General features: G+C 37.8%; 1 protein-coding gene and 1 non-coding gene across 2 annotated transcripts; both read left to right on the forward strand.

The window, feature by feature from the left end:
- The first annotated feature begins 73,307 nt into the window (after positions 1–73,307).
- Positions 73,308–235,394, forward strand: Ar (androgen receptor). Its single transcript, XM_038316008.1, has 8 exons — positions 73,308–75,856; positions 171,883–172,034; positions 203,287–203,403; positions 221,889–222,176; positions 228,146–228,290; positions 231,789–231,919; positions 232,699–232,856; positions 233,595–235,394. Exons 1-8 carry the CDS (start codon positions 74,316–74,318, stop codon positions 233,748–233,750), a joined length of 2,688 nt encoding a protein of 895 aa, XP_038171936.1. The 5' UTR covers positions 73,308–74,315; the 3' UTR covers positions 233,751–235,394.
- A 17,894-nt stretch (positions 235,395–253,288) lies between these two features.
- LOC119805669 lies at positions 253,289–253,450 on the forward strand. Its single transcript, XR_005283971.1, has one exon. It is a non-coding gene; the product is annotated as a U1 spliceosomal RNA (small nuclear RNA).
- Positions 253,451–288,358: the final 34,908 nt, after the last annotated feature.

The following is a 288,358-nucleotide window of genomic DNA, read 5'->3' on the forward strand; positions in this document are numbered from 1 at the left end:
TGGGGAAGGTAATAGGGCATAAATGATATGGCAAGAAAAGCAGGAATCCTGGGGTGAAAGGATTTAAGTACCCATGGAGGCCAGGGAGATGGAAAGGAAGAGGGAGAAGAGGAATAGTCAACCAAAACTGAGTATGTATGAAAATGTCATAAGGAAACCTGTAATTTTGCAAGATAATTAAACGTTTAAAAATAATGGTTTACAGTAGTCCCTGTCTAGTCATCTCAGTGTCCAAGATCACTCAGAAATCTCCAATTTATTTTGCCTTTTAAGGCACATTTCCTGCTTCTTGATGTGAATTAATTTCTTGTCATTGCTGAAGTTAAGCATTTATTCATGATAATGTGAAAATTCTGGAAAACAATTTCTCTCATCTCCCCAGTATTTGATGTTAATTGTTTAAATCCACTTGCTTAAGATTTATTTGTTTGTTCGGTTTGGTTTCTTAAAAACATGTTTAAAAGATTAATCTTTGTCTCCCATGATCACCAGAGTAGCTGTCCATTAGATTGTTTTCAGTTAACCTTTTACCATATACCTCCTTGAAATCCAGAAGCTGGAAGGAACAAGCAAATAAGAAAATAGGAAGGACAGTCCTATCCTGATCTTTGCAAATCTGCAAACTCACAGATTTAACACTTAGTAAGGCTTGTGCTGAGCTCATGGACCAGATGAGGTCAACTTTGAAGACTCACTGAGTTTGATCTGACCTGATTATTCAAATGTTTTTGAAAATTCGTTGTAGATAAAGCTGTTTTCTAAATCTCCAATTTCCTAAAGTGACCCACACCCTACAAGTTACCAATCATTCAAGGATTTATTGTATGTATTTAACCATGATAAATTTGTCCTTGTATTTACAGATTAGCAATATCCTTTGTAGCCATTACAGACACACTGTTGCTTTTTCTCCTTGTATTTTGTGTTAGGAAAACAGAGACAAACACTTTGCATTAGTTACTTTAGCATACCTCAGAAAGAGTAACATATGAACACAGTAATTTACAAATAAAGCTAGCTTATTTCAGAGATGGGCTTTCCCAAAACAAGATCACTGCACTGCATTATGAGGATGGTAGGGCAAAAATAATTAAAACAGCATAAATTTTGTATAATTTTTAAAATGGCTTTAAATGCATATTTACTTAATTAATGTAGACCTTTTGCTACTTTCCAGAGCTATATTAATGCCAATTCTGGCAACTTTAAATGTTTTGTTTGTTTCCTAATTCTTATGTGAAGAAACCAGAATTGACGGCTTCCTATATTTCATCCCAAGTATTCCCGTCTACTTACATTTTAGTGTTTGGCTAAAATTTATCCCCCATCTCAGCCCCTTGCAAATCTGCCCAGAGCCACCACCACTTTTCTCCATCAAACTCTAATCTCCCGCCCTGTCTCTCTCTTTCTATCTCTCTGCCTGTCTGCCTGCCTGTCTGGAAGTCTGTCAATCTGCCATTCACTATTCACTATATATCTATCATTACCTCTCTCCTTATATACCTTAAGTTCATTTAGTAATACCTGTATGTGAAATAGATGTGAGACCATCTATTAGGGCCTGAATACCCTTTTAGGGCCAAGATCGCTGAAGAAAACTGCCTCTCCCACTCACAGAAAACCACCAACTGGCACTAGTTCCTCAGACAGAGTTGAGGTTTCATGAGACCATTGCCTGTGTAAGAAGGGATTATGACTGGCTTGATTTTTGCAAGTCTTCTGCATGTAGTTTCACACACTATAAGTTCAGGTGTGATTCTGCACTGTCATGTCCATCACATACTATTTTTGCTATAGCGCTTTCTTCTTTATGACTGTTACAATCTTTGCCCTCCTTTCTGTGAAGTTCCCTGAGCCTTGGGCAGAGGAATTGTGATGTAGATGTTGTATTTATAGGTGAGCACACAGCAGTTTCTTGTTGTATGCATGTGTGTTGGCTGTGGGTCTTTGTACCAGCACTTTTTACATAAAGGAGAGTATTTGATGAGAGATTAGATATACACTGCTCTATGGGCATGAAGATAAGAACTTAGTGGACAGTTTATAAATGTATGCATTTAGCAGAATACTAGCACAAATTTTCACTTAAGGACTCTGACATACCATCCATGGGGTTTCAAACCAATTAACATCAGATATGGATTTTACCTCATATAATGCTTTAAAGCCAATCAGAAAGTGGTTGGTTATTCCATAAATTTCATAGTATTGTTTCATCACACCAAAGGGCATAGCTTGTCAAGCCAGTGACTATTGTAGATTCCAGAATTCACAGTTGTGTAAGACTGATGGATAATGTCATAGCCTGATATTATGCAGAGTAACTTCCAGTTCCATAAAAGCTAGCCAGTATAAACGAAGTTTCCAGGTTGGTACTAGTTCAGTTTCTCCATGTGCTATGATTCAGGTATGTGTGGTATTTTTACCAATACAATCTTACCATAAAGGTTCCAGAGGGTAATCAGGTGCAACAGCAATAGTGTGTAAAGTTTCAGGAGGCTTATGGGGCTCCACTTACCAAAACCGCAATAAAGATAATCCATACCAGGAACTGAACCTTTTATTTGGTAGCCTATGGTATCTAAGTGGGGAATATTTCCCCTATTATAGGCTAATTACATTTAAAGTCATTTCTATGTATATATGTATGTATTATAGGATTATTATAAAATAGGATTCCATACGGTATTCTCAAAGGTTTTTACCTGTTACCCTTGTTCATACACCCTCTTCTACACTGTCCTCTGATTCCCTAACTCATTTATGTCTTCTTGTTCCTATATTCCCCTTTAATACAGTCCTTGCACTAACTCCCTTCCCTTGGAATACTTAATTCATTGCTCCTTACTCATTTCCTGACTTCTTTGGGTACTCCAATTTAAATAGCATGTCAAAAGATTCAAATGTAATTTCCATATGTGAGGAAGAACATGGATTGTTTCTCTTTGGGACCCAGGCTGACTCTCCAGTTCCATTCATTTATCTTTTAATTATAACATTTTATTTTTCTTTGCAACTGAATAAAATTCCACTATGTATAAGAATATTTATTAGCCATTCATCCATTGGTAGATATCTACTTTGTTTTCTTAGTTTTGTGAATATGGCAGCAATGAGTGGGTATAAGCACATATCTTTACAGAATGACATAGTTCTTTAAAATATGTTCAGGAGTAATGTAGCTAGATGATATGGTAGATCTGTTTCCAGCTTCAAAAAGTTAAGCAATTTTTTTACATTTTGAGATTATACTATAATTTCATAAATTTTCTTTCTATCTCCTCCTTCTAAATCTTTCCACCCTCCCAAAGATCCTTTTACTCTCTTTCAGAGTCATAGTTGTTGGTTTTTTTGTCATCACACACACACATGTATACATGTACATATGCATGTACATATACATAAATACATACAAAGTACACACATGTTAATACATATAGTAAAATACAGTGAAATATATAACATATGAAGGTATAATAATATAAAAATATATATTTGCAAACTTACCATACACATACACACACACACACACACACACATACACATATGCAACCTGGTAAGTCCACATAATGTTACTTGTATGGTTATGGTTTTTTTAAGTGCTGACTATTTGGTATTGTATAACCAAGGGGTGAAAAGCTTGTAAGAACGAGAGCAATAGGAAGTTTCCTGTGAGATTATATCTTTTATAAATGTCAGATGCTACAACCATTAAATCTCACCAACATAGCTGCTGAAACATGACATTAACAAGGCCAATGTTAATTGATATATTATCATAGAAGGGGGAAACTAATGAGTGAGGCCTCAATTTTAGACAAAAATTTAAGTCAGCTAAGTAATGCTGAAAATGAAAGAAATAGTATTCCCCAGGGAAGAGCACACCAATAATTATTTTTCTAGGGTTTTTTTAAAGAGATCTCCACACTAATTTCCATGTTGGTTTCACTGGTTTGCACTCCCCAAAATAATAGGTGTTCCCTTTTCCTCAAATCCACACTAGCTTTCGTATTATTAATCTTAACCATTCTTACAAGGATAATATGAAAATTGAAACTAGTTTTAGTTTGTGTTTCTCTTGTGGCTAAGTAAAAAACAAACAATTATGTTTGTCTTTTCTTTTTTAATTATTATTTACATTTTTCATTCAGTGTATTTTCATAAAAATTAAAATCAAAACAAAAAACAAGCAAGACAGTTATATAAAACATACTAAAATAAAAATCAAAACAGCAGTAGGAGTGGGGACTTACCCAAGGGTTCGCATGTCTATTCTACAGGTCAATATGTGTAATTTTAATGCCTGTATCATACTGTTTTCAATACTATAGCTCCAACATATCTTAAAATTAGGGATGCTTATATCTACATCTGTTTTAATAGTTCAGAATTGTGTTGGAAGTCCTTGCTTTTTGTATTTGTATATGAACTTTGTGATGATATTTTTGAAAAATCTGTGAAGAATTGCAGTTGAATTTTGATGAGAATTATGTTGAATCTGTAAATTGCTTTTATTAGTTTGGACATTTTTGCATTATTTCTACTACTCTACAAAAATGAGTTCCCAGACAATTAGTTTGCATAATTCTAGAAGATGCTATACAAGCTTCCAAGGGAGAAAATTATTCAAAAATTCTATCCAGTTATAATCCTATGAGCCATAACAATAACCCACATAGCAAGATATTCCCCCAAATGACTCTTATATCTTAGTAGTAACCATCAGTTTTGTAATTGGACTTAAGAACTACTCGATAGGAAGGAATTCCTGACTAGTGCTGTACATCTAACCAACTTTTGTTAGCAGGTTAGGCCATAGAACCTAGAGGAGAAGCTATATTTCTAATTTTCCATAATAGTGTAATCCCTAACCACGTTCTGTGGGTATAAAGGTAAATATAAGCGCTCAGTCCTCATCAAAGGACTTTGATTTGTAGGAGAAAGGTAGAAGAAAGCTACAACTGGTCAAAACACAGTGAGCAACTGATCATGGGATGCCGAACACCACTATTTCCCCTTCACCTAAGACTGATGGTCCACCATGGAAGAGGGGTTAGATTCCTGTAAGACCAAGAAAACCATAATATCTGCTCTACTATGAGACTTTGTCATCAATATATGACCAGTGAACTCCATTGATGAACTCTCAAAATATGGTTGTCTAAACAAGACCTGAAAAATGACAACACCAGTTGCTATGCCAATGTGAATGGAGAAGGCTCACTGGGACCTTTCCCCAAAGTGTTACACGCAATTAGTGACTGCTTGGAGGCTGTCAAATACCTAGTGGTCGGGTCTTTTAAAAATACACAGATAAGCAACACAAAAATGTATTCAACAGGTTGTATTTATATACCACTTGTGTGAGAATAATAATTATAGAAAAAAAGAGACCAGAATTTGAGAAAGAAGTAAAAGGATACAGGATGCATTGGAGTGAAGAGAGATATGGCCACATGGCATGAATACCATACACATATATGAAAGTAATAAAATACATTTTCAAAAGAGAAAAGGGTCAAAATTACTATATTTCACATAAAGATATTATGCAGAAAAAATAGTCATTATTGCAAATTATTTGTGGATGTATAGGTGCATAATTAAATAGAACAAAATACAGAAGTCAGAGATACATAAGCATAATATAAGCATATCATAAGCTGAGATGAGGGCCTGGCACAGGCAAAAGCATCAGAAAGAGGAGACTCTGGGTCTGTACCACATGTGGTAGCTGTGGGGTCCATGGTAAGAAGTGGGTCTGGGGGCCATGGTGAATTCCAAAGGAAGGGTGAGGAGCTCAGGGATATAGAAACAGAACATAAGCATTACATAAGTAGAGCAAACTTATTTTTTAGAAAGAGCTAGCCAGGTACAGTGACATATGCCTGTAATTCTTGTACTTTGGAGGCTAGGGTCAGAAGATCAGAAGTTTAAGGACAGTCTGGGCTATAGAGAGAGACCCTATCTCCCCAGAATAAAGAAGGGAGTAAGGAAGGGAAAGGGTAAAAATTATTTTAAAATTAAGCAAATGCTGTTTAAAAAATTTAATGTGTGCGTATGTGTGAAAAGAGCGTGGACATAAACCCAACACTTCATAATATATGTAAGTGGACAATGGATTACATGCAAAACATAAATATAAGATTATGCCTGCCTACCAGTAACCCCACAGCCACCCCACCTGGCCAAGATCCAGGTAGGTTACATGTATCCTCTTACTTCCTCCACTGTGGTCTCCCTAGGGTACCCCTAACCCTGCCACTAGCAGAGCCAGTCCCTTTTCCTAGCTCATCACCATTCCTTTGGAATTCACCATGGGTTCCAGACCCACTTCTTACCATGAAGCTCACAGCTACCACAGGCGTTGCAGACCCAGAGTTTCCTAGTTGTGATGCTTCTGCCAGTCCCAGGCCCTCTTCTCAGTTCATTTCACTACTTTGAGTCTGACCCCTAACCCCAGACCTACTTCCCACCAGGGAAATCACTGCCAACACACTTGACAGAGAGCCAGACAGGATGCCTATGCCCTCCTTCCTCTTCATTCTGAGTTCCCTAAGAAACACGTAGTTTTGTAGCCACCGCCCACCTCAGCCACTCATTTCAGCCCATCTTCTTGCTTTGGGACTTACCGCTGACCCAAGCCCCATTTCCTACCAGGGACCTCATAGCCACCACACATGACAGGGGCCTGGATAGGATGCCTGCACTCTCCCTCTTCTCCTACTCAAATCTAGACCCCAATGTCAGATCTTATATCCAGGTCTTGCTTAGTTCCCAAACCCTGTGCCCAGATCAAGTCTAGTGAATTTCCTGAATCCTAGAACCTGTACCTCCTTCCACTCCCCCACATGTAGCACTAGTTACCTACCGCCCTTTCAAGTTCAATCTTACCAGCTTCAACTGCGCTATTTCCACCGCTGAGCTTGGCTTATCACACAGTCCTTGCCTCTGACTGGCTTTTTCAGTACTTCTAACCTTAGCCCTTAATACTACCACATCCAATGGCCAGGCCAAGTTGTGGTGATACCGCCTATGTTCAAGTCTAATCTGTTGAGCTCCCTAAACCGGAACTTTTGTGCAATATCCTCAGTCTCCAGAACTACTCCTGGGTTACACATCCTGTGCACAGGTCCGGTCCCTTTATCCACACCCTAGACCACATGTACCATATCCAACAACCCTGCCTAGCCCAGATTGCACTCCTGTGCAAGAATATACACTGGTGAGTCCTTGAAACCTCTTCTAAAACCACCCAACCCTAAGGATTTGCTGTGTAGCCTCTACACTGGCTTAGCTTGAGGCAGCCTAAAATGATTCACAACCAAAAGAAAAAATTCCACATGCCGAGGTCTTATCATAGAATCACAAACAACATGAAAAACTAAGACAATATATGTCCCCCAAAAATCCATCAGACTAATAAAAATGTTCTCCAGTGATAATTCTCTGGAATAACCCATAACACAGAACTAAAAGAAACAACCATAAACTTTGTCAAAGATCTCAAAGAGTTTAAAGAAGACACAAATAAACAGTTCAATTTGCTTAAGAAAAATAGCAAGAAATATGTGTCTAATGCCCAAGAAAACACAAATTTTCAGCTGAAGGAAATGGTGAAAAAACAGAGTTTGAAATGTGCAGTTCACTAAAGAGATAAAAATATTGAAGAGAATGCAAGCTGAAATAAAGTCAAAACTTAAAAGCCTAATAAACCAATTAGAAAACTCAGGAAAAGTCTTGCAGATAGATTAAATCAAGTAGAAGATAAAACAACAGGATATGACAATAAAGTAGAGGAACTGTAGACAAAATCTTAAAAGAAAACTTCCCCAAGCTAAGGAAAGTCATACCAATACTGATATAAAAAAGCACACAGAACACCAAATAGATAAGACCAGAAAAGAAAATCATTACATCATATCAAGGTTAAAATGCTATTTAGAAGAAAGAAAGGATACTGAAGCTGCAAAAGGAAAAAAAATCACACATAAAGGAACTCTCATCTTAATAACAGCATATTTCTCAACAGAAACTTTGAAAGCTACAAGATTCTGGTACAACGTACTCCATGTTCTAAAAGACCGTGAATGACAAGCTACACCACTGTACCCAGCAAAACTACCTGCCATTATTGAAGGAGAGAAAAACTTTCCATGATACAAACAGGCTAAAAGAATGTCTGTCTACCAAAACAGCTCTAAATATATTAGAAGAACCAGTATTTGCTCTGAAGAAAGGAATCAATATATCCAAAAAAACTAGAAAGAAAATGAAACTACAATTACTAAAACAAAAAGTATGACTAAGAACACACACACACAAATCAATAATATGTCTGCAATAAACACCCACTCTCCAAAAATAACTAAGGATTAATGGCCATCTAAAGTATTAATGACCTTAGTTCTCAATCAAAAGAAACAGGTTAGACAAACAGATTAAGAAAAAAATCCAGTTTTCTGTTGTTTGCAAGAAACTCAGCTTGAAAGCTAGGCACTACCTCATAGTGAAATGATGGGAACAAATGTCTTCCAAGCAAACAGAACCAGGAAACAAGTAAGCATTGATATCCTAATGTATATCAAAATAGACTTCAATTAAAACTAATCAGAAGAGACAAAGAAAGGCACTTTTTAAAAATCAAGGTAACAGCTCACCAAGAAGATATTACAATCCTAAACCTATATGCACCAAATTATTTTAAACCCAATTTTATAAAAGCATGCAACTGAAATCAAAGATTCATATTAACACCAACACAATAATAGTAGTTGATTTCAAATCATTTCTCATCCTAGTAGATCTGTCACATGGATGAAAAAATAAACATATAAACACCAAAATTAAATGGCATCCTACATCATGTTGACCTAGCACATATCTACAGAATAGTCCACCCAAACACCAAAGAATATACATTCTACTCAGCAGTCCATGGATGCATCTCTAATACCGACAACATCCTGGGATACAAAACAAATCTTAAAAAATTTGGGAAAATTGAAATATCTCTATGCATCTTATCTGACCAGAATGCTGTAAAATTTAAAGTTGACAACAGATAAATATCTAGTAAATTCAGAAACTAATGGAGATTAAGCAACTTATAATGAATGATGAGTGGGTCAAAAGTGAAACAAATAAAATTAAAATAAATAAAAAATTAAAAAAACAGCTAAAATAATCTCTGAGCATATTAAAAGAAATACCATGAGGGATATTATAAGCTTCTCTATTACTAGACCTTAAAAAAACACAAATAAATTAATTAATGATGCAATTCAAGAATTCAATGAGACCATTTTTTCTTTTATTATTAGATTTAAAAATAAATACCAATCCAAGTTCCCACTCCTGCTCTTCCTCCCATTCCCTCCATGTACTCTCCCACCCCACCACCATCCAATTCTCAGAAAGGGTAATGCACATTGCTTTGCAGAAGGTTCAAGTCCATTCCTACTATATCTAGGCTGAGCAAGGTATCCATCCAAAGAGAATAGGTTCCAAAAAAGCCAGTGCATGCAGTAGGGATAAACCTAGTGCTACTGCCAGTGGCCCGTCAGTCTACCCCAGCCATGCAACTGTCATCCACATTCAGAGGAACTAGTTTGGGCCTATGCTTGCTCCTTCCCAGTCTGGCTGGTGTTAGTGAGCTCATATTAGCCAGGTAAACTGTTTCAGTGGGTGTATGGGTGTGTCCACCATGGTCTTGACCTCTTTGTTTTTATTCTCATTCCTCTCACTCTTCAGCTGGAGTTTGGGTGCTCAGTCCAGTGCTCCAATGTGGGTTTCAGTCTCTGTTTGCATGTATCATTGGACTAAAGTTCTATAGTGATATTTAAAATAATCATCAGCCTGACTACAGGGCAAGTCAAGATCAGGCACCCTCTCCTCTATTGATTAGGGTCTTATTTAGGGTCATCCTTTTGGATTCCTGGGAATTTCTCTAGAGCCAGGTTTCTGCTAACCCTATAATGGCTCCCTCGATCAAGATATATATTTTCTTGCTCTTATCTCTATTCTTCCTCCATCTCTACTATCTCATTCCCTCAAGTTCTCCTCAACCCTCTCCTCTTCCTCTTCCACCCTCCCTTCTCCTCCCATCCCCATGCTCCCAAATTTGTCAGACAATCTTGTCTGTTTCCAATTTCAGGTGTGTCTATATATGTTTTTCTTTGGGTTCACCTTATTACTTAGCTACTCTAGGATCATGAACTATACGCTCAATGTCCTTTGTTTATAGCTAGTATTCACTTATGAGTAAGTACATACCATATTCATCTTTTTGCATCTGGGTTACCTCACTAAGGATAGTGTATTCTAATTCTATCTATTTGCATGCAAAATTCAAGATGTCATTGTTTTTATTGCTGAGTAGTACTCTAATGTGTAAATGTGCCACATTTTCATTATCCATTCCTCGGGTTAGAGGCATCTAGGTTGTTTCCAAGATCTAGCCATTACAAATAATGCTGCTATGAGCATAGTTGAACAAATGCCTTTGTAGTAGAACTGAGCAGCTTTTGGGTATATGCCCAAGAGTGGCATTGCTGGATCCTGAGGTAGGTTGATTCCCAATTTTCTCAGAATCTGCCATACGGATTTCCAAAGTGGTTGAACAAGTTTGCATTCCTTCCATCAGTGGATGAGTGTTCCCCTTACTCCACATCCTTTCCAGCATAAGCTATCATTGGTGTTTTTGATCTTAGCAGTTCTGATAGGTGTAAGATGGTATCTTAAGGTTGTTTTGATTTGCATTTCCCTGATGGCTAAGTATGTTGAACATTTCCATAAGTATCTTTTGGCCATTTATGATACTTCTGCAGAGAATTCTCTGTTCAGTTCTGTACCCTATTTTTAATTGGGATATTTAGAATTTTAATGTCTAATTTCTTAAGTTCTTTATATATTTTGGAGATCAGTCCTTTGTCTAATGTGGGGATGGTAAAGATCTTTTTCCATTCAGTGGGCTGCCTTTTTGTATTATTGACTGTGTCCTTTGCTTTACAGAAGTTTCTTAGTTTCAAGAGGTCCCATTTATTTATTGTTACTCTCTGTGTCTGTGCTGCTGGGATTATATTTAGGAAGTGGTCTCCTGTGTCTATGCATTTAAGACTACTTCCCACTTTCTCTTCTATCAGGTTCAGTGTGTTCAGATTAATATTGAGGTCTTTAATCCATTTAGACTTGAGTTTTGTGCATGTTGATAAATATGGATGTATTTTCATTATTTTACATGTTGACATCCAGTTATGCCAGCACCATTTGTTGAAGACACTTCCATTATTCCATTGTATAATTTTAGCTTCTTTGTCAAAAATTAAGTGCTCATAGGTGTGTGGGTTAATATCTGTGTCTTCGATTTGATTCCATTAAGACCAAATTTTTTTAATGCAATAGATGGAAAGAATTTAATAAAAGTCAAAACAGAAATAAAGAAAGCAATGTAACAATCCATGAATTTAAGAGCTTTTTACATATATATATAATATAATAATATAATATCTATAAACTTCTTTCCTTACTAACCAAAAGAGAAAAATGAGAAATAAGCCAACTTAATAAATAAGTAGAATCAGAAATGAATAAGGAAACATTACAACAGGTACCAAGGAAATTCAGAACATTAAGAGAATTCCTTAAAATCCTTTATTGAGTTGAAAACAACAATTGACGAATTTCTAGATTCATATAAGCCACCAAATTAAAGCATGGAAAAGTCAACTGTCTAATCAGAGTCATATCAGAAAGGACACTGAGCAGTAACAAAATGTTTTCCAACTAAAAAAAAAAATCACAAACCCAGATTAATCCACAGCATGATTTTCAAGATTTTCAAAGAAAATCTACAACCATAAAATATTTCTTAAATTATTTTTAAATAATAAAAGTGAAAGAAACTCTTCTAAAGTCCTTCTATGAAACCATTAGTATTATCCAGACCAAGTGAATACATAACAACAAAATATAAAACTATAGGCCAATATTGCTAATAAACAGAGATTCAAAGTCACTGGATACATTTGCAATATGTATCCAAGCACATATCAAGAAGATAATCCATTATGACCAAGTTGGATTTATTCCACGTATACAGGGATGGTTCAATACATAAGTCAATAGATTTAATCATAGAAATGGACTTTATGACAAAAAGCCATAGCCATCTAAAATAATCCAGAAAAGGCTTTTGACATAATTCAACATACCTTCATGACAAAAGTCCTAGAGAGAAATCTGCACATGTGAATATATATCTTGGAGTAACAGCAGAAACTAAGAAAGTAAAAGGGGACCACAGGCGGGATGAAGGATAACTAGAGAGAGAAGTAACAAGATATAAGTGATACAAAGGAAGAATGGAAAATGGAAGGCATTAACTGAGTAATGAGGAAGGTGTCACTACAGAAAAAAAAGAAAGGAGAAGAAAAATGACATTAAGTATGTCTGAGAAGGTCATAAAAATCATTGATTTTATTTACCTAAAATTAGATATAATACATATAATTGTATATGTATAAACATATAGTTTAAATGAAATTATAGCACTTAAGATAAGAATGCTCCCCACAAAAGCTGAAGACTACTTAATGAAACCTCTCGGTAAGGCATGAGAAAATCCCTTTTTGGTTGTTAGTCAGGGGGCATAAGAGATTCCCAAAATCAAATAGCATAGCCTATTGCTCCCTTGGTTGTCTCACAGAGGTTGAACACAAGTCTCTATTCCTGAGGACACCGCGTCCTTCAGATACAGAACACAGAGGATTCCAGGTAGATATGAAGTCAAAGGCTCCTTCCTCAGCAGGAGCTTTCATAGACTAGAAAGTACTATGCAAACTGCCATCCAAATCAACTAAATCCAAAGCTACAGTGATGCCAATAAAACACAGAAATGACCAGCTCAGCAAGATATCTCTACAGCTACAGTACTGACACTCATATTTTGGTAGTAAGCAACAGCTTTCTAATTGGACTTAAGGCCTGCTCAACAGAAAGAAAATCATGCTTGGTACTGGCAATCTAGCTAGTGAGGTCATAGATCTTAGAGGAGAGCTTAGTACCACCATTTTACTAAAAGAGGTTAATTTCTAAATGAATTATAAATATTAACCTGTATGCCCACAGAAAAGTGTAGGTCTCACACCTCATCAGAGAAGCTCTGTTATGCAGAAGATGGAGACTATTACAGAAAACCACAACTAGTTCAAATGCAGAGATCAACCAGTCAACCAATGGTGGGGAGCCCACACTGATTGGATACATCTACAACACAACTCCTGTACATAAGGCTCAGAGAGCATTGTGGTAAAATATCCACAAGATTTTTTTCTTTTGGTTTTTCAAGACCTGGTTTCTCTGTGTAGCTCTGGCTGTTCTGGATCTAGTCTTGTAGACCAGGCTGGCCTTGAACTCACTGAGATCCACTTGACTCTGCTTTCTGAGTGTTGGGATTAAAGTTGTGCACCACCACCACCCAGCATATGGATCCATAAAAATTTTAAGAGCCAGAGAACCAAGAAATCTGCTGAAAATTTCATCCATGATAACTTAATAACATGGCTACCTAAACAAGGCATGTACTAGGACACCAACAGATACCCTAGCATGGAAGGGAGAAATCTCACAAAGCCCCACCTGGAAGCAATGCTCTACTTGAAGCTAAGAACTCCTGAGAAACGAGTCTCCAGGGATGAGTCACAATACCAAGTAGTCAACACTGAAATCATATATATATATATATATATATATATATATATATATATATACATACAGACTCATAGGTTGCATATATATATATATATGTAACAGTAACAATTTAAAAATTTAAAAGGATTTAAAAGGATTCAAAGGTGAATATGGGGAATGTTGAAGGAAGGAAAAGGAAAGACATAAATAATGTAAGTATATTTTAATGTAAAAATAAGTAAAACAAATTTTAAAAGTATAAGACTATCAGAAGCATAAAGGAAAACACTTGGGAATTTAAGACTGGGCAAAGGGAATTTAGACTTCATCCTTATGAAAGGATTAATAAAAGGACAACCTGATAAGTTATACATCAAAATTATAAAGGGGAAAAATCAAAAGGAAGTACTTACAAATCATATAAAGAACTAGTACATACTCTGCATAAAGAACTCTAGATACTCAATAATAAATCCAAATTACTATGTTAGACTCAATGACAAAAGTCATAAAGAATAACATTACCAGAAAAGATATACAGATGGAAAACAATTACATGCAAATTGATTCAACATCACTATCTACTAAAGACAGAATAATTATCCCATATGATAAATTATGAAACACATATAAATATGACCAAAATAAAAGCAAAGAAAAAATTAACAATACTAGCTATGGGCTATAATAAGGGGGAAATGGATCAAATGTGCATTTCTGGTAAAATGTATAATGCTACTTCCATTCTGGAAAGATTGTGAACACCAAAGGACTTTTATATCTGCTATGAGATCATGTCTTTTATATATGAGAGGCAAGCTGCACCCATGATTTCTCAGCAACAAGATCAGAATGGTGACAATACCAATGGACATTCCACTATAAATGGAGGTAATCTCACAAGGCTCCACCTATAGAAGAATTTCTATAGGTTGTCAATGCCTACTGATAGAGGGAGAATTAGTCTCTTCCTTGGTTTAGCTTCTACATAAGTTGTCACATCCAGCCTGGACACATACACATGTAAGCAAGATAAATGAACTTGGTGGGTTTTATATACACATGCATATATACACATATAAGCATTATATATATATTGATATATGGACATAAAGATATATAGATATCAGGGAGGAACAAGAGAATGAAGAAGGAGAGATGGGCAAGGGTGATACTGATGCAGTATTCATGTATGAAGTTCTCAAAAACTTAAATTGTTAAAAATAATAATATGGTAAGAGATGATAGAAAGAGGGTGTTTGTTGATTAAAAAACAGTAGAAGCAAATTCATTTTATGGTATTGAATTTTCAGTCCTTGATTTCATTAATGGCAAAATCATCGTTATCACATGGTATTGTGGTTTATGTAAAGGGGATAGCATTAGGGAAGTTAGATAAGTCGTATGTATGTATGTGTGCCACATGTGTTCCTGATGACTGTAAAGTTCATAGAAGACAGTAGATCCCCCAAAATTGGAGTTGGAGCTAGTTGTAAACCTCTGTGTAAATGCTAGAAACCAAGCCCTAGTTCACTGAAATAGCAATAAGTACTCTTAATCACTGAGCCATCTATCCTACTCCTATTTCTTTTATTAAATACTATTTTATTGTTTTTATTGAAAATAGATTTTTTCTCATACAATATATCCAGACCAGTTTCCCCTCCCTCAAATCCTACCAGCTCCCACACAACTTCATTCACCCCATATCCACGCCCCCTTCATTTCCTTTTCAGAAATGTATGGGCTTTCAAGAGACAACAAGCAGACCTGACAAAAGAGGATACAACAGGACAAGGTAAAAGTCCTTGTGTCAAGTTTGGACAAGGCAACCCAATAGGAAGAAAAGAGTTCCAAAAACAGTCAAGAGAATCAGAGTTTCACCTGTTCCCACTGTTAGGTCCCATTAAATCACCAAGCTAACAGGCATCATATATAAGCAGAGGACCTAGTAGAGACCCATGAAGGCTCTATGCTTGTCATTTCAGTCTTTGGGAAGCCATATGAGCCCTGCTTAGTTGATTTGGTGGGCCATGTTTCTGGTGTCCTCAATCCCCTCTGACTCATACAATCATTCAGAATTTCATACACTGTATTTTGGTCACTTTCCCCTCCTTCAACTTTTTCTAGATCCACCTCTACCTCACTACCAACCTAACTTCAAATTAACAAAAGAAAGAGCAGAATGACCCAAACCAATAAGAGCAGAAATGAAAAGGGAAACACTAAAAGAGACACTGAGAATATTTACAGAATCATAAAGACATGCACTTAAAATCTAGCCAGGCGGTGGTGGCACACACCTTTAATCCCAGCACTCGGGAGGCAGAGGCAGGCAGATCTCTGAGTTCGAGGCCAACCTGGTCTACAAGAGCTAGTTCCAGGCCAGGCTCTAGAAACTACAGGGAAACCCTGTCTCGAAAAAAACCAAAAAATAAAATAAAATAAAATAAAATAAAATAAAATCTATATTCCACTCAAGTGAAAACTCTAAAACAATGGTGAATTTCTTGATGCATATGTCCTGCCAATGTTAAATAAAAAATTAAATATTTAAATAGACCCATTTACAACCAGTGAGATAAAAGTAGTGATTAAAAATCTTCCAAATTTAAAAAAAAAAGTCCATGACCAGGTAGATTTTACACAGAACTCTATACCTTCAATAAGAATTAACACCAACCTCCTAAATTAATTTCTTACAATAGTCAATGCTCAATCATACTATAAACACATTTGTTCAATTATGTTCATAGCAGCATTATTTGTAATAGCCAGAACCTGGAAACAACCTAGATGCCCCTCAACTGAAGAATGGATAAAGAAAGTGTGGCACCTTTATACATGAGAATACTACTCAGCAGAAAAAAAAACAATGACATCATGAATTTTGTATGCAAATAGATGGAATTAGAAAACAATATCCTGAGTGAGGTATTCCAGACACAGAAATACACAGTATGTACTCACTCATAAGTGGATAGTAGCTATAAACAAAGGTTCTTGAGCCTATAGTTCATGATCCTAGAGATCCTAAGTAATAAGGTGAATCTCCCCCCCAAAAAAAACCATATATGTAGAAGGAGCTGCGGGCAGGCCTGCTCACCCGTCACTATAGAATGGCGCCCACATGGATAACTGAATCCACAGAAAGCCTGAGAAAGCTTGGGAAAGAATAGAGTAAACCATGTTTTCTTGGTAGCAGCAATTTCTAGGGTCTGCTCTGCTTGCTAGAGGCAAGCAAGTGCTCTCATCTAAGAGAGGCGTCCTGACTCAGCTTTAGCTGTAAAACCCTGCAGCTCTTTTAAGAGGTCAGGCCACAAATCACTTAAATGGTATTGATAAAAAGCTGAACTCACATTTTTTCGGTTTTCAGCCATAGCAGGAAAAAAGCTGTGCCATTTTAAAATGCTGGCATTCTGGGCCGTCCTGCCAGGGCAAATTCTGACTCTTTGAGGCAGGCGGTCCAACTGACTGTGGTCTGTGAGCAGAATGCTGCAGCTTGCTTGCTGGCAAGTACCTTGAAGTGCCATAGAGTTATGGCAATAAAAATGGCTACAGCTGATACCTCTGCCATGAGGCTGGAAAGGTAAGAAATGGGCTGGATCCAGCCGCCAAAGTCACGGCTTTAGTCCTACCGATATTGTTTCATAAATTAAAGGCTCATGAGGCCACAAAAAGAGAGATATACAGTAAAAGAAAGGTTCAAAGTCGAAGAAAACCTCTAAATGGTTTACAATGTGTTAAAAATATATACAGGCTAAAGGTTAAAGTTCTTAGGGTAATTATTGTCCTCTCAAGATCTGTGAAGAATTTTGATGGGATAAAGCAAAGGACACTGTCACTAAGACAAAAAGGCGGCCTACTGACTGGGAAAAGATCTTCACCAACCCCACAACAGACAAAGGTCTGATCTCCAAAATATATAAGGAACTCAAGAGACTAGACTTTAAAATGCTAATGAACCCAATTAAAAAATGGGGCACCGAACTGAACAGAGAATTCTCAACAGAAGAAGCTCGAATGGCCAAAAGACACTTAAGGGCATGCTCAACCTCCTTAGCAATCAGGGAAATGCAAATCAAAACAACGTTAAGATACCATCTTACACCTGTCAGAATGGCTAAAATCAAAAACACCAATGATAGCCTTTGCTGGAGAGGATGTGGAGTAAGGGGTACACTCATCCATTGCTGGTGGGAATGCAAACTTGTGCAACCGCTTTGGAAAGCAGTGTGGAGGTTGCTCAGGAAATTTGGGATCCACCTACCCCAGGACCCAGCAATCCCACTCTTGGGAATTTACCCAAGAGATGCCCAATCATATTACAAAAGCATCTGTTCAACTATGTTTATAGCAGCATTATTTGTAATAGCCAGAACCTGGGAACAACCTAGATGCCCTTCAGTGGAAGAATGGATGAAGAAAGTGTGGAATATATACATATTAGAGTACTACTCAGCGGTAAAAAAAATGACATCTTGAATTTTGCATGCAAATGGAGGGAAATAGAAAACACCATCCTGAGTGAGGTAACCCAGGCCCAAAAAGATGAACATGGGATGTACTCACTCATAATTGGGTTCTAGCCATAAATAAAGGACATCGAGCCTATAATTCGTAAAAATCCTAGAGAAGCTATATAAGAAGGTGAACACAAAGAAAAACATATAGTCATCCTCCTGGATACTGGAAGTAGACAAGATTGCCGGACAAAAAATGGGAACATGGGGGGGGGGATGGGGGGAGGGGGGATGGGGCGAGAAAAGTGTGAAGTGGATGATGGGAAGAGCTTGGGGGAATAGGATGGTTGGGATATAGGAAGGGTGGATATGGGAACAAGGAATTATATATCTTACTTAAGGGAGCCATTCTAGGGTTGGCAGAGACTTGACTCTAGAGGGGTTCCCAGGTGTCCAGGAAGACGCCCCCAGCTAGGTCCTTGGGCAGCTGAGGAGAGGGTGCCAGAAATGTCCAGATCCTATTGCCATACTCATGAATATCTTGCATATCACCATAGAACCTTCACCTGGCATTGGATGGAGAAAATGACAGAGCCCCACATAGGAGCACCGGACTGAGCTCCCAAGGTCCCAATGAGGAGCAAAAGGAGGGAGATCATGAGCAAGGAAGTCAGGACCGTGAGGAGTGCGTTTACCCATTGAGACGGTGGGACAGACCTAACGGGAGACCACCAAGTCCAGTTGGAATGGAACTGATGGAACAGGGGACCAAACCGGGCTCTCTGAATGTGGCTGACGGTGGAGGAGGACTGAGAAACCAAGGACAACGGCAATGAATGTGAACTCTACAGCATGGACGGGCTCACTGTGAGCCTTAACCTTCACCTGGCGATGGATGGAGATAGAGACAGAGCCCCACATTGGAGCACCGGACTGAGCTCCCAAAGTTCTGATGAGGAGCAGAAGGAGAGAGATCATGAGAAAGAAAGTCAGAACCATGAGGGATGCGTTCACCCACTGAGACAGCAGGACAGAACTAATGGGAGACCACCAAGTCCACTTGGAATGGGACTGATAGAACATGCGACCAAATCGGACTCTCTGAAAGTGGCTGATGGTGGAGGCTGACCGAGAAGCCAAGGACAATGGCGATGGGCTTGGTCTCTAAGACATGGACGGGCTCTGTGTGAGCCTTGTCAGTTTGGTTGCTCACCTTCCTGGACCTGGAGGGAGTTGGGAGGACCTTGGACTCAACATAGTGTAGAGAACCCTGATGGGTCTTTGGCCTGGAGAGGGAGGGTGTGGGGGTATGGGTGGAGGGGTGGGGAGGGAAGGGGGAAGAGGAGGGGAGGAGATGGCAATTTTTAATAAAAAATAAATAAACTGGAAAAAAATTATTAAAAAATAATAATAATAATAAAATAAATAACTAAATAAATGAAAAAAAAGAATGTGAATGCTTTTGCAAAGAGGAAAATGAAAACGCCTAAAGTGGTTAAGATTGATAGCAGGGGTATTGTTTTGTTCTGCTGTTTTGGTTTACAGAGATAAAGAACAAAGTATTCAGAAAAAAAAAGTTCTTAGGGTAAAAAAGGAAAAAAGAAAGTAGTTGGGTGTGGTAGTACACACCTTTAATCCCAACACTTGGGAGGTAGAGGTAGATTGACCTCTGTGACTTGAAGGTGTGGTAGCACACACCTTTAATCCCAGTGCAAGGGAGGTAGAGACAGGAAGATCTCTGAGTTCAAGGACAGCCTGGTCTACAGAGTTATTCCAGGACAAAGATATACAGAGAACCTGTCTCAAAATGTAAAAGTAAAAGTAAAAGAAATAGAGGTTAAAACAAAGCTGCACAAAAATGGAAAATACACAGAGAATCTTAATACTGTATGCTATTATGCTCTCTTTGAATTGTTTGAATGCTGAGGAAGGAGCAACAGCTGCTAAAAGATATTTGTTTACAAATGCTGCTGAAGTAATCCAAGATAGATATTTTGAAAATACCTTGACTTCAGAATTTGGATCTAAGGATATGATACTTTGGAAAAGAGATATATTGATTGAGGGAGCCATTATTGGGTTAGCAAGAGACCTGGCTCTATATAAATTTCCAGGAATCTAAAAGGATGACACCAGCTAAGACCCTAAGCAACAGAGGAGAGGGGGCCCGATCTTGACTTGCCCTGTAGTCAGGCTGATGATTATCTTAAATATCACTATAGAACCTTTGTCCAACAACAGACACAAACAGAGGCAGAGACCCACATCAGAGCACTGGACTGAGATCCCAAGGTCCAGTTGAAGAGTAGAAGGAATGAGAATATGAGCAAAGAGGTCAAGAGCATTAAGGGTTCATCCACTGAAACAGTTTACCTGAGCTAATGAGAGCTCACCAACTCTAGCTGGACAGGGAAGGAGAAAGCATAGGACCAAACTAGTCCCTCTGAATGTGGTTGACAGTTGTATGACTAGTACAGACTGAGAGGCACTGGGATTTACCTCTACTGCTGTACTGGCTTTTTGGGATCCTATTCTCTTTGGATGTATACCTTGCTCAGCCTAGATGTAATAGAGAGAGCCTTGGACCTTCCACAAAGCAAAGTGCCTTACCGTCTCTTAGGATTAGAAGGAGGTGGGGTGGGAGGTTGTATGGAAGGAGTGGGAGGAGGGGAGAGAGTGGGAATTTGGAATGGTATTTTTTAATCAAATGAATTAAAAAATAAACTGCACTGTGATAATGCTGTGATCAAAGACAGATGTTAGTTAATTTTAAGAAAGGGAGAGAAAGACACATGCAGACTGTGAAAAATGAAATATTTTAGTGTGTGCATAAAGTTTCTGAAACACTAACTGCTAAATGAGAGACAAAGCTGGGTTTTGACTATTTGGGTAATGGGTTTCTTATGAACATCTCATCAAGATGATTAGAATAGATTAACAATTCAGGAAGCACATTGTAAAAAAAGCATTAAGATACATTATAACCCATGCACAAGGGATTTTGATTAGTTGGTGTAGTGACTATTGAAATATTTATCACTACACCTGTACACATACTTTTCATATTTGGGAAGTGCTGTATTTATGGATAGAAATAACACATTTCTAAGATGTACTTAAGAGTTCTTTACAATCTATCATTACTGAAACAATAAAGTAGTGAGGAGGACAAAAAGGAAGAGGAAACTAAATGAATGCCTACATAGTGCTACGCACCATTGCTTAAATTTTATAACAACATTTTGTCAGATTATTTTGCCTGTTTTGAAAACATCATTTTAATAGTATAATATTATTATATCATTACCTTTCGCTTTTCTTCTTCCTTTCCATTCTATATCTCCTTCCATCCTCTTTTTTAGTCAATGCCCTGTTTTTTTACTAATTTTGGTAATGTATATAATTATTTATACATTATATAAGCTTTACTAATTTATATAATGTATATAGCAAATTATATAACTAAATATCTAAGTACAAGCAACTTAGTCTGTATAATGTTACATGTATATGTGCATGTGGGCTGACCACTTAGTGGTGGATAACCCAACTGGTATGCTCTTCCCTAAGGAAGACCATTTATCCAGTTTTGATCATTCCTTAGTTGCCTTTAGTACTATGTGTGAGGTTGAGGCTTCCCGGGATTTCCTCCATCAACCCTAGCATTATTGTCTTTATTCAAATTATGCTTAGGCATTCACATTGGTGAGACTATATGGGTGTAGATTCTGACATTTCTAAGTGACACGATCTCACAACAAACATCCTGTTCCTCTGGCTTTTACAGTCTTTCTGCCCCCTCTTCTGAAATGATCCCTGGACTTTAGATTCAAAAGTTATAGTGATATTTTATTTATGTTTTTTCTTGTTTTTGTTTGTTTGTTTGTTTTGCTTTGCTTTGCTTTGTTTTTGAGACAGGGTTTCTCTGTAGCTTTGGAACCTGCCCTAGAACTAGCTTTTGTACACCAGACTGGCCTTGAACTCACAGAGATCCACCTGCCTCTGCCTCTCAAATGCTGGGATTAAAGGTGTATGCCAACAATGCCCATCTTATTTATATTTTAATAAATAAAGATTGCCTGAAAATCAGAAGGACAAACTAAGTCATTGGAGGCCAGGCAGTGGTGCCACACACCTTTAATCCCAGGATTTGGGAGATAGAGGTAGATGAATCTCAGTGAGTTCAAGGCCACCCTGGGCTATACAAGATGAATGCAGAAACAGATCTAGGTGAAAGTGGTTCACATCTTTAATCCCAGTACTGGAACAGACAAGTCTCAACCGGACTACACCTATCCTTACCAGTCTTGACCCGTCCGGACTAGACCAGATTGGTGTTGACCTGTCCTGATCTGGTTGGTATCAGTCTGGTCCAGTCAGGGCCAGTCTCCACCAGACCAGACCGGTCTGTACTGGAACAGACCAGTCTCAACAAGACCAGACTGGTTTCAACCAGACCAGACAGGTATGGACTGGTTGAGACTGGTCAAGACCGGTCTGGACCAGTCTCATCTGGTCGAGACCAGCCTGGTCTGGTCAGGACTGGTCTGGTCTGGTCGAGACCAGTCTGGTCTACTGGAGACCAGTCTGTTCCAGTTGAGACCAGTCTGGTCTAGTCTGATCCATTCTCAACTGGCCTGGTCCAGTCAGGACAGGTGGAGCCCAATCTGGTCTGGTTGAGTCTGGTCTGGTCTGGTCTGGTCGAGACAGGTCTGGTCTGGTCGAGACGGGTTTGGTCCCATTGAGACCAGTCTAGTCCAGTATGAACCGGTCAGGATGGGTCTGGTCCAGTCAGATCCAGTCTCGGCTGGTCTGGATCAGTCTGGTCTTGTCAAGACTGGTTTGGTCTGGTCCAGACTGGTCTGGACCACTCGAGACCGGTCTGTTCTGGTCCGGATCAGTTTGGTCTGGTCTGCACCAGTCGAGACTGATCAGGACCAGTCTGGTCTGGTCGAGACAGGTATGGGCCTGTCTGGTCTGGTGGAGACTGGTCTGGTCCAGTCAGGACAGGTCAAGACTATTCTGGTCTGGTAGAGACCAGTCTTTTCTGTTCCAGACTAGTTGAGACGGGTCTGGACCACTCTGGCCTGGTCAAGACCAGTCTGTTCTGGACAGGTCCAGTCTGGACTGGTTGAGACAAATCTGGTCCAGTCTGGTCCGGTTGAGACCGGTCTGGTCCAGTCTGGACCTGTCTGTTCTGGTGGAGACCAGTCTGGTTCGTTCTAAAGGAAGGAAACAAACAGTTCACAGTCCTACCCAGCTATGAAACCTCTGATTCACAACAATAACCAGTATTTTGGCACAGGTACCTTGGTGGTAAACAACAGCTTTCTATTTGATCTCCAGACCAACTCAACAAGAGGGAAATTAAACATGATACTGGAAACCTAGCCAACTACTCAACAATAGTGAAGTCAGAGATCTTGGAGGAGAACCTAGAACCACTATCTTACTAAAAAAGCATAATCCCTAACTACATTCTAAATGTTCCTATACCCACATTAAAGAATTGCTTTCTTGGTCTTTGACTATCTAATCTAAAATGCATGATGTATGCCCTAGTTACCTTTCCTGTTGATGTTTGCAGCTATGATAATAACCATGACCAAGCAACTTGGGGGAGGGAAGGCTTATTTAGCTTTACAGGCTATATTCCATTATCAAGAGAAGCCAAGGCAGTAACTCAAGCAGGATTCTGAAGGTAGTAACTAAAAGAGAGATCATAATGAACATGGATTAATACCTTGATGTTCATGATTGGCTCAGCCTGATTTCTTCTACAACCCAGGTCAACCTGTCAAGGATGGTATTGCCCTTAGTGAGCTGGACCCTCACACATCAATCCTCACTCAGTCAAGAAAATGTCCCACAGGCTTGTCCACAGGCCGATCTGCTGAAGGCAATGTCCCAATGAGATTTCCTCCTCCAAGTTGAATCTAGTTTGTGTCTAGAGGAAAAAACTAACTATACAGTATATACAGATTTAAAGGCAATGCATGCTAATATGCAATTTTATATGATCTCTGTCATAAGTCCATGACGTTAATATCAATATACCCACTTCAGATTTGAAAAAATGAATGATTAAATAGAGCAACTAAAAATCTCCAAGTTCTACAGCTAATGAGAGGTGGAGTCACAATTTTAATTCAAGTTTCCTCTCCCATTTAAGTTTTATTGAAGCCCTTAAGTCTAGCAATTTATGATGATATCAGATGTGTACCTTTGCATTAGTGACCTTCCTGCTCTGAGGCTATTTTGTTATCTGATTTTAGTAGGGAAGTTATATTTTTTATAAAGGTTTGAAGGATTCTGTCTTAAAATTTAAGTCACAACCCTAAATCTCACACATTATGTTGAAATTGTATTCAAATATCTAATTACAAAATCAAAAAGCGGTAAAGAGATTACATAATACAGTAATATTTTATCTATTTGTAATTTGTCACAACTGTCATTTAGCACAGGTGATTTCTGGAAAAAGCAACAAATCCCTGCATTTCAGCTCTTACATAAGCTAATTTGATCAAGTTTCCTACCATTGTTAACATTCCTATGCAGATTACATCTTAACAAGGAATATCAACAATTACTATAAAGTCCTTTTCTGGGTCTTGCATTGTCCTAGACTGGAAGATGGAGTAGATAATACTACACACATTAATGCCCCTGCCTATTTTTAAGATCCAGGAAGACTAGTCTACCAGAGGGATTCAGACATATAATCAGTAGAAATTACACAACCATAACTTAAAGATTTATATCACAATTTCCTTCCTAGAGTCAGTGAGCAATAGCAGACAATTTTATTCTGCCACAGAAGAAAAAAAATTTAAATTTGGTCAAGTTCATATCTCAACATCTTAGAAAGAAATCCAAATTGACTCCTGAATCTTCTAGCTCCTATTTATAGCCCTTCCCTTCTCTGTACAGGTCTTTAACATCTGTTCAGTGTGGTTGCTAATTTTGATTGGCATTTTGACAACATCTGAAATAAACTACAATTCAGAAATGGAGGGCACACCTGTGAGAGATCTTTGCTTGGTTTGAAGTGGGCAAATTCATGTCTAGTTCAGACCTTTGAGGTAGGAAGACATGTACCTTTGATCTGACTCTTGAGTCAGGAAAACAAGTCTTTGATTTGGATCTTAAGGCAGGAAGACACACCTTTAATCTAGGCCACACCTTCTGCTACCAGAAGCCTATAAAGAACATGGAAGAAGGAAGCTTTTGCTCTTTGACTGCATGCATTCACCTTGCTAATAAGATAATTCCTTCACTGGCATTAGCGCCTACTTCTTCCGAATTCCAGCGGATACCAAAGACCATCTGAGACGTCCAGACTTGTGGACTGAACAACTTCTGGCTTCTTGGACTTTCCAGCCACGGAGCCCCATTGCTGGATTAGTTGGACCGTAGCCTGCGAGTGATTCTGATAAATCCCCCTTCTTTATATACAGATAAAGCAATTCATTCTATAAGTTTTGCTATTTTAGAGAATCCTAACTAATACATTCAGAGTACAGCATTCTCAGCAGGGTAGAAACATTGCAGCATTCTAAGCTGGGAAGAGCGTTGCTGCCCTTCTGGCACTTTCCACCCTAGTGTAAAAATCTTCTGGAACATCATAGCCAGACCTTGAAACAGAAATAATTCTTCCTTTCTTCTTCATTCTTAGGATCCTCACTCTTTTAATAAGGTCTGATAATCAATGGCTCTTCAAGATCCTCCCTGCCTTTGGAGGTATATTGGAATTTCTAAAAAGCATCAAACTCATGAACTGAGTAGCAATCAAGTATCCTCTACAGTGTGAAGGCAGACATTGCTGAACTACTCAGATCCTAAAATTTAGGTTATTCTAATAAGTATTCTTTCATAATAGATACTTATATTATCATTTCTTTTCCTTTATAGAAGTCCACTGAACCTAGGAAGTTGAAAATAACAACATAGAAGATTAACATCCAAGGCTAATTTTCCCATTTGTGTTAGAGAATCTACCTTTTCTGTTTCCAGAAGTTTTGTTCTGATAGTCATTCTTTTCTCAACCATCTTCAGACTCTCACTGGAGATATTTATTTCTTGGCCTTGAAACACGCTTGTGTCCTCCATTTTTGAATAACCTGTTTCTTTAAAATTTATATTCCAAAAGCTACTCCATTTTTCCCTCTTTGTCATAATCAAACTCTGTCAAAAATTTACTATGGTTTTTCTTTTGTTTTCTTATGTTCCCTACACTTTCCAATGTATTCTTAATCAGCATCAACATATCACTCCATTGTGACTGTTCTTGCTGACAGGAATAAAGACTTCCTTCTTGACCTAGTCAATGGACTGTGTCCATATTACTCAAAGGATTTCCAAATATAGTATAAAGTTGAAAAACCAATCATTTGTGAGAAATGTCTGAGTCCTATTTTCAGACACTAATTTTGATAAATTGTTAGATAATTTAAACATTTGACCCTAGAACTGTTTACGTAGTTTCTATGAGTCTGTACCCTATAGAGTCTAGATTTCCTCTTATTCCTCTGATTTCCCCCTCTATTCTTCAAAACTTGTGTTTAAAATTAAAATGTAGACTAGATGACAAGAGCTTTAGCCTATGCATGTTTTTACCCTCTGACACTGAATAGTCTTCCTAATGATCTTACCTACAGCCATGATTTTTCACATGCTGATCAATTTCCAACTCTTAAACATTCTTTTGAGTTCAAAAGCAGTATAATCACCTGTCTGTTAGCCTTTACCACTAGATAGCCTACAATTATCACAAAATTGAACTTATCCAATCTATCAAGCACCCAAAAGAATGTATATGCTCTTCTGGTGCATCCAGATTAGTTAGAAAACAAACAAACAAAAACATTATTTACCCAGTTTCTCAGCTTAAAAATATGGTTATTTACTACATTTAAAATTAAGTTTAAAATTGAATTACCCTATCTAGCCCTGGAGAGCATGATCAATGGGAATAATTCTGAATCATGTTTTATTATGTGAATCTTTTATCTAAAGTATTAATGGAACTTTCAGCTTGTAGTTTCTTTATCATCCAAACCCATAACCCTTGTCTCATAATTATGATCTCACATAATTATACAAATTTTAAGAGAGGAACTTTCCTCAAAATGCTTCACTAGCTGTCCTGGAAACTGTGAAGAACATCAAACTAGTCTTAGGGAACTGTTGTAAGCAAAAGGAATTTAAGGAAACATGACAATTAGATGTTTCTTGTTTCTTAAATCAGAATTGTCCCCATGCTTTCTTTTACCAAAAATACTCACAATTTTTTTGATATCTTCATCTCAAGTTTCAATGAAAAATTATATCCCACAAAATCTAAAATAAATACTTTGAAGCCCTTTATAGAAAACTGTTGATTGCCAATAACCATGAACACTGCCTAGTGCTTTTTGGTCTGTAAATATTATTTGTCAGTTAACAGAGGATTAAAAATATCTGTGTGGGAAAACACACAATTGTTGAGTCTTTTATTATTTGTAATTAATCATGAATTGTTTTCAGTGAAATTACTAACTCCTGGCTAGAGAGATTGCTTCAAAGACAAGAACTTTCCTTCAAAGACAAGAATTTCCAAATTTCTATTTGGATTCCTTGCAATCCTTATTTCTTCTCTATCAGGAACTCTTTTCATAGCATTATCTTGTACTCATATTGTTTTCCATCACACTAATCTGTTCAATAATGCCCCTGAAATGAGTAAAATAATATACTTTTCTCAATTAATCTCTCAACAAAAAAAGCCAAATAAAATTCCTAAGTAAAAGTATCTGCCATCAAAAGTAATTTTGGATCCTTGACAATATGGTGCTTTCTTTTGTTGTTTTTATTTAAGTTTATTTTTTGAGGAATTTAATGCATGAGTATATCATAGTGGCAATCAGCAGCTGTTTAAATGTAGTCAAAACATACTTAGCATGGAATTGAGATCTGGTACTGTAAACATAAACAAATACCCATGGCAAGTGAATGCATGGATCTTAAAGGAGAACATATTACCATCACTTTTCTAAATCAGTGTAATTCTGAAGTGCATTCTAAATGCTTATCTTTATACCCACATGTAAATGTAAATTTCCCTCTTTATCAAAGAAACTTATTTTTGCAGCAGAAAACCATCACAGGAAGCCACAACTAGTCTGAGTGCCCAGCCCCAACTGATACATCTACTAAATACCTCCTGCAACCAAGGCTCAGAGAACATTATAGAAGAGGAAGTGGAAAGAGTTAAGAGCCAGACAACCAGTCAGTATGCTATGTGACTGCCTTCTAATTGAAACAGAAAAGTTTCACACATGAAATCTCATCAACGTGGCTGCCTAAAAAAGACCTAAACAAATTTCAACAATCTTTGAAATACCAAAGTAGTAGTAGGAAATCTCATAGTTTCTGACACTACATAAAGAGCTATAAATATTTACAATTGCTAAAAGGGAGAATTATTCTTGCAGAGAATAAGGCCCATTATTTGTTAGACAATGCTGAATGGTAAATCTGAGAAAAGTACATGTGCTGGCAACACCAAAGGGACTCAGCAGGTTCTATTAATTAGGGTTTTTTTTGTATATGTAAGAACAATGGGTAAAGTAGTGGAGGTCATACATTTTGGAGAAAGGTGGGATAGACATGGGAAGAGTTGGAGAAAATAATGGGAAGAGAGAAGTGTGTAATTACACTTTAAGATTTTAAAAAGTGGATTACTTGTACTTACTATTTGTTGACTTCTCTTCATATTTTAGTTATTAATCCTCAATGAGAGTAATGCTTGGAAAATACCTCCTTCTGTTCTATAGGTTGCAACATATCTAACAGGTATGGTAATATGATCTTTTAAAATCTTCACCTTCCTGGGCCTGGGGGGAGTTGGGAGGACCTTGGTCTTAGCATAGAGTAGGGAACCCTGATGGCTCCTTGGCCTTGAGAGGGAGGGGGGGAGGCATGGGTGGAGGGGAGGGGAGGGAAGGGGGAGAAGGAGGGGAGGGAAGGGGGAGGAGGAGGGGAGGGAAGGGGGAGGAGGAGGGGAGGAGATGGAAATTTTTAAATATAAAAAAATAAACCATGAAAAAAAATCTTTTATTGTCTTTAAGAATTACATACATTGCATTTGATCTTATTCTTCTTCCTCTCCTAGCTTCTTCCAGCCCTGCTCTTTATTTCATACTCAGTCAACTCTGTATGCTGACAAAATGATAATAAAACATAAAGTCTCATCAGTGCTTCACATATACATTAAGATGTGTGGCTACCCATTAGAGTATAGTAACCCTATTACCATAACTGACTATACGCTCAAACTATAAAAAAGAAAAAAAAGAAAAAAATTGCCTTCTTAGGCTTTGTCAATTATTTTCTCACAGCAATCAGAAGAGTAATCAGTACACAATTAAATATATTAATAAAAGTTCAACTTGTATATTTAATATCAAGTTAAAACAAAAATTATATTTCTCATAAGTTGTTATACTGTAGTATAAGCACTATGCACCTCTCTAACATTGGCAAGGGAGTGTGGAATCTCACAGACTGATGATGTGGACTGTAAGTTGGGCAATTTATGATTTCCTATCATATTTTAATACAGAAATTATATAGAAATTTATGGTAGCAAAATATGCATAATTTCAGAGAGACACATAAATATACATACAGTGAAAACATATATAATAATATCAACTACTAAAAATGTTTAGTATTGTTTCAAAAAATCCTATATAAAAAAGAAAATAAATTCTGTGCTATTTGTAAAGGAATTGAGGCCAATTTGTGTGTACCACCACCATGAAAATGGATTCACAGTCCACTGAGAAAGAAAAGGAAATGACAAAATATTATAATAAAATGTGACCTTTAAAAACTAAAAAGCTATTGTTGCTAATAAATATGTCAATATTAGTATACATTAGAATTAAAACTAGCCTGACAACATTTAAAGTACCAAGTAATTATTTATGAAGAATGGATGTTCAAGAGTTCAAGGTTTTTTCACATATTTGTAACAGAATTGATCTCTGAACTTCAGGCAAACAAATTTTGGCAAAGACAAAGTAGAACCTAGACTTTAGGGAGAAAGCACAGCTTCAGTGATAAACAGCCAGTGAGGAAATCAAACCCACCTCTTCCAAGAGGATAAGGATATTTACATAATTAGAAAAGCAAAATCAAACCAGATCTTCCATGATGGGATGCTAACACATCCTAGGTTAAAATTCTAAAACAATAGCATTAATATGATACAATAAAAATAGCATTTGAATGCACACAAGTATAATTATATTCATCTTTACACATTTGCAATTAAGAAAGTTAAACCTCAAAATAAAGTCTTTGCCCCAATGCCACAATACTGATCAAGATACAATATGGATCAGCACAAAGATGCTGCCCAGATGACAGACAATTCCAGAAATAGAATTTACAACTACATAGATATAAGGTCTCAGAACTGTATAAAACTGTATAGAACTTTAAATATTAAAGTCCCAATGTCTTCTTTGCTCTCCCCTTTTGTAGTAAATGGATTATGCGGACAAAATGAAAGGGGGGCCATGAATAGAGTTAGAAAACAACAACAGATACCTTGGTCTACAGTCTTCAGATTATCTCATCTTTCCTCTATATCTGTACTCCTAAGTCAGAGATATGTCTGTAGTGCCAAACAGATAGGGACAGGACTAAAAATATTTAGTTCTACTCTACTGACACTCTTAAGTGATAAAGGCCCATCTCTTTATATGTAAGACTCAGTTTTCTACACAATTAATCTTTCTGGTTCAGACATTTGGAGCATCTGGAATTACATTCACTATAAATATCAGGGAAAAAAAACTAAATCCAAGACTTGGCAGTTTGTATTTCTAGGAAATATCTTTTCTAACAATAATAATAACTAATAACTATTATAGGATCATTTTGCCTCAGATACCGTAATAAAGACTTAATATTTCATTCACCACAAATCTATGAAGTTGGAGCAAGTAATATCCTCATTAGCCTCATGAAAAGACTGAAATAAAAAACGTCAATGGGGGTAAGGAGTTTGTTTCTGCCTTAGTTTAATATACCATGCTTTGTTGACTCCTATGGAAGGTCTTAGCTTTCTGAATGGAAACAGAGGAGGGGTGGATGGGGCAAGGTGGTGGAAGGGAGGTGGTGGGAGGAAACAGTGGGAGAGAAAAAAGGGGAAACTGTGGTTTGTATGTAACATAAATTTGAAAAATATCAGTGAACTTTCTCAAGGATACATAATTGAGACTTTAACTGACATGTGTCAAATCCTCATGATCAGTAGAAAGGAGGAACTTTTCCAGCCATTTATTTACCAGTAAAACACCTGGAGGTATTTTGAGTAAAGAGGACACACTAGCTCCTATTAAACAATCTCCCTTCTAAGTATATTTTGTATGGTGTTTTCTGGATTATTCTTTTTTTAAAAAAAATATTTATTTATTTATTATGTATACAATATTCTGTCTGTGTGTCTGCCTGCAGGCCAGAAGAGGGCATCAGATCTCATTTCAGATGGTTGTGAGCCATCATGTGGTTGCTGGGAATTGAACTCAGGACCTTTGGAAGAACAGGCAATGCTCTTAACCACTGAGCCATTTCTCCAGCCCCTGGATTATTCTTTAGAAATAAAAATTCATTAATTTTTCTTGGAATTAACTGCTCTGTAAAATGTCGTAACAAGAGCCTTCATAGAGAAACTTCTTCCCAAGCACAACACAGTTCCAAGAACCTAAATGTAAACTAAATTCTGTGCTCAGATACAAGCATCCACAGCAGTACTATAGAAAATAATTTGATGAAGGCTTTTCCTTGGGACCTGTTAGCATTTGATACTACCCTTACAGATAGGACCCACTATCTAGAGGTTTTCAGTTTATCCACTGCCTACAGACGTCTTTTAAAGAGCACAAGAACAACTGGGATCTAGTCCCCTTCCACTCAGTGTTTGTGTTCTGAATTTAGTCTGAATCTCTCAAAAGCAGGTGTACATTTCTGCTAACTTCCATAAAGGCATCAACTATGAACCCAGCCACAGATACATTTATAGAAATTGGTATGTAGAGTATGTAGGCACAGGAATGTTGGGAGTATGAAGATGTTTTTATTAATACATACAAAAGTGCTGCATAAAGTGCCAAAGTGATCAGCCATTCCAAAAACCACTCATTTCACTTACAGACTTATTATAATTGCTTCCCTACTAAAGGGACTGTTCTTTTATTGGAGAAGACTAGATAATCAGAGACATTAATTCTTCTTATGACCAGTGTCAAATATACTGACAATGACAATTTTCACCCAGCCTAAAAACTGTGAAATGAACATTGATTAGAAGTATTTGCACCTCATGTCATAAACAGACTGTAAAGAGGATATAATTGCCTTAAATGAGTTCAAGGCTTCTAAACCAGAAAACTCACTTACCAAGAAATTATGAATGAAGGTCAAACAACTAGCTATTAAGCAATCCTGGAGGATGGCATGGAAGTTGAAAAGCTGAAGACAGTTAAACATAGTAAGACTTATCTGAAAAGCTGTGAAGTACTTTTCACCAACCACAAATGAACCTTTTGATGTAGACCTAGAAAGGATACAAATTAGGAAGACTATGAGGAACATAATGTATATGCTACATCGGAGACAGAATTCACTGAGCACATAATGGCAAATAATCTTCTTGAGCTTATTCATATGATTTAACAAGGTACCCACATGAGAAAACAGAATATGGGAACCCTAAGTCTTTTAGCAATGTCTCTTATGTTAATGGTTTATAGATGCTCTAGGAAAAAAGAGCAATGATTCATAACCAAGTATCCTTAAAATAGTGATGAATATTTAAAGATGGGTCACTGGCATGACCTGTCCAAAGAGTCCCTGAACTTGTCTCATTTTATATTTTTCTAAGATCTAGGATGAGAAACAAAAATATATTCACCTATTTTCCAAATGTGGGTATGAAGAGGAATAGCAACTAGCCAGAATTTTAGAGAACAGCACTAATTTAAAATATTTAGTCACAGTGTCCCCGGACACCACCAAAATGACCAAAATGTCCTAGAAATTCTAAAATGTTGGCACCCAAAATATATTTACCAGACTTCCTTTGATAACTAGACATTGCACAGAAACCTATTGCCAGAATATATGTGGCACTTGAGAGTTTGGAAAGGAACCATCATTGATAAGGATGGCCGTGACGCCAAATTTCCAAAAGAATGGATACAGAGGAACAGAAATGTCATCAATTACCTCAGGTAGACTGTTTCAGTGGGTGTCCCCAACATGGTCTTGACCTTTTTGTTCATATTCTCATTCCTCCTATTCTTCAGCTAGAGTTTGGGAGCTCAGTCCAGTGCTCCGATGCGGCTCTCTGCCTCTGTTTCCATTAGTTGCTGGATGAAGGTTCTATGGTGATATTTAAGATAATAATCAGCCTGACTACAGGGCAAGTCAAGATCGGGCCCCCTCTCCTCTATTGTTTAGGGTCTTAGCTAGGGTCATCCTTATAGATTCCTGGTAATTTCTCTAGAGCCAGGTTTCTTGCTAATTCCATAATGGCTCCATCAATAAAAATACATCTTTCCTTGCTCTCATCTCTGTCCTTCCTCCATCTTGACTATCCCATTCCCTCAACCCTCCCCTTCTCCCCTCTTCTTCCCGTCTACCCTCCCTTCTCCTCCCATTCCCATGCTCCCAATTTTCTCAGGCAATCTTGTCTTTTTTGACTTTACAGGTGGATCTATATATATTTTTTTTTAGTGTTCAGCTTATTATGTAGGATCTCTAGGATCATGAACTATAGGCTCACTGTTCTTTGTTTATAGCTAGTATTGACTTCTGAGTGAGTACATACCATATTCATCTTTTTTGGTCTGGGCTACCTCACCCAGGATGGTCTTTTCTACTTCCATCCATTTGCACGAAAAATTCAAGATGTCATTGTTTTTGACCGCTGAGTAGTACTCTAATGTGAGCTCACCAACACCAGATGGATTGGGAAGGAACAAGCATAGGACCAAACTCGTCCCTCTGAATGTGATAGACAGTTGCATAGAAGGGACAGACTGAGGGGACACTGGCAGTCATACCAGGATTTATCCCTACAGCTCGTACTGGCTTTTTGGGAACCTATCCTCTTTGGACAGATACCTTGCTCAACCTAGATATAGCAGAAAGGGCCTTGGACCTTCCCCAAAGCAATGTACCTTACCCTCTCCAAGGAGTGGGTGGGGTGGGGTGGGAAGGTAAGTGGAAGGAATGGGAGAAGGGGAGGCAGTGGGAACTTGGATTGGCATGTATAATGAAAAACAATAGTTTTCTTTTTAAAAAAAATAATAAAATAAAATAAATGTGCAAAAAAGAAATGTCATCAAAGGAAAACTGTTCATACTGTATTCTCTGTCAAGTCATTACTTTGGATCCTTGTGTTTCCCACCCTTACCACATTACAAAATCAGATTTATGTGATAATTTTGGCTGACAATTTACATTTAATGTATTTATTTTGGTCACTGTGGTAGATGGTGAGGAATACAGAAGTCAGGTGTTCAGTACCTGAAAAGAAATAGACTAAACCAAGTTTTTCTATAAGCTTTCAAAGAAGTAAGGAGCAACTATAGACTTGAGGGTCAAAGAATCTCTAGTTTCCCTCTCAGCACTGTATGAACTGTGAGATCTGGGGCAAATTAGTTAACTGCTTTATACCTCCATTTCAAATGTAAAATTAGACTCTTCTTGGAGAGCTACTGAATATTAAGTAAACTAATTTATATGAAGCATGCAGCTTGATATCGTGCATATTTCAGAACTGAGCAAATTTAACCCCATTTCCTTTCAAGATAACTTACCTTCATCACAGTTTCTGTTCTTCAAGAAATAGTAGCTCCGTGTACTCAAGAGCTTTAAAAGGCCTGAAATTAACAGCCTTGACTCATCACTTTCCAGGCATTGCCTCTATAATTCAAAAACAAAACCACACAATCAGTTACTAAGTTCTTAAATTCTTTCTATTGTCTTGATTTCCTTAATGTTCCTTGGATCTATCTAAGGATTTGTTCATGCTGACTAACTGGTTTTGGTTTCAATTGCCACCATCTTTTATCTGGATCTTACTAGCTTCCTAATTGCTAGAATCATTTCTAATTTTTATGTCCTTAGCCATTTTATTTCACATGCAGCCAACGTGATTTTTCTACTACCAAAAATTCATTATCTCACTCACTCACGTTAATATACTTCGGTCATTTTCAGTTCCTCAGTTCCCTATTATCATATCCTGTTCTGTGACCCACTGTTCCACTTTTTCTTCCTTCAAACTCTCCTATTTTCATGTGTTATCTCTACTGTCTTCTCTGTTTCTTTTCTTAATTAATTTTGTTACATGTATAGAACCACATAAATATATAAATAAAACTTGTAGAATTCCTTTAATGGTGTGTGCGTGTGTGTGTGTGTGTGTGTGTGTGTGTGTGTGTGTGTGTGTGTGTGTGTGTGAGAGAGAGAGAGAGAGAGAGATCACTTGTATTGGATAGCCAACTAGGTGGCTCTTCCCTGTGGAGGACTGATTCTGTGTGCCAGGGGTCACTGAACTCCTATATCTCTTCTTCATCTGGGGTGGGGCTTTGTGAATTTCCTCATCCATACTGGCATGTCAACTGATGTTGTCATTCTTCAGGTCTTCCTTAGACTGTAGAAAGATAACACCAAAAGCAGCCTGCCTGAAGCTGTCAAAGGTCCCGTCTGTGCCTAGCTGAAAAGGAGCTACCAAGCAGTGTTTCCTGAGTTCCTAGCAGCAGGCGCTGTCAGAGGTCCTGATCGTGCCTCACCAATTAGAGACAAACATGAAATGTCAACTGTCAACATATCAGAATGGCTGGGTGCTGGAAGGGTATATAAGTTTTTCTCTGTTGTTAAATAAATGAGTCTGCTGTAAGCCTTCTACCTGACTCCCAGCATCTGTGACCACTGACGTCACACCTTTTCAGCCCCTCCCCTGAGGAAGATGTTAGGAGCCAGCAATACTTAAACATGATATTTTTCTTTTATTTTTAAAACAATATTATTTTGCATACCAATCCCAGCTCCCTTTTCCTTCTGATATTTTTAAGGAGTTTCTAATTTAAAATTTTATTTTATTTCATGTGTATAGGTGTTTTCTGTGTATGTATATTTCATACCACATGCATGTCTGGTCCTTCCAGAGGCCAGAAAAGGGTGTCAGGCCCACTGGAGCTTCGGTTACAGATGATGGTTAACTATCACATAGGTGTTGGAATTCAAACTGTTGTTCTCTGGAAGTGTAGCCAGGGCTCTTAACCACTGAACTATCTCTCCAGCATGTAGGTTACCGTATTGTTGAGATTTCACAGGCACCATTTCCCTGTCTTACATAGAAGATACAATCACATAGCAGACGTCCTGGACCTCTGGTTCTTAAAATCCTTCTTCACTGTCTTCTGGGATTGCTTCCTGAATCTTGGGTTCAGGGCTTGTGCTGAAGATGTATCACCTGGGGTTGTGCACCCCACAGTCAGTTGTTCTCTGCAGTTTGACCAGTTGTGGGGTGCTATAATGCTCTTCATATGCTGCAGTGAGAAGTTTCTTCGATGAAGAATGAGAGTTAAACGTATTTGTGAATATAAAGGTAAGAGTTTTAAATGTAGTTTAGAATTGTGCTGATTGAGGAAAGTGACAGTAGGAAGTTCTCCTCTATGTCCCATAGACCCACCAGCCATGTTTACTAAATTTACAGTATGAGGAATGAATTCCCTTCTGGTGAGCAAGCCTAAAGTCCAATTAGATAGTTCTTAGTTAACCCCAATACGTAAGTGTCACTAGTGCACCTTTGGGGCTATCTTGCCATGCTAGACATTGTTGTGGTTCACAGACATTACGGTTGCATAGGGTTATTGGTTGTTTTTATTCCTTGGCAGTATGCATAGCACCTTCAGACAGAGTGAAAGCTAGTCGTCCTGTAAGAGCTTTTTTGGGTAAGTTACAACTTGATTCCTCCCAAGTTCTGTGTTGGAAGTGTTTGGTATCTTCAGCAACAGGGTGTTACTTTTAGCCTCTTGGAGGTGGGTGGATCAAAGACAATGGAAAAAAATATAATTTGGGGAGTCTGACTCCCCCAATCCTGCAAAAGTTGAGGGGAGGTTTCCCTTGTCTCACACTAGATTTTTTGTTAAGTAGTAAGTGGCCTAACTTTATTTAAACTGCTTAAGCAATGCATATTATATGTAATTTTAGGAAAAAGATAAAATAATAATTCCCTGGGGCTTTTTCTAATTTCTTTAGTGTTATTTCTCCATCCCCCTCTGTATTTTTCAGTTAAAGCCTCCATCTTTGTCCTATGTCAACTCTCAGAGTACTGTATCCTCCTATCTGTTAGTCCCCTGGTCTAGAGCTTCTTCTCTCCCATCCCACTCCCTAATCTCCTTTTTACATTTTTGTTTCACTGGGTACTCCAGGATGCATGCACACATCAAAAGATTTGAAACAATTATCCATAAATAAGGAGACTATGTAACCTTTGTCATTCTGGGTTTGGGTCACCTTAGCATAACATTTGCTACTTATATCCATTTGCCTGCAATTTTCATAATTTATTCCCAGCAACCGGCTAACTTTATCCGAAATAATTACACGGAAACTGTATTCTTTTAAAACACTGCCTGGCCCATAGTTTCAGCCTCTTATTGGCTAATTCTCACATCTTCCTTTAACCCATATTTAGTAATCTGTGTAGCACCACGAGGTGTGTCTTACCAGGAGAGATCTTAACCTGCGTCCATCTCGGAGAGGAGAAGCATGGAGACTCACTATGGCGACTGTCTGAATCGTCTCCCCCTCTTTCCCAGAATTCTGTTCTGTCTACTCCGCCTACCTAATTTTCTGTTCTCTTAAAGGGCCAAGGCAGTTTTCTTTATTAATTAACCAATGAAAGTAACATAGACAGATAACTCTCCTCCATCAGCATTGTTCATTTTACATGATTCAATAAAGTTCAAGATAAGTTATTATTGAAATGTCATGGGTTCCCTGTCAAGATTAGGTAATGCCTTTGGCTCTTACAATCTTTTGGTTCCCAATTCTGCAATTTCCCTTAATGTTAGGTATAAGAATTGTTTTGTAACAGAATTGGGCACCCCAGTCACTTATTGTATGCATTTTGGCAAGTTGTGGATCCATCTCTCTGTGGGTTTCTATGTGTAGGTTTGGACCCTTTCCTAGCTAACCACAAACTCACAGAAATTGTCCTGCCTCTGCCTCCTGAGTGCTGGGATTAAAGGTATGTGCCACCACCACTAGCTTGTGTGACTCTTCTTAATTCTCAGAGTATAAATTGTTTGATACTTTGAATAAACTTGACTACTGCATGAAACTTTAGTCTGCCCCATTTATCAGTTCCATTTTCCTGGGTCCTACTGCCTCTACGCAAACAAAGAAATATCAGATATTTCTTCTCTTATGTGAAATTGAGGTGCCTAGCACCAATTAGTACATCTATTACACAAACCCTGCACCTAAGACTGAGGAATATCAGAGTTGAAGGAGTGGAAAGACTGTAAGAGACAGTGAACTAGGAAGCTGTACTTGTAAAATCTGAACAATATCATTGCCTAAACAAAACCTACCCAATGAGCACAGCAGTTGACATGCCAATGAGGATAGTGGGAATTTCAAAAGAGCCTACCCCAAGATGAACTACATGTATTCATTGTCTTCTGTGGAAAGACAAATCAGTTTTCTCCAAGGATGAAGACTATGATAGGTTATCTGATTCCAAGTCGTCAGCAGTAAATGTGTGCATATATGAAAAACATCAAACTGGATCAAGGATGTGTGTGTTTGTATTTGTTTGTGTGTGAAGCAATAATAATTATAGAATAAAAGATTAGGAATCTGAGAAAGAGGAAAGAATTAAATGTTGAAGATGGAAGAGTGGAAATTATATAAATACTGTGAACTCATGCATATAATTCTCAAAAATATTAATGTTGAGGCTTGAAGAATAGGTCTTCCCCATAGAAGATCACACAATTATCTATCGAGTACCAAATGGTCAGCTCATCTACATACATATAAGTAGCATTATACATGTTGAGCAGTTTGTACCTATGTATTTAGGAATATTTATTTATAAACATATATAATAACAATTAATGAAAAAGAGGGTACATATTGAAGGAGAGCAATGAGAGGTATATGGGAGGTTTTGAGGGAAGAAAAATATGTAATTATATTTTAATCTCAAAAATAAAAAATTAATAATATATACCATATATATCAACATATGTATCATAACTATAATGAGAAAACTTAAAATCAATCTTTATTAAAATTTATATTCTAATTTATTGACAATAAGTTTGAAATTGAATTAACATGCTTAATAACAGTCTGACAAATGGGAGATAATTAGGAGTGTGGAAGGGAGAAATCAACAAAGATGATATGAATAATATGACAGTTCATTATGTGAATGTATAAAAATGTCATAATGAAATCTGCAACTCTGTGCAATGAATATTTGGTAATCACTTTTTGACAGCTCTTCTGCATTAGACTAATATGCTCTCTAACCTTACCAGGATTGATTCCACTGAAGGCAAGTGCTTGTTTCTATAAATCTTCAACTCTTTCTGTTTATGACCTTTTAGCCTTAGCCTGCTTATTTCTAAGTTAGTATCATGTACTACCTGGTATAAATGTTTATATCTAAGAAATTAATGAGCAAGTTTTACTTCATCAATTGCTGCTAAGACAAAAACCAAAACCAACAACAAAAAACCCATGAGCTTTAATTCTCTTTTGATGGAAAAAGAACTGAGGATCTAGGAGTAGAATTAACATGATTATTTGGGGGGCAAATGCCAGATACATATCTGGTCTCGTGTCTCTCCCCATCACTTGCATAAAACTTTTCTTTTTATCATATTTTACATCAAGACTATCTCAGAATCCCATATATAAACAAGATTTCCTGTTATGATGGAAGTGTCACTTGCAGGCCAAATAGTAAAAGAGGTCCTTGAATCTACTCAAGATCTCTCAAGTCAGGTTATGCTGTCTCAGGTTCATTATTTTCTACAGCTAGTACCAGATTTATATGAACAGAGAAGCCTCCAGATTATCTGTAACAGAAGTTTCTGTCCCACCTGGTCCAAAAGCTGTTCAGTCCCAAAGAAACACACAGAGGCTTATATTAATTATGAACTGTTTAGCCTATTAGCTCAGACTTATTGTTAACTCACTCTTACAACTTAAATTAACCTGTAATTCTTGTCTATATTTAGCCATGTGGCTTGGTACCTTTTCTCAGTAAGGAATTCTTACCTTGCTTCCTCTCTGTCTGTCTAGAGACAGACTCTCTGCCTTTTCTTTTCCCAGAATTCTCCTAGTCTGGTTGTCCCACCTATACTTCCTGCCTGGCTATTGGGCAATCAGCATTTTTATTAGACTAATATGAGAGACAAATCTTTACAGTGTACAAGAGCATTATTCCACAGCAATTAGCGATAGTAACTTTACACATATAAAAATTGCAAATTAAGGCTAATAAAAACAGAAAGCCATAAAAAGACTGTCTGAAGCCCCTCCTCTTATCAAATACAAAGCCTAATGTCCACTCCAAGGTAGTAATGCCTTCAAAACCCCACAATAGTTAATTATGCCTTGCCTGCTGCTATTTTGGTGCTGTAGAGAAAAGGCCAAGCAACATGAATCTAGTTGTCAAGTTTAGAACGAATTTTGTCTGATGAAGAACTATGAACCATCAAGCAGGCCCATGGTCAGACACTAAATACTATTTAATTGGCTTCCCCAGGCAGTTTCTCCTAAAGCCCATCTGAAATGAAAACTGCATACTTCATAAAAACAAATTTTTGCAGCTGTCAGGATCCAGGACAGCTGTGAAAAGAGTGAGTTGGACTGGGTTCTGCCTCTTGGATCACCTCAAAGCTTTGCCAGCACCAGTTTCTAGAAATGTTCCCACCAATCAAATTACAACGGACAGGGTCACATGTCCTTTACCCTGGCTTAGAGGTGCTCAGGGACTTGGCTCTTAGATCTCTCATCTTGTTTCAGCGTGTACCCTGACTGGTTCAAAATGGGAATGACAAGAGGTTAAACATTGAGGCACTGCAATGGTTTGTTTTGTTTTGTTTTTGTTTTTGTTTTTGTTTTTATAGGTCTGTGTATCCTTGCCGTAACTTCTCAAAGCTGTACTTAAATGGAAATCACCAGCACCTGTTCTTTCTGAGTTGCACTATCTGGGAGAAATGTCTCAGATTTGTGAAGTCTTCATACATAATTTTCCATGCTACATGAGCTCAGAATTGACCTTGTAAGTTTCTCATAATGCAAAGTTGAGAATGGCCGAGGACAATATAAATCTGTCAGCAATAGCTATGTACATTGCATGGAGTCCGCTTCAAAATGAAAATGTGGGACTCTGATTTAACATGACCATAGGATGAATATGAAGTCCTACTAATGGTGCTCAGTAAAACAGTATAAGTCACATGCTCCTTATTTAAGCACAGACCATCACTCTTTGCTGATTTTCCAACTCGAACTGCTCCTTGACTGGAAAACAAACAGGGTTAGTGGCTATTAAACTTTAATTCCCACTCTGATCAGAGAGTGACGCAAAAAATGAAAAACAACAGTTAACCAGTGATGCTAAAAAAGTGCAGGAGGACTTTACTGGGTTATGACTGCCAAGGGCCAGAAATTATCTTTGACCTTTATCAATCTTTTACAAGAATACTATTTCTGTGATCTTCCTTGACTTCCCAAGACAAAGTCCTGACTCTCTTTTGTCAGATTCAACAAACCATCTAGGCTCCTTGCCACCTCATACTTACTCTCTGGATCAATGCATGACTGCTGCTTTCTAACCACATGATTAGCTCAAAGCATTCACTGGTTAATATTTATAAAAAATACTTTGAAGATGAAATCTTTGGTGTGTAAAGAAAACACTAGACATAGGTAGATAATGGAATTTTAAGGTCTACACTTTTGTGTGTACTGCCAATATTAGACAATATGGTCTTTGACTAATTGTGGTGGCTTGAGTGACTATCCTTTGCTTTTAGTGAAATAGCAAATGTAAATTTTAAAAAAAAGAGGACATAAGATCTGATGGGATTGTGCCCCATTCCAGTACTGAATGCCTGGATTACCTCAGCAGGGGTTAATACTGCTTCATCTCTGGAGCCTTCAGTATCCTCTGGCTCCCAGGCCCAATATCGACAAGATGGTCTGGAATCATTCTTAGCGATTAATCACTTCATGCTATTAAGAGAAGTATAGTCAACAATGCCCTGTCTGGGATTAGCTTTAAATTTCATTCATGCACAGAAAACTATCAAATTGAATGTTTAAAACAACAAATAAAGAAGCAATAACGTTAGTTTCACAAAGACAGATAATGGATTTGGCTACAATTTTCTTTCCTTATTCTGGTGCTGTAAATTCCCAAGCTAGAAGCGTGTGGGGAAACAAAGACATCGATTCTTACTTTATGTTGGACTCCGAGATTCCATCTTCTCTCGTTAAAAGGAGTTGAAGCATCTGTGTTTTTAATTCCACATCAGGTATAAGTACAACCTGCTTAAAATGCACCCCCCCTCCTTTTCCAACAACATTGTAAGAGCAGGGAGCTGAAGTAATGCAAAACAGCCTGAACTTGGCTTGGAATTCCAACCTCAGCCCAAGTCTGTGACTGGGAACATGTCCATCCAAGTCCATGACCTGCCTCCTGGACAGGCTGTCACCTCAGCAATTGAGTAAGAGGGCAAAGGGCAGGGGTGAGAAGGTGCTTCTTCAGCTCCTGTCTTTTAGCTGTGTCAGTCTGACAATAGTGACCTTAAATGGAACCAGTTTACACTAATAAAATGATTTGCTTTTTCAGAAGCTCCTCGGGCATGTCTTAAGGTCTTATATTGACATTAGCTCTTGGCTCTGGGACATTAGAAACCTGAGTGAATTTCAAGGAGTCCCGGAAACCTGGAGAGGCTACCAAAAGCTTCAAATTGGCAAGTTCAATTCACCATGTATTTACTGAGCAAAGCACTCTGTGCCAGACCAGTACTAGGAACTGGGGTACAAAGTGTGATGAACTCTAATCTCTGCCCTTGAGGACCTCATAGCCTATTTACAAAGCCAGAAGAATAAAGAGAGTATTTAAAGTATTTAAAGCTATTAATGATGGGCTAGAAATGAGAACTCCTAGCCTTATAAGCAATAAAGGAAACAAACCTGTTCCAGGTCCATGCGCATGATAGAAGACTTCCTGAAGATGGGCTCACTAGATAGAGTTCAAATTAAAATGACTTAGTTGGAGGAAAATAGACAGAATATTGTTGTAAATTCCAAAGGAGGAACAATAAAAGCAGAGGAAAGAAGTATCTAAAAACCATCTTTGCTTAGACAATAATGAGTCACAACATCTCAAATGTATAGCTTAAGATTTGCAGGAATGAAAAGAGAAGATGGGGAGAGAAAAATGTGAAGGGGAGAATGGGGGGAGCTCGGAGGAATGGGATGCTTGGGATATAGGAAGGGTGGATATGGGAGCAGGGAAGCATATATCTTAATTTAAGGAGCTACCTGAGGGTTGTCAAGAGACTTGACCCTAGAGGGGTTCCCAGGTTTTCAGGGAGACGCCCCCAGTTAGTTCCTTGGGCAGCTGAGGAGAGGGAGCCTGAAAAGGCCAGTTCCTATAGCCATACTGATGAATTTCTTGCATATCACCATAGAACCTCCACCTGACGATAGATGAAGAAAATGACAGAGCCCCACATTGGAGCACCGGACTGAGCTCCCAAGGTCCTGATGAGGAGCAGAAGGAGGGAGAACATGAGAAAGAAAGTCAGGAACGTGAGGGGTGCGTTCACTCATGGAGACGGTGGGACAGAACTAAAGGGAGATCACCAACTCCAGTTGGAATGGGACTGATGGATCATGCGACCAAACCCGTCTCTAAGCAAGGGACATTGGCGCTGGGCTCTGATTCTTCTGCATGGACGGGCTCTGTGGGAGCCTTCCCGGCTTGGTCGATCGCCTTCCTGGACCTGGGGGGAGTTGGGAGGACCTTGGACTTGGCATGGAGTGGGGAACCCTGATGGCTCCTTGGCCTTGAGAGGGAGGGAGGGGAGGTATGGGTGGAGGGAAGGGGAGGGAAGGGGGAGAAGGAGGGGCGGGAAGGGGGAGGAGGAGCGGAGGGAGGGGGAGGAGGAGGGAAGGAGATGGAAATTTTTAAATATAAAAAAATATATAAACCATGAGAAAGAAAAAAAATAAAGCTACATTTTAATATAAAAAAAAAGAAAAGAGAAGCTAGACAGTAAGAGTGAAGAAAACTTAGTCATGGGCCACATTAAGTTTGACTTATACTTTGAAATACATGGGAAATCAGTTAGCAATTTTAATCACATAATCCACCCGCAAAAGTTTCCAGACACAAAAGACAATCTAGAGTTGGGGAATTGAATGGTCAAAAAGAGTAGCAAACTATATCTATGTTCATAATATAATAGGAACTGAAACAACTCAGGGGCATAAGCATCTAATTGAAAATGAGAGAAAGTTTTCAATGGTTCCTTCAAAACAAGGCAAATGACCAAGAGATACAAAAGAATATACTGAACATCACTAAGCATCATGGAAATACAAATCTAAACTACAAGATTAAATTAATCATTTCATTTATATTTCTTTTATCAGAGTCAAAAGAACATTTGGAGTAGGTATGAAGAAAAGGAACACTTGCACACTGCTTGTGGGAGTATAAATTAGTATGAATGTTGTGGATAATATTACAGAGGCCCTCAAAAATTAAAACTAGAGCTACCATATGATTCAGCATTCCCACTATTAATTATATATTCAAAGGGAATTAAGACAGGTTTTAAAAGTGAGACCTGATTTCCCTTGCTCACTGAATCATCAGTCACAATATCCAATAAACTGGAACAGCCTAAGTGCCCATCAGACTGATGAACAGATAAAATAAGTGGTGGTATATTTAAATCATGTAATTATATGCCGTTATTAAAAATAATGGAGTGTGATTGCAACAAAGTGGATGGAACTGCAGAATGCTATGTTAGGGGATGCAACACAGGAACAGAAGGACAAATATCACACTATCTCACTCCTGTGTAGAATTTTAAAAGCTGTTCTCACAGAATTAAAGAACTGTTAGTAACAGGATGTTAGAGAGGCAAGTGGGCTAAGCAGTTTCTATTGAATGGCTACAAGATAAAAAGTAAATAGAACGATGATCTATTCTACAGTAAGATAACAATAGTTTACAGTAATGTGTGTTTGAACATAAATACCAGGTTGGATCTTGGGTTTATTGCTATTATTTTTGTCTGTTTTGTTTAAGCTATGTATCTTACCCTGGCCTGAAACATTTTGTGCAGTGTAGAGTGATCTCAAACTCACAACTCTCTTGCATCTGTATTTAGAATACTATGTAGTACTCTGTATAGTGTCTCCATACTTAGCTAGATGATAGGATTCATAGTATACTACCATAAGTAACTAATGAATTTTTGATAAAACAAATATATAAATTACCCTTATTTGATAATTGTAAAATACTTGCATGTATCAAGTAAGCATAGCTCCCCATAAGTGCATACAATTTGTATATGTCAAGATATTTTAATTAAAAAAGAAAGATACATTGAAGACGGCAATTGCTATGAATTAGTAAGCAAACCTATATCATAACTTTATTTAAAACCATGTAAAATGTCATTTTTCTCAGTAGTATAGCAACTAGTAAGTTGCTCAAAATCCATTAAATCACTCCCCATCTTTGTGGGGTTTATTTGATACCAAAAATATTTTTATTTTTTGAAGCCATGTACACTTTTATTGTATAGACATTTTGTATCCTTGAATAAGTTTCTTAATCTCTTTAATCAGATTTCTTTTGTGATTTTAATTTACTAAATTAAAAAAATATCAACCCTAGTTCCAACTTCCTCTCCTCCCATCCCCTCCATACACCCTCCCACCCCACTCCCATCCACTGTTCAAAGAGGGTAAAGCACATTGCTGTGGGGAAGGTCCAAGACCCTCCCTACTATATCTAGGCTGAGCAAGGATACATCCAAAGAGAATAGGATCCCCAAAATGCCAATACATGCAGTAGGGATAAATCCTGGTGCCACTGCCAGTGGTCCCTTAGTCTGCACCAGCCATGCAACTGTCAACCACATTCAGAGGGACTGGTTTGGTCCTATGCTTGTTCCTTCCAAGTCTGAGTGGAGTTGGTGAGCTCCTATTAGCTCAGGTAAACTGTTTCAGTGGGTGAACCCATCATGGTCTTGACCTCTTTGCTCATATTCTCATTCCTCCCACTCTTCAACTGGTCTTTGGGATCTCAGTCCAATGCTCCAATGTGGGTCTCTGCTTCTTTTTCCATCTGTTGTTGGATGAAGGTTCTATGGTGATATTTAAGATAATCATTAGTCTTACTACAGGGCAAGTCAAGATCAGGCCCCTTTTCCTCTATTGCTTAGGGTCTTAACTGGGGTCTTCCTTGTGGATCCCTGGGAATTTCTTTAGAGCCAGGTTTCTGTTAACCCTATAATGGCTCCCTCAATCAAGATATCTCTTTCCTTGCTCTAATCTCTGTCCTTCCTCCATCTTGACTATCCCATTCCCTCAAGTTCTTCTCATCATTACCTCCCATTTTGTCTATGTATAGAGGAAAGGTTTTTCAAACTTGACTATATATTAAAATAATCCAGGAACTGGAAAAAGTATGACACCTTTGCTTCAGTCTAGGCCAGTTAAAACTCTTGAAGGATGGACACAGATATCAGGTATTTTTTTTTAACACCTTAGGCATTTCAGTGGATAACAAACTTTGAGAACCACTCCTTGAGGATGGTTTTGTATGGAGACTTACTCTCTGTTGAGCCAAGATACCTTAACTTGGTTTTTGTGAGGTCAAACAATCTTATGTTAACACAAAAAAAGTTGGTAGTTTATTTACTGTATCAACTAATTAGCCTAATTAATATAACCCTGTGTTCATTATTACTGTAGAGTTGAACACATAAAAGGATCAAAACGGCTATTTAATGAGGAACAGTGTTATCTCCCTCATGTTTGATTATGTAGTTCAAAGACATTGAATAATTCAATCAAATTTGTATATCTAGGAATAAGCCCTGATCTGCCAGTCTGGCCTGCCAGATTACTTAAATGAGTCAGCCAAAGACAGTAAAGCATAAACTTCTCAGGAGGGTATTATGGAGTCCAGGGGTCAAGGAAACTACCAGGAAAGAACTTACAACCTCCTCTCCTCCACACGCAAAGTCCCCAAAACACTGAAAACACAATCCATTTAATATAAAGATCTGTTGGATGTTTTATTAATAGAATGGATCAAGAAGAGGAGGGGGTATCTAAGCTTTAGGACAACATGAACAAACAGGAACAATCAAATAAAAGGAAAATGGTAACACAATGTTAAGATACCAGTGAGAATCCAAGATATATGTGACAATCTGAAAAAAAGAAAAGAAGCATAAAGGAAAGAGTTAAGGAAGAAGGAAAAGAATCTAGTACTAAAGGCATAGAAACATGTTTAAAAGACTCATAGCCAAAAATTTCCCTGAGTTAGGAGAAAGGATACCAATCCAGATACAACAGATATTTAGGAGACTAAAAAGACAAAGTCAGTAAAGAACTGACCCATGTTGCATTATAATTAAAACACTAAATACACAAAACAGAGATATCATATTGAAATTAGCAAGAAAAAAACTAGGTCATATGTAAAATGGAGCTCTTCAGAATAACAGAATATTATTCAACTAAAACTTTAAAACATGAGGGCATGAACAGATGTACTTCAAATTTTAAAGGACAGAAATTTCCAAACTAAACTGTTATGTTCAGCAAAGTTATCTGTCAGCATTGAACAGAAAAAATAAAATTTATAAGAAAAATGAAGCTAATATAATTGTATCACTGAGCCAGCTTCATAGAGTCCATGTAAAGGAAGTCTTCAGACAGAAAAGGAAAAAATTCACCTACAACTTGACAGGAAGTGATCAACCATGCTACAATAGCAGTTAAGACAGGAAGAAAAAAGAAAATGTCACAAACAAAATCAACAAAATGACAAGAATCAATATACATCTTTGGATAATAACTCAATATTATTGGTCTCAATTTCCCAATTAAAACGCATGGACTACTAAATTAGATCAAAAGGCAGGAGCCATCTGTTTGCTGCCTCTAGGCAAATCACCAGAACAGATATACACTACCTTAGGGAGAAAGGATGAAAAAGGATATTTCGAGCAAATTGACTTGGGAAAGAAGCAAGCATTTCTGTCCCAATATCTGATAAAATAGACTTCAAATCACTAGTGATAAAAAATAATGATGGTCATTTCATAATTATTAAGAGGACAATCTGTCAAAAGCATGTTAGAATTGGGAACATAGATATCTGAACACAGGTGCATATAATTTCATAAAACAAAATTCCAAATATAGTTAGCAGTTGGTGACATCAAAAAGCCACTCTCAACATTTGACTGATCAGTCAAAAAATAAACAAAGAGATACATGTATTAAATTTCATCATAGATTAAATGTACCTAGTAGGCATTTATAGAATATCCCATCCAAGCAGTGTAGAAGATATAGCCTTCTCAGCAGCCATGGAACTTCCTCTAACATAGAACGTATATTAGAACACAAAACAAGCCTCAATTAATATGGGAAAATGAAATAATTATTTTATTTTTATCTCCTTTCAATGGAATAATCAGCTGCAAGAGAAATTCTAAAATGCACCAAAACTAATGGGAATCTAATAGCCCTACTGAGTAATGGATGTGTAGTGAGGTGCCGCAGGCAGGCCTGCTTTTCGTCCTGCCCAGCTCTCGGTCACCTGCTAGCTTTACCCGAAATAATTACACCGAAACTGTACTCTTTTAAACACTCCCTGACCCATTATTTTCAGCCTCTAACTCACATCTTGACTAACCCATATCAAATAATCTGTATAACACCACGAGTGGTGTCTTACCGAGAAAGATTCAGCATGTCTGACCTGGCGGCTGGCTTCATCGCATCTCTCTCCCTGAGGAGAGGCATGGCCGGCTGCCTCAGAGAGGCAAGGCATGGCGATTTATCTCACTTAGGAGAGGCGAGGCATCTGACTGAGCCATCTACTTCACTTCCTTCTTCCTGTTCTGTCTATTCCACCCACCTAAGGGCTGACCAAGGCAGTTTCTTTATTAAAACAGAAGACCCTCCCACATCATGGATGAGTCCTTGAAATTAAAAAGAAAATATGAAAATTGATAAAAGCAAGTGAAAATGAAAATACAACAAACCAAAACCTATGGTTCTAGAATGAAAGTGGTCCTCAGAGGAAAGTTTACAGCTGTACATACGTATACTAAGAAATCAGAGAGCTCTGAGAGAAGCAACTTTAAAATACACCTGGGGGTCCTGGGAAAAGTAAAACAAGATAAATCCAAACTCAGTAAATGGAAAGAAATCACTAAGATCAGATCAGAAATTAGGGAGATATAAAAAAAGTGCAAAGAATCAATGAACAAAGAGTGGACACAGGGAGAGATAACTAGCACTAAAAACATTTGTAAGGAGTTGTATGAAAAGTTATAACTGTAGAAGCTTCCTAATGTATGTACATACACACATATATTGAAAGGAACCTACTTATTACTGAATATATATATATATATATATAATATTTCTATATATTATAGAAATACTTGCTTATGGATGTTCATTGTTGCTGTATTCACAATAATCTCAAAATTAAAATAGCCTGTGGAATTCTCCTCATCTATTAAAATTATGAAATCCACAGGTAAATGGATGGTGCTAGAAACAATTATTCTGGATGATGTAACTCAGACCCAGAAAAACAAACATCACGTGTTTTCTTTTATCTTGGTTGTTAGCTTTAATTCTTCAGGTACATATTTTTCACTCAGAATACTCATAGATGTTAGGAAATTAATTAGTAAGGAACCATGAATGTGTGACACATTCAAAGCAGGTGATGTAGAAAACAATGGTAAAGATGGTTAAAAGAAAGCAATGTAGGAGGAAGAGCTAAATTAAGGTTGAGGATATGAGAAAAGATTAAAGAAGGGAATATGAGGAAGAATAAAACATTAAAAACATTTTGAAAAATTTATATGGAAACCTATGTCCATAGAAGCTTCTTAAATATATACATACACACACATAGAAAGATTTACAGTGGTGTCACCTTATAGCAAAGTACGATCCCTTTCAAGACATCATTAGCTAACTAATAAAAATTCTACTCCCAGGAATGGATTACCTGTTTCTGAGTTGTTGTCGAGTGATATGTCATAGATCCTCAAACACTATAAATTATACTGATTTCTTTATCTCTGATTGAAACAAGTCAAGGTCATTTGAGAGGAGGGATCTTTAATTGAGGAGATGCCTCCATCAGATTGGCCCATGGGGTATTTTCTTGGTGGTACAGCCCACTATGGGTACATTTATTTCTGGAAGGGTGGTCCTGGAGCATATAAGAAGGCAAACTGAGCAAGCCAGGAGGAATAAATCAGTAAGCAGCATCCCTCCATGGCTTATGCTCAAGTTCCTTCCTCCAGATTTATGCCCTGAAAACTCATTCTGAGGTCCTTCCGTAAATACCGTGTTACCTGAGAGTTTTATGACAAACTAAATCCTTTCCTGCTCAGGATGCTTTTGGACATGCTGTTTCATCCCAGCATTAGAAACTCTAAGATACAAACTATTGTCAATGTTGTTGGCTACCATCAAAAACTTGAGAGTGAGACCCTCTTTCTGAATACAATCCACAGTTGAGTCATAGAGCATGCAAAAACCAAGCTTCAAAGAAACAAGTCTTCAAAGCTTCATCTCCTCTAGATAGTTTTCAAAAGAAGAAGAGTAATCATCAATCATGTTCAGATTTAAATTCTGAAAGGTACACTAATAACAGTACTTGTAGTGCAATAGTGATACAAATATTATAGGTATAACCCAAACCAAGCACTTTGTGATTGTATTTAAGTATTTAAATATTTAAATCTCACTAAATGAGATAAAGTCTATACCTATTACCATCTGAGATATATATATATATATATATATATATATATATATATATATATATGAAGATAAAACAAAGATCATCACATTGAAGCATTGAAGTTGGATGAAATAAACAAACAGAAGAGAAAGATTCCAAAAGTAAGCAAAAGAATCACAGACTCATTTGTTCACACACTCGGTAGTCCCATAATACACTAAACTGGAAGCCAGAATATATACACAGAGTACCTGGTATAGACCTGTTGCAGGCCCTGTGTATGCTGCCTCAGTCTCTGTCAGTTCATATGAGCATTTATTACTTTGATTTAGAGGGTCTTGGTTTTTTGGTGTCCTCCATCCTCTGTCTTTTACACCCTTTCTGCCTCCTCTTCTGTGGGGTTCGTTGAGTCCTGCGGGGAAGGATTTGATGGATACTTCCTATTTAGGGCTGAGTGTTCAAGGTCTCTCACTCTCTGTGTAATGTCTGGCTGTGGGTCTCTGTACTTGTTCCCATCTGCTACAGGAGGATGCTTCTCTGATGATGGATAAACAAGGAACAGTAGATCCAGCTTTTAAGTTTTAAGTTTGTGTGTTTACTTTAGCATGTCTTTAGAGGTCAGGAAACTAGTAAAAGCCTGTGAGGAAGGAATGGAAAGGGGCCTTTGGAAGTGAAGAAGTAGTAGAATGTGTAATATGAAAGTAGGGAGGGATATTGATGATTAATGGTTTTAGTGGAGATGGGGGCAAGGAGTTAGTGGGGAAGTGATGTGGGAGAGTCTTTTGTTTGAGTTGATTTCATTGGCTAATAAAGAAACTGCCTGGCCCATTTGATAGACCGCCCCTCAGGTGGGTGGAGTAGACAGAACAGAAAGAGGAAGTGAGGTAGAAGGATCAGTCAGATGCTACACCTCTCCTAAGTTAGGCAGACCACCGTGCTTCTCCTGAGAGAGATGCCAGACACAATAAAGCTCCAGCCCAAGATGGATGTACGCTAAAAACTTCCCGGTAAGGCACCACTTTGTGGTGCTACACAGATTATTAGATATGGGTTAATCAAGATGTGAGTAAGAGGCAGAAAATAATGGGCCAGGCAATATTTAAAAAAATACAATTTGTGTGTTGTTATTTTGGGACATAAGCTAGCCGGTGGCTGGGAGCTGGGCAGCGGGAACGCGGTCCATCTGCCCCTCACTACAGGGAAGAATGAGTGGAGTGGTAAGATGCTCTACTGATGAAATAGAGCACATTTCTTACTAGTTTTGTTGCTGTGACAAAACACCCTGACCAAAGGGAACTTAAAGAAGAGTTTATTGTGGCTTAAGGTTATGAAGAGCTGGATGTCCCTAGTGGCAGGAAAGGGCATGGCAGCAGCAGCAGCAGCAGGACACTGAGATATCACATCTCAAAGCCACACACAGACAATAAAGACAAGGAATTGGAAAAGGGTAAAGGTGACAACTCTCATACCCCTTTCTACTCCATGCAATGTCCTTTCTTCAGCAAGATTGCATGTCCTAAATATTCTGTATCTTCCCAAACAGCATCAAAAACTAGAGAACAAATATTCAAATATACAAGCATATGAGGGACATTTCTCTTTCAAACCACCATTCAGAATAGGATTTATATCTGGTACTGTAAATCTCATCAAAATCCCATGGCACTAATGAGCATATGATAATATTTTTGCTAAATGAGCATATTGTCAAACAACTCTTTAAATAAGTGTGTTAATACCCTTACATTAGTGTTCTCAGCTTTGGCCAGAGTATCCCGGGCAGCAGCAGGGAGCATTAGGCAGCCACAGAAAGAGTCTTAGCTGAGAACATAGTCCTAAGTGGAACACCTATATCAGAGCCCACCAAAGCCCAGGGAACACTGTCAAAATGAGGGCAAGGAAAAGATGTAATGGATGGATTACGAGGAAGAGTGCTATAAGATGCTATCTCAATGGGAAAGAGATTTTGCATTCATGAACTCATAGAAATGGTATTTACCTGCACAAGACCCTACATCAAGCCAACAGAATCAGTCAACTTTCAGAAAACAGCACTAATTAGACTTAGTAGATTACAATAAAAAAAAAACGAGTCCAAAAGACATGAGGAAGGGAGAGGAACGTGTTGGACATATCATATAAGGTGATTTGAGAAAAGAATGGGGTGGGAAAATCAGAATGGGTATGAATAAGATCCATTGTATGCATAAGTTGTCAAAGAATAAATAAAATATGTTATTTAGAATTAAATAAGATTGTATGCTTCGAAGGCAGCAACCTGAATTTGGGTTCATGTTCTTTTCACAGTGTATTTCTTTTCAGGAACTGGTACGTATTCTCAGACTAACATTCAATGTCAGCAAGATGCCACAACTACCAAAGGCTGTGCATAATGCAGTCTCAGTGCAAATGGTACAGTGTAGCTTCAGTCCTTTAATGGGCACTTCAAATTATCCAAGAGTAACTGAATTTTTCTAAACAGCTTTATGGATACAGCAAATGAGCTAAAATGGTTATGACATCAAAATACAAATTAAGAGCTCTTGTACTGATATTTTTAAAAGGAAAATGCTTGAGCATTTCAAGTAATTCAGACAACAATCTCTGAGCCACTCAGCTTTATTCCATTCATTAAATGACAGGGTCCTTCAGCCACCACTGGAAAATAACCACACACACCACAGGACTTTGTGTTCTGCATCTAGAAGTCTACATGCAGGAAGTGACCACATTTGTGTTGAGTTTGTCCTTTGGCATTTCTATATAACATCGAATCGGTGGTTTCTCATAAATTTCTGGCAGGTCATATGGATATATCAGGAGCATGGCCTCTAGCTCAGCCAAAGTAACCCTCAAACCTTCTCCCAGGTTGACTGACCCATCTCAGTGGACCCGTAGAAGCTAGTACCATGGATGCCATCTATGGCTAAACCCATATACTGAATTCCAGTGCCTAAAGCAGGGTTCATGCTCTTCAAGCTTTTTTTTTATCAATGTGCTCCAGGCCGTGCAACCCATAATGGGGCCTATATGTCTCAGGCACTATGCTATGTGTGCTCAGATTCATGGGTTTCCATGGAAAGGCCCCTACACTCCACATCATGGCTTCTGCACTCAATGGTTTGGACCCTGTACTTAATGTTGGAGTCCATGTGGTTAAGCCCAGTTGGGCTCATTTCAACATGATTAACAGTTGCATATGTGGTCCAAAATTTGACCTGTGATCTCAAGCTCAGAGGCTAGATCTGTGCTTATGCATTCTATGCCAGTACCCTGAATAAGGATAATTCCAGGGCCAGTCCTTTCAATTCAAGGGGCATTGCTCCAGACTCTACCTCCTTTCTATTTTATAGCGATCGTCCCTCTCTTCAGTGCATTGCTGAGAATTTTATGTATTTGGTACGTATTCATCCCAAATCCAAATTACCCCATGTTCTCTGTACTATTACCAAAGGGTCCCTCCATGCCCCCTATATTTTTTTATTCCAAGTCCTATAAGTTCCCTTCCTATACTTTCAGACCAAGGTTTCCCATTCCAATTTCAGTGTCCAGTTGATTGTTATGCATGGGCTTCCTGCTACTTTGTTCCCCATGACAGTATCAAGTCCATGAGGGAAGTCACCGTGGCATGTTCAAGAGGAAAAATTCTCCTTTAGGTAAAGTTTTTACACCCAATTTGGCATACATTGGGATATCAAATTTCAGTTGGCCATTAGGCACAGATATAATTTTCACAACCTAAGTAGATCGTTCAAAAATATAGTTTTTATTCCACCCCTTACCTCTATATTACAAAATATTTTCATAGACAACTGCATCAGCCTTCCTAAATATTTCCTTCAGTTTCTTTTCTAGACAACTTTATTCACCAGTTTTCTACCAAAATTAAAAAAAAAAATCTGTGCTTCCAAATCTTTTGATCTGTAATGCATGGATGAACTTCATTTGAGATGTTAGGATTATTTAGGATGTTAGATAGGATATTAATGTTCCTTGGGTCTTCTGGTCCCATACCCAAGTCACCAGTCTTAACCATCACTCAATTCATTGCTCTCCTTATATGTTCACCATAAACATCTTTGACTTTTATAATGTGCTTATTTAGAACTTCAGAAGCTTTTGTTTATTCCATCTTCTATTCTCAACTGAACAAGAGCATATCTCCTTGACATTCTCTCAGCATCCCTCAGCAGCTCTACTTGAGACTACCTCATCCACTTTCCCTTTGTCTATGTGTTTGAGAGCCTTGGATTAATACATGACTCAAACTGATGGCCTTGCCTTTTTGTTTATCTCTTTTCATTATGAGAAGGCCATTCTCCTTCACCTTTCAAGCTCATTGTCTTGTTGCTGCTGGGCACACAGGAAACACCACGTACTTCCTCCATTTCAGATTCTATTGCCTCATTTCTACTTTAGCCACCGCTTTAATCCATTGCACTATTCTTTTATTTCTATGTCTTGGATTTGTGTTCATAGCATTGTCTATCTGTTGCTTGTCAGCCATAGCTGGCACCATATGTTTGGTGCCTTCAGACTCAGCTGTCAGGGAGTCCTCATGATGTATAGGGGTCCAAATATGTGTTTCCATGATATCTGGCTGCCTCTAGAACTCCAATGACTTAGGTCACCCAAAGGTTGTTGATGTGCAAGTCTTTTCTTCCCCATCCCTCCCTCCTTCTACCTGATATGAGTGAGTACTGGCTTAATATTTGCAAGAACTCCTTTTCTTTCATTGTCATCTTGGTGAAAATATTATGATGTTGTGTCTCATTTTGCAGATGGAACAACAGTATTTCAGAAATACTTTAATATTGCTTACATGTGATGGTTAGGGAAGTGTGATGGTCTTGGTCTCATGTCAGGTAATTCCCAGACAATTAGCACTTAATTTAAGAGTAAATGTAGGAACAGAAGGCTCATAGTATAAAATTGTGATTGCTGACGAGTGGGGATGCTCCTTTTCTGAAACTGAAATTGCATATTTCAGGACCAAACTGACTTTCTAAAACTGCTGACAAACTAATACTATTTTACATAAGACCATGTAAACAACAATTAGAATACAAGATAATAATACCTCAGTTCTAAAGTAAATAAAAATTTCTACATATTGTTTCAATGGTTCCAGTTTCCTTAGAGTTTCCACTTACTGTCTTTTTGAGAAAACATGCATAATAGTATATAACAATTCAAACTTATACTATAGTTTCCAGTTTTTTTCTCAAATCACATGCACATAATTTTTCTAGACTACCATAAGACATTGTGTAGTCAGCTCCTCTGTTATTCAGATAATTTTTCTGTCAATCTCTCTTTATACCCCATTTTCACCAGGCAAGATACCCTCACATTTGCTATATTCTCTGTGCCATACAACACCATCTGCAACATCTCGATAAGCCATCATTTACTGAGGCCCCCAACTCTTGTTCATGAAGTATTTTTATATTACTCTGACCCATGCAGCATTTCTTTATAATTGTTTATCTGGTATGGCAATTTCTTTTCCAAAAGAAACTTTTCAGTTTCTTGATGGGATGAACCCCATACTAATTAATACAACTTCTTTTTAAAATATAGATACTTTGCAAAGCACTTCTGTATGCAAGATTCTATCTGATAGTCATATCATCTTAGCCTAATTGTGCTCCTGTAACAAAATGCGGCAAATTGAATAATTTATATAGGGGGATAGACAAATCTTATCTATCAGCTCTATGTGAAGATATCCACAATGTTTATGCTTTAGTTTGTTACATTATCTGGAGAGCATTTAGTCCTTACTTGTGGAATGATGCTTTGTATTTCCAATCCTCTGGAGAGATGTAACTACACTGTAAAAAGCAAAGGGGCAAAGGAGGAAATGAACTTCCTCTTTCAAGCTTTCTATTAGGGAAGCTGCTTAATCTCATTCATGAGAAAGGAGTCCTTATAATTCAGTGTCATCCCAAAGGTAATACTGCCCAGTTCTATTATACTGGACATTAATTATGTTGGTGACAAAAATATTCGAGCTGGGCTTCTCATCCTATGAAATTAAAGTATTTGTTGAGGGTTTGCTCCCTGCTAAGCAAGATAAAAGGAAGTTATTTTTATAATCCTTCAATATATGAGCAAACAGAAAATAATCAAGTGGTAAAGGACTCATTGAAGTTCAGTCACTAAAGCATAACTGGTATATAGACTCAATCCTGCCTACTATGCACTTCCAGAGTTCTCTTTATAATATTTCTACCACTTCAAGTAAATATTAAGTGCTTCCTTATTAAACATAATAAATTCACTGGCACCTATTTGCAAAAAATTCATGGCAAGTTAGTGGGTTCATTTTGAGATATGAGAAGATAAATATAAAAATTATAATATTAGACATACTTTCCTAAGGGTGATATGGGTTGTCAGAAGTACCAGGGGCCTTCTTCAGAAGTAGAGTAAGTTTGATAAGAATGTTCCATGTAGGCTCTGATAGCTTAATAATTAATCCCAGTTGGTGTCACTGTTTGAGTCAGTTTAAGAGGGTTCAGTGTTGCTGAAGGATTATGTTGCGTGGGAACTAACTTTGAGTGCTAAAACTTTATACGTACTTCCTATTCAGTACTTCTTTGTCCCTTATGGTTAAAGATATGACCGTCTTAGTTTCCTTCATATCTGTCTGTCATTCTTGCCACTATGCCTTTCCTCCATGATGGATTCTTATGCCTCTGAAAATGTAAACTAACATAAATCCTTTGTCCTCTAAGTTGCCTTGGGTCATTGCATTTTATCACGCAGCGAAAGTAGCTAATGCAGAGAAGAACAGTTTGTGTAGAATTGGAAGGATTGCATAGGGAAACTGAACTGTGAGCGAGCCTAAAAGACAGATGAGATTTTAGGTATCAGAACAGGGAATGAAGGAGGGCATTTTCTATAGAGGAAACAGTGTGGCAAAAGTACCTCGGGGTTGTAAATCCTGGTCAAGTATCACTAGTTGGATCAACAGCAAAATATAAGCTTTGAATAAAATATAAGTGAAAATACAGCTGGTCTTAGATTCAAAGAAAATGATAAAGAGGTATGCAAATGGGAGACTGGGGCATTGCACTGATTTCTAAGATGTGACACAGTATCATAAACTATCCAGCACATTGAAATAGAATACAACATAGACCAAGAATTGCTACACATAAGAATTTTCATAATGAAGCTCATTAAAATGTGCATGCTATCACAAATTAACAGAAATTTGAAAAAGTGTATATCATTGCTATTATTGTTATTCTACTAGAGAATGAATTGGCCTTAAACTAGTAAGCAGTGATTTTCATCACAGTGATTACATCTATAAACCAGTCAAAGGCAAAACTTGAGCCACAAAAAGGTTTAAGAAAGAAAATTAACAAATTGAAAACTTTCTTTATTTGTGCACTATTATGAGCTGTTTTGAAAGTTCAAACAGGACCAGAATCAACAGGTAGGAATTTCAGAACTGTTTAGTGCTTTGCTCTTAAGAAAGATGCTCATAGAAATGAATTTAGTAGCAGTGATCTTTTATAAAGGAAAAACAAATATCATTTGAGAAAATGCGCTCCCCATATTAATGATGATCTCTCATTTTGCAACGGTATTTTGAACATTTCTGTAGCTTGCATGGTTGAATGCACTTTCCCCTCTCTGATTCTGGAACATAAGAATTAATCTTTCAATGCATTATGGTAACAGTCTCCCAAGCTATGCAGCAAGAAGCCTAGGTTAAATCGCAGTTCTGCCAGCTTTCTCTAGCAGCAGATGTGAACAGATGCAGAGACCCACAGTCAGACATTAAGCAGAGAGAATTTAATGGGGCTGTCTCCATCAATCCCTCCTCTCAGAACTCAGGGAACTCTGAAGGAAGGAGGCAGAAAGATTGTAAGAGCTTAGAGAAGATGGAGGATACCTAAAAGACGATGTGTTCTGAATCAACTAAGCAAGGTGCATGTGAGCTCATAGAGACTGAAGGAACAAGCACAGGTCCTAACATGGGGTCTGCACTAGGTCCTCTGCATATTTATATTATAGCTTTTAACTTAGTATTTTTGTGGGTCTCCTGACTGTGAAGATAAGTAGATCTCTGACTCTAGTGCCTGCCCTTGGCACTCTTCTTCTGTTGGGTTACCATATCCAACATCAATATGATAGTTTTTCTTTTATCTTCTTAGATTTTGTTTTGTTGGGTTTGGTTATTATCTCCTAGGAGCCTGCTCTTTTCTAATGAGAAACTGGTAAGGAATGAATCTGTAGGATAGAAGAGGTAGAGGGACCTGCCTGGGTGGAGTAGAGTGAGGGAAAACTATAGTCAGGACATATTGTATAAGAAAATCAAATAATTAATTTTAAAAAGGAAAAAATTGAAAAAATATCAACTGCATTTTCTACTTTGGAGAATGCAACATCATTCTGTTCTTCACAGATGAAGAACTACTCCTCTTATTTTATTATCATATGAATAAACAAAATATATATTATATGGCCTGGGTATTTCTCAAATATCAGGTCTTGCTTGATTCTCTAATATTTAGGATTTAAAAGTCAAAGAATATTTGAGCCCAAGTAAGGGTAATCCTTTGATGTATGCAACACATTAAATTGACTTCCTCCTAAATGTTAGGATCATTAAGAGAAGCAAGAGATGGAATATTAAACAAAACAAAAGCAATGATTATATGCTCTGGAATTAATATCAGATAGATAAAGGTTATGGCACTGTATGACTAAGTGCTAGGCTTTCCAACAATGAGAACTTATTTCCTGGTGGAAATTAGGTAGTTGAAGGATAGCTATCTGACCCAGACTTATACAATAAAATTTCTTCTTTGAATCATTTTCTATCAAGAGAGTTCACTTCAGTTTAGCTCTTAAAATGAGCTGTGAAGTTGTGAACAGTAACTGCTTTCTCCAATGTGGGTCTAAGATAGAGAAAGTGCTTTATAGGCAGAGAAGCCCAAGGAGCTCACTCAAGGGAAAAATCAATAACAGTCTACAAAGCTATTTGTAATTCAGATAAGAAAGATGTGCTATAGAACCAAATTTCTGTTCAGCCTCTGTAATAATTAGAACAAGAAACTCAGAAATGCCAAGATTCTCTCTCAGTTGTTTCTCCTTCTATTACTATAACCAAGACATTTAAACAAAAAAACCCTATACTTAACAAAATTAAACTCATTGATGAGTTTTATATTCAAGTAACTCTACTATTATACAAGTATTTTGACTTGTATTAACATTGTTAGTCTTAAAATATTATTTATTTTACAATGACAGAGCTTGTAAGAAAGATACCCTTGAGGCTTGTAATACCAGCACTTGGAGGCAGAAGCATGAGGATTGTTATTATCTTGAGGTGAGCCTGGTCTGTGTACCAAGATGCCATCTCAAAAACAAATAAAATTGATTAAAACTGAGGCAAACAGTAATGCAAATATCAATATTATATATTAAGGTATGTGTGTGTATGTTTTGTGGTCATTGAGAAACTTTGTTGTTTCAACCCATATTGGGAATCTTTGACATAATAATAGTGATTATCATTGATAAAAATAGATGCAAATTCAAAAAGCCAAAATATATTCTGCAACCAATTTAGTGACAGGAGCTATAGGTTCAAAGTTACATAGTCATTCTGAGTTCACATTGGTCAAGACACACCACACAGAGGCCACATGGTAGCTAAGAACAGAGGCTAGAAAGAAGATATTTAAATCATGACTCCAGTACTTTCATAAGAAGAAGTCTTGAGCAAATAACATCTGCTGCTGTCCATTTTATCATAGAAATGGCAGCAGCTGAAGGTAACAGCAATCAGAGTTATGTGTTTGGGTGCCAACAATATCTTATAACTCCACTTACTAAAATGCTGTGGTAGCATCCTTATGGTAAACAAGAACAGTCCAAAATCTGAGCAATTCAAGCCTGAAGAAGTGCTGTTAGATACCAGGAGCCGAAGATGAAAGAAGAGTCATGGTCTGAACCTCAAAGCCAAGACCTACTTAGTGAGCTAACATTTTCTGGAGCAAGCACATCTGCAGTAACAATTACGCAGATTGTTTGACCATGGGTAACTAGAACACAATGACGGCAGAAGACTGGGAGATACTGCTGCTCTGACAGATAGAGATAGTCCTACTAGCATTGTGGGGTCTTGGTCTAATGTCCTTAGACTAATTCGTTGTTTTCAAATAATGTTTGTTATAAATGATTTTTAATTGAAATTTTAATTAAAACATAATTATTTCACACTTCCTTCCCTTTCCTCCTTCTAACCCCTCACATGACACCTTTCTGCAACCGGTCCCTTGTACACTCTAATTCTCTCTCAAATTCATGACCATTTTCTTGAATATTATTAATACATAAAAACATAAATCCAACCTGATAAGTTCATTTAGTGTGTCTTATGTGTGTATGTGTTAGATAACCAGTTAGGAGGATCACCCCGAAAAGAGACTAATATTCCCTTTCTTAGTACTTATTAGCTGCCTTAGTACTTTGTCAAGGAATTAGACCCCATCAGACTTTCCTCTTCATTATCAAGGTTGTTGGTATCACCATGGTTTAGAATCTTATTTAGGCAGCTGTATTGCTGAGGTATCTTAGATGTACTTTCCCCATGATTTCTAGGAGACACAATCTCACAACAGACTTCCTGGTCTTCTGGCTCTTACACGTTTTAAATCCCCACTTCTCTGAGATGCTCCCTGAGCCTTAGGTGAAAGAGCTGTGATATGGATTTATCTCTTGGGCTAAGTTCCCCACCACCTGTAGATTTCTGAATTACTGCCATTTGTTGTTTTCTATAATGACCTACACTTGCTGTAGACTATCTTACAAATAGCCCAGCACCAAACATAAGAAATTTCCATTTAAGTTGTTAGTTACCTTATATTAACAGATGAGTATAGCTCTCATCAACTATCAAGGAAGCTTTTCTTTAAAATTTACTGTTATTACTTCATATGTGTGTATACATAAATCATTTATACAACTTCCTGCCTTCTTCTTCATAAACTCTCACTTGCTTGAACCCCTGTTCTCTCTCTGTCTCTCTCTGTCTCTCTCTGTCTCTCTCTCTCCAACAACTTATGGCTTTTAATTATTGTTACTTATGTAACTGGACAAATGTATAAATACAACCTGATGAGTTCATTTAGTGTTACTCACATGTATATGTTTTTAGTTATAACCAGTTAGAATTGGATAAATATTAGGGGGTCCTTGGGGAAGACTGATTCTCTTTGTTTCAGCCATTATTGGACATTTGTAGCTCTTCATTTAGGGTAAAGGACTTGTTTTACACATACAGGTATGTATGTATATATATATATATATATATATATATACACACATATATATGCATGTTTGTATGTGTATCTATATCTACACATATGTATGTATGTCCATTTATATATATATATATATTTATATAAAAATATAAATAAATGTATTTGTTACATGAATGTAAATTCACATTTGTATATATACATATAATAAATATATTTGTATATATTTCCACTTACATACCGCACAAACATATTTATTTATATGTGTGTGTATATATATATGTGTGTGTATGTATATATTCCATATTCATATACCAATTGGTGCTGTCATTGTTTAGGTCTGTTTGGGCAACTATATTTTTAAAATTTCAAAAGTATGGCTTCTCCTTCACATTCACAATCCCACCAAAAATAGAGGTTTGTTTTCCTCATATCTTTACCACAATTTGTTGTCAATTGTAACCTTGATCTTAGTCATTCTGACTAGGGTGAGATGAAAACTCAATGTAATTTCATTTTACAATTTATTAATTTCCAAGGACAATGAACACTTTTTGATACGTTAAGCAATGCCACGAGCCTCATGGTAGAATATAAAATAATGAAAATGGGTTAATTCTAGATGTAAGACCTAGCTAGCAATATGCTAAAGCTATTGGCCAAGCAGCGTTTTAATTAATATAGTTTCTGAGTGATTATTTTGGGAGTCTAGGTGGCTGGGAAATGAACAAGTGACCTCCTACTACAGTTCTATATTTCTATTTTGTGCCAATATAATTATGTCTTATCACTACAGTTCTGTGGTACATTGTGATGTATGCAATGGCCATCATGCCAGTAGTATTCCTTTTTCTCAGAATTTTTTAGGCTGCACAGTATATTCCTTGCTTTTCTTTTTCTGTTCCTGTGAAGAATGCTTTGGGGATTTTGATTGGGATTGCACTGAAAACGCTTTTGGTGGAATGGTTAATTTAGAATATTAATTCTACCAACCCATGATCATAGGAGGTTACATTCCATTTTTTAGTGTCTTCCTCAGTATCTTCCTTCTGAGATTTAAATTTTGAATTAGAGGTCTTTCGCCTTTCAATTATAGAGGTTTATTTATAATATTTTATTTTCTTTGATGCTACTGTGAATGAAAGTATTTCTTTAATCTAGTGTTTGTTGATGTAGAGAAAGGCAGATTTTGTAAGTGAATTATGTATCTTTTCACATTACTAAAATTGTTGATCATTTATTCACGTTTTCCTATGGAATTTCAGTATTTCTTATGCATAAAATCATATGTTACAAACATCAATAATTTGACTTTTTTCCTATTCGTATACCTTATATTTCCTTCTCTTGTCTTATAAATATTGCTTCACACCCAATTTTGAAAACGAGTGGAGATAATAAACAATGCTGTGTAGTTCATAATTTTAGTAGTATAGTTTTGAGATTTTTTAGAATGATGTTGGTTTTCAATACATATACCTTTGTTATGTCAAGGTATTTCCCCTCCAATCTTATACTCTCTTGAGCTTTTATCATGAAGGCATGAGGGATCCTCTTTTGTCAAAGACCTTTTCTGCATCTATTGAGTAGATTTTGCTGTTAAGTAAACTTAGATATATTGAAGCATCCCTGAATTTCAGGAATAAACTTAAAGATGTTTTCAGATAATCATATATATGTTTTTAGAGACAGGATTTCTCTGTGTAACTGCCCTAAATGTCTTGGAACTCACTTTGTAGATCAGGGAGACCTTGAACTCACAGAAATCTGCCTCCCTGAGTGCTGAGAATAAATGTGTATGCTACCATGTCCAGCTCTCTTTGTAAATATATTATTGAGGTGTTTTGCATCTATGGTGATCAGATATATTTATGTACCTGTTTTTTTCTTTGTTTGTGGTATTTTGTTTTGTTTTATTCTTTATTTGTCTTGGGCATTATAGTAATACTAGTTTCTTGAAGTGACTTTGGAAGTATTCCTTCTGTTTTTAGATTTTAGAATAATTTAAGAAGCATTAGTAGTATATCTTCTTTGATTGTGTAATATAATTCTTCTGAAAATCCATCTGAGCCTGGGTTATTTTATTAATAGAGTTGTTTTTATTACTTTTTCTTTTTCCTTGTTTGTTATGATTCTATTTATGTTAGTGAGTTCTTCTTGGTAACTTTTGTGTTTTAAAGGAATTGAAATGCTTGTCTATTTCCTTTAGATTTTGCAACTTATGTTTTATAGGGTTTTTGAATATTCTGTTATGCTAATCTGAATCTCTTCGGTGCCTGTAGTTAGGTTCTCTTGTTCTCTTCTGATTCTGTTAATTTGGGTTACCTCTTTATTTCCTTTGGTTAATTGGGTGGGTCAAGAGTTTATCTTGCTTATCTTCTCAAAAAAACCCTCTTGTATTTCTTGATTCTTTATATTGTTTCTTTGTTATAATAATCTACCCTTAAAAGTTTAGGATGATATTTATTCTGTAATGATTATTTTCCATTTGGAAGCTATCGAATCCTTTCTCAATTAATAGTGCAGTCAAAATGAATATAAAGCAAGATTTTCTGTATGCTGCTATCTACATTTTTTAGCAGATAATTGTGGCAAGTTCATTTCTACAGTAGGCTTGAATATAAACCTAATATTAGAGAAATATGAGACTGGGTAGGGATGAAGAGGAAGTCTCATTGAAAGGGGTTTCTTTGGTTTTGTTTTGTTTTGTTTCTTCAAGACAGGGTTTCTCTTTGTAATAGTCCTAACTGTCCTGGAACTATCTCTTGTAGACCAGGCTGGCCTCAAACTCATATAGATCTGCCTGCCTCTGCTTTCCAAGTGCTGAGATTAAAGGCATGTGCCACCACCACCCAGCTCATTGAAAGTTTTAACTATTGGCTCCTCCTTCAGATTTAGAAATCATTGATACGGAATTTAAACTTTGAATCCCATTATTATCCCTGGCACTTGAACTTGAGAATTGAGGTCCAATATCCTTACATAGTTTGTAAAGTAAACAGTTTATAGACAATACCAGAAAAAAAAACTTGCTAAGGCATAAAGGGCAATGTGACATTTTGTTTGTGTCAGGCAGATCCAACCTCAAGCTCTAGTGCTGCCTGAATATTACGATCTTTATAAGGGAAAATTGACTGGGTAATAGCTTGGCAATAGAACACTTGGATAGCATACAAGAAGCCCTGTGTCAATCCCTATCACAGAAAAAAGAATAATAAGGAACAATAATATTTTCCTTAGAGAACTGCTGTAAGGACTATAAAAAACATAATCAATAGCATTTATAATACTTATTACACATTTCACTAGCATTCATTATTTTATTTGTTCTGTTTTTATAACAATCAAGACATAAGGTATTGTTATTCTATTTTACCAACAAAGTAAAACAGGTGCAAAATGATTAAGACATTAAATCACAGGTCACAAAACATATTAAAGAAAATTGAAATTATTTTTATTTTTCACCTAATATAACACTAAAATTTTATTTCAAAATGAATGCCTTGCTATAGCAAACATCCCACAACACCTTTACTCACTTCCAATCTCTATGTAATGAATAGACAAGCTCCAGAGGGGCTGCTGATGTATAGAGATTAAAAAACCCATGTATTTTAATGAAACATGTAAGTTTGTAGGTCTGACCCTGCCTTTTATAAGTTTATTGATCTTGGGGAAATTACTTAACATTCCCAAACCTTGTCTGTGTCCTCTACAAAAAGTAATAATAATTATTCATCCAATGTCATATGTAAAACAAGTCATTTTCAGTGCTCAGTAATGCCTGTGTAATATAACACAGTAGCTTTGTAGTGAATTATTATTAGTGGCCAAACACCTGAGGTATATGAAAATTCATCAACAATTTTGCAATTTAATTCTCTATACCTTTATTTTGGTTTAGTGGAACATTTACAACTCTTGCTTCCAATGCCTGTCCAAGTATCTGGTACAAACAGGATTTCCACTTACATCCTCAACAAGAAAAATACGAATAAATGGCATTAACTATAAATGACGGGATTCTGCCTAGTTGAATATATATATATATATATATATATATATATATATATATATGAAACTGGAAAAATTATCTGACTGTGTTAAATATCTTAAAAGAGATAAAAAAGAAAGTATCACGTAAATAAACTGTGCTTTTAAAATTCTATAAGGTTTCCCAGATAACTCAGTGCTTGAACTGGGCTGTAAAAAAATGTGTTACATTTGGTCATAAAGGGAAAGATGACTAAATCGTCAGGAAAAGAGATCAGCATGGCACAAAGATCATCCAGTCCTGGAGAATAAGGTATGTCCACAGAAAACCCAAGGAGTGGAAGAAGTGGCTGCAGAGAGAGAGAGAGACTAGGGTATAATTGTGGTGTACTTTTAAGGTTAGACTATAGACTATTGGACTTGAACCTGAAGGACAGAGAGTTAAAAATTGGAAGCTCATAAACTGACTTTTGACCACAGGTATACTTCAGCTTTGCATAATGATTTTTTTTGGGGGGGGTGAGGACTGAGTCAGGGTTTCTCTGTATAATAGCCCCGGTTGTCCTAAAATCCCCTCTGTAGACCAGGCTAGCCTTGAATTCACAGAGATTCACTAACCTCTGTCTCACAAATGCTGGGATTAAAGTTGTGTGCCACCACCACCCAACAGCATGATAATCTTAAGGTATTTGAACAAGTAACCAAGAAATTTAAAAAACAAATGGAGGTAGCATACTGAAATCTGGAATACTGATGTTCTTGAAAATAATGGAACATCTGGAACACTGAAGTTGTATTTCTGTCTGATAACAAAATTCCCAGTGCCAGGCATGGAAGCTTCCCTTTGTGTTGTTGGTCAGGAGAGTTCAAAGGACCACCTAAAACAATATATGTTTATTATTCTTGCCCTTAATTACCTCCTAGAATTTGAAAGTAAGACCTCACTGTTAAAGATACCATACATTTTTAGACATTTGACTTGCGATAATTGACTTAGAACTGACTTGGAAATCTCCTATCTGAGAAATAGCTCTCAGTATCTGAAGATGCTATCCAAAGAAGGAGAACCATCAATAATCTTTCAAATCTGTGAAGCCTAAGAACCACAACAATGACCAGAATGGTAATATCATCTTATTGTTGCAATAGTGGCACTTAAATCTTAGGGGTAACTAGCATCAATCCAATTGGTCTATTTTCCACTCAATAGGATAGAATTTCTGCCTGGTACTATAAATCTTTCCAACTACACAGAAAAAAAATGCAGATCACAACTGCTAACCCATTGCTAACCAATGTATCATCATACAACCCCTACACCTAAGACTCAAGGAGCATCATGAAAGAAGGAAAAGACAGATTGTAAGAGCCAGATGATCATGAAATCTGCTATAAGAAAGTTGTACCCATGAAATCTCAACAATATGGTCACCTAGATAAGACCTATACAATAACATCAATTTACATGACAATACAGATGGAGGAAATTTTATAAGGCCCCACCCCTAGATGAAGAACTATAGAAAGTTAATGGCTACTGAGAGAGGAGAATCAGTTTTTTCCAGAACAAGCTGGATAATATGCTATCTAATTCCAAGTGATCAGTCCTATACATATACACATATACACAACATTAAATTGATTCACAAGGTTGTGTGTGTGTATCTGTCTGTCTGTATGTGTAGATAACAATAATAATAACAAAAAGTCATAAATTTGATAGCAAGTTGAGGGATACACAGGAAGAATGGAAGAGGAAGAGGGAGGGATAGAAATCATGTAAATAGAATACTCATGTATGAAATTCTCAGAAATATTAAATAAAACAAAATAAATAAAATAAGCAAAATATTGAAGAAAATCTTCATCTAAAAGTTAAACAAATGGCATCATCACAGCCATAGTCATATCTTTCCATGCTGGCCAATGTTTTGGTGTCTAAGTATCACAGCTAGGTGGACCTACTGATGGCTTCTCTTCCTTGGCAGGTTAATAATACCTTCTGGTACTCTGAACATTAGTTCTCAGGGAGGGGGTTTTCAAGCGAAATTCAGACTGTCTTCTGAGTTTTGTGTCTGAAGTGCATGCTATCTCCTGCAATGGGTATTTACCTTAAACTTCTGGGAGACAACCTTGAACATAAGCAAAAGCCTGTGTAAAAATGCACAACTGGTAAAAAAAAAATGCACAACTGGCCATGGAGTGCCCAGTGACCACATGCACGAAACCACTGTTGCACCTGAGGTTCAGAGAATATAATGGAAGAAGGAACAGAAAAATGGTAAAAAAAAAAAAAAAAAAAAAAAAAAAAAAAAAAAAAAAAAAAACAGGGGGCCAGGAAATCTGATGTGAGTTTGTGCCTTCTAAAAATGACCAAGAAGCCACACTCATGACACTTCAGCAATATGGCTTCCTAAACATGACCCAGCCAACTACAACATTAATAGACATGATAATATGCAAGTAAGAAATCTCAAGGGGTCCCCAGACCTTGATAAACAGATACAGATACCTAACAACTACTGAATTAGTCTTCCCCTGAGATTATCCTTCTATTTGTGCACCCAGTATCAAGTGATCTGAAACTGTATATGTCCAAATCATATGAGATAGACTAGGCAGGTTATATTTATATATTTATGAGCATTATATATATATATATATGTGTGTGTGTGTGTGTGTGTGTGTGTGCAACAATCATAAAGAAAGAGGCTATAGATTTGAAAGTGAATAGAGGTGGGATGGGGATTTGGAGGAAGGAAAGGAGAGAACTTCTATAATTATATTTTAATTAAAATAAAAATAAGCAAATTAAGCATAAGCAAATAAAAACCCTCATTTATAATTATTATTTAGATAAAAGCAAATTTAGTCAAACTCCTTTATTCATTTGAGTAAAATGTTAGTATTAAGTATATGTTGACCATATTAAGTGTTGATGAAATTTTGAAGTGAAAATTGGTGTAACTATTTTAGAAGAACTTGATTTCTTTTTACAAAAGTAAACATATAACTGCCTTGTGGGTCACCCAATTAATTTCTGAGTATTATTTTATTTAAGAGAAGTTAAATCATATATCCAGATGAAGATTTTTGTATTAATGGTTATAGTATATTTACTAGAATAGCACCATTCTGAAAGAATAAATGTCTCTCTGAAAAGTGAGCAGATAAATAATTGTGATACAGAAACACAGTGGAAAACTACTTAACAATAAAGAAGGAAGTATGTAGTAATCTATATAAGAGTTTGGATGGAAATCAAAACATCATGCTTAGTGAAATATGAAAGACAAAAAAGCACATATTTTCTGATTCCATTGCTATAATTTCTGGGGGAAAAAGCAAACTAATCTACATTGACAGAAAAAAATCAACTGCCTGAGTGGGAGGCATGGAAGAAGTACAAATAAACACAAAAATGCCTGCATATACATCGGTTTGGTGTCTTGAATGGAGGTACTCTTGTCTGTAGATGCATATATTAGCAAGTTTCAAAAGTTAACAATTTGTACAACCTTAAATATATACAGTTCATTGCATGTGAAGTTCTCTTTGTGTAAAGCTATGTATAATCCATCTGCCTGATCAATGCAAGAGTGATTTTCAAAGCAAGAGATGTGCAGGCAGGAAATGAGAGCGCCTTGAGCTGTATTGGAAGCAGCCAAATCAAGAGAAATAAACAGATGTGTGAAAGATTTCAGCATACACTCATAAGACTATGCAAATAATCACCTATTCCAAAGGTTGCCTTGTTCTAGTTTTACAGAGCAACATTCAGGGAAAATTCCATTCTAAAAGCCCCCCTGAATTTGTTCGAGATGCTTACTATGAATTCAAAGATCTGGGAGAACACCATGAATTCTAGTCAACTGCTAAAATTATTTCAAAGGGCAATAAAAGGAGTGGGAGGAAAGAAGAGAAAAGCATTGTTTAAGTACTAATTTCTATCATATTCTTCAGTCGTTGTCTCCTGATCATAAAAGAAAAGGTGGGAAACCAATATTTGAGTTGGGGATCAGAGTACAAAGCTCAAATAATGGGAATGCCCATAGTATGATCACAGTAGATAACTTTCCCCATCATGATAATATAATTGGTGAGAGTTTGTTTTGCTTTAGAAGTTAATTTAAAAAATTGAGAAGACAGCTCAATCTAGAAAGGTCTTGTGTAGCAAGCATGAGGGCCTGCTCTTGACCCCTAGCACACATATAAAGAAAAAGCCAAGGAATGACACTGCACACTTTGAACCCCAACACCACAGAGGCAGAGACAAGTAGATCTCTGAGACTCATTGACCAATCAGCTTAGCCTACACAATGAGTTTTAGGCCAGTGAAAGACCTTGTAAAAAGAAACATGTTATGTTAAGTGTAGTCTGAGGAACGAAAGACATGCAGGCATCATTTGTAGTCCTTTGACTTTTACCCATAAGTGTGTGTGTGAGTGTGTGTGTGTGTGTGTGTGTGTGTGTGTGTGCGTGCGTGTGTATGTGTGTCTGTAAAAGGACATCTTTCAAACTTTCAGAATTCTTCCCTATTTGCAATACATTGTATCTCTTTTCACTATCACAACAGCCTTCTGAGGGGAGGTATTTTAGCTTCAATTTTCTGTGAGGAAATCTGTAAAGACTACTTCGACACTGTGGAAGCAACATAAAGTTCAGACTATTTCATTCCTGGGTTTGAATGTTTATTGCGCATTCACTTACTGGAAGGTAAGTTTTTCTCACATTACTTTTTCTGGCCTCTTTTTTACAACCTTCCCTCTTTCCTTTTGTGGTTGTTCAGTTGTACTATTAGTGGCTTCTTTCACTGCCAATCTCTAAACAAAGAGTTCTCTCGGCTCTGAGACCCATTTTCATTTCTTTCTACCATCTTGCCAGTTGATTCAATTCCCTGTAGTTAAAATAGTGAAAAAAAAAATCTTTGGTAGATTTGAAATTGTCATAACTATTCAAATAAAGTCTTCAAAATATTTGTGCATTTCAGCACAGTACACGACTGAAAATTAGCCATTTTTCAGTTTGAAAAAATGTTTAACAACTTTGATTTTTGCCTTAAGGAGTGATTTGCGAAAGTAAGAAAGAAAAAGAACACAGTACGGGCAACAAGGCCTCAACTGGTACGCTCTCAGCAGATAATTTTTCACCTTGGAAGGTGGAAGCACTCCCAGGTCATTTTGTCCTAAGAGATTACTTTATGACTATTTCTCGAGAGCTGTGGAGCTGCTGAGAGTACAGCTAATGCAGCAAAAGAATGGAGAGCGGCTTTCCATTCTGTTCATAGAAAAGGTCTGACAGTGCCCTTGCCTCACTTGTTCACGGCTGCACCGGAGTTGATCATCTACCCTTCTTTTCCCTGCTGAGGTTTGAATTAACTCATCTGGCCAAGAGGAAACTCTCAGTACAAAGGATAGCGCTTTGCCCTCACCCTAGAACCCTACACATGTGGAAATATCAGGTGGGATTGTGGTGTCCACCAGCCCCAGGATTTGGGAAGCTGAATCAGAAGGATCATGAGTTCAAGACTTTTCTGTTATTAAAAAACAAAAACAAAAACAAAAAAACTGCCTCCAAAGAAAGATAAAATCTTAACAAAAAAAACTCAAAAATAAAAAAATAAAAAACAATTACAATGTTTCCAAAAATCAAACAAACAAACTCCCTGTGCCTTCTGGGACAGAGACTTTGTCCAGATTCAGAGTTAGACGCTATTTACAAAGGAAGGGGGCGTCTATAGCCTTTCTGTAAGAAAACCTGTGTAGGTCTATCCTCTGCCTTTCAATTGCTCACTTGCCTGTACATTTGGAGTGTTCTTCACCACCTTCACTTCCACCTGTCTATCAACCATCTGTAGCAATTTCTCTATGTGGGATAGTATTCAGGAGCCAACAATTTGGAAATCTCAAGGCATCTATATACAAACAAAACTTTGAACAAAACCAAAGGTGCAAGTGTTTCTGACATTTGTGTTTGCACACTTGTCTGAGTGATTTTTGTTTTGTTTTGTTTTGTTTTGTTTTGCCTTTGCACGTTTGGAGACGGCAAGTGAAAAGCCTGAGTTACAGGTAATTTCCAATAGGAAGAAGGGCAGTTAATAAACCAGAAATGACCTTTGGTTCCTTAGGCCCAGAGTTCCCAGAGCAAATGGCATAGTGTCAAGAATTCCTATCTACCTTACTGGGGAGTCTCAAAGGTTTCAGCAAGTGTTGGCTTGGCTGCAGTTTCTTCTATAATTTGTTGGGCCTCCCCCTTCTGCTTGTCTGGGTAGCCCTTTGAAAGAGCCCCTAACTGCTACTGGTAGCTGGTACTTCTAGTGCCCCTTCCTCCTTCTCCCAACTCCAAGAATCTGTTTTGGGATTGGGTTTTGCAATGAAATCCGGCCTGTGCTAGCCTTCTACAGAGTCGGTAGACTTGTCTGATAAAAATCACTCCAAGTTAAAGCTTCTAGTCTGAAGCCCAAAATCTGACTCCCGAAAAACAAGGGTATTTGGGGAAGAAGGGTCCTCAGAGGCTACAGCGAGTCACTCCAGCCTTCACCCATACTACGCCAGCACTTCGTTCTTTAAAGCCACCCAGCGCTGGCTTGCAGTGAGAGGAGGGGAAAAAGGAAAGGGGAGGGGAGGGGAGAGAGAAAGGAGGTGGGAAGACAGGGAGGCCGGCCCGCGGGGGCGGGACCGACTCACAAACTGTTGCGTTGCTTTCCACCTCTCAGCGCCCGCTCGGAGTCCCTGGGAGCCAGCCTGCTGGGAGAACCAGAGGGTCCGGAGCAAACCTGGAGGCTGAGAGGACATCAGACGGGAAAAGACTGAGCTAGCCACTCCAGTGCCATACGGAAGCTGAAAGGACACACCACAACAGCCCCAGCTCAGCGACAGCCGTCGCCTGTTGCAGCGCGGCGGCTTCGAAGCCGCCGCCCCAGTGCTGCCCTTTCCTCTTCGGTGAAGTTTGTAAAAGCTGCGGGGGACTCCGAGGAAGCAAGGAAAGTGTCGGGTAGGACTACAGCTGCCTTTGTCCTCCTCCCCTCTACCCCCTACCCCCTCCTGGGTCCCCTCTCCAGGAGCTGACTAGGCAGGCTTCCTGGCCAACCCTCTCCCCTACACCCCCAGCTCTGCCAGCCAGTTTGCACAGAGGTAACTCCCTTTGGCTGAGAGCAGGCGAGCTTGTTGCAAGGAAGGCTTTTGGGAGCACAGAGACTGAGGAGCAACAGCACGCCTGGAGAACCCCTGATTCCAGGTTCTCCCCAGGCACCTCCTCCTGCCAGCCCCTCACCCTGTGTGTGGAGCTAAAAATCAAAAGATGAAAAGGCAGTCAGGGCTTCAGTAGTCGAAAGCAAAACAAGAGCTAAAAGAAACCAAAAAGAAAAGAGCCCAATTCTTATTTGCACCTGTTTCAGTGGACACTGAATGTGGAAGGCAGAAGATTTTCCCTTCCCCTCGTCAAGCTTTGAACATCTTTTAATCTGTTCTTCAAGTATTTAGGGACAGACTGTGGAACTAGCAGGGCAGAATCTGTCTAGCGCTTGCCTTGCTTTACAAGATACTTTGAGACTATCTGTGCGCTTTTTTTTTCCTCCTGCAAGTTTTCTTCCCTGGAGCTTCCCGCAGGTGGGCAGCTAGCTGCAGCTACTACATCATCAGTCAGTTGAACTCTTTAGAGCAAGAAACAAGGAGGCAGGATAAGGGAATTCAGTGGAAGATACAGACAAGCTCAAGGATGGAGGTGCAGTTAGGACTGGGAAGGGTCTACCCACGGACCCCGTCTAAAACCTATCGAGGAGCTTTCCAGAATCTGTTCCAGAGTGTGCGCGAAGCGATCCAGAACCCGGGCCCCAGCCACCCCGAGGCCATAAGCACAGCACCTCCCGGCGCCTGTTTGCAGCAGCAGCAAGAGACTAGCCCCCAGCAGGGGAGGCTGCAGCAGCACGGGGAGGATGGTTCTCCCCAAGCCCACATCAGAGGCCCCACAGGCTACCTGGCCCTGGAGGAAGAACAGCAACCTTCACAGCAGCAGTCAGCCTCCGAGGGCCACCCTGAGAGCGGCTGCCTCCCAGAGCCTGGGACGGCTATAGCTCTTGGCAAGGGGCTGCCGCAGCAGCCACCAGCTCCTCCAGATGAGGATGACTCAGCTGCCCCATCCACGTTGTCCCTGCTGGGCCCCACTTTCCCAGGCTTAAGCAGCTGCTCCGCGGACATTAAAGACATCCTGAGCGACGCCGGCACCATGCAACTTCTTCAGCAGCAGCAGCAGCAACAGCAGCAGCAGCAGCAGCAGGAGGTAATAATCGAAGGCAGTGGCATCAGTGTGAGAGCAAGGGAGGCCACTGGGGTTCCCTCTTCCTCCAAGGATAGTTACCTAGGGGGCAATTCGACCATATCTGACAGTGCCAAGGAGTTGTGTAAAGCAGTGTCTGTGTCCATGGGACTGGGTGTGGAAGCATTGGAACATCTGAGTCCAGGGGAACAGCTTCGGGGAGATTGCATGTACGCGTCGCTCCTGGGAGGTCCACCCGCGGTGCGTCCCGCTCCGTGTGCGCCACTGGCAGAATGCAAAGGTCTTCCCCTGGATGAGGGCCCGGGCAAAGGCACTGAAGAGATTGTTGAGTATTCCTCTTTCAAGGGAGGTTACGCCAAAGGGCTGGAAAGCGAGAGTCTGATCTGCTCTGGCAGCGGTGAAGCAGGTAGTTCTGGGACACTTGAGATCCCGTCCACTCTGTCTCTGTATAAATCCGGAGTGGTGGATGAGGCAGCAGCATACCAGAATCGCGACTACTACAACTTTCCACTGGCTCTGACCGGGCCCCCGCACCCCCAGCCCCCTAGCCATCCACAGGCCCGCATCAAGCTGGAGAACCCTCTGGACTATGGCAGCGCCTGGGCTGCTGCGGCCGCGGCGCAATGCCGCTATGGAGACTTGGCTAGCCTGCACGGAGGGAGTGCAGTCGGACCCAGCACTGGATCGCCCCCAGCCAACGCCTCTTCTTCCTGGCACACTCTCTTCACAGCTGAAGAAGGTCAATTATATGGGCCAGGCGGTGGGGGTGGCACTAGCAGCCCCAGCGAGGCAGGGCCTGTAGCTCCCTATGGCTACACTCGTCCCCCCCAGGGGCTGGCGAGTCAGGAGGGTGACTTCTCTGCCTCCGAAATGTGGTACCCCAGTGGAGTGGTGAACAGAGTACCCTATCCCAATCCCAGTTGCGTCAAAAGTGAGATGGGACCTTGGATGGAGAACTACTCCGGACCTTATGGGGACATGCGGTAAGTTTTTCCTAAAATTGCCGCCTTTTGACAAAGGGCACAGAGCAGTAGTTTGCGTTTTGGGGGATCTAGGCAATCCCGCCCAAGGGAACACTCCGAGGGCTTCTAAAACAGCTCAGTTCAGTTCTATAGGAGGGACTGTCCTACATCTGGAATCCTCCTGGGGACTGTCCTCTTGTGAAATGTTCCACCTAAGCCTAGGAATCTTTGTTGTGCTTCTGGGTGCTAACTGGTGCCCTTTGAGATTCCCCTACACTCCCCCCCACCACCACCCAAATGCCTAAATCCCGCATTAAAATCTTTCTGATATTCCAAGTACTAAGGGTTCCAAACTTAAATCCAATTGCATGAGCCATTTTCAGAAATGACGCTCATAAGCCCTTCACTATTTTCCCCTCCTTTCCTCAAAGTCCTAGAAACACGATCAAAAACGTGGCCAGTTTCTCCTCTATGGGTCTGTTAGTATTTACCCTCTTGTCAGTGCATGGTCTTCGCATAATAAAAGAAAAATAAAAGAAAAAACCGATTTCGGGCCCATGTCCTTCAAAGAGAGAAATTCTCAGAGAAAGAAAAGCCGCATCTAGTTGCTAAGGGCCCCCGGTGTGAAGGAGTGCGATTTCTTCCCAGGTGGGACTTAACTTGCTGCTTAGAGGCCAGCCTAGAGTATCCAACAGGGCACTTTTAGAGCAGGTAGATGGGGTAGCTTTCATGGTAAACACGGGGCAAACTTTGCTCTCACGCATTTCTCAGCATTGGTTGACTGTTGGGAGTAATTGTGTGGGCGTTTTTCCCTTGGAAAGTGTTTTATTTTCTGTGTAGATTAGGATATATCAGAAGTCTCTATCTCAGGCTTGCATTCGACCTTAAAAGAAAAGATTGTACTTTAAATGAACAATTTAACCAGTTTTGATTTTGACTCACAAGTGTTGCAAGCAAAACAAAACCGTAAACCATGTCCTGCTTCTTGAGTGTGCTCAGAAATTTATACTGGGGAGGGAGGAGGAAGGTACCTCATTACATCTTTCATTTTAAGAATATTTTAAAACTTGAGTTGCTCATGACAACAAAGGGCGTAAGAACTGTCAGTGACCTATGAACCATAATGTTGCCCCACAGTTCTAATTAGGACAGGAGAAAAGTGGCGGGCAATTCCCTCTTATTAAAAGTATTTACTACTGCTTCATGAGCCTTGTGGAGACTAGTTGAAAAGTTTTCCCCACTAACTTAAGATAATTTTTTATCTGATAAGATGGAGTATTGGCTTAGTAATCAATGCCTAGGGTTTAGTTTTCTGAGGTGCTCATGCTCCCCATAAATTTATGTCTGTTTCTCAAATGGTTTTCTTTCATTTGTGACATCCCTCAAATTTCTTTGTAAGATGCACCATAATTTTGGTGACTTAATTCTAACTTTGTATTCTTTGATTGTTCATGGTTGTTAATACAGTGTCCAAAAATGAAAAAAAGATATATTTTCAAGAAGTACTCTTTTCTGAGTTATTGAAGAAACAATTTCTTATCACGGTTTGTATTCTATTTGGTTTCTAAGGTTTGTCTTACAGAACTTTCAAAGATTTCTTTTATATCATTAAATTTTTTCCAGTTAAGTTAGAGTGTTTATTTTTGTGATGAGTTTCACTGTGGGATAAACTGTCTTCATTTTATGAGAATAGATTTACTTGGTATGGTTAATTATTTCTAGGCTTGTCAACTAAAGAACAGAGTCCCTCTTTTACTACAAACTTTTCTTTGGGTGGGAATGTCTAAAGTGTTTCCTAACTTAGCATGATGCTAAGGCTAGGCACCTGAGTCATCCCTTCTTCTGGATACCCCATCCCAACTTGCTCACTTAATAAGAAGGAAAGAAGTAGTTCTCTGTGTTTGTTCAAGATGTAGCTTTGAAAATTCAGTCTGAATTTCCACCAAGTGAAGAAAAACACTTCCTAGCATTTATATAGTGAGTATTCTGATTTTATCTCAGTTCTTAATGGGAGGGGTACCTTCTCTATTAGGATGAGTATTATACTTTGAAGCCTCATTGATACTCTTTAAATTGTTGAGCTCAACTACTGAGAATTTATTAGAGTCAATGAAGTTCTAAGTGAGTTGAGTGGACAAACTCCATTTGTAAGATCTAAAAAAGTCATTTGAGTCATTTTGTTGAAAATTAATCAGCTGATCTAATCAGCATGCAAACAAACTCTAAAATGGAAATATTTTATTACTTTCTGTTGTTGCCCCCTTACTTTGCAGGCACAATTAGATGAAAGGCAAAGATTTTTAAAGGCAAGCCCAGAGCTCATTCCCTCTAGATGGCATGCATTGTATGCTGATTATGAGTTTCAAACCTCAAAACTCTGGAAGCGTCTCATAACTTTTTGGGTTCCTCCTTTTTTCAATTGTGTGTGATCATGAACATTATTAGTTCTATGAGAGAGATTTTTTTTAACTTTACTAACTGAAGCAGCAACATTTCTACCGAGAAGAAAGCAGAAGCTGAAGGTAGTCCTATTATTTTTTACTTAGTTTAGCATATGTTTTGAACAGAAGGAAAAATAAAAGGAATAGGTCATGTTTACAAGCCTGATGATATTTTATGGCTCTGTTTTCTCTTGGAGATGAAACAAGACTACAACATCGCACCACAATACTGTGGCAAACACTGATTCTTACAAATTAGATCCCTAAAGATCCCATGCAAGAATATGAATTGGGGTTTTGAGAAATTACTCAGAAGCAGAGTGAAAATTAATATTTTTTACTTTTTTGTTCTAGCATTCATAACAGGCATTATTTTAGTGGTGCTTTGGCACTGGCAAGTCCTGCCTGTTATTATTTTTCCTAAGCACGGCATTTTTATCATTTCTCATTTCATCTACCTTTTCCTTCCTAGTTACCAAGAAATTTTCCCAGCTGTCATATAAGGAGTGGGTTGCATGTTTTCTTAAGCAAAATTTTGCTTTAGGATCAATGATTTCTGCCTCTAGGCTTTCAGAATCAATATACTTGAGAAGGAGTGTCTGTCCTCTATAGTCAGTAAACATACAGTGAGTTCTTCCTGGGTGCCACTCATCAGAACCTGATGTCAAATAGCCAAGTCAGTTGGCATCCCATTTGAAAGTAGCCACAAGACGCAGCCATGGCTGGACCCTCTTGTGTAGGCTATCTCTCTCAGTTTGGTATCGTCAGTAGTAAACGTTTTCTATGCAGCTTAGAGATTTTCAATTGTAGATTTGGTTTGGGGTACTTTCCTGGCAGTGCTAATTTTACTTCAGAGTCTCATTCATTGAGTTGATACTAGGAAATAATATATTGAATTTACTGGCACATTAAATTTTCTTTGTTGTTTTTCCCTCACTGTTTTAATTTTTTCATCTGATTCACATAAATGCTTTTAAAACAATTTTTTCATCTCCTAATTTGTACACATACAGTGGCCACTCTTGGTGGTATCCTTGGGTTGAACATGGACAATTTATTATTAGTATTAATTATTTATGTTGATATTATGATCATTGCTTTCATTTGGAGCTCTGTTTAAGCAAGGAAGAGAATGCAGACTAGATGGGACAAAGCAAGAGACTCTATTTATAATCACATCTGAACTCAGGATACTGAAAAATAATAATAATGAAAAGCAAACAAAAAATTACATTTTGTGATGTTTGTAAGGGAGTGAAAAGGAAATCTTTCCCCAGCCCCCAACTCTTCCATTTTCTCTTTGTCTGCAGCTTCCTCAAATGTTACCTATGCCTATTTCTCATTTATTTCACTCCTTTCATGCCTTTGACATTGAAATATAAACTCTTTCTACCTCTCAGGATTTGTTTTCTTCATTGTACCTGTGGCATGCTCCTAAAGAATCTCTTTAATGAAAATCTGGCAGGTAGAAGATCAGATGAACCCAGTACTTCTCTTAAGAATAGATCTCAAGAAGGAACTGTAAAAAGAATAGCCTCATAGCAGGGCATTTTACCTTGAGATTAGAGAAAGGATCAATAGTTGTTGAGGAACTCATGTGAGATACCTTGCATAAATTGAAGATTTATTAAAGTATTTTACCCCCATCCTGGATGAAAGTGTGTATGTGTGTGTCTGTATCTGCATCTGTCTGTCTATACATATACATACATACACACAAGGCACAAGGCATATATAGTGTAATATATATATATATATATGTATATATATACACATATATACATATATATATATATATATATATATAGTATGTGCCTTGTAATACTGGGGTTTGGATCCAGGGCTCTATACACTGACCTATCTACACAACCTATCATAATCTGTGTCCTTTCCCCTCTGTTGGCCCTATTGATAACCTTCTCTAAGACACTGAGAATAATTATACTCTCCCTTTCCCCAAAACTGTCTGAATCAGTATCTATTCATCTCTTGTATATGTCTATGTCAGCACTCATCTTCAATGAGGGTGCTCAGGCAACATGCAAATGATCATTGGTAAACAAAAAAATTAGTAAGAAAATCACTATCCTCCAGTTATGCTGTCAACACTTCATCAAGTTCTGTGATATTCATTATCCTTATCTTAAACACAGCATTGACTTTTAAATACTGACTTGAGAATTACTACACAGTTACCCCCATTTGCTGTCCTTTGTGGTATATAATTGTACATTTTTATGTATATCCAGTATTTTCCAGTTCATTCGCTAATACTCACGTAACTTCAAGTAAGCCAGAAAGGATTAATGTTCTGTTAACTCCCTTGCTCATAGTCATAATATTAGGAAGTTACATTTTGTATACCTGTTGACCATTTGGGGAAACCTCTCTGAAGTAGAACACAAAGCTTCTGGAAGCTTCTTGCCTGATTCTAAAGTTTTAGATGTTAACTCATTAAAGGTAGCATTTAGTGTTTTCATCACAGAGCTGAGAGGGCACAGATTATGGTTTGCAAACTCATAAATAATGTAGCTCTTCTCTTTCATACTGATTGCTGCAAGTCTGCCAGACACATTTGAGTTGAGAATGCCTCACTCGGATAAATTTATAACATTAAAGTGCTGTTGGTCAATCAATAATGTTGCCAACTTAGATTATGTAGTAGTATCAGAGTTTTATTTTGTCAACAACAGCTTAATTGAGACAGAATTCACAATCCATATAATACACCTACATAAAGTACTTATTTCAGGGCTTTGTAATAGTACTTCCTGTGTTATGGGTCTATTATCACAATCTGTTTCAAAACATTTTATTCACCTCCCGCAAAAACCTATGTGCTTGGTAGCAGTCACCCTTCTACCCTCCCCCAACTCTAATCTGCTCTTAGTCTCTGTGGAGTTACTCATTCTGCCACTTAATATAAATAGAACCAAGCAATACTAGTTCTTTTGTGACTAGGTTCTTTAATATAAAATAATCCTTCCTAGGTTTCTTCATGTTAAATCACATAGTCGATGCTTCATTGTTTTTTCACAGGTGAATAATTTTTTCTATTGTAGGTTATGCCATACTTTGTCAGTTTATGGAAATTATTGTTGTCACTGATTATTGAGCATTATTAATAATATTGCTGCTAACATTCATGCATAACTATTCAAACCTATATTTATTTATACTATTTTATGTGTATGAGTGTTTTGCCTACATGTTTTAATGTGTACCACATGCATGCCTGGGGAATATTTCCCCTGGAAATGGAATTATGGATGGTTGTGAGCCACCATGTGGGTAGCAGAAATCAAACCAGGGTCCTCTGCAAGTGTAACGAATGCTTCTAAACAAGGAGCCATCTCTCCATCTCCCTTGTACAATTTTTTTTGTGAGAATATGGTTTCAGATATTTTGGGTAAATAATTAGTAATGGAAATACTATGATTTTAATCATATAAGAATATGCCAAGCTGTTTCAAAAGTGTCCCCATTACTTTAGAACCCAAACAGAATTAAATGAATATGATATTTTCCGTATATCTTGCGAACACTTATTATCAATTTTTATTTTATTTTATTGTGTATATGTGTTTGTGTGTGCATATATGCACACATGTGGGTACCCATGGAGGCCAGAAGAGGGCATCAAATCACCTGGAAGAAGGTTGTGAGCCACCTGATGTAGGTGCAGGACCAGAGATCACCTAGAAGCATAGCAAGTGCTCTTTAAAATTGTTCTGTCTCTCCAGCCCCATCGTATTATTATTATTATTATTGGTGTTACTATTGTTTTCTAGTGAGTGTAACACAGTATCTCATTGTCATTTTAATGTGTATTTTCTAAGGACAATATTCAATGTTCAACATATTTTTATGTGTTTTTGTCTGTTTTTATCTTTTTTATCAAAATGTCTATGCATATCTGTTGCTCATGTTTAGTTGGGTTGTCTTTTTGACATTGCATTATGAGTCCTTTAAAACATATGTTTCGATAAAAGTCCTTTCATGGATTATGGTTTGTAGATATTTGTAGCTTTCTTGACATAACCCACTGAAGGAAAAGCATTTAAAATTTGATAAAATTCAGTTTATCCACTTTTTTCATTTTGAATTTTTCTTTAGTGTTTCATATTAAGAGGCTTTCTTTAATCTAAAACAGAAAGATATATACCTATGTTTACTTCTATGAGTTTTCCAGTCTTAGCTACTTATATTTAGATCCTAAATCATCATTGATTTAATGCTTATATATGTTGTGAAGTAGAAGTCCAATTCCATTTTTGTACATGTAGATATCCAGTTTTCTTGGAATTTCTAGATGAGTCCTTTCCCATTTAACTGTCTCAGAATTCTTTGTACAAATATGTTAACCAGGAATGTTAGGTATTTCTTGACATTCAACTCTATTCACTGGGTCTAGATATCTTACCCATCTAATTTCTACATTATTTAGATTACTGTACATTTTTACTAAGTTTTGAAACGAGGTATGAGTCTTCCAACTTTCTTTTCAATATTGTCTTAGGTGCTTGAGAGCCCTTGAACCTTGAATATTATTTGGTATAATCTTGTCAGTTCCTACACAGAACCACCTAGAATCTTGATAGGGATTGTGTCCAATATGCAGATCAATTTGGGGATTATTTCTCCCAAGTCTTCTGATGAATGAATTTGCATTAGCAATGACCTATATGAGTACTGAACTTTGACATCATTAACATGCTAGTGTAAGAGTCATACATAATCAGTTTCAGCTACTGTACCCTACTAATGGTCGCTGAACTGCTAGTAACTGAGAAAAAATGGATGGTCCTGTTTGATCAAATATCTGGTTTTAAAGGATTATCACCAATAATCTTTTTTAAAAGATTATTACTTTTTAAAAAGAAATTTATCAGATTGGGAATTTAGCTCAATGATAAACTTCTTGGCTAGTAAGTGGGAGGTCCTAAAGTCTTTGCTCAGGACAAAAAACAAGCCTCTATCAATCAACCACTTTTCATCAAGCAACATATGTAAGAAAGTTGTGCAGTTTTTTTTTAAAGGAGATCCAACTGAGAGATAGTTCTGTGGTCACAGGTTTCAAAAAACTTCAAAACAAAAAAAAAACTTCAAAACAAAAGTAGCACCATGATACTGACATATAGAAATGAGGTATACATGAAATTTTAAATATCAATATTAAAAAAATACCTGAGTCAGGGTAGGCGAATGGGTCAGCCAGTGGCTTCCTCTAATCCTTATGAAAATAGATGGAGCTATGACTGGTCTCAAGCAGTTGGTTACAGGTCTTGTTAGCTATTTCAAGCAAGAGAATATAGTACTTCTAAAAAAACAATGAAGCCAGAGGTTGTAATCTCTTTCTATGCATTCAACATTAGCACTCCAGGCAAATTAATTACTAGTTTATTCACAGTTTCTTGACTACGTCATTGTACTTCCTGAGAATATTTTTTTTTTTTACTGGAGATGTCTGAAATAATATAAGTAATTAATTAAATTCAAGGTCTTTAAAGAGTCTTAAGTGTGGGGTGAGAGGCCTGGAAAGACACCCAGTGTGCTGATCAGAACAAGAGTAACTCTCCTGCTCTGAAGACTTCAGTTGACACAGAAGCTTGTTTTAAACCTCTAAATAACTGAATCTTTTTCCTAGGGAAGCAAGAGATAACCACAAGTGAAACAATTCAAGGAATAAGAGAAAAAATAATAGGCCCACTATTGTACCATGAAGAATATTTTACTGGCTAGTCACTGTTGTGGTTCAAAAAGCTTTATAGCTAGGTAAGAATATTGATTGTTTTTTTGTCTTTGATGCTTGCATGGTACCTTTGGATACTATGAAAGCTATTCTCCAGGGAGGCTTCCAGGTGAGTTCCAGCTCATTTCCTTCATGTCCTGTGTCCAAAGTGTATGGTGTCTTCCTTCCCTAATAAGCTCTCATTTTAAGGTTCAGGGAGGCAACGAAGGGCAGTAGAAGTAGTCTGCATTGCTTTGGGAGTCTTTTGGGCTTCCATAAGGAAATACTCAAAGGGAAATTTCCCTTAGTAGATCTATTGTTCTTGAGATGAACATTATCTATCTATCCATACCATCCATATCACTATCTATATTAATATGTATTCATATATTTTGTTTTAACTAAGCTTATGAAATGATTTCACTGTCATTTTTAAATCTCCTCAGTGTATCTTTTCTTCCTTTATATTACCTTTCCTCCTTGTTCTCCAGTTAAAGTAACCACACTCATATTTTTCATTTTCCCCTTTCATTTTATACATGTCCTGCTATTCTTTCTCTGTCTGCCTGTCTCTCTGTCTGTCTGTCTGTCTGTATGCATGCATGCATGTATCTATCATCTATCTATCTTTCTATCTCTGCCTCTCAGCAGTTCTGAACCTGTGAGTCACCACTCCTTAAGGGGTTGAACAACCCTTTAACATGAGTCATCTAAGATCATCGGAAAACACATATATTTACATTACAATTCATAACAATAGCAAAATTACAGTTATGAAGTAGCAATGAGAATATTTTTATGATCAGGGGTTACCACAGCATGTGAAGCAGTATTAAAGGGTAGCAGCACTAAGAAGATTGAGAAACACTGCTCTAAAGCATTTTCTCTCCCTTCAGTAAATGGTCCCTATTTTACTTTCCTGACTTCTGGGGTTACTTCAGGGTTCATACTCAAATATAAAGATTCAGAGCTAGAATTCACTTTCCAATTCCTTCTATGAAGCCAGTATTACTTTAGTTTCAAAATCCGGTAAGGGTAATCAACAAAAGAAAACTATATGACAGTATCTGTGATGAACATAAACTCAAAAATACTCACTAAAATACTTCCAAACTGAATTCATGTATATAAAAAATTCCAACATGTCTTCATTATAAAAGTCCCAAAAAGAATAGTTCTGGGAGGATCATACCTCAACAGCCAAAATCATCCTAATGGAGAAAAATGTAAAAAACAATCTCAATAAAAATTAGTATACCCAGATACAGAAAGACAATTATCACATGTACCCACTCATAAGTGGGTTTTAAACACAAAGCAAAGAAAACCAGCCTACAAATAACAATCCCAGAGAACCCAGACAACAATGAAGACCTTAAGAGAGACATATATAGTTCTAATCTACATGGGAAGTAGAAAAAGACAAGATCTCCTGAGTAAATTGGGAGCATGGGGACCTTGGGAGAGGGTTGAAGTGGAGGAGAGAGGAAGCGAGGGGAGCAGAAAAAAATGTAGAGTTCAATAAAAATACTAATAAAAAATTAGAGACTAGATAGGGCTTTCTATCATACCCATTCCTTTTGAAGACAGTGTTTGAAGCACTAGATAGAGGAGTAAGAGTCTAAAACGGAATTTAACAAACAAATAAAACCAAAAAACTCCTACCAATCATACTGAAGAACACAAACCACTGGATAGTCAAAACGATCCTGAACAAAAGAAAAATACTGGGTAGATTACAATACCAGATTTCAAGCTATATTCATGTTCTTACCTTTTACAAATAATATAGGCTACGAGTATTATAATAATGTTCATAAATGTGTTCAGGATAGTTGGGTAATGTGCAGTCAAACAGCTTCAAAGGAGGTAGATAAGGATTTCAGTTTTACTCTTACTTCATTCTTATGTCCCTGATTTCATTCCATAGTTCTTTTGACTTTACAGATAGGAATGGTGAAATTCAGATATGCAAAGAAACACAGCTAATGTCAAGAACAGAAACTTGTGAAGCTCTTAAGGCATTTCTATTTCTATCCACCAAATAGACCAATAGATTGGTTATGTATGACTCAGGTATCAATAACCTTGCTAGTCTCTCTTATAGAATATATTTATCCAACTATTATTTCTTGAGCATTTACATGAGTAGTTCTATACAATCAATAAAAGCCATGGAAGAATCCCATGCTGGAACTGATAGAATGATGAGGGGAGACATGAAGAACATGACAAAGAATAAGTGTCATGAAGACTAGATTAGCAGAGTGAGGAGGGTAGGTATTAATGGTGAGAAGTCACAGTTTACATTTGTTGGTCAGCTTGGGTCTTACTAAGAATGTAATACTTGAGAAGAGACCTGAAGGAAATGAAGTGAGTCACATGATTATCTAAGATTAAATAATTTCAGGCACAAAGAACCTAAAGAAGGGGCACACTGAGTGTGACAAAAGACACAAAAGATGGCAGCCTATATGGCTAGTGTGCTTAAGTAAGGAATGATAAAACACATCAGAGTCATGTGGACATCCTAAACATTTTTTTTTATGAATTAGGGATTTACTCTGAGAACAAAAGCAGCACAATATGATCTGGCTTACATTTTAGTAAAATTCTTTTTCATAGCATCTGTTACTTTTGGATACGTTGTACGTTTGTCTGTCAACGTATCTGTTATGATTTTTAAAAAATGCTGCAAGATCCCCGGCGGCAGTAGGCAGCAGAAATGTTGTAGGTCCCCAAGTGGTGATAGCAGACCATGTGGCAGCAGGCAGCAGGCCCTGAGAGCAGCCAGTCCCAGACAGAGACAGCTGCCTGCTGGTCCAACGGTGGCTGGTCCAGGGCAGGAAGACACATGGAGGGTGGGCTTATCTCTTAAAGAGACGACAGTCATAACAGTAACTCTGTGGAAAGGGGACTATGGAATAAATGGGAAGCAGGGATCTGAGTCTACTACAGGTTCCAAAAGGGGGATGATGGTAGTTCAGGCTAAGGTAGCCAAGAAAGTAAGAAATGGCTGGATTGGGATGTTTTAATGAGTCAGTAGTATTTATTGATAGATGGCATGTTTACTGTGAAAAAAGAAAGGAGACAAAGATGATTAGCAAAATGGTGGCCTGAAAATGATGAAGAGTGTAGGTAGAAAAAGTGAAGGACATAGAAATCACAAGATTAATCAAATCCGTGGTTCCCAGTGAACTTTTTAGTTTCTTCTCATGCTTTGTGTACAGACTTCAACTTTCCTGTTTTTCAGGGAGTTTAAAGAATGATCTTACAGAGCACCATGGCTATCTCATTTCTCTCCTCACCTTCCTCCAACTGTTATTTTATAGAAATCTCAAAAAGAGATAGAGGTTTTCTTTTGTATTCCAATTCAATGAATTTTTAAGGTGTGATTTTTTTCAGGCCTTAATTAAGGGAAAGAGTGAGCCATTTCTTCTTTCACAAACATTAAACAAGTAATTAAATTAAATAATAAGAAATTAAATAATAGTCAATACAAATAGACTGCTCTACCCAGTAGAGCAAATACATTTTTGGATATTACAACAAAATAGTTCTATTCTGGAAAACATGAGTTTTAATTAAAGCTGGAACCTACAGGAAAGCTGAACAGAAATTTCCTGAAATCCTAGACGACTGGAGTACATAGAATTTGGGCAGCCTCTTTCCTAGCTATATCACTTTAAGGATGAGGTGCCTGAGGCAACATAGAGAAGACTGGCTAAGATCACATAGCAAACTTAGTGTCAACACCTACTCAGAATCTACTCTGCAGCTAAACTGTGTATTATTTTCTTAGAAATTTTTACATTGGAACTCAATCTTAATAATAAATAATTATAACAATAGCAATAATAGTAAAAGTATATATTACTTATCACTTGCAAAACCGTGACATTTGCAGGGTTTAATAAATTTAATTCTTATTTCAACTTTCATAAATAGGCCTTGGATTCTTATATAAAATGTCTACATGTTACAGAAGTAGGAGTCATAGAACCTGTGTATCTCCCAGGATGTTTGGCTTCTAACTATAAAACATCTTTTAACCTTCTAGCACTGCCCATATGCACATGAGTATGGGAACTAAATAACATGCTTAATCTGACTGAACAGTTAAGCAAAAAAAGCCTGTGTCAGAATTCCCCACATCTATGCAAATGGGTGTTATTCATATTACAGAAAGATTTTAAATATAAAAACATTAGATCAGAACTTCAAACATTAAACATTTTAGCTTAATAGCCAATTTTTTTAAATAAAAACTTCGATGAAGATACTTAAAGTCATATAGTAAGTAACAAAGTCAAACCTTGAACTTGAAACTCCTAACTGACAGTACCCTTTCTACTCTATCACTCGGGCTCCCTTTCCACAATCATTTGCTGTCTTTTATCCCTCCTTCTATCTCACCCCATTGCTAGTAAAACACAATTAACTCCATCAACATGATTAGAAGGACAAGTGGTTGAGTGATCAGAACACAGCCATTTCAGAGACTGATAAAGTGAAAAAAACTTGGGAAAAGACAATACTTTGTGTGATTAATATTAAATAGGAAGGGAAATTTATTAGTATCACACAGCGTTATTTTCATCTTTCAAAGTCCAAGTTGGTTGCACAGAATCCCTTAAGCCATGAATGAGGATGTCACATAGCATATTTGTTACCGTGGAAGTGGAAGCAGGCTGCTGCAAAAGTCTGCCTTGCTCAGTGCCTTTGAAGGAAGGTGCAATCTTTCTGCTCATGCAAATTATAACCACTTAGCTATTTCTTCTGAAAATTGGCAGTGCCTGACTGAAAGTGTCTTTCCAAACTTGCCAGATTGTGCCACAGCTCTGAAGCACGTCTAACTTCTAACACAAACTCAGAGGTGACAGAAAGATGGAAACATTTGGGGTTTACTATTTGGATGTAAAAAAAGCCTCTAAAACATGTTATATGTCTATTTATTCTGACTGTCTATCTTCCCCTTTCATCTTCACTTAAAAAAAACCAAGGTTAGCAACTTGTAGTCTGTGGGAGTTTCCAATTGTTCATATGAAATCTGTTTGATCAGCCGTTTAAATAAAAAAGAACAAGTTAGACTGAGATATTTTTCTTAGCAATTATCTAATAATAGAACAAAAATCTTAGCCATGTTCATGTTTTTAGATGTTATGTTGTTTGCTTTAGAGGCTCGCTGAACCTCAGTGAGGTACTAGGCTGACTCAAAGTATGTCAGGTCAGATGTGGCAATGAACAGAGTGGTCTCTTCTCTGAGGGATCTCTCCCCTTCTGAGTTCAGCATTTTCCACCAGAGATGACCTCTCTCAGAGTTTCTGGGAAAAGACAAGATGGAGATTTTCAGAACTACAGTGAGAAAAGGAAATGTTTCCCAAAGCACTTTCAGACATTCCATCTAACTGAATTCCCATTCTTATTCCTTCTACTGGATTGTGAGGCCATCTCAGGTTTCCTCTCTCCCACTTGCTCTGCTGGTTTTTCATTCACACTGTATTCGTTCCACAAAACAGTACTAAGGTTCAGCTAAAATCTTTTTAGAATCTTTCTTTAAATATCCCTGAGAATGTAAGCTCTTGACGATTGGACCTTATGTGACTTATCTCCCAATTCACAATGTTTGTCACAAGGAAGCTTTATTGAACAATTATGTAATGCAGGATTAAAATTTCAGCTCCTTGGGCTGGAATAATAGAGCACTTGCCTAGCATAGGCAAGGCCATGGGTTCTAACCTTGGTGGTACACACCTAGTACACAACCCCCACATAGAATCAGCTCCTATGCACTGGTTTCTAAGTTCAAGTCCAAATTCATTTAAATCTGATGTTAAGGTCTCTTTATGATCTGGCTTCTTTGTCTAGCTTAAATTCCTACAGCTCTCTTACTTTTTAAATTCTTTTTTACAATCTAGCCAAATGGATCTAGTCACCGTCACTTGATACCATCCCAACTCCTTTGTTCTTTGAGCTTATTATTTTTCCTATTATCCCTTTGGCCTTGAAAACTATCCCAATCTCAATATGGTCTGCACTTCTAATCTTAGCTCAAATACAGCTTCCTACAGGATGAATTTGCTCATTCTCCAACCCATGAAAAAATGATCTCTGATGAGATATGGTTGAAAACTGTTGACTGTAGGTTCCTCATCTATGTACCAGGACTAGAAATTTCTAGCATGTAAGATTTTGAGAAGAGATTATCATATGACAGGATGAATGCTTAATCAATTTATGCTGACATTTTTATTCTTGGTTAATAAAAATGTACATGATACTTAGTCATTTTGCCGCATATATTCTTCTAAAACTTCTCTTTTAGAACAAAGATTGCTTCTTGGATACTTCTTTATAAAATTCCCAAATTGCATAGCTTCTATTGTGATACATAGTGAATGGATAGTCCATATGTATTAAGTGATTCTGAGTTAATAGCATTGACTGCCACAAATAGCTAGTGGGGTCAGAACTTCTGTGTCTTAGAAATACATAACTCAGTATTTAAAAATTGCCTAGCTCTTATAAATTCTGCTTCCTGCAGTATGTTCTTCAACCCCACCATTCATGTGACATTATGTTTCATAATGCATGGAAGAACTGATAGACTGGGTAAAATATGATAAGGGAGGTGAGGAGCAGTAGACTACTCCTTTGGTACATCTGAAGGATTGCCCTCACATAAATATGTTCCATGTTTTTTTTCTGTAGTACCACAGAAGGAAAAACCAATCAGGACATGTTACAGTTTAGTAAAAAAGAAAAGTTGTCCACTAGAAACAGGTATGTTTTGCTTACCCTAAACAGTTTGTCTATGTATGTATTTATTGAGTTACTATCAATATTTCCCATGGAAATTCAACTTTCCACTTTTGCAAGTGAAGATCTAGCAGTATAAGTATTCATTCCTGCCTGGCAAATGGCAAGAAGAAGTGAAAAGTTGCTCTTTCTCCAGATGGTATCTGTGCTTTTCAGTTTGTCTAGGGACCCTTGAACTGCTTTAGTCACTGAAGGCATTTAAAATTGCCAACCTAGAGAGATGGATGACCTGAGCAAATCCTAAGATTCTTTCGCACTACAAAAGCTTTTGTTCCTCATGTATGAGGAGCTGAAAAAAGGTAAAAGGGGCCTCACAAATTGCATCAGACATGACTTTCAGTTCTGGCACAATTGTTTACCAGTGGTACCACCTCAAGTGAGTAACTTAACATCTTTGCTCATCAAGTTCCTTATCTATGGACTCCTATCCTTACAGCCTTATTACTGTAAGGTCTAAACAGTGTCTTAACCGAAGAGCATCACACTTAAGTAAGTGCTAAAATGTTAACTCCCTTTTTATTCATCACACCCTGTGTGTCTGTTGGCATGATGGCATAAGTAGTAAATTCACTTCACTAAAGATATTCAGAAAGAGACAGAACCTACTGGAAATCATGGGTGAGGCACAGATTTGGATTCAAAATACATAATGGTCACAGTCACTTCATAACCACTGTAAACCTCTAAATGAGTTCAAAACGTCCATCTGGATGATTTTAGGGAGATTCTGTGAAGTTTGGGATTTCTAATAAGTAACAAAGAAGATGAAAGTCCTTGAATAAGAAACCAGGGTCAGGGCTAAAGTAAATGTGTTGGCTGGCATACACTTTGACATCTAATAGCCTTTGGGTTAAATCTCGGCTCCTAATAGCTATGAGTTTTGAATAACTTCATTCATCTAAGTTTGTTTCTTACTAATCTTTTCTTGCTGCTTTATGTCAGTAAGTAAAATAATAAGTAGAAAACATTTAGCCTAGTATTTGCCTCATACTAAAAGCTTGATATTCATTACCATAGTACCTATCGGCAGTATCATGATTGCCATTTATGTTATCATCATCATCATCATCATCATCATTATCATCATCAATCATCAGACCAGACAAACAAAGATCAGAAAAACAACTATAGTTGAAGGCTATAGGCTTTTCCCAGGCTATTCCTGCCTGATTTTCTCTTGCACAAAGCTTTCTGCTTCTAAAATGCCTTGGAAGGTCTCTAAGCGTGAGATCATTGAAGATAACATTGAAGATTACCTGATATGCTTTGGTAATTCAAGTTACTAGGTTACTTTTCTCATTCCAGCTGAAATCTTTTACTAGCTGACGCTTCAGAGTACAACACTTAGCTGATCTAAAGAGAGACAGAGAGTGAGAAGAACCTTGTTTTCATCCAGAGGTCATGGTCCTCCACAGAGAACAGAATGACCCAGTACAAAGTCTGAGCCCTTGGTGATTTTGGAGCCCCTACATTTCAACCACTTAGTTTATTGCACATGTTGAGCCACTTTGCCCACAAATTACAGACCAAGAATTGCCTCACTCCTTTGATAGCCTAGAACCATTCCCTTTCACCTCTTGTGATCCGCTCAGCTGGCAAGCAGCAGGTGACATAACAAAAGCAAGACATTCAGCATAGAGAGAGGAGATGTACAGCAGTGCTGAATTGTCTTGGGAAACTCACTTAACTTTAATGGTAGATCTTCCTGACCACTTTGGCCAAACAGATTAAAATGGTTTTTTGTTAATGGCAAACTGTGTCTCAGAGCAGATCCTTGCCTGTATATATTTAAAGATCTGCTGAGTCATTTGGAAGCAGCCTGAGAGATTGCAAGAAGCAAGGGCAATTCCCAAGTGCACAGAGGTGGGTAAATAAGAGACGAATTCTACTTAGCTATCATCCATGGGAACCAATAATTGTGTGTGTGTGTGTGTGTGTGTGTACACAAAATTTATATCTGTATATATAGCTTCTAACCCCTTCTCCTCAATTCTAGAGAATATCTTTTAATTTATCCTTTAAAAATTATTCTGTTGTTTGACAGTTTCATATATTTATAGAATTAATTGTAATAGCTTACATCCTCATTTTCTCTCATCTCCCTCTCTCTTCTGTTAGACTTCTGCTTCTCAACAAGTTCCTTTCCTATCTTCATGTCATTTCTTCCTTACTTTTCCTCTATCCTATCCCTGCCATGTACTCTCCCTAACTTTCTTTGGAAACTGTGGCCTCTTTGTCTTTGCCTGCTGATTATATACATATATAAATAAGTATATGTATACATGCTCCTAAATATATAAGTATAACCTGTGATATGTACAACCTGCTCAGTCCACATGTTACTTGTATGTGTGTTTGTGTATCTGTGTGTGTGTAAATACTGATATAGATATAGATAGATATATTTACATTGGGATGCCATCTGTTATTGAAATTGTTCAGGTCTTCTTTAGGAAGTCATGTTGTTAGGATATTCATAAATATAGCTTCCTTGTTATTGATAAAAGGCAGGCTTCTTAGTCCTCTGGCTTCTACAATCTTTCTGCTCCTATTCTTTGGTATACACCAAGTTTTAGGTAGAGGAAGTGGGTTGTATCAACTGTGGCTCAGAACCCCATGATCTGATATTTGACCAGTTCTACTTGTTCTGAAAAAGACTTTTTATTTTATCACATTTGAACTCTTCAGTTTATAAGAATATGAGTGGGAGAGAGAGGGAGCTCTTGTACAAGTGGGCATCCTGTCTTGGATTGTAAATGCTCTTGCCATTTATAGGTGATAGTAACATGAAAGCAGCATATTGCTATGGTCCTTTTCCACTCTCTTCTCAGCCTCTGGTCTCACATATTGTTATTCTGATGTGAATAGATATACACATATCTATTTTATACATAATATACACATAATATATTTTATGCATATATTTTTACATTATTCTCCATTTCAGTTCAGAATTAGGATAGAAATCAACAGGACGTTTTAACTGGGTATTCTCAGAGCCACAATGATTTTTGTCTTATACATCTGAATTCCTGAATTTGAGGGGAAACAAAACAGTGCTTCTTGATACTGGATTCTTTGAACTATATTCCATTGGCCTTAGCCTTCTGTTTCTGTCCAGTCAACTGTTTCTCTCTTCTGTTCCTCTCCATGTTATTGCACATCCTCCTCCTGTCATACTCCCTCCTTTCAGCTTGTGATGCATTCCTGACACAGACCCCCACTCCCTTTTCATCATGATTCCCTCCTCCCTGTTAACTGCTAACCAAATCTAGCTGACTGACCTTCCTTTTGCTAAAATCATTGCAGGGCTGTGAGCCCCCAAAGGATGATTCTTTTATGACTTAAAAGTTTGATATTAAGAAGCTGTATCAGTGGTAGACCAGTTTATCCAGGCAGTCTGAGGACCTAAATGAAATCAGGCAAACTAAATGTTGTTTGGACCTGACAGAAGATATAGTTCTCACTGCCCTTTCCTTTTCATGTGGATTTTAGATGAGTTTTTTCAGAGGACCTAGTGCTTAGCTTTGGTAAAGCCAGTCAAAATGATAAATGAAGGACAACTGGAAAATGGGAATGGAGCCATTGGACATGTTTGCTATTGAATTATTACAATCTCTAAGAAGTATAATGTGCCTGAAAGTCCACCAAGTTCTTTCAAGTATATTCTCTTGTTTTTCAAGAGAAGTTGAGATGTAGGCAAAGGGCTCAACATATTTTTATTCACAGATGAGAAAACTAAAACTGGAGATAATTAGGGCACATTCACTAGACAATGAAGACAATGTCTAGCAGTGAGATATGAAGTATGAACACCTAATATTTGGTCCATAGTTTGATCCGTAATTTTAACTTTACTGACCAATTTTTCCACTTTCTGTGGTTCTGCAACTAGAACTTAGGGTCTAATATATGCTCAGTGAGCACTCTGTTACAGACCAAAACTTCACTCTAATGATACATTATAAATGAATTAATAAATAAATATATAAGTTATTTAGAACCATGACTTTCTGGTATTTATTCAAGTCCCTCTGTAGAATCCCTTTAATATTTAGCAATCTCAATTTGATTAAATGAAGAAATTATTTTTTTCTCCTTCATCAATGCATTTCCTTAATGCCAACTTAATACCAAACCTTGTCTTTGATCCCAAGGATAGAAATAGAAAGAGGAATAAGGAAATTGTTCAAGACTCAGGATCTTATTCACTGGGCATATCTCTTACTAATAAATGAGAAATTTGAAATGTCAAGTCAAATAAGCAAAATCTTATATTCTATTCTACCTAGCCAAGTGAGTATGGCCTAATACAATGGAGATGTCTTTTATTTTTGAGTAGACAAAGATTAAACCTTATGAGTGACTACATTTTAATCTAATCTTGACTTCTGAAGAACAGGAGTGAGATGACTCTGCCTCCATGAGCTCACGTGTGCGGAGGAGGGAGTCTTGAGTACATGATACTGGAGAGGAGCTGGGATTTTGATAAACAAGCACTATCTTTGTGGTGCTCCTCTAAGTTCAAACTCTTCACGTGTTCGCTATGTATGTATTGAGGTTAGGCGTGAGAGTGGCAAAGATTGGTATATGAGCTGATTTCCTAGTGTTTTCAAATAAATGGCCAATAATATTAAAGCATTATCATTATATTTGCTTTGAAAACCTGGCACTCAAGGCTCTCTCCTCTGTGAGTAAGCTGTTTCTGGTCAAATATTGCATTTTTGAGTAGTTTTCTCTTTACTGTTAAGTGACACTAGATTTTAATTTTTATTTTCTTGTTTGCTCTGTACTCTGATTCTAAGTGGTTATTATTAGCACTACTTTATGGATAAGGAATCAAACTTCACAGAGGTCAATGACTTATTCAAAGTCACACCGTGAGTACCTTAGTGGATTTGGGATTTGAATTTTGATTTCTCAACTTTTTGTCCTCTGGTCTCAATGCTATTTTCACAATTCCAAGCCACTTTATTTTTCATAGAGGCCATTAAATCTACCCTCCATTAGCCAAACCCTCTTGCCTCCCTTCAACATAGCTCTTTTCTAGCATGTTCTTAGTAATCATCTGAAAATGTTTTACAGCCTTTCTGGGTACTGTGGTCCAGAGTCTTAATCCAGGCACTTAAGTGCCTTGGTTAACTGTAAAATGGAAAATCAAAGTCACAGCTAATTCAGGAAAAATGAGTTTGGGATGTGAATTTCCTGGGCAATGTGTCATCTCTTTTTTTTTTTTTTATTTCCTTAGCTTCATAAACTTACCCACAATGTTCCCTGGGGACTGAGAGTAATAAAGATGGTGGAGAAATGCTTCCTTCTCTTCCATTCCAAGTCTCCATCAGCCGAGTGTCACACCTCCTCCCGCCTACCCATTCTTTGTACAGAGGTGGAGGTGGATAACAGATAAGTGTCCCTTACAGCTCACACCAGGGCTTTCTTTCCCTCTGGCTGGACTGAGGTGGGAGGAAAAGTTGAATGGCTACCAAAAGGACTGAGAGTGAAACATTGAGCTCCTTCAAAGATTAGTTGACCTACATTTAAAACCTCCAGATTTATGTCTACCCTTTGTGGGCTGTTCTCTGTGTTTTCTCATCTGTGTATTGGAATATAAATTCTACCTTTATAGAGGAAAACTTAAGTCTAAAAGTATATTGTCAATTCAGAAATGACTTCTAGATTTATAGTGTAGCTGGTTTATTATCACAAATGAATGCTCTACTTTAGCTAAGACACCTTGGTAAGCATGGGAGGAAGAACTGAGTCTGACCCCACACCATGCACTTTACAGTAATATTTCCTCTGAGGGCCATGGAGCAGCCCCTTCAAATGCTGTTTGAGGAAAAATTGTGACTTTCCTCTAGACATGACATTAAAAGAGGAGGTTGAAAGGAAGCAAGCTTAAACAAAAACAAAATCAGATGGTGAGAATTTAGAAAATACCCTAAAACTCAGTTCTTTTTCTCTGGATTAGGCAAGTCAAAACAGACAGAAAAGGGGATTACACCAAGTTCACAAAGGACATCTTTTGCATAATTGGATTATAAATGATTGTTCCTGCTCCTGGGTTATTACTAGGAGCCCCTCCCCCACCCCCGCCAGGTCAAAAGATCTCAATGTACAATGATTTTGACTCTTTCTACTGGAGGACAATGGAATCAGCTGTCCAAAGCCCTGAAAACTAAAGTGAGCATATGTGCCCGAATAGACTTTGTTTGGTCCTGTGGGGCTATAAATCAGAGGAAACATAATCTCCCCACATATCATGGGGTTCCTTACCTGCCTCTTCCCCTGCTCACAGCTTACTATGCTCAGGAGCAAGTTTTATTGCCTTGTGTTTGCAAAGCTCTTTATCCATTAGGTTCTGAAAGCAGTGTGGTTCCTTCGAAGTTATTTAAGTCAATGTCTGTCCCCAAACTGCTAGAGAACATCTTTAGAAAGGACTTTTTGACAAGATCTCCTGAGTAAACTGGGAGCATGGAGACCATGGGAGAGGGTTGAAGGTGGGGAGAGGAAGGGAGGGGAACAGAGAAAAATGTATAGCTCAATAAAATCAATAAAAACAGAAAGGACTGTGTACAGACATCAGAGAAACGAATGCTCCTGAGACCCTCTTTTTCTTATGATACTCTAGCCTCACAAGAGAGAGGCTCAAGATAAGTGCTTTGCAAAGCAATCCTCTGACCTGAATTCAGACCCTGGGATTCATGCAAAAGAAACAAAAAGACAAGATCTCCTGAGTAAATTGGGAGCATGGGGACCTTGAGAGAGGGTTGAAGGGGGAGGGGCGAGGGAGAGAGGGAAGCAGAGAAAAATGTAGAGCTCAATAAAAATAAATTTAAAAAAAGAAACAAAAACAAAACAAACAAAAAGTCATGCAGTAGCATGCGTCTGTCATCTCAGCACACCTCCAGTAAGGTAGGTGACAGAGACAGGAGAATCTCACAGAGCAGCTACCCTGGAGTATACAACAGAGCATCAGAAACAAGAGAGATTCTGCATCAAACAAGCTGGAAGCTCTAATTCTAAGACAACATGTATCAGAAGATGTAGGCTGTGGTCTGTAGGATGCAATCTTGGCATTATCTGTTAGGCATCTAAACCAATTTTCCTGGTTTTCTCTTTTGGCATGTAACAATTTGGGGCAGTTTACAATGTGAGCGGCAGCATAGAGGGGTGACCAATATAGTATTAACATGCATGCCCATACAGATAAATAATTTAAAATAATAAAATTGAAATTTAAAAATTGTATGTACTGATTGTGATGTTGAGAATTACTGTATGCATTGTAAATTTTTTCGTGGTGATTTCATTGGTATTGAGTTAAGTGTGAAAGTTTCTGATCTGATGTCATATAATTCTAGAAATTCAGAATATTGATGGTAGAGAACACATTTCTTTTATTGTGAAGTCTCATTTATATTGTTCCTTGCCAGTTGAAGGGGTTACTTTTCTGATTTGTTTGGCTATTTGTTTTGAAGAGTTATCAGAGATATGTCCTATAGGATATGGAACTTGTAGACTGACTTATAAACACAGAATACAGAAATAATTTGCTTGTGTGGCATTAGCTAGGACCCAAGAAATAGAGGGATATAAAGGTCCTGGAGAGAAGCTTCCAGAACTCCATGCTTCCATGTCAGGGACTACTGTGCCCATACAAGAAAGAAGTAAAAGACTGGTAAAGATGAGGAGGAAGTCAACTGTCACTTTTCTTTCTGGTAAATGTTAATCTTTGTAACAGTTTTTGTTTGCTTGTTTGTTTTGGTTGTCATGGTCTTTACCTGATATGTCCTTCTATACATCTACCATGGAAAGAAAGAAATTCCAAATGTGGTTTGCTTATTTCTTAAGTTTGCTTCTTTGTAAGATATTAAAATATATTAGTTACTGTCAATATTATCACCATATAAGCCAATCATCTGATATGGGAAGGGTTTCTTTGTGTCATTCACAAGGTGTGTCTGGTGCTTACTATGGACAGCCATGAATTTTCATCTGATAGCTTGGATTTAATTGTTTAATATATATGTAGTATTTTATGTACATTTTTTCAGAATGTTGACCTGAGAAAAGAAGCCATCACTAAGGCATACAGTTACAAGAAATCAGTTTGCTACTGAGTTTAAAGGGTCTGTTTCTAGTAATTATTTACTTTGTGTTCAAAGAGCATGGGTACTCCATGCACATTTTGACTGGATTCCCATTTAAAATTATAGAGAGAATATTTAGAATACTGAAAAAATATTCACAAATACATTAGACAAAACTATTTACATACAATTGAAAGAGTTTACTCCCTGTATCATTTTATAAAAGCAGAATTTTGTAACTTCATTTGAATAATTGATTACTAAAACAATGCAAAAATCAGGGCCAAGATGGATGGGGCTGGAGAATCTACCTTACCTTGCAAGTCAAACAGTTGAGGGCTTATTATTGTTCTGAGGAGGAGAGGACACTTTTCTGAGATGGATCCATGGCCTAAAGTAGCTTGTTGTCTACATCAGTGAACATTTAACTACTATGTTACATAAGTTGTAACTACTATGACTTCCATATTTTCTTTGTCTGTACTGATCTCCATATTTTAATTTGACTGTGAAAACTACAATCAAAGTAATTATGCATGCTAAAAATTACATTAAAACAATAAGATACTTTTAATATCCTCTGAGTAGAGATCCTAGGTGTTGACCCTCATATTGATGGAGCCTTAGATTTTAAAATTCCATAAAAGACAAGACAGCTTCTTGGATTTTATTGTAATTTTCAATGAACTATCATATTTTCCTGTTTTATTAGTATGTGGAATTAAGGATTTGAGGTTGTAAGCAGTTCACTAGACTGCAAGACAAGCCTTGAAGAAGGAAAGTAATCCAACCGGTCTATCAAATAATCACTTCCCTGGCATGAAACCCTGCAATGTATTTGCTTAACTCGACATGCTAGTTTAAAACAGGGAAACATGCAACTCATCATTCTCAAAATTCTGTTATTGTGATCAAAATCCTTTTTTAGGACCACCCTAGTTTCTTTATGGAAAATTTCTTTATCCACATGCAAAGTACTCTGACTCATACTCATGTTGTGACTCATACTTGCAACAACCCAGGTTGCTGCTACCAAGAGGTAGCAATCAATAAAAACAAAATTTTAGGGCAGAAGAAACTGAGACCCAAAGAGATGAATTCATTTGATTAGGGTACTGCCACCAGAATGTAAAAGAATGAGAGTTGCACAGAACCAATTAACCTGAGTTCATAGGGGCTCTCAGAGATGTGAACCAATCAATAAGCAAGCAATGGATCTAACTTAGGCACACCCCATATATGTGACAGTTGTCTAGCTTGGTCCTTTTGTGGTACTCCTAACAGTGAGAAGAGGGGCTGTCTCAGACTCTTTTACTGGCTTTGGGGACCCTACTTATCATACTTGGTTGCATTGCTCAGCCTTAGTACAAGGGGAGGTGCTTAGTCTTACTGCAAGTTGACATACCAGGGTGTGGGGAGGGACTGGGAGGAGAGGCGTGAGGGGAAACTGTGGTCAGGATGTGGGATGTAAAATAAATAAATAAATCTATTTATTTTTTTAAAAAAGAGTGAGAGTCAGAGCCTAGCACATCGCTAGTTTCCTACAGTTATTGGTTATATCATTTATGTGAGTTTGATGATGAAGCTTAGACTCTGCTACCTGAGATTACCCATTCTGCAAAGCAGGAAGTCATTCAAATGAAGTGTCTATATTTTTAGGGAAGAATATTCAAGCTAACAAAAAGCAAACAGAAACAACTAAAATGCTTCAAATAAAGCACTTCAGAAAGTACGTGTGAAACTTTTACCCTTAGATAATTTAGCTTTGTGTTGGCAAGGTTGAATAAAAATAGATGAACCTGCTTTTGTTCCTGTATTGATGTTTATTTATCTTTGTTCTTCTGAGATCTACGTCAACAGTTATATTTGTTCTGAATGTCTTCATGTTTCTCCATTTGAGGACAGTAGATTTAGCACAGATGGATGGGTTATCTAAAACATTATATAGTGTTTGAGTGGTTGGCTTTTAAAGTTCCTGTTCAACTCCTGACTTTGGACATTTTCTCAGGATCTTCTGAATACAAGCTTTCATTTGTTACACAATTTCTATTTTCTTTCTAATCAGCAGAAGTAAGGAAGCAGTCTGGCATGGTGGAACATGCTTGCTGCAATCACAGCATTAGGGGGAGCTGAAGCAAGATAGTCTCAAATTTAAAGCCAACCTGGGTTACCTAGTTATATCCTGTTTCAAAAACAGCTGCACGATAACTCACGGGGTATGTAGACCGAGGATCATTTTCTGCTATCCTTGATGGTATCCAACACTCTTTACACATAGGGATCATTGAGGTCCAGATTGAAAGAGAGACCTTCTCAGTGTCACATAGCTACTATGTCACATTATTGTCTTAATATAAAAAAACATTGGAAGAGTTCCTTTATAAAGTTTTGGAAATGATAATTAATTAGATCTAGAACTTATAATTAATGTAAGTACGCAACTCTTATAATTTATTGCGGAGTCATTTAAACACACACTTTCTAAGTCAACATTGCTCTGAATCTTATGGCTGTTGAGGAAGTATACAAAATCACGTATATGCTCTGGGCTCTACTTCTTACCATCTTAGAAAGATAATTAAATTGTAGAGAAGATGGGAGCTGAAGATATCTAAGTTCCCTGCCAAATGATTAGAACATTACTATTCTAAGTGGCAGCTTACTTTACTTTAGCAGTGGAAGTCCTATGAGACACCACCCATAGAGAATAGTCTAAAAAATACTAATGACTGAGTGCATTTCTTTTCTGGTCTATCTTCTCAAACTTTATGTCTCTGACTTTTACTGAAAATTATACGTGATTCTCCATTCCCTTTTTATCCCACTCTCCCAAATGACAAAGACATTTATATATTTTTCCTAAGATGTGTACTCCTGAAAATACATTTTTTTTGTCAAAATGGAAAACTGCTCAAGTGCCCTAATGTTCTGTTAGGCTAGTTTGAAAATATACATCTTCTATGTTCTCAGTTTTAGCTTATAACCACTCTTTAATTTGCTAAATCCATATATGTCAAATAGCAATGCAGCTTAAGGAAATGATTATCATCATATTTTAGTCCGCTGACTCTCAGATTTGTAGTAAAACTTTAGTCTGTGATCCCATTAATTTTGGCAACAGTGTTGGGTCAAAAAAGCTTGAATCAAATGTAGCCCTTCTTATATTCCTTCTAATTTCTTAGCCTTCATAAGACAAATTCAGAGAAATAATATACCTGATTCAAGTAAAGGAAGAGACTGCAATTTCCTTCTTCAGGCAGGCATGACAATTTGTGCCTTATATCATTAAGGAACATAAAGGAAAATGGTTGCTGTTTTTTCATCTGAAATATTTGGACAGAAAATGTATTCTCTGCTAAATGCACTTAAAGTATTTTTGTAGACTGTGGGACAATATGTAGAGGAGAAAGACAGAGAACCTAAGAGTGTGAAAAATGGGTCAAGAATGAATACATTTTCAAGGTTGACAATGAAACAGTCTGCAATGGAGGCTACAGTGTAGGAGTAGTAAAGAAGTATGTGTGATTTGCTTCAGTTAGTTGTCCAGTGTCAAATACTCAGCTCTGAAAACACACATAAAAGCAACACTATAGATTGTATTTGGGAATATATCCTATCTGAATGCAGTAACAACTGATGAAACAAAAGAGACTATGAATTTAGAGGGGAGCAGGGAGGGGTATATAAAAGGATTTGGAGAGAGAAAAGTGAAGGGAGAAATGTTATAGTTATAATAATCGATAAAAAGGGATATGAAACTCAAAATGTGAGAAGCAGAAAGGTAAAAAAAAAAAAAAAAAAAAAAAAAAAGAAATACTGACAAAGGCCAGGAAAGCTTTCATTAACTTCTTATAGGTAGAAGCAGTAGTTCCTTTGTTGTTTTCCTCATTGTCCGATATGATGGACACAGTTAAAACATCATTTTCTTACTTTTCATTAGCTAATGAATGAGTGAATCCTCATAAGTCTTCTCCATACATCCTTAGCATTGTTGCATCGCACCCCCCTTGTGATCCTTTCCTTTATTTTCTATTGCTACCCCATTTTAACCCTTTACCTCCCAGTATCCCTCAATTTTTTCATATCACCGTTGTTCTAGCCCCTTATACTTATCACTTCGGTTGCAAAATCTTACATTTCTACGTGTCTTCTTCATGAACAATTGGTTTTGGTGAACTCCTCTAATATCACCTAATTTCTCCACTTCCATCACACCACTACCTGCTTGAAACTTTTGACCTCCTCTCTATGTATATTTCTTCTTTATTTTTATTTATCTGTATTCCATTATCCTTGATCCCTTAATTCATTCTCCACAAAACGATCATTTTCTATATTCCTGACTTCCACATGCACTCCAGGTGAAACACATAAAACAACATTATTGAAGCTAACACCCACATATGAGAGAGAACATATAATATTTATCTTTGGGGGCCTACATGACCTAACTAGTGTACTATTTTCCAGATCCCCACATTAACCTAAAAATTTCATGATTTCATACTTTTTACATCTCAGTAATATTTCACTGCATGTATCACATTTTAAAATTTCCATTTTTTTTGAGAATTTCATATGTGAATACTATAGTTAAATCATTTCCTTCATTTTCTCCTTTCCTTTCAATTCCTATCATGTCCCTATTCCCATTCCTTCTGTTATTCATTCCATTGTCTTTTATTCATATATATATATATATATATATACATATACAACCATCTAAGGCCATTGAATATTGTTTATATATATTTAGGCTTGATCACTTGGGATTAGAAAACAAATAGGGAGGCTCATCCCTGGGGAAGATGGATTCTCCCTCTCTCAATGGTCTTAGTTCCTCATTGTTGTGGCATTTCATTTGTATTTTAATAAATAAAGCTTGCTAGAGATCAGAAATTATAACAGTCCCACTGCTCAGCCTTGTAGACCAAGCAGTGGTAACACACACCTTTAATCCCAGTAATCACACTAGTTGCCATAGAAACCAGGTGGTTCATGCCTTTAATCCCAGGGGTGCATGCCTTTAATCCTAGACCTAGAGAGAATTATAAAATGGGAGGAGACAGCTTTCTGTGACAATCTTATTCTGAGATTCCTGGAGGGAGGACTACCATTTTAGGATTGAGTTTAGAGCAAGTGGCTGGCTATTTTGCTTTTCTGACCTTTAGGTTGAACCCCAATTTCTCTTTCTGAGTTATTATTAATCATGCATCACCTTATTTAAAAGTGGAGCCTTGTGAGTATCTTGCCATGCATATTGGCATGGTGTGGTCATTGTTCAGGTCTTTTTTAGCCAGCCATATTGTTGAGATTTCATGGATACAAATTCCCTGTTGCATACAGAAGACATAGTGTCACTTTCTGGAACTCTAGCTCTTACAATGTTTCTATCCCCCATTCTGTTGTAAAGAGGCTGCCAGTTAGTTCCTGGCTGCTCAGTCCTGAAATAACCACACAGAAAACCATATTATTGGAATCATTAATTTAGCTTTAGCTTCTTATTTGCTAACTCTTACATCTTAATTTAACCCATCTCCATTAATCTGTGCATCACCACGAGGTCATGGCCTACCAGCAAAGTTTCAGCACATCCATCTCCAGCAGCAGCTCTGTGGCTTCTCTCCTACTCTGCCTTCCTTCTCCCAGCATTCAGTTTAGTTTTCTCCACCTAGCTCTGTTCTACCCTACCAGGAAAAGCCAGTTTCTTTATTAACCAATGATATTCACAGCATTCAGAGGGGCCATATCACCCTTCCACAGTATTTCCTGAGCCTCAAGTGTAGTGGTTGTGTTGTAGACGTACCAACTGGAGTTGAGTACCCCAAGGTTAATTGTTCTTTGCTTTTTCCAATTGTGGATCCCTGTAATGATTTTCAAGTACTGCAAAAGGAAACTTCTTTGATAAGTTGTGAGAGCCTCATAGATCTGTGATTATAATGAAAAATATTTAAAATGCAATTGGGAATTATATTGGTTTAGGAAGGTGGCAGTAGTCTGTTCTTTAAGATTCTTAGCTTCACTGGCCAAGGATATTGATTATCATATCTGTTAAATTCCCTCTTATTGAGTGAGTACCCATAGCAGCATTGTTTCTTTTGTGCTCCTGATAATGGCAGTTCTGTTTGGGGTCAAAGGGAATCTGAAGGTAGTTTTAATCTGTGTTTCCCTGGTAGCTGAAGATGTGGAACACATTCTAAAGTTTCTATATTTGTATTTCTTCTTGTGTGATATTTTTTGTTCAGTTTCACAGTCCATTTTTTAAATTATGTTGTTCTCTTGATTTTTTTGTTCTGTTTTTATTTTTTCATATATTCTAGACATTAATTTCCTTTCAGCGGTATAGCTCACCTGCTCTTTGGATTGTATCTTCACTCAAGTGACACTTTCTTCTGTTGGAAAAATCTTTTAGTTTCACAAGATCCCATTTGTAAATTGTCTTAGTTCCTGCTATACTGTAGAGCTATTCAGAACGTCCTTATCTATGACCACAAGTTAGACTATTATCTAGACTTTTCCCACCAAATGTTAATTTATAGCATTAGGTTTTATGTTGAGGTCCTTTATTCATTTACAATTGAATTATATATGCAGGTTGAGAGTTAAGGATCCAATTTCATTCTTATGCATGATGAAATGAAGCTTTCTAGGCATTTGTTAAAGATACTGTCTTTTCTCCAATGTGTAGTTTTGACATCAGTGTGAAAGATTTGGGTAGCTGTAATTGTGTAGAGTTATATCTGAGTTTTCCATGATGTTGATTTTGGTTCATGCTGGTTTTATTACTGTGATTCTACAGTATAATTTGAAATAAGTTATGATGATACCTTATATAGCATTTAGTTTTTGTTCAGGATTGCATTTTCTTTGCTCTTTTGCGTTCTCATACAAACTTTGAGATTTTTTTCTGACTGTTAAGAAATTTTTATGACCATGAACAAATGCTATGAAATATTTTTGTTGGTCTTGACTTGCACATGTAGATTTATTTGGTATGGTGGCAATTTTCCAACATTAATTATTAAAATCGATAAACATGGGATGGTTTAGCATCTTCAGTGCCTTAAATTATCAGGGATGTAGGTCTTTCCCTTTGCTAATTTTATTCTTTTGTATTTTGTTTTGTTTTGTTTTGTTTTGGTATGCATATCTACTGCGAATGTTGTAAATGTTTTATTGATGTTGTTTTTGTCTAGAGACAAAACCCAGGGCCTGATGTATACAAGGTAAGTGTTATACCATTAAAATATACCTATAATAGTAATTTTTGTTTGTTTTATGCTTGTTTTTGTTGAGACATGAACTCACTTGATTTCCAAGTTGACTTTGAACTTATAGAAGTTCTTCTCCCACAGCTTCCCAAATGATGAGATTATAGGTATCAGCCACCACTCCTAATTCAATGGTGATACTTTTTAATGAAGAAATGGGATGATTGTAATTGAATATGTGAAGGAACACATTAAGGACTTCCAAAGATTCCAACTATATTGATATAACTGAACAAGGCTAAAAGAATATGACCTAAATAATATAAAAGAACCACCATATTTCCACTCAAAATTGGACTGAAGAGAATAAGGAAACACACACTGCATGTCAGAATTATAATGATGTCTGGTATTATTTACACTTGTAGTGACTTTGAAACTTTGAGATATGTTGCTTCACTACTCATCTTGTCTGTTTATCTGGTTTGTGTTTGTCTGCACAGAAAACTATTGTACAGTCTATTTTGTTAAGAAGAACCCCATTTAAACTAAAACTTACTGGCTTCAGTTTTACATGAAGAACACAAAATAAGACAAAGAAAGAGGAATTTTTCTCCAGAAACAGAGTTACAGAAAGAGTCATGGAAACTATGAAAATAGTAGACAACTTGTGTGGGATGTTTATATTACACATAAAGTATATACTTTAGCTATTACACAGACAGTTTAGCCTAGAGACACATTATACATGTTATAAAAGTATTATTTCATTGGGAAGAGAAATAAGTATGTGCTCATGCCTATAGCGTGACTACATACCATGGATTCCCAAAAGAACTAGAATATAGATATTTTGGGCTGCATCGTTTGACTGGGCTTTTGTTTTAGGCCCTCAATGTACTTTTGGATTTTTTCACCCTATGAAAATTAGTAATAACAGTTTCTTTAAACAACTATTTCTTGTACAGTTTCAAAAAGATTCATCAAATATTTGTTCAAATTACTATCTAATGTTTAGTGTACTTGGTTTCTTTCCTGTGCTTATGAAAGAGCTGCCATATTGAATGTGTACATAGACAAGGCCACAAAACTGTGTTCAAGAATCAACAGCTTGTGCATTGAGAGCTACTACTGTCTCTTACATTTTATTCATTTAATAAAAATTTTGCTGTGAAAGAAAACCAAAGAAAAGAAACACAAGCTAGCAAGTACTTTCCTCCTGATATATCTTTATAAGTTTAGAAATCTTGGCTTCTGACACAGGGCTTATATTTATAGCCATTAAGAGCAGACATTTTCTTTTTTCTGAAATTGATCATTGACACTGATGGTTTAAGAGAAACAGACAGGGTTCAACCAAATATGCTGAAGGAGGATTGGTGCTTGTGGAGATGAAAAAGAGATCCTCCTATGACTCTCCATCTTCTTACACATCCAAGGTATACAGCCTGTGTTTTCTCATCTTCTTTTCCCTACTTAGAAAAACACAGGTGATAAGTTTTCATATTTATATTGAAAGGCATACTGGCTTTCTTACAGTTGTATCAACATAAAATTTATGTAACAAAGTACCAATTTAAAATGCCCAGTTAAATGTCTCTTCTGTATATTCACGCAGTTCAGCCATTATCAAAATCAATGTTAGAACATTTCCATTGCCTCAGACAAGCAACTTTTTCTTTATTATCATATACTTCTCACCCCGAGCTTCTCCATGTCCTTCAGTCTTAGGCAACCATAAATCTATTCACTCTCTCCATGTTTCTGCCTATTTTAAACAATGATCTGAAAGATGACAATGGTTCCTCCTCCTCTTCCAGAATCTATCAACAGCCAATAGTTCATAGAGTATGAGCTTATGAGCCCCCATCCCACTCATGAATTACTGTTAACAAGGGTAGTCTTGTGCAGGCTCGCTACAAATAACGTTGGATGATGTAAGTACATGACTGCATCCTGCCTATCATATGACATTTGTCAGCCCTTCTCATTACCCTTTAGATCTCACATAATTTCCATCCCCTCTTCTACAATGTCTGCTGAACCTTAGAGGGTGGTGACATAAATGTGACAGCCCTCAACTGTCACATCTGTGGAAAGTCCTGAGTCTCTGCATTCTCCCACATTCACTGCAAAGAGAGGATTCTCTTATTAAGGTTGGGGTTACCATTTGTCTCTGACTATAAACATAAATAGAAAGAAGTTTGATGCCATCTCAATTTAACTAAACAACTGTAGTAAGATGACCCCTATTGAATCTATGACCTCCTCAGGAGGTTGACCAGGCTTAGAGTATCAGGTATGGGTTTTCTTCTGAGGACTAGGCCTCAAATCCTGTCAGAGAATAACTGGTTTACCACTTTAAGAATCCTGCATCTTTTGTATTGGTGGGCACATCTTACCTGGCCTTTGGTTTTTTGTTTTTTTTTTCATGTTTTATTTTTTTTATTTTTTCCTCATTTTTTTATTAAAGATTTCCATCTCCTTCCCTCCTCCTCCCCCTTCCCTCCCCTCCCTTCCACCCATACCCCCACTCCACCCCTCTCCAAGACAAAGAGCCATCAGGGTTCCCTTCCCTATGTTAAGTCCAAGGTCCTCCCAGCGAGCACCGGACTGAGCTCCCAAGGTCCCGATGAGGAGCAAAAGGAGGGACATCATGAGCAAGGAAGTCAGGACTGTGAGGAGTGCGTTTACCCATTGAGACGGTGGGACAGATCTAACGGGAGACCACCAAGTCCAGTTGGAATGGGACTGATGGAACAGGGGACCAAACCGGACTCTCTGAATGTGGCTGACGGTGGAGGAGGACTGAGAAACCAAGGACAACGGCGATGAGCATGAACTCTGGCCTTTGGTTTTCATAGGGGTCACAGCTGGGCAAGAGCATTACTGTCTTTTCTCCCTGAGCAGTCAGCTCCAGTACATTGAAAGCTAGTTAACAGGAAGGCAGTTTCTTGCTCAGTTCCAGCATGGTTACCATCTATCTTGAAATTGAGGTGTGTGGTGTCTTTATTAATAGGGTTTTATTCTCTAGTTCTGGAGAACATCAGAGAGGACTGAGAAGAGGCTGTATTATTTTGGAGTCCTCCGGGGTCTCCCTACCAACTATTATAGAGCTATTCTCCATCTAGTAATGGAAATTTTCCTTAGGAAAAATGTTCCTCTAGTAGCAGAATTATCTGCTCACACAGGATATCTTTCTTCAATATATTCTAATTATGTTAAATATAGTAAGATTCACATGGCTTTATTATAACTCTGTTTTGTTTCAACATCCCTTCATTTCCTGTTCATCTCTCCAGTCCACCACTCCCTCTCTAACCCCCCCTTCAGTATTCTTTCTATTTTACTTTGACCTATTAGCTACTCTTCTTCCTCCCTTAAGATGACTCCCTCCTGCAAAGTCCTAATTTCATGGCTTCCACAAGTACTCAAACAAAAACTAATAAATGGAAGCAGAAATCCCCATATAAGAAGGAATATGCACGTTTTGTCCTTCTGGGCCTGGATAAACTCACCCAGTATGTTTTTCTAATCTCATTCATTTACCTGCATATTTCATAATTTGATTTTTCTTTGCAGTTGAACAAAATTCCATTTCATTGTTTACTTGCTGGTTGACATACATCTAGGCTGTTTTTATTCTATTTTATTTCTTATTTATGACTAAAGCAGCATTGAGCATGGATGTGCAAGTATCCAGGCAGAAGAATGCAAGGTGTTCATAATATGCCACAAAGTGGCACAGCTGGGTTATATAGTAGTCCTAATTTCTAGGTTTTGAGAAAGCACACCAATTTCTGAAGAGGCTACATTTACTTATATTTTCTTTTGATGCTTCCCTTATTTCCAACTGTGTTGTCTTAAAAAAAAAACTATTTATTTTATTTTTATGGCATCTGTGTTTTGTCTGCATGTCTGTCTGTGTGAGGATGCCAGATCTCCTGGAACTGGAGCTACAGACAGTTGTGAGCTGCCATGTGGGTGCTGGGATTGAACCTGGGTCCTCTGGAAGAACAGACAGTGCTCTTAACCACTGAGACATCTCTCCAGCCCCCTGTGTTGTCTTTTAACTATTAAATTCTAAGCTTTCAACTTTGTTTTGGATGTCTGTCTTTTGGGGATGATAAAATTATTCATTGTTTTTAAATCAAGCATTTGTGTTGCTCTACTAAAGTTACATTTTAGATGCATGTGATGCTTTGCTGAATATAAATGCGTACAGAATCTGAGCGACCTTGGCTTCTCTGCTGATCACGCGGCCCAGGCCCAGAAATTAATCATAAATGTTTCAGAAATTTACCATTTGATTCACTGCCCCCACGCTCTTCTGGAACAAGGATAATTCACATGCAACAGCTGATATTTTCAGTTGTGATGTTTTCCTTTATCTTATTTGGGTCAGAGAACTTTACTTTGAGTCTTGTCTTGCACAAACAAGGCAGGGCATGGGCAAGGAAAATAGGAGATATGCAATCATGATAGCAAAATGAATATGTATTGTTCAGATTGGCATACTCGGTGTCTGCAGGATGGGTCACTTGGGGATAAAAAAATGAATATTTTTAAGTAATTATATAGCATTTACTTATTTGTTTATTTGTGTGTGTGCATAATATGTGTTTGCATGCAGGATATATATGTTTATGTGGGTGGGTGTGCTCATGCCAAGATGCACCTGTGGAAATAAGAGGCTAACTTGAGAGATCCAGTTCTCTTCTTGTACCATGTGGGTCCTATAAATCAAACTGAGGTCTTCAGGTTTGACAAGAGCACCTTTTTTTCCCCACTAAGCCATTTTCCCAGACCCCTACCCCCTAAAACTGTCAATTTTAAGCTTTTGGACACTCTGAAGTACTGACAGGGTTCCAATTAGAAAGTAGCTAATTCCCATAATATTTGTGCACTATTATACCGATGGGCATATTTACAGGTCTGTCATTTTTGTAGCTATTAGGGGTTCACAACTGGGTAAATAGTTAACTTCTTTTTTTCTTTGGTAGTATGCATAGAACCTTCTAGAACTATGAAATATACCCAATAGGGATGAAGCTTCCATATTTTTACCAGCCTGATTTCTCTATTTCCTATGACTCAGATATGTGGTGTCTTTCATAGTAGGGACTTTCCATCAAGTTCTGGAGGGTGACCAAGAGTAATAGCAATGGCTTGTAACATGGCAATCGTATATGAGACTCCAATAAAAAAAATTGAAAAGAGGTAACCCATATGTAGAACTGGCCTTTATATTTGATTGTATGGAGTCATCTAGGAAGGGCAGTGTCCCTTCATTATAAAGTAACTCCATTTAAAGTGATTTTATTTATGTACAAGTACATATTTTAAGAAGCTTGTATGGTAGTAGGTTTGCACATGGCATTTCCCAAACTTGTTAGTATTAGTTATCTTTCCTCATGCTCCCTCTTTTACCCTACCCTCCTCTTCCTCCTCTAGGTAACCCTACCTTTTATATTATTCCTCTTCTCCTATTCATACCACCTGTGTTCTATCACTTTCCCCTTGAAACCTCCACCCCATTGCCTACTACCCCTTTCCTGACTTTTATTAGTACTCCAACTTAAACACATTCAAATCTGGCATCCACATATGTAAAAGAACATGTAGGTTTCACCATTTTACCTTATTAAGCATGACTTCCCACTGTCCATTTACCTACAAATTTCAAATTTCCATTTTTTTTCTCTTCTTTTTTTTTTTTTTTTTTTTTTTTTTTTTTTTTTTTTTTTGCTTTGTACTCCAGGCTGGCCACAAACACAGAGATCCACTTGCCTCTGCCTACTGAGGGCTGGGATTAAAGGTGTGCAGCACCATGCCCAGAACGCATTTCCATTTTTCATACCACATTTTCACTATCAGTTCATCAGTTGGTGAACATCTAGGCTGTTTCACTTCCTGAGCTTTGTGAAGGGAAGAGCAGTGGACATTGATGAGCAAATTCCTCAGTAGTATGCCCAAGTGTGATACAGCTGGCACTTGTGGCAGATCTATTTCTAGCTGTTTGAGGAGTGAGCCCAAACCCTGCTTTCCAAAATGGTTGCCCAAGTTTGAACTACCACCACCAGTGAATCAGATTTCCTCTGCTCTGACACTCATGGCAGCCTTTGTAGTCATTTGTTTTGTTGGTCTTAGCTATTCAGATCTGGTAAGTGAAAATCTCAAAGTAGTTTTAATTTACACTTCCACAATGGCTAAGGATATTTAGCATTCATGAAATCTCTCATTTATTTGTATTCTTTAGAGAATTTTTGTTTAGTTCTATGCCCATTATTTTGTCAGTATTTTCAAAAATTAGATTTTGAGGTCTTTGTATATTCCAAATACTGTCTGTCAGATGAATAGATGGCATACTTTTTCCTGTTCTGGAGGATGTCTCTTCACCAAAATGATAGTGTCCTTCACTTCACAGGATCTTTTAAGTTCCCATTTTAAGTTCCCATTTGATTCACGCCTGTGTTACTGTGTTACTGGGTTCCTGTTCAGAAAACCCTTTCCTGTGCCTGTAAGCTGAAATACTTTGCCTACTTTCACCTCGAACAGATTTAAGATATCAAGTCTCATGTGGGGTCTGTGATTCATTTAGAGCTGTTTTTGTTCAGGGTGAAAGATAAAGATCTAGTTAATTATTCTACAGGAAGTTACCAACATGAAATTACCAAGGGATTCTGGAATCACTTGCTGAAGATTCTCTTTTCCAGTACATATTTTTGGCCTCTTTGTCAAAGATCAGGAGGCTATATAATCATGTGCTTATGTACAGGTCCCCAATTCTATTGTTGATCAATGTGTTTGTTTTCTGCCAGTACTATACTGTTTGCATTACAATGGCTCTGTAGTGGGACTTAAAATTAGGAGTGCTAATATCCCTAACAGTGTTTTTATTGTTCAATATTGTTGTTGCTATTCAGAAGATTTTTTGTATTCCCACATGAATTTTAATTTGTTTCCAATTGTTGTCAGTAATTAACTTGGAATTTTTCTGGGAATTTTATTGAACCTGTAGAGGTTACCATTAGTACGGAGGCCACTTACACAATATTAACCCTACCAATCCATGAGTATAGGAATTCTTTCCATTTTCTGGTATCATTTTAAATTTGTTTTTTCAGCATATAAAAATTTTCATAGTACAAGCTTTTCACTTCTTTTGTTAAATTTATTCCAAGATACTTTTGATGCTATTGTGAATCATATCATTTTATTTCATTCTCTCTTGTTTTCTTTTGGTCTGTCAATCATTTGTATATAGAAAGGCTATGATTTTTAATGCTAATTTTATACAATGACATTTTGCTTAATGTTTTCATTAGCTATAGAAATTTTTAATGTGGTCTTTATCTTCTTATATATATACAACTGTATCATGTATAAATAAGGATAATTTGACTTCTTCCCTTCCTATTTGCATTCCCTTTGTCTCTTCTTGTCTTACTTGAACAGCAATTTCAAGCACTATATTGAACACAAGAGGAAAGAATAGACATCATTACCTGGTTCCTGATGATGGAGGAAATGTTTTGGGTTCTTCTCCATTTGTTATTACAAAGGCTATGGGCGTGTTTACATTTCTATTACTATATTGAAATATGTCCCTATATCATGAATAGGCATTGATTTTCTCAAACACTCTTCTGCTTCTAATGAACATATATATGTGGTGGATTACCATTATGGAATTATGTATGTTGAACCCATTCTTGCATCTCTTGGATGAAGTTGACTTGATCAGGCTGAATAATATTTTTATGTGTTCTTTTTGGAGAAGGTTTGCATCTTTGTTTATCAGTGGTATCTTCCTATAATTCCCCAATGCTGTCAAGCCTTTGTTTTTTGTACTGTACTAAGACTGGTTTATATACAGCATTTGGAAGTCTTCCTTCTGAATGGAGACATAGGAGGAGTGGATGGAGGACGGGTAGAAGGGAGACAGGGGGAGGGAGTTGGAGGAGAGGAGGGAAGGAAAACTGTGGTTGGTATGTAAAATAAATAAATAAAAAATTAAAAAAGAAACCATGCATCCAAAGAGATATGATCAAATCTCTAGGAATCTTATAGGATTTTACCAAATCATTATTACCTAATTACTAAGGCTAGTAAATAAATATTCTTAATAAATAAATGGTTGATTAGTAAAGAGAAAGAGACAGAAAGAGAGAGAGAAATTAGCTTACTAAGTAGTGGGTTTACATGAGAATTTTTCATACAACCTTAGTTTTGATTAACCCAACCATGACCATCTCCTCTCCCCCTGACCCCATTCCTCCACACCTATCCCTTCTTAACCCTTTAACTCTCAGTATCTCCTCTTCTTTCCTTCCCACATGTTCTACTATTTCTCAACGTTTTTAAAAGGTTAGCTTGTGAAGCTGTATGCTTCCATACAGCTGATTATATACCCTCTCTTTGAGTTAGCCCTTCCCTTAGCTCCTTGATTTACCCTGTCCTCTCGCATCCACCACTGCTTAAATTTTCCACTTCCCTGTATTCTTCCTCTATACTTTTAATACCACTACAATATCCTACTCCCCCCTCTTAACATGTTTACCTCCCAAATTTCCTGTCTAATTTACTGGATCCCACTTATGTTCCAAGTTAAATATACAAAGCCGGTCCACATAAGAGAGAGAACCTGTGATCTTTGTCTTTCTTGACCTGAGTCACCTCATTAAGTAGGATTTTTCTCCTGGTTTTAGCCATTTAACCTACAGATTCCATCATTTCACTATTCCTTGCAGGTGACTGATATTTAATTGTGAACATGTGCTACACTTTTCTTATTTTATTTTTGAAACTATCTTTTTATTTTACATAGCAATCCCAGTTCCCTCTCCCTCCCCTCGTGCTGTCTCCTCACCCGTGCCTTCCTTCCACCTCACTCCCTATCCATTCCTCAAAGAGGGTGAGGCCTCCCTCAAGGAGTCAACAAAGTCAGACAGGACCAAGCTCCTCACCCTTCTATTGAGGCTGAGCAAGGTACCCCTCCATAAGGAATGGGCTCCAAAAAGTCAGTTCATGCATCAGGGATGGATCCTGGTTCCACTGCCAGTGGTCCCACAAACTGCCCAAGCCACAGAACTGCCACCCACATTAAGAGAGCCTAGTTTGGTTCCATGCAGTTTTCCCAGCTCAATCTAGAGTCAGTGAGCTCCTGCTAGCTCAAGTCAGCTGTCTCTGTGAGTTCACACATGCATCATAACCTTTGCTTTTTACATCATTACATTTTATTTATTATATGTTCTTACTCATATTCTCCTTCCTTCCTTCTTCAACTGGACTCCAGTAGCTGAGCCCAATGCTTTGCTGTGGATCTCTGCATCTGCTTCCATCAGTTACTGGTTGAAGGCTCCCTCTATGATGACAATTAAGGTAGTCATCAATCTGCTTCACTTTTCTTATTCATTCAACTGTCACTAGATATATAGCTTAATTCCCTTTACTAGATATTGAAAATAGGGTATTATTGAGCACAGTTGTGCCTCTTTAGTATGATACATGGTCCATACGGGGTATATACACAGAAGTATAGCTTGATCATAGGGCAGTTTTACTTACAAATGTTTGAGAAATGCCCAGAATTATTTCTAAGTGGCTGTACTATCTTACACTCCCACTAACAGTGTTTGAGCATTTTCCTTTCACCATATCTATGTAAGCTTTCTTTGTTCTTTGTATTCCTATCTGACCAAAGTGGAGTAGAAGCTTCAATAAAAATGGAATTTGAATTTCCATGATGACGAAAAAAAGTTGAATTCTTTTAAAAGTCCTTCTTAGTCATTTGCCTTTCTTCTTTTGAGAATTTTCTATTCCTTTCCATGGCCAATTTTTAAATTTGTTGTTTATTTTCTTAATGTTTTGGGTTTTTTAGCTCTTTGTATGGCCTAGACATTAACCCTCTGTCCAATAAGTAGCTGGCGAAGAGTTTTCTCTATTCTGTGGGCTGCTGCTTTACTTACTTCCTCCTCTTGCTGTCCAGAGGCTTCACAGCTTCCTGGGCTCCTGTCTGCTGTTGGTAACTCTCATTCTTTGTGCCCTCAGATTCTTATTCAGAAATTCATTCTGTGTGATTTTAGTTGAAACATCTTCCTTACACTTTCCTCTCACAATTTTAAAGGTTTTGCTCTTAGTTTACATTCTTGATTAATTTGAAGTTGAGTTTTGTACAGAAGGAGAGATAAGGGACTAATCATGTTATTCTGCCTGTCAAAATCCACTTTCCCCAACACCATATGTTAAATATTGTTTCTCTGTTTTGTTCTCTGTGACCATGTGCAAGGTATTATGCTTCTCTGGCTCACCATTTCTTTATTGTTAACATATATAAAAACCATTTACTCCAATTCTTGTAACTACAAAATGAAGTAATAAATGTAAAAGTGTTTGGCACATAATGAATACTCAAAAACATAGTCATTACTTTTATATTTGAGGATAGGAGCAAGTGGGCTTGCAAAACTATATTTATTGCACAATTGTGCTCTACAGTGGTACTAGAGTCTAAAGACAAGTGTAGCCTAAGAAAATGAAAGGCATTGAGCATTTATTTTCTTCTCTATGTAGGCCTCTTGCTTCCTAATTACTGATAGTGATTTTACCTTGATCATTACAATGTTTAGAGGTTCTGTTGAAATCTGTTACAATAGTAACAACCAGTTACATATATTTTTAAGATTTTGCTTTAAAAAAACTTTTAATACCCTATTGTTTGCTATCTATTTATAAATATCTTATGGAATAGGTATATATTGAACTTCTGTTCTATTTTTCAGATCCAACAGCTAACGCTCAAAGATATTTACTGACTTGTCTGAATTCACATTCCTAATTTAGTGACTGATTGAGATAGAGAAAAGACATTATCAGACAATGTAATGCTTTGTATTATATTTTGTTAATCATTTTAAAACATTTATAATTTATTAATATTATAAGTGAGCATATATTACTCTTTTCTTTGTTATTCTTTTGCATTTTAGGATAAATATGTATACTAATTTTTTTATTTTTGAGAATTTTATAGCTTTGTGCTATATTTACATTATTTAAACAACTTCCACTTCCTTTCCTACTCCTCCCATGCCTCCCCATACCCTCTCAAATTCAAAACCTTTTCTTTTTTAATTTTCTCTGTCCATGCTTGCCTTTCGACTGGTGTCATTATGCAGGTCTTATTTAGGCAACCATATTTTTCTTTAGATTTCAACTTACAAGCCCTTTCTTCATACAGGTCTTCCTTGATTATTTTATTTGAAGTTAATTGTCTCATTACTTCCTAACAAAACATGCTGGTTGTTTCTGTCAAGTACTTACTACATTCGTCATTAACAGATAATTTGTGTGTTCATTTGTTTATTATTAACTTCCCCCACTGGATTGTCTACTGTATGAGGCAAGGCCTATAAGAGTATCATATACACAGAAGATACCTAGTAAATATTAGTTTAGTGAATTAATCATAAAGGAGTATTCATATTTTAAACCCTGAGAAGTTCAGTCAGAGAGTTTCAGTCTTGGTTGCGCATGGGAATCACCAAGGGAGTTGGAAAACAGTGCCAAAGCATTTCTGTCAAGTTAACAAAGAAGATTATCATCACACTAATAACTTAATGAATATTATATGCTAACTAGTTTACTACACGTGTGACATATAATAATGAATGTAAGCAACATAAGAAATACTGTGAGTTTTCATTTATATTTTCCCATGAGAAAACTGAAGGCAAAGAAAAATTATTTATCTGATGTCATCTAGGATCAAAGTTGACTCTACCTCGTATAAGCTTTGCCTTTGACCCTAGCTATAAAATGGAATCGCTTTCTTTTTTGAAATGTGCATGCTAATATTTAGATCCATTGACTGTGAAGTATAGAATTCAGAATCACAAAAGAATACACTTCCAGATATGTCTGTGAAGATGTTTTCAGAAATGCTTAACTTAGCATGGAAGAATTATGAATGTGGGTGGCATCATCCCAGGAACTAAGGCCCTAGGACTGAACAAAGAGAAGAAAAGGAGCTCAACACTAGTACTTGTCCCTTGATGCTTCCATGAATGCAGGCACTATGTGACCAACTGGCTCCTGTCCCTGCCTTCATGGCCTTCCCTGCCATGATGTTCAGTCTGTGAGCCAAAAGAAGCCATTCGTTTAGCTGCAGAGAGGAAACGAATGAACACAGCTAGTAGTAATCAAGCAGAGTTAATCTGCTCCCTCTCCTCCAGCACTGCTAATCCCTCAGATCTCCATTCATTTCTTTCTTATCTGCTCTTGTAATTGTTAGGTTAGTGTAGTTCAAGACAGTACCTTTATTTGACAATGGCATTCTCTGACATTTAACATAGAAAATCAACCAAATTGCACTTCCGTCTTCAGGTACTTCTTATAGAGTTTAGGTTTTCAAGTGTCATCGTTCATTTTAAGAACCTTCAATTCAGAAAAAAGTCATCACTGATTATTCATAAAATTTCAACTAAAACTTATATGATATCCCCGATAAAAAGTTATATACTATTCAGTTCTTGTTTCCAGAATGCGGTTCACAGACCTGATACTGTCATCTGCTGCTATTGTTATTCACGTAAAAACACATAACAACTATACTGGTTATAATTGTTTGGGACCTCATACATAACAGCCATTATGCTGGGTATTTTCCAGCAATCATCCCAATAAAGCTTCAAGATATGAATTCATACCCATTTAATAAATGAGGAAAATTATACCAGAGGAAAGTGATTGCATAGGCTTTGTACAGCTAAGCATAGACTGGGATAGAGATGAAGATGAGAGGAAGAAAGACAACTACATCAGAAATAATAGGCAGGGTTTGATTTGCTACAAAATTTTTATAAAACTTTAGGAATGTAAAATGTGAAAAATATAGTTACCAGATAATATAGTGATTGAAAATGCTAGCATTTGGCATTCCTTAAGGTTTATACTACTAGCCTTAACACCGTTGCTACTGAAAATATTCTACTGAATTTGTATCTTGACAGTTTCATACATATACAGTGCATGTTGATTACTGCCACCCTCTCGTCTTCCCTCCATACTTATTACCCATACAGGTCATTTTCCCACATTAATCCCTTTTGTTATGTGTTGTAACCATTGCATTTAAACAGAGTCATCAGTGTGGCCATGAGTTTGAAACTATCCATTGGAACCTTGTGGGATCATCACTGGGCACACAACTAAAGATAATTGCTGCTCCTCCCTCAGAATCCATCTGCAGTCCATATTTCTGCAGGGAGGAGTAAGACCATATGAGTTCAGTTCGTGGGCAATCTGTCTAGCTATCAACAGGCCCAGTCTTGTGCCAGCAGCTGCTGCTGCTGCTGTGAGGACATGATTACATCAGCTATGTCAAACACAGAAGATTCCATTCCACAAATCTCCTTATATTCCAGCTCTTACATTCTTTCCACCCTCTCTTTTATGGTGTTTCCTCATCCTTAGAGAAGGTACTACACTCGTCTTATTTAGGAATGGGTACTTGAACATCATTTCTTCTCAATAACTTGAAGAAGGAATATATCCTTTCATCTTCCACCATCCATTACAAAGAGAAGTTACTTTGACTAAGTTAGCCAGTAGCACATATCTATGGATTGAAACATAAGAACTTGGAAGAAAACATGATATTGTTTCAGTTTTGCTAAATAATAGTAGTAAGTTCCCTTTTCAGGCATAAAATATCTTCAGCCATGAGGGTTTATATGGTTTTTATTTTGGTTTTTATGACCTAGTTACAAGGCCAGGCATGAATTCCCTCTTGTGGGGTGGGCCTCAAAACTAGAAACTAAACATATTGATGAGTCTAATGAAAAATATTTAGAATGTTATTAGAGACTTGCTGTTTGGGTAAAGTGGTGGTTGTAAGTCCTTCTCCAATATTCATGAGTTAACTAACACTGCTTAGATAGCTAAGTTTCCAGCAATGAACATGGTTTCCTTCTTATTGAGGAGGACTTACGTTCAATAAGAGTAATTGTCACCATAAAGGCATATTTGCCATCCCTATACCTTTCAGGTGAACAAGGAAGATACCAACAGATATACAGAAGTGAACAGGGAAAGTTGATGCTGCCTGAACCCTACACAAAGAACTATAGGAAAGTAAGGAATGCTAAGAGCAGGAGGAATAGTCTTCCCCAGGGAAGAGCACACCAACTGGTTATCCAACACCAAGTTTTCATTCCTGAAAACATACATATAAGCAATGTTATATAACTGAGTGTGCTATATTTAGGAATGTACACACATATCTGCAGGTAACAGCAAGCAATGAAAAAGGATGTCATAATTTGAAAGAGACCAAAAAGTGTATTATGAGGGTTTGAGAGGAGGGTAGGAAAAGCAGCAATGTTATAATTATATTACAATATAAGAAATAAAAATTTACATTACTGCAAATATAGAACTAAAATAAACTATAATTGATTTGTTAATTTCTTATGTGAATCTCATTTTTCCTAATGATAGTATTAACATTGAAAAATTGACCCTGACTCCATTTTTCCAAGTAAGGCAGCATGTTTTTTTGATCATAGATGAAGACAGAAAGCATGTAAGATAATTCTCAGTGTTGAATAACAAGTAAGTGATAACTGTGTTGAACATTCAGATGTTTCTTCCCATAATTCATTAATGATGCTATTGCTAGTTGACTGCTAAGAATGTCCAAACTAGATCCTTGTTATGGTACTAATAAAATTCATGTACTTTATCTCTTCAAAATTCAAAAAAATCAAACAGAGAACAGCTGATTGCCTTCGTAAGTCTTACCACTAGTTCCTCAGTATGTACACACTGCTTGATCTTATTTTTTTTTTGAAATCTACCTTCCATGAGAATGTATTTCCTATTTTGAGATTTATGTCAGTGGCAAATAGGTTCAAACAGGGTTAGTGTCTTGAAACACTTTAGAATCACATCCATTTTCTTCGCAAAGTTGTGGTGATAAATGTATGCACACATAATATATAGCATGTATTCCTAATCTGGCTTTGATTTTTTTTTGCAGTGGTAATGTAGTAGACTATATGGAGAAAAATTTCAATATACTACTATTCTAAAGGCAGAATTTCTTTATCTTTGCTTCTGCTCCTTTTGACTGATGACCAAAGTAGCACCACATGGAACTCTTTTGTTGATCCATTATCTCTTCATGACACTTATTGGGAGACCTGGCATCTCTAGATCCCTGGCACAGGAGAATGTTGATTATCAGGAAAGATCAGGTGATATTTTCACCATAGACAGAGGGTACTTAATACACATCAGCTTTGACAGAGAAAATTTTGTGGACTCAACCCTAAGTATACAGAATAGCATTTGACTTAAACTGTTTTTTAGTTATTGTTCATGCCTAGATAGTACTCAAGGAGAGTAATGTCTTAAGGCATTGCATCTACTTTTGAGTCTCTTATACAAATCCTAAGCTGTTGTTTCATCAATTTATTTCAAAACTTCCTAGGGAATCAGAGACCTGAAACTTGTAATCCTCTTAGCCTCCTAAAAACTGGGATTGCAATCCATACCACTACACATGGATTTAAAACAGCTCTTATTCATAGAAATTACAATTCATCTGCTGTTACATAAAGGTCAGGCATCTTTATATTTAAAGTGCACTAAAGTAACTTGGCTTGGTGGTATGCCCATTTGGAAGGCTGGAGTAGAAGGATCATTTAGTTTGTGGCTATTCTGTACAGTATAGTAAAACTTTGAAATGTCCATTGATATTGTGTGCTTCTGGTCTTGTTTATGTAGCCGTTTCTAGGACAGGCTGTTCCACAGCAAACTTCCTGGTATTCTTATTGCTTAAATCCTTCTGCCCTCTCTTCTGTGATATTTCTTGAACCACAGATGCAGCAGCTGTGTTATAGATGTATCCACTGAGGCTGGGCTCCCCATGATCTTTTGATTTCTCCACTGTGTCCAGTTGAGGCTTTCTGTGATGGTCTCAATTTGCTGCATGACAGGTGGTAGCTACAAACATCTGTGGTGTAAGGATAAGGTTCAGAATGCAAAAAAAGAGTTATGTTCACTTAGTAAAGAGACAGTAGTAGATTCTTTCCTAAGAACAATGAGCTCACTAGCCCTGAGAAACTGGCTAGATCTAAGATTTCCCTTCTATTCAGTGAGCTTAAGTCCAACTAGACAGCTATTAGTTACCACCAGTGTTGAGTTCCACTTACTGCACTTTTTTCATTTTTATTACCTTATAAATAATGCCAATCAAAATTTCCATTTCCTCCTCCTCCCACTTCCCTCCATCTCCCCCACTCACCCTCCTTCTTTCCCCTCCAGTCCTAAGAGAGGGTAGAGTACCCTGCCCTGTGGGAAGTCCAAGGCCCTCCCCACATCCATCCAGGCTTAGGAAGGTAGGTGTGCACCCAAATAGAATAGGATCCCAAAAAGCCAGTACATGCAGTAGAGACAAATGTCAGTGCTATTATCATTGGCTTCTCAGTCTGCCCTTATTGTCAACCACATTCAGAGGGTCCAGTTTGATCCCATGCTCATTCAGTCCCAGTCCAGCTGGATTTAGTGAGCTCCTATTAGCTCAGGCACACTATTTCAGTGGGTGGACCAACCAACCCCTCGTGGTCCTGACTTCCTTGTACTGGCCTTGTCCCGTAAAAAGAGTTTTCTTATGCCAGATACTGGTATTTTTGTTAATTAATGATTCTTGTGGAGAAAATTATCCATTCCATGTGGCTTTAACTTCCTTTAAGATGTATATACAGTGCGTGTGTGTAATTCTAGGTAAATAAAAAATAATATGATTCCTTGATGCTTTATCAAACAGCCTTGGCAATATTTGTCCCTTGTCTCTCCTTCTTCTTCATTGGCCTATTTCTTCCCCAGTTGGAGTCGCTTCATTTTTCATTCATTTTCCACTTCATAGCACCTGTATCCTGTGATTCCCATCTGAAGCCCCACCCCTTACCTCCAACCATATTCTCTTTATACTTCCCTGGTTTTTGTGGTTACTCCATGTTGTATATGCAGATTTGGAACTAGAAACTACACATGAGAGAAAATGTGCAGCATTTGTCTTTCTGGGTCTAGGGCACCTCACTCAGCATAATATAATAATTTTATGTCCATCTGTTCCTAAGGAGCCAGTATGTTTCATTTTATTGTGCTTTATGCCAAAATTCTCCACTCCTTAAGCAATATTTCTTTATAAATTAGCGCTTTCCAATTCTATTGCAAAAGTTCAAGTGTTATAGAAAGGAAATGGTATTCGTTACAAGAGTTCCTTCTTATTTATTTTGTTATATTGTCAGAGGTCTATAAGACTATGTAATAGCTTGGTGTTTTACTTGTGTATTAGTGATAATGTATTTGTGCTGATGGAATGATATGGTGGTAGGCTGCGATTATGAAACCAGAAGCTGGTTTAAAATCTTGGTTGACTATGATGGCTCTAGCAATTCTGCTGGTTCTCCTTTAGATAGATATGTATTTAACTTTAAGCCTTTATGCACTATGTGCCAATGTGGCACATAGCAGATATATTGAACAAACACAGAGGAAAATTTTAGGGTTCAAATGATATGCTAAGAAGTCTCTGGATGAGTGCATTGTTTAGTAACTGCAGCCTATATTTGGCAGGTAAGACTTAGGAAGACATATCTGACATTCAAAGTTTGAGGCATTGTCTGAGAACTTGACAATCCAGGGAGAGTTTTTCTATGATCAGTTTTGGCTTAATTTCTGGAAACTACCTATGGAACACTTCTAGTTTATCCCTATTTTTATTGCAAATATAAGTCACAGGGCTACTTTGGCCCCAAGATAAAATGGAAATGAGTTAACAGATAAAACATAAATGGAAAACAGGACAGTTCTCTCCTTTACTCCATGTATATTTTTTGTCTGTTAGTTAGCCCTCTAGTACATGCAGATACTCTCTGGGGATAACAGAGGAGACTACATAATGAGTATATCTGTTATTTACTGAGGCACTCTCTCCAGTCAAAAGATTCTCTATTCTACCATGTTCTACATTAAGGGACCCATGGGAAACTGTTAATGGATATGGTAAATTAAAGTAGAAAGTTGAATTTCAAGGTAAATAGTACAAGAGAAGATCCAGAGGCAAGACTAGCCACAATCTTCAAGGAGGAAAGTGAATTGGCTATGCTCTGGGGAAGTTTTCAGTACATATATCTTGAAGATAATATCAAAGAAATTTCAATTTTGATACAGAAGGAATTCTTAAGTATGTTGACTCTATTGAAAGAGCATATAACTTGAATTCAGATGTATTTTCACTTGACTCCCACTTTGCCAATTATAAGAACTTGTGTAAGCATTGGTTTTAAGTGTGATAGTTTTTGGAGCAATGTGCTAAGGAAATACTGAGATGCTAAAAAAAGACATTATTGCTTCACTGTTACCTAATGGTGCACCTTCATAATCTAGAAAAGCCACTGATAACATTTTTCCAGTTATGAAGTTCTCAGAATAGAGATTTGGGGAACTGTATCACACTAAACAACAGAATCTTAAGTTTATCACATATTTCAACTTTTCCAGACTTTGATATTTGTAATTCTGGCACATCAAACTCTTTGGGGTTAGTGAATGCCCTATTCCTTTTGTTCTTTGGGGAGTTAAGCTGAAGAACAGTTCTCTGAAATTTCCCTTTAAACTTTATCCAGAGTAGCTTAATTGGAGTCACTTCAGGTGAATTATTTCCAGCATAAAATGTGTAAGAGCTGGGGCTGGGGAAGTGGTTCAGTAGGTAAAATGCTTGCGGTGCAAATATGAGGACCTGAGTTCAGATCCTCAGACTCCATAGAAAGCTGAGTGGTAACTTGTGCCTGTAATCTCAGTGCTCCTACAGGTAGAAGACACTGGAGGATCTTTGGAAAACCATGAAACAGCTAGCTATATATATTCAGTGCTCAACAACAAAAAGACCCTGTGTTAATCAAGGTAGAAGGTTCAGATTAACACAATATGATTTCCACAAGCACCCAGTGGCCTGCATGAACCTATACTTAGACACATGAATGCACACAACCATCTATGTATAGACATCATAACACACATATACACATACAACATAGACACAACACAAAAAGATTTGCTAGCAAAATAAACATATATTAGCCTGATTATATACAACAAGAAGATATATGGATTGAATTTACGAAAAATAGGACAATAAAATGGGTTATGCTATGATATAACTGTCATTTGGTTTCCTTTACAGCTGTTATAAACAATGTTAGCTCTGTTGATTACTTAATAGTCTGTGCTAAACAATTATGTAAACAATGTTACTCATATGACTGGCCAAACGATGCCTTGTCCACTTAAGGGGTAGCCCTACAGTGAGAAGTCTGAGGTTATTATTTGGGTTGCAGTTCATAATTCAATTCTTTGAATTATGCCAGAGACAACTCATTCCCTTTTTCCTCTATGATCAGAGCCTAGTACTGCTATCAGTAAGGAACTATAGAAAGGAGTTTTAGAAATTACCAAGATCTACTTCAAGCGTTTGGAAGATGGGGGGTAGTTGAGAATGGACGAAGTTATCAGATTAGCAGTGATTAACCTTCTGTTCAGCCAGTGAACTATGTCATCCCCATAGTACATGAATTACCAAATACAATGTTTGAAATCTGTAATTCTGCACCAACACTTGTCTTCTGAAAATACATGGGAACTTTTGGTATCTACACATGTTTTTACATCTACAAACTCGTTTTTCCTTTGCATACTTGTGAGGTATTATAGAGTAATATTGAGGTCAGAGTGTTCCCTGACACAGTTAAAGTCTATGATAAACCTACTTGCTACAGAGTTTGTGCCAGCTATATTACTTCTTTAAAGACAGATTTAAGATGATACATCTCAAGGAGAGGATATGATGGGGTTTTGTAAAAAGATGGAACAATGGTTAAGAGCATTTGCTGCTCTTTCTGAGAACCCAGGTTCAGTTCCCAGAATCACCTTAGGTGGCTCACAACTGCCTATATCTCAGAACCAGGGGATTTAATATCCTTTTCTGGTCCCACAGATGCCTGTTGTTAGTGGGAGGCTGCTTGTTCATTCCCGACTGCTCAGACCCAAAATAATTACACAGAAACTTTATTATTTAAAACACTGCTTGGCCAATAGTTTAAACATATTGTTAGCTAGCTCTTATATCTTAAATTAACCCATTTCCATTATTTTATGTTTTACCACGAGGCTCGTGGTTTACCAGCAAGGTTCCGGTATGTCTGTCTCCTGTAGTGGCTTCATAGCGACTCACTAACTCTGCCTACTTTCTTCCAGCATTCACTTTTCCTGCCTAGCTCTATTCAGCCCTATCACAGGTCAAAGAAGCTTCTTTATTCATTAACCAATAAAAGCAAGATATATACAGAAGGCCTTACCACACCAGTACACATGTAAAGCAGGCCCATACAAATAAACAAATAAATAAATATTATATTTTTCTACTTTTTGCCATGTTAGAAAGGACTCACCACTATCAATTTCACCATATTAGTTGATTCCCTTGGCTTGCCTGAAAATTCAAATATTTCCTTTTTTCTTGGGCTTTGTAACTTACAAGATCTTTCCTTTCCACTGTCTTATTTGACACTCAGAACAGGCATTCTAATTTTTTAAATAAGAGAACTAACTCAGTTATGTAAAGTTCATTGTTTTAGATAACAATAGCTAGGAATTAAGAGCAACAGGAATTGAAATCAGGTCTTCCCAGGTCCCAGCCCACTAAGAAACACTATGTCAACAATTAGGCAGTGCAGAGCACTTTCCATATGTGATATGGTCTAAATGTGAATAAGCTGCCTGGAAGACAGGCATGATTTATGCCACATAAGTATTCTGTAATGTTCCTTTTATTTCTTCAGGTACTCATGTGCTTTCCAGTAGAAGGCAAGCTAGGGCAAGTTCAAATAAACAGCCATAAAGTTCGAGTGCTTGCCTCCAAATCTGTTTTGACTGCTTTAAAATACTCATTCGGTGATAGAAGATTGTTCTTCCGTAGATTTGATTCATTAGCACAATAATATAGACAGATGTTTTGCTGAAAGTATTTGAGAGTCTGGAATACTTTGTCTTAAACTCACTCTTTGAATCAGAAAGACACCACCACATTGAGCATTTTAGCTAATTCTACTGGAATGATTGTAGAACAGCCACTTCATATAATGGGAGGGAAGGAATAATCGTTGAAATTGGTGAGAGTTGGGGTTATGGTCACCTAGAGTATGAGCCCAGGAACATTATTTAACTGCTCTGAACTTTGATTTTCTTTCTTTTTTGTTTTTGATTTTTAATAGATTTTTATTATTTTTTATTGAGTTCTACATTTTTCTTTGCTCCCTTCCCCACCTCTCCCCTTCCCTTCAACCCTCTCCCAAGGTCCCCATGGTCCCAATTTACTCAGGAGATCTTGTCTTTTTCTACTTCCCATGTAGATTAGATCTATGTATGAACTTTGATTTTCTTATCCTTTAAGGTGGAACTTTGAAATGCCACCCTGTATGATTGCTAGAAAAATGGAAATGAGATCCAGTACTAGGCAAATAGAAGACACTTAGTTCATATTACTTCTCTTCCACCCCTCCTCAGGCTGTGCCTACCAGCCAGTGTTAAAAGTCTTTTTACTACCCGGTCCTTGCTGAGATGCACAGCTCCTGTAAGGACTGATTAGTTTTCATTCTTCCAAGGCTCTGTGTGTTCTGCCCCACCCTCCCAGTTCTGGGGGCTCCCAAAGTGGACAGGTACAGGATGTTCTGTGGTGCATCAGCGACTGATACTCAATCTCCTGGCCGGCAGTCTCAGTCGCTCTTTGCACACATTCCATATGAAGGCACACTCCAGCTCTTGGTGCCCATGTACGTGTCACAACTTCTTGTCCCCAAATCCACTTCAGTTTGGAAATGACTACTGAGACTTGCCCTGGTCGAGATTTCCCAAGTTGTCCTTCTCCCTCACTCTTTGATGAAAAGAACAGATACTAGCACCAAAGTAACTGGTGGTGTCTTCTGCTCTCATGGAATCCCAAAACACTTTGCGAGGCAGTGTGACTAGCACTGAGGCCAGAGAGGCCAGTAAGCAGCCGCAACCCAGCACTTCACAATTAGTCATGCTCAGCCTGAGATAATCAAGCCTGTTTTTATTGGAAGAGCAGAAGAGGGAGGGAATGGCAGTTGGCATTTTCCCCACATACCCTTTCTGAAAGCGTCCTTGGCTCTTCAAATTTCACTTAAATAACCAGCTCAGGAAAATTTTCCACTACCAGAAAGCAAAATGTGGTGGTGCCAAGCTGATGACAGGGTGATGTCCCTGGACACTGAGTAAATGGGAGTGACCTCACGACTGGCTTTTATTCTCCACCTCCTTTTGTACCTTAGGCTCTTTCTCCAGCTTGCTTCTTTCCCCTTCCCTGTCTCTAATGTGTTGTCAGGTAGAGGTCCGCAAAGGCAGAGAGAGTGTAATTTTAGGATAATCCTTATGTTTTCTACATTTATCATCTCTAATCATCACACCATTAGCTTTATATTAAAGAGAAATTTGGAAATAAAAATACCATGGCAGCTGGGCCTCCTTCCCACTCACAGCACTCACTATGCTTGTAACTTCATGTTCAAACTTGTCTTTCTGGTTTTGCTTAGATTCACAAAGGCAAGGGCCATCTCTGCATTGCTCACTCTCTTTCGTCAGGGCCATATACTAAGTCCAACAAAATGTTTGCTGCCTATAAATTAAGCTCTAATTAAGAACCCCACTGCTAGGATCTTATCATCTACCTTTCTTGTAAGTAGCTCACCCAATCTAGCTACCTTGTCTTTCTTTCTTTCTTTCTTTTCCAGAGCAGACTTCAGCCCCAGGGCCTTGCGAAGTTTATGTATGTTCAAATGGAACCAAGTGCTCTTTGCCAGTTGTTCTAACTAGTATAAATCTGAAACTGCTCGTGCATTGCCCTTTGTTCTGCTACCACAGGGGTATTGACAACTGTGTCCTACAAATGTCCCATATGAGAAAGTTTGCTATTGATACACATTTTGGGAGTACACTCAACCTGGGTAGACCTGAATAGAATGTGCTCTCCTCGTCTGCTTCCCCTAAATCACTGCCTGTTTCCATGAAAAAGAAAATTATAGGAGTATTCTCAAGAACGGAGCCTAAAATTAGAGATGGCAGATGTGGTTTTTGGTGAGCAGGTGGGCGGGATACGGCAACCACATTCTCCTTACTTTTCTAGCTTATTTACGTAGCTGGGGGGGTGGCACTGAGACTGGGGGTAGAGCTGCACCAGCAAGCATTCTTCCTGGTTCTTACTTCTTACCGAATGAATATGGGATACTTTAGTAAAGAAGCTTATAACCCTTGGAGGAACTTTTTTCTTTACTCTGACATTGATTTTTGGTTTTTGTTTGTTTGTTTTTTATTAGCTATAGAGTTAAAAAGTATATTTCTTTTAAGTTCTATGTCCTCCATCTTTTTAGATGTTTGATGATCTGAGAGAATCCTATTATTTCAACTCTGACAAGTTAAAGAGCCAGGAATTTGGTTTAGGCTATAAAAATGTAAGAATGGAACGAGAGAGACAACTCAGCAGTTAAAAACCTTTGTACTTTTGTAGAGGACCTTGCTTCAGCTTCCAGGTTCAGTTTTCAGACTGTTACAACTGTCTGAAACGCCAGTTCCAGTAGATCTGAAACCTCTGCTGACCTCTGCAAGCGCTGTAACGCATATGGTAGAGTTACACACATTCAGGCACAGTAATGAGCTAATTAATTAATTAATCTCCAAAAACTATGAGAACTTGTGAACTATGTTGAGAGGGAGTGGCAAAATTCCTCTCACTTTTAGAATGAAGATGAAGAAGCTCTTGGACTGGAAGCCATATGTTTGTACATATATCACTAGGAAAAACTAGGCACTTATGGTAATAGCAGTTGCTCAAGCTCTCTTATCTAAAGATTTGGAGTCAAGGTCTGACTGCACTATTTAATGATGCCAAAACACGTGACACTACATCTTTAAACTTCGGTTTTCTTCATCCATAAACTGGAAATAATGATAATAATTACTGCCTCACAGAGCTTTGTTAAGTACTTGTCTCATTAGAAAGAGAATTGAGTCCGGTAAGTGAAGTGGGAGCATTTTGCAAATGGGAAAATATGAATTTAAAGCTACTTTCCTTTTCTTTTCAGTGTGCTCTTGCCACTCATATTTTCTGCTTTTTGTATTCACGGATAGTTAGATGTGGCACTGGACAGAGACGGACAGAATGACTGCTTACGATCTCTTCAGTTTAAGAGTTAGTAAACTATGCTACCCTCCCATCCAGACTATCCCGAGTAAGAAAATCAGGTTGTAAGACAGAGCAGAAATCTGGGAATCATCAATTTTGATAATGTCTCTGAAAGTGTAATGTGAGATCATGCTCCTCCATTAAGTGCTGGTGTCTGCCTATTGTTCAAATAAATAGTAAAATGCAAATGACAGGGAATTGGCTGAGCTCTGAATCCTATTTTCATTTGAGGAAACAATAAGCCTATAATGGTCACCATGACCTTTGATTTTCTGTTTATGTAACTTCACACTTTTCTGGGGATTTTCCTCCTGCTTTTGCACTTGATATTGGGGATTCTTCCAAGGAAAGATTTATCTCTAAGCTATCTCAGTGTACATGCATAAGTTGTGGACCTAAAGCAAATTAGCCTAAAAAGAAAATATCTTAACTATGGGCAAGAAATATGAATGCTACCAAACACAATTTGGTGACCAGAGATCTAGCCTAGAAAAAAATTATCTTGTTAGTTTATTATGGAAGACCTTAATAAGTACAGGATGACTATATGGAATTTTTTAGCTGACTGGATAGAAGAGAATATTAATACTGTCTGTAGACAAATCTTTTGTGCAGCTGAGGGAAAATATATAGGAGAAAGAAAACACAGAGGAAAAAGATTTTTTTAATTAGCAGGATATCACATGTTAAACCATTTAAAATATGAAGTTTTGGCTTCTGAATATATTTCTGGTTAATTTGCTTACATTATTTTTAAGATTTTTATTTTTAGAATTTTATACAAAAATACTGTATTCACACCATTTTTATCATACCTCCTTTCCCTCCAAATATTCCTGTATCTTTGCTCACACTATCTCCAAAATTCATTATCTCTTTTTCTTTAAGTATTGTTACATACGACTTTGTTTCCTTATCCCATTCCCCCCCAAAATTGAAAACTTCTTTAAGTTAGGCATGGCTCAATAGATTCTTTTCATTTTGAGTACTGTACCCCTTCTCCCACCTTGATGAGGTTGAAGGGGACTCTCCAAGTAAACAGGTTCCCCATCACACAGTTCTATTAAGTAAAAGTAAGCAAGCCAAAACAAGTCTTAGAATTAAGCAATCATATGTTCTTCGGTGGCATGGAAAAAAAAAACTTGCTAGAAAAAAAGCTCTAAGTTGAATAATCTGGGTTTGAAAAGCTGTGTCGTAATAATGCTATTCCACAGTTTCCCCGAGTTGATACTACCTCCTCCTTTCTGCCTACTGCTGACACTACGTGGGAAATAGTTTCTTCCCTTAAATAGCAAAACATATTAGCCTGTGAATGACCAAAGGATAAAAGATTTTTAGTACAGAATCTATATATAAGAAAATCCTAGTTTGTCTAGTTTATTAACATAAGGTATGAGTCTTTTTACAAAGATAGGGGAAGTACAAAGAGGTATAACCATGATAGTAACTACAAGCTAAATTTAAAATATGTTATATTCAATTAAAAAATTAAAATGATATATTCAAGAGCAACATCTTCCTTATATAGAGCCCTTATGGATACCCTATTCTTACAGGTGGTTGGCTGTAGGCTTATTAATAAGAAACATGCGGTTGAAATAGTCACTGAAATCAGTTACTATTATGTTAATTATTATTATTATGTTATTATTATGTTATTATTATGTTAGTTACAATTATGTTAATGTGGAAATTTCAAGATCTAGGTTCACCAACTGTAGCCTCTACTGTAGGTGGAGTTGAGAGAGACTTGGGGTAACCAACAGATAGGGACATAAGCACCACAGATACTTCACTTTCCAAGTAAATATAGGACAATGCAGATTTATACAAAGGACTGCCACATTTTCAGTTTTGAAAAGAATTTTGGATGAAATCCTTTTTAAAAGGGAGTCCTTTGACTGCTCTTTAACGTGGTTCTACATATGTCACTTACAATTCAGGAGCACTTCTACTATACAATGAACACTCAGTTTTACAGGGTCTGGAGGAACTTGGGATTCCCTTCAAACAACTGTCACACATGAGAACTTGGAAAGGGATGTTATTGTATTTCGTATCATGTTCCTTGGTGATTTCTGTACTTGTTTTAACAATATTTTTAGGGGAGATACTTTTATTTACTGTACTAGGTGTTACAGCAAGAGGGAAAACTATTTTATGCCATTATCAATTACTTAAATACTTTCAGATCCAGCATCGAGTGCTTATAAAGATTGTTATGTTATATTTTATCACAACAGAGTCTTGAAAAAACCCTAAAGAGAACAGGGAAATTAGCTCCCTCTCCAAACTGTACTAATGAATGACTGAGTCATTGTTAGTAACTGCTTTGTGGCATCTATTGTTTGGATAGCATAAAAGAATGGATAAATTGTAGAAGAGCAATATTTAAAGTCCAAGGAAACCAGGCTCTGGTGTTTCTTTCCTAAAATAAAAATCGTAAAATGACGCCAATGAAGAAGAATGCCTAACTAACAGTACAGCTAACTCTGCTCTGATAATGCTCTCTGGCCCTATCTATTTGAGTACTTTGCCCCAACTAATGTAGGAACCAAAGCTACAGTGTCTCACCATTGTTAACACTGTCTACTTCTTACTTTCCCTTGTAAAAATACAAGGGGAATAACAGCCTTTTCCCATGTAACTTCGATCACAATTACTACCTTTTCTTTGAAGCACAAATGATCCCTTCTCTGAAGGTTTTCCCCACCTTAAATTCCTGAACTTCTTAGCTTGTCCTGAAGTTCGTTTGTTTTTTAAATATAGATGTTTATATCCAATATATTCTGAATCAATATATCCTGAATATGGTTTCTCTTTCCCCAACTCTTCCCAGATCCTCGCCACCTACCCTAATCCACACCCTTTCTTTTAAGTTATTTAATAATCAATATAAAAGAACCACACTATTTTGTCAAACAGACAAAGAATTGTTACATCTTTTAGAAAATATTTAAAAAGTTCGATTCCTTTTTAATTATACAATTTTTCTTCAAAAATGGAACTAATGATGTTTTTATAATGTTGACTGTATTGTTGCAACTCACATGATTTTTTTTGCAACATACATGATTTTTATTTTTAGAAAACATAATAAATGAAAGGCAGTGGGTAATTAATTTTTGGAGTAATATTCCAGAAAACAATGGTTTCTGTCTATTAACGCCTGACCTTTAATCAGAAACCTAACAATAATTTGATGATTTCAGATCTTTCTCAGATATTAAGAGGATAATTATTTTCAGCATAATGGAGAAGTTATAGGTGTTTTGTACTGTTTTGTATGATAGAACATAACCTTTCTCCAGGAAATCAAGTATTTGTAATATTTTTATCTTAGAATAGATTAAAATATGGTATTTATCTAGTTAATAAAAATAATTTTTATTAATTCTTTGAGAATTTAATATAGTGTAGTTTGATCTTATTCATCTTCTAACTCAGCCCCTCCAACACCTTCACTCACCTAACTTTTACTTCATTTTCCTCTCTCTCCCCTCTCCCTCCCTCTGTCTCTCTTTGTCCCCGCCCTACCGCTGCCCTCCTCCCTACCCCCCCCCACCCCCCCTCGTCCAGTTTGTGTTGGCTAACAACTCCTCCTGGATGTGAAGCCTGCCCTGGCATTTAATATACCAGTTTCTTAGTTAGGTTTCTATTTCTATGATAAACACCAAAACTAAAAGCAGCTTGAGGAAGAAAGGCTTTATTTTAGCTTACAGAATTATTGAGAGAAGTTATGACAAAAACTCAAAGCATTAACCTGTAGGCAGGAACTGAAGCAGAGACCATAGGGAAACACTTTGCTGCCTTGCTCCTCCTGGCTTGTCCAGTTTGTTTTCTTATACTGCCTTAACAAATGCTATAAAAACCCACACAATAGGCTGGACTGGGACTTCTCATATCATTTATTAGTTATATAATACTATACAATAGTTATACAACACACTCTTTCTCACATGTCACTCTTAGGAAAGTATTTTCTCAACTGAGGTTCTCTCCTCCTAGATGACTCTAGAGTGTGACAAGTTGACAAAAAAACACATTAGGACGTGAGGTATGGCTCCCTGGAGAAAACTGACTTTCCTTCTCCCAGCAGCAATCAAATGACAATAGCTCTTTACCTCGGTGTGGAGACTTCATGCCCACTTCCCCTCCTCTATGCTGAGATTTTTTTTTTCATTGAGCTTGTGCAGATCTTTTGTATCTTGTCCACAGTTGTGATGTCGTATTTACATTGCCCTGTTGTGTCCCAGAAATAGTATTTTCCTTGACGTCATCACCCAAGACCTTTAGCCCGTACAATTTCTCTATGCACCTCTTCGGAGAGAAAAGGATGATAGCAACATCCGGTTTGGGGCTGAAGATTCCACAGGCTCTCACTTTCTGAATGGCATACACATTCTGGTAGGGACTCTGTTAATTCCCATCTACTGCACGTTTCTCTGATGAGGGTCGAGTTGTGTACTGACATATGGATATTTGTAATATGTCATGGAAGTTGTTTTATTCTTAGTTCATTTAGCAGGATGATAATAATCAGGTTTTTTGTCCTAGATACATCATCTATCTCGCCACAGATTCTTGGCCTCATTGAAGGTGTCAGGCGGGGTTCCATCTCATGTAAGCAGGCCTTAAATTAACCAACTGTACTTGTGGGTAATCGTATAAATTCATGGCCTCTTTTGTACCAGTTGACATATTTTTCCAGGCATTTAGTCTATAATATGTATTAAATTAACATGATCTTCAGCAGTGCTTGACTTTGCACTAAAACATCCTGAAGCAAGTTTAAAAAGTTTTAACTCCTAGCCAGGCGGTAATCCCAAGCAATCGGGAGGCAGAGGGCAGGCGGATCTCTGCAGTCCAGGCCAAGCCTGGTCTACAAGAGCTAGTTCAGGACAGGCTCTAGAAAACTACAGGGAAACCCTGTCTCGAAAAACCCAAAAAAAAAAAAAAGTTTTAACTCCTATATTTAATACAGACCCGATTGGAAGGATTATTAGTGGGTGCTGTCAGTAATAAAAGGTTTAAAAAATCATATTCTATTTTTAAAACTTTGCCAATAAGGTAAGCTGACAAACTCGGACCCTCTGTGACCCATTTTATAAAATATATTTTAAAAAAATTTTATGAGACTATGTCATCTATAAGTCCCAAACAATTGAAACACACTAAGTTTCATAAAGCTATCTTATTCTCAGTTAACTTAGGTAAAAGATGTTATAAAGGACTTTTGTCTTATTGTATTGTTGCATATATTCCCATGGAATTAAAGATATTCATTAGAAAAGTTTATTGTTTGTTTTTTTCATTGTACATTTTGTACTCTCATAGGTCATAAAAATTTTGAAGGATTAGTAATTGAAGTCATGGATATGAGTGTTTTATCTGTTCACATAAATTCAGTAAATGCCTTTGGTTATTCTAATTATTTACTTATAGGCATTTCATACTGTACTTATTCTTAGGGAGCTGGAAAAACTTCCCTCTTTTCCTTGTTTTTCTCTGGCTTCTGTATGTCATGGGAAACTGTGGTTGTATGTATTATTGTATGAGAGAAGTACCCTATTTTCAATAAAAAGAAAAATTATCCCCTTTTTATATTTTAAACCCACAGGGTCCTGTTAGTGCTGCCCACACAGTTTGATGGGAGATGAGGCATGAAGAGGCTCCCCAGGAGAAACTGAAAGAGTGAGGGACAGATATGTTCAGATGCATGTATACGTGTATGAAAATTTTACAAAAAATGAAAAAAGCTCCTTTTGTCAGAGTCAAAACATTGTTAATAGACAGAGACTAAAACAAAACTAGATTACCCACAGTAGTATAGTTTAGTGGTTTTTAATTTTCTTCCTCCTACCTTTGTGTCTGGAGCTGTGTTGTAAGGCCTGACATTACTAGCTTCCAGTGACGTACAGACAGCAACATGCTAGTAAATATTCTACAATTCACCAGTGTGTCTTGGCCTTAATGTCAGCTTGCCCTAGCATATTCTGAGAGGAGAAGTTCCCGATTAAGAACTAACTTGCCTAGCTCAGATTGGTCTCTGAACATTTCTCTGAGTGAGTGCTTTGATTATTAATTGATTGTAGAAGCACCCAGCCTACTGTCAGTGGCAATATATGAAGATTGTTCTGTCTGTAGAGAAAAGCTAGTAAGCATTAGCCAGTCAACAGAACCAGGAGAACAACCATCAACAGAATTTCCTATGCTTTCTGCCTTTTAATTCTGCACTGACTTCACTCAGTGATAGACAATACATTTACTATGAAAGGAAACCCTTTTCTTTCTAAGCTGCTTTTGGCTGTGCAAAAGAGAAAACCTAGAAACAAACAAGTTTTGTCCTGACAACCAACACTGAAGTAACCCCAAATTCTCTTACTTGTGGATCTTAACAATTCAAACACCATACTTTAGGAAATCCAGAGCCATTTCTCAGCTCTATCAACATCAGGAAATCAATTAACATGCCCATATGATCTCTTTACTTGAAAAATTACAACTTCAGTTTGTGGTCTTAAAGGATTTCCAAATATGAAAATTGTATAAACATACAAAATACCTTAATCACCTCCTTCTTCTCAGAACAAAAATTTTTGTGACCCTACTTCCTTTGTATGTCTTCTAGAAAATGCATTTTATTTTCTATTCCAATTATTTTCTGTTGTTTAACCTAATAATACAAAAGGAATATCATTCAAAAATCCGTATTATACAACTTAAATTTTGTGTTCAATTATTTTGAATGTGTAATTTTTGAAATGTTTTTTAAAATTTACCTTGACCTTTTTCAGCTACTAAACAAGACTACTCCTTAAGTAAACTGTATACTTTGAGGCATCTACCTTCTTTGATGTGTTCAGGGTATGTGTAGGCAGGTCTCCTAGACTGTAAAAAACTACTCAGATAATTAGATTATCATTCTACATGATCTTATCACATTCATATTAAGCACATGTAGATAAATGAGTAATGTCCATTATACTCCCTTTCTCTAGCAAAACTGTTTGGGTCACAGCTACAGGACATTCACTTGAAGAATCACAAGAAATAGCTTCTCAGGTAGTTCAGGACATAAAGTATTCCCTGCTTTGCACTGGAAAGCGAAAATTCCTTTAAGAGAAGCAATTCTAACTGCCTGTCTCTCCATGTACCATATGCCAAACACTCAATGTATACAGATGAGGTCACGCCAATTCCACAGGGATAGAAACAGTTAAGTAGCTTGTTCTGATTGCGCAAACATAAAAAGGTTTACTCAGTGTGGCAACTTGTTCAGAAAGTAATTTTGTTGAAATGTAGGAAGAGCCTCTGTTAATTGTCCTTGAATAAGAGTCAACAGGTATTTTTTTTTTTGATTGGCAAGTCTCGTAAACATTTCAGGCTCTTTAAGACATACTCCTCTGTGAAAACTGCTCTCCTCTTCCCCAAAGCAGCTTTCTATAACACTGAAGCGAATGAATGTGGCTGCTTCCCAATACAAACTTAGAGAAAGTTTGAGCTACAGTTTGTAGACTCAGGTCTTAAACCATTTCCCTAATGTCCATGACACAGCTTGCAATGTCCATTTGTGCCCCACTCCCAGATACACACACACACTCTTTCAATTGCTTTTGAGTTCAGTTCAAATTCTATACATACCCATAAGCAGAACATGTATGTCCTTGGGAACCTTAGCTCCTTAGGTCATCCAAAATTAACTTCCTGAAGTTTTTTGTGTTGTTTGTTTTGTTTTTTTTTTTGTTTTTTGTTTTTTTGTTTTTTTGTTTTTGTTTTGTTTTTTTTTTTTTACCACAGCCTGGCCTCTGTTATGATTTGCTCTCTTCGAGCCAAACTTTTCGGGTTCCTTGACAAGTAGAGATGCAAGGTTTTTCTAGGGGTCCATGACATTGAATAGAAGAACATTTCTCTTCATATCGCCTTATGGAATGTCTCTAGTAACTTTTCCTGGGACTAGATGCTCTATCCTCTTTCTTCTATAGAGAGCTCTTTTGTCATGGCTAGAAACTGTAGATATATTTCTGTAGTTAAGCTCAATTATTTCAGGGCAGCCAGCTCTAAAATGGAAAAGAGAGTTATACAACTATCACTTATAATTGGGTTAGCTTTGTTTAGGATAAAATTATTTTAATATATGTAACTTATATTAATAAACTAAAATTATTTTCATATATTAAATATATTAATATAAATTTTTAATATATCTAAATATCACACAATTTTGGTAGAAAAGTGGACCACTTTCAGGAATAGAATACTTGGATAGCAGTTTGAGGTCCTGAGTGTCTTACTACCAGTCTAACCAGCACTTCAGAACTTTAGAAATTAATTCTCCATTTGAACCTTGACTACTAACCTTTTGAAATGGGGAGATAAGTAACAATCATGGTAACTTCACTAATACATTTCTACTAACAATGAATTAAATAATGGATAATAGAGACTTTTATTGGCCAGCATTGTTCCACTACAGACATGACTTTGGAAATTGAGATGAAATAATTGGAGACAGGAATACAAAATGTGCTAAATACCCATTGTCTAAACAAATACTCCTTTTGCCTTTTGACAGGATTTGATAGTAGTTTCTTTTACTTCTAATTAGAAAAGTCATTTAGTAGGAAGATAGAGATATGGGTTCCTCGAGTTCACTAATGAGGTTGCCTAGCCAGATAGATGTGCCCCAGGTCAGTGATAGAGCCTGTTTCCAAAATGAGTTAGAGAGTGATTAAGGAAGACAACTGTTAACACCTGTTTTTTCCACACATGCATGTATAGCCACACATATAGATGAATTCATACATACATGTGTTTAGAGCACACACATCACACAAAGGCACACATGCAAAAAATAATTTTTTAGTTAGTTTTTGGAGTATCTTTCTGATTTGTGATACTTCTAATTTATTTCATGACAATTTTGGTTATTTTTAAAATTTTATTAATATATATTAATATCACAAAATTGTGGTTATTTCCATGACATTATATATTTGGATCATAACCTGTCCCATACTCCCCTCTCTTGTTACATCTCCTTCCACAGGTTCATCCCATCCCCCTTCTACTTTCACATTTTCTCTTTTAATGCTTGTTTACCATATCAGAGAAAAAAATGGTTAATTTTTTATATTTCTCTACATCAAAAGTCCTGGTTCATAATGACACAAGCAAGCAACAGAGAAGCTAACTATAACCTATTCCAGTATATACACATTATACATATAAGAGTTTGAGAATCACAATATTAATGCTGACCCCTCAACAATCAAGAGTTCCTTTTCCCCAAACAGTTGTTTTCCCTTGATCAATTTTTTTAATTTTTAAATTGTTTACATTATTTTGAGATTATGATATAATTGCATTATTGTCTCTTTCCTTTTTCTCCTTCCAAACACATCCATATACCCTTCCTTACTCTCATTCAATTCTATGGCCTTTTTATCCATTCATTGTTGCTGCATACACATATATAGTATATTATTGCTAAATACATGAAACACCTTGATCAGTCTTCATAACATTACTCATTCATATGTTTTCATGGCTGACCATATGGTGGTGCATAACCAGTTGATGTGTTCTTCCCTGGAAAAGATGATTCCTCCTGTTCTCAGCATTCTTTATATGCCTATATAGAGTTCTTTGTATAGGTTGAAACCTTCTGGCTTTTACACCATCTACAGTAGTATGTCTATTGTTGATATCCTTGTTCAGCTCATATTCAGATAACCATGATGCTGAAATATTATGGGTATAGCTTCTGACATTATAAAGACACAATTTCACAGAAAACTCCCTGATTCTCTGTTGCCTGAAGTATTTCTGGCCCCTCTTTTACAATGTTCCCTGAGGACTAGGTGCAGGAATGATTTGTATGTAAATTTGTTGGGACTCAGCTTTACAACTCTGCAGTTTGATTGCTTGTGGTTTTCTATAACAGTCTCGATCTATTGCAAAGAGAAGTCTCCTTGATGAATTGAGGACTACATTTATCAAGGACAGATATTAAAAGTGTGCTTAGGGATTGTGCTGATTTACATTTAAACACTATAAGGATATTGTTCATCCTTGGGAATTAGTTCAAATACTATTTTGTGAATATAAAATCATTTGGTTCCAAATTTTGTCTTAGGTACATGCTTCTGCTACCTTTGCCTCTCTTCCTTTCCTCTGGTGTGGGAGGTCCTTCTGTCTATGTGTTGCTTTTATTGCTTAATGAATAAAGAATTGCTTTGAGTCTATGGCAAGAGCAGAACAGAACTAGGTAGGGAAAAGCTAGGCTGTATGCTGGGATGCTGGGAGAAAGAGGGGGGAGTCAGAGAGAAGCCATAGAGCCGCCACCAGAGACAGATGCTGGGAACTTTAGCCAGTAAGCCACAGCCATGTGGCAATATACAGATTAATAGAATTGGGTTAAATTAATATAAGAGTTAGCCAATAAGAAGCTAGAATTAATGGGCCAAGCAGTGATTTAATTAATACAGTTTCTGTGTGATTATTTTGGGTCTAAGCTAGCGGGGCAGCCTGGAACCAACAAGCAGCCTTCCTCCAACATTCCTCCTCTCAATTTTTATGTTCCATTCTTTTGCTCTTTCTCTTTTTCATGCAAGAGGCAGATATTGAAACATATAATGCCTTTTTGTGATTTCAAAACAAGTATGATGGCAATTGACTTAACATTTCTTCAGAGCTCCTACAATAGATAGAGTAGAATCCTTGCCATCAAATAGCTTAACCTAAACCCATACTGTTTTATTCTACAGCCATTAATTTGAGGAGAAATTTGAGATATGGGAGTGGAAATGAAGGTAGGATGTACAGAGAAGGAAACCAGGAACAGATACTCATTTTAGAAAGTACATATTTATATTTGAGGAGGCAGAGAAGGTATGTGTGTTATTACTTGTTCCTATATATTCTGTTTTTTTTTTTTATCTACTTGTGGTTTTGATATTACCAACTCAACTCTAACTTATGTAGCTAATGTTTGCATGCATTTAGACTGCAATTACAACTATTTATCCATATGCTATAGTGGATTATAAGTATCCTCAACTGGTCTCTTTTTTTGTTACTGCTAACACCACTGCATATACTGTTGAAATCAGACTCTGAGAATGTATTTGACTTCAGAGACTAGTTTTGAAGAATAGTGCTAGATGAATGTTTATGTTCTGCCTGTCCAACAGTGTTCAGTCCAAAACAAACAAACGATGCTTATATTAATTATAAACTGTTTGGCCTACAAGCTCAGGCTTATTATTAACTAGCTCTCTACAACTTTAAATTAACCCATAATTCTTGTCTATGCTTAGCCACATGACTTGGTACCTTTTCCTCAGTGCAATATTTTCATCTTGCTTCTGCTTTGTCGGGTGTCAACTGCAGACTGAGCCCTTTTCCTCTTTCCAGAATTCTCCTAGTCTGGTAGCCCCACCTATACTTCCTGCCTGGCTACAGGCAATCAGCATTTTATTAAATCAATACGAGTGACAAATCTTTACAGGGTTCAAAAGCATTCCCACAGCAGAATAGATTTAGGCTGTTGGGCAATTAAGAAACCAGCAGCATCATATTTGGAAGGTTAAAACTCTATTTGTATTCTGCTTAATATTGTGTTTGTTCTTAAGGCAAGAAAGAAACTTTATTTGCTTCTGAACTTCCATATTTTTCTATCCTGTGCCTAGTCCAGTACCTAACTTCCATGTTAAGTGATGATTGAACGAATATTTACTATATAATACAAATAATAAGAGTTCAAATGTTTTGATTTGACAAATTAATTCAATTTTAAAGCCAATTTCTACCACAAAGAACTGAGTGTACATATTTTTGGTAGATATTTCACAGTATTGATTTGAAAATGACTTTGAAGCTAAATGGAATATCAAAAAGAATTCTTTATTTACTTTTAAGTCCAAACTAATGATTTTTACATTGTCATTGCCTGGGGGAAGTTGTTAATAAATCACAGAATGTTCATGTGGAGATCTTATTACAACTCTTACACAAAAAAATGTGTATTTAGCTAATACTCTTCTATAGTCAAGTGAGAACAACAAGTTTTTCATTGTTTGTCATTGTTTGACATTTGTAATCAGAAATTTCCCATATTTGAAAATACATATAACCCTATATTTATACATTTACAAAGGAATTATGATAAAATATGCCTTAGGTTTTAAAAAGTACATCCTCCATGGAAGGGAAATGAAAAGGAGTAGGTAGAAACGGGGTTTTTTACTTTTTGCATCCTGTGCTACTTGATGTTTTTAAAGATGACAGTTATAAGTTATTTTTGTAATTTTTAAAATACTATTTATAAATTTTCATACTAAAATATTCTGATTCATTGCAAGTTTTAAATAAAATTGGGGACTGCATGCAAAAGTCACTTGGGAAAGAGTTTCTTTCACAAACTGCTTACATGTGGAAACTTTTCTGATAACTTGTAAGTCTTTTTCAAAGATGTATTTTTCTGTTTCACATGAAATTTCAGTTGTAAATTCTGTTTTTGCAGAAACTAGATGAGTTGTTTCAGTCATATTGTAAAGAAAATCCATGAGATACCAAATTATGTAGCAGATAAAAGTCTGCTCTCCTCATTATTCATAAACTGGAGAAGAAAAACACATTTTGGAATTTTCTCTTCAAATGATTCTTCTCCAGTACAGTTGTCATTTAAATGATAATAAATTCTATATGTCTTTTATCAGAATTTCTGATAGCATTTAATTTTTTCAAAGTTATATTTTTCTGTTTCATATAAAATTTCAGTTGCAAATGTCAACTATATCATGCAACCTGTCTTCTGATGATTGAAAATCTCTTGCAGCAGGAAATGTTAAGTATGCAGTAGATGACCATCAACATAACTACTGAATTGTTCAAAAGAATTCTTGAGCCTATAGTTGATACTTTCAGACTTATCATTTTACTCTTTGTAGATCTGCAGAATACTGGAAAGGACTTTATTCACGCTCAATAGTTTATGTGAATACCTTCTTCATTAGTGTTCCTTTCAAAATTTCTGTCATGAAATACACCTTTATCCTCGATTATATAATAGATTAATGAATTTTAATTAAGACTATAAACTATTAAAAAGAAGCAGGAATGTACAAATAATTCGATCTATCTCCTCATCTTATGGGTTTGGAAACTAAAGCTCCAGGAGGAGTTAAGGTTTCCATATGCAAGGCATACCCATTAGGGCCTCAGCTTTACATTTTAGAAATATTATTATGGTAATATGGTGATAGTCACACTAATGCCAAACTTCCTTTATTTGTTATTGCCCTGACTATAATAATGTATCTTACAGAATATGGTAATAAGTCAAGAATGAGGCAAGGCTATAAAATCTATATTTTTTCTAGAAAATTTAAATGATCATACACAATTTTAAATATAAAAGATAGTTGTTATTTCATACTTTTTATAATATCAAGCCATTTCCACCAAGTGAATAAAGACAAAACTTTTTTTACCCAGGTTGAATTTTATTTTTAAGAATTTTTTTTTGTCTGATATGCATAATTTAAAACATTACTTCACTTTATTGTAGAAAGCAAAATTCTAATATGAACTTAATTACTTTTTTCTATATGATTTTCTCCTGTGTAAATAAGGGTTATACTGTGAATATAACATCACTCCCATGATTGCCTTTGATATATGGCACAGTTTTACTTTATATAACCAAAAACTAATCATGCAAGTGCTATAAAGGGAAGTCTTCTTTTATTATAAATTTTCTAGTCATTTTACATACCAACCACAGTTTTTCCTTCCTCTCCTTCTCCTTCTTAAACCCACCTCTCCCCCAACCCATCCCCTATCCACTCCTCAGAAAGGGTAAGGCCTCCCATAGTGAGTCAACAAAGCCAGGCACATTAAGTTGAGGCAGGACCAAGCCCCTTTCCCCCAGACAGAGCAAGCCTTCTCACCATAGGGAATGGGGTCTAAAAAGCCAGCTCATGCTTCAAGGCTGGATCCTGTTCTCACTGCCAGGGTCCCCTCAAACTGATCAAGCTATACAATTTTTGCCCACATGCAGAGGGCATAGTTCGGTCCCATGCTCTAGAGTTCATGAGTTTCCACAAGCTTGGTTCCTTCAACTTTCTCTGTGGATTTCTCCATCATGATCTTGACCCTGCCCTCTCTTGCTCATATAATCCCTTCTCCCTATCTTTGACTAGATTCCCAGAGCTTGACGGCCTGGTGCTTGGCTGTGGATCTCTGATTCCGCCATTAAAGGTTAGGCTCACAACCAAAAAAAAAAAAAAAAAAGCAAAGTCTTTATGGGGTGACAGAAAAGAAAGTCAGAGGTTCAAAACTTAGGAGATGATTTGTGTTGTGTCAGTACTAGCTTGAAGATATAAGTGGGGACATATGGACAATAGTATTTGTAAGTATTCTTTAGCTAAACCCTCTAGCAAGAAAATGGAGACCTCTTAGCTACACCTATAAAAAGCAAGGCATTTACCTTGTGTTTCACATGAAGTTTTTCTTGGCATGATATAATGGACATGATCCATAATGCTGTGGAGCTGTAGTTGTTTAATGTAGCAAGTAGTGGTTGACTGGTGTAATTGTTTTGGTGATATTAATAATAATCTTGATTGTTTTTCACACACAGAAATCTTCTTGATACTTGAATAGTTAATGAATATAAATTAGGCCAAGTTAGACTTCCCCCAAAATGTTATCATAGAATATTCAGGTTGTTCTACCATTCTACTATAACAGACAAAATATAGTGCTTGAGAAACTGGCTATCCACAATGATACTCAGTATCTAAAATTCTCTAATGAGAGTTGAAAGATGTACTAATGATAAGTCAATGTGAATTGTTTTAATACTATGTCCACTTAACAAAATAATAGTGGTAATTTTTTCCTATGGCCTATTACCTGTGTAGCCACAAATTCTTGCCCAGATAATGGTGCCAGGTATTGTGGAGCAGGTCATAAATCCAATCATAAAGTGTTTGGTAATTTCCCAGACATTTGTGTCACCATTTCACCAGTGGGCATGTCTTGCCATGCAAGTCATTGTTGTAGCCTACAGAGTTCAAAGTTGGATAAGACTGATGCTTACTTTTCTCCTCTGGTAGCATACATAGCACCTTCTAACACTATGAGAGCTATTCAGCAGGGATGAAGTTTTCAGGTCACTACAAGCTTGAGTTCTTTATGATGTATGGCTCATGATGTGGTATCTTCCTCAGTGGGGTCTAACTGTTAAGTTCTGGAGACAGTCAAGAACATTAACAATAGTCTGTAATGTTTGGGGGGTCTGTAGGACCCCTCTGGCAAAAACTTCAAAGAAGGCAACCCATTCCTGGTATTAGGATTTTATTTGTTAACTTGTGGTATCTAGTGGGGGAATCAGTGTCTGGAATATACGATAACTCCATATTTTACTCATCCTGTGTGTGTATGGATGTATTTGTAAAATTTTCTATGGTAGTAGAATTTCCACATGACTTTTTCAAAAATTTTTTAATCCCCTTAGTCCCTACTCTGCCTTGCCCTCATGCTAATTCTTCAATAATTTTTCTTTTTCTGCTTGTAACACAGTGCATATTATGCAGCTTGTCTCTGTCTGCCCTTTGAGAAAAGATCTTGACATGGTCATGATAAATAGGTAATGAAATAATGTGATAGCTACCAAAACACTAGACAGTCTTTCTAAAATTCAACGTCATAGCATTTTAAAAATAATCCATCACTTTATTTCCTTAGTGATCAGTATCAAAATGGGATTTTGTGGTCTGAAGCTGATTACATGAAGTCCAGAAATGTTTAAGAAACCATTTTCTTTCCTGGGAATTAGTTTGGTAGAGATCTTGATGTATTAGGAAACACCAAGGTCGCAGCCTCAGGCATTCCCAATGGTTTCTCCCAGTGACCTGTGTTAGAGAGGTCCTCCTGGTTTCTAGAGTTGTGTACATAATTATGGGATGACTCACTGTTTTTCCTTAGATGATTCCACTTTCATTGTGCACAGACTTTATGGAGGGCCAGCTTTGCTTGCATGTGTGTATCCATTCCACCCTGAAGCATTTTTTATGAGAAAGCATTTGTAGAGTAGTTTGCCATTTTGTTTTACAGTCACTCTGTAGGCTAGGAAACGGTCATCTGGCCTGTTCATTTGTCTGAGAAAAGCAGTTTTCCTTTTCCTGTATCCATGGCTGACACTCAGCCAAAGGGGTAACTCAGGAAAACCATAGAGTATCCATCTGTCTATTCAGAAATGGGTGAGGGATTAGACTCGACTTTTCATCAAATTGAGTTTTACTGGCTCATATTTGTGCGAAAGTGGATGTATCTTATTGTTTGTGTGGTATGCATGAGAGAGCTCACTGGCACTGCTTTCATTGAAATGAATCAGTCCAACAAGTATGTGTTGGGTGTATAATATGTACTTAGGCACTGTGCTGGATATTTCGTTAACAATGATGGGACCAAAGAAATACTATATGCAATTATAAGATGGTGAATATGTGACTAATTCTGACAGGAAAGTGGTAAGAGAGGATTTCAGAATGAGTTTGAGAGAGGAAAGGAACCTGAGTTCAAGGAACTAGAGCACAGTCAAATGTTGTTCGTGCAGGTCTGCAGGTAATTAGCAACATTCTCCGAAGTTGGCTATCATCTGAAGTTTCTTTTATTATTTTTTTTGGTTAATTGAAAAGTTTTATATTATGGAGTACCATGTAGTGTTTTGATATTGTGAATACATGCTGAAATGGTTGCCAAGTTCATTATATTTGCACCACCTCAGTATACTTACAACTTTTAGTATTGAGAACATTTAGAATTGAATATCAGTTACTTCGAAACATACAATATAATTCATACAATATAATATAATTGATATTAGTTCCCATGCTGCACAAATATCACAAAACTTATTTCTATATGACTGGAATTTAGTACTCGGAAGATCGTCAACCTTCTTCTGAAAATACACTCAAAAGGAATTAAAAAAAAACTATTTCACTGTTTACTGATTAAGATGTCAATTTGTCAAGCAGTAAGTATTATTCGATTTCATTTGAAGCTTGGCAATTTCTCCACATTTTCAATCTAGTGTATTCAGAGGAATTTAACAAAGGCATCACCTCATGGAATTTTTCAGCTGATAGTGACTAACTTGGGGGAGAGATACACAAATGGGAATCAAGAGATAGTGAGGCAATTCAGGTGGCTATTGTCCAAACTAAGAAGTATTTGGGCAGAAAAGAATGATTCTATGTGTTTGAGATGTCCTAGGTATTGTAAATGCTTAGAAACAGGACAAATTTGGTGAGAGGATCTTAGTTTTTCCACCGGCTCTTTTGCATATCATCAACATACAGAAATACAAAGAGATGGCATGGTGTTTTTGGAATCAATTGTAAGCTGGAATTAGAACACTGGGTTCAGGTCCTAAGACTCAGAAGGAGAGGAGAACATGAGAAAGAAAGTCAGGACTGTGAGGGAACCTCCAGCTGGCGACAGATGGGAAGGTGACTGAGCCCCACATTGAGCACTGGACTGAGCTCCCAAGGTCCTGATGAGGAGCAGAAGGAGCGAGAAACATGAGGGAGAAAGTCAGGAACGTGAGGGGTGCGTTCACTCATGGAGACGGTGGGGACAGAACTCAAGGGAGATCACCACTCCAGTGGAATGGGACTTGATGGATCATGCGACCAAACCTGTCTCTCTGAATGTGGCCAACAGCGGGGCTGACTGAGAAGCAAAGGGACAATGGCGCTGGCTCTGACTCTTCGGCTGGACGGGCTCTGTGGGAGCCTTCTCAGCTTGGTCGATCACCTTCCTGGACCTGGGGGAGTTGGGAGGAACCTTGGACTTAGCATAGAGTGGGAAACCCTGATGGCTCCTTGGCCTTGAGAGGGAGGGAGGGGAGGTTATGGGTGGAGGGAAGGGGAGGGAAGGGGAGAAAGGAAGGGGGAGGAAGGGGGGAGGAGGAGCGGAGGGAGGGGGGAGGAGGAGAAGGAGATGGAAATTTTTAAATATAAAAAAAATAAACCATGAGAAAAAAAAAAGAAAGAAATTCAAAAAAAAGACTACTGTATAACTAGGAAGCACAGTGACCATCTTTCCCCTTCTATCTGTGATTACCTCAGTTAGAAACAGAGGAAATGAAACTTTCTAGCCACTTCCTTGAGTTATAAGGAATAAGCAAGATAGTACTCTTGAAAGACAATGTGTTCTACAAACATTGGTCTCTGCGGCAGCTGTTGCTAATGGACTGAGTATTGTTGCGGCCTCACAGGGTTGTTGTGAACATCAAATAGGATAATGGGTTGATGAAAGCATTTTTCAAACTTTAAAGTGTGATTCAAATGTTAGGAATCAGTAAAAATAATAAAAGAGAAACAATTCATTTTCTTTCCAGATGTTCTGGTTCCATTGTGACTCATGTGCTCATTCAGAGCTGTCCAGATGAACTGCCATTTAATTTCTGTTGGCCTGAGTTCCACATACAACTGAAGCAAGTGGAACCACGAGATTTTGGGCAGTGGCTTCTCCCCTGTAATATTTTGGCTCTAGGATTAACGGGACACCCATTTGTATGCGAGCGGCTACGACCCTTTACTCGCATCTAGTTCTATTGCCCATGTGCATGTTGAATTTGGCCTCAGGGCTCCAGACCCAACAGGAACCTTGAGTTCTATCAAAGCCTTCTAGTTTGATGCCCAGCAGCGCCACAGGTTTTTCATAGGTTACTAATCAGCATGAAATCAGACATGATCTATAAATCAAGTTTCATATTGTTTGTGGCCAGTAGAAATACCTTAACAACCACAATGAGCTGTTTCCAGTAGCGTTAATCACATGGAAAGTTTGCCTTTGGAATCTGTGAGGTGGAAAGTAAAACCGAGAATTGGAGCAGTTCCCACTCCTACCATCAAAATTCCAAAATAAAAAGGATTGAATAACTTTCTATTACATTGTTATTAATAGAAGCATGTTACTAACTATATAGTTACTCTATTTTAGTAGAATCAGTTTAACATACTCGGGCTTTGGACTTGCATGAACAATTCTATGTTTTTAACTTGGTATTATTTGGAATAGGAAGGATGGGAGGGGACTGGTTCCTCATCTCTTTGCTCCTGGCAAAGGAGTGCACGTTGTAACTGTCAAAAGAAAGGCAATACTGACAAACTGAACGAAGCAATATTAATAAAATTAATATATATTTGAGAGTTCTATATGATGATTTGAAATATATTGTAACATATTTAAAAAATTAGTTAAAAATTTAGAAAAACTGAAAAATCCAAGAAAAGAAATTATATCACTAGCTAATCATTCTGTCAGATTAATTTTTATTTTCTTTCTAGTGGATTTATAGTCCACTATGTAAAATGTGGTTTTCTATCATATTATATTTCTTTTCAATTTAATTTTAAAATTTTTTTTCCTTTTACATTTTATGTTGTAGCTTCCAATTTTTAATGGCATTTTGAATACCAGTGTCCTGCTCAATGAAAGTGGCTGATTGAACATAAGTTTAGACTAAAAAAATTAAGGAAAATTAATTTTTCAGTTACTTTCAGTTAGCCCTAAGATAAGTGCTGAATAGCCACACCTGTCTCATGTGTCTATTTTTAATAGTGCAGATATAGAACATTTCTATCAATATTAAAAGTTTTGTTGGGGATTTTTCCCATAGAGTTAGGATGCCATAGCGTGCTGACCAGTTTTTCTCCCTGTTAGGCAGCTGTTACTCTTTTAATTTTGAGCTCTTACGGCTACATTGAGAGTGCATGCTCTGCTCATGCTTATTTGTTTTGGCTGAATTGATTTTAAGGATCAGTTTCAGAAGTGATATTATTAGGCAGCAAAGTATGAACAGACTCTTTGGAACATGGTGTAGTTCTTTTGAAAGATCTTATAAACTGGAAAATGGTTCTAACAACATCTGTGACTGTATTGGTTTCAGTGCAATCTTACTAACTCGGGCCATTATAAATTTTAAGCTTTTGTTTTATGCTCTTCACATTAAAATATTGTTTATATCTGCTTTACTGTGTGTGCATTGTCTTATTATTAATAATAATGTGGGTTCTTAGCTTCCTTTCTTTTTGCACTGAATTATATGTTTAGATTTTCCTGTTTATAATTTGATTTCTTAATGCCTTCCTATCAAGATCAATGAATCCTCTCCACGGAAGATATTATTTTTATACCACTGTAATTTTTGTCAGGTAATTGTTTATTTTCGCTTGCATGCTTTTGGACATCAGATAAGTTGTTAGATGCTAAATAATTAAAAAATGTACATTTTAAGAGCTGCTTGATATTCCATTTTTCTTTGACAAAATTATAAATATTAGACATTATTAAGCTTTTTAATCCTTATAAATAAGATCGATTAAAAAATAGCATATTGTCATTATGTTGCCTCTCTTTAACTGTGAGTGAAAATGAGCATCGTTTCACATGTTTATTAGCCACTTATATTTGTTTCCACGTGAACAGCCTGTTCTTGGCTTTATCCAGTTGTTGTTGTTTATTTGGCTCTGTTTCTTATAGATTTATGGAGATCTTTGGATATAGAAGAATTTGGTTCCTTGTCATATGCATAACAATCACATTTAATTTCATTCATTAGTTTTCTTATCCAACAGTCTTAAATTGTAAACTACATTGAAATCCATCATCCTTGTCTTCATGGTTTCAGAGTTTGGAGGTCATACTTCAGAGACTTTATAGATAAGTTTGATTTAAATCATGTTCCGGAAGTATTTTCACACACACACACACACACACGCACACGCACACACACAAAGACTCATTAATAATGAGCAAGAGGGATAAAAGGGACCTTAGAGATGACATAATTCAACATTAATTTCCTCATAAATATTCCATTTTTCTTTATAAAGGAAAATAAACTCAGTCTCAAGGAAGAAAAAATAGTCTAAATGTTACATAGGAAGTTATTGTGTAGGGACTAATTGCAACTCCTTAGCTCCTAATGTTCACTTTGCTTCTTCTGTTTTTACAAAAAGATACATTTATTTAAAAATACGCATTTAAGCAACTCAAAGAAAAAGATGTAAAACATTTCAAAATAAAACTTTTTCTTACATATCAGATATAATTTCACATATTAAAAACATGAGGATATAAGTTATTGTAGCATTATTTATATATGTATATATATATATATATGTGTGTGTGTGTGTGTGTGTGTGTGTGTGTGTGTGTGTGTGTGTGTGTGTGTGTGTATGTATGATCTGGTTACTTAAAGAAATATCTATAGGAACATAGCCTTCCTAGCTTCTACTACAAATAGTAAATGTGGGTTTATTTTAACAAGAATTACATATAGTTTTTAATCTTATGGATATGAGGATTGACAGGAATTAGGTTGGCTGCTGATGCATTTTAAACTCCTTTATGTGCTGGGGCAAAATCCTTTGAAACTGTTCATTAGCCTATCTTGAGCAAGAACTTCCCAGGCCATTGTCATTCTAATGTATCCTTAGGGATCCTCAGTGTCATTAAGATCAGCCTGAAATCACTAGCCAAGTTTATCCACTCTTGCAACCTGTACCATATAGCTTTATTATCCTTGCTTTCGCACAGTTTTTCCTGTAGGAGACAAATATCTTGCTATATGTTATAAATTTTATCCAGCAAAACAGTGATGTTTTAGCTACCACAAACATTAATACAATCATTATCAATTAATTTCTGGAAAAGGTAAATCCATCAATTCATATTCTACTTGTTGAGCAGGTGGAAAGAATCAATCTGGGAGAAGCAAATCATGTCTCTGGCCCTTCAACCACACTGCAGTGACATGCAGATACAGTTAGTGGAATGAGAGAAAGACCATTAGAATGGAGAGCTCCACAACCTTTCATTTCATTTGAAAAGGCATACAGAAGTCCTGCTGAGGGCTTTATTGACAACAGTAGCCATATTGGCCATTGTCAACTAAGAATAAATTGAGAGCTCTATGATTAGTGGCCACAACAAGGAAAATAACAGAGCAATGAAATGTTACCAGAGAAACAAGATAACTATGAGTCATTAATGGATCATACTAGCTATTGTGTGTGTGTGTGGTGTGTGATGTAGTGTGTGTGTAGACAACTGTGCATAGATGCTAAATTGTGGGCACTCCAGAATGATCTCTAAATGATGTAAGGTGAACTCTACTATGAAGCCCCACTCAACGGTACATATGGATCATTAGTAAAATAGGACATAGTTAAAAATAGAAAAAGCACAAACTGACCAAATCTTGTTTGAATATATAATACTTTGACCCAGGAGCAACTCTTAAATTTTAACCTTAACAATAAAATCCTATTTATCTCCAATATAACAAAAGATTTTAACCTAAGCAAAGAAAACCCAGCCACAAATCACAATTCCAGAGCAACCTAGACAACAATGAGGACCCTAAGAGAGAGATCTACATAGATCTAATCTATATGGGAAGTAGAAAAGACAAGATCTCCTGAGTAAATTGGGAGCATGGAGACCTTGAGGGAGGATTGAAGGGAGGGGAGAGGCAGGGAGGGGAGCAGAGAAAAATGTAGAGCTCAATAAAAATCAATTTAAAAAAACAAATGAACTAGGGGAAACACTTTAGAACTTTATATCTTTGATAAATGTGTGACAAATATTAAAGTCTCCAAACTATAGAAAGTATTTAAACCACATGCACATCCAATAATAAAAGCTAAAAATCTAACTGAAGAAACTTGATAGCAGCCTCTGATTTAAAAAAAAAAAAAAAAAAAGAAGAAGAATTTAAAGGTGACCAATTGGAAAGAAGACTAAACAAAAAAACAACGGTAGCATGAACCGAATCATTAGATGTTCCCACAATGTTGTGGAAATACAGAATTCCTAATCATTATTCAGCCAGTTTTTATAAGTAAACAAATGCCTGAGCAGGAAAGAACGATCTCAGAAGAGGGCAAAGTTCTGTCCAGAGTTGTGACAATATGTAAAGAACCTCTGAGACCTGCCTAAAATGGAGAAAAGAAAATATGCACTATACACAAGAATTAGCTGAATATAATATATTGAGTATATTTTATATAATGTATATTAAACATAGAATAATATAATATAAAATAATTAAATGTAAATAAGATGTTCAGGAAGAAACACAGATGCTTAACTTAATAGTAAAGATTTAAAATAATCTATTTTTAAATACACTAAAATATAGAAAATATCCAACATAAAAAATTATAAGAATAATTTTCAATAAGTACACAAAGTCACTCAGGAGACAGAAATTCTAAAGAAGAAACTAGAAAGCTTGTAGTGAAACGTGTAAACAGCTAAAATTTAAAAAAATCTTAAAATTGCTCAAAATTAGATTTCAGTTGACAGAAAAATAGCAAATATAATACAGAATCATCAATAATTATAATATTTATAATGTAGCTTATGAAAATGATAAAAAATGAAGAACCTTGAAGAAATATGGGATACCTTAACTGGGCAGGTCAACTGCGTATAACAACACTATCAGGAAGGAAGAAGAGAACAACCATAGAAAAATATTTGAAAAAAATGGTGACAAAAATATTAAGAAAACTTGCTGTAGAGAATGTTTTACAGCAAACTGGGTAAGAAAATACTTCCAGATGAAAATAAAGAGAATAATACTCAGACAAATCAGAGATAAATGTTTAAGCCAAATACAAGAGATACCTTAACATTAGCAAGAGAAGTAGAAGACGAGAACAAAATTAAGCTGTTATCTAACAATCTAATGAACAACACAATGAGCTTTTGATTTTTGATCTTATATATTTACTTGTCTTTTATAATTAAAACTTCATGAGAATAACTTGCCAAAACATTGTTCATAAACAAGATTAGTAAAAAAAAAAAAGTCTATACATTTCAATGAACTTTTGTGCAAGAATGAGGAGTGGAGCAATTTCCATCAGAAAATCCCATGCTGGTAAAAGGAAAAGGTGACAGTCATAGGGGCATAGGAACAACTTGGCTCCTGGAAAGAAATTTCAAGAATTACTAATAGTTTGTCCGAAGCACAGTCAATGGCAGGTCAATGATATGGGCAGGGGTGGGGGGACACCTTGACCAGAACTGCTTAGATGTGCAAATCCTGGTCTCCCTGTTTTAAACTTTGGTCTCATCTTGAGACCCCTAAGACAGACTTGGAGGTCTGCTGGATCTCTTTGCCTCTCTTCCCAGTATGGAAACATTTAATAAATCTTCTGCATTCTACTTTTATTGGCTTACTGAAGACATATGCCAGCTGTAACTTGTTGCACAGGTTGCAAACCCTCAAGTTAGATAACAGATATAAAGTCAAGTTAAAGGACAGAGTGTCAGCATGTCTAAATAAGAAAAGATATATTTGGGATAACCAGCTATGAGAGGTTCATTGTAGATTCTAAGACCTAATTGTTGGGAAGTGAAGGGATAGAAATTACATGTCATATGATCAAAAGAGAGTTTTCAGTGATTTGTTAATATCAGATAAAAGAAAACTTTTATAAATTATAAATTATTATTATTGCTAAAGAATAGCATATTTAATGATAAATGATCAGCTCTCAAAGATAAAACAGTTATAAACATATACATAAAACAGGACCCTAAGTATACAGAGAAGATAAATAAACAGTTCAATAATACTAATAATTGGAGAGCTTAATGCCTTACTTTCATAATCATAGCACAACTAGAGAAAGGAGACCAGCAAAGAAATGGGAATAATGAACAACACTATAAAAACTAAAAAAAAAAGCTAGACAGAAGAGATGTCTACCCAGTCGTTCCCCCAGCATACAACATTAACACAAAATCTTCTAAAGTTCACTTAAAATGTTCTCTGGAGTAATCATGTAACAAGCCATATGAAAACCCTATTGAACTTCAAATTATAGTCATTAAGAATTATCACATGTACTCACTCATAGGTGTGGTTTTTTTTAACATAAAGCAAAGAAAATCAGCCCACAAATCACCAATCCCAGAGAACCTAGACAACAATGAGGACCCTAAGAAAACTACATAGATCTAATCCACATGGGAAGTAGAAAAAGGCAAGATCTGAGAAAATTAGGAGCATGGGACCTTGGGAGAGGGTTGAGATGAGGGTAGAGGCAGGGAGTGGAGCAGAGAAAAACGTAGAGCTCAATAAAAATCAATTTAAAAAAGTAAAATTCAACCTATAGAGTAAGGCAATGCATATTCAACCATGAATCTAATACGAGTTTTTAGGAAAGGTAGGTAAATTCTTGCAATCTCATAATAAGGAGACAAATAAGCATGTTTTAGATGTTTCTCCAAGCAATATGAACAAATAGTTGTCAAAGTCACTCATCTCCATGGAAACTTAAGCCGAGACTACAGTGAGCTATGATGTCATACTGATTAGAAGGACAATAACAGTAATAGCAACAGTAATGAGGTAATAAGTGTTAGCAAAAACGGTGGAAAATATCAAAACTGCCATATGCTTACAGGTGGGAATATACACAGGTATAACTGACTTTGTAAATCTCTTTGGGCACATTAAGCAAGTCATACAAATACCCTGTCACAGTGTACAATCAGGCATTATAGATGTTGGTAACTTCATTCTTAGATATTTATTCATTGGAATCAAAATATGTGGGCACATGAAAATCTGAATGTGAATATGTATAGCAGCATTATTTATATTGGCCAAAAGGAGAAACAAAACAAATGTTTATCAAATGAGAACAGATACTATATCAAGGTATTTCTAGGAGGACCTTGGACTTAACATAGGGAAGGGAACCCTGATGGCTCTTTGTCTTGGAGAGGGGTGGAGTGGGGGTATGGGTGGAAGGGAGGGGAGGGAAGTGGGAGGAGGAGGGAAGGGAGATGAATCTTTATTAAAAAATGAGGAAAAAATAAATATAAAAAAAGGAAAAAAAAGAATTGTGCATTATTGTTCATTAATCGTTCTTCAACCTTGACAACGTCTGTGTTAAGAGAGTCAGTCATGACCATCTCATACTGTTATGATTCTATTTACATATAAATTTCCAGAATTGAGCAAATTCATAGAAGCCCAAGGGTGGATTCAGTTCACCAGAGGCTACAGGGGAGAGGAGACTGTGGAACGCATGCTAGAGTGAGGTTGAGGTTGTGACTTTAAGGTTTATAAACCTCTCCTGGGAACTGGATAGTGCTGTAGATGTTGTCCTAACTCCGTTAAGTATAGTGAGATTGATCAAATTCTACACTTTAACAGACAATTTGTTAACAACAACTAGATTCCAGTGATGTTGGTAAGACACAAAATCTTGTTTCCCTTCTCCCCTGTCTTTTATTACTCTATATTAATCTCATTTGTGATTTTTTTTCAATTAATTTCAATACCCATTGTTGTTAGTCCACTACCTAAGGGGACAATCAGTGGCCGACAGCTAATTTGGCTATGCAGTGTATACATATTACATACTTTGCACTGTGCTGAATACATAACATGGAATAGATTCCTTAATCTACACAACTGCTGATAAGAAGATACTATAATGCCATCCCGGAAGTGAGAAACTGTAGTGCTTGCTCAGTAAATGTTACTATGGATACTGCAGGTAGCAGTGGGTTAAGAACTAATGAATATTGGCTTTCTTTTTTTGTACACTAGACTTTTTCTCTCTTCATCTGTAAGTTTCCAGAGACTGTTCAAATACCACAAACATCTAGTCAAAGTAAGTTTACAAAATAGAATATTTTAAATGGAGCAGAGGGTCGTAAGCACCCAGGCATTACCAAGACCTCTGAAGGACGCCAGACAATCCTAGCCCAAATGCAACAGAATGCTGTTCTGCACAGCTTTGAAACTATAAGGATGGGAAGAATCATCATGTTGCACACTGACTGCTTCTTCATTGCCTAAGTGCCGTGTACAAAGAATACCATTCCACAGCTCAGTTGGGAAGATAGCAAGAAAAGCCATTGCTTAAATATGTCTTGGTGAACAGTTCACTTTCATCTGAACTGATCACACTTCTTATGTGGTAATGCTCTCCTCTCTTCTTCCTCCCTGTCGAGGCCCACCTATTTTTTTTTTTTGCTTTGTTTTTATTGAGCTATATATTTGTAGGAATAAGGGTGCTTGTTGGTTCCCAGCTGCTCAGCCCTGAAATAACCACACAGAAACTATATTATTTAAATCACTGCTTGGCCCTTTAGCTCTAGCTTCTTACTGACTGACTCTTACATATTAATTTAACCCATTCCTATTCATCTGTGTATCGCCACGTGCCTGTGGCTTACCTGCAGGGCTACATAGCTTCTCTATGACTCTGCCTTTCTTTCTCCAAGCATTCAGTTTAGTTTTCCCTGCCTAGCTCTGTTCTACCCTATCAGGCCAAGACAGTTTCCTTTATTCATTAAGCAGTCGTATTCACAGTGTACAGAGGGAAATCCCACATCATATATTTTTTTCTGCACCCATCCCTTCCTCCCTCGTGCTCTTTTACCCTCACCCCTCACCCTCACCCTCTCAATTTACTCAGGAGATCTTATCTTTTTCTACTTCCCATGTAGATTAGATCCATGAATGTCTCTCTTAGGGTCTTCTTTGTTGTCTAGGCTCTCCAGGGTTGTGAATTATAAGCTAGTTTTTCTTTGTTTTATGTCTAAAAGACACTTATAAGTGAGGTCATATTATATTTGTCTTTCTGGGACTGGTTACCTCACTCAATATGATGTTTTCTAGGTCCAACCATTTGCCAGCATTATTCAAGATGTCATTATTTTCTCCACTGTGTAAAAGTACCACATCTTCTTTATCCATTCTTCAGGAAAGGGGCACCTAGGTTGTTTCCAGGTTCTGGCTATTACAAATAATGCTGAGCATAGTTGAGCACATGCCCTTGTGGTATGATTGAGCTGGGTCTTGAGGTAGGTTGTTTCCTAATTTTCTGAGAAATTGCCATACTGATTTCCAAAGTGGCCACACCAGTTTGCACTCCCACCAGCAACGGAGGAGTGTTCCCATTACCCCACATCCTCTCCATCATAAGTTGTCATCAGTGTTTTTGATCTTGGCCATTTTGACAGGTGTAAGATGGGATCTCAGAGTTGTTCTGATTTGCATTTCTCTGATGGCTAAGGATTTTGAGCATTTCCTTCAGTGTCTTTCAGCCATTTTATATTCCTCTGTTGAGAGTTCTCTTTTTGTCATAACTGCTTGTCCTCAGGGAAAACAGCTGAAGCTTCCCTTTGCCAGAAACATGAAAACCCAGATTTCTTAAAGTTACACTTACTTGATGTCTCATTCATTCACTCACAGATTCGAAACAGAAAAGTTTTTAACCCAACACTAATTAGAGGTCAATGCATATGCTAAGGACCAAGGATAGAGTGGTGAAGGAAACAAGTCCTGGCTACTCACAAAGAACTATAGAGCCAAGTGGACCAGCAGATACCCTGGGCCTGTATGAAAAACTGTGTGTCTTGTTTTCCTCACCTTATGGTCACAAACCATTTTGACTGAGCCTCATCTTCCTTCAGAGATGGTGTTACCTAAACTAAGGACTTAGAGAGTAAGAACCAGAAGCAAAACTAGAACCAGAAGCAAAGCCCTAAAGCAGAGTGAACATGGCCTGCACGCATAGTCAAAAGTTGTGGTTTCTTAGGCCCAACTGGGTAGTTCATTGGCTGGTTAAGTGGCTTAATGTCTCTGCCTTCTTTTCCTCATCTGGAAGTGGAATGAAAATATTTGTGGGAGGAATGTTGGACTTAGCAGTGTCTGAAATTATGTTTCAACATTCTGTACTTGTTTTGTATACCACCCATACAAGTGGAAACCTTAAGATAGTCAGGAATTTTTATCTGACATGTTTGCCACTGTAGCCCCATTTTAATGGTGCCTGGCTTATGGAGAGGACAAATAAAATTTCATTAACAGAATGAATGAGAATAAATGTTCAAGTATTTTTTTATTGGTGAAGTGCTATAAACCACTGTTGCCAATTCTTTCAAATTAAAGTTTCTAATGAAACCCCTTGTTTTCCATGTACAATGATGCAGTCTGGTACATTGGCAGGCCTTCACATTGTAACCTTGCCTCTTTCTGTTCTACTTTAAAGGGGACATTTAACCTCCTCAGGCTTATTTTATCACATCTCTTTGACTCATCAGGTGGTTCTACAGATGCCATGACTACACGTTATGTACTTGCACCGACTTACAAATACAGGTTTTAGAAAATGAGAAAACTGAGGCTCAGGAAACAAGGCAACTGGTCACGTGGTTGGTAAATTCCTAATGCCTTATAATTCTTAATGTGTATAGTTAGGCAGATTCTACAGCAGAAACAGATGGAGAGGAGACCCTGCCCATAAAGGGAAAACAGGCTCTCCATAGCAGCAGTTTGTCTCTTTATTTTGGGGCTGATGAAACACGAAGGCAGCATGCCAGGGGCCACATGATCGCTTTACAGAATGGAAACTGCTTGTTCACCAAGTTAAACCGTTTATTTTTGTTTATTTAACAATGACAGGTCACCAGCTCCATGCCACTTCCCTAGTACCTAGTTCTGAAACACCAACATGACACAGATACTTTCTTAGGTTTTATATTATTTTAAATTCTGTTCACCTTTGTGTCTCTTTGTAATTTACAAAGAGAGGTGGTTATTCAAAGAGCACAGAAAGTATTTATTCTCCATTTCTACCAAGGGAGAGAAATAAATAATTTGAGAAATATGGTTTAGCTATGAGTGGGAACTTCATGGCCAAGACTGAGACTAGATGGATATTATAGAATCTTTGGTGTTTGATACGGTTTAGTAGCATTTTAATGTAGGACTCAAAAGTTGTTCAGGGGCTGCCTTAGTGCCTCACACTTAGGTGTTATTTGAAAGATAGCATGGCTGTCCCTGCTGATAGAAGTTTCTGTCCTGCCTGATCCTGCAGCCATTCACTCCCAAAGAAACACACAGAGGTCTACATTAATGATAAATTGGTTAGCCTATTAACTCAAGCTTCTTATTAACTCTTATAACTTATATAGTCTCACCAATTCTTGTCTGTGTTAGCCCACATGGCTTGGTACCTTTTTCAGTGAGGGCAGTCTTCATCTTGTTTCCTCTCTGTCCTGGCTGATGGACTGTCGACTGACTCTTTTCTCTTACCCAGAATTCTCTTGTTCTTTTGCCCAGCCTCTACTTCCTGCCTGGTTTTCCCTGCCTACACTTCCTACCTTGGCTAGCTGCCAATCAGTGTTTTATTTAAATACATGTGACAGGGATATAGGACCATTGTCTATCACAGATGTCCCCTAAATAAGCACTTTTCTAGTCCTTGAGAGTCAGACGTAAAGGAAAAAAGAGAAGCAGCAGCATTTGGTCACGCTGCTGGGGAAGAAAGCAGATATTTGCATAGGTTATTGTATCTAGAGATAACTGGTCCTTTGGAAAGAGCTCTACTGCACAATGAGGACAAGAGCATGCTGTTTCTGGGGAAATCCAATCAGAGAGGCTTCCTGGAGGAGGTGTTGGCCTCTTCCAGTGAGGCCTACAGAATGACATAATGTTGTGAAAGAGACAGTGGGTTAAGGGCAGGGTGAAGTGTTGGAGTTAGAGGGAGCGACAGTGTAAGTAAAAGCAGAAGTGCTTGTAATGGCAGTTGCATTAGGAAGTGCAGTGTCTTCACACCACTGGAAGATCATATGGGAGAGGTTCTGGAAGGGGTGAACCTGAGAACTAGAATTAACCTTGAATTTATATGCTATCGACCATGCGGTTTTTCACTTAGGCATTTAATAGAATGAGAAACACTCGGGTTTGACCTGTAACTCTCGACTGAGAAGAATCTAAACTCAGTAATGATATCGCTAATAAGTTCCCCTTGTGATTCTAATTAGTAGCAATGAGTTAGAGCCACTCCCATGAGTCATGAGTTGTTGAGAGCTGTTAGAGTGCCTAGTTACAGGACCCACTGGGGTCCTGGGTGAGAATCAGGCAAGAAGCAGAAAGACTTGAATAAGGCAGTTACAGTTATTTTGAAGGCAAAGCTGCGTGCATGTGGTGACTATTTCGGCTGTAAAATTAACAGATATTAAGTTCCTGATCAACTGATAGGAATGGTGGCAGGTGGGTTGCAATTGGAGGAGGTTGGAGGTACATGAAGTCCAAAAGGACGCAAATGTTTCTGGGTTGAGTCAACCATAGATTACTACAGAGACTACAGCCTGAATGTGGTAAACTTGGAATCAGAAAGACGTGAGTTCAAAGTATAGGGCAAACCATTACTGCTTGTGTGTCTTGGGGAGAATCATCAATGAGCTGTACCTCAACATTTCCTCCTATAAAATGGCAATGATGCTACATACCTCACTGATTTGTTCTGAAGATTAAAAGACATGTTTTAAAGTCTTCCAGCTGGCTCTTACAGGCACCTACTAAATGTCAGGTGCTACTATCGTGTTATTTATTGTAATGTATCCTGGAGTGAAATGCTGTCAGGGATTTTTAATCACTGCCAATAATCCCCCTTCCCACAATAAAAATAAGTCTGTTGTTTGTGGGAACAGGATACTTTCCTTGTGTTAGAGTTTAAGAGATCAAAGTAACTTCTGTTCTGTTGTGGTTCAGTGATACAATAGACTTATTTTCCTAGCTCCTGTGCGTTCTTTGAGCCAACATGAAGTGCCTAACCTTGGCTTCCTGGTTTAAAATTGAGATTGAAATCTAATCAACATTTCATTGTTAACAAATTGTGACTGCTCACATGGTGCTGTCTGTCTTCCTTAAGTTTCAGTGGCACAGAGACATGTGGCTGAACATTTTTCTCACTTTGATGCCATGTTATCTGTGTTTCCCTGCCTCAGACAATGTCACAGTGGGGCTTTGAAGATAGAATCTTTTTCTAGTATTTCCACTGACTGCTGCTAAGTAGTGTCTGGGATAGGAGGTTGCATAATTACTATACAGTATGAGATTCTATAGACTTTTCAAGGGGAAGTTGAAATGAGATGGTGAAAACAGGTAGAAGTTACAATGTATTTGGGGTATGCCAGGCCCTTTCTCATGTATTGTCTGATGTAATGGTCACAATAACCTTCTGAGTTTAGAATACTATGCTCCTCATTTGGTAGTTAAAGAAACTGATCACATAACTAGTGATCAGCAATAGTGGCATTCAAGCTCAGAACTCTCTGTTCCTTAGACTTTACTCTTCTCTCCTTCAATGCTACTACAACTTACTCAAAATGTACTGAAGTTTGTGCTTCATTCGCCTTATCTGTAGATTTAGGATCTGTGGAGGCGTATTGTCATTCAGAACAAATGTTACAGACCAGACTTAGGAGAGTGGTCCCTGGATCCCTATGCTTTGTGATACACACAAGGGAGATCAATCACTGTTAACTAAGGGCCATTTGTCTTGGTAGCACTTATATTGCTTCATGCTTTTAATATTTCTTAGAAAGTCTCTGGGATCTAGCTGAGTGACTACATTGTGTGGGTTATCATATAGAGTGTTTTGCAGGTTCCCTGTTTCTCACTCACAGAGAACTTAAATAAGGCTATAGCTCTTACTCCAAAACAGAACTCTAGCATGGGAACGTTAACACCTACATTCTAGTGGCAGGCCTGCTTCTGGATAGCCGTTTATACTCATCAATTCTCTGTCCCTTTCTGGGCCCAAAATTTTACAATGGGTGTGGACAGAGTTGAACAAGTTTCAGACATTTCTGGACAATAAAGTATTTGGGGAACTTTGGGGAAACGTGGATGCTCAGTCCCCCTGAGGCTTTTTTTTTTTTTAAATCAGAGTAAGGACATTGGTTAACTGAGGAAGCTCCCATATGAGTTTACTCTGCGGTTAAGAATTAAGAAAGACTGGACTAAATGATTTTTTTAATTGCTATGCAGCTGTAATGGTTTAGGGAGCTCGTGCTATAGAGCACAAAAAAGAAAGAATGAAATCTGTAGGCCTTTCTTAGGGGTTTTGCTGCTGTGATAAAACACCATAACTAAAAGCAACTTGGAGAGGAAAGGATTTATTTTTCTTACACTTCCAGGAACAGTCCATCACCGAGGCAAGTCAGGGTAGGAACTCAAGTAGGGTAGGCACCTAGAGGCAGGAACTGAAGCAGAAGCTGTGGTCGACTGTGATTCACCGACTTGCTCTCCATGCCTTGCTCAGCCTGCTTTCTTATATGCCACAGAACCACTTGGCCAGGAGTGGCACCACCCACAATCAGCTGGAACTTCTTGAATCAATCACTAAATTAAAAAAAAAAAAAAACATGCCTCAAAAGCTTGCCTGCAGTTCAATCTTCTGTTTTCAGATTACTTTTGCCTATGTAAATTTGATATTCGAGCCACCCAACAAAAAAAAAAAAAAAAAAAAAAAAAAAAAAAAAAACATGAAGTTAAAATCCTAGCTCTGCCCCTTACTGGCTATGTGATTTGGAGACATCACCAAATGGTCATGTTCCTCTGACTCCCTCATTTTAAAAATAGAGATAGCCTATGTAGACTACAGTAATAATTGTGAGAATTAAGCACTTTTGCTGATGCATAGCACATAGCAAACCCCCTGCAAATCATCTTATTATTATTCAAACTTAAAATGAAAGATGTGAGAAACATTCTAGTCCAGAAAGGTTTAACATGTAAGCTGAAATTAAGTGCTTTTTTAAAATTGATTGCATGCTTTCCATTTCCTGTTTCATTGGCAATGCATTCCGGAAACGAGCTATGGAAACAGAACTTGCCCTAAGATTTGATGACACTGCAGGAAACAATCTGGCTAATTCTACCATGGCCGATTGGCTATGATGGCTTGAAAACTGTTGGGAAAAAATTGGCTCAAAGAAGACAGCAGATGTGGTTTGGGAAGTGCAAGGATATGACTATAATAAGCATTCATATGTTCAGCTCCATTTCTAAGAGTAGTAACAGGAGAAACGGATAGATCTGTCATATCGGCAAGACGTTGACATTAAAGTCTTGCTGTCATCATTCCAGCTATCTTAATGTGTTTTTCAGTGGTTTAAGCTTTATGAAAATGGAAATAACCACAAAGACTATAAATATCTGATGCATAGTAGTAGGTAGTGTTTTTATTTACCTTTGTGTACTGTATAAAGCAGTTAGTATATATCAAGCTTAAGACTTAATTACAGTTTATAAACATAGATACCACCATCCGATCTCTAGATTCCACAGTAAAATATCCAACATCATGAACAGTGAACACACCCCTTTAACCCAACCTGGCCCCTTTTACAGCATTTCTCTTGTAACATTTTGCACTTTTCTTAACCCTGATTGAGATTACAAAACTCCGTGAATAAAGTCCAGTGTCTTTTTTGTCCTTGAATATCCATTATTCATCAAATTTATCTCATATAATGTGAGTTACTGAATAAAAATAGATGAATGCATGAGTGAAGAGTATGATTGACCTCTTTTCTTTAATGATATAGTATATGTGTAGATAATTTTTTTACCATGTACAATATAGTGCAATTGAGATATGAAGGCATCCAGAATGGTGGAATAAAGATATTTATGTATCCACCCTGTCATAAAAACAATGAAAATATAAGCAAAATGTATTAGACTCAACCTCTTCAGAACTCTGCAAATAAAACAGACAATATAAGGACATTTATTCAAAAATGCTGTAAGTTCTTATCATAATAAAAATAATTAAACATCAATAACAGAAGGATAATTGGAAAATTCACAAATGAATGGAAGTAAGCAGCATACTCCCAAATAAATGTGGGGTCAAAGAAGTAATCACAGGTGAGATTAGATACTCTAAACAAGATGCAAACGAAAATGTATCACACCAAAACTTAGAGGGAGATTCAAATAATTTATTTGAACAATGAATGTAGAGGCTACTTTAGAAAACCTGTTTGAAAAAAGGATTAAGCATAATGTAGTAGTGCATGCCAGAAGGATGTGCTAAAGGGAAAGGGGGACCTCCGGAAAATCATGAGTTTCAGGCTTGGTCTACACCTTGGGTTGGGAGTATGGCTTAGCAACAGAGAACTTGTCTATCATGCATAAGGCTGTCAGATAAATATTGCATTCTAATCGATATTTTAAATTTATTAATTTATTTTATATGCATGGGTGTTTTGTTTGCATGTGTGCCTGTTGTGTAAGCAGATTCAAAGAGGACATCAGATCCCCTGGGACTAGAGTTATAGATGGTTGTAAGCCACCATATGGGTGCTGGGAAACAAACCTTGACCCACTGAAAGACCAGCCAGTGCCCTTAATAGCTGAACCATCTTTTAAACCCCATTAATTTAGGTTTTTAAAAAGATCAACTACAAAATACTAGCAAATTGAGTCAACCAAAAAGTAGAACATATTACAAACAATGACAAGAAAGAATTTATCACAAGGTCCTAGTGAGCTCCGTTTCACAAATGAAATCAACTAATATGATGATATTAAAAATAAAATGATAATAAAAATAATATGATGATATTAAAAATAAAAGACAAGATTATAGGTATGTAATTCAGTGGAGAAGTACTTACTTCCCATGTATAAGACCCTGAATTCAACTTCTAGTAGTGTCAACAAAACAAACTAAAATAATGAAAGATGACAATACTATAATTAAATAATTCTTAACAGATACAAAAAAATTATCTGAAGTTTAATGCCAATTTTTAATTAAACAGTCAGAAAACTAGGCATATAGATAACTTTCCTAACCTGATGGATATTTTATGAAAGCTGCAAAGATAATATCACACTTAATAATCAGAGATTGAAATATTCCTATGTAAACTGGACACAATACAAAGAAGACTGACTGCTCTCTCCATTCGTATTTATCATTCAATCAGAGATTCTAATCACAGTGATTAAACCGGAAAAATAAGTAACAAGCATCAAGATGAAAGAGAACGCAGTAAATTATCCCTAATCACAGATATCATGATGTTACAGAGACTAATTTTAAGAAATTCACAATAAACTACTAGAAATAATCCAATGAGCTCAGCCAGGTTGCAGAATAAAAGACTGGCATCTGAAACCTAACTGCATTTGCATGTTCTGGAAAGAATAATCTGAAAATGAAGAGTCAGATCATTTATTATCATCAAAATAGAAAAACACAAACAAAAGAAGTACAGGATGGCCCACTGAAAATCACAACACACTGTAGAAAATAATTTTGAGTAGAAAGAAATGAGAAAGCATCCCATGTTCATGCTTCAAAAGACTTCATATTGTTGAGGTGCTAATAATTCCTAAAGAATGAAGGAACTCTCTAGCAAAATGTCAGCTAAGAATGAGGACAAAAAATGGAATTTAAAAGGATGGTTCATATGATCAAAGCTCAATATATATAGGTATGGAGATTGTCACAGTGAAATCTACTTACTTGCACAGTGTGTTAATTATAATTATAAAATCCTACCTGCCGTTTTATCAGAAGTTGAAAAACTGGCCATGAAGTTCTTAATGAAATATAAGAAGCCTAGAACAGAAAAAAAACAGTCTTCAGCATAACAAATAAGGAAAATCCAAAATCCTAACTGGAAAACCTTACTACACGGCTTTAAAAAATGTTTAAGATAAAATAATTTAAGGAAAATGAGGTGGGGAATATTGAGATAAAAGTGATTGGTATTCTCTCTCTCTCTCTCTCTCTCTCTCTCTCTCTCTCTCTCTCTCTCTCTCTCTCTCTCTCCCTCTCTCCTCTCCTCTCTCTACTCTGAATGTTAGCCTCTTAAAATTATTTGATTTTTAAAATTTATTTATAGGCAATAATTAACTAAAAGGTAATAAAATAAAAAGGGCGATGGGCACATAGATAAGAACTCTATAAGTATCTGAAAATAAATCTCTACATTTATGGTCAACTGATTTTTAACAATGTTTGTCCAAACTTTGGTGGTGGATGGAGTATAACCCAGGTATGACTGGTCACAACCTAACAAGGAAAACAGATATGAGACCTTTGTGTTTTACCTTGATTCCACAATCATTGGAGGGCTTACTCAAATGAGTCCAATTCTCAAAGCATCTCAAAATCCTATTTGGGGGCAAGAATGGACAGGAGGAAAGAGGAGAGGGGCAGGGGGAGAGAAACATCTAAGTCCTAAGGGCCCCTGTGTCCAACTTCCCTCAAGGTTGACCTGGCATTTTCAGGCTGACAGTTTATGGCAATACACTTCTATTCAATTAGTTGTGCAGCTTAAGCAAGCATGTAAACCAGGGTAGTTGGGGAGAAACATGATGCACTTGTTCTCAAAGCAAACCTTTGTGCTTGTGATAGAGTGCTACTTAGGAAGATATTAAAAGGTTTCAAGTTCTTATTTAATTATTCATTATTATAGTCAGAGAAAAGAACAAATGCATAACAATGAGTGAATGAATGCTAATGTGCTCGAATTAAATAACCAACAATATTAGTAATACCTTTCCACTGAGACTACTAGAATTAAAGGTCGGTGAGGGCTTGGAACTTTGGTCTGCTTTAGCTTGTTGCCCTACCCTCCAAAACCGAGAATGGTACCTGACATGTGCTAGGTATAGTGTGATACTTCTTCATGATTGCATGAGTCTACTTGGATTTTTCTTCTTCGGACTATCACCAACAATACCTTAGAGCTCAACATTGTCCCAAATTTGGGAGCTATTATGAACATCAATTTTGATAAGGTTTTCATATATATCCTTACACAATATTGTTACATTGGGCTCTTTTTTAAAATTTACACAACAGAATTTAAATGCATCAAGTTATTAACTAGGTGTTTGAAATATTAGTGTGGAAGATTTACTTATGAGGTTTCAGTCAGACCTTGTCATTTCTGGCTTGTATTTTACTGAGTTTATATGCCATAATTTCATATCCCTTTTCTCCTGGCAGTCGATATATGGCATTTATGTGTTTATAAACAAAGCTACTATGAGCATGCATGTATGTACCTCCTGGAGTTTCAATCTGGAAGAAGGAACTGCAGTCAGAGTTTTTATTTTCATCTCCCAAAGTTTAGTCCGTGAGTCAAAACTACAGCATGCCCTTAATTCACACTAAGATAGAGTCAGCGGGAGAACTGCTATCGAAAATATTTTGAGAACTGAGTAGAGGAGATGGGATAAGGGAAAAGGGAGAGGAGAAAATTGTCTGGTGAAACCTGCCATTTCTCTAACATTTAATCAAAGTGTAGACCATAAAAATCCAGATTCTAAAATCCTCTTCATTATTTTTCTCCCCTATTTTCTCTTGGTAATTTAAAGATTCTTTATTAAATTCATATCTACTTAACAAAATGGTGATTGTTTGCACCTTCGTTTGAAAACACATTTGATTGGATTCGTTAAACAACCAGTATTGTTTAAATTTTGATGTGGATAAAAATGTATATTCCTTTAACTTTCTAATAAAAATACAATACTTTCCCTTATAACAATTCTGAAATGGGCAGTGCTGTAGTAACCCTAGATAGAATTTGCATAACACAGCTTTCAAACTTACCTTTTTTATTGATTTTTATTGAGCTCTAAATTTTTCTCTGCTCCCCTCCCTTCCTCCTCTCTCCCCTTCAACCCTCTCCCATGGTCCCCATGCTCCCAATTTACTCAGGAGATCTTGTCTTTTCTACTTCCCATGTAGATTAGATCTATGTATGTCTCTCTTAGGGTCCTCATTGTTGTATAAGTTCTCTGGGATTGTGAATTGTGGACTTGTTTTCTGTGCTTTATGTCTAAAAGCCACGTATGACTGAGTACATATAATATTTCTCTTTCTGGGTCTGGATTACCTCACTCAATATGATGTTTTCTAGAACCATTCATTTGCCTGCAAATTTTAAAATATCATTTTTTTTCTGCTGTGCAATATGCCATTGTGTAAATGTACCACATCTTGTTTATCTGTTCTTCAGTCGAGAGGCATTTAGTTTGTTTTCAGGTTCTGGCTATGACAAACAATGCGGCTATGAACATAGTTGAGTCCTTGTAGTACAATTGAGCATCCTTTAGATATATACCCAAAAGTGGTATTGCTGGGTCTTGAGGAAGGTTGTCAAACTTACCTTTATACACACTGAATGGCACCTCTCCTTTCTTTCTTTTGTTTGTTTCTTTCGTTGTTGTTGTTGTTTTTTAAATAGCTTTGGCTGTCCTAGAACTCACTTTGTAGACCAGGCTGCCCTCGAACTCACAGAGATCCACCTGCCTCTGGATCCTGCGTGCTTGGATTAAAGATGTGTGCCACAACATCAGGCCTGAACTCTCTTTTCTTACAGTCTTCTTTTAAAAGATTACTTCACTTATCTATTTTATGTATGTTTTCCATTTTGTTAACGTGACATGTAATATGTTAAAACAGACATTACTACTGTCACTTATACTTATATCTTTAAAAAATAATTCCATTTTTCATGTTTTCTTATATGTAGAAGTAAGAAATCATTATTCGCTACATCATTTTACTTTGCTTTGGCTCTTGAATTTCTGCCCTAGTAGATGGTGAGTTGCAGAAGGGAAAGAACATATACTAATCACCACTATAGCTCCATATTTTAACCTTGTGACTCATTCATGGGTCAGTTGATCTAATCTACTTATTTCCAGCTTCCAACCATATTACACAGTTTGCCAGTCATATTACATAATTTATCAGTAATTAAGAATCTTCTTTTTGAAGTCAGACATAGCAGATATGGAAGCTTAGCATTTCTATTTACTAGATGTACTATTTTTGCATGAATGTGTTTAATTACTCTAAGCCTCAGAATATGAAGATGATCTAAAGTCACCCAGAAAATTTGGGAGGAAAATTAAAGAAGATGATACGTATGAAATAGTCTGACATGTTGACTACCTAACTACATGTATTGGTTTTTTATTTTATTTTGCTTGTATTAGTCAGAGAGGCTTTAAAAAGGTGGAAAGCAGAGGAAGAAAATTATGAAAATTTTCTTCTTTCTGGAATGAGAATGAAGGCACAATATTTACCCAAGTGAATGACATTTTAAGCAAAACAGTGAGTGATGTTCATTGTGATTGGCTGAGTTGTGGATTTGAAATGGGCTCTTTTCCTTTGAAACATGTGGCTCTTCAATCCTTGATTCTATTTACAGCTTAGTAATGGCATGAAATGGGGGCTCTTGAACTAATACAGGCCACCATAACTAGTTGTTTGATTTTTATATTTATAGTACAAGTATTTTAAGTTCATTCTATTGTACGCAGGTCTTGAATAAAGGTTAGTATTCCTGTCCTGGAGACTTAGAAATGGTAGCCTAAGTTGTCTTTGCTTATGCCTTGATAGGGCTGCACATTAGAAGTGGAGGGAGAAGAACTTTGAATGTTTTTCTGGATTCTAGGGACTATGCTATGCAGAAAACCAGAGCACCATTAGTAGAGAGCAAAAGTGAGTAGTGAGAAGAATCTGGGGAAGGAAAACTATTTGGATTTAGAAGAAGATAAACGTGGCTTGGTATCAAAACATTTTAACCTTGTCATTTCTTACTCTTCCTTGTTTCCACTGTACAATAACTATGCTAATGAGAGAATAATCTTGTTTTGCTTGCTTGTTATGGGGTGATGAAACCACTAAACACAAGAAGTAGATTCCAATTATGGCTCACTTTCCTTCCCTTTTTTGCTAGAAACGTACTGATGAAACATAGAAGTTGGAGTCCTATGGCTCAGAGTGTGGACAACTGTCATCTACCTGAGGCAGAGTAACACGGGCACCTGTGCCTCTGGCACAGCAATTCGGTTCCTCTTTGTTACAGAGCAGGGCCAGGGACATGGACATGCGATCCAGAGAGGCTCAAAGTAAAGCAAAGAAATTTCTTTTAAAGACTAATGGAAACTGGTGTATATATTAATTTATCTTTCACATGTATATATCAAGAGCAACTCCCAGAGTTGATTCATGTTGTCACATATAGCAATAACCCAGTACTACCAGTGACAATATTCCTGTTTTACAGGTAAGACTCCAAGAGCTAACATGCATAAAACTTCTTGTGGTATTTGATATGGTTTTATCACAGGTCTCCCTTTGGGAGAAGTAAGGTAGAGGGTTGGGTTCATGTCATTTAATGACCGAAAATGTCAAGCATTACATTAAGTTGCTACCTTTACCTCCGATTCCCTGCCCTCTTCCTTCCCTTACAAATTCAGAGGTCATGAGATTGACTACTCCCAGGGAAAATTGTTTAATCCCTTGGCAGGATCCACAGGGTTCTATCAATGCCATGCGAAACCTTACAAACCTGTGCTCAGGTAAGGTCTTAAAAAAGCTAAGCTTCACATGAACAATACATAGAATAATGCATAAAATATGTATGGTTTCTCAGAAAACCATAGAATTCGCCTCGATTTCTGACACCCACTGACATGTGCTGCTTTGTTTTGTGTGTGTGCGTGTGTCTTTTCAGTTTGGACAATGCCAGGGACCACGTTTTACCCATCGACTATTACTTCCCGCCCCAGAAGACCTGCCTGATCTGTGGCGATGAAGCTTCTGGCTGTCACTACGGGGCTCTCACTTGTGGCAGCTGCAAGGTCTTCTTCAAAAGAGCGGCTGAAGGTAAAACGGTCTTCCCTCCTTCCTGATATCTCCCTTCTTCTGCCTCCAAGAGAGGTACAGCAGCCTTCCAGGGCCTTCGGGTAATCCCAGGGACTGACTCCTTAGCAAGAGCCCTGTCGTTGAACCTATAAGAACAAAGAGCAAATGGTTCTCTTTGCTGAGCTCTGTTGGCTGCCCTGGTTGGACAAGTAGTGTTGATGATGAAGGTGGTCCTAGCTGGTGCTTGGTGTGCAGTGGAGCCTAGGAACGAAAAGTAAAATTAATGATTTGAAAAATTAAATTTCCCTCCTGCTTGTTTTCAACTCTGCGGCATAGTGAGGGGGAAAATGGCCTTATTAGAGAGGTTAGAAGTTGAGAAACCCCAACTGAGTCCGCAGGCTGTTCTATGTAGTGAATGCTAGACTGTTCCTAGCAAAAGCTTCCTGGCTGGCTTTAACCCCAGAGAGGAAGTGTTCGGCAGACCATCAGTGTCTGCACCTGCTCCCTCCTGCTTGCCACTCTTTGGGACCTGTCTTTGCCATGAAAACAACAAGGTAGATAAAAACTCAGAGGGAAGCAACAGTTTTATTTTCCTTATCAGAGGACTGCCTTCAGGGCGTGACAGTTGGTCCAGAATCCCAAGATAAGTTGCATTTTATATCTGACTAAGTGGGCTGAAGCCTACTTGTTATCTGCATAGATTTCAGATGTGCCTAGCCTACATAGTTGAACATGGACTCCCTATCTAGACCTTTAATGTCGTGATCCCTCCCTCCTTAATCACCGGGGCTTAAACCTTCCATTCACACACTCAAAGAGACACTGGGAAGTTTCCCCTAGATGGTCTAACTGTGGCAGAAGACCCGGTTTTAAATACAATTTGAAGCCCTGCCCAGTGCCACTCACCATGCCCCCGTGTCTGCGTTCAGTGCGCTGGCACCCAGTTCGCGAGATTCGGGCAAGGGGCAGGAGGTTAAAATACACAAACACATACAGACAGAGAGACAGAGACACGGGTCATCCTTGAATTCCCCAAGAATGCCCCCTTTATTGTGTTCAGGGGCAGATTATATAGAGATAGCCATGCCCCAGCCAAACCCACCAGAAACCATTCTGCCATCAGGAACTCCTGAAGGTCTCGTGCTCAGAACAGCTGTAGGCACTCAGATCAGGGGATTACAAGAAATTCAGGATCTGGAGTCTCACTGCTCCCAACAACCCTGGTTTCCCACAAAGGAGGAGCTTCCTGCCAGTGAGTTTTTCCTTCCTTCTGCCTGGTCTGGTCTGGAAGAGTTTAATTCTAAGTCAGAACCTATACAGAGAGCCTTGGCTCATGCAAAAGAACCATCTGAAAAAAAATGCCTTTCCTGAGGAATATCCTGAGCACAACAGAAGCACCAGTGAATATTTGTCAACTATAGGGAAGGTAGAAAGTAGGTACCCTTAGATTGCTCTCCTCACTGATAGTCAATCATGCTAATGATTTTAGTTGCAGCATTTTAGTGGGTGGGCGAAGTACACTCCAAACAGAGAGCTATCATTTTCTTCCATTTCTCAAAAGTGTGAGGAGGTGACTAGCATTTGTGATTACTGAAAATGGGCTGCGGGTTTCAACTTTACTCCCACGTGGAGAATTGCTGCTGTTCATAATAGCCTAGCATGAGATCCAAGGCCCTAGGGCATAAGCCTAGACATTTAGAAAGAGCCTTAAAGCAGCACCCCCTTTCTCAACAGTACTTAGGCAAGAATAGCTATCAGAAAAGGATGTGGAAGCATGTTCCAAGGACTTCAGATCACTCCAACTTCTCCAGTAAAACACGCCTGCTTTCTAATTCCCGGTCACAGATCACCCTGGTTTTACACCAGGGAATGAAGCAGAGTGGCATTCTAAAGCTACTGTGGCAGCAGGCCCAGGGTGCTATAGTAGGAGCCATACCACATGGAAAATGAGTTCCAGTGAGCAAATGACCAGTTCATAGATCATACCACGATCAGTGCCACCTCTGGCTCTTAGAAGTCAAGGTGACTAAATGAGTGCTTTGAACAAACAGAAAGATCGTCTATATTACAAAAGGAAAAAAAGTTGAGCCATACCATACTACCCTGCATAGCAGCTTTCTGAAGAATTTAGAACTAAAGAAAGAAAGAAGGTAGAAGGGCAGCTGCCAGGACTGCATGACAGGATCTCTACCATCATGGGGATTCTAGACTATTTGACAGCAGGAAAAAACAAGCAATGTGGACTGGAGGTGATCATTCAATGTTCAGAACAGAGAAATCCAGCAAGGTCTTAAAAATGATTCAGACCCTGTAGCCGCTCAAGTTCCTGTAACTCAGTGATATTTTATTGAAGAAAATGAAGATCACCAAATGAAACAGCTATGTGTTTTATTGTTTTATTTTGCTTGCACATTATCATGCAAGTTTATTTCACCATTTTTCCATAACACAAATTAAATGCAGTGCAACTGCTTAAAGACCACATTTTACAAAGCACAAGTTTATGCATGAGAAAACACTGAGTGGAGAATATGCTCCATGCAAAAATTCTGACATGGAGCAAATTGGCTACTTTATGTTTTAGTTATTTTACTATTTTTGGAGTATTTCCACACACAAGTACTGTACTTACATCATTTCCCTTCCCCACTCTTCCTTCTCCTACTCCTTCCCACTCTCCTCTTCCTGTCCCTTTGAACTTCATGATTTCTTTAATTACTGTAACATGAACACACACACACACACACACACATACACACAAACACTACCACCAACACCACCACACACTGTCACAATATAGGCAACCATATGTTGACCATATTGATATATATTTAAGAATGACCACTTTTGGCTGCAAAGTGTAGTGGCACATCCATTTAATCCCAATACTTCGGACATAGACGCAGGGTTATTCTAAGCCAGTCTGATCTACATAGTGAGTTTTGGAATAGCCAGGAAAGCTATGTAGAGAGGCTATGTCTCAAAAATATCAAAAAATACCAGTTGAGATTGGATAATCTATCTCCCCACTCCATTTCCTCTTGTGTTTCTGCTACTCCCTCTCAAATTCATGACTTCTTCCTCTTGAATTATATTGCTCTTTTTATATGTTTATAGCTAACCACTTGAAATTGGATAACCTATCAGAAAGCTGGTCCCAGAGAAAAATTAATCTTTTTCTCTCAATACTCATTAATTTATTAATGAGGTTGAGGTCTTGTGAGATTTACCCAGTCCACACTGAAAGGACAACTGGTGTTGCCATTGTACTGGTCTTGATTAAGCAACCATATTGTTGAGATTTCATGAGTGTAACTTCCCTGTCAAATACAGAAGACATTATCTCACAGAAGATGTCCTGCCCATATGGCTTTAACTATTTTTCCACTTCCTCTTTTTTGGTGCTCACTGGGTCTTGGGTGCAAGAGTTGTGTTGTATATTTGTCAGTTGGGGCTGGGCATGCCCAGATCAGTTGATCTCTGCATTTGGACCAGTAGTGACTTTCTGTAATGATCTCACTCTACTGCAAAAGAGGTTTTTTATTATTTTTTTAATGCAGAGTGAGAGTTACACTAATCAATGGGTAAAAAGATAGGTATTTAGAAAGCAATTAGAAATTATAATGGTTTATCAGGGTAGTGGGTTCTCCTCTAGGGTTCTTAACTTCACCAGCCACAGTACCAGGCATAGATGCCCTCCTGTTAAGGGTACCTTAAATCCACTTTGATGGCTATTGATTGCCCTCTCCCAAGATAAACATCATTATTGCACCCTTGAGGATATCTTTCTGTTCTGGTTATTGTTGTCATGCAAAATCTTTACAGCTGGGTAAGACTATTGATTACTTTCCTCCCTTGGCAGATTGCATAGCTAGCTCCTTTGGATACTGAGGGGTACTTCTCAAGGAAGGCTTTCGGGTCACCGCCAGCTCAATTCTTCCAACTCAGGTGTCCTGTGTGTGTGGTGTCTTTTGCAAAAGGACCTACCTTCAATGTCTGGAAGGAAGCCAAGGGCAATGACAATTACCTATATTATTTTGAGAATCTTTTCAACTCTTCTGACAAACAACTCGAAGGGAGGGTCCCCACACCTAGACTGAAGATTTTGTTAAATAGTCTATAGCACCTTCCCATATCTTACAGAGCCATGGAAAGAACATAATCTCAACTCTTGGTTACTTAGGAATGTGGGCACCAGGTTTCAATTCTCAATCTTTTGAAAGATACTAGAAAGGTATGTTAAATACCTTTTTTTGTCTAAACAAAATAAGACAAAAATTATTACTATCACAGCACTCAAGAGGCTGAGGCTAGTGGATCTGTAAGTTTGAGGCCATCTTGGTCTATACAGTGAGTTCTAGGCCATCAAGAATACCTAGTGAGGCCCTATTTCAAAAAACATTACTACTAATAATTACCATTGCTAGCATTTCTTCTCCTCCCTGGAAAAGATAAGTGGCTTAAATTTACTAGCATCATTAGCTCTATTTGAAAGCAGGAGACTATCTTATTACTCCAAAAGAATTTATCGATGTTAAATATTTTAAAATGTATCTACAGTGCCTATGTGAAGATGTTGAAATATGGAATTCTACATGCCTTGGAGAGAGTAGGGCCATAAATATTTCTCTTCCTCATTCATTGTCAGTTAACTCTGAGTATTCAGCATGTTGACTATCACTTCATACACAGTTTTTCAAAGATCTCTGGACTGGGCACAGGTACAAGAGTTAAAAGCCTGGCATGTCAGACAAGAATTCATTTCTAGCTTTGGTGGTTCATAAAGTATGACGTTTTAAAGCTGTCACTGGTAGGGGGCTCTGCAGAGTTGATTGTAATCTGGCCAGGATTTCTTGTTAGAAAGGAAGAGACGGGAGAGCCCCACATTTTCTCATTGCTGTTAATACTGAGGGTTAAGCAAGAGCCAGGCTGAGCAGGGAGGGCTCTGTATATTCTTGAAAGAATAGACCCTGGAGATAAAATCACTAATGTTTAATTAGAGAAAACAGTGAAATAGTGGAAGTCATGTGGGCACAAAAGCAGAAGTGGATATGTTTGAAAATGGTCTGTGAGTTTGAAATAGACATTTAAAAATGTGTTTTTCGGTGGATAAGGTAACTGTGAAAGTGAAAGAAAGGGAAGGCATGTTGAATACTTACGAGAGCAGGAAGTCAAAGCAAGGTTCTGCCTTTATATGGACTTCAAAGGAAGTGGTTGGGTAGCCTTAGACAAGAAATGCCCCCCCCCCTTAGGTTTTAGTTTTCTGTAAAATAACAAATGTTTTTTAGAAATGCCCTTCCAGGCCCTAGAAGGATAGCTCAACTGATAAGAGATCCTATTTCTTCTGCCAAAGACATGAATTCAGTTCCCAGCACACATGTCTGGTGGCTCACTACTGTCTGTAACTCCAGTTCTAGGAACTTCACTACCTTCTTCTGGACTCCATGGCCACTTTCACTCATGTGTGACTACCCCCATGCACACAGACATATACATAAGGAAAAATAAAATAAGTTTTTTGATCAATAAATGTTCTCCCTGCTTAGAGTTTTGTGACAATTCCACAACTTATAAACATCACTATTGTTTCAGCAAACACAAACGCATTTTATGCCTGTATGTGCTTGGAGTTCGATTTTCTAGCAGATAGTAAACTCAAGACCCGGATCAATAAAAACTCAATCTTCAAGCAGGGCCAGCAAGAGCTAAGAGAGTGCATGCGACAAGGCTGGGTTAACATCCAGTGCTGAGGTTCTCCTTTGTGACCATGGCTGACTAACTTCCTTTCTTTTCCATTTTCTCATGTGGCACGTCAGGATATATGAATCCCCATCTCTATTATCAGGTTTCAAAGAGGGATAATTAATTCATTATGCACATTATGTACTTGAGAATTTACTATTTTTCAGACATTTTCTAGTAAAACATTTGAGAGTGCGCATCCATTTGTTTTGTACACATGGAGCACTGTTTGGTACACATCATAAAATTGAAACTGTAGTTTACATTCTGAAGTCAAGGAATTACACTATCCTCACTGGTGTTTACAATAGGTCCCAATTTAGTTTCCTTGGCAAATTTTATATAAGTATGGCTTTGATTTTCTCTCTCGCCCCAGGTTTTTGCGAGGGAAGAAACATAAGTGAACCTTTATTGAACTCATTCTGTCCTTTAAAACCACTTTCCCACCTCAACTCATGTGGTATTGAATGTTACCTCATTTGGAGTTTTATAGCAAATTTTTCATGTCCGATAGTGTCCACTTCACTCCCTGACTCTTCGAGTTATGTTTCCCAGGGGCAAATTAATTCAGCTAGAAAAATCAGTTTGTAGCAAAGATTTGATCGGGTATTGCGGGCCAAACAGGTGACTGATCCTAGCTTTGTGAGTCCCAGAAATCTTCCTACAAAGTTATGCTTATTTTTTTTTATTTCTCTTTTTCTTCAGTGTTACTGCCAGCCTTTAGAAGAGAGGCAGATAAATTATTTTTATATAAAAGGACAGGTAATAAGTAGTTTAAGTCTTACAGGTAACATGGCCTCCATCTCAACTATTCAGCTTTGCCTTTGTAGACCTTACACAAGCTAATGGGTATAGCTGGGTGCCAATAAAACTTTATAGGCACTAAAATTTGAACTTCATTTAATTTTCACATGCCATTAAGTATTCTTTTTCTTTTGGTGTTTTTAAATCAGTAAAAAGGAGATTCTCAACTCTTCTCCTAGATTTGGCTGTTGACTGCAGCTTGTTGGTCTCTCATGAACTTGCAAATGTGCATAAGAAATTAGGATCTTGTCTAACATCCTTATCAGAGTGCATATTTTTTTTAAAAAAATCACCTCAGTTGGAAAAATTTTATAGAATACTTAGCATGGTGGGTTCCTTGCTTTGTTACTAAACAGGAAAAAATAAAGTTCGAAATTCTAGAAGATGTTTTTTAGATTTCATTTTACATTCCAACCACAGTTCTTTCTATTCCATCCCCACATTTTCCCCCAAAACCCACCCCCATCCACTCCTCCCAAAGGATAAGGGCTCCCATGGGGAGTCAAGAAAATCTGGGACATTAAGCTGGGGCAAGACCAAGCCCCCACTTATTAAGGCTGATCATGGCATTCCATCATAGGGAATGGCTCCAATAAGCTAGCTCATACACCAGGGATAGATCCTGGTCCAACTTCCAGGTGCCTCATAGATAGTTCAAGCATTACCACTGCCTCCCACATATGAAGGCCTAATTCAGTCCTATGGAGACTTCATCAGCTATCAATCTAGAGTTCATGAGTTTCCATGAGCTTGGTTCAGCTCTCTCTGTAGATTTCTCCATCATGATTTTGACTTCCTTTGCTCATATATTACCTCTTCCCTCTCTTTGATTGGATTCCTGGAGCTCAGCTTAGTGTTTGATTGTGGATCTCTGCAGCTGCTTCTGTCAGTTGCTGTATGAAGACTCTGTGATGCTAGTTGGGGTATTTACCAATCTGATTACAGAGAGCCAGTATGGGCTCTCTTTCCAGTATTGCAAGGAGTCTTAGCTGGAGTCTTCCTTGTGAATTCATGGGAATTTCCCTAGTACCAGGTTTCTCCCTAACTCCATAGTGGCTCCCTCTATCAAGATCTCTTTCATTGTTCTCCCACTCTGTCCCTCTCCTTCTTAACCATCCCATTCCCGCACGTAGAAGATATTTTTAATGAGCTATTAGCTCACTCCATCCTATATGCTACTCAGAGGACTAATTGAAAATTTTTCAAAATTTAAACTTTTATAATCTTTTGTATGACTATGAAACACACACATATATAATATGAGCAAGATATATATATATATGTATATATACATGTATATTTATACACACGTGTGTGTGTGTGTTTTAATATAGTCAATATATTCTCCAAAAGGTACACAGAAAGGGCTGTAGGAATTATCTGGTACCAAATATTATGGGTGAAAAACTAACTCCCAGAAGTAAAATGAATGGCCTTCTGAGTTATGGATTTGTCATATAATACTCCATGAAGCCCTGACTTCACAAATCTTCTGGCTTAATTTTGAGTTTCTCCATAATAAGACTAAACTATAGGTTTACAGAGTAAATAATTTTGCTGTGCTACTCAGTTCCTACTAAGTCTCTTGCAGTGCCAAATTTACAAGCCATGCAAAGATTTTTCCACTGATGATTTGTAGTAGCCTATGTCTGCCTAGTTAAAGAATGTTCATTTTTAACCATTAGTTACAAGAAATTGCCATAGCACTTATACAGTTATTTAAATATCTGTTGTGTTTACATGACATTTGCTAAAGTAAGATTTCTTTTGTGTATTACCTCCTTCTCTCATATATAAGTAAGTTCCTGGTCCTCTGTCATCTTTTATGTGTTTATGCATATGCTATAGATGGAAGTTTATTCAATCCCTCATGAGAATCTCCTGGTAACTATCAAACATCATGCAGTTGGTTCATTTTCCTAGCTGGTTTATATTGCAAAGTAAGTGTCTCTTCAGACATAGCTGTTATGTCTGTCTTCTGTGAGATCTAGTCCTATAACAAGGAACATACTGACCCTTAGATAACTGGCCTCCGCAAGAAGTCATTATGACTTTGTGATAATGAAAATGTGTGAACATTTTGAAGCCAGTTATTTAGGTGTTCATGTTCCCCCTCTGTCCATTCTTAGCAATATAACTGTTTTAAGCCCACAAGAGAGATGGGTGAGCTTTGTTAACTGAAAATCTACTAAATAAATAAATAAATAAATAAATAAATAAATAAATAAATAAAGTTAAAGAGTCCATGAGCCAGGTGTGGTGGTGGCTCATGCCTATGAACCATGTTTGAATGAGGCAGAGGCAGAGGCAGAGGCAGAGGCAGAGGCAGAGGCAGAGGCAGAGGCAGAGGCAGAGGCAGAGGCAGAGGCAGAGGCAGAGGCAGAGGCAGAGGCAGAGGCAGAGGCAGAGGCAGAGGCAGAGGCAGAGGCAGAGGCAGGAAGGTTCCCAGAAGTTCAAGCAGGCTAGTGTGGGTTACATGTTAAGTTTCAGATCAACCTAGACTAAATAGCAAAACACTAAACAGAAAACTGGAAGAAGTAAACAATTCTTTATCAAGGGGACAAGGACTAGATTTCTCAGTGCTCTCCTTTCCATCTGTGCTGTGATTACTGAGACCCTCTAGTGGAATCTTTATAACTCCTGTCTAAATGAGTGTCTGTCTCTTTGGAACACCTCCAAAGAGTAGGCCTAGTGCTCCGTCTACTCAGTCATACAGTCAGTAAGTGTTTGCAGAATACTTGCTGTATATATCAGTAAAAGGCTCACTTCCTCAAGCCACAGAGCCTGTTTTCTTCATTTGAGGAGTTGGAATTTGAACGTTGGTCTGCCTGGGCCAGAGTCAGCACTCCTTTGAACTTGCCAAAACTTTCCCCGCAGACATTTAAATATATTGAACCAACGCAGAAAGTAAAGTTATGGCTAAGGAAACAAGCAAAGCAACAGTGAGAAATAACAAGATAATCTAGTAAAACTGAAAGAAGTTAGGAAAGACAAAAGAAAGAGAAAACAAAGAGCCACCCAGTAGTATGGGTATCACAAGAAAGAGTGCCTTCCTAAGAAAGTGCCCCAAACCTGAAACAGCTGGTGTGTCATTAGCAATTCTCTTCGTTAGAAGGGACACGTGGGCCATCATCTTTCTACCATCTCATATGCTTCAGAAGTTAGAGCTCTACTTCTGATGAAGCCAAGCGGGGTAAATCTTAAGCCACTCTTATCATGCAACCACAAAACAGGAAGCACAGTTTACCATCTGTGCTCATGGGAATTTTTGATTTTCATTACATAGTTAAGAGGAGAGCTCAGAGACAGGATGTATGTATATAATGGACACATGGGTCCTTGGCCCTTTCCTCTGAGCTGTCCCAGAGGAACACACTGCTGAATTTTCCACTGGGCTAGGAACAAGAAAAATTCGTTTTCCTCCTAAGTTATGTCAGGAAACACAGAACATTCTCTTTTAGAAAGCTAAAAACGGGGGTAAATTATTGATTTTTCTTTCTCATACTTTTAAAATTCTATTTTTCCTTCCTCTCTTGGGATATGTCATTGTGCGAATGGACCTTGGTTTCACTGTGCTGTCTGCATGAGGAGCCTTGAAACTGGGAACCTTTAACAGTTTCTTCAGTTAGACAGGCATATTCCACCAGATCACAAACTGGCTCGTTTATCTTCAGGCTAATTGAGTCAATCTCAAGCTTTGTTGTTGTTGTTATTTTAATGAGAATTCTTAAAAGGTTTGTAGTGCTTAGCACCACAGCAATTTTAAAGGCTAACCTATTAGACTTGAAGAAAATGAATTTAGGAATAAATGTAATCTAGCCAAACTATTGCAGTGTTGTGTGGATGAGAAAATTAAGATCTACAAAGAGGTAGTGGCTTTTTCAGGTTCATTTAAGATATAATTAATGGCACTGATGTTTCTTGACTGAGAAGCTCTCCCATCTCACAGCTGCTCAGCAACGATATGGAGATTGTTACCTCGGAATGCCTAGAAACTATGCGAGGCGGCCTAATAGGCATTCAGCACAGCTTCTGGCTCCTGGAAGGCATTTGGTATCTGTTAACACCCTCTGCTTCAACCATCTTTCTATGTTTTTATTTATTCTTCAAGAATTTCATACAGTTTATTTTGTTTATATTCTTTTTCCTCCCTCAGCTCCCCCCAGATCCTTCTATACCGCTCTATTTACCCAAATTCATATTTTTTTCTTTCTCCTAAACAAAGAAATGAAAACTATGGAGTCCAATTTTTATTGGCCACATAAACCATCTCTTTAAAATCATCTTCTTTAACTGTAGGCATTTCTACACAACAAGAAAGAGAGTGGCGATGATGAGGCCTTTGGTAAGAGGGCTTTGTAAGGTATTTCTCGAGATGACTGCCAGTTTGTACTAGATCTTCTGTCTGGATATATAAACTTTTTAGGGAGATCTCTCAATGCTTCATATGATTCTCAGGGGATGTATAACCCCAAAAGGATTTCAGAATCCTGGACTAGTTTTTGATAACAACTTTTTACACACATAAGATAGTATCCTAACAACGGTGACATTCAACATAGTTATTTGATGACTGATTTTTTTCCCACCATGTTCATTTTCATTCAGGAGTTCTTCCATTGGACATGGGAACATACAAGGCGCTAGTATAAGACATTCAAGATTAGAACACAAACTATTGATTGGGCACACAATAGATTGGATGATCTACAGACAACAACCCTGTAGTATTTTTATTGCTCCCAATTTACAGTTCAGAGAGCTAAGGCATGGAAGAGTTAAGTAAGTTGTCCAGAATTATACAGTCAATGACTGTGAGGTGAACATGTCATATAGTTATCATTATAACAGTGAGGTCTAGAATTAAAGTATAAAATTATTTGAGTAGACAGAATATGAAAAAGAGTTAATTTGTGACATTTCAAAAGAAGTCACAAGGGAGGTAACAATTGATATAGGTCCTTAAAATGATGTATAAGAGTTGTCCAGGTATAGTAAGGTAGTAAAATAGCTTCAGAAGGAGGTAGATGGACCTAAGAATAAGGTGCTGTGTGAGGGCAATGCTTGCTTGGGGGAATATTGAGACTGGAGGTCATCCCATGGAATCTCAGCAGCTGCAGCAAGGTTCTTGAGAAGCTTTCAGTTGACCTGTGTCTGGCTCCTTCCCCATAACTGCCCCAGTTTTGCCTCTGGGCTATTGGGAAACAGGCTTTTATCTAGGTAGAAAAACAAAATGCAATGTAAGAGAACCAGATGGGGTTCTGGCTCTGCCCCTAACTTACATGTGGTCTTAGGTGTAACAAGTTGTCTCTTTCCGCAAAAATACCTCCATCTGACAAATAAATGGTTATGCCAGATGATGTTAAATATTTTAACTCTCTCTCTCTCTCTATATATATATATATATATCATATATGCATATAGATATACATATATATCATATATATATAAACAATTGATGTTCAAAGCAGTAATTTAAAGAATTCTTCTCTAAGATTTGTATAGGTGTCTCAGTTGTGTCCATGTCCAGTGATTTCCTGAATTATCCCTGGGAAGTATGCAGAATGAGATCAATTTTTAAAATGGTGTAGATATGTGATCTTAAGGAAATTTCTTAATTTCTCTGTTCCTCTGTGAGGACAATAATATGCCATGAGGCCATTATAAGAGTCAAGTAATGTGTAAATTCAGTTTCTATTTCCCAGTAAGTTTTAGTTCTGTCTTGTAGAATATAATATTAATCATTAAGTTACAGACATGTAAGGTCTTCCTGGGCTAGGCAGGAAACAAAGGTAGAATGTGGTAGCAGTGCTAATCCTCTGGATAAAGGCAATGGAGAATATGTAAAATTCCCAGACAACTACTTGTCTTCTCTGTTGCTTAATTAATGACCTGAAAATCCTCCAGCTTTTGTAGGAGAAATACTAAGGGTCACTCTCTTTGCCTTCATGTTTTGATTTTCAAGACTATGAATAACATTCCCCAACCTCTCCAAGCTCCCAGACTTTTGACTTTAAGATTTTTTGTACTCTATGTATATCTCTGATCTTGACAGGATAAGTCTGGCCTCCCCAGAATATCTAAGTTTCAAACTACAGGCCAGGAGAAAAGCTAACAAAGGTCATAAATTATCCTATATATTATTTAGCCATTTGTTTCCCTTGTCCAGTCAGAGGCATGTCTGGAAGTATACTGAGGCCAGATTCAATAGAAATCTGAGCCAGCACCTGTGCAAATAATTTTAAGGCTTCTTTTCCTGAAGCCGGATGAGTATTTTTTTTAAGTAAGCCAGATTATCTTTTATCTGGAGTACCATCTTTTACATTCCTAGTGCTTTAGATCTCTTAGAGGTGTGTGCTTTAGTAATGACAATATTGTTTTGTTAGCCTTTTAAGCAGGATGGGCACATTTCTTTCAAAAAGAATAATGCCTTGATATAGCCTATGACTCTACTGTTTTGAAAATTAATCACAAGTGATATACCTGAGTTCATAGGTATCATTGATTAGCTTATATCTTGCTCTCTAGTTTTTTTTTTTATGGGAGATGGGCAAAGGGACAAATGAGACAAGAAAGGCAAAGAGACTGCAGAGGAGGCTATGAGTGAGGATTGAAAATAGCAAGGGGTAGTGGAGATGAAAAGAGATTCTACTAAAATCACTTTGCTCAAATGTCATAATAGTATCTAATACCTACATGCTAATTTTTAAATTTTTAAAAATGTAATCAGGATATATTCTGTGAGAAAAAATCTATTTTCAGCACAAGAAAAATTCAAGATTAAAAAAGCAATAAAAAGCAAACAACCCAAAAACAACCCAAAGCATCAAGCACATACCACATAAGTACAAATATTGCCTGAGCTACTGTCTGTTCTTGTCTGCTCGATGTGGCCTCGAGGACCTAGGAGTGAGTTAATGTTTGGTATTTATGATTCCTCAATAGATCATATCCTTTTAAAAGGTTATCTTTGTTGCCTTTGTAGTTTGACAAGAATTGGGAATAAAGTTTATAGATAGATTAGCATTCTATAGTCACAAAAACAATGTAGGAAACAAATATTTTGGCAATGTAGAGATATTTTATTGACAAACTTTTGAACCCTACAGAGATGGTACAATGTTCAACTACTTGAGAACCCCCTGGATATAGGACTAAAAGATTTCATCTAAAATTAATGTTAATGTTCTATGATTAATGGTGATATTAAATTACATTTTGTACACCCAGCCTTTGAAATATCAAAATTTACCAACATCGGCCACTGTAGAATATCAATGTTTGAATGGTGGTCAGGGAACTGTGGCTTCATGCCACTGTTCAGGATCACAGGAGACTAACACCTGCACTCCATGGTGTAATTTGTCTCCTGTAAGAAGAGATCACTTCCAGAGAAGTTGCAGGGACAATATGAAATAAAGTGAAATCTCCTAGCAGAGTGCCAGAGTTTTGAAAATAAACCGAACCAAACTGCTAGGAAAGTCTTCTAGTGTAAGAATGAGAAATCAGTCCATCATCAATCAAATAATAGCATTTTCCACATTCCCAATGATGTCACTATAGATATATTAGTATTAATTTAAAAACTCACACATTGCTATTTGAATGTCTCACAATCATCTTCAGACATGACCTCCTTCATATGTGAATGCATTTTAAAGTATCAATAGCTAAGAAAGGTAGGCAGAAGGCTATGAAAAAGTGGGCAGCAGAGATCTATCTTCCTGGAACCTAAGCCCTTAGGCCACATCTAAATAAGATTCCAGATGCTGGGCATTTGGATTCTTATAGTCCCACATCAGAAAAGACACGGCAGAGATTTCACTCTTTTCTGTTTTGTTTTCATCAAGCATGTGTTGTTTTATGCCCTGTGTAGACCTAGAGATGAATGTAAACCCGTCTCCATTCTAAGGGTGTTTCTGGTCCATTCGGGTATATTATCCAAACTTTGCTGTAGATTTAACATTTCACAAAACATCTAAGCACAGACAAGACAATATTGTAGGGTATCTAAATTAGAGATACTATTGCTGTGATGAAACACCAACCAAAGCATGATGGGAAGGAAAGTGTTTATTTGGTTTATACTTCCACACTGCTGTTCATCACCAGAGGGATAAAGACAGGAACTCAAAGAGGGCAGGAACTTGGAGGCAGGAGCTGATGCAGAGGCCATGGAGAGGTAATGCTTGCTGGCTTGCTTCAAATAGCTTGCTAGGTATGGATGACCCGGCCAGGGATGGCACCACCCAGAATGGCCTGTGCTCTCATCCCATCAATCACTAAATAAGAAAATGTTCTACAGCCTTGCGTATTGTCTAATCTTATGGAGGCATTTTCCCAATTGCTGACTTTATTATATGTCTTTGAACTATCCAGCATGGGTATGGAACATGAGAGAGAAAAATATACAGATATGCCCCCCTTTCCCCAGGACCAGAGATAAGCCTGAATCAGACTCATCAGAAGATCAGGAAACTTTGATGGCAAGCCGCAATATTAATTACAAAACTTAAAATTATTGCATCTTTTTTCTGTGTTAGGCACTGTACTGACAGTTCACCCAATCTTCACAACAGGCCTAGGGGATAGTACTGTTACTGCTCTATTTTACAAATTAAAAAAATGGAGTCACAGAAGACGAAGAGCACAGGAAGGCACCTAATTCCTCAAATTCTAGCAAGCGTCATGTGCCTGCTACATGTCAGGGCTTGCGCTGGATGCTGGAGAGAGAAAGATGACTGAAGTGTGTGGTTTCAGTTCAGTGAGAGCAGCAGACAGCAAATGGTAAAGCAAGTATATTCCAGGCATTCTGCCTGATAGTGAGAACTCAATAATGAACGATACAGAGTCCTCTCAAATATCTCTAAGATTATCATCACTGTAATAATTTTACTTAGAGAGATAAATATAACAACTGATTTATATCAGAGGCCTCAAAGAAAAATATTATAAAGTGATAGAGCAACTATTTTACATCAAGCCCCAAAGAGATAGCATTTTGTAATTTTATTTTAGTTTATTTGATAGTTCTTCTTTTTTATCTATCTCTAAACTGATATTCTGTATGTTTTTCCTGCCCATGACTACCAGGATACTGCAAGGGATAGCTGTAAAATGTAGTTAAACTCTTCCTTTATCTCAGTCTACGTCCATCCTGCCTGCCCCTATTCCTTACCTGTACTCAAGCTATCTCTCCTTCAAGTATTTTCCCATGTCTGTTTCATTAAGTACTATGAATCTTCTAGGCGCCACTCAAAGCCTTCTTTTTCAACTATGCTGTACCCTATTGAAAGGTACCATGTCCTCTTTAATATTCACACAGTAGGCCTTGGGTGTGTTTCTCTTGTGGTTTTTTTACCACTTCCTGCTTTAATCTTAGTAATGTACTTGCTGATACTTCCCCTCCACCACTCTAAGCTCTACAGTAGAAGGTTCACTTTTCTGAAATCATGATTTTTCTTTCAAATGCATCACAACCTCTGGAATGCACTGTGCTTGGTGGGCTTCATATGCCTACAACTGTGTGCCTTCTACTACTGTAAGACAACTAACAACAATTGCCCTCATTTACTCTACAGATGCTCTCACACAAACACCATTTCTACAACCATTGCTTTGTTTTGCTTCACTCATGACTTTAAAAGTATTTTTAGAGATCCGACTTTTCTGCATGAATTTAGGTTATATTAATATATGCTTCACTTTTTAACATTTTTTGGATTCATTTCTACTAGTGGAAATTTGGGATCACATGTAAATCAAACAAAGTATTTAGAAATACAAGGATTCGAAGTGAAAGCATAAAATCATATAGTATGACTTAAGAATTAGAAACGACTAAAAGAATAGGAAAATTCTTGAAATTACTTGATACTCATGACTTGTCTGTTTCTCAAACTCCTATCCCATGTAGAGTTATTTAGGAAAGCTTTCCATCTTGGAGTGTATTCATTAATAAATAATATCAGAAACTGGATTTTAAGACACTGGAGGAGAGTCTCCAAATTTGGAAGGGATAGACGGAGTTTAAGAAAGGCTCTGAATGGAAGATGTTTACAGGGACTATGGAGGTATAAGTAGAACATCAAAGTGGAAACCTCTGGAGCCAGGAGTAAAATGGAAGCCATGAGCACCTGATAAGATAAAGGAGTACAAGAAGAGGGAAGTAGAGGAAAAGATTATGGGAGAGATGGATGTGTTTGAACTTGAGAATATCACACATGTTTGTGGACATAGCAGAAACAATGTGATTTGCCTTAAATAAAACAGGTAAATATATTCTCAGTAAACAAGTGTTAGATATTGTTTTTGTTGGGTTGTTTTTGTTTTTGTTTTTAGGTAGCCTTAGGGCGATGAAGCCTTGAGGTTCATTCTAGTCTAAGGAATCTGCTTTGGGACATCAGAACATAATGGGAACTTTGAATATTAGAAAAAGAAGAGAAGCAAGAGAATTGAAGGCAGCATGGCAGACTCAGCATATACAAATCATTTTGTGCAAGTCACCAGACTGTATCATGAATACTTCTATGGGATAGGGGCCCTTCCACATAAGGGCAGGCTCTTAGGACTTGCAAGCATATCTTGCGAATTGGAGACAGACAGTAGGCTATGTATATGAAGTGGTTGGCATCACTGGTATGTTTGAGAATGTAGTTTCCAAATATTCAGGTCTGCTTCTCTATGTAGAGACTGATATCTATTAGAGAAGTGAAGATTCCACAAGGGAAAAAATAAACTTGACTATGTTAACACACAGAAGGACTAAGAGGTTGCATAGGATTTTCTAGGTTTCCTTCTTTTCATTGAGACTCCTTTTGACTTATTTTACTCTAGTTCCTAATGTCACAACCTACAGGTTGGGAGACAAAAAAGTTTCCACTTCCTCTTTATGTTCTAACAGTCCAAAGTATAATTCCACCAAAGTTTATCTTAGGTAACCAATGACTTCATCAAACTTACCCAGAGAGCATGGATAGAGTCACTTACAGGAACATAGGGAAACTCAAAGTTTCTGCATTGGAAAGTCTTTGCTCATCATGAATTATGGCTTCTCAAGGCAAAATAGATGAAGCCTACAGGGACCTTTTCATTTAACCTTACCCAGTCTGTATTATCTAGCACTTCCCAATATTGAGGGGCCATGCACTTGTGGCATAATTGTATATAAACAGCTTTCCAGAGTGTTTGAAATCTCAGATGACGGTCAAATGATACTCTCTACACAAGCAGTTTTTAATCTGTGGGTTTTAACCCCTGTGGGGGTCAAATGGCCATTTCACAGGGACTACCTAAGAACATATCATCATGAATATCAGATATTTGCACTATGCTGCATAACAGTAGCAAAATTACAGTTAAGAAATAGCAATAAAAATAATTTTATTGTAGAAGATCACTACAACATGAAGAAGTGTATTAAAAGATCATGGCTTTAGGAAGGTTAAGAACCATTGCTCTACACCCTCCTCCTCTGAGAGAATGCCAATTATCAGCAAATACTATCTTGATGAACTCTTGGAAGCAGGCACAATCTGTTTTGCTTAGAAGATCTCATTCTCTAACATTCCCCCATCTCTGTCTTGAGTATATAAATATTGATCATATTGTCTAGGTTATCAGAACACAACATAAATTAGCTCATTCTTAAAACTTTCCATTAGTATATGGTGAGAGAGCAGATTGTATAGACATGCACTATAAGAACTAATATTGTGATTCTATTCCTTAGAAATACAACTAGAAAAAGGAGGAACTTTATTTGAGTATTGTATGCCTTCTTATGAAATGATTCACTTTTAGCCATGTCATCTTGGCCCAGTCTGAATTTGGTAAATCTCCATGCTTGGTTTTTAACAAATTTACTCTGTTCTTATGCAATCACTGGAAAATGCCCATAATATACACATGTACCCAGTAAAGAGAGGTCACTTTCTAATAGGAATTCCTTTTGTAGTAGTGTGGATATTTAACATCCTTGTTGCTAGTAATACAAGTGAATGACCTAATGTTTTCTTGCAGAAGAGGCTGGCTGATTATACAGCCTCACATTAACCCTAAGTATCTGGGAAACAAACTCTAGGGCTTTCTGATTCACACTAAGGAACACACAACACAGTCTAAGCTGTCCCCTGAGTAGCTTCAGAGATTTTTCAAGCAATAACGATGTGGTTAGAGGAAGGAACACTAGAAGTCAGGAAATAATACCTATGCAATTAGCATCTCTCAGCCTTAATTTGATCACATGTTAACTTAAATAACAGTATCTAAAAAAGACCAAAAGTGACCATCTTTGTGAAAATACTATATAAATTGCAGTGTAATGTGAGTATTTCTAGGAGGTCACTTTGCCATTGTACAGGAAAATTATGTCTATTTTTACATAAGTACACACTTGTCTCCACTCCCTCTGTAAAGGGTTGCTTTTGGAGAAATGGCTTTACTTGCAATTCATTCCACTGTTTTCTCTGAACACAGTTTATTAGCGTAAAAGGCACTCACTGTAATGACTCTGTCTTTGAAATACCGCAACTCTTAAAATTGTATATCCCATTCAAAAATAATATACTACAAAGATAACTCCAACTAGAGTGATTTGTCCACCGACATGTGTATAATACAGAGTAGATAACTGATTATAATATATAATATATATAATCTCCCAGAAAATAAGTCATTGTTAGAAATGGCTGTGGGATAATGGAAGACTCCTTTCTAACCCAACTCAGCTTTGGGTCTTAGTTACAAAATCACTAGAAGCCTGCACAGATAAATTACAGAATTTATGGCAAGAGCAAATCTTTCTACAAAAATGAGTCTTTGCTTCATTGTCTGGTGTTTTCAATCTAGAGGAAGCATGATTGTCATTTGGCATTCTGCAATGTCATTCTGAAGTTGTGCACAATTGTGGTGAACTTATTGGAACAAATTTGTTTGTATTAATGTATACATGCTAATATATGGACTTCTCCAACCTCCTCAGCCTTGAAAACTTACCTGGTGTCCCTGAGAAGTATGTCTGGTCTGCCTTTAGTGTATCTATTTTGAGTTCATGGACAAGCACTCCTACCTGGAAGATATATGTAACTTAGGAAGTTATTTTTTTTCCCCTGATGCATAAACTGACAGGGGCAGCAGTGACTGAGGTTTGCTGACAAAGAGGTGACAGCAAGGTGATCTTTCATTCACTAGCTTCTTTTTGACATGTTTTATTCATAATTTGGGAGATATGAAACCAGAATCCCACACAGTGGCCTTATTAAACTTTAGGGTTAATACTTAAGGGCAGGATTCCAATCGGCCACTATCAGCCACTATCAGCCATTATCAGCCTCTTCCAGATGCTCAGAATGACTGACACCAAAAAAGTGATGAGACTTAAGATTTTGTAAAACTGTATAGTTGTTTCTGCTTATTGCTTTTGACCCAGAAGAGGCTGCTTTTCTTTGGCAGTATATTAAAACTTCTTGAATCTGTCAGAATCTGGGCATTTCGCTTAGAAGCATGTTAAAAGCATGGACACAAACCAAGGATCAGTCAAGTATTAATCAAATAAGGTATATTGACAGTTTTGTAATGTGCTAGACAGTAGACGACAAAGAAATGTCTATTGCATTGTTTCCTATACATCTGAATGAGAGAGAAAGCCTTTCTTTTCCATTTACAGTAACCTGTATGACTTCATATTCTGCTGGGTACTGTCACATGGCAACATCAAAGATGATGATTTAAAGGTGGACAAAGGCCAGGGAAAGAAGGACTGGATCATGGATATAGCCTCTTTCAGGGATCCATTTTGAAATCCTGAGATTGCAGTTTCAAAAAGCTATTTTGAATTCCCACCCAATGGCACTGCAGATAATAGAATCTCGATGTCACCAGAGGTGATAGAATGGGTAACAGAATGAAATGGATGAGATGAGAAATTGTGAAGTGTTAGAATTCATTTTTATTTTGCAGAGAGTCTACTTTAAGGACCGTGGCAAGCTAAAGCCACTCTTAGAGAAAAGAACACTGCCCACGGAATTCTAGGCAGTTCCCTGAGGCTCTTTGGACTTTTGCTTTTGTCTCCACAAAGCCATTAATGAGATTTGTTCTTTCTATTTCATGGCTAAGCTGTGAGATGGTGCATGGCAACGTATCTTAAAAATGTATGAAGGCCTAGCATATCCTCAAAGACTTCTGCGCGCTTTTACATTAGGCCAATTATGCTACAACTTACAAAGTTCTTTTGATTTCTTTTTCGGACTTCTCTTCCAGAGGCTCAGAATTACTAACACCAAAAAAAGCACTCTAGGATTTTGTGTGTGTGTGATGTATTCTACATGCCACATTATTCTTTGTTTTGTGGCTTTTAGTGTATTTGAGAAGTTTTACAAACATCACCACTGTCTAATTCCAGATGATTTTCATTAGCTGAAAAAGTAAATCCTGTACTCATTCGTGCTCACTCCCCATTCGCCCTCCTCCCAGCCACCACCAAGCGCTACTTTCCTTTCCGTCTCTGTAAATTTGTCAGTTTTTCTCTGTTCATCTTTTATCCAGATAATATACCTGTTGGTGACAGTGGAGTATTGAAAGTCATGCAATATCACTGTATTGGGGTTAATCTGTATTCTCAGATATAACAATATTTTGGGGGGAGAAAGGGTAAAACTGTTTTGGTGTATATATGTTTAGAATTTTAATATCCTCTCAGTATATTGTTTCCATAATTAGTATGAAGTAACATTTTGGGTTTGAGTCTTTTTTATTAAATATTAGAATAGTTGTATCAGGTTGTTTCTTGGTTCTATTTCTATTGAATATCTTTTTGGGGGAATTGAGTATATTAATACTGAGTTATCACTAAGCAGTATGTATTAATAACTGTCATTCTTTTGTTCTTGTGCTTTCTTAGAGTTCTTTTTATTAACTATTTTGAACATTTATTTGTTCCCTGTAGCTTCTTGGATATGTTTATACTTGTCTTCAAACTAAAATATTCCTTCCAGTATCCCCTGCAGAGCTGTCTCGGTGATCATAAATTTCATTAAAATGTTTCTGCATGAAATGTTTTTCTTTGTACTTTAATTTTAATAGATAGTTTTGCTGAGTATAATATTCTGAGTTGACATTTTTTTCTTTCCGAAATGAAATATGTATTCCAAGGCCCTTCTGTCTATCAAAGTTTCTGTCAAAAAAAAGCAGGTGTTATTTGGATGGACCTGCCCTGATAATGACCTTTCTCTCCCAACTTTTAGTCCCCTTTCTTTACTCTGTGCATTTACTAATTTAGCTATGATATGTTTGGTCATCTTTTTGAACCTCTATATTTGGAATTCCTTGTGGACCTGTATGGACATTCTTTATTCTTGGTTTAGGATATTTGCTCCTATGACTTTTTTGAAAATATCCTCTATGCCTTTGCTGTGGTCTTCTTCTTCTATACCCATAATCAGAAGGCTAGGTATTTTCATGATACCGCAGAACTCTCCAAATTTTCATTCCTATTTCTTTTAAAGTTTGTTGTTCACCTTTTCCGAGTAATCCGATTCATCTACCTTCTCTTGCTTCTCTGATTAGCACTGCCCCACATGATTTTCACAGTCTATTGATGAAGATTTCCATTGAGGCTTTTATTTTGCTTAAGAAGTTTCTCAGTTTAAGTTATACTTCAGTTTACGTTTACTCATTTCCTATTTCCATATTTTACTCATCTACTTGTTTTTGTTCAATTGGAGTATATTTATGTCTTCTTTGAACTATTTGAACAGAGTTATAATCATTCTTTTGAATTCTGTGACTGGTTATTCTTCCAAGTCATTTTTATCAGGTGTACTTATTGTGGGATTATGGATTTATAGAGTAGACATGCTATGTTGATTTTTTCCTTTCAGTTTTTTTTTAAGAAGGGATTTCTTGGCATAATCCTGACTCTGCTAGAACTTGCACTCTGGACCAGGTTAGCCTTGAACTCAGAGATCTGCCTGCCTCTGCTGCCTGTGTGGTGGGATTCAAGGCAATCACCACCATACCCTGATGTCTTGGGTTTTTGTTCTGTTTTGTTTTGTTTTTTATAGCATTTTTGTGATGAAACTTGAACATTTAGAATTACTTTGTGGATTGGATCTTTTAATCTTTCGTGTGTGTGTGTGTGTGTGTGTGTGTGTGTGTGTGTGTGTGTGTTTCAATTCTGGCCTCCTTTGTTCACCTTTATGTTCACTGGAGGACTGAGACCTAGTCTGCTTAAAGTGTCCTTTCCCTATGTGGAACTGGTATTTATGGAAGAGGCTCTATCTCATCCCTTCCTCTGATGATCAAACATTGCAACCTAGGGCTGCATGATTCCAGGTGTGTTTGTGGATCCCTTCATGTATCTGTGAGACTTAACCCAGAACTCTATTCAGTCTCTACCCTGGATCATCAGCAACTGCTAGAGCTTTTTGTGGGTGTGGAAAGTCCACTTCCCTGTGAGCTTAACCTGAAGTTAAATCAGGCTGCCACTCCTCTGAAACTGTTACATTATGTTACACTCCCCAAGTTCAGATAGGCTCTACCTGGGTTTAGGATTGGGTCTTTCTGCATGGTTCCAGATTTAGCTTGCTAATATTTCACTCAGGTGTTACCCCGCCTGTGATCATAAGAATTTGTTTGTAGTTTTCCCTTGGTTCTATCTCTGTCTTGATTTGTTAATGCAGTAATATTATTATTATAAAATGAATTGTTAAGTTGTCCCTATTCTTTTTGTAAACTGTTTGTGAAAGATTCATATTAGAGCTTTAAATATTTCATAGAATTCCCTAGTTAAACCAAATGGTCCTGGAATACTGTTTCACTAGCAATTCAATATCTTTACTTGTTAGAGGTCAATTTTCATTTTTAAATTTAATTTTAGTAATTTTAAGCAATTTGCATCTGTATAATAATTTTTGATTAAGTAATTAAAGTTGCCATATATTTGGATAAATCCGTGCCTTTATAAATGCTTAGGGAACAGAGAAGGGGAAATTTACTGTAACAGAGGCTAAGACAGAGAAATTCTGTTGTTATTTGAAAGAAGTTTTCTTTAGTTGGAAGTAATTTTCCATTCCTGATATTTGTGAGTTAGTCTTTTTCAACTGGAATGTCACATGCCTCTTTCTCTGGATTATTAAAAATTATTGATGATTTGAAGCCAAAGATGACCTTTTGTTTTCCAAGAAAATGTCTGGTACCCCCTTGTTGTAAATTTTCTCCAGAATACAAAATCCATTAGATTCCTAAGTACTTTGGGGACAGTGAAAATTATAGGAGATGAAGTAACATTGTCAGCTGTTGTTACTCAAGTTTGTCATGGTGTCATTTGGAAGACAGATTTGGTTTTAGAGGATTTTTCCCCATCAAGTTAACCCTCATATTGTGTATCTTCATGTTCTCTTGACTTTCGAAATAACAAATGCAACAGAATGATTTATTAATTCTATATTATACAGAAATTTTAATCTCCTAGTTTTGAAATTTTTCTCATTTTGTCAGTAGCCAATTTTCTCACAATTCAATTAATATCAACATTTCAGGAGGATTTTATTTAGTTTTGTTAAGACAAAATAATACTCATGTGTCTTTATGGAGTGCAGTATGATTATATGAATGCATCAAATCAAACTAATAAGACCTTATATCTCATCACGTGTTAATCATTTCCATGTGTTGGAAACATTGATCCTTATCTTTTCTTGCAATTTTGAAATTTAATGTAGATTTTTAGATATAGTAGCTGGTCTGCTATGGTATAAAGAACCACAACTAATTCTTTGTATGGAACTCCTTTAAGGAACTCAAATATATGGAAGAGTAATAGATTATGTTCATTCCAAAGATGTAGTGTAGATGAACTTTTCCCCATGGGTTCAGTATCTCTGCCCCTACTAATCTCTGATACAAGGGCAGAAAAGGCTCGTGATCCACTCAACATACCAAAACTATCTCGCAAATTTTCAAATGACTATAATCTGGTCACATCTGTTGCTCACTTCCTCCAATTATTTAATAGATCATAATCACTCATGTGTAGACAAAAGCAGAGATAGGAAACAAACAAAGGAGCTAAAACCGGTTTGTTTGTCTTTGGTAGTTTTAAGAAGAAATATTTTTCCTTTAATTGTGAGATTTAGGAGACTGAAACAGAAGAGTTGTCAATCTGACAACAGCCTTAGCTTCAGGATGATACTCTACATTCCAAATATTTTTTAATTTTTAAAAAGGAGAAAAATGGTGCAGAGAAGAAAATGTCAGTGTGCTTGATCAAGCCTAATTGAATATTTTGGAGTTTTTGATGAGTAACATATCATAAATTTCACAACCTGTTTCATGTGTCAATCTTGGCTCTTTCCAACTTCCATTCCTTTTCATACACATCATGCTTTCTGCCTGGAACGCCTTCCAATTCTTTGTTTACTTAGAAAAATGTCTGTTTTTATTAAGAATACTCTTTCTGTGAAATGAAACTTCTACGAAAATTTTTATCTCAGGATTTTAACATTTGTTAGCTGTTAGAATTTCTTTTTGCACATTATCCTGTCAATTTATCTTCTGATGCATTATATAACAATTGCTACCATTTTGCACAGTTTTTATATCTTTTATTCAGTCCTATCAAAATTTGATCACCTACATTGTCATATTTGCATATTTCATGAATTATTTACTGAATGCTTATTGCCTTGCAAATAGTATTACATTTAAATTTTGCAGATCTATGTGTTTTCTCCATTTCATAGAAGGCTAAATTCAGATCTTAGAATGTTAAGTAGTTTCTTACCAAGTTGCCATAGTAAGAGAGAGAAGAAAGGCTTAAACACAAAACTACCATGCTCCACTTATTACTAACTATAGTATACTGACCCTTCTTCCTTTCTGGAGTTTCCATTGACTCTTCTCTCTGTTTAATGTCAACCCTTAGAATCATTGGTGGTGCTTCCCAAGAGTCAGAAATTAACTTTACATTCTTAGTGTTTTGAGTTCATCATGGCATAGATTCTTCGGGGAACATTATTCAGAATAATCCTTGGAGCCAGTCAATGGCCGCACACGTCTTTAATCCCAGCACTCAGGAGGCAGAGGCAGTCAGATCTCTGTGAGTTCGAGACCAGCCTGGTCTACAAGAGCTAGTTCTAGGACAGGCTCCAAAGCTACAGAGAAACCCTGTCTCGAAAAACCAAAAACAAACAAAAAAAAAACATAAAATGATCCTTGGGAGAAGCCTGAAAACATGGAGGAACAAAAAGTATGAAATAAATACAGAATGAAGTCTCTTACTCCCCTCACCCAGTCGATAGTGCACATATTCTTAGGAGAAATGACAATGGCATGCAATGCAGGTAATATCTTTTAGTTTATCTTGATGCTCTTACAGATCAACATTACTTTAATAGGGCTGATCTCAGCTTCTCTTTTCTCTCTTCCTCTTTCCTTTCCTTTCATTTTCTTCTCTAACCTCTTTTCTTTCCTGCCCTCGTCCTTTCCTCTTTTAGCATCTTCCTCTTTCTCCCCACCCCCAATCTTAATCTTGTCAGGGTTTTATATGTGGCACAGCACACTGTAATCATCTTGGTTAGTGGCTTTAGGAAGTCAAATCAGAACAACACCTCAGAATGAGAGTGCAAAGAGGATGTGAGTCTGAGCTGCATATTCCATTTTACTTTTCAAATTCCACCTCAGGTGATTTTATGCTTTTAAATTATATGGGAAAAAGACTGAATAATTTGATTAAATATCTTTATTTCAAAGCACTTGTTAGGACCTTGGACTTAACATAGTGAAGGGAACCCTGATGGCTCTTTGTCTTGGAGAGGGGTGGAGTGGAGGTATGGGTGGAAGGGAGGGGAGGGAAGGGGGAGGAGATGGAAATCTTTAATAAAAAAATGAGAAAAAAAATTAAAAAATAAAAAATAAATAAAACCCCAAAAAAGATTATTAAGCAACATTAAATGCACATCTAAGTACAATACAATAAAAGATCTCAGCTGTCACTTCAGTCTTAATCAGCTTTTCTTTTTTTCTTTTTTTGAGAAGAATATTATTTATTTTAGGTATCTAAGTATTCTTATAAATATCTTATTTTAGTTTCTTTTTTTCTTTTTTATTTAAAATTTCCAACTCTCCCCAGGAGAATGTTCACCTTGCTTGTGATTTAACTGTTAACTAACATTTTCTAGATACTTCACATGTATTCCATTAATTGTCACAGCTCTGCAAAGGTGAATTTGTATACCTCATTTTTTAAGAAAGGCATAGAATCAGAAAAGTTATGCCATTAATGCCAGTTGCGATATTGGACACTACTAGGTGGAATTTCTGGGATTTACAAACCTGTCCTTCTGACTCCTGGCCTAGGTCTGTGCTCCTAGCACATCATGCTGTTTTCCCACGTAATAAATACCAAGTACAACTAATAGCATTGACCATGTGTGCCTGATAGCTCTTTAGTGTCTGGGATGAATACTAATTTACCAGGCGATTACTGAGTTCATAGCTAGCAGTCTGCCCTTCATGCTGAGGCTCAGAGGAAAATGCTGTCTTTGCCAAGGCCCCACAAGACACGAGACAGAAGCCATGATCTAGAAACCCTTGCTTCACTTTAAAGCCCTCATATATTCTCATATACTTGTAACATTTCAGTTGCTGTGCCCTTACACTCTCTCCTACTAGACTACAAGCATCTAAAAGGCAGGAAGTAATAATTTCTCTTTCTCCCCTACAAATATTAGTGGTCTTCAACAAGTTTGTTTTAACTGACTAATTGATACTTGGGCTCAAAGTAAAAAGTGTTGAGCTTTTGAAGGAGTAGTTTTCCTAAGTCCTCAGTGTGGCGAACAAGGGACACACCTGCTGTGAATAAGGACTGCAGATTAGGAGCTAGGATGTGCTGGGAGCCACTTTTTTTCTCACTGAAGTGTTAGGACTGAAATCTTTTTTATTATGTGTATGGGTGTATATACTGAATCCCAAAGAGAGGAAAGGCATTTAATCCAAGGTAACACAGACATGTGTAACCAAACTGGGTAACTATGAAAGGTGAAATAGCAAAAATTACTCCCAGCAATTTCACAGAAATGTTATCTGTCTTAAAGTAAGCATTATTCATCAATTTCTGTATATTTCTTCAGATGTTATATACAATTATGAAAATAAGAAAAAATGGAACAATTTTGTTTACCCAATTAATATTTTGTATATTTTCAAAAAATTACAGTAGATCTTGGAGTATCTTCCATCTTATATATAAAATTTTTTAATGGGTGAAGTGTTACATAATAATTTATTCTTGTTGTGATGGGTATTCATGCTGTTAATCTTGTGCTGTTACAACACTGTTGTAGTGAATGTCTGTGTATATGTTATGTCATACATACGAAAAACAAGTACCGAGTCAAAGAATTGGTATGTACATTTTTTTGGTATGTACATTTTTAATTGAAATATGTTGTTCAGTTATACTTCATGGAGATTGTAATATTGTCAAATAAAATTTAGATTTAATTAAATTAATAAATTTTAATTAGTGGCCATTTTACTAAGAGATTATCTTAGACTTGAAGAAATATTCAAGTTCTTTAAATGATTAATCTCTGCTGCACATTTAAATGAGAATTCAGTTGAATTGCATGTGGTAAGTACACCGATATCCAGAAATACATCTATCAGGTAAAACATGTAAAGATGACAACATGTTTTGAAAGCGTCATTGATTATGCTTAGGCAGTGACGCTAATAATATAAACAAATCCCAGAGGTGCAATTTTGACAGAACTGCAGAGATAAAAATACGAAGGGATCAGAATCAAACAGGAGGGAGTAAGGCAGAACCTTACTTATTCTTAGGTTAAAAAGTTAATAAAAAATCTAAACTTATTGAACCCTCTTTATATTAGTTCTGCCTTTTGCTCAGGCTGTGTGCTTATCTACACTATTTTACAAATTCAAGAGCAATAAACTGGTAGAGAATCCTAACTAGATCTCAATAGCATTTGAAGAACTTTTCAAAGTGCCCAGCTTAGTGAGGCCACTAGACGCTCTCAGTTATGTTTCTATTGTGTCTATTGCAAACCATGCTGAGAAGAGATGAGCCTCATAGACGCAGTCACACTGACTACAGAGCACAGAATTTCATTTGGCCAGAAAATATACCCTTCAAGGACCTAATGCACAGCATGGTGACCAGAATTAATAACTCCACATTTTCATGGGTTTGGGGGTTTTTTAATTGTTTTTTATTGAGCTCTACGTTTTTCTCTGCTCCCCTCCCTGCCTCTACTTTCCCCTCTTCAACCCTCCCCCAAGGTCCCCATGCTCCCAATTTACTCAGAAGATTTTGCCTTTTTCTACTTTCCATGTAGATTAGATCTATGTAAGTCAATTATATGACCGTGCTGAGTGTGATAAAGAAATGTGGATTCTCTTTGCAGATCTACAGCATATCCTTGCATGCTTTAACATGAGAAAGAATGTTTGCATTTTGCCAATCATTTCACAATGACTTTTTGTAAGAACTTAATAATTGGTTGTTGATATAATTTCGTTATTGAAAAATAAACAGTATCAAAAAATGGAGTTTAATGTTTAGTCTCTTATGAGCAGGAGCTGAATTTGTATTATCTATGCTAATTGTCCAGCCACCTAGACTACAACATGGAATTGTGTGGCCTTCTAAAACTAAATTGGAGCAGGCCCAGATCCCACTTACAGTTTCCTCTGGCAACGGAAAATACAGAAGCTGACTTTAAACAAACAGTGCAAAAAGATATCTGACACACTAAGAATGCTTTCTCTTCCAACTATATTCCTTCACAGTGTGTCTCCATTGTGCACAATTTTCAAATGTTATACTGGCTCTACCACCAACTTGTAACTTTGTGCATCTCTTTATATTATGTTCATTTCATAACTTAAGAACTAAGAACCCCATTAAAACTTTTTACTGCAAAGCTTTAAATATCCTTACCAGTTCAGATTTTGTGTTACACTGATGGATCAGTGCTACAAAGAGACAGCAGTGCATTTCCTGGAAGAAAGGATCTCTTAGCAGAGTCCAGAAATATTACACACTGAGTCATAATTCAAGAAAATTTGGAGAAAACACTTTACAAGTATGTGTCAGAGGTAATTGAGGCTTTATATAGAAGAGTAAGCTTGAGGTGATCAAACAGAATTTAAATTCTTTATCATTCATTGAGTTCATAGTCTTAGAACAAACCAAGGATGTAATTCCACACAGGTCAATAGTCTTGAAGAACATAGAGGGGAAAACACCTTTAGCACACACTATAAAACTCAATTCAGAATCACATTAAAAATTATCCATTATGATCCCAAATGATTTATTACTGGGATTCAAGGATGGTTCAGTATATATAAATGAAAAAATACAACTCACCACATCAACAGAATGAAAAAAAAATCATACGATCATTTCAGAAAAGATAAAAAACATTTGACAGAATTTATCTTACAGTAAGTACTCTGAATAAAGTAGATACATGCGCCCTTATCACAAATTAAAGGTCATATGTGAGTCTATAATTAATATCATACTTGTGGTCTAGTAAAAAGACAAGGATGTACATTGCCTACTACTGTTAAACATAATGTTGAAAGGCAGAACATGTTTCATTATAATGACCCTTATTTTATATCATAGAAAGGGGTATATGACAATTCTGTTACATGTTCTTTGCTCAAGATTATTACTAAACTTGTAAATAAATCAAATATAATATACATATCATTACTCTGATATAGAACCCTGAAATTTTCAGCCATATAGTGAAACAGATTAAATACTAAAGAAATAATAGACTTTTAAAAGACTCTTTTCTTCCATCTTGTTTTATCCCTAATCCACAATGTACTTGAGGATGTATTTTGAACTATTTCTATGGTGACTCTGTTTACTTATGCATCTTTATGTTCTGCATACATACACGTTTATCAAGGGCCTACTATGTGTTGGATTGGTTCTGGGAGCAATGTAACTAAAGCAAAATAAGAAGCAAAACACATATCTTTGGACCACATCTTCCTTTAAGTAACTCTTATCCTGAAGAAAGGGAAGTTTCTATGTCCATCTATGAGGGCTCAAGTTGTACCTGCTTATGCTTTTATTTCCTCTACTGACTTAAGAGACTTTCTTTTGCTTGCTGTGATTTATCACACAAACGGTGGATTTTATTTCTGGCTTTTTCGGTGCCTTTTTCAGTGCTTCAGAGTGCCATCACTAGCAATGTAAAAACAGTTAGGTATCACATAGAAAAATGATGTACTATCTTTTTAAGCATCTAATTAGCTAAAGTATGAATCTGTGCATGATTACAGGTGTCAGTAGGAGGATGTATTGACTAAGCCAGCATCTGTTCTGTGCCAAGCTAAGAGAGTGATAATTTTCACAACTGGTCATTTTCTCAAGGGCACTCTCTTGGCTTTTAGTCAGGCTAAAACATCTTGTTTTCAAAATCAGTAAATAGTCATAATAATGGAAGTATTATCAGGATCTTAATTGCTAATATCTACTAAAACATCTATGAAAAACAAGCAACATAGCACAGCATTAAATCACCTTCTTTAAATGATTCGGTTCTGTGTGATCAAATTGTTTGGGGCTATTGTCTCTCAATTTGTAGTATATATTACTATCCTTTTGCCTAGAAATACTCAAGGAAAGAAGCTCTGGAGATGCACTAACCTATCTACTATTGCATTTTTCTCCCAGGGAAGCAGAAATATCTGTGTGCCAGCAGAAATGATTGCACCATTGACAAATTTCGGAGGAAAAATTGTCCATCCTGTCGTCTCCGGAAATGTTATGAAGCAGGGATGACTCTGGGAGGTATGAATATTTTCTTCTTTTTTTTCTCCTTGTTCTTCGTTTTCCTCCTTTTTATCCTTCAGCTCGCCTCCCTCCTTTATAATTATTGCTCTAGACGTCATTCTCCTCTGCGATGCTTCTAAGAGTGCCATATATGCACAAGACTCAGGCTGACTTTCTCATGGTGCCTTCTTTATTTTAATCTATGACATTCATATCTTTAGAGTTTTGCTTAGGACCAGTAGGCATGAAGTAAGGATCAGAAACTAACAGAAAATGAGTGAGGGTGTGCTTTTTGGATTTGGTTCCTCCGGTGATCTACGGATACTGACCCGAAGCTGTTCAGTGGTAAAGACAAGAGAACCAAGTAATCAAAACTGTCACAGGTGCAGGATGAGTAGGGCACAGGCAGGCTGTGAACACCTGGGACTACCCCTCAGCTAACTGCTGCATGTTCTGTAGAGACAGCCAATTGGAGTGTAAAGCTGCTTCTCTTTGGATTCTGTGTCTAAGGCACCAAACAGAGCCAATTTCCTATCCTGTGCCTCCCAGAAATCAGCAGGCCTTTTAATCATTTCCTTTTCTTTACAAATCCATTGATTGTTTCCAAAAGCATTTTTCCAATGGCACAGTAGCTTCTTAGAAGATATAACCCTTCCAAGGGTGACCCTCTACTGAAGTCTCTGTGTCCCATGAACTTGTCTCTACCATGAGCTCTGTCATCCTTCTGAAATGGTTTCATGCTGTTTGAATGACACATATTTCCCCTCTTCTAACTCCTCATGTCTTCATCTGCCTCATGCCAGAATTCACACGGCTGCCTGCTGCTTCCAAACAGATGCATCTTTCATGAGAAAAAGAAGCTCATTAGTCTACTTTGATTTAGAAATGGAACTCAACGAAAAACAAATGTATTTCTGAGGACCAAAAACTATAATCTTTATTCAATTACTCAGTAACAATTGGAAAAACCCAAATGACTGGAATTCAGCCCACTTTTTTCTCATCTCAGGGCTAATTTACAACAATTGTTATCTCTGGCTTCCCATAAGGCACTCAATGCCTTCTCTTTCTATATATCATTATGATAACTACATCCTCCCTTCTTCATGGACCAGTTTGTACTTTTTACCAGATCATAAGACTGCAAGCAAATTGTTTCAGGCTTGATCTGTCAAAATTTCAGCAGGAGCATCTCAAGTAACATGTAGTACTCTCAGGCACCACAGGCAGATGCCCTCTGAGTTATTTTCTAGGCAACTATATCAAATGAGAATCAGATATTTCACAATCCAACGTTGTTTTTACTTGTCTTGCTAAGGATATCCTATAGTTGTGATATTCAGTGGGGGAAGAAGCCACAAGACCATGGGGGTGAAGTAGAAAGAAATCCAGGAGAGGTTACCAGAGGGAAGGATTGAAAGGAAAAGTTTTCCTACATGAATGTTCCAAGTCCTGAGCAAATGTTCTGATACACTCGCATCTCAATCATTTAACATCCTGTGAATTATGCATCATATACAGTGGCTTCTAGATTGAGGATCCCCTTCCTTGCCATCTTTTGAAAGTAACTGTAAGCTCATTTTGATCAAGTAAAATTTAACTATAAAATACTCCTTGTTAAGATATTAGTTTCATATGAGAGTCCATATCCTCCATTAAGGGAAAAATAGTTCTTCTGACATTATTACAGTGAACGTCTTTGGAAGAGAAATCTACATATGACTAAGATTTTAATTGTACAGTGTAGCACTGACATAGCTTTGTGAATTCAGTCACTGAAAGAGTGATGTAAAAAGCTATCTGATTGATTTACTGGAAAAAGTTGTCAAGTTGAGTAGGCATGGGGGATGCAATGCTGAATTGCTATGGACAGCTTTAACCTCAGTTTCCTTCCCATACAAACAAGACAGCACATTGGGCACTAGAGGTTCAAACTAACAAACATCAAGAAAACTATAGGATAGATGCCCACAAAATACAATGATCCTTTTGTTTTGTTTTGTTTTTCTTTCCTTTTGCTATGCAGGGAATTGAACCTAGACCTTTGGGCATGTTAGGCAAGTATTATACCACGAAGATGCCAGAGATAGATGCCCAGCCAACTCAAAGAAGGATTATTGATTACCTCTGAAGTCAGACAGACCTAGGTTAAAAGTCCAGATCTATTCTTTACTCCTGTGAACCTCATTTTCATTATCTGTAATTTCTAGATGTCATCCTCAGAGTTACAGTTAGGAGAAAATAAAAAGATGAATAAGAGCATCTTTGAGAAAGTGCTAGAAAAATGTGAGGACTTATTATTACAATGAGGTTCCCAGCATATTAAGTAGACACACGCTGTTCTTAACACTTCCCAATGACTTTCTCCTTAATAAATAGCTTGACTTGCCATGCAATATGTGATATGTAACAACAGTCAGAGGTTCACAAAAAAAATACTTCTGATGACCTCACACTGAAAAGTGCTACAAGCATAATGCATGAAATCTGATTTCAGTAATTTTAATTTTAAAAACTTTATGTTGATATTAAAGTACCAAGTCAGTGATAACCAAAGTGTTTATTCTCTTAGGCTTTAAATATGAACCTTTGCACGTCGCTGGAGTTTTCACCACATCCTCTGATTTCCAACATAACTTCTTCCAATGTTTATTGTTAACTTACAGTATCAGTACATAACACATTTTATTCAAGCAATGGTAAGATAAAAGAAAGCATGAGCACATAGTGACTTTTGTGAATATATTGGCAGTATCTTCTCATTTTCATAAGATTTAAGTTTAGCATAGACTTTTTGTCACCTTTAAGGGGAATTTAGATAATTTTGCTTCCTTTTCTTTATCACTCACACTACAATTATATAATATGTAATAAAGCAACAGTTCAGAATATAGTCTTGGGCAAGTAATTTCTGCCTCCCAGAGGCTCTATTTTTTCCATCATGAAACTGGGATGATCAGCTTTTCCAAGAATCCTTCTGCTGTTAAAATTTTGTGATTTGATGTCAAAAGCCACAAAGAAAAGATCATAAGATTATCAGTGTCTTAATTGCCATTCACCTGCTCATGGAAGTACTAATACAAGAGATTGATTTGCACTGAAATTTTAGCTACCCTTATTCACAACTATGTAAAATATGTGCCAAAACCATACTTGATGAATAGATAGTTGAAGGAGTGGAGGATAAAGTAGATGTGTTTAGTTCTTGGAGAGTATGATACTCTACAACTGATATATGCTTGGCCTCAACATCTTATGATCTCTAGCATGGCTGTGTCTATAGTGTTCCATTTGCTGATAATGTTCCATTTTCTGTTCAATTAAAAGACGCTTAGTACATATAGCCTTTTCTTTGAGTTTCCATGCCTACCTTCCTATCCCCTTGCTTATTTTCTTAGAAACTAATTGATATTTATTAAATAATCCCACAGGTGATGAGTTCTCAGGATAACCTTTCAGGCTGTTAAATGTCCATCTGTGAAAAAAATATATGTCTTTCTTTGTTCTTGATTAATATCTGGCTGTTTTTGAATACTATATATCAAGAATTGCTTAAAGAATTTACATGCTTTCCCATTTGTTCTTTTAAGAAAACACTTAACAACCTGGATAAGGACCTTGCCTTCAGTGAATTAATGTTGACTTTTATATACTACATAATTCAGATAAATGCACAGGCATCTCTCACTTTATTTTGTACTTCCCAAGAAACACTTCCAGTTTCCAAAATGGAATCAGAAGAGAGAACCAGCCTTCCTGCCATCTTCTTTCCTGGCCTTTTTCTTTGCTCATGTTCCATCTTTCCTCTTATTGCCCTGGACAACTATTATTCTTTTTTCCTAAGACTCATAACTTCTCAGTATGTAGTAAAGATCATGAACCTAAGTATCCCTTGCCATGAACCATTCCATTTTGTAGGCTGTACAGAAATTTGAGGGAGCAGCTACCATCTACAGGAAAGGAAGGACAATGGGGTCTCAGAGCATGTGAGATTGGATAAAGTGTACATTTGTTTGAAAGGTTATTTAAGCCTGTTATTCCACTGTTTGGGAGGCTGAGAAAGGAATATCGTAACTTTAAGGCTAGTTTGCTACATAGTAAGCTTCAGGTCAGCTAGGACTATAGAGTGTGAGCATTGTCAATAATCAAGCAAGCAAAAAGTTTAAATGAGAAGTTTCTTTACTACTAAGAGATTGGACATTGCCTATAAATACAAAATCTTAACACATATGCAAATTTTAACAATGTCCATGAGTTCTGTAGTTAAGAAAATAGAGCCCTGACAATAGTCTGATGCCACGATAAACAGTAATTTCCAATGCTCAAGGTAGTTCTTATGGCAACTACCTCATCATGCACCACCTCCAAGAGAAGTACAACATTGCTCCTCCCATGTCAGATATCCTAGATATGAGAAAATGATTGCAATGCTGAAATACAAATTATGACATGGGTCTTTGTGTATTTTTCAGTTCATTGATGTGACTTCATCTCTCCATGCACTTACTCATCTACAAATGCATTTAATAAGTTCCTATCACATGCTAGATATGTACCAGACTCTATACTAGACATCTGGGAATGGCAAGCCTAATAGTAGAGATTTAAACATATTCTTGTTTTTATACTTTATTTGACTTTGTTTTATGTGCATTAGTATGAAGGTGTCAGATCCCCTGGAACTAGAGATAGAGGCAATTGTGAGCTGCCATGTGGGTGCTGGGAAATAAACCCAGGTCCTCTAGAAGAGCAGCCAGTACTTTTAACCACTGAGCCATTTCTCAAGCCCCTTAAATGTATGTTTAAAAATTATATAGGGACAAGGAGGTGGTTCATCATGTGATGGCAATTGCTGCCAAACCTATATCCCATATTTGATCTCTGGAACCTATATTGTACAAGGAGGTAACCAACAGCCTCAGATTGTCCTTTGACCTGTGACACATTCATACCCACCTGCACATGAATGTACACATGTATACACATACAAAATAAATAAATAAATAATATTTTAAAAAATTATGTCAAATAAGGGAGACAGTGATTACAATTATACTTTAGTGTTAAAGTGTAAGGAGAAAATTATTAGGGAGAAGTTTAGTGAGATGCAAGGGAAGGGGCATTTGAGGCCATGATCACAGCTTGAACAAAGGCACAGAGACATAAAAATGAAGAGGCTTTAAAAAACAGCAAGTAATTTAATATGGCCAAAGACAGGAAACTAAGGAGGCAAGCTGTGACCACACTGAAAGTGAACCCGATTTCAGGCAGTTGAAGATTTACAGTTGCCAAACAGACATGACCACATGTCATATTGTTTATGGTGCATTTGTTTTAAGAGACTGTTTTGCAGCTTAAATGTTATATTGGGGGGTTACATTTTTACAAAATGAAGAGTATCAATGTGTGAAGAGAGAAACAAACGTCTAGCATCTAATTTTGCTAACTACCCATGCTTTATTCTTGGGGTTACTTAGCTCCACTTGGATTGAAATCCACAAATACTGACCATTCACAAGAAGGAACACTGACCTAGACCAAGGCAGTTGGCTTGTATGAAGAACCTGCATGTATATCAAATGCCAGTTGCCTTGATCTTGACCACAGTTTTCTACAATGAGCTCACTGAAAACTATTTTAGTAGATGTTTCAGAGAAGCTGATTTCTAAGTTCAAATGAGGAGAAGAAACCTGTATATTACTATCCTTAGGAAGATTTGCACTATAAATACTGTAATAAAATAAACCGAGAAGTTTTATAACACAGGATTCCCAAACTAAATTAAATTTCAGGTCCCCTTTTTCATATAGCACCATTTAATATCCTACCAAAACACTGCTCTCTGGAAAACACTGTAAAAAACAACTTGAGGATAAATAAAGACTTTATTCTGTGAGCAAAATTTTTTACCTACTCAATGTCACTCATTTTCCAGATGTATGTATCATCGCTTACTGGGTAAATCAGTGAAGTAAGAAACAAGAGCAGACCATCTTCAGCATACCTCAGTACCAGTGGCTACCAAATCCACTTAAGTACACCAGAGTGAAGGGGCGTGGTCGGTCGGCAATTGGAATTACCCAAACTAGCTTTATTATAAAATATTCAGCTTTAATAAAAGGAGGATAAATGAAAAATTTATAAAGCCAGAGTTCCGGCGAAGCGCAGGAAACAAAGAGAGCGAAAACAAATGCACACAGATGTTTTAAAGGTATTTGGGGCCCCAAGGGGGCACTCCCCTCAAACAAGGGGATTGGTTTGCTCTCCCATCAAGAGAAGATCTATAGCATACTTGTCTTTCAGAAAGGATAAGAGGGCAAAAACCTTATATTGTCCATAACAACTGGTAGCCATAGACACATGACCAAAAGAGCATGCTAGAAACATTATTTTAAACAACAAAACGACTTTAAGCATCACAAAGTGATGTTGAACAGTTTGGTTGAACACTATTTGATCTACTTCCCAGAACACCAACATGGTGATAAAACTCTGGATTTCATGTTTGACATTCAACAAAGTATTATAAAGACCACTTAACAATTTGAGAGCTAGGACTACTGGTGCATGCCTATATTCCCAGCACTGAAAGGGTTAAAGCAAATGAATCATGAGTTCCAGGCCAGTGTGGACAACATCCAATACTCTATTACCAAAACAGAACAAATATAGCTCAGTGGTAGGACATCTGCTAAGCATACACAAGACATGACCAAAGAAATAATAATAAAATGTGAAACTCAGGTTCTAGGGATTTTTTTATGTTCTCCTTCAACTTTCTGGATTAGAATCTAAAAAGTTCTCAGCCTGGAGATGCATTCATGAAGTCTCAGTTCTAAAAAGTGTTTCTTCCTCACACAATTCCCATATACCTGGGTGTTTTAATAGCTCTGTACCACAAAAGGATGTACAGATAAAAAATGTTGCACTATGTGTTTGAGCATCAACATGCACAACATATGGCTGGCACTTAGAATCTGGGATTTTTTTGTGGTGCTGAGTATGGAACTTAAAGACAAAATGTTAGATAAAAACTACCAATGAGCTATAGCACTAGTCCTTTTTTGTAAACCAAAACCCTGTGGTAGCTCTAGTAGAAATAGTATGATGGATTTAGATTTGTTTCTAGTCCTAATTCTGCCATTTACTATTTTAGTGAGTTTGTGAAAATCTGTAGATCTCTCTGAACCTTATTTTTTCCCAACTATATGGTAGGATTACCATTTCTTATAAAATTGTTGTACGTGTAAATAAAGGATCAAGTAATAGGTACACAGTAATTATCATTGTACCTTCTACTCCTTTATAGGTAAAGATTGATCTTTCTTTTTTCCCAGGTACCACTACAGACTTCTTTCTCTGCTGTTAAATGACTTTTAATTCTTGGTCTTTGGTCCTTTGCTTTCTGGTTTAGCCTTTCTTTAGTCAACACTTGAAGCCTTCCATATGTTGCTATCAATACTGTCTCCCAGTTGGATACATGCTCACACACACGCAGAAGTATTTACACATGTGCATGTGCACACACACACACACACACACACACACACACACTTTGAAAGGAAGGAAGTATGCATCTTCTAGTTGTGCATTCCAAGGGAACTCATGTGTAGGGAGAGCATATAGTCTCTCTCTTACCTTCCAGCCAGTTTCCATTTCCAAATACTTGCTTTTAGTGAACTATATTTAGAGGTAAGTAATATTTTTTAATCATCAAATTTGATGATACTCCATATATAATACTTGAATCTTGATTGCAAAATCTCTCTTTGAAATCTTTGCATTTTTAAAGTGTGCTAGCCATAGAAATATTTTATTGGGGTTTACTTTTGCTATGAGAGATCCAAAATCCCACATTTGCATTTTCAAAAGACAATGTTCTAGATAATATTTTCTAATGTATCGAATGGAAAACAAAACAGACAACACACAACAGACTATGCACACATAGCCAAGTATTTCCCAATTGTAGCAATCCAAGAAAAAGTTTACTTTTTTATAATGTAACTGCTTGTTTGAAATCATTCAATTCGACGTTATAAATTGTGAGATGTGTTCCTTAAGACCATACAAGTTAGATAATTTTCCTATTGTACTGAACTCAGACAATTTATGTGGGTAAGCTGCCTTTTTAGAAACATTTGAACACCTTTTGAGATCACATAGCTTAGAAGGAGAACTGAGAAAAGAAGTATGTGCTCACTGAGAAACCAATAAAACATCCGGATGAAGTTATTGATATTTCCATGATAACTTATCTCTAAGTTGCAAACTGGAAATATAATTACTACCCTGGATGGCCTCTTTTGTCATCATATTCCATAGTACTTAATCCAACTAATTGGTGCTAAATACAAGCCTAAGTATGCCAATTCCTTCTTTTCCTACTGGCTTACCATCCCATTGAATGAAGTCTTCTGAGGCTGGAGTGGGAATAAGTTAATAAGGGATATTTCAACCGTCTAACAGTCTGCAGCTAAAGTTATGTGAGCACTAATCAGCATCAGAAAATTTGGTCTGGTATTTGAAACTAAGAATAAATGTAGATCTTGACCAAGAGGAATGGCAACGAACCAAAGCCAACACACCAAAGTGCCATGTTGGCTACTTGGAAACCACAAGAAATTGAGAAATCTTTCTTCTGGAACAGGCAATAAGGCATGAAAGCTTTGATTAGTGAACTCTTAGGCACAGAGATATTCATTTTTAAATGATTTCATTTCCAGCTGAGTAAAGATACCGGGATTTTTATGAGACAGTTTGACTGATGTGAACAAATCCAGAATACCATCAATAAAGACGTGTTGGTCTTTGAGTGGTTGTAATGGAAACATTAAATTGTACCTGCCTATTCTGTGACCTTTCATATTCTCTACTCTGAAAAATTAGTTCTTGTCTATAGTGGATGGAAAGGTTCACAGACACACACTTACACACTTATACTGAAGTTGTTAACACATTTGTCACTAACAGGAAAGGAAAAAAATCCCCAAATAACAATGGTCCCTTTCTTCATCTTATGAAAACCCTTTTCCAAAATGGCAAGCACCCCTCTCTCCACTTGTTCACCATGCCCTCTATGACATACCCGACTCAGACACCTGATTATTGAGCTCATTCAGTGCAAACCCATCCTTAAGCCACTACTTTTAACAAAACCACTCTTTTTTTTTCTTTTCTTTTTTAAGATCTCTTTGTTATTTATTTTTAAAACAATCTAGTCTCATTTTACATACCAATCCCAGTTCTCTCTCCCTCCCCTCCTCCCACTGCCCCCACTTTCCCCCACCTCATCCCCCATCTACTCCTCAGCGAGGTTAAGGCTTCTCATTTGGAGTCAATGAAGTTTGGCACATCACTTTGAGACAGGACCAAGGCCCTCCCCCTATATCTAGGCTGAGCAAGATATCCCTCCAAAAAGAATGGGCTCCAAAAAGCCAGGTCAAGTACTAGAGATTAACTCTGTTCCCACTGTCAGTGGCCCCACAAACTGCTCCAGCCACACAACTGTCACCCACATTCAGAGGGTCTTGTTTGGGCCTATGTAGGTTCCCCTGCTGTCAGTCCAGAGTCAGTGAGCTCCCACTAGCTCAGGTCAGCTGTTTCTATGGGTATCCCCATCATGGTCTTGACCCTTTTACTCACATTATCGCTCCTTCCTCTCTTCAAATGGACTTTGGGAGCTCAGCCTAGTGCTAGCTGTGAATCTCTGTATCTGCTTCCATCAGTTGCTGGATGAAGATTCTATGATGACAATTAAGGTAGTCATCAATCTGATTACAGGGCAAGGCCAGTTCAGGTATCCTTGCCAGTATTATGTAGGGTCTTAACTGGGATCATTCTTATAGATTCCTGGGAAGTTCCCTGGTACCAGGTTTCTTTCTAGCCCCATAATGGCTCTTCAATCAAGATGTCTCTTTCCTTGCTCGCTCTCTCTCTCTCTCTCTCTCTCTCTCTCTCTCTGTATCCTTCCCCCATCTCAGTCATCCCATTCCCTCATGCCCCCTCCCTCTTTCACTTCTCTCTTCTCCCTTTCTTTCTATTTTCCCTTCTCCCTCCCTCCCACCATGCTCCCAATTTTTTAAGATCTTGTCTATTTCCCCTTCCCATGAGGATCCATGTATGTCTCTCTTAAGGTTCTCCTTGTTACCTAGCTTCTCTGGGGTTGTGGACTAAAGGCTGGTTATCTTTTGCTTTACGTCTAATATCCAATTATGAGTGAGTATGTACCATGTTTGTCTTTCTGGGTCTTAGTTACCTCATTCAGGATGTTTTTTTCTAGTTCCATTCATTTGCATGCCAGTATCAAGATGTCATTGTTTTTTACTGCTGAGTAGTACTCCATTTTGTAAATGTAGCACATTTTCTTTATCCATTCTTCAGATGATGGATGTCTAGGTTGTTTCCAGGTTCTGACTATTACAAATAATGCTACTATGAATGCAGTTGAGCTAATGTCCTTGTACTATGAGTGTGCATCTTTTCAGTATATGCCCAAGAGTGGTATTGTTGGGTCTTGAGGTAGATTGATTCCCAATTTTCTGAACAACTGCCATACTGATTTCCAAAGTGGCTGTACAAGTTTGTTCTCCTACCAGTAATAGAGGAGTGTTCTCCTTACTCTGCATCCTCTCCAGCATAAGCAATCATTGATGTTTTTGATCTTAGCCATTCTGACTGGTATAATATGATATCTCAGAATCACAAAACTGCTCTTTCATATTAGAAAATTCCAGTTTGGCAATTACATATATCTCAAAATGACCATACAGGAAAAAGGACTTTTCTGGATTTCTGCCCAAGACTAAGATTTCAACTTCAGGCTGTACAAAAGAGCTGAAGGAAGTTTCTGATCCATACACAGGAAAGAAGAACCAAATGCTTGCCTCTCCCAGAAGAGATGACAGCCAGCCCCTCTCTTAAAATATGGCAGGAAAAAAAAACCTAGAATCAGATAGTACTTTTTTCTCCAAAGTCACGGTGACTCTGTTTCCAGTAACCCACACAACTTGAACCTTTCGTAAGGTGGAAGAAAGCAAAATCTGACCAACAATACCTGCTTTCTTTGTTTCCTGCTAAGCTAATAGAGGAAGTGGGTCTACCCTGGTCTTCTCACCTGAGTACTTCCTCCACTCCCCACTACTCCCTCACAGGAAACTCTTGCCTCTAGTCAGATCTTGTGTGAGACTTCCTCAGGCACTTCAAATAGACTAGTGATGTAATAGATGAGACATTTAGCATTTGAAGATTTTGTTCTGTCTTCCCACAACCTCCATATAGAAAATAGTTTCCTCCCTATTGGAGACACAGTATACGAGACCTGGAAAGACAAAAATGAAAGTAAAAATGTTCTTTCTGCCTTGTTTGGGACTTACCTTTCATGTTCTGTCTCTTTTCAAGTCACCACCTACACACACACACACACACACCACATACACACACATACGCATACACACATACCATGGCACTCTTGCATGTATGTCTACAGTCTTTCTCTTTCCTTTTACTTAACCATATTCGCAAAGCCATGGAAGGGCTTTTGGCAGGGGGCATTTCCTCCTCCTCTGGGCAAAATTCTCACCTGGCCAACAACAACTTCTGTAATGTGGATTGAAAGACTAATGTGGTTTATTTTTTAACCGCTCTCTATTCGCTTAAATACTATTTCTGGTAGTAAAATTTTTCTTTAATAAAACCATGAATACACCTATGGTATTTGTTTTCTTTACACCAAACTGACATAATTAATCTTGTTAACACTCAGCCTTTTTCTCTTCCTTTTCTCTCTTTTCTTTCTTAAAAGAAAGAAAGACAGACAGAAAACTCTCGTTTGCTTTCCAGGTCGTACTGACCTGTTCAGCATGGGCTGTTTCGCATTTGTTTCTAATGTCAGTTTAAACGTAATTGTAAAGGCATGTATGCTCTAAATTCATGTACTTACTTTTTCCAGTAGAAAAGCCTGGTATGCAAAAGCATTTCCAGTCTCTACAACTTCTCATGAGCAGGTTTGGGGTAATGACCCTGTGCTCCTCACTCAGGATGGCATTTGGACAGTGAACCCCTTGCTTCTGGCTCAGCAGTCAGAGAAGGGAGACTTGGAAATAGTTTCTGTGCTTTGGCAAGGATGTGCAGCATTGCATATCATTCTATTATTAATTATGTTTACTCCTCCACAAACTAAAAACCATTAGACTAAATAGTCTAACATAAACCTTGAAAGATAAAATTTGATATTCTTTCTCCTGACTATTCCCCTGACCAAGAATTGAGACTGGAAGGAGAATGCTAGACAGCAGGAAGGGGTGGAGACCAAGGAGCCTTCTTGCCTGAGAGGGTATTTGTAATATATTTATTAATCCCACTTGGTCACATTCCCCTGCTAAGCTCCTGCTTCATGCTTGCCAAGGACTGGTTTTGTTCTCTACCTGTTGTTCCTGTCCTAATTTTCCCCAATCCAATTCCAGTCCCTGCTTCTGATCCTTCTTACTAAGAGCATGCTGGTCAAACTGGCAGGAAGGAAAGCATACCACCGTGTAAGCTAAGACATCTGGTTCTGTCTTTTGTTCTGCCATAACTATGTGTTTTGGCATGACTTAATTTTGCCCTTTAGTCTCTCTATCTATAAAATAAGGTGAAGAAAAGAATAGACAACATATGAGTTCCCCAAATCCTTTTTTTTTTTTGAAAACGGAATATTTTCTTCAAATAAAATCTGACATAGAAGCTCAAATGTAGGTATAGACTAATCTGAAGGCAGATGGGGCCACATACTAAAGTTCACTTTGCCTTTCCTTGAAGAAATTCATAAGCGCCCAAGGACTCTAGTGGTGTACTAGACTGACAGCTTGTGATCCTTTCAACTATCACTCTCTTTCCTAATAGATTTTAGTCACAGTGGAAACTATAAATCTCAGAAAGTTTCTTCCCAGAGCATTTGTCTATTTAGGATAAAGAGCGTCATGAACACAGGGTAACGTAGAGCTCAGGAAGAGTGAAAGCCATCATATATTGGCCTACTTAATTTACTCTGTGCTGAACAATGCGCATACGTGCTCTTTCATAAAATCACAACCCAGTGAGTTAGATCTTGCTCTTATATAATGATTCCGAATGCTGTCAGTCTGCCCTTCAATCTTTCACCCCAAATGAAAACCGATACTCCTCACAATTTGCCACTGTAAGCAGCTTTTCAAACTGGTTCTTGCCAGAGATCCATTCTTGAGAAAAGTCATAGCCTCTGTTCATTGGCATACACTTTCACAGGGTTCAGAAAGACCTCACTAAGCTTACTGCATTTCCTCCTAAAAGCAGTCGTATAGAATAATCAAATTGGATTTTCACTACATAGATTCACAAACTAAAGTATAGGGGAAAATAAAAGATTTGTTTATGACCACGCATACCATAAGATTCAATATTACCACCAAGCAAATAATAAGCCCTTTATAATAACATTTTAATATTTCAGTGTCATTTTTTCTTCTTCCTCCTGGAGCTCAGGACATATTTCATCATACGTGCATCTTTTCAGACATAGAATTCTATAGAATCTCTTCTACCAGAAGATGCCACCATGGTGTCTATATTCCTTCAAACAATGTTATGATTCAGTTACTAATATTATCTGTATTTTGTGTATGAGTTAACTGAAGTACAGAGAGACTGAATCTCACCTCAAGTCTCACAGGAATAGACTCATGACTACTAATGAGACAGTCTGAATCCAGAGCCCTTAAATTTCAAATATGTGTGCTCTATTCACAATATTTCCACCTCTTCTCTCCCCCTTCCAAAGCACCATATCCTTAGACTTAAATTTTGTAATCCAGATACCTTTAGAACATATATGCTGGTTTAGCTTAGCAATCCCTGTGAATTTTTCATTTTTATGTGGCTTATTTTTCTTTATTCCTTTTAAAATTATTCCAAGGAGAGGGCACACTTGTTCTTCCAGGCCCCCAGGCTAGCTTAGCTTCGAAGTAACCACACAGAAATTGTATTAATTAAATTACTGTTTGGCCCATTTTTCTCTAGCCTCACACACACACACACACACACATATATTCTATACACTGAACTAAGCATAATTGAAATAGGATGCCATTCATTCTGTGGGGGGGGATCCTCTGCTCTCCCTCTGCAGCAGAGGCTAGCATGTTGCTAGACGACTTCGAATCCTAGACAACAAAGCTTGCTAGTCTCAGATATTACACAATGGCCAAGGCTTTGTTTTCTTCCACGAAGGCTGCCCCCATGCTCCTCCTATCCATATATATATATATATGTATATATATATATATATATATATAGAGAGAGAGAGAGAGAGAGAGAGAGAGAGAGAGAATCTTTAAGAATGAAGAAAGATTCCCTAGAGGTGGGGAGATCTGCCTTGGCTTATACTCTAGCATTCCTCTGATCTTCTAACCCTAAAGTCATGTAGTAAGATCCACTGACTCTAATTCTAGTAGATGGAAAGATGACTGATATGATTTATACTAGAGCTGAAAACCCAACCCTCTGTAGGCTTAAATTCGTATGAAGAATTCTGTTAATTCAGAATAGCATTTATTTACTCCCACCTACTACCTTTTACCCTTCTGAGGCTCAAGATACATCTTAGAAGAGGGGGCAGAAAAATGAAAGAGCTGGAGGCTAGGGAAGAGTGCTGTGAATACTGTCTTCTGGGCATGAAATGACTATTGCCTACATGCATGCACAAGAGTTGTGGTTAACAATATAAGACCTGCATAAGAAAAGTCCAGTTAAAACTTACAGCATGGAAGATGAAAGGGCACTGAGACCCTAACCCTAGCTGAGGAGCTATGGGTACATGATGGCTGCTGTGAGAGGGACAGTTATGTTTCTTTGGGAGGGGCAACCAGTTACAGAGAAACTTATTGTTGTTGAGTGGTTCAAATGGTGATGGTCTAAATGGAAAGACGTCAGTATTTTAAAAAGCTTGCCTGATGCAACCAAGTCCTTAGCATTAAACTGAATGGCGACTTTAAGATCATTTGCTCAGTTCTTTCACAACAGCAACTGCAGTACTACTTGACTGAATAACTGAACAAAGATGCAAATATTTGTCGAACTCAGAATCTTGGAGGCCCTCCTAGAAATTAGGCTGTCAGAGAAGATAATTCTTTGATATTCCAAATTCCAGGATTAAGTATAGGGAAGAGAGGGGCACAGTAATCCAAAGTTTCAAAGACTTTACAGACATCACCTACACCACTCCACTGCCTGAGTGTCAGAAGGTATATAACCCTAGAAAACAAAAAATTAATCCAGAAAAATCCCAAAAGGTCGTTGAGGCTAGATAAGTTACAGATTAAGCTCATGTAGGTCTCCTTAGGAGCACATCATGAAACTTGTTTTGACAATGCTTTCTTTGGTGCTGTCGAGGGAGTTTCCACAAAAATCCACTGTTCCAGGGCTGATATACCAGGCTTCTGAACAGTAGGCGGGAGGAGCTAGGCCAGACCTTGTGAGGGTCCTTTTTTGGTACTACTTTAACCTAAGTCTAAAAACAGGGATGAGACATAAAGCAGTTCATGTATCATTAGAACTATCCACTTTTGCTCCTCCCTTTCTCTGTTTTCCCATCAGTTTAAGTAGACCTCTGCTTTGACATAGTGGTTAGTTTGCGTGTATCTTATAGAAACAGTTATCATTGACTCTGGGGCTCAGGTGTGGGGGAAGGGGATAGGAGGAGCATGGGAGCGGCCTTCTTGGAAGAGAAAAAGGCCTTGGCCATTGTGTAACATCTGAGACTAGCAAGCTTTGTTGTCTAGGATTCGAAGTCGTCTAGCAACATGCTAGCCTCTGCTGCAGAGGGAGAGCAGAGGAATCCCCCCCCCACACACAGAATGAATGGCATATTATTTCAATTATGCTTAGTTCAGCAACCCTCTTCATGCAGCTAGCTCAAAGCACCTGATGCAACTTAAGCCACTATGGTCACACGGACAGCAAGTTAACCAGGGTCCTGGAGGCAAATGGGAATGTGAACTCTCTTCTTCAAGCAGATGCTGTATAGGCCTGGATGACAATATGAAAGTGCCAGCCAAGTTCTGATTGGCACAATTCAAAGAAACGGGAATAATTTCATATGATGGATCTTCCCCACAGTCTCTATGCATATTGATCTGGCTTAAATTAATCTGTTTAGGTCCACAAGCCATCACCTGAGTGATCTGAGTCACTGTACAGAATAATGGTGACAGACTAAATCTCACTGATAGTAACAGCACCAACTACTCTCTTTGTCCCTGTACCTTCTGAATAAAATCCAGTGGTTTCTTCTACATGTCATTCATTTTGGATTCTTTTCTTCTTTATCAATACCTTTAGTATAATATGGCAAATAGTATAGTATGGCTGCCCCAGAGAGCGGGCCAAATTCATAGCACTAGTCAACAGAACTCTCTGAGATAATAGAAACGTTCTATATCTGTGCTGTTCTGTTTAGCAGTAACTGGCTACATGTGGTTTTTAAACACTGGCAATATGTCCAGTGAGAATAAAGCATTACATTTTTATTTTATTTATCTTCATTATTTTAAATAGTCACCCAGAATTAGTGGCTACTATATAAAATAGTGTAAGCCTAGATCTCAGAGAGGCGCATGCTAAAATAGAGCAGGAATAATCTAATGAAAGAGAAGCAATGAACCATAGGGGATTTTAAATTAAGAATAAGATTCCTGGTTCCAGTATCGCTGCCCCTAGACTGCTTCACGCTCATTAGATTCACCATCCCCATCTTTGACTTGAAACTTTGGACTAATACAAGAATTCTCAAAGTGATAGCTAAGGGTTGAATTCAGCTTAGAATATATGTATATCATGAGAGATTTTAACATGATACATGAATGTCTCCCAGGGATAGGAAGTTAGAAAGACATGGACATTACATTATTTATTTAATACTATTACAGGCTCTAACCTTTTACCCTCTATTTCTTGCCCCTGCTAAAGAAGAAAATTGGTATGTGCTGTGGTACATGATCAACTATGAATATCATTCAGAATACATCTGAGTCACTTTATAGTGTATGGTGGGAAGCAGCACACCAGAAAAATCCTGCTCGTGGTTTCCAAGGTGGAATGATTTGGTAGTCTGAAGATACAAAGGATTATCAAACTGTTTCTAAATTTTATTCTCACCTGATATGTGAATTCTCAACTGCTGCAAATCTAGTCTCTGAATTTCTACAATGCCATGAATGTGTGGCAACCTTTCTGTCCTCAGAGAACCCTAAGTCCCAATATATGTGTGTGAACTAAACCTGGTAGCAATGACATCTACTTCCAGCTCCTGGGAAGCTGAGAAAGAAGAATCACAAACCCAAGGCCTGCCCAGCTTACAGAGTAAATTCAAAGCAAGCCCAATTAGCTTTGTTAAATGCTATTCTCAAAGTAAACAAGAGGACTTAGGATACTGGGTAATTGATGCGTATGCACTAAGCATGGACTATGTTCAATTCGCAGTGATGAAAAGAATGAACAGAGGAAAAGGACCTGATTTCCAAACTGGTATACTTTTTGTTACCCATTTAGAACCCACAGTTAAGTCCAAATCTTCATTCAACAGGTCTTTTGATCACTTTTTCTAACATAGATACATTTGTATAACTCTTCTTTACAACGTTCAGAATTTGCCTATAATCTGTAAGCCAGAACTTCTTAATGTCAAATATAGACACATTTATATTGTTGTTTTGGTTACAGCATTCATTATTTTCTTATTACCTGTAGGACAAACCCTGTACTTCTTTAATACAATTCATGTCATCCACTAAAATCAGGCCACAGTTTGTTTCTAACACTGTAGATAGCCTGTCTTTTTATATATGCAATATAAACGATAGGCACACTGATTCTTAGTTTCTCTCCTTTCTTTATGCCCTTTCTTCCCATTTCTGCCTGGTAAAATTCTTATCAGTATTTAAACTCCAGGTGAAATGCCACCTTTGAGGTAAAGTATTTCCTAACCTCACCATTTAAAAGACTTTTTTCCCTCTTTATGATGCCTCTGTTGGAGTTTTTACTATCCTGGTGCTTTTTAGACTTGTTTGTGGGTGTTTATTTCTTTTCTACAAGACTGGAGCAAGGCCTATGTTCTTTATGTTACCTAAAAACTATTATTTGTCAAGGAAGTGTGGAGAATAGATAATAAAGAAATTAGCCACAGGTGATTTTTTTTATAAATGAATCAACTGAATGTCCCAGGTATAAATACTGACATCTGCACTGTGGCAGAGCTAATTTAAGGATATAATAAGCAGAAAACAATGTATGTTACTTTGGGGCTTAGCAGGGATGGAGGATAGTTCATTCATTCAACCATTTTTGAATAATCACTTGTCTGTAAGAAACTTAGACTCTACGACCAGAGAGAAAGATTTTGTTTGTGCTCAATCACTTTTCCTAACAGGGTAACTATAGTGTGTATTTTTGGTCACTGATTATGAATTCAAATTTCTTTTTCTCCTCAATAGCTCGTAAGCTGAAAAAACTTGGAAATCTAAAACTACAGGAGGAAGGAGAAAACTCCAATGCTGGTAGCCCCACTGAGGATCCATCCCAGAAGCTGACAGTATCACACGTTGAAGGCTATGAATGTCAGCCTATATTTCTTAATGTCCTGGAAGCTATTGAACCAGGAGTGGTGTGTGCCGGACACGACAACAACAAGCCTGATTCCTTTTCTGCCTTGTTAACTAGCCTCAACGAGCTGGGTGAGAGACAACTTGTGCATGTGGTCAAGTGGGCCAAGGCCTTGCCTGGTAAGTAACAGCAAAATGAGGATGTAGGATAAGGGATATCATATTTATTAAATGGTTCTTTGGGCCAGATACTCATTAACTCAGACAGTACTCAATGCCACACTGTAGATAAATGGTTGTCATAGAAAAGGTCTCACCTTAAACAGTAAAGAAATTGAGACTGAGAAAGCAAGAGGAAAGATATCATACCCTTGTCCTATATGACTCCACTGATACACAATAATCATACTTTGTCATTTAACCACAAATCAAATATTTTATAGCTATAGCTACATAAACCTCAAGGTGTTCTTCTACGTGTAAAGAATATATGATCTTTTATGTTCTTCTAAGTTCATTCCAGAGGTAATTTTAAGTCTCAGATATCCCACAGGAATTTTTATATGGTATGGTGGAAAGAAAGTTGAACATCCGAAATCTTGGGTTCTTATCTTATCTCTGCTCAAAACCCATTTGTGATCCTTTACCCTTCTGGCCCTGTTTTTTTTTTTTTATTTGTACATATCAAGAGCATTCTGGACTAACCTGATTATAAAATACAGTGGGAAAGGGACTTTGGTGGGTCGCCTGGCACATGAGGAATGTGGGCAAGAAACAGAATATGTCATGCAAAGAGAGCTGGGGAGTATGGAGGTTTTTTTAGGAAGAGGGTATTAATAGGGTAGGGGGGAAAGGAGAGATACAGAGACAGAGAGAGGGAAGGGAGAGGTCTAGAGGAGAGAGAAGAGGGGAAGAGAAAAAGAGAGCTGCCTCTTCAGAAGAGAGAGAGAAGAGAGAGGACAGCAGAGAGGAGCTTGCCTGCAGGGGAAGAGATAGATTGAGAGTGGGCAGAGCTTATCTCTTAAAAGTACAGGCTATTGTCCAGGTTCATCCTGCCAGGTGACAGGGAAGGCCAGCATAATCCTAATACTGTTAGCTTTTAAACTTCACTTCAAGGAACCCTTAGTGTTTTTTACAGTACTTTAGAAATCATAATGGGAAGAAAAGTTAGGTCAAGGTGAAAGAATTATTAAGTGATTACCTAAGATACCTTCAGTAAGAAGTTGGAACTCACTTCCTTACTAGAGCATTTGTTACTTCAACACACCTTATTTTTTAACTATAATAGATTTGGGAAGCTTTAGATAGCTTCTAACTATGGACTCACAAACATTCCTTTAGTAAACAAATTGCTTCTTGCTTAAAAGCATTTTGCACAGATACAAGTGATCCACTCCATTCATTTAAGCCAGAATTTCTGCCAGATCTTCACCACCTCCCCATCTCATCTCCCTCAGTACTACTCCCAACCAAGCCATAAGCTTCTAGTCACTGGCACACAGTCTTGTGGCTGTTGGGAATTCATTGTGACAGGCAACGAAGCATATGCTCTTTAAAGATTCTCCCAATCCTGAGATGATATGATTCAAGGATTCTTTTGAAATTGCAACAACCAAGTCTCTTCCTCTGAAGTCAAAGATTAACTCACCTTTTAATGAAAGCTGCTATTCATTATAGTGAAAATAAAAGGAATTGTCTAATAGGTATACCATAAGAATTCCCTATGAAGTAGGCACCTGTTCCTCTATTTTACACAGAATTAAATTCTGACAAGAGTTATGATTATCTTATAGCTAAAGACAAAAAACCAAGTGTACATACATAAAATAAATTAGTATAACTTGAGCCGGGCCCCCCTAATTCCAAACTACCTCCAAGCTATGAACTCTAGCTATGTGTATAATGGCACTCTGTTTCTGTCATTCTTGGCTTTACATTGAGGGCTTGAAACCTCCTGGAAGGCCACTTAATCATGTAATGGGTTTTCTACTTTTGAAAAGTTTTCATTTTGGCCGTCAAGAACTCATTTTGTATTTCTAACTCACAAGGCTCCAGTCGCAGCTTCTCTACTAATTTCTCATATCAGAAAACAGAGTTTAAGTAGCCAATAAGATTACTGGGCAGGAAGCCCAAGGACTGTGGATAGATACGCACTGTGCCAAAACTTGAGCATTCACACGGGGAACAAGAATACAAAGAAAAAAAGACATTATTATCATTTATTCAGCTTGATGTCTTAATGCCATTTTTAATGGAGATTCTCAATTTCCAAAGATTTAACATGTCTCATTTTATTGGATTCACAAGCTTTCCCTATATTTGAGTCTCAAAATGATCCTGTTATTCTCTTCCACATACCCACAGCGCGAAGAAGTTAACTGAATTGTTACACTAGTTACTTAACAATGGAGCCAGAGCTTGAGCTCAGACTTTGATTTCGAATTTGATGGCCATAGAAATAACCTAGCTCAAATGACCATGGCAGAATTTCTTTTACCTGGAAATATGAGCTGTTCATGACTCAACCCTCAGCATGGGAAACTTTCCTCTCCATTAACAAATCTGCAAGCCAAAATCAGTTTAACGTTTTTCTTTCCAGAATAAATGAACTCTGACACTGAATCATTTAGAAGAATAGCTCCTAAAAGAAGCTGATTACTGCATTCATAAGAATGGCTATTCAAATTGTCCATAATCACCTACTAGTTCAAGTAATTTGCACTTTCAATATTTGAGTGGCTATCCTATACAAGAACCTGGTCAGATGAATTTTGTTGGACATTTTCTGTGATAATGAGAACACCCTGAAATGTCTCATAAGGTGCCTGGCACACTAATAATTATAATTAAAAATTGGAGACACTTGAATCAATTGTATATACACAGCATATTTAGAATCAGATAGACCCTGATTGAAATCCTAGCTATGGCTTGATATATAATCTTGAGTAAAATCACGGGTATTTGTCCTGCTTTTTTGTCAGTTTTGGAGATGGTAGAACACTTTGAGAACTGTCATCAACAAGGAGTCTATGTATAAAGAGTACAGGAGCCGAAACACAGTACCTACTCTCTAGACGATAACTTATAATTATGATGGTTGAGTGCTAGCACTATAAATTGCATTAAGCTCAATCTAACTTGCTGCCAGTCTTCTTTTGATGGTGACCTCAGGTTAGAAAGGGAAAACAAGGAAACATCATCCACTCCTTATTGGTTGTGTCTCAAAACCTAAGCATAAATCCTTGTTATTTCACCAGAACAGCCTAACAATTACCTGAGACTGCACTTTCCTCTGTCTTCCCCTATTTTCCATGTAGTCTGAACAAGCTACTTCAAAATCGATGCATGAAAAACAGTCAGGTATAGCAAACTGAATGCAGCTATCATGAAAAACTGGTGTTCTCCATTGTTGATATATGCAAAGGTATTGTCTCTGAGTGATAAGTGTGATGGAGGAGGGTCATCTGAAGTGGCTCTAAGTACTCTTAGTATTGCAACCTAACTGAAATGTTCCCCTTTCTCCTTTTTGTTAGTTCTCTGCTGTTGAAGAATTGGGAGGAGAGCATCTGTATAGTTTCTTTGATACCTACAGAGTTTAATACTTCCCCTTCCACATACCTTCAGATTCACACTAACATTCACATCAGAAGATCAAAGCTTACCAACCAGTGTTTGGTTTTTCCTTCCTACTACATCACACCACAGACGTTCAGCATTCAAACTCCCAGGACTCGTTCCCCATGCAAACCTTAACTGTGGCCTCTTAACCTTGAATTACCTGGCCTCTTGTCTTCTATGGGGAAGCATCAGAGCCAGGGATTCTATACTATAGAAGAGTTCTAGGAGAGAAATGCTCTGTCGTGTGAGGTTCCAGCCAGTCTGTACATTGTCAATCCAATGAAGAGAGAAACACTGGCCTGGGTGCTTAGATTACATCCAAGTGTGGTGCTATGATGGATTTTAGAATAGCGTATGACTGGGAGACTTGAGATCTAAGACAAACTGAAAATGGAATAGTAAAGTGGGTAGGTGAGTGGACAGAGAGCATTCTGATAGTGAGGATCTCACACTTGAGCCCATGGCAAAGAAAGGCGGATGACCTGCAAAATCTCTGAGCTGTGACCATCAGCTAATGATTAAAAGAAAGAGTGAAACAAAGAACTCACATTCCTGGATTCCAATTCCAGTTCAGCCATACTGACTGCACGACCTTGGGCAAGTCACATAAATGCCCTCAGTTTTAGGTTCCACATTGTTAGTAAAATAAGTGTCCATTGTCTGTCATCCGGGGTCATTAGAATCCAATAAAGTCAATTCACAGATGCTTGCTCTAAATTCAAAGAAATATTCTTAATGATAATTTTGAATTTGTAGGAGAAAAATAGAAGAGGTACTAGTATGGATGAGCTGTGAGGTAACACTTTTAAATTTTTAATCATGGAAAGAATTGAAAAGTTCTGGGAAGCTTGCCCTATATGTTCTACCTATGTATTAGTACAGATGTAACATTTGGGAGGCAGCTTCCTGCAATTAAGGAAAGCCATTGGGAGGAAATCAAATACCCATTCTATAAAAAATGAATAAAAAATATTGAGGATCCATACCTCTTGTGTCTGACGAATGTTTTTCAAGCACCCAGTCAGCTACCTAAGCTATGCTCTGTATTAATGATGAATAAGAAGCTAAGCTTAAAGTCTTATAAAGGAAGAAGATGTGTCCATTTCTAAATCATGATATTGTGAACTGAGTTCTTTAGTTGGCTAAGGTTCCAGGTTCCTTGAAAGGGTAAAAGAATAATCATTGGTCCATGCTCTTGGAGAAGTTGGAAAATGCTTCACAGAGGAAGAAGTTTTGGAAAAACACTTGAAGGGTATATGAGTGTTTCATCCTAAGCAAAGACATCTGCCTAGGCAGAGATCTGAAAAAGCACAGTACATTCAACAAATTGTAAGTTTTAAAGAAGGAGTGAGTGTATCACAATTAATAACAACCCAGAGACAGATACTGGGGCTCAACCTGAAGGTCAGAAAAGCAAAACAGCCAGCCACTGGCTTTTACTTCTACCTCAGTCCGAAATGGTGATCCTGCCTCCAGAAATCTTCAGAATGACACAGAATGAGAGCTGTCTCCTCCCATCTTATATTCCTCTCTAGGGCTGGGATTAAAGGTGTGCCCCATTGCTTTCGGGTTTCTATGGCTAACTAATGTGGCTACTGGGATTAAAGGTGTGTGCCACCACGGCCTGGTCTCTCAGGCTAACCAGGGCAGATGTTTTACTCGCTGATCTTCAGGCAAGCTTTATTTATTAAAATACAAATGAAATATCATTACAGGTGAGACCTAATTACGAAAAGGTAAGTAACAAGAAATTAGTCTATTAGTGCAGGTCATACAGAGCCTATTTCTGTCTAACAGAAGTATGTAAAATCAAATCGGAGTTAAGTGCATGGAACAAAAGGAAAGAAAGTGTGGAGCAGAAAGAGATTCATGGTGGAAAATAGTCTAAAGAGGGTGCAGAGAAAGCCATGCCCATTAAACACCTTCCATAATTTGCAGATATGTATGAGAATCCCCCTCCCGGTTGAGACATGGCTGACATCAGAGGGCAACCAGAAGACAGCTTTGTAAAGTGAGAACTGTCCATGTAGGAGAACTGGCAATTAAACTGAATCTTACCAGAGGTGTAATGATCAAGAATGTGGGCTTGGGAAATCAGTCTGCTAGATACAGCTCTGTGATTTTGATCATATTCCTGAGCTTCTCTGTAACTCATTTATACTGATGGACAGAGTGGCGCTAATAAAAGAACACACACATACACACTATTCCATGTGAAGATGAAATGAGTAATAGAAGTAGAGGGCTCAGAAAAGAGTCAACTCACCTTAGGTAGTTTGAGATTATGAGTCTCTTCAAAACATTTGTACCCTTTCTGATATTATCATGATCTCATTGGAAGCCCTCAGTGAAAGAGAATGGGTTCCCACTACGCAGATTTTTCTTCCCTTCCCTCAAGAGCTATCAGTGATGTCCTTTAGGGCACCTTAGTAGTTGTATGGGGAACAAATTCTCAGCAAAGCAGAGGCCCAGACATAACTCAGCCTACCAATGGCAATCTGAATTTGCCTCTGCCCATTCTTCTCCAGGATTCCGCAACTTGCATGTAGATGACCAGATGGCAGTCATTCAATATTCCTGGATGGGACTCATGGTATTTGCCATGGGTTGGCGCTCCTTCACTAACGTCAACTCCAGGATGCTCTACTTTGCACCTGACCTGGTTTTCAATGAGTAAGTACCCCTGTGACCAGTTTTGTGTCCCTCTGCTACCACTGAGGACTTCTGTCAGTCACTATTTGCTCAACAATTGCTTTCATGTCAAGACTATGCTCAATACTTCCTAAAAACCCATCTCACTGAGTTCTCATGATAACCTGATATGTTTTCATACTAAAATAAAATGACCCAGCTATTTCCCTTTACTTAAATAGATTGAATTTATATCTCCTACCAGCTATATGTATCTTTCATGAATTTGACCACAAGCTTAGATTTTTAGAATCATATTCTCTGCTAAAGTCTTAGTGCTGCTATTATCCATGTCTTGATCTTTAGACAAGACCCCTTAACCACGGTCCATGGTTGAAAAGAACTTAAAATCCATGAATGGTATCTCAAAGAACACTAGCATTCAAACGACTGAGACAGGAGGATTGGGAGTTCAAGGTTAAATTTACTTGTATAGGATATTCAAAGCGAGCTGCCAGCCTAGGCTGCAAATAACATCACACAAAGAAAAGTGAACAGAACAGAAAGGGTGGGAAAAGGGCAGGGAAGGGGAACAAAAAGAAAGGGAAGGGAACAGACTAGCGATGCCATTTTCATGACCTTTCCCCTTCTGGTAGTGCTAGTGTTCTCTACATCCGCTAGCTGAGGTTTTGCAGTGGCACTATGAATGGAGCTGAACAGAATAAGTTTCCCAAGAACCATGAGCTCGTTTCATTACAGAGAATCCTTCAGTAGAGGAAGGAATTAAGCTTCCTCATCCTTCAGACCTTTAAATAAAATCCACAGGCTTCTCGTTCCTTAAAAGACAGCAGTGTTGTGGGAGGCAGAGTAAGTGTCCCCAGCTGCTCTCTTTCAACCTAGCCAAGCCCGGTAGTCAGAACCTAAGAATAGCCACCAGGACTTTCGTTTCCAGACCTTCCAAGAGTTACCTTTGATGCCATCTTCTGGGACAGACGTTGTAAAGCTCATACCCATTACTGCTCTTGATTGAATAAACTCAAGCACTGACTCTACCTTCCTCAGAGCCCTGAGACCTTTGGGAGTCTGTATAGTGATGAATTTCTAAATAGCCATTTCCTTCTCTATGGCATCCCACCTCAGCTTTGTAGCTAGGTCTTTTATCTCATGAGAAGATACTATGGAGCTTCCAAAAGAATCAGACTTAGATCTATCAAGCCACAAAAATCCTGAAACAAGGTTTCTTCTCATTTGTAGGAACCAATTGCAATACAGTCATCAGAATCTTTACAAATATCTTGACCAGTGCTTCTCAACATAGATACTGTTGACATTTGGGGTTGTTTTCACGTACAAGATGTTATGCTGTTTTGCATAATGCATTATGTTACTAGCCCTGGTTGGTACCTGCTTGATAAATAAGATTTCAGTCATTTTGAGACCAAAACAGACTCCATACATTTTTACTGCCCACTGGGAATGCAGTACTCCCCAGGTGAAAACTATAATTGCTTGCAACTGAGGCCCAGAGAGACAGAGCCTGGACTTGAAGCTGAGAAAATCCATATGCTGCTCTCTGGAAGGCCAAAACCCTTTCTCAGTAAAGTTTTCTTCCTTCTTTCCTTCTTTGTGGAAATCCTGTGTTATGAGGATAATGGACTTAAATTCGAGCTCTGTAACCATGGGAGAATTGCTACAATTCTCCGGGTCACACATCTCTCATTATTGAATGATGGCTAACATAGCAGCACCTTTCTTACACATCATTAACTAAGCGCTTACCACATGCCAGGCGCTGGGTTCAGTGTTTCCCAACTTTCACTTTTCCTTTTATCTTGTCTTTTAGCAATGCCCACGTCTGCTCTCTTTTGGAAATCCATCCCTACCCCTTATTTTTACCCCTTACTGCCATTCTGCTTTCCTTCCTTTAATTCTCTCCCAACTCTTTCTTCCTGCTTCCTGTTTATTTCCTCTTTGAATTCCTCTCATTGCCTGTTCCTCTTCTCTCCTACCCATTCCCTATCTTTTCTGTCTCAGGGGCCTACAGCAATATTCTAGGAATCCTCTGTGCCCGGGGCCATGATTTAAAACACTGCAGTGTTGACATCCACAGAGGCATGCAAATACAATGGAGTTGGGAGCACAGCCAGGTTCCAGGGAAAGCAGGACTTACTCAAATGTCCTCTAGGGTAAAAGAGCTTAGAGCAGCACTGTTCTGCTCAATTGACTTGTGATACCATCTAAACACTTCCCTTGTCCAGTTGGATTTCAGCCTGGATTGAATAATTCACCACCTGCTACCTTCCCTCCTTCCCCAGGGCAGCCAAGGTCTCTACGAGATAGATTACAGAGCTCTTTTCTGCCCAGGCAATGATAAGCCTGCTCACCTCTGCACCAGGCTAGTGACTTGTGAACTAGAATATCAAACATGGCCTTTATAGTCCATCTAGGAGGTCTTTGTCCTCATCTCTTAGGCACTTAAAGTTGGTGTCAAATTCCCTTTCCTTTCTTCTCAAGCTACAAATGAGTGTCCCCCCAACCTCTCTCTCTCTCTTTCTCTTTCTCTCTCTCTCTTCCTCTCTCTCTCTCACACACACACACTCACACACACACAAACACTTGCACACACAAACACACATGTATGTGCGCACGCGCACACACACATACATACATTTCTCAACTTAAAGGCCTACTAGTTGGAGAGAGCATGACTTTTCTTAGAGACTTGCCATAACCCGACATGGAAAGGAGAGGTTGCCTCCACCCTGAAGTTTTCTGAGCCTTGGCCTCTTCTCCATATAATTTATAGGTGACAATGTGATAATCTGTTCACAACTCACTATAAGAAAGCAGCTCATAGATGTTTGCAACTCCCAAACCGTAGTAAGGAACAGCCAGTCTTTGCGGGAGTGGGCTCCCCTCTGCAGAGGACTTAGAGACTAGACATTGCAAAACACCCCTAGCACATTTAGAAGCACTGGAACTCATTGTGAAAGGACAATGTGCAATTTATATCTATTGCTAGATGTTTTTTAAAGAAATGATTCCATTTCTATTGCAGGAAATGGCAGGCAGGAGTGTTGACAAGATAAACACCTGTGGCTCCTTGCAAACCCTGGCATTCTCACACTAAGAGCACATTGCCTGGGAGTCCCTCTGAGAAGTCCTCAAGTGGGCAGATTCTGGCTCTGCCTGTAGTTGAGATCCTAACACTGTAGTCAGGGAGACCATGTCCCTGCCCCATTGTGTTCATTTGGTCATGCTTTCCTGTCCCTGACTCAGGAAACAGAAAGGAAATGCAGGCCTGGAAATTCCATGTGCTAAACCACATCCTGACCAGAGAAGATGAGCCTTTATCTGGATATCAGAAGTTTGGGGGACAGGGAGAACAGGACAATTCCTTGTCACTGAAGTCCTCGCAAGACAAATAAGCCAGCTTTTCTTGGAGAATGGCACGAGAGAGGGCCTCCAAGGAGAATTCCTTGAGTGCTGGTTGGATGTGTCCCCTCATTTCTCCTTTTCATCTATACCTCTATTGCTTAGGTACCGCATGCACAAGTCTCGGATGTACAGCCAGTGTGTGCGGATGAGGCAACTGTCTCAAGAATTCGGATGGCTCCAGATAACCCCCCAGGAATTCCTGTGTATGAAAGCCCTGCTACTCTTCAGCATTAGTAAGTACTTGGGTCTGTAGAGGATGCCAGTGGGAGCACAGAGGCTCCAGGGGACCTACATTTTCCATTAAATTGTTATTAGGGAGAATGCAGCTAGTAGATTATTCCCCTTCTCTCCTCTCTCCCTCCCTCCAACCTCCACATCCCTGCAGCATCCTTTCTCCTTAAAAGACCGATTTCGTGTGGAGAGATCAGTTTCATGGGTAGAATTCAGCCTCTACCAGATTCACTGTTCTCATTCCGTCACTGAAATAAGGCCTTTAAAGAAGTTGTAACAGGCCTCTGAGATAGCCTGTAGTCTCTACTGTAGGAATAGGCTTGATATTTCCTCTTTAGCAACCAAAGGAGGCGGATGGAAACAATGGAGACAGGCTTGCTTGACAGTCAAGGAAGCTTTCTTTAATGTCTCTTCTAAGCAGAGTGTAATGGGGAAGAATGGAGGCATTTGGTATTTGATAAGCCAGTTTCCTTGAGTGTCTAAATCACAGCTGGATGGAGAACACAAAAGTTTGGGGCCTGAGAAATGGGTGCACGTACAAACTAGTCAAAAAAAAAAAAAGAGTTCAGTCTATTTTATCTAACTCCTTCGTGTTAAGTACAGAAAATCATTTACTTTGAAGGCCCCAGGCACACAGACTTCAACTGATAGAAAGCCAAATAGATGCTTCCCTCGGCGTGGGGGTAGGAGATCAAGTTTGTGGTCAGAAAACTTGGTGGTTTTTCTAATGCTCCTTCGTGGGCATGCTTCCCCTCCCCATTCTGTCTTCATCCCACATCAGTTCCAGTGGATGGGCTGAAAAATCAAAAATTCTTTGATGAACTTCGAATGAACTACATCAAGGAACTCGATCGTATCATTGCCTGCAAGAGAAAAAATCCCACATCCTGCTCAAGGCGCTTCTACCAGCTCACCAAGCTCCTGGATTCTGTGCAGCCTGTAAGCAAACTCCAGAGGGTGCTTTATCAGGGAGGGCAGCCTGATAGAGGGCAGTGATAATGGGCTCCTCTAGGGTCTGGCACCACCTGTTGGGAGGTGCTTCCATTTGCCTCTGGCTTTGAGTATGGTCCAAGAAGAAAATGCAATGGAGAAGAAAGAAATACAGGTCACAATGTCCCAACTGGATGTTGTGAAAGGGGTGTAGGAGTGGAGTACTGAGAAGCTGGGTCTTAGGGAAGAAGCTTAAGGCAGATGAATTTCTCAGGCAGACAAAACAGGCATAAATATTTTTCTTTCCTCCTTTCCTTGAGTCATGTACATGGGAGGTGTGTGTGTGTGTGTGTGTGTGTGTGTGTGTGTGTAGAAGGAGGAAGAAGGAGAAATAGATAGTGGGAAGGAGGAAGGTAGAAAGACCAGAGAAAAAGATTGAAAGTGTGTGTTTGTGTCTGTGTATGTGTGTGTGTCTGTGTGTAATGGAGGAGAGAAAAAGAGGAACAATCACTCCTAAGTCAGAGGACTTGAAATGGTATAAATGATCTCTAGGAGCCCTGGATATCATTTTTCAAACACAAAAATGGGTAGATACACATGCATGAATGTGCGCATATGCACACACACATACATACACACACACTCACTGAACAGGATCAAGGCACTGGCATTCAGGGTGGGAGGAGAGCTGGGCAGGAGTCAAGTTTTTATTGACCATGCTTGTTCTGTCTCTTACTCTCCCTACAGATTGCAAGAGAGCTGCATCAGTTTACTTTTGACCTGCTAATCAAGTCCCATATGGTGAGCGTGGACTTTCCTGAAATGATGGCAGAGATCATCTCTGTGCAAGTGCCCAAGATCCTTTCTGGAAAAGTCAAGCCCATCTATTTCCACGCACAGTGAAGATTTGGAAACCTTCATAGTCAAATGCACCTTGTTCCCTTTTTTAGATGTCTTCTGCGCTACTTCCCTGCAGTGCCTTGGGGGAAATTCCTCTACCATTGTACAGTCTGCTGTGAATGCTCCTCGGTGAAATTTCCTGGGCTTTCCTTCTTTCCTTTCCTTCTTCTCTCACTCTCTCCCTCTCCCATGGCACATTTAAAATCTGCTGCCTGTTGTGGCTTCTGCCTGTGTTTTGAGCTGTGTTGTATTTCTTTGACTTTGTGGTGACCCTTGTGTGGCCCAGTGTCAATTGTGCTAGTTTGCAGCCCTGTGCTGTGTGCCAACCACGCAAATGTTTACTCACCTTATGCCGTGTCAAGTACAGAGAGCTCTAAGTATCTGGGGAAGAAACAGACATAGAAAATAAAAAGCCAAAACAGCATGCTAGGGTTATTTCTTCACAATAAATAAATAAACACGTAGGGTTCCCAAAGAAACCAACAAGTAACTAGAAGAAAGTAAAAATCCCAGGTACATGAGGAGTTACTCTCTTTGTTCATCCTGCCTCTCTGTGGGAAACTTCAGTTGTTGCTAATTGCTGTCCACATCAAAGAGCAGGATGACCCCAAAGCTTACTAGTAGGTTAGAGAGAAAATAGGACAAGGAGGGTGGATGGATAACCATTACTTCCCCAGAGCCTTTGTCCCTGAGTGCTGGAGTGCTCAGTTGCAGTGCAGTTCATTGTACTGAAACGTGCTTCATGTCTGAAAACTTGTCTGCATGCGAATACCTACTCCTTCAAAGTCTTTTCTCTCTTAACCTATGCTTCCACCCTCAACTAACTTTCGATAGGTTTTCTAAGAGCTTTGAACTAAATGTTCTCTTTAGCCAAAACTTTGGCCACTTCCACTGAAGTTAGGTCAGTGAGAAGAAAGCAGAGAAGTCTGACTCTTTGAAAAAAGGCTCCATTCAGATCTATGGCCACATTTCTATGTGGGAGCCATAGAGGAGCTTGGGGGCTGGAGTCAGAGGAAGAGTTAGACGGCTAAGTGAAGGGCTTAGCCATCACTACCTTTAGGGACAGGAAATGGTTGATCCCTTAGTTCAACCACCTTTTCCTCCATTTTTAAAGGACCTATAGACTCCTTGCAGCCACCTTCTCACTCCACAGTTCTTCAGTGTTTGCTGGGCCTGAACTTCACTCCTAATGCATTTAAGCCATGGTGGTAAAGCTTGCTCACTTCTTTGGGCATGTTTGTAGACACTGCGAAGGTCTCCCTCCCATCACCACCATGAAGCCTAGCAGACCAAGAGCCGCAGCATCTTTGTTTAGATGCCAACAGTATCAAAGACATCTCACTCAATGTCTTTCATCAACAGTCAGATTTCTGGAGCCCTTAGACAAATTTGAAAGAAATCATCAAAGGGACCAGACAAACTGGGCAGCTTGCCCTTGTCCTCCAGAGACAATATACTCCTATCAAGTGGAGAAATGTCAATTTCCTCCTCAGAGTGATGAAAGAGGCTACCCAGACCATGGTGGAGGAGAAAACTAAGTAACCAGGCTGGGTAAATGAAGACACTAGAACCAGAGAGCATAAAATGCTCTCCTTTGCATCCATCACACTTGCTCTCCGGCATACTCACATGGGAAGAAGAGAGGAGGCCAAAGACTTCCAAGGCAAAGGCTAAAGTCAAATGAACACCACCTGGCTAGATGGGCACCAGTTTGCTCATCCTCCTCTATTGAAGTTGTTGGGTTGACCTTGGCCAAAGTCACTCAGATTCTCCACCAGAGTGGTTGCCTCTCAGTCAGAGGGTGCAGGACCACTGAGACATTCTATAGAACTGTGACTGCCATTGGACAGATTTGTCTGGTGTGGCAACAAACAGACTACACCCAAAACTCAGGGTATGCCCTGGGTCACTGGTTTCATGTAGTCCACTGGCACCTTACTTTTTCTGTGGACTCTGCTCCTCAATCTCGAGTGCAGGAGGAATTCCCACCAATTCTTGCATTTTTACAATTCCTCCTCACTCAGCTCTTCACTTTACTGCTGAGCTTACGGAGTCAAGGGCCAGCCCACCAGCTACCCATCTTAGTTGGTATATTAAGCTGATTGAGAAGATGGTGTCTGAGTGACACAGTATGATACACACGAGTTTCCTTCCCTGATTTCTGTGTTGATATTAATAGCAAAACAAACTTGCAAAACAACTTCTTTAAATAACAAGGGAGGGAGGATATAAGATCGGTGATATATGACAGTCCGACCATGCTGGACTAAAGCTGAAGCTGACAGGTTCCCTTTTTTGAGCTAGGATAGACAGATTCTGATTTGCTTTGTGATGACACCATATGGCTTATGTACAGGATCTCTTTTAGCTGTATTTTAAGCAGAAGAATATCACCACTCTTTTCAGTTAAACTAGGTTACATTTTGATAGTTTCTTTACATCTATTCTGAAGCAATTTCCATCTTCGTTGGTACATGGGTTTTATTATAACATTCTAATATTTGTAAATACTAGAGGTTCTTAATTCCATTTCTCGATGAAGTTTTTCATCTTAGAGAGTTCCAGATCGTGACTCTTGCCTTTTTGAATGTATAAGTTTTTGTTTTTGCTTTTTACTTGCAAAAGCCAAAAATCAGTGAAACAGCAGTGCAATTCAAGCAACACCAACTAGATAACTCCAACTTTCCAAGTGGCAAAACTAGAGAAAACAGCCTACACAAGGCCTTATGCCTGCTGTTTCTGCACAGGGATTTGAGTGAGCAATGGAGTCATAGCGAGGCTGTGCACTCCCACACAGACAAAGAAGACATTGAGTTTTGCTTTTTTGCTTTTGGATTTTTTTTTTGTTTCATTTCTTTTTGTTTCGTTGGCCATCAATGTTCCGGCTAGTATGACTGGCAGAAGTCTCATCTTGCAAGCACTCTACTCAGCTGAATGGGTGCTGCTGGCTCACTGTGCTCACCTGTGAACAACTGGCCACTGCTCCACTCATCTGGTAGGATGGAAGATGAGGATCACTCACTGGACAAGTCAAGGTGATCATCTCCAAAGAAGTTTAGAGTGCTTGATAAGAATGGAATGTGAGGATGAGAAAAAGAGGAGCACCATGGAGAAAGCCCATCTGGGCTGGGCAGCAGCTAGCTGACAAAGTCACGAACTCTGTGATTAAAAAAAAAAAAGAGTCGTGTATCGCTGTCAACTCTCATTCACAGGGTAGCTCACTGTGTGCGAACTCTGAGCTGACATGGGAGTTGGCTTCTTTGTTCCACAGATTTTCCATGCCACAGGCAATATTATTGTTGTTCTTTGAAAGTTCATTATTTTTTTTAATTACCTTACTCTGAGAAAGGGATTTTTTGAAGGATTCTGTCATATATCTTTGAAAAACAGAAAATCAGTAATATGTATATTTTTATGTATGCTCACTTGCACTAAAAAAGAAAAAAAAAGAAGAAAAAAAGCTTCACTCCTGTCCTTGGATAGGTAATTGTCCAGGTTGCAAAATGTGCTGATGCTAACATCCTTCTCTGTCCACTTGATTTTTAAACACATATAGGTATATATAACAAGATATAGTCAACACACTTTAAGAAAAACTTATGCCCACCATCTGCATAATTACCTGATACTCCACAAATTACTTGACTTTAAGCTTCAAGCAGCATCTAACTGTTTGTTTCATTTAGTACAGACGTGGCCTTGCCCCTTTCTTCTGCTAAATTTGCCAGGGCACAAAGGCCCAAGCCACCCCTTATAGCCTCCCCCCCAAGACCTATGCCAACATCACACTTCAGAAGGTGTTTTAAAGACAGCTGGCTTACCATCCCTGCATGACCCTAGCATGGCCCTGGATAACAAGAGTATAACTATAATTCTTCTATATTAATTGCCAGGGTAAGAGGTCATTGAGCCAAAAGCATGGTTCTCACACTTGAGAACCATAAATGCTAATCTTCCCAGTCGAATCCCCAACTGAAAGTCAAAAGAAGCCATTTAGCATGTGAAATGTCTTAGAATAAGAAGCGTCTTTCCTGGCTGCCTTTACAGACAGGTTTGTTCTCACCACTTATCGCTTTGAAAATCTTTGAGAGTATTTTTTTAAGTAGAAAAGGAGATGAAAGCATTGTGTTATGTAACCAAAGATTATGTTGTATCTGCTAAGATACCAAAATTGTTAAGGGCAGAGAAGGAGCAAGCATTAGCGCCTCTTTGGTAAATGATCCAAAGACAGACTGAAAGGCTTTTTTGATGACCTACTTAGAAGACTTTGTGGGGAGGGCTTGTCTCATAATATACATAGTTACAAGTGTTGAGGATCATTTGGAAAAAATGGGATTATAGCGTCCTTCACTAACTGATTTTATAAGCATAACAAGCTTTCCTTTCTTCTAGTAGTTGCAGAGCAAATTCTTGAAGCTCCATCCTTGCATGGTTGGAAATGGAGCTGGTCTTGGCCACTGTGTTTGCTAGTGCCCATGTTAGCTTATTTGAAGATGTGAAGCCCTTGATGAGAAAGGGTGCAATTTAAAAGATTAGATTTTGCACTAGAAAGAGGGCAGGCGGAAACCCTCATTTCTGCCCAGTTTGGACAGCACAAAAAGTTCTCTGCAGTTTAAGGCAGAAAGTTGAAATATATTGTAAATGAGTATTTGTATCCATGTTTCAAAACTGAACTATATATATAGATGTAATGTGTTCTGATAGCTTTACCTTTCTCTGCACCTTTATATTTGGTTCCAGGTCATATCTGATGCCATGTACTTGTAAGAGAGGTTGCAGTAACATTTTGGATGCTCTCTCAGAATGGATAAGACACCTGGATTGATCAGATAGTTAATATCTCTTCCCATATTGGGCCTGGTGTTCAGGCCTTGCAAAGGGGTGGAGGAGGAAAGGGTAGGGTACATGATGTATTGCACTTTACTAGCTGAAGACAGATGAATGTGGAAAGGGTGGTGAAATCTCATTGAAGTCGCCTGGGAATCGCAATAGGGAGAAATCCAGATGTGGGGCCAGGTGCCCACCCGAAAGACTGGCCAGCATCCTCTTTGTGGGATCTGAGCCATTGGGAGAAGGAAGGGTATTTCCTTGATCTTCGCCATTCTTGTTAAAGAGGGCAGTTGCCTGATCTTGGGAACCGGGAGCAAATGCTCCTTCTGTCACATCAATTCTTTCCCCTGCGATTGAGGTGCTTTTGCTACTGGGTGTCCGTGTGCTCTGATTCTGGTTTGGGATATGTTCTGTAAAGATTTTGATAATTGATAATGTATTTTTCTCTGTTAAAATTTGTTAGTGTACTAGAAGTCATATCTCTGTAGGTACAGTTCCATCACTACTTATGAATAGGGGTATTTTTTTCTTCAATTAAGAGTTTGACACTGGGGTCTGTTGCCCAGAGCCTCCTAACCCCCAACCATTCAAGGTGAAGGCAGAAAAGCCCACATCTTGTCACTTTTCAGCCATGGTAACAAATCACTGGGAATGCTCCTGCCCCTCAAAAGAACAGCAGATGGTTGAATTTAGCAGGTGGTGATTTAGAGCAAGAAAACGAAAACAAACAAACAAAACAACCTTTGATCCAGCTTCACTATGACCCACTTTAATCTGGTTAGAAAGCAGGTAATGTATACTGAGTTCAGCATAGCAGGGTTCTACTTCATTTCTTTGCTCCATTTGTCTCTTGGCCTTTCATGAAATTAAAGGAGAAGCCGTGAGTGAGCAGCATGGGTAGCCTCGAGGAGTTTCAGTGTAAGCTACTCAGTAAGACTCAGTAAGTTTAGCTGCAGATACCATTGGCCAACAACAACTGGACTGCACACATATACATTACCCGAAGGAAAATAAACAATTCTGAAATGTTGCTATTTCTCTGCAGGCCTATGGGGTTGTCCTATAAGCCACATTGGACACTGAGAATAGCTACTATTGGGATCCACCAGGTTGAAGAAAAAATGAGTCCCCTCACCACTCTTAGACACACCAGTGCTTCCCTCTAGACAGAAAGAATAGACATTGATTAAGGAGTATTGTATCCTTACACAGTCCTTGAGATTAATTTGGCAGTAGGAGAGAATAAACAATGTAACTAGAGATAAGAATTAAATTTTGATGTGGAGAGAGCAAAGAGAGAAGGCATTATTCAAACATTTTTCAGAAGAAACAAATTAATTTTGCTTGGAAAGTCTTTTGATGGGGCTTCAGTTCTCAGAGTGGTACTTGGCCTCCACTGGGCAGCAGGACCAGCCCCAAGCGCTAGTGTTCTGTTCTCTTTTGTGATCTTGGAATCTTTTGTTGCTCTAAATACAATTAAAAATGGCAGAAACTTGTTGTTGGAATACATGTGTGATTCTTGGTTTGTCTCTGCGTCTGGTTTTAGAAATGTCATCCATTGTGTAAATATTGGCTTGTTGGTCTGCCAGCTAAAACTTGGCCACAGCCCCTGTTGTGGCTGCAGGCTCAAGTTATTGTTAACAAAGAGCCCCGAGAAAAGCTGCTAATGTCCTCTTATCACCATTGTTAATTTGTTAAAACATAAAACAATCTAAAATTTCAGATGAATGTCATCAGAGTTCTTTTCATTAGCTCTTTTTATTGGCTGTCTTTATTGGAGTCAAGAATTGGTATCATGCCCAGTGGCCTTTTATGCTACTTTGATTTTCATATATTTTTAAAAACCCTTAGCCAGGGGTTATAAATTTGCCCTGTCTTAACCTTAGCATAGAATGACCCGAGACCACCAAAATAACTGAGCATCTGTGTTAGAAAACACAGATAAACACCAACACTCCATCACAACCCTTTGTGAGAAGCCCCACGCTTGGCAGCTCAGAGAAATCTGCACCAAGCTCAGCTACTCACACTCACATGCTGCTTCCTATACAAAAATGGTGCATCAAGCTTACTTCATAGACCTGGATGGATGGGGGAGGAACTTGGACTTCCCACAGGGCAGGGAACCCTTACTGCTCTTTGGACAGGACAGCAAGAGGGAGTGGAGGGGGTAGGGGGAGGTAAATGGGAGGCAGGGAGGAGGTGGAAATTTTTAATGAACTAAAAAAATAAATAAAAAATTAAAACAAACAGAAAATAAAAAAGTAAACAAATGAATAGAAAAAAACAAAAAAAATGGTGCATCAATATTCAATTTGAATCAAACTTCAGACAAAGAATGGGCATATTTGTAGCCTCACTGTTTTGGGAGACCATCCTGTCCTCAACCACTGAAGTATAAACTGAGCCAAACTTCCTTTGTTGTTCTTCAACTCAAGAGTGCTTCTTATACCATCCCAATGCTAATACATACGGGATCTCAAATTGGATTGTTGATTTTGAGATATGCTTGATCCATCAATGAGGTATTCTAGGTACCTTAGACAGCAATAACAATGTTCCCTATGCTACATATCCCCCCATGTAATAAGAGTTGTAATGTAATAAGGGTTGTTACATGCTTCCTTTCTGGTTTGGGTTGAAGATCAGTGAAAACATATGTCACACAGCTGGTAGGCTATTTGTTATGGCTCTGTTTCCTATTAAAATTCCAGAACCTTTGACAGGGCTCCCACATTGGGCCATTTTTTATTATTGTCCATCTCAAAGTACATGGATTTCTCAAATGTTTCCTGATATCGATGCATGAGCTAGAAGAGAGAAATACCAGTAGTTCTTAGGATATGTATTTGTGTTCCTAAAATGAAGAAGAGGAATGTGTGTGTGGTTAGTGTACATACATCAGAATAGTTCACTGATTCACCATTGCTTAGGATGTCCTCCATTGCATCTCTAACAAATGACCTAACAACTACACTACTTGATTTTACTTGCCACTCAGTTCCTGAAAGGTGGTTAACATCTACCACAGGATTTTTCCAGAATTGGCAACACCAAATTCAGAGACAAGACACCTTATAGATGTGAAAGAGCCTGCAGAAACAAGTCCTGTATTGACTTGTTTATGGTCGTGCAACTAGTGTATATAGATAGATATGATCTAAGCCTACCCATTTAATGATTTAAAGTACGACAATGGAAAACTCACCACCCCTTTCTGGATTCGAATTGACTCATCAGTAAAATAAATGTCTGTTAGAAGATATTTGGAACTACATGAGATATAAAGTCTTTTCTAGCCTGAACACTATGGGAACTGCAAACTCCAAAAATACTTTTCATATTCATGACCTAAAATGAAAAGGAAAAGGACTTTCTTTGGAATGTATTTTTTGTAACTAGCATGCACCATGGTTTGTACTCAACAAATATTCAGAGAACAAATGATGGGAGGCAGAGTCTGAAAACAAAAGCAGATACTGTTGACTCCTTGATGGTTGGAAAGGAGCACAAAAGTGAAATCATGCATTTATAATAGAGATTATCATGTAAATTACAGAGATAAATAGGAGCTAAATAAACTCTAGTCATGTACCGTAGTTTCAGTGAGTTGAAAGTCCATTAACATGCCCTAGATTAAAACCAGTCTGGGATTGTAATCTATGACACCTATTGCCCCAACTTCCCATATCCTTCCACTCAAATAAATAAGGTTGATCTTTAATTTAGGAATTCCTAACTTTGAGCCAGGAGGTGATGGTGCATGCCTTTAATCCCAGCACTCAGAAGGCACAAGCAAGGTGGATTTCTATGAGTTCATGGCCATCCTGTTCTACAGAGAGAGTTCAGGGACAGCCAGGCAACACAGAGAAACCCTGACTTGGAAAAACAAAGAAACAAACAAAAATTTGCTACTTAAAATGGCCAACTTTAGGGCTAGAAGAGCTTTTAAGCATATTCCAAATTTCTACTTTACGAAGGAAAACTGAGCCAAAGGAAGTTATGGTATTGTGGCCTAGGGCCTGTAGCAAGGGACCATCCTTAGAACCCAGTTCATGCTCCACTCATGTGTATATGTATGTGGGAAGCATTTCAAGGTGGTGGGACATCCATAGAAGACTTACGCTGGCCCCTGCATGCTTATTTGGAGCCTTAAAAAGAGTGTCAACTTCTTGATATATGGCTCCTACATACACTGACCAAGAATCTCTACCCTAGTTGCTAAACTTACTTTACCTTATACCCATTCCAAGAGGCTCTCTTCACTACCACTGTAAAGGAGGAAGACAGAAGAGACACACTTGGTGAGCTCTAACAAGGATGCACAGGAAAGTGAGAGACATGGGAAGAGGATGGTTTTCTGAGCTAACAGGCAGATATAGGTGACTTAAGCATCCTAATCATTTTGCCGTATTTAGACCACAACTTTTCATCTCCCTTCAGTTATTAAAATATACATAAAACATCACTATAAAGGATAGGTCATTTCAGTCTTGCTAACATTGAAGAGAATCCCATTGACTACAAAGGCCCCAGGGACCTTCACAGGCACATTATCCAATGTTCTCCACAGCCACAAACCATCATTCGTTTCTTTCTTTCCCAAGATAAGAAAAACATATACCTGATGGGGATCTGGGTCTCCTGGGGGAAGCAAAGAAAAACACAGATCACTATATTTTCACCAAATGGGTGTTATGGCAGGAGATCACTGGAGTCTGTCATTGTCACAAAGGACAGTGCCTGCCTTGTCTGGAGGGGAAGGGCAGGAAGACTTTTCAAAGAAATCCAGCCCACCACATCTAATTGGATGAAGACAAGCCTGTGAGAGGAGAAAGAGAATCCTTCTAAGGTGAGAGTCGGCAGGATTGTAAAGGATAAAAAGGCTTGAGGAGATATTAGCAAGAACTGAGTAAGAGAATGGCCAGAAGCAATAAAAGTAGAGAACAGAGTCTCACACACACACACACACACAGAATCTCACACACACACATACACAAAGCCTTCAGAAAAGAGTGTGTCCTATGTCTCCTGAGTAAACAGGGATTCATAGAAGTCCTTGCCAGCATTTGAATTCCCAGACAACTGTCTAATCTAAACCTCACAACATTCTAAGGATGCAGGGAGGTTCAGTGAATCAAACCAATTGGCAGAGAGGCAAACTGGGGCCTGTGAATGTGATTTGCCCAAAAGCTGGTTATTGCAGAATAATTGATATCCTATATCTAAACCAATAAACACACATTTCCTGATTTCCAGTATTATTCTTCTCACATCATGTTCAATTTAGCGAACACCTCAGGACCAAATAATGCAAACATTTAAATGCAAATGTTCATGAATCTCTGTAATGATAGCATTTTTGCCTGCTACCCCACTTTCACTTGCCTTGGCCTTACCAAGTGACATTGACACCAGATTCCAGATAGTAAAGAAGAAACCCCAGAGGGAGGGATAGTACATTAACTTCATAAATAGTAAAGGAGGTGGTAGTCAGCAAATTGATGCTCAGTGGATTGTGAGATATCGTTTGTTCATCTAAATAGGAAAATCAGAAAATTCTGGAGACATGACAACTTTCTAGATGAGGTAATATCTGACTCTGCCCTTGACTAATCAGCTAGAACTTCATAGGAGATGAGGTAGGCTGGGTAGACAACCAGGGCTGGGAAAGCTTGTGCCTTCTTTCTGGAAAAAAAAGTCAAGCAAACAGGAACAGAAAGAAAGGTGAAGAATGAATCTGGTTGTGAAAAATCTTCACTGTTAAGAATTGTAATGGTGATGTGAAAACCTTCATTTTTAAAGAGTTAGAATTTCTTCTGTATGTAGTGGGGAGCTGCAGGCAGGCCGTGCTTTCCATCCTGCTCGGCTCCCACTCGGCTAGCTTTACACCCAAAATAACAACACACAAACCTGCATTCATTTAAACAACTGCCTTGGCCCATTAGCTTCAGCCTCTTACTCACATCTTCACTAACCCATATCTAATAATCTGTGTAACACCACAAGTGGTGTCTTACCGGGAAAGATTCAGCATGTCTGACCTGGTGGCAGGCTCCATCGCATCTGTCTCAGAGAGGAGAGGGCATAGCAATTACTACTTCACTTCTCCCATCATTCTGTTCTGTCTACTCCACCTATCTAAATCCTGCCCTATCAAAAAGCCAGGCAGTTTCTTTATTAAACCAATGAGAGTCCTCCATCATCTGTAGACCATCCTTGCTCAGGCGCCACGAGTGAAAAATATGGCCTTCTAGGGTGTCACAGTCATAGAAGAGTCCCTAGGACTATGTGTGACACCTGACCCATACTTCACCAAGAGTCTTCCTCTTCCTTCTCTCTCCCATTTATTTATGAAATGAAAGGCATGACTACAAATGAAACCAAAGCCTTGAAGGGAATAATCTCGGTCCAACATATTTTAAATTATCTATGAACTTTAATATTTAAATCATTTACATATGCTTTGCCACAGTTCACAACTGATTCTGGACATCATTTGAAATAACTAGGAAATTTAATAAAGCTGTAACGTGATAGAAGTTAAGCTAAAATTTGTATGAGAGTCTAATAGACTGTGAAGCAGAGATGGATTAAAGAATAGAATTGATAATAATATGACAGCAAACAATAATAATAAAATATCTGAAAATACTGCTACTACTTTACTTCCACTGTGTATGTTATAAGATTCTTTACAGTATGTGTTTATGCAATCCTCCTATAAACCATATAAATGAATAAATAGCGTTACCTTCCTCATTAGACAGCCAATTAAAGGCTTTTTTCTAGCATAGACTATCATTACTTCTAAACAACACAGCCTGACCTCAAACTCAAGTAGGTAAATTGCCAAAGCCTACTATCTTGATCACTCTATCTGTCTTAAAAGGCTGGCTGATTTCTTTTTTCAATGCCTTTTACAAAGAGATTCAAAGAACCCCAAAGCAGACAGTAGCAGCATAAATAGGAGGCAAGACAGATCTATATCAAAATGCAATTTTCTTCTTACCCACCGACTTTGAAAATGCCAGTTATATCCGGTATATATGCAGTCATGATGTTCATATGGCCTTATCCCCAAACTTCATATGACTGTGGCTGGGAACCAAGGCTATTCCTCCTCATTCCTGTCTGATTAGGAGTTTTGTGGGGGTATAGCAGTTCATTTGGCATTCAAGTAATCTACGAATATATCTGTCTATTAAGGAAGACAGAAAAAAACAAGCATTGGTATTTATCAGCTTCTGTTATTAACTAACAGATAAGCTCATGTAAGTCTTTTTTGGGGGGTAGTCATCATCTTAAAAACAAGATGCAGGACGTTATTTTTAAATTTCTAAAATCTGGAATGATCATCTCTTTTTAAACTTTGAATCTCCCTTTCTAAGCCTAAACCACTAGGTTAGGTTTGCAGTACTTGTACAAACAGCCACACTTCCATTTTTACATTTTGTTATCTCAATGTCACCAGAGAACTCAAAAATCAAACAAGAGAAAGAGATCAGGAATTACAAAGAAGCGTTGTGAGAAACTAAGTGAATATAAAAACTGGTATTTAAAAGTTGTCGTTCAACTAATATGCTAGTAAAGAATCCAAAGAAGCCAAAAAATGAAGTGATGTCAAAAATCATATGTAGTATACAAGTATTACAGCAGAATTTTTGCCCTTATATTTTACAGATCTCGGGAGAGGCTAAATTTCTGTTTTAGTGATACAAGAAATGGAGACAAGGGCATGAAATCTGAGAATAAGAGTCCCTGTGGGAGCTATCTCTCTGATGGCTGGCCAGCCTGCCTAATAAAGCTAGCTGCCTAGGAGAGAGCAGGAGAACCTGCCAAGAGGTGCTGCTTCCTCACATCCAGGGATGATCTGTAAGGTCAGGAGAAGCCATGGTGGGGTGTAGCAAATCCAAAGGAGCTATCAAGAAAGGACTCAAAGCTTCCCCCTTGCCCCAGGAACTAGGTTGCTTACAGAGACCAAGGCTCACATTTGTCCCTTCCTCACATATTGCACAGCATGAATCCTGCTAGAGTCAGAGGGATCTAGGAACTTCCCCTTGTCTTCTTTGTATTATTGAATTTTCAATCTTGCATATAACTCATGATGGTTTTTCTTTTGCATATATTGCTCAATTATGGTTTTTTTCTATAAGTTATACCCTTGCATAGCTCTATCTTTAAAATCTTTGGACACTAAAACTATTCCAATTTTCTGCTGCTTTACCAACCTTGTTTTTTGCTTGTTTTGTTTTTCCTTTTCATGGTATGTTTCCTCTTGATACTTCTCTCCCTCTCTCTCTTTTTTTGTTTTTTTTTTTCAAGACAGGGTTTACCTGTAGTTTCTAGAGCCTGTCCTGGAACTAGCTCTTGTAGACCAGGCTGGCCTCGAACTCAGAGATCCGCCTGCCTCTGTCTCCCGAGTGCTGGGATTAAAGGCATGCGCCACCACCGCCCGGCTTTCTCCCCCTCTCCTGATCGTATTAATTAAACTCTGAATATACTCCATAAGAGCCTTGGTAATTTACCACCAAATGATTATTAAAGTGAAAGGGGACAGTGCTATTAGTTGGCTAGTATGACATCTGTGTTGTGGTAATATCGAGTATCAGTGATCTCTCAATAATATCCCACTCACGGAATAATATAAATTTTACACCAGGTACCTTGAGCTCCTAAACAGTACACTCAACATAATCACATCCAAATCTCATATTAACACTGAAGATACTTCTACTGAAAGAATGTAGCAGACAAGATATAATCCAAGCAAAGAAATAACAAGAGATATATAAATTCCAGTGAAGCAATTTAAGCAGAATGAAAAACCAGTGCAACTCCTCCAAAAATTATTAATCCTATAATAACACCATCTATTGAGAATAACTTAGGTGAAATTCCAGACAGAGAACTCAGAAGAAAATAATGCAAACCAGCATTTCAATTAATTTTTTATTTTCATTTTTGATCTTTTTAAGAGATAGATTGGCCTGGAACAAACTCTATAGTCTAAGCTAAACTTAAACTCACACTGTCTTCCTGACTCAGCCTTCCAAGTGCTCATTTTCATGTTCTTGGTATCTAATGATGTTTCTAATCTCTTCATGCCATTATGTTGATTATTTATGTATCTTCTTTTTTCTCATTTTTTTATTAAAAATTTCCATCTCCTCCCCTCCTCCTCCCCCTTCCCTTCCCTCCCTTCCACCCATACCCCCACTCCGCCCCTCTCCAAGCCAAAGAGCCATCAGGGTTCCCTTCACTATGTTAAGTCCTAGGTCCTCCCAGCTCCCCCTAAGTCCAGGAAGGTGAGCAACCAAACTGACAAGGCTCACAGTGAGCCCGTCCATGCTGTAGAGTTAATGCTCATCGCCGTTGTCCTTGGTTTCTCAGTCCTCCTCCACCGTCAGCCACATTCAGAGAGTCCAGTTTGGTCCCCTGTTCCATCAGTCCCATTCCAACTGGACTTGGTGGTCTCCCATTAGATCTGTCCCACCGTCTCAATGGGTAAATGCACTCCTCACGGTCCTGACTTCCTTGCTCATGATCTCCCTCCTTTTGCTCCTCATCAGGACATTGTATGGAAGTATCTGCCCATTCCCAAATTATATTTGTCTCTTTATTATTGAGTTGCAATAATAAATCAGACCTTTATATTATTTTAAATAGTTTCTCACAATCTGTAGAATATCTTTTTCTTTTCTGTATGACTTCTTTTAATCTGGAAAAGCTTTTCATTTTGAATATGCCCATTTAACTATTTATTGTAGTATGAGCTTCGGGCAGGCCTGCTTTTCATCCCGCCTGGATCCCACATGGCTAGTTTTACACCCAAAATAACAACACACAAACTGTATTCATTTAAACACTGCCTGGCCCATTAGCTCTAGCCTCTTACTGGATAACTTCTCACATCTTGCTTACCCCATTTCTAATAATCTGTGTAGCACCACGAGGGGTGGCTTACCAGGAGAGATTTTAACCTACATCCGTCTCGGAGAGGAGAGGCATGGTGACTGCCCAGAGAGGAGAGGCATAACGATTGCCTGAGGCATCTGCCTCACTTCCCTCTTCCCAGCATTCTTTTCTGTCTACTCCACCCACCTATGCTCTAACCTGTCAGGCCAGGCAGTTTCTTTATTAATTAACCAATGAAATCTTCAGATAGATAGAAGACACACCTAAATAAATTTATTGATTGCTGCTTTTGCCTTTAGAGTATTGTCAAGAAACTGTTGTGTAAAACAAGACTTAAAAATATTTTACCTATATTTTCCATAAAAAATTATAATTTTAGTTATGTTTAGTATTTGATTAACTTTCATTAATTTGTATATAGTGTGAGATAAAGGTTTGATACTCTTTGCATGCTGATATCCAATTCTCTCAGTACCATGTGTGGTAAAGATGCTCCCTTATCCACTATTATAAGTACTCATTTCAAAAATAAATATGATACTTAAAGTAAGAATTTATTTCCAGGGTCTCAATTCTTTTCCACTGCATTATCTGTTTCCCATTGCATCGATATCCCATTCTCTTATTACTATAACTCTTTTAGTCTAATGTTAGCTTTATAGAAACCCTTGTGCTTTCGTATGAATTTTGGAATCAGCTTATCAATTTCAAGAAAAATTGTACTGAGGATGTTGATAGGAATGTCCACATATTTGTAACTAGGTTTGGAAGCATTGTAATTTTAAAAACATTAAGTCTTCCAGAATAGAAACATGTTAATGTGTTTTCATTTATTTAAGTTTAGTTTTGTTGCTTTCAACAATGTTTTATTGTTTTCATTGTATACTCCTTGAACCTCCTTGTTCAAATTTATTCTTAAGTATTTTACTGGTTTTGATGCTATCAATTTCTATTTCACTGTTTGCTTCCTTATAGCATATTTAACAAGTTTCTTTGTCATTTAGAGATTCTGAAAAATTGGTCACTGAACTAGTGGCTTGATCAAATTGAAATTCTAAAGGTTTTGGTCTTCCTAAATGTGCCTTTTGTGTATGGAAAAGAGTATTTGGGTTTCTCCCTGCTATGATAGCAGCCATTGATGACCACTGTCTAGAATTACTAGTACATTAAGGGTTGCAAAATGGTAATGTCCTCACCAAGCATAGTGGCAAATGCCTATTATTTGAAAACTTGGAAGGTTGAGGACTATATAATAAGACTTTCTCTTTGAAGAACAGTAATATTTTAATTCCATCATTTTTCATGTACTCTATAGGATACTCTTATAAAGGAAAAATGTATTTTAACTGTTCTATTAGTTATTTATTTTATTAATTATTTTTCTCAAGGCTATTACCAAATGTATGAAAAAAATAAACTTAAAGGACTAAGGATTTATGCTGGCTCACAGGTGAAGGATACTTAACTTGTTAAAAAAGAAGGCATATTGGTGGGGGCAACTCTTGGCTGTGGTGACAACAGGAGAATAAGGTTGCTTGCTCACATGTGAATGGTTAAGAAAGCAGAAAGAAAAGAATGCTGATGCCCAGACATTCTCTTTTTGGTCCTTTTATTCAGTCTGTGACCCCAGCTCTTGGGATTGTGCCATTCACATTCAAAACAGGTCTTGTCATCTCAGTTAATCCTCTCTGGAAACACCCTTAAAACACAGCCCAAAGTGAGAGTCACTAATATGCTAGATGTTTTTTAATGCAATCAAATTGGCAATCAAAATCAGAAATCGTATCTACTATTTGATGATTCAAAATACTGAGGTAGGAAATCCCTCTATTGTATAATTTAATTAATAAGGGAAATAGTAACTTCTCACAGGGTTCTGGAATTATAGAACATTCAAGGGAAAGACATTTGGATTATTAATAAAATATATTTGTTCAAAGTCATAATAAAGACAGTAACTGACTCAAGTTAGGACTGAAACCCACATCTTTTGCTTCTAAATCTACTTTTTCTAATTGAATATCTTGGGAAAGACAGGTTTATAGCCCGTAGTTGTTCAAGATTAGTATCGTCATCTTTTAGACTATCTATAGTCTCTGTCAGTCTGGATATTTTTAGTAATATCTGGAAAATAGTTCTGTTGGTGATTTTAGAAGCCTACACTATGTTAAACACAATGTTTGATACCTTCAGGTATATTTTTCATACAATTTCATAGGCAATACATATGTATGATTTTTATATATTTTGGGGGAAAATCATACATAGAATCTATTATTATGATTAATGGGTACTATATTTTGAATTACAAACAAGCAAATAATAAAATTAGTTCTTATACTATAGCTCCTCAGCTTAGTAACTATATATTATTTTATTAGATATGCTAGGCATACAAGCAAAATTTGAATACTCATTTATACTTTTAAAATTTCTAATCAAAATTGGGGGTCTCGGCCTTTGCGGTAGTTTCTGATATGGTAGAACGAATGAGATGTAGGGTTGGAACGAGCAAGACCCTAGAAAATAAAAAGCAGAAGTACAATGTAGTAATGGCTGTAATGGACGCAAACAAAGTGTTATACAGAGAGAACTGTAAAGAGATAATCATCGAGGCTTAATCCAGAAGAGAAAATGCTTTGTCTGTCAGAATCCAAAGATATATGGAGCCTGTATGCTTCCAAAGTATTGCAGAAGAGACATGCATACCTGTACAGCTAAAGGGCAGTCAAAGGGTCTATCACTTTGTCATCAACCAAGAGCCACATCAAGGCTTCTATTCTCTTCCAGGACCGAATTTCCTTGCTTTCTCTGTTCAAGGTCTGATAACATCAGTGTATAGCTGAGAAGAAAGAATGTTTTGGGATTCAGTAGTAGACACACTGCAAATATTAACATCTGTTTTCTTCCTTATCAGTACTTGAGTCTGGCACTCCTCTTTGAGATACTAAATAAAGAAAAGGTCACCTCTTGGATTTCCATGTGGAAAAGTAGCAGACAATGAGGCTTGAGGAGAATGAAGAATATTTGGATGCACAATTTGGAGGAAAATCAAGTCCTTAGAGGAAGTGTTATAAGAAATAACTAAAAACATGAGAGTCTCTGCCACACAAAGTTTGTCCTCTCAGATTAAACCTAAAGTAGGTGGGGTATGAGGGAACAATTTCCTGCCATCCCTTTATTCCATCAGCTAGAATTCCCATTTCTTTGGTGGCAACTGTTTCAATAGTCTCATAGTGAGACTGAGAGACACAAGTGTCTTTAGAACATCTCCATTTCTGCTTTCTGCTGGGTCTGGTACAGTATAAGACCCATATCCTTCCCTGTTGAAGTTCTCGTCAAAACTTGATCACACTTATAGCATCACTCATACCTGTCTTCACTAGTTTCAGAGCCAGTCTTCAATGTGTCAGAGAAAATCTTAGCCTTATCTTTTCCATAATAATTGCAGTATAGAAGTGAGTCTCATTCCATTCTATGGAATACTAAATGCAATGCAGTATTAAAGACTGTATTGCAATCCTCACTTTTCTCTTTGTTACCACTGTTAACTGAACCAGATAACTGCTGAGTGAGGCTAGGAAATTGGTATAGCCTTCTGTCTCTTCAATAAATCCATCATGTTTGTAAGGCTGCTTCTGTTACCTTGAATACATTAAGTATTGACTATCCATCCAACCTGTTCATATGATGCAGGAAAATGATGCTCTACAAAGTGTATGGGTAAAAGGAAGCCCTATTTCATTTTCCTGGAACCCTTATTTCAGGGAGAAGTGTATGTCGTAGTCATTATGTTTATCTAGTGCATAACCTTGACCTCCTGCCTGATTGATTACCTCGCCTCATACAGTTCTAAGCATGTGTATCTGAACATATGATCACCACTCCAACTCTCACCTCAGCCTTCTACATCTCAAAGAACATTTCACTCCTGTGTCCCATGAATTTCCCATGCTTTAAAGGTGCATTGCGTACAAATGCAAATGAACTAAATGGTAATGCTTTTGTTTTGACCTGCACTTCTCAGGCTACTACATCTGCTAGATTCTCACTATAGCATAATAACACAGGCAATTTCTTCCCCATCAGGCCTATGTCACTGAGATCTTGGAAATGCAGGGAGTCCTATATCTGAGTCACAAATAAGGAAGAATTTAATCTCAAAGCAAATCAGAGTCTAATCTCCTCCCCCAACACATTACCTTGCTTCTGTAGTTACAATCTAGACTCGAATTAATAAGGTAAGACACGTTTCTCAGGTACAATATAACCTTTCCACAGAGAACTCTGACTGACAGATTCTAATTTATAAGCTTTATTCTGTTGCATAGACAAACACCACCATGCTCAGACTGTATCTTTTGAAGGTTATAGCAGTTATACCTTAAAGCTCTTCATTTTATTGAAAATGGAAGAAAAAATGTCATACAAATATTTCATTTTGAAGCATAATGATTCAAACACACACCTCTTACTGGAATGATTGCCACCCTTCCACTTGTACCATTATTGGAAAATCAGTCACAGAAGGCTCCAGATCTATGCTATATCTATATTTGGGATCCCAGAGAACGATGTTAAGATTTATTATCTCAATGCTCATAGAGTATCATCTTGCTATATCCCATCAACTAAGAGCCATGTTTGAATGAAAGTTTAATATTTTAATATATCCAGTGTAAACAGAGGCATCCTTACAAATACAGATTTCTAGACTGGAGTTCCTTGGTTGGCAAGCTGGTAGAAGCACCCTGATAACTCTACCTCAGATGGGGTAAATGGTTCCTGGAAACCAAATTATGAAAAAGAATGACAAGATCATGCTACAAAGGTGGTTTTCTCATGGCAGGGCTTATTAATTACACTTCTGATTTGCAGATCTATTCAATTTCCCCAATATGGGAAACTTGCCTGTATAATTCAGGATAGTGGGAGACTGAGTGCACACTTTCCTTTTAATTAGAATAAAAAGAATAGGAAAGAAGTAGGTCAATACCTGGGGGGAAAACCAGGAAAGTGGAACATGCAATTGTAAGAGGAAAGAACAGTTTCCAAATGAGCAGTGAGGCCACTGCCTAAGGGACAGTTGTATCATAAACTCTAGTGGCAATCAAACCTACAAGAGTAAAACATGGTTTTCATTGAGAATAAAAACCAAAAAACTAAGTGTGGCAGTTTGAAAGACAATGGAATGGTACTCTCTTTAGAAGAATTTGGACTTTGGAAAACAATGGAATGCTTTAAGCAAAGCTTAATGGGCAATGCTAGGTGGAGCATGGAAGACAGTGGTACTGAGTGTGATTTGATGCACTGTTCAAGGCTGAATCAAGAGGTTTCAGAGAAGAAGAATTTTAGTACATTGCCTAGAAATCATTCTTGTTATATTTTGGTGAAGGAAGTGACTCCATTTTGCCCCTGTCCAAAGCATCTGCCTGAAGCTAAAGTGAAGTTCTACTTCACTTTAATACCTTTTGCAGAAGAAATCTCAAAACATCTAGTAGAGACTCTCTCATGTGTATAATGGTGGTAACTCTAAGGAAGATATATAACAAAAAGAAGAAAGCTAAATAAGAAAGACTATTTGAGGATAAAGTGGGTCCCAGAAAGTGAAATGGAGATAAATCTTCTTTTCAAGAAGATAAACAGGTTAAGAAATGGAATAAAGGGAGTGGTCACCTCAGGGCAAGATCCCACCCAGCTAAGTTTCTAACTATGAAAAGGAATTGAAGAAAAGCTTAGAACTGAGAGTCGCAGTGCACACCTTTAATCCTAGCACTGGGAAAGCAGAAGCTGGAGGATCTCTGAGTTTGAGGCCAGCCTGGTTTACAGAGCAAGTTTCAGGACATCCAAACTTAGGCAGTGAAGGGCAGAAAGCAGGTGAAGAAATAATTGAATGAGAGGGTAATGATCGAGCCCCAGTAAGCAGCAGAACTTGGCAACTTGGGCCACATCATTCTGGCTTTAGAGTCAAGGAGAGAAGAAAGGAGTTACAGAATAAAGTCCATGAGGCTAGTCATGTGTCAGTCCTGTCCCTGAATGAAGACTTAGTAGAGAGGCCATTCCATGTAGCTATGAAGTTGAAGCCTAGATTGCCTTAGAGAACCCAAAATATCAGAGATGCTAGAATTGTGGAATACCTGCTATGGGGAGCTACTAACATGGAGTGGAACCAGCCCAAGTAAGAAGAGTTTTGCAGTGAATAAAGCTGAAAGGAGTTGGAGATATGGAGAAAAGTTTGACACCAGACATGGAAATGCAGACTTTGGAATTTGCATAGTTTTTTTTTTCTCACTGTGGTCCAGTATTTCCTTGCTATGCTACCTTCTCTGTGTTTTGTAATTGTAATAAATATCTTGTGACACTATATATTGGAAGTATGTGATCTGCTTTTTTATTTTTATAGCTGATTACAGTTAAGAGATTGTCATGTATCTCAAAAGAGACTGATATAAACTATGGGGACTTTTGAAGTTAAACTGAATGCATTTTGCAATACGATATGGCTATAACCCTTTGGGGACCAGGGAGTAGAATATGATGGTTTGAAAGAAAATTGTCTCCAAAGGGAGTGACACCACTAGGAGGTGTGGCCTTGTTGGAGAAAGTTTGTCACTAAGGGGGTAGGCTTTGAGTTCTCTTTTGCTCAAGCTTCTCTCAGTGTGACTATCAGTTGACTTCACATTGCCTGCAAGGTGTAGCCCTCTCAGCTCCAGCACCACATCTGCCTGCATGCCACCATGCTCCCCACCATGATAATAATGTACTGAACCTCTGAAACTGTAAGCAAGCCCCCTCAACTAAATGGTTTCATTTATAAAAGTTACCTTGTTCATGGTGGCTCTTCACAGAAAAAAAGCCCTAACTAAGACAGTAAGACTACCTCCAAAGAGGAGAAATGGAAACACAGACATGACTTAAATGTTAGCCCGAGAGTTTTCATGAACTCTCTACCATGTCTATCAATCACGGTGAGAGACCTGTCTTTCCCATAGGAAAAGCTTTCATTTATAAAAACTGTGGAAAAAGGGAAAGTTGTGCTGTGAATAAGAATGTCAGGATCTAGATGTTGAAGAAACTGTGCTACTGAAGTCTTGGCTTTTCCTACATTGTAAGTCCATATGCAGTCTTCTTTTGGGAGAACTCTCCTGAACGTATTAATAGTCACACATAATTGGATTTTAGTCCTGCTCTGTCAGTAGGTGGCTATATGTAGGTAATTTTATCTCTACAAGCTTAATTTCCCCCTTTCTGTAAACTTTAGATAATCTATCAGGCTACCATTGAAGTTCCTAATGATAAGTAAGTGGATTTCATGTAGCTATAAATGTCTTGTGCTAGCAGTAAGAAGGCAGATATAAGAAATCTCAAGGGTCTGGAGAGATGGCTCAGATACTAAGAAAATGTACTTTCTTGCAGAGAACCTGAGTTTTGTTCCTAGCCCCTAAGGCAAGTAGCTCCCAACCACCCATAGTTCCAGCTCCAGGTGATCTGATGCCCTCTTCCAGTCCATAGACACCTGTACTCATATTCATATGTGTAAATACTCACTCCCAGACATATTTTACAAATACTTGAAAAATAAAATAGATCTTAAAAAAATGAACTTTGGGATTACTGCTGGGGTTGGGTGACTGCTTCCTCTACTAATAGGACAGAGACCAATGAAACTTCTAAAGGAAAAGGTATGGTAGATCTCAGGGTATATGGTTGCCAGAGTTATAGCTATTCCCAGAGAAGCAGAGAGAAAAAGGCAGGTATAAGTATTTGGGTTGGAAATGACACCGCAGCTGCTGAAATCCATATATCCAAAGAGTCTGGGATGTGTGGTTGGGGGTGTCACCCCCAGCCCCTGGCATCCTTATACCCAAAGAGTCTGGAAAGTTTGGGTCCAGGCTTTACCGCAGCCCCTGGCCTCCATGTATCCAAGGAGTCTGGAATGTTTGGGTGGAAGTTGCATTCCAAGGCCCCTCCCTTGGGAGTTGCCTCAGTCCAGACTCCACCACTAAGAAAGCTTGCCATATGGTGGCCCCTTCTCAGAGATGCTCAAGACCACTCCCACAGGGTATTTAAACAGTAACTCAGAGAACAAACACATGGTTACCTGGTCTTCCTTCCCCACCTCCTCTCTGAGGGCCTGGAAGGTCACACAGAAGCACTATTATCCATTAAACCTGGGCTTTTTCTAATTCAGTTTGATTTGGTCTGACTTGGATTATTGCATCGGCAGAGATGTTTATCAGGACACACACACAAAAAAAACTTTTCAATAAGAATTCCTAAATCAACTGTGAAGTCACCTATAGCTAGCTTTTCTGTCTTTAAAACTTCCAATACTGAAGGGAAAAGTGTTCTTGATCTTCATCAAATGGAACCTGTCCCTCTCTGAGTCATCTGGGATTTTCGTCTCAGATCAATACACTGTCCATCTCTCCCTTTCTTTTCTTTAACTCTGCTCCACATCATCAGAATGGATATGGGAACCATCTTTTATGAATCTCTTACGTGCTTCCAGACTTTGATCCTTTCTATCAACATTTATGACTATGTTGAAGAAAATACATAGTCCCAAACCTTATCATTATCCATTACTAAGTCTTGGACCTGAGGTACTGAGAATTTGTTCAATATGAAGCATGCATTTGATATGTTTATGGACACAATGGAAACATTAAATTTGGTTTCACTTTTAACCAGAAGAAGTCTCTAACCATTTTAAATACAAGAAAACTGAATAGAAGGTAGTGAAATCATACAAGGCAACCGATAAGCTGCAGCAAAGTCAGGAGGGCTGTGCCTTCCTAACTCCAAACCCAATTCCCTCGCCATTAGGAGTCCCTGTAGGGAACCTTAGTTTTTACTTTAATCAAGTTTAAGTGATGGAGTCTCATTCTGGTTCCCTAAATGCATGGACCAGCACTTTGGTAAATATGAGAAACCATTTCCAGGTGTCACATTCATGTGGGTATACATCGGTTGTCACACTTCACTCCCAGATGATCATGGAGCCTTACAGATGGCTCCATTTACTATTTCCACTTGAGGTTTCTAGGATCCCTCACATCGGCAGAGATAGCGTGACTTTCATGGTCTGAAGTGGGCCCCAAGGATCAGACACCTTTTCCTTTACAACCGTCTTGATGACTATCCCCAATTAGCCCAACTCTCACCCTTTTTCTCAGTTTAAGACTGCCTCATGAGAAGACTGACAGAACAGCTCTCAGACTGATTGGCATAAACGCTGCAGAGAAGGAAAACAACCCCCAGTCCTGCCACAAATGAAACCTTGAGGTCTGGTTTTCCTGCTGTGTCATTCATCGTCTTCCCTCTTTAAAAAAATTTAAAAAAAGCTAACCAAGATTTCAAATCATATAGGCCAACAAGGTCAACTATTTTCTGCAGTTTGGCTACGGTCTTGCCCAAATCTGCACCTTGGAAGGAATGTGAGCCAGTCAGGCTCAAGAGCTCAGCCACAGCTGCTTTGGGAGTCCACAGTTTGTGCCTGGTCCATTCCCTAGCCCTACAGTTTTATTAGCTTCATTTTTATATGCTTTTTAGCTCCCTGAATGCAGCCAAAACCAACATCAAATAACATCAAGGAACACAAGGTCATGACTTCTCCACCCCCTCAGCACTCCACACCCCCCCTTTAGTGCACTTAGAGGTGGGGTATGCAAAGCAGTGCACCACAATTTTCCCTTTGTCCCCTTGTTCAGAGGTCGGGGAAAGGCTGCTGCTGATCTGTGAGCTATTCTCGGGCACTGCTGCCTCAGAACTGACTGTGAGAGATGGTTCAGGTCACCATAACCCAAGGAGTAGAAGGAGGAAAAAGGGAGGGAGGAAGGAAACCCAGTTAGTAAGCAATCTTCAGATCTCTCCCTCAGGCTAAAAGAGTTATGCCTAATGCTCCTGTCCAGTACCTGGAAGGAGACAGTTGTAGAAACCAATTCCCAGCCTTTTGAGCTCTTCATTGCCCCTGCCTCTCTTTCCTTTCCCTTTTCTTTCCTTTTCCTTCCAGAGACAACAGGAATGAGCATTCCAACAGAGATCCCTGGTGGGTTGCAAATCCTCTCTACCCCCAAGGGATTCACCAACCCTTTCATTTGAGCTCTTAGGTAGGGAAGCCAAGAGCCCAAAACCGGTCTGGGAAGTTTCCCAGTACAGCAATCTGGGCACTGGGCCTGAGACCAGATACAGGAGCCAAGCTGCCTGAGTGAAAGGAGTTCCCTAGTCAGAAAACCAGTTTAGATTATAGTTTTACTGATTCACAGTGCTTGAAGGCAGAGGCAGGGCTCGAGGATCCATAGGACCAATAGGACAGAGCTTTCTGCCTTCACTCAGGAACCACAAGTTCTAGTTCTAACCGTGTTCTTCCAAACCCTCTCTTCAACCCAGAAAGTCCAGAAATATAGCAGCTACTCTCACAATTGCATCCTTCCAAAGGCAGGACATGCCTATTTTCTTCTCAAAAGTTTCTATTTGTTGACTGGGTTTTGTGCTTGTGTTGTGTATGCACATGCCACACCACACATGTGGAGGTCAGAGGAGGACCTGTGGGACTTGATTATCTCCAGTCATCATACAGGTCAAGTATCAAATTCAGGTCATCGGGCATGGTGCCAAGAACCTCTACCTGTTGAGACATCTCACCAATCCCATATCTACTTTTTGAACAGATAACATATTAACATTTGAACTATCGAAACATTTGTGAAGAAATCTTTGTGGTGGCCATGTGGAAGCCAGACCATTTGAATGCAAGAAAGCAATTCTTGTCTGCATTCGCTCCTTAGAAAACATGGTTTGATTTGGCTGCTCCAAGGTATAGTTAGGAGGAAGGTTTTTGTTGTAGATATGAGGGAGAGAACAGTCCTTTCTCTTTTACATCTCTGTTGGTCCTCTCTTAGTTTTTATCTGCCTGTCCACCCATTCTCTCTCTCTACTCTGCTTCTGCTTCTCTCTTGTCCAGATCCAGTCTGCTAGCCATGTTCAATCTGCTATTTTCTCTCTCTGCCCTGGACTCTTCCAGATGAAAAGACTGGACTGGCGAGATGGCTCAGTGATTAAGATCACTGACTGTTCTTCCAGAGGACCTGGGTTCAATTCCAAGCACCCACATGGCAGCTCACAACTGTAACTCCAGTTCTACGGGACCTGGCACCCATGGCAAAACACCTATACACATAAAAAAAAGCAAAAGAGGAAGGTTAGTTGAAATAGCAGGGCTATAAGGAGGAATGAGTAGTAGGAGAAGTAGGGATGCTTTTCAGCTGGAGGGAGTTTAGGGTAGGGGAAAAGGTGAGAATAGCCAGGATGCCTGCCTGGAATCTGAAATGTATAACACGTACCTGTGGTACTGAAAGAGAATGTAGGCGAGCATGGATTTTGGTATGCTAAGGTACCACAGATAACCATTTGCCCTTTCTGCCAGTGATAAAGGAAATGGCTCCTTTCAACAGAGTTGAACCAGTTTCACAAGTTCCTAAGGAATACTGACTTTTGTATAGCCATCAGAATTTGAGAAATGTGAGTTTCCTTTGAACCTGACAAGCATGGCTCACAACTACCTGTAACTCCAACTCCAACTCCAGAGGACTGAATGCTCTTTTCTGAATTCTCCAAGCACATATACGCATATGTATACGCGTGCGCGTGCGTGCACACACACACACACACACAAACAATAAAGTAAATGTTAAAAATAGTTTTATATTGTTTCTTCAAGTGTAATTTTGATTTTTAATACCTATTTGGATCATATATCTTTGCCTCTATCTGTTCTCAACCTATATCTACCTAAATTTCCACCAGCCTGTCTACCTAGCATGGGCATCAGAGTTCTTTTGCTATTGGAAAGATCAGTACGTTAGATGAAATTCTCTTGTTATTATAATCCCCTTTGTAGTTGTTTTCTCATAAAATGAGTCCAGATATAAATTAATGATTTCATTCTATCCATTGGAATCAGAAACGATAAATGATATAGCATTATTCAAATGAGAAGCTATTGATAACATTAAGTAAATGAAGCTGTTTCATCATCCTTAATAAAAATACAGCCACAAGTAAAAGGCCATAATAGATACCTGGAATCACTCTTTCTTCTGCTGACAACAGAGGCATTAAAATGTTTGTCCAATTCAATCCAACTCCCAACAGCTTTCAAGTAACAAGGGCTTAGAGATAGACAAGACGAAACTGGAAGAGAACATGGAGAGTATTTTGGCTTCTAATACTGAACAGGGAGGTAGGTGAGACTGAAAACATTTTAGTCACTATTCCTAGCCGTTTCTTATGCTTCATTAAGTTCTAGTAGAACTTCTCAAACTCTCTTGGTTGCCAATATCCTGCTTAGAATTTCATCAATATTTTTCATGGTTCTCTATGCCAATAGTAGTACCTAATATTTCCATTTATTAAATAGCTAAGTTTCTTCAACTCAGTAGGTATTTATTATAAGCAGCATAGTTGCCACTTAAAATGGTATGAGAAATTAAGATAAAATCTTAATATGAATAAAATACTTTATTTCATTTTAAGTAGCCACCTTTGAACATCAGACAACTTTTCAGACCTTAGAATCAGATTGGATATCACTCTTTTATTTTATTTCCTGATCCCCATGGGCATACACACAGTACTTAATTTTTAACACTGCAACCATAAAAAACAATGGAGTACAACCTAATGTTAAACCTGTGAACTACCTCAAGCAAGCAGGTTATGGGATCCTTGACAAATGAAGACTATCACAGTGTTTTTCTTTAAATTTTTAAATACCTCTCAAATGCCGCTGGGAGTTTACTGTGGAACCCAGAGAAAATTGCAAACCCTGTGATTAAATGAACATATCTTTGGACATTCTGAGACATAAATTGTTCCCGTTCCAGGTCAAATATGTTTCCTTAGTTCTGTTCCAATGAAATTTCATTTGTTGTAATAGAAATGTAAGCTAGAAGTATATCTATCTTATCCATAAAATTCCTGGAGGCATGTTTCACATTATAGCTAGAGAGAACCTTTTAAAAGTACACATCTAGACTATTAATCAGAATAAGAATCATTCAGCATATTGACAAGACTGAGTGCTGGTAAGAATGTAAAATAATGGTTCCTATCATATATTACTAGTGGAAATGTGATTTGGTGCAGTCACTTTGCAAGGGACCTCTGTCATTATCTATTAAAATTGTACAAATGTATATTCTTTGACATGTATTTCACAAGAATATTTTGTTGTACATTTTATGTATGGGGGTGTTTTGCCTACATGTACGTATATGCACTAAGTATATGCTTGGTGCCCATGGAGGTCATAAGTGGGCACTGTATCTCCTAAAACTGGAGTTACACATAGTTGCAAGTCATCATATGGGAACTGGGAAATTAACTTGGGTTTATTAAAAGGGCAACCAGTGCTCTTAACTGTTCAGCCAAACCTCTGGCTCTCTACACCTTTTTTATGACCTGAATTAGGATAACTCTGGCACCAGCATGGTCATAATAGAAGACATACTGTCTTAAACTTAGCGTGTTTTGTGATTTTTGAGCTGACTAACATTTTGTTGGGTCTGAGTCTGCTTTTTGTATGTCTTGTAAAATGGAAGAGACATTAGTAGAATTATGAGAAATGCATACAGAGCAAGTCAAGCTTGGCAGAGACACAGGTGCCACACTGATCTGCTGTGAGACCTAAAGCCATAGAGTTTTGTAGATTTCTTTTCTCATAATTTGAACTTTAGAATTCAGAAGAGAAAATCTATTGGCTGTATGAAAGCCCCCTATAGTATTGACAGAGTCTTGAAAAAGTGGATTTTTCCAATCTACAGATTCAATAAAATGCCCAGAAAAATTCTTCACAGACCTCAAAAGAATGGTACTCAACTTCATATGGAAAAGCAAAAAACACAGGATAGACAAAACAATCCTGTACAATAAAAGAACTTCTAGAGGCATCACAATCCCTGACTTCAAACTCTACTACAGAGCTACAGTACTGAAAACAGTCTGGTATTGGTATAAAAACAGATAGGAGGACCAATAGAACCAAATAGAAGACCTGGATATTAATCCACACACCTTTGAACACCTGATTTTTGACAAAGAAGAGAAAATATCAAATGGAAAAAAGAAAGCATATTTAACAAGTGGTGCTAGCATAACTGGATATCAACATGAAGAAGAATGAAAATAGACCCATATCTATCACCATGCACAAAACTCAAGTCCAAATGGATCAAAGACCTCAACATAAAGCCAGCCACACTGAACATCATAGAGGAGAAAGTGGGAAGTACACTTGAACTCATTGACACAGGAGACCACTTCCTAAATATAACCCCAAGTAGCACAGACACTGAGAGAAACAATTAATAAATGGGGCCTCCTGAAACTGAAAAGCTTCTGTAAAGCAAAGGACATGGTCAACAACATCCTTAGTCATCACAGAAATTCAATCAAAAGAACTCTGAAATTTCATCTTACACCTGTCAGAATGACTAAAATCAGAAACACAAGTAACAGCTCATGCTGGAGAGGATGTAGAGCATGGGGAATACTCCTCCATTTCTGGTGGGAGTGCAAACTTGAACAACCACTTTGGAAATCAATACTGTGGGTTCTTAGAAAATTGGGAATCTGTGTACCTCAAGGTCCAGCTACATCACTCCTGGGCACATACCCAAAGGACTCTCCATCCTACCACAAAAACACATAATAAGCTAACTATTTGTTCACTTCATTTGTAATAGCCAGAAAGTGAAAACAACTTAGATATCCCTCAGGGAAAGAATGGATTAAGAAAATGTGGTACATTTACATATGAAGTATTACTCAGCTGTTAAAAAAATCATTAAAGATCCGGGTCTTCTATACGATTCCATTGGTCAACTTCTCTGTTTTTATGCCAATACCAAGCTGTTTTCAATACTGTAGCTCTGTAATAGAGTTTGAAGTCAGGGATGGTAATGCCTCCAGAAGTACCTTTATTGTATAAGATTTTTTTGGCTATCCTGGGTTTCTTGTTTTTCCATATAAAGTTGATTATTGTCCTCTCAATCTCTGTGAAGAATTTTATAATGGGACCTTGATTGGGATTGCATTGAATCTATAGATTGCTTTTGGTAGAATTGCCATTTTTACTATGTTGATCCTCCCAATCCAAGAGCAGGGGAGATCCTTCCATTTTCTGGTATCCTCTTCAATTTCTTTCTTCAAAGACTTAAAGTTCTTGTCAAATAAATCCTTCACTTCCTTGGTTAGAGATACTCCCAGATATCTTATGCTGTTTGTGGCTATTGTGAAAGGTGATACTTCTCTGATTTCCCTCTCTGCTTCCTTATCCTTTGTGTATAGGAGGGCGACTGATTTTTTGGAGTTGATTTTGTAACCTGCCACATTACTGAAGGAGTTTATCAGCTGTAGGAGTTCTTTGGTGGAGTTTTTGGGGTCGCTTATGTATACTATCATATCATCTGCAAATGATGGAAGTTTAACTTCTTCCTTTCCAAATTGAATCCCCTTGATTCCCTTATGTTGTCTTTTGCTATTGCTAGAACTTCAAGCACTATATTGAAGAGATAAGGAGAGAGTGACAGCCTTGTCGTGTTCCTGAATTTAGGATGGGATAGCCTTGAGTTCTCTCCGTAATTTGATGTTAGCGTCGGCTTGCTGTAAATAGCTTTTATTATTTAGGAATGACCCTTGTATCCCTAATCTCTCCAAGACCTTTATCATAAAAGGTTGCTGAATTTTGTCAAATGCTTTTTCAGCATCTAATGAGATGACCATATGGTTTTTTCCCTTCAGTTTATTTATATGATGGATTACATTGATAGATTTTCATATGTTGAACCAGCCCTGCATCTCTGGGATGAAGCCTACCTGATCGTAATGGATAATTTTTCTAATGTGTTCTTGGATTCGGTTTGCCAGTATTTTATTGAGAATTTTTGCGTCAATGTTCATGAGTGAGATTGGCCTGTAATTCTCTTTCTTGGTTGAGTCTTTGTGTGGTTTAGGTATCAGGGTAACTGTAGCTTCATAGAAGGAATTTGGCAGTGACTCTTGTGTTTCTATATTATGAAATACCTTAAGGAGTATAGGTTTTAGGTCTTCTTGGAAGTTCTGGTAGAATTCTGCATTGAAACCATCTGGTCCTGGGCTCTTTTTGGTAGGGAGGTTTCTGATAACAGTTTCTAATTCTTTGCGACTAACAGGACAATTTAGAGCATTTACCTGGTCCTGGTTTAACTTTGGTATATGGTATTTATCTAAAAAACTGTCCATTTCTTTTACATTTTCCAATTTTGTGGCATACAGGCTTTTGTAGTAAGATCTAATGATTCTCTGAATTTCCTCTGTGTCTGTGGTTATGTCCCCCTTTCATTTCTGATCTTATTAATTTGCGTGTTCTCCTCTGCCGTTTGATTAGTTGGCTAGGGTTTGTCAATTCTTGTTGATTTTGTCCAAGAACCAGCTTCTTGTTTCATTGATTCTTTGGATTGTTTCTGTGTTTCTATTTGTTGATTTCTGCCCTCAGTTTGATTATTTCAGTCTTCTACTCCTCCTAGGTGAGTCTGCTTCTTTTTTTCCAGAGCTTCAGGTGTGCTGTAGTCACCAATAAGTGCTGTCTCCGTTTTTCTTTAAGTGGGCACTTACTGCTATGAACTTTCCTCTTAGCACTGCTTTCATTGTTGTCCCATAGGTTTGAGTATGTTGTGTCTTTGTTTTCATTAAATTCAGAAAGACTTTAATTTCTTTCTTTAATTTCTACTTGACCCAGGTGTGGATCAGTAGGTTGACCGTTCAGTTTTCCATGAGTTTGTGGGCTTTCTGGGGGGTAGCATTGTTGTTGAATTCTAGCTTTAATCCATGGTGATCTGATAAGACAACGTTGGTTACTAATATTTTTTTTGTAACTGTGGAAGTTTGCTTGGTTACCAAGTATAGTGGTCAATTTTCGAAAAGGTTCCATGAGCCGCAGAGAAGAAGGTATAGTTCTTTCCTATTTGGGTGGAATGTTCTATAGATGTCTGTTAAGTCCATTTGGTTTCATTACCTCCATTAAGTCTTTCAATTCTCTGTTAGGTTTCTGTCTGATTGACCTGAATCGTATAGAAGACCCGGATCTTAAACCACAAACCTACGAACACCTGATTTTTGATAAAGGAGCCAAAAGTACACAATGGAAGAAAGAGGGCATCTTCAACAAATGGTGCTGGCATAACTGGATGTCAACCTCTAGAAGAATGTAAGTAGAGCCATATCTATCACCATGCACAAACTCAGTCCAATGGATTAAAGACCTCAATATTAATCTGAACACATTGAGCTTGATAGAGGAGAAGAAGTGGGAAGTACTCTACACAAATGGGCACAGGGAACCGTTCCTAAGCATAACCCCAGCTGCACAGACATTAAGGGCAACATTGAATAAATGGGACCTCCTGAAGTTGAGGCAGCTTCTGTAAAGCAAAGGACATTGTCCACTAAGAAAACAAAGGCAGCCTACCAACTGGGAAAGATCTTCACCAACCCTGCAACTGACAAAGGTCTGATCTCTAAAATATATAAGGAACTCAAGAGACTAGACTGTAAATGCCAATTAACCCAATTAAAAAATGGGGCGCTGAACTGAACAGAGAATTCTCAACAGAAGAAGTTCAAATGGCCAAAAGACACTTAAGGTCATGCTCAACCTCCCTAGCTATCAGGGAAATGCAAATCAAAACAACTTTGAGATATCATCTTACACCTGTCAGATTGGCTAAAATCCAAAACACCCAATAATAACCTTTGCTGGAGAGGTTGTGGGGTAAGGGTACACTCATCCATTGCTGGTGGGAATGCACACTTGTGCAACCACTTTGGAAAGTCAGTGTGGCGGTTTCTCAGGAAATTACGGGGAATCAACCTTACCCCAGGACCCAGCAGTTCCACTATTGGGAATCTACCCAGAGATGCCCAATCATACAACAAAAGCATATTGCTCATCTATGTTCATAGGCAGCATTATTTGTAATAGCCAGATCCTGGAAACAACCTAGATGCCCTTCAGTGGAAAGAATGGATGAAGAAAAGTGTGGAATACATACATGCTAGAATACTACTCCAGCGGTAAAAAAACAATGACATCTTGAATTTTGCAGGCAAATGGATGGAAATAGAAAACACTATTCTGAGTGAGGGTAACCCAGACCCAAAAAGATGAACAGGGGATCTACTCACTCATAATCGGTTTTCTAGCCATAATTAAAGGACATCGAGCCTATAAATTTGGGATCCTTGAGAAGATAATAAGAAGGTGAACTCCCCAAAAAGATATAGTAATCCTCCTGGATATTGGAAGTAGACCGACCGCCAGGCAAAATTGGGAACTTGAGGTTTGGGCCGAGACTGGGCCAAGGAAGATGGGGAGAGAAAAGTGTGAAGGGGAGAATGGGGGGAGATCGGAGGAATGGGAAGCTTGGGATACAGGAAGGGTGGATATGGGAGCAGGGAAGCATATATCTTAATTTAAGGAGCCACCTGTGGGTTGACAAGAACTTGACCCTAGAGGGGTTTCCAGGTTTCCAGGGAGACGCCCCCAGTTAGTTCCTTGGGCAGCTGAGGAGAGGGAGCCTGAAAAGGCCAGTTCCTATAGCCATACTGATGAATTTCTTGCATATCACCATAGAACCTCCACCTGGCGATAGATGAAGAAAATGACAGAGCCCCACATTGGAGCACTGGACTGAGCTCCCAAGGTCCTGATGAGGAGCAGAAGGAGAGAGAACATGAGAAAGAAAGTCAGGACCATGAGGGAACCTCCATCTGGCAATAGATGGGGAAAATGACTGAGCCCCACATTGGAGCACTGGACTGAGCTCCCAAGGTCCTGATGAGGAGCAGAAGGAGAGAGAACATGAGTGAGAAAGTCAGGAACGTGAGGGGTGCGTTCACTCATGGAGACAGTGGGACAGAACTAATGGGAGATCACCAACTCCAGTTGGAATGGGACTGATGGATCATGCGACCAAACCCGTCTCTCTGAATGTGGCCAACAGCGGGGGCTGACTGAGAAGCAAAGGACAATGGCTCTGGGCTCTGATTCTTCTGCATGGACGGGCTCTGTGGGAGCCTTCTCAGCTTGGTCGATCACCTTCCTGGACCTGGGGGGAGTTGGGAGGACCTTGGTCTTAGCATAGAGTGGGGAACCCTGATGGCTCCTTGGCCTTGAGAGGGAGGGAGGGGAGGTATGGGTGGAGGGGAGGGGAGGGAAGGGGGAAAAGGAGGGGAGGGAAGGGGGAGGAGGAGGGCAGGGAGGGGGAGGAGATGGAAATTTTTAAATATAAAAAAATAAACCATGAGAAAAAAAAGAAAACATAAAAAAATAGTTTGCTAATGTTAAAAAAAAATCATTAAATTGTCAAGAAAATTGATGGGATTAGGAAAAAAAATCATCCCAAGTGAAGTAACCCAGACACAGAAAGACACGCACGGTATGTGCTCACTCATAAGTGGACACTAGCTGTAAAGAAAAATCATGCTACAATCTACAGACTTGGAGAGCTAAGTAACAAGAAGGGCTCAAGTGGAGGACTCATAGATCTCCCCGGGAAGGGGAAATAGAATAGATTTCTCAGGCTGACTGGGAGTCTACGCCAGATGTGGAACGGAGCAATTGGGTCGGAGGATGGAGGGAGAGAGTACTGGTAGTGACAAGTGGAATGGGGGGACATTTGGTGGATGAGTTAGAAACCCAGTACAATGTAAACTCATGGGAATCCATAAGGGATCACCCCATCAAAGTTTCCTAGTAATGGGGGTTATAGAACCTAAACAGCCATCTATGTAACCAGACCAGATCTCTGGTTAATCATCATCAGAGAGATTTCATCCAGCAATTGACGGGAGCAGATGCAGAGACTCACAGAAAATCATTAGGAAGAGCTCAAGGAATCCTGCAGAAAAGAACAAGGAAGGATTGTAAGAGCCAGAGGGTTCAAAGAAACCATAAGAACACAGCCCACAGAATCAACTATCCAGGGAGCATAGGCGCTCACAGAGATAGAACCAACAATCAGGGAGCTTGCATAGGTCTGACCTGTGTTTATCTGCATGCATGTTACGGTTGTGTAGCGTGGGATTCCTGTGGTACTACTCACAATGTGAGCCAGGGTTTTCACTGACTCTTTTGCCAGTGTTTGGGATCCTTTTCCTCCTATTTGGTTGTCTCATTCAGTCCTAATATGAGGGGATGTGCCTAGTTATATTTAATTTGATATGCTACGATCAGTTGATAACCCTGGGAGGCCTTCTCTTTCTAAAGAAAAAGGAGAAGTGGAACTGGGGAAGAAAGTAGTTGAGGGGTGGGACTGGGAGGAGGAGAAGGGAATTTTTTTTGTTTTTGTTTTTTGAGACAGGGTTTCTCTGCAGCTTTAGAGCCTGTCCTGGAGCTAGCTCTTGTAGACCAGGCTGGTCTCGAACTCACAGAGATCCGCCTGCCTCTGCCTCCCGAGTGCTGGGATTAAAGGCGTGCGCCACCACCGCCCGTGAGAAGAGAATTTTTGGTATGAATGTGAGTATATAAGAGATTCTTTTTTGAGGCAGGGTTTCTCTGTGTAGCTTGGGAACCTGTTCTGGCACTTGCTCTGTAGACCAGGCTGGTCTCGAACTCACAGAGATCTGCCTGCTTCTGCTTTCCAAGTGCTGGGATTAAAGGTGGGTGCCACTACCACTTAGCAAAAATTTAAAAAAAAAACAAAATTAAAATTAAAAATAAGCATTTTGCTCAAATGTGAAAATTAAATTATCAACCTTAATTTCTAATTTTGCTCTAGTACCTAGAAAGTCTAAATTCCAAAGTTCTCAGTGAGAACATTAGAAATACCTCAAATTTATTAGGTAATACCTAAGGACCTTAGGGTGGGGAGTAGCTATCTTTTCTGATTCTTTCCAGGCAAGTGTTCTGAATAGACAGTAGGAGTGCCAAAGGAGCCTTCATAGACTTAATGTTGCCTCCAAACATAAGCCTGTGCATACATGGAGCTAACTATTGCCTACATAGTATATATTGTTGGCTTAAGTGAGATTGCAAATAAATATTTTTATTCCGATGCTTATTAATTTTTAAAGGAAGATTCTGAGGGAATATCTAAATTCCAGGTAAGAAAGTGGTGTGATGTTTCTTTACAAGCCTAGGAAAAGGGCAACATCTTTATTACATGCTTACCACTACAGATCTTAGAATGTGTCTTTTCAACACCTGACCCAAATGTTGAAATTCTTCCTTCCACTGGTGTTTCATAGCTCTGAGAAAGACCAAGAAAACAATGAAGCTTATTAGCAGTTCTCATATCGAGGACTTATTGAAAGCCAGCTGGACTCTGAAAATACCACGGAGGATAAAATTGGCTGCTAGAATATCAAACATAGAAAAGCAACGAAGCTATGAATTGTAAGGTAGTTTCAGTGTTTGCCTGGGCCTCCCGAGGCTCCTCTACTCATTTAGCAACCACCACACATGAAGTGATAGCTGGAATTAGCTGTAAGTTTGTTCCCTGAAATCACACTGTCATATTAGACAAGCTCAAATAAACTGTGTGGGCCATCAAAGACACCAAATTACACAGAGACATCTTTATAGGTCATTCCAGTCCTTCAGACGAGATAGCAAGACTTCCTTTGCTGTCTTCACTTTTCTTCATCTCCATTCCTGCATCTCCTCCCACCTTTCCTCATCTTGTTCCTCCTCCAACCTATCTTCCAGGCTTAGCTTTTGGGCATGCTTGCTCTAAGCACCATTTGTGCCAGCCATCCCACCTTCTTCACCCTTGACTGATTAAAAAAGCTTTGATTCAGAAGTAATTGTGACTTGTAGATGCCAAGTAGTTATTCATTACAAGGAAATGATTCTTCCACTTATAACAGCATTGTAGTTTCCAGTGGGAATGGTTTTACGTAAGATCATGGAAAGAGTAGAATACAAGAAAGGCTGCCACATACGTTTTTCTCTCTCCCAAGAAACCATGAACAACCCTGATGTAACTTTCATCAAGCTACTCTTCCTCCAGCATCTTGGACTTTTATATGCATACGTGGATGTATGGACACATGAAAACTGAGCCCACAGAACTCCAAACTCAGAACATGTTACCTTTGTTGTCTTTTCTAGAACTCTGACTTGAAGGAGTGAGATAGGGAAAACTTTTTAACTAACTAAACTAACTGGTAGAATGTTTAAAAAGTCAGCTAAATTTGACACCTCTGATCTTTAGTTTAATACAAGCTGTGCCTAACAAATATATAACTTGAGATAAGAAGAAAGGGAGACTTAGTACCTTTAAGGTTTAATTTCTATTCTATAGACTTGTGAGTAAAGGCTTTTTCTGATATACAGAACTAGAATTTATGAACTCCAGACTTGGATCTGATACTTTCTACTTGTGGTAATATGAAGTTCTATCTGTATGTCAGCTTTTCTCATATCTCAAATAAGTATAGCAACAATACAACCTCATTTGAAATCTGTGAATTTTTAAGATACTTTCTCCTTTTAAAATTTAGAATAGTACTATAGTCCGGTGAAATACATTTAGTCATAGTGTGGTATTATATTGCTTTTAGTATTTACATGTAACATATACAATATTAGTATATTGCTATTCTTTGTACTACATGGAACAGACAACCTCAATACACTATTATGTAAAAGATTGTTTTATGAACATCTGGAGAATACAAGAAGGTTGACAGACACTGGGCAGTGGTGGCACATGCCTTTAATCCCAGTACTCAGGAGGCAGAGACAGGCAGATTGTAGGAAGAGGCCACTAGTTAGTTCCCAGCAGCTTAGGCCCACAAAGAAACCATAGTATTTAAATCTCTGCTTTGCCCATTACATCTAGCTTCTTATTGGCTAACTCTTTCATCTTAATTTAACCCATCTCCATTAATCTGTCCATCACCATGCACTTGTGGCCTACCAGCAAAGATTCAGCACATCTATCTCTGGTGGTGTCTCCATGCCTTCTCTCCTATTCCACCTCCTTTCTCTAAGCATTTTGTTTAGTTTATCACCACTCTTCTCTGTTCCCCTATAGGCTCTGTTATGGGATCAAAGCAGTTCCTTAGTAACTAATAATATTCACAGCATATAAAGGGGAATCCCACAACACCTCCCCTTTTCTATTTAAATGAAAAGGAAGGTTTAACTTAACATAATAAATACATTAACAAAACAGGTGTCAAGCAATAATTACAGTTACAATATTTATATCTACTTTTTTTTCATTACTAAGGAAAACTACAACTATAACTATAAATTCTTCACTCCATCAAAAGACTCCAGAAGGATAATTGGCCTAACTAAATAGGAAGTGCATTGTAAGCAACTTCCAAAACTAGAATTAGCAGAGATATCTCACTGCCTGGACAGTCACCCAAAGTGTCTTCTGTACTGTTGGGGCATCCGATCTTCAGCCTACAGGCCCATAGTATCAGGCAGACTTTTCCATGAAGGAGAAAATTTCAAAGGCAGTTCTGCCTATATTGGCAGTTTGTCAGTCACTTTTTCTGTGTCCTGCTGAATGTCAGCAGATTCTTTTATGAAGCAGGAACCTCGAAGGATCATCTCACCTTTAGGCAAGTTCAGCAGTAATTTCTCTGCTGGTCCTGCATGTCCAGTTTCATCAAGCACTCCAGGAAAGAATAGTTTCTTGCCCAATGGGCTAACCAACTCCATAATGTAGCCTCTTCAATGCCCATCTTCCTCTTGAAGTAATTGGTGCTGCCAAGAGCAGATGTGTCTCAACTGTCATGAACAGTCCTACATTTTTAAAACACTTTAAATGCCATATTCTGGTAAGCTTTGAAAAAAACTGAATACTCCCTATCCATCTGAAATATATCTCTATACATCTAGAAAATCTAACTAACATGACTATACGCCTAACTATTATAGATGATTATCTATAAACTATATTTTAATTATACATTATATTTTTTAAATGATCTGAACAAACATAATGCCTTAATCAAGATCAGAAACACATATACACAATATAACAAAATTGACCTTAAATTTGTATCAATAAACCAAGATCCATACCAATGCAAATCTCTACAGCATATCTCCCTTTAAATGTAAACAAACATTCATAAGCAATATTTGGGAATATGTGCATAGTTCTTCTCCAAACTGCTTTTCTGCTTTTTTGGTTGGGCAAATTAATTTTTTGAGGGGTACTCAAGGTGACCTTTCAGGGGGTCTTTGTCCATCAAACCGTAAATAGTCTGGAATGATTCCATAGGTTCTCAACCTCTGTGGAAACAAAAGAAGAACATCTTTTTCAAAGCAACATATCCTTAGACCCAAATTCTTAAGTCAAGGTAGCTTTAAAGTATATATGTTGGTTACTTAGCTCCTTTAAGTAACAAAATTCAAAGAAAACACAATAATATATAATCCAGATTCTCTGTGAATTTTCCATCTTTATGTGGGTTGTTTTTACTTTATTACTTTTTAATATTTATTTTATTATATTTATTCCATTAGTCTGTCTCTTTAAAGACTTTATTTACCTTTCTTTTTCTTTTTCTTTTTTATTAAAAATTTCCACCTCCTCCCCGCCTCCCATTTACCTCCCCTTCCCCCCTTCACTCCCCTTCCCTCTCCTGTCCAAAGAGCTGTAAGGGTTCCCTGCCCTGTGGGAAATCCAAGTTCCTCCCCGTCTTCATCCAGGTCTAGGAAGGTGAGCATCCAAACAGGCTAGCCCCCCTCCCCCAAAGCCAATATGTGTAGTAGGATCAAAATTCAGTGCCATTGTCCTTGGCTTCTCAGCAGCCCTCGTTGTCCGCCATGTTCAGGGAGTCCGGTTTTATCCCATGCTTTTTAAGTCCCAGTCCAGCTGGCCTTGGTGAGCTCCCAATAGATCAGCCCCACCGTTTCAGTGGGTGGGAGTACCCCTCGCAGTCCTGATTTCCTTGCTCATATTCTCCCTCATTCTGCTCCTCATTTGGACCTTGGGTGCTCAGTCCAGTGCACCAATGTGTGGCTCTGTCTCTATTTTCATCCATCGCCAGATGAAGGTTCTATGGTGATATGCAAGATATTCATCAGTATGACTATAGGATCTGGCCTTTTCCGGCTCCCTCTCCTCAGCTGCCCAAGGAACTAGCTGGGGAATCTCCCTGGATACCTGGGAACCCCTCTAGAGTCAAGTCTCTTGCCAACCCTAAAATGGCTCCCTTAATTAAGATATATACTTCCCTGCTCCCATATCCACCCTTCCTATATCCCAACCATCCCATTTGCCCAAGCTCTCCCCATCCTCCCCTTCACACTTTTCTCTCCCCATCTCCCTTTACTCCCATCCCACCCCGCCCCCAAGTTCCCAATTTTTGCCCAGAAATCTTAGCTACTTCCAATATCCAGGAGGATAACTATCTGTTTTGCTTTGGGTTCACCATCTTATTTATCTTCTCTAGGATCACGAATTATAGGCTCGATGTCCTTTAATTATGGCTTGAAACCAATTATGAGTGAGTACATCCCATGTTCATCTTTTTGGGTCTGGGTTCCTCACTCAGAATAGTGTTTTCTATTTCCATCCATTTGCATGCAAAATTCAGGATGTCATTGTTTTTTTATCGCTGAGTAGTATTCTAGCATGTATATATTCCAACAGTTTTTTCATCCATTTCTTCCACTGAAGGGCATCTAGGTTGTTTCAAGGTTTCTGGCTATTACAATAATGCTGCTATGAGCATAGTTGAAAGTGGGAAGTACTCTACAACATATGGGCACAGAAGACCGCTTCCTACGTATAATCCCAGCAGCACAGACATTAAGGGCAACATTGAATAAATGGGACCTCCTGAAGCTGAGCAGCTTCGTTAAAGCAAAGGACACTGTCACTAATACAAAAAGGCGCCTACTGACTAGAAAAGATCTTCACCAACCCCGCACAGACAAAGGTCTGATCTCCAAAATATATAAGGAACTCAAGAGCAATAGACTTAAAATGCTAATTAACCAATTAAAAAATGGGAGGGAGATCATGAGAAGAAAGAAAGTCATGTACCGTTGAGGGAACCTTCATCTGGCGATGGATGGAGATAAGACAGAGCCACACATTGGTGCACCGAACTGAGCGCCAAGGTCCAAATGAGGAGCAGAAGGAAGGAAACAATGAGCAAGGAAGTCTGGACTTCGAGGAGTGCTCCACCCACTGAGATGGTGGGGCGGATCCATTCGGAGTTTACCAGCCCAGCTGGACTGGGACTTAAAAAGCATGAGATAAACCGGTCTCCCTGAACATGGAAGACAATGAGGGCTGCTGAGAAGCCAAGGACAATGACACTGGATTTGGACCCTACTACATATACTGGCTTTGGGGGTCCTGGCCTGCTTGGATGCTCACCTTCCTAGACCTGGATCGAGGGGGGAGGAACTTCGACTTCCCACAGGGCAGGGAACCCTTACTGCTCTATGGACAGGAGAGGGAGGGGGAGTGGAGGAGGGAGGGGGGTAATTGGGAGGTGGGGACGAGGTGGAAATTTTTAATAAAAAAAATGGGGAGCTGAACTGAACAGAGAATTCTCAACAGAAGAAGTTCAAATGGCCAAAAGACACTTAAGGTCATGCTCAACCTCCTTAGCGATCAGGGAAATGCAAATCAAAACAACTTTGAGATACCATCTTACACCTGTCAGATTGGCTAAAATCAAAACACCAATGATAGCCTTTGCTGGAGAGGTTGTGGAGTAAGGGGTACACTCATCCATTGCTGGTGGGATTTCAAACCTGTGCAACCACTTTGGAAAGCAGTGTGGCGGTTCCTCAGGAAATTCGGGATCAACCTACCCCTGGACCCAGCAATTCCACTCTTGGGAATATACCCAAGAGATGCCCTATTATATTACAAAAGCATTTGTTCAAGACTTTACCTTTTTAAAAACCATTTGCTTCTTTTTATAACTGTCTATATTTTTTTCTTCTCTCTCCCAAGCCTATGTACATTTATCCAAGACTGTGACCCATTTAGAGGTCTTTTTTATCTATCTCTGTGAGTTGGAGACCAGCCTCATCTACGGAGCAAGTAACAAAACAGGTTTCAAGGCTACAGAAAACCCCTGTCTCAAAAAAAAAAAAAAAAAAACAAAAAAAAAAAACAAAAAAAAAAAAAAAATTTAAGAAAAAGATCTACTGAAATGTTAACTCTAATGATTCCTTCTATTTCTACTCTCTGTAAGCAGTCTGCCTACTCACATCCAGGAAAGTCCCAGAGTTTAGGAGTGGTAGCAGCAAATTATTCCCCTTTTTAGAAGGTTTTCTTTCATATAGTCCAGAGATGGCTTATTTTGTGCCACTTTAGAAATAAATGCGAGGGCAAATGACACATAATTACAACAATTTCTGAAATGCAACTTAAGGGGGCATTTTCTGAAAATTTGCATTGTTAGTATAATACCAAAATTACTAAAGTACATTAAAGTGTGTTAAGTATACCACCAGAAGGGGGTTATTCTTTTGGAGGGACATTCAAGTAGGGATACTTTTTTTTATAACAAACCCAAGATTCAGCTATTCCTTTATTTTTAGCTCAGAAACTTTCAGCAGGTTGTGCCACCAATCTTAGTGTTTCTCAAAGTGTGATTCCTAAGTCATATGTACTAGTAGCATGGGAGGTACCTGTTAAATAGTATATTCTCAGCGTAGCTTATATTGAACGAATCAGAATCACCAGAAAACAAGAGTAAAAAAAAAATCTAGCTAAATAGTTCCCTTGTTACCTGTTTACCTGTGCTAGTTTCCTGAGCTCATTTTCACATCTAACCTGTGTCATTTTTCCAGTATTGCTCTCCCCTTCTGTGTGTATCCTTTCTGCATTTAAATAGCTACAGCAAACCTTTCTGCTTCCTTTAAGACTCCCTTCAACTTTCTTCTAGCTACTTAAGTAGTCTTGTGACTTTGGAAGAATTACTTAAATCTCATGTGTTGGAATATAATAGTAGATTGGAATATAATAGTAGATACCTAAATCTTTCTTCCTTTCCTTTTTCAAGGCCACTGTCTTCAAGCCCCTTTCTTCATTTTTTGTAACAGAGCCGTGAATCTTATTATTCCACTTTTATCATGTGTGGACATGCACACAGCAAAATGAAAGAAAAATTAAAGTAGGAAGGGTGAGGAATAGAGAAAGGGGAAAGAAACAGAAGGGAGAAGGGATGGGGCAGAGGGGAGGAGAACAAAGAAAGATAAGGAAAAAAGCTTTATTTCTGTATTCTTTGAGCTCTTGCTGTATAGAAGACCACCCAAAAAGCATTATGGCTACAGAGATCAACAAGGCATCAATCCCAACCCTTAAACAGAGCAATTTCTAGTGGAGGGAGCATTCCTATCTAATACTGAGAGTACTATGGGAACTGAGGAAGAAAACCTGTATTCTGATCTGTGCAGGACGGATAGAATCAGGGTAGTCTGTTAAAAAAAATGTACAAGTCAGAGTTACAGAAAATATAAAACTTTAGAAGAAATATAGGAAGTGATCAGATAAGGCACAGCAAAGTTTACACGTGAATATTGGCAGGCAAACAGATTAGGTGGGTACTTGAACGTGAGGTGCCAGTGAGTTCTCTGAGTAAAAAAGGAACATAGATCGCTAATACTCTCCTAGAACTAAAAAGTAAAAATTAACCTAAAGAGCTGTATTGACGGATTGACATGGAAGTAAACAGTGGAGTTGTGTGGATGTGAAGAAAACAAGCAGTTAAAGGTAGTGAGCAGAGAAAAATCAATCCTCATAAGAGTCCAGAGAATCGTCCTCAGTGATTTCTTTCAAAATAGTCTCTTAGGGTCTTATCAATGTTCCTCTGCCCTCTACAGGTGTGAAGTAGAAACAGACAACCTCTGGAACGCCCCCACCTACACAAAAATGTCTCTCTGTGTGGGAACAGAAGCACTAGCACCCATTTGACATGCAGTTTGAGTCTCTTCTTTCAGTCTTTGCTAAATTCTCATCTGACTGCCTTTGTTATCTAAAGCAAAAGCAGTGCATCACTTTCCACATTAGTTTGACACACAGTCAAGAATTTAGAATACAAGTTAAGTGACCCATGTAGACACCCAAAAACCAGATAGGAGTTAATATGGTCATAATTAAATGAAGGAACAGTAGCACCTATTTGGGGTTGGTTCTAAATCCACCATCCAAGCAAGATTGGGATTATGGACGAAGTCAATGAGGCCCTTGTTATTTTTGAGAAGGAAGTTAGACTTTTCTGGAATTCAAGAAGTTTACAAAAGAGAAAGTCAAAGGACCTAGATTTCTATAGCTCTTCCACCAAACCATGAGCTATCTCTCTGCCCAAACTAGAAGCTAACTTGTATAAAAAGAACTGCCGGCCACAGAATTCCCTTTACCCTCCTTACTTAACTAAGGATGAGCATGTAACTAGACACTAGTTTTTGGCACCAACAGAATAATGGTGATGACAAGTCATCTTAAAATTGCTTGGAGCTGATTGTACCGTGTTCACCTAAAAGTTGACTAAGTCTTGTCCTTCACTCCACCCACTGGATCCAAATTGTTATTGGATACTTCCTGTCAGATTTCACCTCTAGGACTTGCTCTGTCAATGGGACAGGGCTCTGTATTACCATAATTCCTCTCAGCAGGGAGGATTTAAAAGGACATGTCAACAGTCTCAGAGCCTAGTTCAAACTCTGTGAGAAAAATTACTTTGCAAAATCTCTTTATGACACACATATATATGTTTGTAACATATATATATATATATATATATATATACATATATATATATGTACATATTATGCTAAAGTAGAAGGGGACTTAAGATAAACTTGAAGAAAAGGAAAGGGATGAACAGGAGCAAAGAAGAAGGTACACTAAGAGGGTAAGAGTAAAATAGAAAAGAAGACCAACATTGGTTACAATTTTCTATTATAATGGAAAGATCTGTTGCAGAAAGAAGTTTCTTTCATGAGGGATGAGAACTGCCATCATCTGCAGACATAAGGATAATCTTTATAATGTATATAGGAAAATTATTGAAAAGTACTGGGTTATGAATATGAGCAAAATAGTGAGTTTGGTTATGACATATATGAAAAATGCCATAATGAAATTCACTATTTTTAATCCTAATTTTAAAATTCATAATATTATAAAAGGGCCTTTGAGAAGATAATTTAAACCAATGTTTTTCCAATATTATGTCACCTCACTATGAAATTATAAATTGGTTCATCAGATAACAACTGGCACTTTGTAAAGATGAAATAATAAAATAAAAATATCACAATGATTACACATGCTAGCAATATGATTTAATGACTCTTCTTTTTATACTAGGTTGAAGAACACAAATTTCAAACATTCAGCTATTCTGATAGATGAAACTTGTAAATTTTTAATCACGTGAAGATATGTACATATGCATGCACCACAAGCAACACACAAATACATGTGCAAAAATGTGCATAAACATACTGAAAGCTTTTATTGCTTTGTATAGAAAGGGTATGCCACATTTTTGAAATGCAACTTTTTTTTTCTACCAAGTTTGAAATTCATTGTCTTCGCATGACTCACTGTGTCACACTGCAACTTCCATCTACTTCAGAACCCAGTAATATCACTCTTGGGCATATACCCAAAGGATGCACCACTCATACCACAAGGACATTGCTCAACTGTGTTCATCGCAGCATTATTCATAATAACCAGAACGTGGAAGCAACCGATGATGTTCCTCAACTTCGGAATGGACAAAGAAAATGTGGTACATTTACACAATGGAGTACTAGGCAGAGGTAAAAAACAATGACATCCTGAAATTTCGCATGCAAATGGATGGAACTAGAAAAATCCATCCTGAGTGAGGTAACTCAGGTCCAGACTCGAAAAACATTGTATGTACTCACTCATAAGTAGATATTAGACATAAAGCAAAGGATAACCAGCCTATAGTCTATAATTCCAGAGAAGCTAGGCAACAAGGAGAACCCTAAGAGACACATACAAGGATCCCCCTGAGAAGGGGAAACAGACAAGGCCTCCTGAGAAAATTAGGAGGGAGGAGAATAGAGGATAGAAGGGGAGGGGAAGGGGAAATGGGGAGAGAGGAGGAGAACATGAGAGAATGGGATGCTCAAGAAGGGGGAAGGACAGTGAGGGAGAGAAAGGAAAGAATTATCTTGGTTGAGGGAGCCACTAAAGGAATAATGAGAAATATGGCACTAGGAAAATTCCCAGAAATCCACAAGGATGCCCAGCTAAGACTCTAAACAACAGTGGAAAGGATGCCTAAACTGGCCTTCCCCTGTAATCAGACTGATGACTACCTTAATTGTCATCATAGAACCTTAAATGAGCAACCGATGGAAGCAGATGCAGAGATCCACAGCGAAGCACTGGGCTGAGCTTCCTGTGACTAGCCCAAGAGAGGGAGGAGTGATAATATGAGCAAAGGGGTCAAGACCATGAGGGTGATTCCCACAGAAACAGCTGACCTGTGTTAGTGGGAGCTCACTGACTCTGGACTGATAGTGGGGAAAACTGCATGGGACCAAATGAAGCCCACTGAATGTGGGGGACAGTTGTGAGGCTTGGACAATCTGTGGGGCCACTGGCAGTAAGACCAGAATTTATCCCTAGTGCTTGAAATGGTATCTAGGAGTACATTCTTTTTTGAGGGATACCTTGCTCAGCCTAGATATGGAGGGGGGCTTGGTCTTGCTTTAAAGTGAAGCTTCAGACTTTGTGGACTCCCAGTGGGAAGTCTTACCCTTTCTGAGGAGTGGATGGGAAGGTGGGAAGGTGGGGCGCAAGGAATGTAGAGGAAGAGGGAGGAGAGGAAGGAGTGTGAGCAGAAATAGCTATGTAAAATGAGAGAAAAGATAGTATTATACAAAATTCTTAGTAGAAGATAATAATCATGAATAAAAAATCCTTTTATTTTTTCCTTTTTTCTTTTAAATTTTGTTTTATTTGGGGGTATGCAGGGGCAGAGGGCAGATGTGAAAGGATGGGGAAATGATACATGATGTAAAATATACATAGAATAATCTTTTTAAATTATAATTAAAAAATTGAAAAAGAAACTTGATACCTTCAATAGATGAGATTACCAATGATGTGTTATAGGTAGGTCACAGGTTGAGGGTTGCAGAGATAAATCAGCCAAGGCTGTTGGGGAAGAAGTGTTTCCTAATATAAAAAGCAACCTCTATTATCTGTAGATTCTTCTGATTTTGATTATATAGCAATCCTATTGGGATCCTTCTCTTTTTCTTGCCAGAAAAAAACGATCCTATTTGGGGGTCCTTTTGTACAGACCTATGTCTAAAAGGAATGATAAAACAGGGTTTCTGGAACTTTGGTCTTTATTGTTTTCCAAGATATGTAGGGTCCTACTTTCCCCATTGTGATACCCCACAAAGGAGGCCGAACCAAGTGAAACTCTGCTGTAACTCCTATATACACCAGATTGTCTCAACATCAATTACTTTTGGACAAGAGAACATGTTTCTGCAGTCCCTGGAAAGCACAGAGCATAAAAACTCTCTGTGCTTATATGCAATGGAATGGTCATCTGCATTTTTTAACGTTAAGAGAGAAACAAAAACATGATTTGAAAGCAAATGAAGAATACAAGGAATGCTAGTCTACACTGAGAGGTACAAATGCAAGTGGCCAGCCAGTTCTCACCATTTCTATACCTCTCCAGCCGTGGTCCACTGACAACCATTTCCACTTCTTTGGTTTCCCATGTTGAGAAAAATGAAGCTTTTGGGGCACTGAATCTGCCTCTCTTCCCGATAGTTTTTCTTTTTTTTTTTTTTTCTCTCTCATGGTTTATTTTTTTTTTATATTTAAAAATTTCCATCTCTTTCCCTCCTCCTCTCCCCTCCCTCCCCTCCTCCTCCCCCTTCCCTCCCCTCCTTTTCCCCCTTCCCTCCCCTCCCCTCCACCCATACCTCCCCTCCCTCCCTCTCAAGGCCAAGGAGCCATCAGGGTTCCCCACTCTATGCTAAGACCAAGGTCCTCCCAACTCCCCCCTGGTCCAGGAAGGTGATCGACCAAGCTGAGAAGGCTCCCACAGAGCCCGTCCATGCAGAAGAATCAGAGCCCGATAGTTTTTCAAGAGAACTTCTGAGAACAATAAAGCCAGTCAAAAGCCAGGTTTCTGAATTGTAACATTGGCCCAATGGAAAATTAATGGCTAAAAAATTGTCACTCTTATAGGCACTGAATATTACTTGATTTCCACAAAGTCCAAATACAGAAGTGAGATCAGTGACTAGGATAAGAATCTTGTGACATTTTTAAATCAATTCTTAATGTCAGAATATATTCATTACCCTTTTTTTCATAGCTTGAGTCTTCTGTCCTGAATACTGTGTTAAATCCTACAAAATCTATCTAAATTCTTTCTCTCCTGAAAATATTTTCCTACTCTATTCTAAATTGGCATTGTTATCTGCCACACTGATTTGATTTTTTCACTGTGTTGTGATTATCATCACTTTATGTGTCATATATGAAATTTTGTGTATCAATAATCTGACATCAATAAGAGGATCTGAGCGTATAACTCAGTAGTAGAGCACATTTTAGCAGATGTAATACTATGTATTCACAACAATGTACAAAAAAGGAACTAAGGCGTATTGCTAATTTATAATCAAGTATTTGCTTACACCAATATTAGTAACCAAGTGTAATTATAGTAAGACAAATGAATGGCTACAATAAGGAAAAAAAAGAATTGAGAATATTCTCAGTTACTTGAAATGCTTCTAAAAATGGTCTAGTCTTTATGCTTATAGTCACTCTCTCTATAGATATGCATATATATGTATATATATGTGTGTGTGTGTGTGTGTGTGTGTGTGTGTCCGTGTCCCATTTTCTCTTCAGCATCTCTAACCCATTCTTCTTTCATACTGTTTGAAATCCATATGTGTTTTTATTAACTTACAGTTAGTGTCAGATTGCATCAGTTACACATTAAGAGGGTGATCAGACTACCTCATCAGACACTGCAAAACTAGAGAACTAAAGAAGCTTACCTCCTTACACACTGACTCACCAATACCAACAAAGCTGCTTTGGAAGTTAGCTGCTTCAACACCTTCCTTTTTTCCATACAAGTAATTCAATAATCATTTAACAGTGCTAATGTGTTTGCTTTTAATTTGTTAACTTACTACTGAAAAAATTTAAACATAAAATCAGTAAAGAACATCATAATGGCATTCTCTTGCTTCTTCGTGCTCCATTTTTCATACTCCACCACTTCTACTTTACCTTTCACCTCCTGTATTACTTTTTAAACAATGTTTTACATCTTATCCTTTTACCCATAAATATTTAAAGAAGGCTTTTTTAACAGAAAAACATATTTTAAGCATGGTTCTAATGTCCAATGTCATTATTAAGTCCTTTTGAGAATTATTCCTCAGTCTCATTATTCCCATTACATGGAATTATTTCCATTACATGGTGGAAAGCTTTGGCAGGTAGGAAGGAGAGGAAGAAGATGCACTTTTCTTGGCTAGTCAATTTCCCTCTCAGAGAAATTCCTTTCTCCATCTGTAAAATAGAGATGAGCTAGCTAACATTCTGTACATTCTGAACTAGTACAATTCTGTCACACAACTCCAGTTAGAAATCTAAGCACATAGCGGACTGACACCTAGAAGCAGCATAATAAAAAAATTCATGACTCCCTGTGTAGAAGGGCTATGTTAACCAATGTATACTAGGAGGTTTTATAACTTCCATTATTCCAAGTTCCTTGCTTTATAATAGTGGAACTATTACTTCATTGCCCTTTTGTGTAATCACATCCCATTATTGGGTCAAGGTATTTGTTATCAATTAAATGTCAATGTCTCCGGCATCAACAATTGCTTGCTACTCAACTGTGACTTTTTACCTTGAAATTGTACTTGTACCTCTATTGTGTAACAAATATTCCTGTTCTTGTTCAGTTCCTATTGTATCATATTATAATTGTTTTGGTAACAAGGTTCTTTATATCATTTTATCCCACTTCCATTTATCTGACATTAAAATTTCTAGATTCTGACATAAAGGAAATCTCATCTCTAGCTTTTTGCATTGATCTGGAAGAAGTAGGCAGAAATGAGAAATAAACACTTGTCCAAACCAGGAATTTATTGAGAGGTACTAATGTTCTGCCAACTGGTTTCTCTATGTTCCCCCTTGTCCACCCACCTTCCTTTAGACATCACAATGATCTAAGGTTTCACATGTTGTTCTTCTAAACCAGTGCCTCTCAACTGTAGGTCGCAAACTCTTTGGGGGAGTCACACATTAGATATTCAGCTTATGATTCTAACAGTAACAAAATTACAGTTATGAAGTAGCAAGAAAAATAGTTTTATTGTTGGTGTCAACACAGCATGAGGAACTGTATTAAAAGGTCGCATCATTAAGGACGTTGAGAAGCACATTAGAGTCAGAGCCATCAGAGCTTCCTTTATCCATTTCTTCCTCTTTATCCTCCAGTATTGCCCTCTCCTGGCATGCCTCCCCCAAAATACTTTTCTCATTTTCCTCTATATCCTAGTATTCCCCTTTCAGAGCTCCTCTCCCCATCCTTACTATGGACCCTTTCCGCTTTCCTCATATCTGCAATTACTCCACACCAAACAAGAGAGAATATGTGTCTTTTGTCTTTCTGGAGCTAAGTGGCCCCACTACACAATGTTTTCTAGTTCCATTCATTTACTTGCAAAGTTCATGACTTCAGTTTTCTTTAGAACAAAATAGTATTCCACAGTGTATAATATACTATGTTTTTATAATCATTTGTCAGATGAGAGACATTTAGGTTGTTTCCATTTCTCAGCTATGGCTAACAGAGCAGCAATGAGCATGGCTGAGAATATATCTGGGGAGTAAAGCATGAGTGCTTTGGACCTATACCACAGAGAGCTATAGCTAGCTGGGTCATATGATAGGTTTAGTTTGAGCCTTTTGAGATTTCTCAGTACTGATTTCTATAGTGGCTGAACCAGTATCCAGCACCACCAATAGTGTGAATGAGGGTTCCCTTTACCACACACTCCTTCCAGCACTTGTTATCCATTATTTTGTTAACATGTGTCTTTTTGACTGAAATCAAAATTTTGACTGAAATGAAAATTTTGATGAAATCTCAAAGTTGTTGACTTGCATCGCCATAATTGGTAGGGACAATGAACATCTTTTGAGATATTTCTTAGTCACAACTAAATCTTCTTCAGAAAACGCTGTTCAGATCTGTTTACATTTTACTGTTGGGTACTTGTTTTAGGACTTTTGTTTTGTTTTGTTTTAGGTTTGGGGTGTGTGTGTGTGTGTGTGTGTGTGTGTGTATTCGGGGTGTTAATCCTCTGCCAGATATATAGGTGGCAATGATTCTTTCCCACTCTGTGGTTTACCTTTACATTCAACTGATAGTATTCTTTTCTGCAAAGACACATTTTAGTGTTATAACATCTGATTTAATTATTGGCCTTAACTTCTGGGAAAATAAAGTCCCATGACGAAAGTACTTTCTTATCTGTATGTGTAGGGTGTGGCTTACCCTTTCCTCTAGAAGTTTTAGCATTTCAGGCTTCACATTGTGACGTAATAAAATAAAACTCCACTTTGAGTTTATTTTTTTGTACAGCATGATAGATATATGACTAATTTCATCCTTCTACATATGGATATACAGTTTTCACAGTACAAATTATGGAAGAGCCTGTCTGTTCTCCAGTCTGTATTTTTGACATTATAATCAAATTTTAAATGGTTATAATTGTGTATACTCATGTTTTGGATCTTCTATCTTATTCCATTGGTCTATCCTGTCTTTGAATAAGGGCCATGATATTTTTATTATTATACGTGTGTGATACATATTGAAATCTAGAATAATAATCTTTCCAACTTTTTTCTTTTTGTTTAGGATTACATTGGGCTATCTGTGTCATTTTGTTGGTTTCATATGAATTTTAGGATATTTTCTATTTCTGTGAAGAATTTTGTGGGGATTTGAGTGGGGTTGTATTAAATCATTCAATTGGTTTTTGGCAGGATGATCACTTTCAAAATAATAATTCTACCAACCTATGATCATGGGGTGGGGTCTTTTGTCTTCTAGTGTCTTCTTCAATCTCTTTATCAGAGATTTGAAACTTTCATTATAGACGTTTTTTCCCTCCTTGGTTAGGTCTCTTCATGGATATTTTATTTTCTTTGATGCTATTATAAATTGGGATTGTTTTCATGAGCATGTTTGTTTGACTGTGGAAAAACTAATTATTTCTGTAAGTTGATATTGTATCCTGTTACTTTGCTGAAATTGTTGATTATTTCTAGAAGTATTCTGGTAGAATTTTTAAGGCTCTCTTATGTATAACACAAAATCTAAAAACAGGGATAATTTGACTTCTTATCTATTAGTATTCCTTTAGTTTCTTTCTCTTATCTAGTATTTGTCAAGCACTATATGGAAAGGAATGGAGATAGAGGACAGACTTAGCCCATTACTGATTTTGACTCATTTCTTGAAAATTTCCCTGTACTTTGGATGATATTGGCTATGGATTTGTCATATATAGACTTTCCCTCTGGTCCTATTATGGCCAGAAATTTTTATCATGAAGGCATAATGGATTTTTGTCAAAGGTCTTTTCCACATCAGATTATATAATTTTTATCTTAAGCACATTCATATGTTTTGTTACACTTAGTGATTTACATGGTAAACCAACCTTGCATCTCTAGAATAATGCTATCTTGATCATGGTAGATGATCTTTATGACAAATGCATGTATTGGATTTGCAAGTATTTTGTTGTCTAATTATTAATCTATATTCATCAGAGATCACAGTCTGTACTTTGATTTTTTTGTTGTTATATATTTACCTGGGTTAGATAGTAGAGTAATACTGTCTTCATAGAAGTTGTATGGAAGTACTACTTCTGTTTCTTTCTTTTGTTTTTAATAATTGTAGAAATACTGGCTGCAAATCTTCCTTGAAATTCTGGAATCTGCTCTAAATTTTTCTGGGACTGGGCTTTTTTTAGTCAGAAGATTTTAATTACTATTTCAATTGCCTTATTTTGTGGACATGCTTAAATTTTTATTTCCTTTTGATCTCACTTCAGTGGTTTGACTGAACCTATTAATTTATCCATTTTTTAAGATTTTCTAACTTAATAGAGTACAGATTTTTTAAGTATTCCCTTATTATGTTCTGAATTTTTTGGCACCTACTGTAATGCTTTTCTTTTCCTCTATAATTCTGATAATTTTACCAGTCTCTTTCTTTTGGTTATTTGGGTCAAGAATCTGTAAGAATGGCCAAGATCAAAACCACTGATTACAACTTATGCTGGAGAGGTTATGGGGTAAATGGAACACTTCTGCATTGCTGGTGGGAGTGCAAGCTGGTACAGCCTCTTTGAGAAAATTAGGAAACAACGTTCCTCAAGACCCAGTAATACCACTTTGGGGTATATATCCAAAGGATGCTCAATTGTGCCACAAGGACATGTGCTCAACTATGTTCATAGCAGCTTTGTTTGTCATAGCCAGAACCTGAAAACAACCTAAATGCCCCTCAACCAAAACAAATAAGGAAAATGTGGCACATTTACACAATGGAGTACTACACAGCAGAAAAAAATAATGACATATTGAATTTTACAGGAAAATGGATAGAGCTAGAAAACATCATTTTGAGTGAGGTAACCCAGACATGAAAGACAATTATCACATGTACTCACTCCTCACTCTTAAGTGGTTTTTAAACATAAAGCAAAGAAAACCGGACCACAAATCACAATCCCAGAGTACTTAAACAACAATGAGGATACTAAGAGAAACATACATAGATCTAATCTATATGGGAAGTAGAAAAAGACAAGATCTCCTGAGTAAATTGGAAGCATGGGGACCTTGGGGAGGGTTGAAGGGGAGGGGAGAAGTACAGAGGGAAACAGAGAAAATTTAGAGCTCAATAAAAATCAATAAAAAAATGAAAAAAGAATGTCAGTTTTGTTTGTCGTTTTAAATAATTAGATTTTAGATTCCCTGATTCTTTATACTGTTTACTTAATTTCTATTTAATTAACTTCAACTTTGATTTTTAGATTTTCTTGTCATCTACTGGATTTGAGTTTGGTTTGACTTGATTTTTCCAGTTCTTGAGTTACATCATTAAATCATTTATTTATGCCCTTTTTTGTTTTTTAAATTTCCCTAGTAAGACTGAGTTCATGTCTTATAGAGTTATTATTTTATTGTTTTTTCATATTTATTTCCAGAATTGTTTTTATTTATTCTTTGACCAAATTTATCTTTTGGTAATAAATTGTTTAATCGCTATGAGTTTATGCACTTATTAGATACTTGTTTGCTGTTTATTTTAACTGCATCATGTGTAGATTTTATACATGAAGCTATTCCATTTTTTTTCTTTGCTTTTTAAGATTTGTTTTGTGTACCAACACATGATCTATTTTAAATAAGTTTCTATGGGCTGCTGAGTAGAATGTATATCTTGTGGAGTTTGAGTATAATATTCTGTAGATATCTGTTAAGTCTATTTGATGTGCCATAATTTTTAATCCCGATGCTTCTCTTTTATTTTTTGTCCAGATGATCTGTCTATTAAAGTTGAGTATTTAAATCATCTGCTCTTAATAGGTTGATGTTACTCTGTATCTTTAATTTTGATAGCATATCTTTTTAATAGCATAATACTAATACTTTATTGATTCTTTGGGAATTTCACATCATGCACCCTAATCCCAATCACCTCTCAATCCCTCCATATCTACTCTT

The sequence above is a fragment of the Arvicola amphibius genome, chromosome X (assembly GCF_903992535.2).
Source record: "Arvicola amphibius chromosome X, mArvAmp1.2, whole genome shotgun sequence".
Taxonomy (NCBI): Eukaryota; Metazoa; Chordata; class Mammalia; order Rodentia; family Cricetidae; genus Arvicola; species Arvicola amphibius.

Excerpts from the sequence above, each read along its gene's own strand:
- Ar (XM_038316008.1), top strand. The coding sequence starts at position 74,316 with ATGGAGGTGCAGTTAGGACTGGGAAGGGTCTACCCACGGACCCCGTCT. Across the intron at positions 75,857-171,882 it reads GGACCTTATGGGGACATGCG|TTTGGACAATGCCAGGGACC; the intron begins GTAAGTTTTTCC and ends GTGTCTTTTCAG. Across the intron at positions 222,177-228,145 it reads GTGGGCCAAGGCCTTGCCTG|GATTCCGCAACTTGCATGTA; the intron begins GTAAGTAACAGC and ends ATTCTTCTCCAG.